At 42.7% G+C, this 253542-nt stretch overlaps 28 protein-coding genes across 37 annotated transcripts; 17 read left to right on the top strand and 11 right to left on the bottom strand.

Annotated features, from left to right (window-relative positions):
- Positions 1-2595: 2595 nt before the first annotated feature.
- asphd2 (aspartate beta-hydroxylase domain containing 2) lies at positions 2596-8348 on the top strand. Its single transcript, XM_083978223.1, has 4 exons — positions 2596-2902; positions 4082-5299; positions 5756-5869; positions 6089-8348. Exons 2-4 carry the CDS (start codon positions 4435-4437, stop codon positions 6217-6219), a joined length of 1110 nt encoding a protein of 369 aa, XP_083834349.1. The 5' UTR covers positions 2596-2902; positions 4082-4434; the 3' UTR covers positions 6220-8348.
- Positions 8349-10507: 2159 nt separating this feature from the next.
- Positions 10508-11332, top strand: LOC310991060 (uncharacterized protein; the record flags this gene model as incomplete). The annotated part of the gene is made up of 1 exon (XM_083978630.1): positions 10508-11332. The coding sequence occupies one exon, from the start codon at positions 10508-10510 to the stop codon at positions 11330-11332; it is 825 nt and encodes a 274-aa protein (XP_083834756.1).
- A 2898-nt stretch (positions 11333-14230) lies between these two features.
- Positions 14231-19271, top strand: LOC310991197 (calcium-binding protein 2-like; the record flags this gene model as incomplete). The annotated part of the gene is made up of 8 exons (XM_083978823.1): positions 14231-14365; positions 15214-15399; positions 17452-17482; positions 17713-17856; positions 17950-18059; positions 18155-18229; positions 18318-18390; positions 19246-19271. The coding sequence occupies 8 exons, from the start codon at positions 14231-14233 to the stop codon at positions 19269-19271; spliced, it is 780 nt and encodes a 259-aa protein (XP_083834949.1).
- Positions 19272-22506: 3235 nt separating this feature from the next.
- Positions 22507-30864, top strand: mlec (malectin). Its single transcript, XM_083979295.1, has 6 exons — positions 22507-22780; positions 23285-23488; positions 23976-24154; positions 24431-24607; positions 26514-26571; positions 26761-30864. The coding sequence occupies exons 1-6, from the start codon at positions 22624-22626 to the stop codon at positions 27003-27005; spliced, it is 1020 nt and encodes a 339-aa protein (XP_083835421.1). The 5' UTR covers positions 22507-22623; the 3' UTR covers positions 27006-30864.
- Positions 30865-35313: 4449 nt separating this feature from the next.
- On the bottom strand, positions 35314-42594 carry hps4 (HPS4 biogenesis of lysosomal organelles complex 3 subunit 2). Its single transcript, XM_083978227.1, has 12 exons — positions 42285-42594; positions 41369-41459; positions 41087-41230; positions 40888-40995; positions 40618-40734; positions 40014-40108; positions 39845-39917; positions 39342-39466; positions 37953-38568; positions 37574-37700; positions 36393-36504; positions 35314-36061 (listed from the first exon to the last, which is right to left on the bottom strand). The coding sequence occupies exons 1-12, from the start codon at positions 42305-42307 to the stop codon at positions 35890-35892; spliced, it is 1803 nt and encodes a 600-aa protein (XP_083834353.1). The 5' UTR covers positions 42308-42594; the 3' UTR covers positions 35314-35889.
- A 1825-nt stretch (positions 42595-44419) lies between these two features.
- On the bottom strand, positions 44420-46401 carry LOC310991553 (uncharacterized protein). Its single transcript, XM_083979298.1, has 4 exons — positions 46274-46401; positions 45625-45722; positions 45475-45546; positions 44420-45383 (listed from the first exon to the last, which is right to left on the bottom strand). Exons 1-4 carry the CDS (start codon positions 46362-46364, stop codon positions 45240-45242), a joined length of 405 nt encoding a protein of 134 aa, XP_083835424.1. The 5' UTR covers positions 46365-46401; the 3' UTR covers positions 44420-45239.
- A 2603-nt stretch (positions 46402-49004) lies between these two features.
- cox6a1 (cytochrome c oxidase subunit 6A1) lies at positions 49005-50980 on the bottom strand. The gene is made up of 3 exons (XM_083980000.1): positions 50825-50980; positions 49423-49565; positions 49005-49297 (listed from the first exon to the last, which is right to left on the bottom strand). The coding sequence occupies exons 1-3, from the start codon at positions 50922-50924 to the stop codon at positions 49211-49213; spliced, it is 330 nt and encodes a 109-aa protein (XP_083836126.1). The 5' UTR covers positions 50925-50980; the 3' UTR covers positions 49005-49210.
- A 488-nt stretch (positions 50981-51468) lies between these two features.
- LOC310990737 (perlucin-like protein) lies at positions 51469-54955 on the top strand. Its single transcript, XM_083978224.1, has 8 exons — positions 51469-51605; positions 52079-52159; positions 52252-52335; positions 52427-52513; positions 52970-53005; positions 53105-53244; positions 53385-53500; positions 53598-54955. Exons 2-8 carry the CDS (start codon positions 52081-52083, stop codon positions 53749-53751), a joined length of 696 nt encoding a protein of 231 aa, XP_083834350.1. The 5' UTR covers positions 51469-51605; positions 52079-52080; the 3' UTR covers positions 53752-54955.
- An 88-nt stretch (positions 54956-55043) lies between these two features.
- pla2g1b (phospholipase A2, group IB (pancreas)) lies at positions 55044-58379 on the bottom strand. The gene is made up of 3 exons (XM_083978225.1): positions 58257-58379; positions 57811-57944; positions 55044-55165 (listed from the first exon to the last, which is right to left on the bottom strand). The coding sequence occupies exons 1-3, from the start codon at positions 58361-58363 to the stop codon at positions 55047-55049; spliced, it is 360 nt and encodes a 119-aa protein (XP_083834351.1). The 5' UTR covers positions 58364-58379; the 3' UTR covers positions 55044-55046.
- Positions 58380-59643: 1264 nt separating this feature from the next.
- On the top strand, positions 59644-61725 carry LOC310990928 (phospholipase A2-like). Of its 2 annotated transcripts, XM_083978493.1 has the most exons (4): positions 59644-60293; positions 60426-60582; positions 60688-60815; positions 61348-61725. In XM_083978493.1, the coding sequence occupies exons 1-4, from the start codon at positions 60257-60259 to the stop codon at positions 61470-61472; spliced, it is 447 nt and encodes a 148-aa protein (XP_083834619.1). In that variant the 5' UTR covers positions 59644-60256; the 3' UTR covers positions 61473-61725. The 2 variants fall into 2 exon arrangements, with proteins under 2 accessions (XP_083834619.1, XP_083834618.1); XM_083978492.1 differs by having other exon boundaries at positions 59644-60582.
- A 247-nt stretch (positions 61726-61972) lies between these two features.
- On the bottom strand, positions 61973-65877 carry prkab1b (protein kinase, AMP-activated, beta 1 non-catalytic subunit, b). 3 transcript variants are annotated; one of them, XM_083978490.1, is made up of 8 exons: positions 65733-65877; positions 65320-65468; positions 63631-63800; positions 63447-63540; positions 62854-62968; positions 62621-62754; positions 62434-62502; positions 61973-62251 (listed from the first exon to the last, which is right to left on the bottom strand). In XM_083978490.1, exons 2-8 carry the CDS (start codon positions 65449-65451, stop codon positions 62174-62176), a joined length of 792 nt encoding a protein of 263 aa, XP_083834616.1. In that variant the 5' UTR covers positions 65452-65468; positions 65733-65877; the 3' UTR covers positions 61973-62173. The 3 variants fall into 3 exon arrangements, with proteins under 3 accessions (XP_083834616.1, XP_083834617.1, XP_083834615.1); XM_083978491.1 differs by having other exon boundaries at positions 65320-65465; XM_083978489.1 differs by having other exon boundaries at positions 61974-62251; positions 65320-65474.
- Positions 65878-72122: 6245 nt separating this feature from the next.
- Positions 72123-92395, bottom strand: msi1b (musashi RNA binding protein 1b). 2 transcript variants are annotated; one of them, XM_083978275.1, is made up of 15 exons: positions 92013-92395; positions 91639-91679; positions 91023-91104; positions 90765-90849; positions 85324-85365; positions 82653-82745; positions 79545-79593; positions 78955-79037; positions 78731-78848; positions 76452-76532; positions 75466-75522; positions 75022-75084; positions 74393-74547; positions 73844-73893; positions 72123-73755 (listed from the first exon to the last, which is right to left on the bottom strand). In XM_083978275.1, the coding sequence occupies exons 1-14, from the start codon at positions 92069-92071 to the stop codon at positions 73852-73854; spliced, it is 1050 nt and encodes a 349-aa protein (XP_083834401.1). In that variant the 5' UTR covers positions 92072-92395; the 3' UTR covers positions 72123-73755; positions 73844-73851. The 2 variants fall into 2 exon arrangements, with proteins under 2 accessions (XP_083834401.1, XP_083834400.1); XM_083978274.1 differs by having other exon boundaries at positions 73751-73760; positions 73848-73893; positions 92013-92224.
- A 4374-nt stretch (positions 92396-96769) lies between these two features.
- hnf1a (HNF1 homeobox a) lies at positions 96770-104023 on the top strand. The gene is made up of 10 exons (XM_083979247.1): positions 96770-97296; positions 98298-98497; positions 98692-98872; positions 99868-100070; positions 100180-100310; positions 101060-101201; positions 101284-101469; positions 101550-101662; positions 101749-101833; positions 103504-104023. The coding sequence occupies exons 1-10, from the start codon at positions 96947-96949 to the stop codon at positions 103632-103634; spliced, it is 1722 nt and encodes a 573-aa protein (XP_083835373.1). The 5' UTR covers positions 96770-96946; the 3' UTR covers positions 103635-104023.
- A 183-nt stretch (positions 104024-104206) lies between these two features.
- Positions 104207-105970, bottom strand: cUnh12orf43 (chromosome Un C12orf43 homolog; the record flags this gene model as incomplete). The annotated part of the gene is made up of 6 exons (XM_083979248.1): positions 104207-104549; positions 104668-104755; positions 104867-104946; positions 105099-105197; positions 105472-105502; positions 105814-105970. The coding sequence occupies 6 exons, from the start codon at positions 105968-105970 to the stop codon at positions 104216-104218; spliced, it is 789 nt and encodes a 262-aa protein (XP_083835374.1). The 3' UTR covers positions 104207-104215.
- A 2930-nt stretch (positions 105971-108900) lies between these two features.
- Positions 108901-111720, bottom strand: unc119b (unc-119 lipid binding chaperone B). Its single transcript, XM_083978813.1, has 5 exons — positions 111425-111720; positions 110106-110219; positions 109788-109896; positions 109489-109661; positions 108901-109380 (listed from the first exon to the last, which is right to left on the bottom strand). The coding sequence occupies exons 1-5, from the start codon at positions 111657-111659 to the stop codon at positions 109268-109270; spliced, it is 744 nt and encodes a 247-aa protein (XP_083834939.1). The 5' UTR covers positions 111660-111720; the 3' UTR covers positions 108901-109267.
- Positions 111721-112079: 359 nt separating this feature from the next.
- pop5 (POP5 homolog, ribonuclease P/MRP subunit) lies at positions 112080-115346 on the top strand. Its single transcript, XM_083978345.1, has 5 exons — positions 112080-112193; positions 112280-112422; positions 114362-114511; positions 114592-114675; positions 114912-115346. The coding sequence occupies exons 1-5, from the start codon at positions 112174-112176 to the stop codon at positions 115013-115015; spliced, it is 501 nt and encodes a 166-aa protein (XP_083834471.1). The 5' UTR covers positions 112080-112173; the 3' UTR covers positions 115016-115346.
- A 639-nt stretch (positions 115347-115985) lies between these two features.
- Positions 115986-124034, top strand: rnf10 (ring finger protein 10). The gene is made up of 17 exons (XM_083979431.1): positions 115986-116544; positions 117303-117487; positions 117646-117851; positions 117931-118021; positions 118161-118345; positions 118762-118898; positions 119146-119300; positions 119627-119758; positions 119853-120081; positions 120674-120807; positions 120925-121042; positions 121131-121232; positions 121327-121464; positions 121579-121670; positions 121782-121839; positions 122615-122779; positions 122883-124034. Exons 1-17 carry the CDS (start codon positions 116382-116384, stop codon positions 122954-122956), a joined length of 2364 nt encoding a protein of 787 aa, XP_083835557.1. The 5' UTR covers positions 115986-116381; the 3' UTR covers positions 122957-124034.
- Positions 124035-124833: 799 nt separating this feature from the next.
- Positions 124834-152540, top strand: LOC310991639 (uncharacterized protein). Of its 2 annotated transcripts, none has more exons than XM_083979452.1 (13): positions 124834-125032; positions 127018-127112; positions 128085-129442; positions 129554-129644; positions 130493-133333; positions 135794-135919; positions 147337-147446; positions 148772-148937; positions 149102-149264; positions 150296-150429; positions 150559-150701; positions 150799-150886; positions 151001-152540. In XM_083979452.1, exons 3-12 carry the CDS (start codon positions 128100-128102, stop codon positions 150872-150874), a joined length of 5193 nt encoding a protein of 1730 aa, XP_083835578.1. In that variant the 5' UTR covers positions 124834-125032; positions 127018-127112; positions 128085-128099; the 3' UTR covers positions 150875-150886; positions 151001-152540. The 2 variants fall into 2 exon arrangements, with proteins under 2 accessions (XP_083835578.1, XP_083835579.1); XM_083979453.1 differs by lacking the exon at positions 124834-125032 and adding an exon at positions 125460-125474.
- A 963-nt stretch (positions 152541-153503) lies between these two features.
- LOC310990715 (beta-crystallin B3-like) lies at positions 153504-154801 on the top strand (the record flags this gene model as incomplete). Its single annotated transcript, XM_083978199.1, has 5 exons — positions 153504-153638; positions 153762-153880; positions 153981-154113; positions 154278-154420; positions 154552-154801. The coding sequence occupies 5 exons, from the start codon at positions 153504-153506 to the stop codon at positions 154799-154801; spliced, it is 780 nt and encodes a 259-aa protein (XP_083834325.1).
- A 4879-nt stretch (positions 154802-159680) lies between these two features.
- crybb2 (crystallin, beta B2) lies at positions 159681-160963 on the top strand (the record flags this gene model as incomplete). The annotated part of the gene is made up of 5 exons (XM_083978200.1): positions 159681-159758; positions 159953-160071; positions 160309-160441; positions 160538-160680; positions 160795-160963. The coding sequence occupies exons 1-5, from the start codon at positions 159696-159698 to the stop codon at positions 160961-160963; spliced, it is 627 nt and encodes a 208-aa protein (XP_083834326.1). The 5' UTR covers positions 159681-159695.
- Positions 160964-161414: 451 nt separating this feature from the next.
- LOC310991173 (cytoplasmic tRNA 2-thiolation protein 1) lies at positions 161415-164015 on the top strand. 2 transcript variants are annotated; one of them, XM_083978786.1, is made up of 3 exons: positions 161415-161557; positions 162537-163037; positions 163141-164015. In XM_083978786.1, exons 2-3 carry the CDS (start codon positions 162542-162544, stop codon positions 163674-163676), a joined length of 1032 nt encoding a protein of 343 aa, XP_083834912.1. In that variant the 5' UTR covers positions 161415-161557; positions 162537-162541; the 3' UTR covers positions 163677-164015. The 2 variants fall into 2 exon arrangements, with proteins under 2 accessions (XP_083834912.1, XP_083834911.1); XM_083978785.1 differs by having other exon boundaries at positions 162534-163037.
- Positions 164016-164966: 951 nt separating this feature from the next.
- On the top strand, positions 164967-186808 carry pxnb (paxillin b). 2 transcript variants are annotated; one of them, XM_083979245.1, is made up of 11 exons: positions 164967-165133; positions 175502-175710; positions 177588-177673; positions 177770-177909; positions 177986-178169; positions 179140-179254; positions 183127-183288; positions 183756-183929; positions 184013-184094; positions 184204-184352; positions 184467-186808. In XM_083979245.1, the coding sequence occupies exons 1-11, from the start codon at positions 165121-165123 to the stop codon at positions 184731-184733; spliced, it is 1581 nt and encodes a 526-aa protein (XP_083835371.1). In that variant the 5' UTR covers positions 164967-165120; the 3' UTR covers positions 184734-186808. The 2 variants fall into 2 exon arrangements, with proteins under 2 accessions (XP_083835371.1, XP_083835370.1); XM_083979244.1 differs by lacking the exons at positions 183127-183288; positions 183756-183929; positions 184013-184094; positions 184204-184352; positions 184467-186808 and adding exons at positions 179389-180633; positions 182175-182729.
- Positions 186809-187641: 833 nt separating this feature from the next.
- Positions 187642-197699, top strand: rnf181 (ring finger protein 181). Its single transcript, XM_083979556.1, has 6 exons — positions 187642-187749; positions 191757-191884; positions 191976-192112; positions 193578-193693; positions 193785-193859; positions 193966-197699. Exons 2-6 carry the CDS (start codon positions 191799-191801, stop codon positions 194023-194025), a joined length of 474 nt encoding a protein of 157 aa, XP_083835682.1. The 5' UTR covers positions 187642-187749; positions 191757-191798; the 3' UTR covers positions 194026-197699.
- tmem150aa (transmembrane protein 150Aa) lies at positions 197698-208306 on the bottom strand. The gene is made up of 8 exons (XM_083979555.1): positions 208261-208306; positions 204519-204799; positions 203122-203169; positions 202618-202704; positions 202100-202167; positions 200449-200576; positions 200176-200353; positions 197698-198457 (listed from the first exon to the last, which is right to left on the bottom strand). Exons 2-8 carry the CDS (start codon positions 204581-204583, stop codon positions 198153-198155), a joined length of 879 nt encoding a protein of 292 aa, XP_083835681.1. The 5' UTR covers positions 204584-204799; positions 208261-208306; the 3' UTR covers positions 197698-198152.
- Positions 208307-212034: 3728 nt separating this feature from the next.
- Positions 212035-215487, top strand: LOC310991058 (potassium voltage-gated channel subfamily V member 2-like; the record flags this gene model as incomplete). The annotated part of the gene is made up of 2 exons (XM_083978628.1): positions 212035-213366; positions 215218-215487. 2 exons carry the CDS (start codon positions 212035-212037, stop codon positions 215485-215487), a joined length of 1602 nt encoding a protein of 533 aa, XP_083834754.1.
- A 9430-nt stretch (positions 215488-224917) lies between these two features.
- Positions 224918-226069, top strand: LOC310990731 (purpurin-like). Its single transcript, XM_083978219.1, has 4 exons — positions 224918-225051; positions 225247-225383; positions 225506-225618; positions 225727-226069. The coding sequence occupies exons 1-4, from the start codon at positions 224938-224940 to the stop codon at positions 226044-226046; spliced, it is 684 nt and encodes a 227-aa protein (XP_083834345.1). The 5' UTR covers positions 224918-224937; the 3' UTR covers positions 226047-226069.
- Positions 226070-226091: 22 nt separating this feature from the next.
- On the bottom strand, positions 226092-236153 carry idua (alpha-L-iduronidase). 3 transcript variants are annotated; one of them, XR_014595593.1, is made up of 15 exons: positions 235799-236153; positions 234505-234645; positions 234304-234386; positions 233156-233263; positions 232756-232851; positions 231836-232038; positions 230820-230999; positions 229972-230188; positions 229667-229876; positions 228721-228842; positions 228502-228627; positions 227645-227721; positions 227335-227435; positions 227098-227253; positions 226092-226232 (listed from the first exon to the last, which is right to left on the bottom strand). XR_014595593.1 is itself a non-coding variant. In XM_083978217.1 (14 exons), the coding sequence occupies exons 1-14, from the start codon at positions 235933-235935 to the stop codon at positions 227153-227155; spliced, it is 1902 nt and encodes a 633-aa protein (XP_083834343.1). In that variant the 5' UTR covers positions 235936-236153; the 3' UTR covers positions 226564-227152. The 3 variants fall into 3 exon arrangements, 2 of the variants coding, with proteins under 2 accessions (XP_083834343.1, XP_083834344.1); XM_083978217.1 differs by lacking the exon at positions 226092-226232 and having other exon boundaries at positions 226564-227253; XM_083978218.1 differs by lacking the exon at positions 226092-226232 and having other exon boundaries at positions 226564-227253; positions 234505-234706; positions 235799-235938.
- A 2021-nt stretch (positions 236154-238174) lies between these two features.
- LOC310991509 (poly [ADP-ribose] polymerase tankyrase-1-like) lies at positions 238175-252741 on the bottom strand. The gene is made up of 28 exons (XM_083979237.1): positions 251988-252741; positions 250925-251149; positions 250545-250640; positions 249923-249959; positions 249633-249708; positions 248314-248334; positions 246102-246196; positions 245948-246014; positions 245617-245803; positions 245330-245451; positions 245011-245102; positions 244783-244861; positions 244492-244663; positions 243797-243876; positions 243513-243658; positions 243139-243304; positions 242794-243013; positions 242577-242686; positions 242258-242446; positions 241784-242030; positions 241570-241652; positions 241265-241385; positions 241062-241159; positions 240350-240424; positions 240114-240219; positions 239746-239932; positions 239473-239629; positions 238175-239367 (listed from the first exon to the last, which is right to left on the bottom strand). Exons 1-28 carry the CDS (start codon positions 252442-252444, stop codon positions 239281-239283), a joined length of 3798 nt encoding a protein of 1265 aa, XP_083835363.1. The 5' UTR covers positions 252445-252741; the 3' UTR covers positions 238175-239280.
- Positions 252742-253542: the final 801 nt, after the last annotated feature.

Here is a 253542-nt window from a genome sequence, read left to right as displayed (position 1 = left end):
TGTTTGGATCCACTGACTTCTCCAAACAACTGTGAAGTTATTGGCCTAAATGAATGTGGGCTACTTAAGCCTGGTCGGTGACAACATAGTTTAACTAGCCTATAGGCTCATTTCCATGCTTCAGATTTGTGGCGACCTAAATCAACAAGTCTTCATTCTGTTGTTTTAATAACCTGATAATAAATACATAGGCACACAAAAAGTCTCCTGGCTCAGTGTTAACAAACTGTGATTATTTCTTCAGGTGTCGACCAGGTGTAACAGTCAGTTAACCTCTGATTATCACTGTCATCTGTTAGGCTACTATACTATGAGTTTGTGGTTGAATTGAATTGAATTGAATTGAATTGAATTGAATTGAATTGAATTGAATTGAATTGAATTGAATTGCATTGAATTGAATTGAATTGAATTGAAAACTTTATTGAACAACATTAGACAAGTGTTCAAAAGGATTAAAACACAATAAAGTCCAAAGGCTTATTTCCATTGTGGTCCTATTTGATGGTAGACAGTAGCCTACACATGTATTTAAAAACAAGGAAGACAGACACACAACACATGGACTAAAAACATGGGAGAAAGACACTAGGGCACATAGACTACAACATTAAAGAACAAGAACAAGATGAAATAGATAAAACAAGGGAATTAGGTCCCAAACAGAAACAACAAAACATTTAACAGACACACAAACAAACAATAGGCTACAATAATCTAGTGCTTAACGGCTCTTTTGATTTAATTTATATATAATTTATATAAATAATTTATTTTGACACTTCAATAAAAACAAGACTGCAGACTATTGTTTAAAAAAAAAAAAGTAAGAAAGAAGATGGCAGATGGCAGGCGGAGGGGTTAGGGTGTGGGTGGTGTGATCTTGCAGTTGGACTCTGGACTCTAGGACAATTAGTTACTAATTACTAACCCTAACCGCGCTGCCGTATTTTGTCCTAAACTATCATCATCAAGTTTCTGCTCTAGGAGCGCTGCGGGCGAAAAATCCTGACGAGCCGCAATGCATATTGGGAAATGCTGTCTGCAGTTGTATCAACCAGTAGTCGATGGGCGAGCCAGAGACATACGGAAGGAGGCTTTCAGCTGTGTCAAGTCAACAGAAAGTGACAAGAGCAGTACCGGATATCATCCAATTTTGCCTTCAAAGTAAAATAAAATAGGCTACCTTGGTAGGCGTCTAAAAATTAATTTCAAAGCTTTATTATTGCTGCTTTCACTGCCAGTTAATTTGCCAGTTATTTTCTTAATGACACGATTAATCATTTGGTTAATAAATTGTGAGAAAATTGTAAGAATAAAAAAAAAAGTTAAAAGAGCCAACATTGTAGTCAAAATCCCCAAAGTAGACTATTAACTTAAAAATCTGGTCAAATCCTTTTAGCCATCTTGAGAAATGGCCACAATAAAGTATCAGTAATCAAAATTAGTAACAGACTCACTTTCCATCAATGGTCTCATCAATTAATCAGTTCAGCATTTTAGTTGCAGCACAGATGAGCCTATACAGTAGCCTACAGGGAGGGAAACATTACCACTGTAACCTTCTCAGTTTTGTCCAATATCTTGCAACACAGTGAAAACAACTAGAAAACAAATGTGATGTTTACATGTCTGGATATTAAAAGGCTTTTATTCTCTGCAGACAGTTGTGAGCAGGTGGGTGTGGCATCTCCCTTTGGTTTCTTCGTTGCAACAGGGCAGGTACAGTAATTGCCTTGGGCCCGAGCTGGAAGGGGGGCCTCCCATTGGTCCATATGACAACATGATGTTGCCAATGGCTGTGTACACAGAACATTGCACACAGTATGCAAAAGTGAATCATTAATGGTTTGGGATTTTTGGATAAATCCCAAACCATAATAATGTTTGTGGGTGCGGTTGTGATGGAGGGGGCGGTTGTGATGGAGGGGGCTTCACAATGGGGTCTCCAGAGTGTCTAAATGCCCCTGCTTTCATTTCAGCTAAAACTGAAGGTGAAGGTAATGTAAAGCACTGGACACACGCCAGAACAAATGTGTGTCACCGTCCCAGTGACACAGTTACTGAACAAAATACTCCACTAACTCCATTACTCAGCCAGTCGTCTGTGGCTGAGGGGGGCAGTTGTAGAAGTCACACTAAATAAGCCTGATGACATCAGCAGGGTTGTTTTGAGACTATAATATTTGACGGAAAAGCTGCATTATATGACGTGAGCATGGGTTTAGGAAAGTGGGGGCATTTTATATGGCAGATGGGGGGGGGGGGTACCAGGCTACTAGGCCTACTATGGTTAAGTATTTTTGATTCTGAGGCTATGCAGGGACTAAAAGTCACCTCTTCTAGTTTGACATTGACCGTTTTGATGGCCCACTCTCATGGATAGCTGTTACAACTAAACTGATTTTATTTTTCTGTCTGTTATTGTATTGTGGCCTTAGATGGAGCCAGATTAGGTTTGTAGATCTGGTATTTCAGCTTTTTGCAGGTGGAGTTTGTAGTTTAAAAGCGTCCCACCGAGACATTTATTTTGAAGTGTGCACCAGGAAATGCTGTCGCTCGTTCCTGTGGCCGCTTGACGCTGGGGAGGGAGGCTTCCCCTGGTGGAGCTGGAGTATTTACAACAATATAATGTGAAGCCTGTCCGACGCCGCTGACCACCACAGACAGGCAGACACACAGTCACGCCGTCGCTTCCACACCTCTCGTGTTTTTTCTTCATCTTCTCACATTTAAACGATGGCTGTCGCTTCCTGTTAGGACTTCTTTTGTGTCTTTTCCTATAATGTTGGCAAGTGATATCCGTCTACTACCGTGTGCACTGCAGTGGTGCGCAGCTTCGCCTGGAGAAACACCTGTGCGCCTCTCCTCTCCACTGGCCACAGTCATGAATGTTGAGTAGGTATGGATGCAAAACCTGTGCACGAGCCAACGCACCCATCAACATCCACGTAGCTCCAGACAGACAGACAGACAGACAGGGAGCCATCACCTCGGTTACCGCGATCTGCTTGTTCACCGTCGCTTATTGAACGTTACCGCTTCTCAACATTGTGATCATCAGTTTGTATGGCAGCAGCCGCCGGCGGCCCTTGGTGGTGGCAGCTCTGGAGGCCAGATTACATGGAGAATAGTGCAGTTTTGAAGGGATAATGCATGGTGTGTGTGTGTGTGTGTGTGTGTGTGTATTGTAGATGGCTTCATGGTTGGGTGGTCAGTCCATCCTAGAAGCAGCGGGAGTGTGTGGGGGATGTGGGGGCGTCTTGATGCTGTCAGACAGGATGTAGGGGAGGATCTATTGGAGCAGGATTACCCGACCATTTTTGGTTCGAGCGCATCGTGGACTTCTGATCACAGTTGACGCATTGCACTCCTCGCGTTTTGGCTGCTGGACCATTATCATTATATAATCATACTCATGTAATCCAGTCTTCTTTTTTTTTCTTTCTTTCTTTTTTTTCTTTTTTTTTTTTTTTTACTTAGGCAGCATACGATTACACCGTCTACAGCTCCAGCTCGCCCCCTCCCTCCCCCTGAGGATCCATTTATGCAGCTCCCGCTGAGCAACCTATGAATGCCAATTATAAATGTGGGTGTATCGGCACTGTTTACGTTTACATAATTCACTGTTTAGAGCGCGTGCGCGTGTGTGTGCGTGGTGCGCCAAAAAAAAAAATACAAAAGGGAGAGACAAGTGTTAAAATGCAGAGATGCGCCCATGACTCATGATTTTACACAGTGCAGTGCGAGGGTGTGTGTGTGTGTGTGTGTGTGTAAAGCTGAAATTCAAATTGTCTTCAAAGTGTGTGTGCGCGTGCGTGCAGTCATTTGAAGTCCACAGTGTGTGGGTGAGTTTCAGCAGGTGTGTTTTACATATGGTGCATACAGGATGAGAATCCACTGGGTTTTATCTTTCACAGACACAAAGCAAAGTGTAAGGACGCCTGCATCAGATGAACTCAACATGTTCACATTAAACAGAGTTTTGGAGCATGAATATCAATCTGCAGATTACAGCTGCCTCTTCTCTTTCTCATTCCCCTCTTCTCTTCTCTTCTCTCCCTCTGTCTTTGTTTTCCAGGGAACAGATAACCCTAAGGTGCGGTGTCTGTCTGCATTTGTCTGAGAGAGCGAGAGAGGGAGCAGCACAAATACCGCACAGCCAGACATCATGCAAGGAGAAACCTTCCCTCGCTGCAGAGCGCTGAAATGTTCGGACTGAAGAGCCAGTGTGTCAGATCAAATCAGCAGACTGTTTACATTAGAGGCAGCGATAAGAGCTGCTTGACACTAGACTCACCAACACCCTGCGTGTGGTTTAAGGCCACTTTCAATCACCATCAGGAAAATCAGGAAAAGACGTGTTAGCTCATCTTTCATCAGCACTCCCCCCCCCCCTCCGTCAGAATCAGCGATCCAGAGAAAGGAGCTGAGATGGAGTGGTCACTAGAGAGTGTGAGGGAGATGGTGGCCGGAGGGATGCAGTCCATACGGGAGTGTGAGATCTGTGCTTTTGCCATAGCCATGTGTGTGCTGCTGCTGTTTATGTGGTATTGTTACAGAGTGGGCCGGGAGCACGGCTCCAGCCCTCTGCGTGGAAGGTATCTGTCTGGGCCCAGCCGGATCGGAGGGGTGGTGGGGGGCTTCATGAGCTCAGACTGTCGCGGCCGGGGGAAAGGGAAGCACGGCTCCATGCTGGAGGAGCAGAACGGCTTTGCTTTCTGCCAGTCGTCAGAGTGTTTCCGCTGCACCAGCGCCGGGGAATCTCTGAACCAGAGGCTCTACCACAGTCTGCAGGACTACGCCAAGCGCTACACCTGGTCAGGTATGGGCAGGGTTCATAAAGGAGTCCGCGACCAAGGCCGATACCTTAACAGCAGACCCACCATCCAGCGGCCAGAGGTCTTCTTCCTCCCCGACCTGCCCTCGGCCCCGTTCTTCTCCAGGGAGGTGCAGAGACACGACGTGGAGCTGCTGGAGCAGAGCTTCCCCGCCCTGCTGGCCGAGTTTGAGAGCATCTACCACCAGCCTCCGGCTCGCAGCGGCTCCTCCCTCCCGCCGGGCTGGAAGGTCAACAGCACGCCTCGCGGCCAGTGGTGGACCTACTACCTGGTCAACCAGGGCACGCCGCTGGTCCTCAACGTCAGGAGATGCCCGCGGGCCTGGAGGGTGCTGGGACAGCTGCGCACCTTCATCGCCAACAACGTGTTTGGCAACGCCTGCTTCTCCGTGCTGACGCCCGGAGCCTTGATCACTGAGCATTACGGTCCAACCAATGTCAGGCTGCGCTGCCACCTGGGTAAGAGAGTGAAGTGTGGAGTGAAGCTGATGCTGATTCAGCCGTGTGATGTGTGAGGCTCTCTCTGGGCGCTCAACTCCACTCAACAGCAGATGATTTCAGAGCAGCAGCCCCAGTGAATCAGCTGCTGTAGTGTTTCAACTGATATCCCGAATCCACTCATGTCATGGAGCCTCACGGCTGCAATTTTGGTGGCAAATGCTAAATTCTGTTGTTTTCGCTGCACCTGAGGCTTTGATTCTATTTCCATCTGTACTCGGGGAGACGGATAAAAATAGCACTATCCATTGTTGTGTAGGCAGGATGCTGTAAAACGATATATACTATAATGATACAGGATGCTTTAAGAACAGAACATTTTGTGTGGGACGTGTCACCTGGGAGGTTGGTTAGCAACACATAATGTTTCACAAAGCCTTGTATTTAGCGAGTGGACTTGTGTTGCTTCTGTTTCAGGTCTCAGAGTGCCGCCTTCCTGCGAGCTGGTGGTTGGTGGAGAGCCACAGTGCTGGTCTGAGGGCAGCTGTCTGCTTTTTGATGACTCCTTCCTCCACAGGGCCTTTCACGAGGGTAAGAAAGGATTAAAATTGAATCTTTTTATTGCTTTGCCTTTCTATTTATTCCTTTAAGGAGGATTGACCTAAAAAAAACTGTATAATCCCATATTTTGAAATTGAAGAGGCTTTTTATTATGGGTCTGATATGGATTTAAGTTCAAGACCGTGGCAAAATGGGGATCTTGATTTTTGCTTTTTCTGCTGCTATGTTTCTGTGTGTGTGTGTGTGTAGGCGGGGCAGAGGACGGGCCCAGGGTGGTCTTCATGGTGGACCTCTGGCACCCGAATGTGGCCGCCGCCGAGAGACAAGCCTTGGACTACATTTTCACTCCGGGCCGTTTAGAGGACAAGGAAGGGAAATAGGTGTGAGTGAGAAACCATGTCCAAGAGAGAGAGAGAGAGACAGATGTCCTTTAGGGACGTGTCTGTAGGGTGAGGGGAGCAACTCTTTTTCTGCTTCCAGATCAGCTCTCACATGCAGTGTGTACATATTCTCCGGCTCGTACAGTATCTCTCATAACTCTCCTTAGCAGATGACTAAACATTGGGCCTCTTTTATCAGCCACGTCCATGTTTCAGCCTGCGCAGTAAAAGACAGCCACACTTGAAAGTATTTATTTCCATTTTCAAAAACACAGCAGGCTTGATTGTTGATGCAGCCAGTTTATAAGTGGTAAAAGCATGGCCGTGACATTTTTGGTTATGTTTATAACTTTGTTTTAAAACACTTCACTGTTCTGCGGATTCAAATCAAGATAACAGATTTGACTGATTAGTAAAACTGTGTTTAACCGGAACCGTCTTTTTGCGAGCAAAATCACTCCTAAGAATCAGCTCATGACGGTTTTATGTTGGTTAGTGCCTGAGACAGGTCAGGTGATTGCTGATAGAGAGCAAAGTACACTATAGATGTGATAAATGAGTCTTGGCAAACTAAACAATAATGTGTCACCCTCCTGCTGTTGTGCAGAAATGGCTACCCCAGCCAACCTGTTCTATTAGCTGTAAACGAGCTGGAGTCACTTGCTTGAGTAGGCATTCATGGGCCGAGAACTCTTAACACATCTACCACATTTTACTAATTCTTTTACACTTGCTGTAACATATACATACATTTCTGCAAGGGCTAAGAAATATGATCATGATTTTTTTTTTTTGTTCCTCAACTTCAAATTCACATTTTGATTCTAATTGAGACACGACTATCAGCGGGTTTGTGCACTCTTCTTTTCAGAAACACCCACTTTTTTGTGGTGTCAGAAGTGTGACAAACTGTTTTCAGATGCGATGAATGACCAAACTTTGACCTGCTGCAAAATGTTGACACATTTTGGGTGATTGTAGGACTAGGATCCATCCTGATTTATGTTCAGTCACAGCACAAGTGATGCTAAAGCTAAGGAACCACTGCCAAGGTTCAAACAGACGCATTAAGTCACTGACACAGTGATGCATTTCTTTAAATGAAACTTTTAGCTTGGTGAGTTGGGACTTTCTGGCATTCTGACTCAACTGGCATCTAGTTTCTAGATAGATGAACTCACTGCATTGCAGACTGTGGCACTCCATTCATCCATATGTGGTTTGATAACTGAGGTCCAATGTCCATCATGACGTGAATGTTTACAGACGCAGCTAATGTCTCTGTTACGACTCCTGCCGGTGTGGTAGTTTATTGTGCTCCCCTTCGAAAATCAGTCCTGCTTTCACAAGACATGGTTAGAGAAGCACATTTTGAGGTCAAATAGTGTGAGCTGACCCGTGCTGTAACGCTGGACATGAAGTGTTTTTGGTAAATTTACTAAACTCTTGTAATTTGGTTGTATTTGATATCAGGTTTGTATTTCTGTAAATAGGGTTGAGGTCAAAAACCGAGCAGTCTGAGATGATTTGAAATGATTGTCTTCAACGCTATAACTATTGTGTTGTCTTGATTTACAGCTAAAGTGATTGCACATTCTCCAAAAAGCCAACCATGAGAATCATTTTGATAGATTCGGTTTGTAGACTCTGTAAAATGTTTATGAAGTATTATCTCTGTTGTTCTGTGATGTTTTTTTATTTTATCACACACTGTAATTTGGCGGCGCCGTATCCATTATTAAAAAGCAACAATCCTTACTTCTTCAACAGCACTTGATGGGTATATGTGCACAGTCTAAAGGGTAGTGAAAATCAGTCTTCAGCAGCTTTTACTAGTCCATTGCAATTCAAGATAGTTACGTATTCAATTCTGATGTTTACAAAAGTATGATCATCATTGGCGAGCTGTTTACAACACGGGACGACACTGGCACTCACATTGAGCTGTCCATGATTAGGTTTCAAATCAAGAGTGCTGCTAATCCACCTTAGAGTACGACAACTTGCTTTACATATTCAGTGTATGACGGGGCAACCATTTTGTTTACATTTGGATTAAGGATTTGTCCTTTAACACATTCTTGTGTGGATTTTGAACAGTATTTCTGTACATTTAATAAATGGTCGAGTATCTTATTTAACCAGTTGTTGTCAGAAGTGTCACTTTCACACAGAGAGACGAACGCATCACAGTACATGATGAATGGGTCATTTCAGGAGACAGCGCCCCTGGAGCTACACTTCACGATATGAAACAAGGGGACAAAATAAATTGCGTTGTCTATTTTCTGCCAGATGCAGTTATATAGCAGTGGCACTGGGAGGCGTGGGCATGCAATGATGTTGTCTGTGCTCTGTTTTCTCACAGCAGTTGTTTCCTATGAGACCTGCATTGCCTCTGGAAAGATGAAATGAAGACAGCAGCACCAAAATGCTGAGGCAATAATAACGCCATTTTAAATAAAAGCATTGGTGTTGCTCTTTTAAGTTAATGGGCTCATACACATGGGTGCAGATCCCGGGGGGGCCGGGGGGGACATGCCCCCCCCCCCCAATTTCTGAAAAACATGATTTGTCCCCCCCAATAAAAATACCCTAAATTATTCAAAATTGAACAAATGTATTTTCAGACTTCACATTCTTCACATTTTAGATTCACATCTAAAAAGAATTGATTGAAATGGTGGAACAAACCATGTTTGACAAAAACATTTCTGACTCCACATTCCATAAGTGGTCTCCTCCACTATGATGCAAATGAATGGGTAGTTTGACGCTGATGACATCAGCAGGCTTTAAAGAAACGACCCCCTTAGGGCTTCATATTTTGATATTCATCCATATCAATGAATCATGTATAAGTCCCATACACTGGGAGAAAAGGAAGATGGTGAGAAGAATTGGGGATCTGGGAGGGTCGGAGGGAAGAGAAAGATAAGAACATAGACATTACATGCCCGAGACCCTTAAAATTATAATTTACTAATATAACAGCAGTGATATACGCTGTTGGCTCTTTAGGACAAATAAACAAGAAAGGTAAGCACAACAAATGAGTCCCTGTGCAGGACTTTTTGAATGATATGGCGAGCCTCTACCAAGTTGTGATTTATGGGGGCATGGTATGAGTTGCATATGGGCAAAAAAAATAAATAAATATAGTATTTTTGTCTTCCCAGTTGAGGACGGGGATTCAAACCCAGCCATCTCCTTTCACTCAGAGTTGTGGATTCTCAAGGGACACATTCAGGTTTAGTGTCCTGTCCACATCTGTGCCTCTGAAGGATGGAGGCACATGTGAAGGTTGCATGTTTTGTGGACACAGTTGTTTAGTTACAGTGTCACTCACAACCCTAAGTAGACTATATAGCAATTGTTGTTACACCACAGCTTTGTATGCAGACATGTGAGTAACAGTCTAGGTGTGTCTGAGGAGGCAGAACACTGTAGCAGCGTGGGAGGGAGAAACAAATAGAGCTCATACACAAGGATTAGCACATGAGCTACATGTTGACATCACTAATTCATAGAGTTTTAGACAATAATCAGGCACATATAAGTATAAATGTAACATGTTGTGTCTCTCTTATGAGCTATAGCAGTAATGGGACATTGATGTGTGGCGGATGGGATGCTAAGGGCCCCATACAAAATTGTTTATATCATTTTAATTTCTTTTTAAAGGCACGATAAGAGATGAAATGCACTGAGACACATGACACCAGTTGGATTGACGTGGTTTTGGAATGTTTTAATGTCTCATAGGATGAAGATTTGTCCACTATTATACAAACAGTGTGAATATTACACCGTTTCTCTGATCACACAAACTACAATAGCCTGGTATAGATTTAGAGGGGCATTAACTCTTTGTTGACAACATGGATTGTACCAGATCCTTAAGAATTATCAACATATTTCTATAACATGACATATCAGTCCATATCTGAGTTCTTTATGGGGCATCATTTCATTTGGGCTTCTTGATGTTCATGTGTTTGCGTTGGTCATGAGAAAGTTTGCCGACCACTGGCAGCCCTATACCTTACTACCGTCTCCACCCACGTCACTGCCACGATGCCAGAGACAAGCATCCACATCAATGAAAAGGTGACGCGCTCTGCAGCGACGTGTGCGCTCCTCCTGCGCTGCCGCACATCAGCCAGGTGGTGAAATGTAGCCCAACTTATCACAGGCTGGAAGAATATGGGCAGACAACAATGGAGAGAAAGCGGCAGATGATGTCGAGAAGCAGCCCGCCGAGACAGACCAGACCAGATCCGCAGCTATGAGCTCCTCCTTCACTAAATCTGAATCCACGACCTCCTTGTTGAAATCGTCCTCCGCGGCGGCGAGGAGACCGACACACCTCCCCGAACGAACCACCGCAGAGAGCCGGAGAAGTCAGCATCACCATCAGCACCAGCACCAGCACCAGCATCAGCACCAGCACCAGCACCAGCACCACCACCGTCTTGCCGCAACACTTCAGAGCAGCAGCAGCAAAGCCGAGGAGTCCTTCTGGTCGGCCGAGTGCGACATCAGCGCGCGGAGACCCCTGTGCCACCCCTCCCTCCTCAGCCAGGACAGTAGTACCAATGCAGCCACTCGGGACAAGTGCAAGTCACATGTCCCTCACAGCCAAGTCCCTCACCCGCCGGAGCCCAACGGTGAGGCCGGCCGAGGTGTGAGGGAACACTGCAGGTCATCCAAACCCACGCACCGGCACCACCACCGCAGGAAGCACCACCGACAGGACCAGGACCAGGACCACGACCAGGACCAGGACCACGACCAGGACCAGGACCGTCCGCCGGCGCCAGGCGCACCGCCGGAACCCGAGCACCGCCGCCGCTGTCACACTCACACCCCCCGGCCGGTCCCCAGGGTGCCCTCCCTGTCCGACAGCAACGACGACAGGGCTCCGCTGTGTGGGCCGAGGGAGCCCAGGGGGGGCGGTCATGTCAGCAGTCCCTCCCCGTCCTCATGCTCCCTGGTCCCGCTGTCCAGCAGATCCTCTCGTCGCTCCCGGAGGTCCAGCGCCGCTTCCTCTGCATCAGATATCAACTTACGCACCATCCTTAATTCACTCTTTGGGCAGGTAAGGCCCTGAACTGTAGGAAATAATGTACGTGTTTGACAGAGTTTAATCTGAATCAACTCAATCAGCCCTAACTGCTGCTGGTCACACTGATTTGATTTGAGGGGTGTGAAGATGTGGTGACCTCTGACAAGCTGTGACAGTGATCCACCAAACCCAAATCCCAGTTTATGTGAAAAGTCAGTGGAGTTTGATGTAAATCTTAGAGTAACAGAGGGTAGTACTGCAGACTTGAAAAGAAAAAGAAAAAAAAGGTCAAATGCATTAAGTTTATTGAATCTTTCCCTGCAGCGCTATCCTGAAATTATTGTCTGTATTTCTACAGAAGTGGTGAACGTGGCCTCTGGGTCCAATGACGTCCTATTTCCAATCAATAAGCTAATGTTCTCTGTGATGCAGCCTGCAAACACTACTGGACCAAGTATAGAGAGGAAGAGCTCCTTCTACACATTCATTTCTTATGTAATTTGTAAATACAGTGCTACCTACCTCCTACAGACCTCAGTCAGGCAGCGTTTCCTTATTGAAGTGGATGTGATATGGGGCAGATAAAAATGCTCAGAGAGGTTGAGATATCTGATGTGCTAATGTGTGTTTGGTCAAAGACAAAATGTAAAAAGTATATAATATGTCTTATGTTAGTGCATCATTCAAACAGGGACACTGCAGTGATTGTTGTGTTGTGTGAGAAGGAAATCACTTTGATGTTCCGGTTGGTGGTGTGGGCTCTATTTTGAGCCACAGATCTATTTATACAGAAGAAGCGAGTTAACTTAATACACTTAGATTCTTATCAGCGATGTGGCTTGGTATGTCTGCTTTTTTACATCACAAAGCTCCACAAAGCTCCATCCCGCTGCTGTAAATCCTGCTGATAAGTTGTTTACTGGGGGCATTTCTCCAGTCTCTTCCACAGAAGTCAGAGTTTATTTGCTTCCTTGTATGGTGTTCGCATTTTAATCTGTTCGTGTTTCAGGAGGTGATTTACGTATGTTCCAGATCTGGGGTGCTCTCTGCTGTAAAATGGGCTCCACATGGGAGAGATAGCTTCAAGGGAAAAATCTCCTAGTACTTATAGTATGAAAGCCTTTTCTACAAATAACCTGTGAGTCAGTGTGCGAGCAGCTCTGGGAAAACATTAGTGTGACCTGAAAAAGGTCTTTGATGAGACAGATAGATGGAGAGGAGTTCAGTGACACGCAGAAATGTAACGCATGTTTTTTGGAAATTCACACAGTGCCTTTGGCATTTTGTCTGAACAATGCACCTCAAAGTAAACAGTTTCACTGCTTCGACTACAGGTAGTGTTTTGAAAATGGAAATGCATGCAAACAGACAATGATAGACTAGTCCGTTGTTTCCTTCAGATGTACGCATAACGGCTTCTCACGGTCTTTGTGTGCTTGCGGTTGGTGCCATGTGGCTGCGGTCACAATGACCTTGTCTTCGCCTGCAGAGGGCACAGGATGATGTGTGAGTGTGTTTGCATGTGTGTGTTTTCTTTATTGTTTGTATGTATTTTCACTCTTCTAGCATCATTTGTGAATTAAATGTGACTGGTTTGTGCGAAACTCACAGGTTTTTCTATATCATGGGGCTACATTGATCACACAATCACATTATGATAATAATAATAATATGCTTGGATGTGACCTGATGAGATTGAAAGAACGTTTGCTTTAGAAACCTACTAACCTGATCTCAATCTGCCTATACAGCTCTACATCTCAACATATTGTATTTTTTATTTTTTTTTAGTGTATTTTTTGGCTTTTTTTGACAGCACATAGTGAGATAGACAGGAAAGGGGGAGACAGAGAGAGGGGGAATGACATGCAGGAAAGGTCTGCCCGACGCGGGATTCAAACCGGGGACGCGTCCTCTACATGGGGCGGCCGCTTTAACCACTACGCCATGCACCGCCCCAACATATTGTATTTTTAAGGGAGCCCTAGAAAATCAGTGAAATTACAAAATGCTACATAATATAAGGAGAAGCTATTGTATTCTATACTGAATCAAAATTAAAGAGGCATCTTGTTGTGTTGAAAATCTGGATCAGTCAGTTATTACATCTTGTAAGAGTAGCCTACTGGAGTTTATTGTTCAGTTTGTCATTATGCGTGATGTATTTTGTGTGGGTGGGGGCATGTAAACCAAGAAAAACAAGAAACATAAAGTACAATATTGCATTGCACTGTAATCTAAAGATTGCAAATTGACAAATGAGTCTCGCGCTTGAGAGTGAGAGTGCAGGTGAGGAGAACAGCAAGACTGGAAATAGGTCATTAAACACAGCATGTTCCTGCTAACTTGACTTGCACAGATTTTAATAGCACAGAAACAGCAAACACGTTGCAGTGTGTGTGTGTGTGTGTGTGTGTGTGTGTGTGTGTGTGTGTGTGTGTGTGTGTGTGTGTGTGTGTGTGTGTGTGTGTGTGTGTGTGTGTGTGTGTGTGTGTGTGTGTGTGTGTGTGTGTGTGACCCTGAAATAAAAGGTGACTTGTCAGGTGCAGCTTCCTGTGGGAGAGCTGACACAGCTCACCACATCTCTCTTGTTTACTCTTGCCCGTGCCTCTGTTGAACTTTCTGCGTTGTCCACAGAATAACTGCAACAGTTTGGTCAGTGTGACAAGTCTGCTGAAATCTCTCCCAGACACGCACCCTCTTTTCCTTTAATAGGCATACTCCTCTTTCCCTCCTCAGTCCACTTCTCTCTCTCATTTAGTTTCTCACCCTCACTGTTATTTCTTGTCTCCTCTGTCTCTCTCTCTCACTGCATCACTGACTCTACTTTGCTACTTTCATTTCCTCCAGACAGTGCAGTACAGTGCAGCTCATACAGTGGTCGTTGGTTGTTGTATTTTTCGTTGCTTTTTCAATCAGCTGTAGGTTAGCACCCCAGGCTTCATGGGTCTTGCAGAAGGAGTTTACACTCTCAAAACCCAAACTGCGAGCTTAAAGGAGAAAAAGTCCTCATGGTCCTTCTTAGTGTCTTTTTTCTCTTTTGGTATGGGAAACTGCGTACACTGGCCTGTGAGAACGGTAAGACTGATTTCAGTGTGCTACACTCTTACACCTTCCCTTTTTAGTGGATTTTGTCATGCATTTAATACTGAAACTGGTTTTAAAAAAAAAAATTGACAGCATAGTTTGTTTCCCTAGAAATTTAGTTTAAATGTTTTGCATAGTTTTATGGATATTGTTTAATGTCCATACAAAATACAAATAGAATTTAAAAACTCTAATGAGGATTGAAAACATTTTGAGTGTATTTTTGACAGTCAGAGTCGGCATGTGTTATGTATACCACAGTCGATTCATTTTAGGCTTAAATTATGGAGTTTTATTGTAGGTGTTTTGTAATGAAAGTTATTGAAGCTCGCTCTGCTGATGCACTGCTTGTAAATGTCTCTTGTGTGTATTTGTTGGCCTTGTGTTAGATGAATGGTTTCAAATCTTTGGAGTGCAACAGGCACTATTTTCCAAAAGGCTCTGAGTGAAAGAAATTGTGTCCTAAATAATGTGTTCACAGAATAATGTTTCTGTGTGTAACAGCGGTGCTGTAGCTCGCCTTCTCTGGGCTTCTGAGTATGTTTACTGTACCAGTGACAGTGTATAGGTGTTAGGTGCCAGTCTGTACAACATGGCACATAAACAGTTATGAACAGTGAGTGGAAAGTTGGCAACACGCTGCTTTATTGATGTATTTCAACTGCTGCCTTGTTTTCATATTTTCATAGTTTTCCATTCGATCTAGTGTTTATTTTTACAGCTTATCTGTATCCAGACTCTACACAGAGTGTCACACATCCTCTCAGTTTGTACCTTTATTCCACTCTGATCTGACTGAAGCTCTGTACGTATGTGTGTCTCTGCACCCCTCTGGGAAGATGCTCCAGGATGCTGAGAGGAGACTGAGGGGGGTGCTGTCCTGCCAGGAGATGGGCCAGGCAGGGTATCTTGTGCCTTATCAGGAGTCCATTGTTTCCATGACGCAAAACTGCGTTCTCGTGAGCAACATACTGGGACAAACCTGTGTCTTCCTGAGTACAGGCATGGCCAAGTGCAGGCAGGCTGTACGTAAGTCTGAACAAACATCCTTTTTTATCCACCTCTGTCTCTATTCATGTCAGTAAAGCTACCTGAACAAGATATCTGTTATTATCAAACACGTTACAGTAACAACTCTTGTAAAGACCCTGATTTTCTTACTGTTTCTCACTTTTGCTGCTTTTTCCTGCCATCTGCCGGTGGGGAACACACAAGTTTTGGAAATGGTTGTAGTGCTACAAGAGTGCATGAGAACTGTAAACATGAAAATACATGCTGAGCACATGGATGCAACAACATTCATTTGTTACTCACATTAGATCAGTGGTCTCTGACTTTTAAGGTATAGTTAAAGCAGAAGTGAGTGATCCGGTCGTTTTCGCTAATGCTGCGTTCCAGGCAGGCTTTTGAAATCGTAAATTACAGCTTCAAGTCACAACTTACGACTTTGTAGCGTTCCAGGCAACCCACTCGTGTTTTTCCGACCTGTTTTACCGGTGAAAGTCACTATAACGGCCACTCGTAACTTCCGACCGGTGAACTCGTACCAGATCGAACTGGTACCACTTCACGGTCGGAAAAATACAAGTTTCCTTGAACGCACCATAACAGTCCTCGTCGCTACGTCACCACATTCACGGCGTTCCTTGGCTGCACACACAGCCCTGCATGCCGTTCTCTCTCCTCATTGGATAAAAACTGTAGGATACGATAAATGTTTTCTCTTCGGCTCAGAGCAGAGCAGAGGGACTGAGAGACCCGTGTTTCAGTCCAAACACTCTATGTAAGTGATTGCTGTCGGAAGATATAACTATTTAAGACTTATATTAACACAAATATATCACTCACTTCTGCTTTAAGGGTTTTTTAGACTTTTTTTTTTTTTTTTTTTAGATTTTATTAATTTGCACATATAAGATAGAACAAAACATTTATTTATCTCTCTTACTAGTGAGAAAGATACGAAAAGAAAAATGTGCAGGTGAGGTCTGAAACCCGAAAGGCTTATAACATGACCTCACCTTGACCTAACAAATAATTGAAACACAGTAAAGAAATACTAATCACATACCTTGTGCAAGGTAGAGAAATAACAAAATTAAGTAAAAAAGAAAAGAAATAAAGATAAGGGAAGATGATGATAGTAAAAAATAATAGTAGTAGTAATGATAACAACACTAAATAGATAAATAAATGGAAAGAGGTGAGAAAAGAAAGCGGAACAAAAGAAAAAAAACTGAGACAGATCAATTAAGTTCAGTTCATACTGAACAGACAGATAGAAGTGAGAGTGAGTGCTATCGGTCCTCTCACCTAACTGTCCATAAAGTGAATAAGAAAAATGTCACAGCTTCATAAAAAGAGCGTTCTAATAGAGATGTTATAGGTAAACCGATGAGGCGGAGAACATGCCAGTGTAGGAGAGGATGGATGGTGAACTGACAGTGGTGAATGATGGAAGCGCTGAAGGTGCTGTGCATGTATGCATGTCGGACTGACAGGTCCAATGTGCCTCCTGTGTTTTCTATCTGGCTGGTTCCGGTCAGACAGTTCTTCGGGGCCTGACGTCAGCACTCGCTGTTGTGTTTAGACTTCTCACTGCTCCTGCTGTTAACCCCTGAGGGTTCTGGGATATGTCTGCCTCTCTCTCTGCCCTTTAAAGGTTGTGTTCATTGTGAGCAAGCTCTGAAAAAAATAGAACCAGTCGCATTCTTCTGTGAACTTGGAGGTTACCGCTCCAAGTCATGCTTGATAGGAATCAGCCCTATTTATACTTGGAGTTTTTGTCATCATGATGCGAGATAGCTCCAGCCCACTGTTCACATCTTCTGTTACCTTTGGGGCGTCCGTGAGTTGAGGTTCACAGAACGGCTGAGGATTGTTATGGAAAAGGTTGCTGATTTAGGTTTGGTTATCACTGGGCTCACAGCGTTGTCAGAGGTACAGTATGTCTGCAGGTACCTCCTACATAGATGAGTGTGTTTGTTACGATTTATGATATATGATATGTGACTGTGATGACTGCTTTTTCCTGTTTTCTGATTTTTGACCCATGCTTAAATGTTATTTTGTAATAGGACAGAGAGCTGCGGCCAGAAGAAATGGACGGTAAGTTCATCTTTCTTTATTGTTGTCTCTTTCTTTACTGAAGTTAAGCAGTCAAAGAAAATGTATTGTAATTGATAAAACAATACAGATTTGTCCAGCACTTTACAAACACAAACAAAAATGAAATCAAATGGAGAGGAAGATGAGCTTTCATTTGTGTTGCCCACATTTGTATTTAAATGTGTAAAAATTAATATGTGACTACTATGTTCTTTGTTATTTCTCATCAGAGTTGCGTGATGCTTTTAAAGAGTTTGACAAGGACAAGGACGGTTTCATCAGCTGTAAAGACCTAGGGAACTGTATGAGAACTATGGGATACATGCCCACTGAAATGGAGCTGATTGAACTAAGCCAGCAGATAAACATGAACTGTAAGGGCTCAACTGCCTTTTGTATTTTATGGTAACTCTTCCTTGTAATTCCCGTGGATTAAAATTCTATAACACTATCTCTTTTTTTTTAAGTGGGAGGTCATGTGGATTTTGAGGATTTTGTGGAGTTGATGGGCCCAAAACTCCTGGCTGAAACTGCAGACATGATCGGGATAAAAGAGTTGAAAGACGCCTTTAGAGAGGTACGGGTGTTTGAATGCAGATTCTGATGGTTTGTGTTTGGTTGCATTGATACTTACATGTACCTTAATCTTGTTCTTCTGCTTTTCCTTACCAGTTTGACACAAATGGAGATGGTGCAATAAGCACATGTGAGCTCCGAGACGCAATGAGAAAGCTGCTCGGCCAGCAGGTGTGATTTACATTATTAAAGAGTTTCTAAAGAATTCTTGTGTGAGTGTGGTGTTTCACTAACTTCTGCCAACCTGTTTTTTTTCCAGGTGGGTCTAAAGGAAGTGGAAGATATCCTGAGAGATGTTGACTTGAATGGTGACGGGCTTGTTGATTTTGAAGGTAACAATCTACTTCATTAAAAGAGCTATTTGAAGGTTTTTTTTCGTTTTGTTTTTGTTTTTTACTACATAGCCAACATTAGCCTAATATTAATGATTATTTACCAGTTTAACCAAGAGCTTCAGCCTCTTATGCATTTAGAAGTTTCTTCTGAGAATAAATGCTACTTCAGGGCAGCCTGCTCAAAATAGTGGAGGAGATTATAGCAAGTATTGTTCACTTGGTGATACAAGCATGAAATGTGGCACAGATTCTCTCTAAGGGTCACTCCCCGATATCAACACATGAAAATAAATTCATTTTGGTCTAAAGTATTTAATTGGTTTCACATTTCATTATTATAAGTGTTTTTGGCCCAACAGCTATGAAAAATGTTGTATTGAAAATGGCATGCAAGATGGCTGCCGAAAACTAGTTGAAATATCTCATGATCTATGAAACACAGAAACACAGTTTTTGGTTCTATAGCCTACTCTTTTTTTTTTAAATAGACCTATTAGATTTCTTATCAGAGCATAACTTAGTTGGAAAAGAAAGTTCTTGTTTTTGGTGGCCATATCTAATTTTTTGAGTGGCCACCTTTTACCAAAAGAGTGACCTTTAGAGAGTATTTGTGCCAAATTTTCATGCTTGTATCACAAAGTGGACGATTCTGATGAAAAATGCCATTAATCTGCTGAACGAAATATAAGTGTTTACAATACCTGTAAGTGATGGAAGGAAGTTTGATACTGAAATATTGGTCGTTCATCTGGACTAAACGGCTATTGAAGCTAACTAAGCTATTTAGCAACAGCAAAAAGACACATATAACTCATAACTCAATATTTTTTCATCCTCCACTTCTCTTTTCAGAGTTTGTACGAATGATGTCTCGCTAAGATCATACACTGATCGGCCCTGAATGTGAAGCTGTGTCCTCTACACTTTCACAAGTACAACAGAGGACCTACTAAGATCTTCTGAGCCATCCAAATCTGAGTGACACTGGAAATAAAACTCCTTGAATGTTTTGGAGCAAGGAGTCACCTCACACTTTGAATCAATAAGTGTTCTTCCTAACCAGTCTCCAGTTCAAGTGAGGCAGAATTTGCTGTAGCCTAGCTGATGATTGTCTTATGTTTTTGCACTTTAATTCTCACTAAATGACTTCCTGTGTGGTTAGATTGCTGGTGTCTCGTCTCATCCTCTACATGGTTAAAATATGTGTCTGACAAAATGTCGCCATTGATGTACAACTAAGTCGGGATGAGAGGGTAAATGTTTGTAGAAAAAATGTAAAAGATCAGTGCACTGTTGGACATTTCAGTTCATTTTCACACAGTATGTGTTGTATTAAAAAACTGTTAGTGGAATGTCCTTTGTGTGACATTGGTGCTCCGCCAAGGAAACCATGTGGCAATATCACACCTGTATTGTAACAGTGTGACCATCTGTGATTTTTCACTGTGCCAGTCTCGTCTGATAAAAGTCAAGATCTCTGATACTAATGAGAGAGAGAGAACTCTGAAATACACTTCATACATGTTATTCCCTGCAGTCTGAGGCCAAGGGAAGTTTTAACACTATTTACAAGGATGCACAGGTCTCAAACCCAAAGTGCTTGCTGGGGTTTGCAGCATCCTTATGCAGTGTTAATGGAACTGTCTTTCAGTGCTCTCAGGTTTGTCAAAGCGTTCCTCTCTTTTTTTTTTGAAAATCCATATTTCATTCCCAATCTGAGAACATACAGCTGGAATGACATGTGTGAACTGTATTTACAGTGGAATTGATTATGTTGTACCTGTACTGTAAGTCACTGTCTATATGATTGTAGTTGTGGTAAGATTCCACACATCTGTGTTGTCGAAGCAATTTTTATGCATGCCAAAGACAGAAATTTATTAAATTCAGTATGCACATTTGCATTTTTGTCTAACACAGTAAACAAAATACTTTGCCAAGTTAACTGTAGAGAAATAAAAGGTGTTTACATTGACCCCCTTTTCCTGTGGAGAAGTTGTCAAAGAAAATACTGAAGCAATACAGTTGAAATGATTTTGAGTTTGCAACTGAGACACTGAATGAAAATATACTGTACATACTCAAACACAGTGACAACTGCGTGTTTTGTTGTGGACCTCAAGTTTGAAACTACCTCTTGATCTTCACTGTGTGTCTATGTCTCCTGTCAAATGTCGTTATGGAAATATCAGCAGTGTGTGCTGACACTGAATGTCCCGAGGATAACACCTCCTCATGATATTTATTATTTATACATGTTTCTGGTAGGACTGCAGCTGAGTACGCATTCCCTGCAGAAAGACTGCCACCACTGTGCAAGTCACCAAATGAAAATAATTGTAAATAACTGTGCTGTGTCCATGTGTGACCTTTGACTAATTTATCCTTGATGGAAGGTGTGTTATAGCCTACAACAAACATGCTTAGTAGGTGCACATATTACAAAAGACACATTAGCTGGTGATAGGCCTACTAGCCTATTCATCTGCAAAGACTGCTGTTATGCGAGATAATTGTAGGCTATTTGGTGACATACGAAAACCATTGTTAAAGAATGCAAAACAGTCAACCTTTTAAAATCCATGGGGCGCTTCAGCCTAGTTCTTCTGTAAGAGTTTTGGTCTGTGCCAGACTTGATCTTTACACAGCATTAACAAATTATGCAGTTTGAGAGCACAAAGTCTCCTGACTCTATCTGTGCCATGCATTTTATAAAACCCATACTCTTGAAACAGCTGTCTGCTCTAAACTGATTGTTTCAGGCTTGTGTCTGTAGAGCTTAAGTGTTTACTACACAAATAGTTGATTTCCTTCTATATTTTGATTAAGATTAAGATACAGGCTACTTTATTCCTAGGCTGAGAAAAGTGTTACCACACTGCAAAGAGAGAGATTTGTCACAGTAACCAAATGGTCTAGTAACAGTTTAAAGTGATCAAAGTAATATTAACTCTTAAAACATTGTATGCAAGATTGAAGTTTATCATCTAGCAAGAGAATTGAGGACATTGTTGCAGGCGATGAAAAAGCCATAAAAAAAAACAACAACATGCAGCTTTGGGCCACTTCGGTAGAAACAATGTTGCAAGCAGCAGTAACAGCAACAAATGTTTGCACATTATGCTCCTAAACAGAGCTTCAAACATTACGGCTTTTGTATGATTTTCAGTTAATGTATGGCAAATGTTGATATATGTACAGAATCAGTAGCAACAAACACAGAGGGCTGTGTGTTCATTTTAAGAAGATATGGCAGTTTACCGTATGTTTACCAACGCTGTGTCGAGTAAAGAGCAATCATTAAACACCTGTCACCCGTGGAGGCAATGCTGTTGCCATAACAACTATCTCCATTCATTCCTCTCCGCTCAACCCTCCGCACAGCACTGCGCGCTGCGTTGGACTCTTCTGATTGGACAAGACCCGGACTACGTCAGACAGGAAGAAGATGGGGATGGAGGGGGGGGGTGTAATACATAGGGCTGTAACATATGGGTTATACAATACATTTAATGTAGAAGAGTGAATGGAACTGCTAACTCCACTCAACTCCACTTCTGACACTATGAAAACCGCCTTTAGTATGTTGGTGTCTCTTCACTGAAGGGTCAACAGCAGGTAGATCCAATGGGTAAATCTGAGTGACTGTTTCAGGAAGTTTCAGATTGAGGAAACATGTGGATTTGTAGCTTCGTCTCCCCGTGATTTATGTGCAGAGGAGTGGGTGTCAGATCTGGCCTTTTGAACCCCGACTTTAAGCAGCTCGACAGTGTAATTGGTCATTTTGATTTGATGCTTAGTGTTAGGCCTGCCACAGTGGAGCGGGGGGCTCAGATTGAAATCACTGCCTGGCAGGCAGAACTCAGGGCAGGAGAGCAGACATCCCTTCACTTGACGTGTAACCAGAGGCTTCTTCCTGCACGGTGCCACCAATCAGGACCAGAATATGGGGCATCAAGTGTTTACCACTCCGATAATCTTATGACTTTTGACGGCCTCGACGAACACATCAAAAGTCGGTATTTGCACACAGTTACAAAGTATGATGTGATTGGTTTGCGATATGAAACGGCGTTGAATGAAGCAGGAAACGTTGAGAGGGGGCCGTGATTCGGCAGTGTGTCTGTCACTCATTGGCCGTCTGAGATCTAAGGTTAGGTAGCGCTGTTCCGCCTCCTGCTCCTGCACACACACCGCCACAGCAAATGTTAGTTTGGATGCACACATTGAATGAAAGTCAGTGTAGCAGGCTGTGGCCACCAGCAGCAACGGAGGAGGATATCTGCACACAGGCAACTTATCGTCCGGTGTCGAGTTGAGTCAGCCGGTGAGACTGTCTGCAGAGATAAACTTACACATTGGCAGAAGATATTGGAGACAGGGGACGGTAAGAGACATTTTGCATGATGGTTAGCGGGGCTCTCACAGACCCAGTATTTCTGGTTAGATAGGTAGGTTAGCTAGCTAGCCCACTGACCAGCGTTACTCGCTGCTCATTTACCTTATTCTCTGCTATTTGACCAAATGTCACAGCGGTGGTAACACTGTGATACTGGCACCAATCTGTTCATGTACAACTACAACACCAGTTTATATCCCCACACTGTGTGTGTATATTTCTGTGTGTCTGTGTGATTTCTGTGCTAACGCTACTGCCGGTACCGGAGCTGTTAACGTTAGCATCCGTGCTAACTTCAAGATATCACGTTGCATGTCATCAAGATGAGCCTGCTAGCTCCTTGCGCTAGCTCAACCCTGCGCGTGTGTGTGTGTGTGGTTAATGTTACACACGGAGGGGTTACTAGTACTACCGTGCAGTGTGAGGCTGTGCGGCATGCAACCAGATACCGACGCTGTGTGTCTGTGTGTCTGTCTGTCTGTGTGTGTCCAGGACCGGGCTGTGAGGCAATGCAGCGGGTCACGGTGCTGGTCGTAGCGCTGCTGGCGCTGCTGGCGGAGCAGTGCGAGGCGGACGGCGGCGGCCCCAGCCTCGCTGAGCGGGTCATCTGGGCTGTGAACGCCGGGGGGGAGGCACATGTAGACGTGCACGGTATCCACTTCAAAAAGGACCCATTGGAAGGGAAGCTTGGTAAAGGTGAGTTGGGTTTTTTCCTTCTTTTTGGGGAGGTATGTCACCGGTTGAACTACTGAATACGCGTGTGCGCGTGCTTTGCTGGGCTTCACCTGCTCAGTGACATTGTGAAGGTACATGCTGCTCTCTCAGCCCCAGACATTTCCAGCAGAAACCTCTGCAAGGTCTTGCTTCCGCAAGTAACCGCGACTTAATGAGGAGTCAGCACAGAGCTGCAGCTCCGCCCCTCAGCATGGAGAGGAAGCAGGTGATATGATCTAATTGACTGTAGAGTCTTTCTTGGTGTCGGTTTATGAGGCAGAGATATTGCAGCTGAAAGTTTGAGCGGACACGTTGTGGTAAGTTGCCATTTGCCACAGAACAGCACTGTGTTTGACTCGGTGCAGGAAAAAGGTCAAGGCTTGCCTGACATGAGGGATGATCACTTTTCCAGAAATGCAGCTTTTAATGGGGTCTGGTGAGCAGAATCTGATGCTGTTGTCCTCCATAGCTTCCGATTATGGGGTGCGTCTGCCAATACTGCGCTCCAGTCCAGAGGACCAGATCCTGTATCAGACAGAGCGCTACAATGAAGACACTTTTGGATATGATGTCCCCATTCGTGAGGAAGGAGACTATATACTTGTTATGAAGTATGCAGAAGTTTACTTCGCCCAGTCACAGCAAAAGGTACGACAGTTAATGTTATGACCATAATCATCTGCATATTAGCATCATTTAAGTAACTGATATTTTCTATACAGTATATTTTTTTTCTATGTTTATGTATATTTTTTTTTTGATATCCAATATGTCAGGCATGTCATTTTTTGATTGTCACTGCATGTGTATGTTCAGACAGCTCTCTTTGAGTAGTTTGAACACTCATAAATACACTATGGATGGAACCATGAATTCTGTGGATTTGCTGTGATCCACTGCTGATTTGGGAATCTATTTCTCTAGGTGTTTGACGTCCGTCTAAACGGCCATGTGGTGGTGAAGGACTTGGATATCTTTGATCGAGTGGGTCACAGCACGGCTCATGATGAGATAGTGCCTTTCTCTATCCGGCGTGGAAAGCTGAGCGTGCAAGGAGAGGTGTCCACTTTCAACGGCAAGCTCACTGTGGAGTTTGTAAAGGTGAGCTGTTCCTGTGTGAATAACCACAGCGCAATCGCCGGCATTTGAAACAAGTCGGTCCTGTTTAAGCAGGTTGATTTTACATTAATGAGCAGTTGTCAAAGGCAATTGTGGGTGTGGAGAAATATGGTAAGAATTGGTCCCCATATTTCTTTGTGTCATGCCCACGCATTAGTTCTACACATGCACATTTTCTCTCCATGAATTCACTCTGTTTGACTGTTGGACTATTAATGAAATGACAAGTTTATAATAGGAAGCACAACAAGTTACCCATACAATATGTGCATTCATTGAGCTTGTTGGACATGTTGGTATGAAGAAGTGAAATTGCCATTATGCCTTTTATGGGAAAGTTCCTCTTGGAACTTATTCAAAGTAGTCTGACAAAAAATGTCAGCACATTTACATAATCCTCATCTGAAATGCCAGTTGATGTGTGTGGATCATGCAAATGGTTTGGTTGGCCTCTGTAGTTATTGTTTTGCCACAGCTTTTTAACTTTGCTCTCACCTGAATGCTCTTCTATGTAAATCACATCTCAACTTTGTGGTTTGCTTGCCTGCATTGTCTTTTTCATAGATTTATGCAATTACATTACAATATCTTTTATTAATAAAAGAAAGAAACAGCTGATAATATTGCATAAACAAGAAATAACTGGATGACTTTGGAGTCAGTCGCCTAGCCATGAATCCATCATTCTTATTGAAAACAGCCTCTGATGAGGTTGGTAATTGTTTCACTTCTTTCCTTGTCACATTTTATTCTCTGGTAATACATCTACTGTGTCCAGCCACATGAAGAAGCTGTGCTGTTGGTAAATTGGCTCCTCTGCAAATTATTCACCAGCAATACTCCACTGTTTAGTCACTTCACACAAGCTGACAGTTACAGTGACAGTTTATTACATTTCCCTCTCCGGCTGTCAGCACGGCACCAATTCATACTATGGTACTGGACTACCATCACATTCACTATTGGCATGCCTCTTTATTGACAGTATATAGTTTAATTTGATTTCCTGAAGCAATATTGCTAAAATGCTTATGACTATACAAGGAGTGCTACATTGACCTGACACATCCTGTTTATTTAATCCATATTTGCACTACTACATTCAACACAGCCAAACATCACAGTCAGAGATTACGTTTGATTCTGTTTTGAAGTCTGGGAATTAATCACGATCACTCATGAGGTAGCTGGAGGCCGTGTGTGTTTTTTTTCCCCCCTCTGCCATGATTAGTATTCCCCTTAAGCCCTGGGTTCTAACAAATGAAAGATTTTGCTTGTGGGGTTTGTAGAACATGTGGCTATAGGCTAAATTTGTAGGGTGACATACTTCAAAAAAAAAAAAAAAGAATTCCGCAGTGCCCTCTTTCTTTTTATTTTTTGTAGATCACTTGTTCTCTCTGTTTTCTTTCTCTAAAAAGTGAGAAATAGGACATACCGTCTGCTCTTTCTGCAGACTGAACACAAGGAAGAAGGCATTTCTAATGATTGTTTTGATGTCAAAGTGAGCATCATAGCAAGATACGGGTGCTCCAGCTTCCTACCTTGAAAGCAAAAGAGATTATTGACCAACCTGAAGCTGTATTTTTCATAAATTTCTTTGTACCTTGAGTATATATTATTTTATTTAGTCATTCATAAGGTGTTTTCACATATAGTCCTTTAAAGATATAGAGTCATTGTACAGCCTTTTATTATATGTGTGTGTAGCTTAAGAGTGGTTTGAGTTCATGCTGAGATTTCACACACAAGTCACAGAAAATGCTGACTAATTGCACCAAATTGGTTTGAATGGTTGATGGGGACCAACACCGTTAACCTGTTCTCCTCTGTTTCCTGTCATAGATGCCTATTGCCTAATATTAATAATATTTTCTGCTCTGTGTTTCAGGGTTATTATGACAACCCCAAGGTCTGTGCTCTCTATGTAATGAAGGGGACATTAGAAGGTGAGTCCTGAACATGCTGTAAGCCAATAAGCACTTTGCATTAAACCTGTAGTATATTGAGTAGTTTCCGATGTCTGGTTCAACAAGTAACGTACAGAAAAGTGTAAGTACTTTTGTACAACAGTGTTGCAGGTGAACACTTGAACACATCCAGGCTTACTTCCTCCATCCTTTTGTTTTATTTGACAGATGTACCAAAACTTCAGCCTCACCCTGGCTTGGAGAAGCCCGAGGAAGAGGAGGAAGAAGAGGAGGATAGCGAAGGAGGCGAGGAGGGTGGGAAGAAAAAGCTCCCAGCAGGTTCTAAGTACAAGGTCCGGTCCGGCCCCCGAACACCAAACCCGTACGCGGCCGACAACAGCAGCCTGATGTTTCCCATCCTGGTGGCGTTCGGAGTGTTCATCCCCACACTGTTCTGCCTCTGTCGGCTGTGAGCTGAGACTAGCCGGTCGAGGAGACGACAGGAGGACGAGGCGGACGTGGGACTATGAAGAGAGAGAGACGGAGAGGAGTGGGGGGGGAAGGGGTCGAAGTGACAATGGCAGCACAGGTAAAAACATACACAACAGGAGAGAGCTGAAAGCTTTGAGGAAAACCACAAGGACGGAAGGAACAAAAAAAAAAAAAGAGACGCTAACTTTTACGGAAAGCCACTGCGAAGGCGAAGCAAAACGCTGCTGGTGAATCGTACCGCTGAGGAAAGGAGACGTAGGAAGTGTATGCTGTGCGCTTCTTTGTGAATGTGTTTCGCATCCACCTCTGCTGACCCTTTTGAACAATGTTAGTCATTTTCACTCAGAGACTGGGCAGGATTTACAGTTGCCAGTCTTCACGGTTTGAAACCACATTTCCGCAGCTAAGGGATGCTCAGGAGCGATTGGTCCGGGCCCGTTTTATAAACTTCAAAGCATTGTTTTGTACTGGGTGTTAACACTCCTGCTCAGCATCTGGTCAGACATGTTAACCTTCAAATTGGAAATGGTGCTGCTTAGAAAATTGGTGAAGTAGAATAGAATCAGTCCATCAGTCGAGACAGTTAGTGGAGATAAGTTGCCATTTACGAGGCTTCCATCTTTGTGTGTGTCTGTCCACTCAGATCTAGTTAGTCCTGCGTCGACGTGCCATCTTCTGTTTGTCATGAGATGTTGAAAGAGGAGAAACTGGTGTGGGGCCAGCTCTGCAGCTGGAGGGATTATCCGCTGTGTTTGCCTTTACATAAAATTAGGTTTTGGCTTCACAAATTAGTTAATTAAGGGCCATCAAAAGTCTCCTCAGCAGTGATCACAAATTGAAAGTCCTTCTCCCCACGGATAGATCTGTTTTTTTTTTCAACTTTACAAGGTGTGAATGTTGAGCCTTTAAAAGTTTTTTTTTTCTTCTCCAGTAAGAGACGCCATACTTGCATTTAGTGAGAGGCAAAGTTTATGCTGTGAAATGCTAAAGTTACATTGCTGTATTTGAGGTGATCTTTGCCTTTTCCATTCATTCATCATGCATGCCTGCCTTTTTGTTTCACCAAAGAATGTCTTTTTTTATTTAGAAAAGGAAAACTTGGTGGCCTGTTAATTTGACAAAGTCAAAGTGATGTGTGTGTGTGTGTGTGGCTGATGGTTTAACTGGGCAGTACGCTCACCACATGAAATTGATAACGGCTGATTCAAGTGGAACAGTTTTTCCACTTTTTTCATCTGTGGCTAGACTAGAGGGGGGAGGTTTTTTTTTGTGTGTTTTGTCATCATTTTTTTTGTTTGGTTTAAAACAGATTTTTGTGTTGACTCTGATTGGGCCGTGGGCGTCAGTCCATGTTACCGCGAGAACAAGCTGCTGCAGCTCAATGTTAACATGATAAATCTAATCATCTGTGCCAGTCAACACACTCTGTTTGATACAGAGTCGCTCTGCGTGTACACAGTACCACACCTTCACCCACCTACACTAAGAGATGACAAAGCACAATGTCAGTGGAAGCAGAAAAATCAAATGTTTACCAGATGTTCTAATCTAGATCAACATCTGTTCAACTTTTCCACCTTCTTCTTCTTCTTCTTCTTCTTGGTCCCTCAGCCTTTTCAGATCTGTTGACATTTTCATGTGGACTGTCTCCATTTTGGTAATTCAGTGTGAACTTTCAGTGCAATTAAGCTACATGTCCTGGTCCCTGAATTGATTGAACAAACTGGGGATAACTCGTAATCTTTGAGCCTTTAGTTTTATTTTTGTCTCTACATGGCCATATTATCAGAGTCCACTTTGACTGTGTGTTAGTCTCGGCTGTTGTTGGACAATGATATTTGTTGTTTGTTTTTTTTTGCTGTCCATGCGAAATGAAAAGCAGCTTTGTTCCTCATTTTTTATTAGAGATGTGTTGTGAACCCTGCTATTTATGTATCTGGTTACCTCCCTTAAGTGCTTAGCTCTACTCCAAGGACAATTTTGTAACTTTGCCTGTCTCACTAATGCGTCTTAAATGTCCCCCCGACCCCCTCCCCCCCGCCAGTATTGCTGTTGCCATATGCAGTACTTGAAAAACGGTTAATTCAGGTGTTGCAGATCCTCCCTCACTCCTCGATTCTCCTTCCCATTTTGATTGATGGTGGGCAAGTAGTTAGTGCCAGGAAACATTAAGTCTGTTTTTGGCGGGTTTTGGGGATGTCTGTTGATATCCTTTTTTTTTTTTTTTTTTTGAACGCTGTAAACTTAACTCATATTTAAGACATACACGCACCTTTTTTTCCTCTGAAAAGATGCAAAAAGTTCATATAATTCAGCACCAAAGTCACCGTGTTCTGTTCGTCTGCAAGTCTACACAGTTGCGTGTGTATATAAGGTACAAGGTCACACTTTTTTTTTTATTGTGTGGCAACAGTTTGGATCTCATCACTTTTGTGTTGTAGCTGAGGTGTTAGGGTTTGTTTTGTTCTTTTTCTTTTTCACGTGAGGAAGACTTTGTGGCCTTTCTTCTGGGGAGGAAATGGTTGTTGGTACAGAGTATAAATAAAAAAATTAACAGGCAGCCAGATAAACTGACTGCCAGAAAGTCAAATAAATGAGATTATTTCTGAAAATGTGGGATCTTCCATTTTATCATATATATAATTTAAATCAGAGTGGGGCTGATCTGGAGATGTTTTATAATACACTTGGATTTGTATGTTTGAATTTTTTCCTCAGGATCTGTTTTTGTTTTTGAGTTTTTAAAACGTGATATTTTATTGGTGTGACATTTTGCACTGCCTCATGTATTTTTAAAAAGAAATCGTCATTTTGTGTGTGTGCGTATGTATGTTTGTCTTTGTTGCCTTGAATCATTGAATACAACGTGCTTTACCATCATTCGCCTTGAGGCTACTCTTTTGTTGGCTTATATCAAATTAGCCTTTTTGTTCTGTTGAAGACACTTTCCAGGGCTAGATGTTCATTCCACACAAACGGCTCTTTTTTTTAAGGAGGAAGAGTCCGTAGAGTTATTAAGATATCTTGAATCTGTCGCTAACCTCAACTTTTTCTAGGAGCAAAGCCAGTCAAAAACAAAAGTGGAAAAGGTTTGAGAGATCTGTGTGAAATCTAAATGTCCAGCACTTGTTTCAGACGGTCTTATCTCCTCACCAGCCTTTTTCAGACCTGTTGTTGTCAGTACATCTCACAGCTGAATGAAACTGGAGTGGAATGAAGATCTGCTCTTTCTGTGTTTTGTTTGTTTTTTCATGAGAACCAAAGAATTGCCGTCATTCCATCCAAATTCTTAAGCACAGTGTCCGGACATGACACGAAAGGTTCTTGTTTTCTTTCATCTTTTTTTCTCTTCCTCTCACCTGGTCAGACAGTGAATAAACCAGGGGAAGTGAACATGTCATGTCTCGTCATCAGTTCTGTCACCACTAATTATCCGCCTGCCATGACACCGCTCTTGAAATATTCATCCTAAAAAATTAGAGGCGTTTTTGATTGCTATGTAATTTTTGTTTTTGAGATAAATGTTTTCAGCTCGATGTTTTTTTTTTTTTTTTTTTCTTTGTGTCTCATTTTCGAAGCAGCTGAACATGTGCGATGAATTTAAACTGAGACAAAATTGAACAGCGAAAACATCAGCCAGCTCCGGCCGTCGTCGTCCAGGCAGCAGACACATACACAAAACAAGCGAGGGGCCTGTCACCGATCACACAGCGCGAGTGTGTGTGTGTGTATGTGTGTGTGAGACAGTGAGCGTGTGCTTAAAATCCGAGTCCTACTGTATAGATGTACGTGTGATGGATGGAGAAGCGCTCCTCTTGAGGGCTATGGGCAGCAGCAGGTGGAGTGAAAACTGTATTGAGCCCCTGGTTTTACCCAGATGTGACCAACATCTGCAAAATGGGAAATGCTGATAAGATGCTGTCTCTTTTTAATAAATGTGCTATTTTATCAGACTGTGTCGCTGCTGTTCTTCCAACCCAACGTTCCTGTGATGCAGCTTTCTGAGGATATTTAGTATTAGTCTTGTGTATTTATCTTAGATATTTCCTTAAGGGTCAGAGTTCAGCAGGGTCACTGCAACATGTACAGGCTAGGGCTGTCAAACAATTAAAATTTTTAAATTGCGATTAATCTCAAAATTTCCTGAGTTAAAGGGATAGTTCACCCAAAATTCAAATTTCACTCATTATCTACTCACCCTCATGTCGACTAAGAGCTGTGAGAATTTTCAGAGTCCTCCGTTCCTTCTCGGAGTTACGGGGGGGTCCGCGCAGCAGTATTTGTCCATTTGGTGTGTCTTTTTGGACGAAGAAAGTTGGTATCCATTGACAACCATTATATGGACAAATACTGCTGCGCGGACCCCCCCGTAACTCCGAGAAGGAACGGAGGACTCTGAAAATTCTCACAGCTCTTAGTCGACATGAGGGTGAGTAGATAATGAGTTAGAAAGAAGAAGTAGTAATTTGAATTTTGGGTGAACTATCCCTTTAATTGCATCTTTTTCTTTTTTGCTTGAAATAACAGCAATATGAATGGGAAAAAAATATGAATACCATTCATGCTATTTAAAAATCAGCTCGTTTGGTGATAAGAAGAACAAGTTCTCTAGTGTAGGAACATGAGGAGAAAAAACATATGCAGGTTTTCTGTAACATTTTTTTTACAACCTTAGTACAGGCTTTTTGTTTATCCAGGTGTTTTTTCCCCACCTTCTCTCACCAACTGTGAAAACTTCTTTAAATAGAAGCACATATCTGAAAGGTGGCGGGTGGAGAAGACAAACACAGCTGAACAAAGCACAACGCAGATCCACTAACTTGACAGGACCACACACTTGTGTCAAGAGCCACCGTTACATTTAATTTTATTGCCCAAAGAATGACTCCATAAACTTCCAGTATATCATATTCACTATTTACAAATTTAGAGATATATTAAAAAAAAGAAAAGAAAAAAGAAACATAACATTTATAAATTAATAGATTTGACATTGAAGTGCATCATTTCCATTCCATTCTTTTTTTTAAAGAGTAACTCAGCAGATATTAAAAAAAGAAGTTTCCAGTCTGTTTTTTCATCTATCTGTAGTACAGGGCCATGAACGGTGTGTGTGAGAGCTGAACCCCAGCGCCCCCACAGGACCGTGCTGCTCCGGCCTGGCTGCAGCTCAGGACCAGACCCAGGTCCAGAGGAGGCAGCGCTCCGGCCCCCCCATCCCCCCACACATCACCCTCAGTGTCCTGCAGAGCGCCGGGAGCTGGCCGATCCCCCCTGGGAGAAAACACTATCCGCCGCATGTTCACCAAGCTGGGCCCCCCCCTGGCCCCACCTGCTGCCTCCTGCAGACCCTGGAAAAGGAAGAGCAGATCCAGTCTGAGCTCCACCACGCTGCCCCGGGACCACACACTGTACCTGGAGGAGGAGAGACAAGACAGGCCTTTAGACTGACGCTTTGCAATGAGGGATTTTGTAGGGTCGGGAGAAAAAATCTATTCACATAAATATCGCAATATATTTTTAGATATAGATTTTTTTTTTCTTTAATTTTTTTGGGGGGGATTTTTGTGCAATGTGCATTTGTTAGCCTTTTTTACATACAGAGAGTACAGGTTTTGAAAAGGGTTTAAGTTCACTTTATAATGGAGTATGTTAATTTATAGGCTCCTACAGTATTTGTGTGCAGATAAATGTTAAAAATGCCGACTAAAAATCGAGAGAATCGGCAATATCGTAGAATCGCAATTTAAATCGAATCGCCATCCAAAAAATCGTAGAAGAATCGAATCGGGAGAAAAGCATATCGTCCCAGCCCTAGGATTTTGTGAGTAAAGGTAAAAAATCACAAAGAGAAAGAGAGTTCTTACCTCGTGGGAAGGCCGCGCTTTGCCATGGAGGGAAGCACAGGATGGAGATCCAGGTGCTGCGGGTTGGAGAGCTGGAGGTGGAGCTCGGCTCTTGTAACTGTCAACGATAAAATCTCCCTGCTGAGGAGAAACTCCACATCTGTTTCTGGTGAAGACAAAGAAGAAGAGGCAGTCAGGGGTGTGTCATGTCACAGAGCAGCACACACACACACTCATGTCTCGCTCCATTCAGATGAATCCAGAGAAGAAATCTCCAGCACAGAGATGATGCTGTCACTCCTAATGCCATGTTAATCTGTCAGCAGGAGATCCCAACCAGTCTTAGGAGACATTAAGCCAGCTAAGACTCATTGTTTGTGGATAACATGTTATTAACACCCTGCTTTCACTTCCAAAGCCTCTGACATTCATGCAGTGTCGCTCTTTAAACTCTTTATGCTGCATGGGCTTTTCTGAGCTTGAATGGCATCGCATACATTTACAGTCAAATGTCATTTTGGTATTGAAGACAAGTCTCTTTTTCCCCACTAATCCTCAGTTGACTTCCATCACCTCTGAAACCTTTAAAACTGGATCATATATACACTGCCTGTCCAGAAAAACACACTCTAACATTTCATTGGACTGCCTTTAGCTTTGATTACAGCACACATTTGCTTTGGCATTGTTTCAATAAGCTTCTGCAATGTCACAACATTTATTTCCGTCCAGAGTTGCATTTATTTTCCTAAGATTCTCAATGGGGTTCAGGTCTGGACTCTTTGGTCACATTGGACCACATTTCTTCCTTGAAGTTAATGGTTCCCCACTCTCCTTCCAGTTTTAAATAATGTATTGGACAATAACACAATTTTAGTCTCAGCAATCTCCTTAGATGTTTTATTTGCTTGATGCCAATAATTTGACCCTTCTGAGACAGATGAACTCTACGACCACAGGATGTGTCTTCCAACATGGTTGTTTAAGAAATGAGAGTTCAGTTAGGGTTGGATAAGTTGAAACATAGCTGAAACATCATCCATGCAGTAACTATCCAATGGGAGGCTCTCACCTATATTAGCTTCATTATATCCAAGTTGTGACTTTTTTTGGACTGGCAGTGTATTTTGATAATGACGAATGAGGTTAGAGTTGGTCATGCTGACATCTTGGGTGTTGTATGTAGGTTTATAATGAAAGAACCAGTCCAACCTAGTGACAGTGATGCACCACTGATAAGAGGTTTGCCCTCTGAAAACTTTAGTCAATGTGCCTCCAGGCCATGTGGTGCCACACTACATCAACCTCATGGACTAACCTGGTTGAGCTCAGGCCATCAGGTTGTCTGATAACTCCAGACCCAGTATTATGTGAAGAAGAAAGCCTGGTGGATTTGGTCTTACCTCCTCTCTGGCGACCTTGAATCCCTTTGACGCTCCTGCAGTCCAGTCCCTCCTGACAGCAGTGGTAGACCCTGCGGACAAAGCTGAAGAGAGCTTTTCCTGGGAACACCGGGCCCGGGGGGGCTCCCGGAGAGAAAGGACGAACACGAAGTTGCAGCACCGTTGCGTTATCCCCAGGAGCGCGTGGCGTGTTTTGCAGCCACGGCGCCGCCAGCTCTGCGCACCGCTCCCGGTGCTTCTCGGTCCGCCTCGGCGCGTCCGCGCGCACAGACGGATCCTCTCCAAATCTCAGCGTGTCTACCGCGCGACCGAATACTCCAGTGTCACTTGTCATCGCGGAGAGGAGAAATAGAAAAATCCAAATACATTTCGAGGAGGCCATGGTGAGGTTTCTAAATCCGGATCTTTGGATCTGCACCGAGGAACAACAGCAGCTCCTGTGTCGCCAGCTCTGCACCGGAGAGTCTGCCCTGCCTGCTATATACCCCTCTGACAATGGGAACATCTTACCACTTAGAATTTGAATCCTGGCCCTCCTCACAGTCCCTGCCCCTCTTTTTGTTCGCACCTTTAACCACCCATTTGCCCCCCATCGCTTTCTATTAATGCGCCTGCATAATGAGGCGCCCCGATGAGCTCCGACCCCATCCATTCAAATTCAACTCCTAAGCTAATGACTCTAATTACTCCATATTTGGATCATCTCATTGACAACACGTTGCACAGAAACCCTCGGCCGCAACATGAATAATAACATTTTATGAGCATGGTGTTTGGCTTTTCACACAAGCCTTCAGCGCGCGTCATCCGAGTCATTTTAAAACGAGGCATTCAGCCGGGGGGGAGACTCCAGGGTCACATGCAGGCCGTGGATGGCCCTCATAGGGCCGTGTAGCCCCTGTGGTTTTACACAAGCATTTACAAAAGTAGTTCACAAAAGACTCAACGCTGAGAGGATCATGTATTCATTTAATTTCCACTTATAATACAGCACAGGGAATCTCTTCTAAAAAAGAAAACTTCACTTCAAACACAGTAGATAACAGCTGACTAGTTAAATAACTACTAAGGAGTTGATTTGCAATAAATAGGCACTTATATAAAATACATTTTAGATCATTTTTTGAATAAACCAGTATAGTTTTTGCAGAATGTGCAGCAGGGGAAACGACAGTTCTGTACAAATGCAACAGTTGGACAGTATAAAGATTACATTTTGGTCTAAATCTCTCTTCACAATGATAATGATTGCATTTACTGCACTGATGATAGGAATGAATGTGCAAAGTGAAAAGGCAGGAAACTTAAAAATTGTTGTTGTGTTGATATTAAAATGTGTTTCTGAAACATGTCCTCAAACAAACATGAAAGTAAATCGGACTATAACTAAAACTTCACTGTAAACAACCAGCATAAACCTTCATGAAAGAAATCAGCAGATCCATGGGAATGGAACAAATGAAAAAGAAATCATTTCATTAGTGAATATGAGTGCAATAACATTTCAGTCGGTTGTGGGAAGGAGATCACCACAGCTGCTACAAAAACAAACCTTTTGATCGTGTTTCTTTTCTCAGCTCTTCGTTAAATAATGTCATTGTCCAACTGGTGTTAAGTCAGAGCAGGTTAACCCCGTGCTTCAGCAGTCTGTGTCGGGCCTTGCTGGGCAGCGAGAAGGCGCTGTCCTGGTGGTTGGGGATGCCCGAGTTCCTCAGTGAGCCTCCGTGCTGCTGGAAGAACGTCTCCTGGGCCAAGCTGCGGGTTCCATACACGGCAGCCCCTGCACTCCTGCGGTGAAAATGTCACACGCATTTACATTTCAAGCATGCACAGTGATGACATGCGACAGAGAGCGAGAGAGAGAGAGCAGAGGGGCATGACAAAGAGACACAGGGCAACAATGGAGAGGTTTTTCTCTTCCAGTAAATGTGAGTTGTTGCGGCGTGATCCGCACAAAGTAAAGGAAGAACATTCATGAATTGGTGGGATGTGATGACAGACCGATCCCCCACCCCCGACCTCCACTTGAGGAGTCATGAAAGGCCGGAGACCCCCCCCTCCACCCCCCACTTCAGCCACCATCACCACTACCACCACCAAGTCACTGCCATATACTGACCTGATAATAGCCTCCTGCAGAGTTTCAGTGTTACAGAAATGCAAGTGAAGAAGTGATGTGGCCCTGACAAAGGGATGCTCGGGGGCCCCCCCTGCTCGACCAGACAGGTTGGCTGCAGAGACACACAATAACAGCGGCACATTAACCTGGACATGCATGTCTGCTGCACAAAGGAATGCTGATCACAGCCTTACTAATTAGCCATTAGCTCATGCAAAGACAAATATAAACTTACAAACCCCCACCCCAGTCCCCAGGTAGAGATGCCAGGGACATTTACTCACTCTAAGCAGTAAAGTGAAAACTAGGAAAAGAGGGATATGATCAGAGATGAAAGAGACACAGAGAAAAAAGTCAGTATAGACGAGGGGTTCCCTCACGTTTTAGGCCATGCACCCACAATGCCCGACGCATAAAAAAAAAAGGCGCAGTCTATTTACCAGCTGGATTTTGGGTACTTTTTTTTTATTCAAACGTTTTTAATTAAATTTTACAAATGATTTTCTTGAATTTTACTATTTACACTGGGAAAACCCCCTTTGAAATAATGTATGAGTTATTAAAGGGATAGTTCACCCAAAATTCAAATTTCTACTTCTTCTTTCTAACTCATTATCTACTCACCCTCATGTCGACTAAGGGCTGGGAGAATTTTCAGAGTCCTCTGTGCCTTCTCAGAGTTACGGGGGGGTCCGCGCAGCAGTATTTGCCCATCTAATGGTTGTGAATAGTGCTCACTTTTCTTCATCCAAAAAGACACACCAAAAAACATCCAAATACCTCCATAGTGCTCGTCTGTAATGTCCCTCTTGTATTGAAGCCCCAAAATGAGAAATTGTTCCGCCGGTCAGTGACACAGGAAGAGCAGTGAACCGAGACACTGGGAGCTTCCACTACAAACAAACTTAAAATGTAGACTTTCGGAATAATTTCTCATGTTGGGGCTTCAATAAAAATTCTCCCAGCCCTTAGTCGACATGAGGGTGAGTAGATAATGAGTGAAATTGGAATTTTGGGTGAACTATCCCTTTAATTTATTAGTGAAATATAACACCATAGTGTCGCTATTACCCTTTTCATGCCACGTGCCTCCTAGCAGCAGCTTGTGTACCACAGTTTAGGAATCCCTGGTATAGACTACAGAGTAAAGAGAGGTATGAGGTTATTATGGAGGGACTTACTTGTCAGTGTGCTCTGAATGCAGTCAAAATGGGCAAAGATGTAGGGTCCTGGGGCCCCCGGGGCCCCTGGAGAGACGGTCCTCAGATGGGCCTCCAGTCCATTGAGTGACGCCAGGCTGCTGTGATACTGGAAACAAACCAAAAAGGCAGAACCAAATGTTAGCATTTCAAAGGCAAATTAGTGCGCTCATGCACTTACATTCAAATTCTCCCAAGTCCCAGATGGTGCATTACAGGAACAGACATTGTGATGTATTACATCGGCTGTCAGGGAGACTCTTTTTGTTCCTCTCATCAAAGGAACTACGGTAAAGTTTTGTGTTGGTAGGAGCGTCAGTATGAACATGTGACAGAGATAAGGTGGCTGATTGTTTCTCACCACTTCCTCCATTGAGGCTGTGTCACTCAAGAAGTGAGGCTCCACCAGCAGGGCCAGCACCAGGCCTTTGACCCGGTGCAGGTACAGCGTCATGGGGATCAGCCCACTCTCCTCCGGGTTGTCTCCTCTGTCCCCCACCAACACATCATCGCTGTGTGTTTCCTCATTACCCGGGTTTACCCCGTGAAAGTCAAACAGCGTCCCACACGCCGTGTCTCCATCTCTTCCGCCTCCAACGAAATGGGAGTTTCCTTCACACACTGAGTCGTCTCCTTTGTCATGTATCTGGCTGTCTCCATCTCCGTTGCTGTGAAAACTCTGATAGTACGAGTCTTGGAGCGCTTCCTCCTCGGCATCGTGGGAGTGCTTTCCATTGGAGAGAGGAGGCTGGAGGGACTGTGGCGGGGGGTGGAGTGGCTCAGCAGCGCCCTGCGGAGGAGCTGGGCTAAACACAGAGCTATCTGATTCCGACAAGCAGGGGCTGAAGGACATCTTCTGGGGAGACTGAGAGACACCTGGATCAGAGGAATCAGACTCAGTGGAGGCCATGTCAGATAAGGTTCTGGACAGGCGGGTCTTCTTTGGGCGGGCGTCCTTGTGTGGAGTAGAATGGGACCTGGAGAGCAGAGAACAGTTACAGACCAGCAGAGTTTTCTGGAAATGTTATTCAGGTGTCCTGTTTTTAAAGGGATAGTTCAACATTTGGCAAATTGGCTCATTGCCATAATCCCTATAGTCATAGCAGTAGGTTCGTTACCTTTATTTGTCGGTGCAAGCTATCTTTAGAACGGCGGAGCAGAGCCGTGAGCTGCTCAGAGCTACGCTACGGAGGCTCATGGGATTTCTTGGTTTCCCTCATCAAATACACAATCCAACAACTCCAAAACGCTCTGGTGGACAAGTTGTGACCTGCACATTCACCATGCTATGAGATAATAACAGAACGTTACCAGACAGAGTTGTTTTCTAGATAGATTCATGCAAAACCGCTGATGCACATTGGCATCGGTGGCAGTTTTTCAGCAAGCAGTCTCTGCATTTCCCTCTAACAACTCTGTTTTGTAACGTTCTGTTACTATCTCATAGCGTGGTGAATGTGCAGGTCACAACTTGTCCACCAGAGCGTTGTGGAGTTGTTGGATTGTGTATTTGATGAGTTTGATGAGGGAAACCAAGAAATCCCATGAGCCTCCGTAGCGTAGCTCTGAACAGCTCACGGCTCTGCTCCGCCGATCTAAAAATAGCTTGCACCTACAAATAAAGGTAACGAACCTACTGCTACGACTATAGGGATTATGGCAATGGGCCAATTTGCTAAAATGTTGAACTATCCCTTTAAGTTGAACGTGTAAGTGAGATACTTTCTGTAAAGAAAATGACCGCACGTACCTGAGGTCTTTGTCGACAGGAGGGGACTGCAGGTACTGGAGTTCAGACATGGTCAGGAACACTGTAGTGGAGCTGACAGCCGTACTGGATGAGCTGCTGGTGCTCGGTCCATTCAGTCTTTGGGCCTAAATTGAAAATAAATAGAATCATTTCTTTTTTGTTTCTCTGTTAAAGGAACAGATCAATTTTTGGTGTGTACATCAAATGAGCAAATTACTGGTTGAGATAGTTTGATGCCTGTAGACTACATATGAAGCTGGATGCTGGAGAAACTGAATTTCCCAAACATTGTTTGGTACAGTCACTGTTCAATATTTAAGTAAGATTAAAGTCCAAAATAAATCATAAATGAATAAAGCCAGCAGCCATTTAGTTTATCTTAACCCCAGAGACTGGAGATGAGGACAAACTATATCCAAAGGTAATAAAATCAGCCTAACAACACATCTGTTGGCATAGTAACAGCATCCTATATAACATTTAGACTAAATTTCATGTCCTACCTTGAGGTAAGTTTCGCTCTCATAAACCATGACCTTCACTGTGAGCTCTGGAGACATCTGAGTGCTTACAACTCTGAGGAGGAGGAGCAGACAAAGCCGGTTTCAGACCGTGATGTATTTACAGAAACGATCCCACTGAGAGCTGGCCAGTGTCAAAATGTCAGCCTACCTCCCTCTGAAGAGAATACAGCCTGCTAACACTAGAGGGCAGCGCTGACAGGCCTGAAGAATGAGGGCAGCCTTCAGCAGCAGAAGTGGGTCAACCTGAGAACAAACATTCAATTTATCACCAGCTTAAAGTGCATTAACCGAAAAGTGACACATATGTAACAGAATAGAGGATAATTATTTAATTAGTCAAATTGTTGTACACGTATCTGAGTGTTGAAACATGATTATTTAAGTGATTATATCACCTATCATATGACAAACCTGTTTTGCAAAAGCCCCGGAGGAAAAACTGCATGATCTGACAAAATCAGCTCGACAGGAAGCAATTATTTACCTATTAATTTTATCATTCACAATAACTTAACCTTTAATGTGAATAACAGGCCTGAAATAAACAGGATTTACTGGCACTGGCTTTGTGCACATCACAACTCATTCTCTGTGCATACAGTAAATATGCAACACATTTGCTTCCACTCGTAAGTAATACTTACACAATACCACAGTGCATTGTAACACAGTCATTTCCTGTCCGAGAACTATGTGCAGCAGTAGAAAAGCCACTGAAGGGCAAAAGCAGAACTGTGACATCTCGTACATACATTGGTTGAGTCTATGGTCCTCAAACAGCTGAAGATGTGCTGAAGCTCTGAGGATCCTGACTGCAGGTGTGACAGATACTGAGCCCATCGAGCCGCCAAAGTTTCACGACTGTTCAGCTACAAAACAAAGCAGAGAGACACAATATTTCTGGCTTGAATTTTTTTTTTCGGTTTACAACAATGCCTTTCATTAAAAAGAGACTCTTAGGAAACAACTTAGACTTTCAAAATAAAACACAGTAGAGCTACTCTGACAAAAGGAGGCCGTACCTGGTAGCTCTGTCGGACAGAGCCGTTGTAAAAACAAAAGAGGTTTATTAGCTGATCCAGGAGCTCACAGGCACTGACGGTGGGGACTTCCCCTGAGCAGCCCAGGGCCTGGGAGCAAAATAAAAAACATTACACCCCTCAAAATAAGAATACAATTATCTTGAGAATTTGCAACCGGGCCCCGTGTGGGAGCACTCACCCAGAAGAAGTCGTCTTTCATGCGGATGGCATACTTTGTGCGGCGTAGCCTCAGTATGCGTACAGGAGAGGAGGAAAGCTCAGAGACACAGCGGCCCACGCCAGCAAGCTGTCCACAGAGCAGCTCCTGTCTGTCTATGGGGGTCTGGGACAAACACATTCAAACTTTCAGATTAAAGAGTTGTAATTCAAGGATTGATGGAGGGATCATCACCATGCACAACAACCATCCTCCCATAACACAAACACACGTAGAACTTGGACTTGTTTGTGAGAGTCAAACCTCCTCTGGGTAGAAGTAGCAGATTCCCTCTCTTGTGGGGTCTCCTTCTCCAGTTACCTTGGATCCATCATAGAGGAAGAAATAAGTGCACCTGCGAAAATAAACACCCAAATAAATGTCTCAATCCTGAGAGGTGTGTTGGTTGCCACGGACGTAAACCATAGACTTAAGCTGATTTATATGCTTGGCAAAGAAAGCCAAATGCCAGACATGTATGTTATAATGTTGCTGTTCCACTTGATGTCCCAGGTGTAGAAAAACCTGCAGCCAGGATCGACCCTGAAGCCATCATATTATAACGTGCAAGTCAGGATTCATACAGAAACATTCATATTTGATTTATATTTATAATCAGTTCCATCTATATTCAGTAGTGTAGTCTAATTTGTTGTAATGGATATACTGAAATCGTAATGTTTTTTTCTTTTATATATAGGCTATAAACATCTTTATTTCTTTATTGAAGGAAATGCAGAGCATGTAACATGTGAAGATATCAATGGAGAAAGGCTTCCTTGTGGTTTTCCACTTTTCCAACAAACACAAATAGGAACCCTCACACCAATTTTCTTCTGACAACTTACTAGAAATGTTGTGAGGAGAAAAAAACTGCTTTTAAGAGCGGGGAAGCTGAATAAATAAGGCCTTTTTTTTTAGTTGGCACACTGTTCATACCTGAATCACATAGAGTTAGATTGTTTTGTTGTAGGCCTAGTGGGTTTGCTGAAATATTAATGCATTTAAGTGGGTATAGCTACTGCGTATACCTGCACAGACTTCACCACTGATTGGAATCTGAGCGATCAAGAGAGAGTCCCTGTCCCTCCACCTGAGCTCAACTCACTCCAGTCCATCCTGCAGCTGGTGGCTTGTTTCTGCAGGTAGACTGGAAACAGAGCCAATCAGCTGATCTCACCTTCTTATCAGTTCAGCCATCATCACCGACACAAAGCCCAGGAAAAGCGTCAGGCTGTTCAGTCATGAGTTATCTCGTGTCCATGTTCTCCCACTCCGACGGGCTGCAGATGCGCTGTCAAAAAGTAGAACCGGACGTTTCGGCGGCGGATCCGAGTCCGAGCTCCACCACGCAGCGCAGGCGGCGGAGCTGCGACATCAACAAGGATTAAGCTTTTAAATCTCGGCAGCGATCGCTGCTGTTTTCAGCCACTGTTTGTTTCCTTTTCGGTCCTTAAAATGAATCAGTGCGTCGGGGGTAGTTACTACCTGAGGAATGCGGGTCAGTCACACTTAGTGGAAGTCATGTGAAAGTATGGCAAGCTCGCTGGGACAAACTAGCGCGCTATTCAAAAGCGCCCAGTGAGCCTGTGAAACTATACGGTAAGTTACAGTGGAGCCGTCAACAGTCTATGGTCAAGTCCAGTAAATGGCCTGCATTCATAATGATACCTAACATTCATTTCATATCTGAATTAAACGACATGATCTAATTGCGATTGAGATTACCTTTTCGATAAATTAATTTGCTTAGTGAAACTCTTCCTGTCCAGTAAATGTAGGTATAGTGCAGAATTTTCCACCAAAATGTATCCCTAGTGAACTAGAAATACAGTGGAATATGTAACAGAAGTGAACATATTCAGTTTAAATGTCTTTATAATAAAAATGCGTTTATAGCTGCCACGAAATATTCAGAGAATTACACTAATTGGTAACAGAAAACGTCCTTGTCCCGGTGGGAGATGTTCACCTGCAGAACAGACTGCTAAGACCATATGTGAGTGACAGCTTTGCAACATACTGAGGGACCATGATCATGTCAGAGTATCCATCTCTGATCAGCTGATGTAAACTATTCCGTTATCCTGTGGGGAGGAGGGGCCTCAAACTTTCTTCCCTCAGGCTAAACTCACTCAACTATAAATGCACAGACTTCAATTAAAGACATTATTCACTAGAACAGATAAATCCCCTTAAATCCATGCCGCACACTTCAATTCCTAGATGATATATTAATTAAAAAATGTAAATATATTCAAAACACAGCTGAGCAATTTCACAAATGCTGTATGTGCCGCTGTTTGTGGGAAACATCTTCACTGTTTACTTCTTCACCCTGAAGCTGTGAAACCAAACCAGGATGAATCCTAATCTCGGTGATCGATTGAGGATGGCTGCAGAGGTTGAGCGTGAACGCGCACAGCTCTGTCAGCCAATGGCTGGATTAAAGCTCGGGAGAGACGTTATGAGCTCGGTCAGACTGAAATCGTCTTCCGATGAGAGACAAAGATGTGTCACCGTCACATCAATTCAGAAGCAAAGCTCGTCTCCTCGAGATGAGACCTTTGAGAAATGATTTGTGTTCCCAAACAATCCGCCATTTTGGATCCGACCAACCAAACCTCCGTGCAGGGACGCGCGGCCGGAGGACGTCCAGAGTCCAGACCATGGATCTATAATACATTCATGGTCCATCAGCTCACCGACCCTGAGCCTGGCTCTACGCATTTCTGCCACTGTCACTAAGTGATCACTCGTTTTGTTAGTTTGTTGTCTGAGAAGGATTTTAATAGGAGCACCACCTGATCTGAACTTGTTCTGCTAGAGAAGTGTATTTGAAAATGTATTGGGAAACCTGAGCAGAGAAAGATAATGCATTGCCTTTTACCAGGGATTCATGTAGTAGATGTGCATCTTTTATGAAGATCTGCCTCACACAAGACAAGTCAATACCGGTAGTAAAATCAGACATAGGCTTAATGGCCTAGATAGATATTGAGCAAAACATCTTTATTGTCTCAAGGTAAGACATTTCTTGTCAGTGCATACAAAAATATGTAATAAATACATTGTAAAAACAAAAACAAAAAAACAACAGCAACACCAACGAAATCAAATTTATAAATAATTGGAAGAAATACCAAATTTATTTTAAATAGGATGACACTGAATAAACCAAAATATATCACAGATTTAAAGGGTGATAATAAAATTAGAGTTAGACCAGAGTATATTAAACTAATGTAGATAAATACATAAACCAGTGACATTTTCTCCTAGGATTTAAAGAAGAAAAAAAAAGCTATTGGAGGACCTTTCCCTAGCTTAAATAAACACTGGTGTTGTACCTTGAAGGAATAATGCCTTTGCTATAATCAAAGTGTTCTATGCTGCTGGTGACTGAAACCAATTCAATTTTTTTTTTAACTTAACATAAGCTGTGATTCTACACCTTAGTGCAAATATTTAATCGTGAATCCTACCTGACATACCAAGTACCTGAAATTACCTGAACTCAATCCAGCTGAGCATGTGTTAAATTTGTTTGAGATCAGACTTCATGGAAAAAATTACGTCATACTGTGTAATTGTTCAATTGTCTCCAAGAAATTATGGGAATACAAAAGAAAAACCGTTCCTTCGCTACTCATCAAACTCTGCCATCAATGTGAGGTCATTTATTATTTCATTCTGAATCCAGTGTGTTGGAGAGTAACACAACACAACCCAAAAGTCTGTAACTCATGTGATGGATTCCTCCTGGGGCACAGGGTTACACAGCCACTCCACAGGGGCTCCACTTACAAACCCTTCTTCATGCTCCCATTACTCTGAACCCTTCACTGGGCCTCAAGGCTGCTTTGGGACAACTCCTGCCAAGACAATGTTCGGGATTCAAATAACGTTAGGGCAGGACTTGAATTCTGTCACTGTCTGAGGATTGCATGAGTTGGACAATACCTACTGCAACAATGAGATAAGATCCTTGACATTACAACTGAATCTGTAGGCAAGGCAACAAATGAATATAGATGACATTATGTAACTAAAGCAACTTATTACAACTGTCTCACCTACGTTAATCAGTTTAGGTTTGAATAATTTATAATGCTAAGATACAAACACATCATGCTCACACTAGCTGCTTATCAAGTAATAAGATTTCTTTTTCCAGCTTCTTCATCTTAAGTGCTCTGTACGCCATCTGTTGGTCGCGGTTCTCTATCTCCTTTTTGAGGTAGCGACAGTAAACGGTCTTTATGTCTTCTGTCTGCCTCTGCAAAAGAAAGGACACATCTCATGTAGCTACTCACATAGTTCTTATTCCTTAACATTACCGTAGCCCACTGCTGACACATAAACCTCACCTCTGCACTCCTGCCGCTGGTTGTGGCACATGCGGAGTTGGACCTTTCCTGTAAACTGCTACTGTGCACATCCTACAAAAAACAGTCCATATGTTAGGCACTAAACGACAGATGGGTGAAAAACGGCATGTTTAAGTAGCACGTACATACCCCTTCAAACTGTGTATCACTGACGTCTGTCTCATCGCTGCTTAGGCTCTCTGGTTCAGTCTTAGTTACAGGCAGGAGGAGTACAGGATGGCCTGGCACTGTAGAGGTGGGGTCAACGTTCAATTAAGCCATGTTGTAAATTACAGGTTATTTAATAATTGATAGATTGACTTTATAGTTAAATTTGTCCATTTATGAGCCATACACTGTAAAAACTCAAAATTTTAACAAGAATATTTGTCTTAATTTTGGTCAAAATGTCATTTCTAGTCAAATCTCTTTCCACTTAAAATAAGACTGATCACATTAAAAAGTAGCTGTTTTTAGACACTTTTTTCAAGCATATTTTCACTTGAAATAAGTAGAAAAATCTGACAGTGGATCAAGTTTTTCTTTCTTACAAGCACAAAAATCTTGCTTGGACTGGCAGATTTTTCTACTTATTTCAATTGAAAATTAGTTTGAAACAAGTGAAAACTGTCTAAAAACAAGTTAATTTTTAGGTGATGACTCTTATTCTAAGTGGAAAGAGATTAGTTTTGACTAAAATTGAGACATTTTGGCAAGAAATAAGACAAATATTCTTGGAAAGATTTTGAGTTTTTGCAGTGCATACGTTGGCTGAGGTGTTCAAGTTCATTACACCTACCACCAACAAAGGAGCTGTCAGGTCCAGGCAGTGACTCAATGCAGGCCCCCCCAGGCAGGACCTCCACTCTGAGCATGTTGTCTTTGTGCATGTCCTCCTCAGCGGAGGTCAGTGACGGGGTTGCTGACCCCCCATCATTCCTTATAAGCTCAACTCTTCTTCTTTTTGCTGCATAAGGATAGATGAAAAGACTAAAATATTCCCCCTGGATATCAGTATGGAAAATACAAGATGAAGGAAGTATTCAGATAAGGACAAGCAGCAATACACTCAGACACTGTAAAAATGATTTCCCACGAGTAAAAATCCCAAAATGTTCAAGCAATATCATGTTGTATTATTGTATCAATTTACATCATGTATAAACAGGATTTCAATGATTCAGTAAACTGAGTTAAAATCTAAACATCTTTTTTACACTGTTGGTTGGTTTTTAACACGGCTTCATATTTCAAAGACGTATGTTTTACATGTAAAGTCTTATCTGCGAATAATATGCCATATTGTAACAGTAAACGTTCAGTAGCAGTAGCCTACAAATAAAGCATTTGAGTAAATGGTACTTTCCAGCTCTGTTTGCAATTATACCTGTTTGCACAATGTTTTTGTGTTTGACTTTAACTTGCTGCCATGTCCTTTTGTAGCCGCTGTCTGATACCCTGTGAATGATCAAAATGAATAACGTTATTAGATACCAGTACAGTTACATCATCAAAACGAACAACAGAATATTAATAACTGACTGCTTTGATGAACTGGTCCAAAAAATAAATTATCATACGCATTGATTTTATCAGCAATCCTCTGCCAGGCTTCCTCTCTCAGTTTAGAGGCAGTGGTAGTGTTAGATTTGGCTGTCAGTATGTCTCTTTCTTCTTCATACAACCTCAAGATGAGGTCCTGCTCTTTAGAGCTGAAAAAATGTGCCCTCTCATGCTTTTTCATCATCTGGAAATCTAAACACAACAAAAAACAAAGGAACTGTAAATGTGAATTCAGAAGAAGTCAAATATATATTGTTTTGTGCAGTTTATTATGCACTTAGATCTTGAAGTGGATCTCCTCACCTCCCACTGTGGTCATGAAGTGTGACATCAGGATTTCGGTGTGCGATTGCTTTCCCCTTAATGGCGGAGCGGGTGCGCGCAGTTATCCGAGATGTTTCAATGCTAGATTTAGTAATCAAATCGTAACCCACGCCAGTTGAACGGACTGATGCGGAGCTTAATCGACGCGACAGTTAGTTACGACGCACTTCAAATTATCAATCAGTACTTAAGCGACGGAAACGGGGAAAAGCAATCGTTGTCATGAAGCTTGATATCGACGAGCTTTGTTAACCCTGGATTTTCTAATTCGGTTTATGGCGCGTGCCCGTGAGAGAGGAGGAGTCTTTAACAAAGCCGGAGTCACGTGAGCCAGCCTGGAGCATCACGAGCAACTCAGATTAACTGGAGCAGCTGAAAGAAATTAACCACTGTCCCGATGCACAATACGTTAACGCCAATTCAGGGACTCAAGTTGCTGTGACAACAGGTGAAGGTCACGAGCACATGCCTCTTTCATTTCCGGTGTTTGGATGAAGCCTAATTTGACAGTTCATGTAGTGATCTCGATTTAACTAAGACAAGACTTTTCCAATTAAACATTTGATATACAATGGAAAGGACACAAATGTAAACAATTGAATTAATGATGGTCAAATTTCATTTGCCAGCTTCAGGGCCTGAAAGCTCAACTCACAGCAACTGTCAGAGATGGGAATTGTGGAGTCATCAAGTCATCTCCATGCCATCTATTTGTTCTGCTCATGCACTAAACCAGAGTTCAACAGCACAGCTCTTCAGCCAGGAAGGTGAGCTAATGGGCTCTATGCACAGCTCCACTACTTCCTGATCGTAATGCTGCTCCTTTATTTCCTGTCTTACATTATTGGACAAACTGATTAATCCAGGTGTGTCTGAGTAGTCACAATGGTCAGACACACCTGGATTAATCAGTTTGTCCAATAATGTGAGGCAGGAAATAACAAAGCAGCATTAGTTTAGGAAGTAGTGGAGCTGTGCCCATTCCCATCTCTGGCAACTGAAGAAAGCACAAATGCAGAAAACATAATCAATTTGACAGCATGTGCCATGCATGTCCACATATTCTGAGTTTGCAGTACATTCATGTATTTGAATGTTGTCAGACTGAAGAAGATGTTTCTGAAATGGCAGTGCCTTTGTCCATTTCCACTCCAGCGTTAGCTTAAAAAGCTGCTGTGGAAATGATCTATTTGGCTTCAAGAATAATTTTCCATCTGAATAATATTTTTTTTGTGTTAATGATTAGCATAACATCAGATTGGTTTCAGACACAATATCCAATGTGGTGTAGTGAGCTTGATAACCAGAAGTGTATTATTCACATCCAAGGACTGGGTGGGTGATGGTACAGAGTGCCATTAAATATTGAATAATTTCAAATAAATTATCTTTCTTTTTGGTGTATATTAAATATGAGATACAGAATATTAAAGGAACTTACATTTACTAGTGTGTAGTCCTTTTCCAGAGTAGACACTTATCAACTAGATGCAATGCAGTCATTTCCTAAAAGCATGCTGGATTTAGTGCGTTTACCCCTGTGATGTCTTCTAAAAAATGTTTTGTATCAACAGCAACTAACAGTAATTTGTGAATCTTGTGTAGAACTAACATCCCAGTAACAGACAGAAATAAAACATGAATAGAGGTAATAGTTACTTTATTTATGTTAATTCAGTTTAAGCTGACATTATGTTAAATGGTCCAAAGAAATGGAAACTGTTTGGGTGCCCCATGTTGATGGCACAGAGGTAACCAAACATCAAGTAAAAGAGTAAACTGTAAATGTGAGTGTGGTCCAGTAGGTAACAGAGGGACTGGTCCCAGTGGTGAGGTCTGGAGGGAGGGTTTACTCATGTTCCTCATAGCCGTCAGGAAGGGCGTTCACGTGTGCGTTATGGAAGAGAGATTTCTTGCCATCACCCCAAGGGAAAGCCTGTGATAATTGGAAATAAAACAAAAAAAGCAAACAATGAAAACCATGTAACCAAGTCAAAATACTGATGTAGGTGACACGCATGCCAGACATTTTAGAACCAGTATCATTTTATCGGGTCAGACCTTGGAGCGAAGCCGAAGGTGGCTGTAAGCGATAAACTCTGGACGATCATGGCCATGCTGCTGATGTTTCAGGTATGTGTTCAACATAATCACAGCAACGCCTGGTACGGCAATCAGGAAACTGAGCATCCTCCATTTCTCAGCTGAAAGAGAAAGACAATAATGATTAGTTTACTCAAGCAAATGTGCACCCAAGCACTAGGCTCAGTATTACACTGCTCTTTATGCAACCTTAGGACCTGAGAACATTGGATTTCTTTATGATGTCATAAAACTGCACATACTTTACAGTACTACCCAGGATATGTACCAAAATATAGGACACCTTCATTTTACAATTACTGGGAGCAACAATCCATAAATATACAGAGAGAACTAGATGAAGTTTGGAATAGCCTACAATGTATGGCAGATCTTCCAAATTTAGCTTTAAATACACCAACTTTCAAGAGTAAGACATCAGACCAACATAAAACCATACAGATTTAATACCCGTTAGCAATACTTGTAACACACATGAACAACCCCGACTGATGTTTGTGAGTGAATTTACATCATCAGAATGCAGCCTTGATCCTTAATTTCAAAGAAGCAGCGTTTACATGTGACAGTGTATAATTAACAAAGCTAGTATAATTTTAGGACAAGTTCCTCTTCATTTAAAAAACATTTTTCTTATTTTCAAAATACACAGCACTGAGGAATAAACCGAGGTTTATACATCTGTATTAGAATAAATGTGCTGGCTGAGGATCATGAAGGTCATGAAAAAGGTTCTAAAAGCTAAAATCCCTCTCCTTACAGCTGAGATGGCCCCTATGTACCCAGTTTAACATAACAAGCTGTTTCTACTTTTACATACTCGTATGTCATAATATTATGCCAGAAATTACCGACTTGATGGTGTTTAAATCTAATTGTATTCGGCTACAGCAGTACATTCATTATGCTCCATCTGTTTAAAGTTATTCCTTTACCAGGTTTCTTCACCTCAGCTGCTTCCCCTTCCTTGTCTCTGTCTCTCTGTAAACGGAATATAACCCTGCAGAGATACGAGCACCCATTGACCTGACATGACACCGTTGTGGTTAACGTTAGCCTGCAGGACGTGTTGTTCGTGGCACAGCTCGACTTTCGAGCCGTGTCATTGACGAGATTACGCCGACAACGCTCGGTTTTAATGGGTGTAAAAGTGTTAATGCTCACGATGGACGGGAGCCTGATATTACAGTGAATTCATGTTAAGCAGTATCTTCCTCTACGCGCTGTCCCTTCAAGGATGTTAATGTGTTGCTAATGCTAACACAAACCCAGCAAGGTCACCGTCAAAACATTACGATTTGTTCTAAATATAAATTAGGTCAAAGACAGCCAGCAACTTATAACAACATGGTATAGTTACCCAAAGCGTGTCCGCCACCAGCAGAAGCAGAGAGCTGGCGCCGGGCCTGAGTCAGAGCCGACCTCAGCAACAATTGAGAGCTGCGTCCGAGAGCCGCCATTTTCCTTTCTGAGTGACGAAGGAACCGGAAAGAATTCTTTATAGCGACGTCACGACGAGCCGTCACTACTCTTCCCCCAGCGGTCAGACTGGGAACTGACAGAGAGATGCTGCCCACAAGTCCCTTGCAGGACTGTAACTTACTACACGAAAATTTGTCAAATTTAAAGCAACGCCAGATGGCAACGTACTGAGTCTGAGTTCAAGGATAGGATAATCCTTTCTTTATGGACAAGTAGGCCAACACGTTGTAAAAATACAAAAACATCACAAAAAGTAATGAACGTAAAAATTCAAAATCCTATAGCCTAGGCCTACTCACAAATTGAACTTAAAAGTAGGCCTAAATAGAAAAATACCCCGTCAAATATTTTTTCAGGAGATCTTGTAGCTGTAGTTATCAGATAGGTCAGTCAAAAGCACAAAATTTGTTGTGTCACTGCTGGTCTTTTCCAACAAAACCTCCCACGTAACCATCTCACATTTGGCAAGAAACTTGGTTCCTGTGTCTGACTATTGGGAGGGAGGTCTATGTTGATGAATAAACTGACCAACTGTGTGTACATTTTAAAGTATGTGCTGTGATGGAAAGTCAGTGTTTCTCTTTAAATGGGAGGACTATCTGCAATCTCATGGTCATAGTCCAACCAGAGAAAAATCAGAGGTAATCGGGTTGATGAAGGTAAGAGATGAATGTTCAATTTATAAACATTTATTACTTGTTCTTGAAATGTTTTAGCAATCAACATATAAGATATTATAAACATGCATAGATATTCAAAACTGTGTTGAAATGTGCATTAATCGCTGTCATGCAGGTTTTCGAATGACAGTGAATTATATGCTGAATCATCAATATAACTCAATACTACAATAGCCTATGCTTTCATATCATAATTTAAACTTTTTAAAGCATTTCATTAATTAGTTGGATATCTTTGAAAATCAAAATGTTTAAAGTGTTATAATTGAAAAGGTCTATTTATTGAGTCGTTAATATTTAACATACAGTATCTGGCCTGAAAACAAACATCAGAGATTCAGTTGACCTCTGCTTCGCCATTCATTTCTGGGAAAGTCATTTTGAAAACTTTGATTTTTCATTACAAGATGTTTCTACAGTTATAAAATGATATTATATGTGATCTGTTTCAGTGATGGAATATCAGTTTCACCGTTTTGGGTCACCTGACGACAACCCACTCAATGAGGAGATAAAAATGACTGAACAATCAGGTACGACGTGTAGGCCTACATGCCAGCTGATTTTAAGTTAAACTTAAAGATTTCTCCTTAAGCTATGACAACAAGACTGTCAATGTTTGTAGGTATGAAGAGGATCGTGGCATTTGTCCTGTATGGCATCCTAGTGCTGTTACTGTTAATTCTGCTGTTGGTTACTGGGGTAAAATGTATGGATTTAAACACAACTCTTCAAAATTGGTCATTCATATGCTGTATTATACAATAATTAAAACATGAATTTTCTTTTTTATCTCCCAGTCTCCCAGTTAAACCAGGAAATCACTAATGTTAGACTTCACCTTGAGAAGATGAACCATGCAGGAGGAGATTCATCATCCAGCTCAGGTGAGCCCATTAGGTTTTCAGCTCTGGATATTTTGATGTAGCGGGAGCGTGCCTATGTTCCCTCAGCCCTATGTTCCCTCAGCCCTATGTTCCCTCTGGACTCTCTCTACCTATCTGGACTCCGTCTATCTGGCCTGTCTAGCCTCTACCTGGTCTTTTTACTAAACTTAACCAACTCCTTTCTTCATTGCCTAAACCCAACCAATGGTGGGACCAAAGGGCTGTGGGAATAGGGCCTAATTTTCAGTGACAACAAAAGTTAGAAATGAGGGAACATAGGGCTGAGGGAACATAGGGCCTAATTTTCAGTGACGACAAAAGTTAGAAATGAGGGAACATAGGGCTGAGGGAACATAGGGCTGTGGGAACATAGGGATGACCCCGATGTAGCAATATACTGTATTTGATTATCTCTATTTAATCTTTTTTGTTGTTGTTTTGTGGCTTACCAAACAGCATCTAGCGCTTTACAGAAGAAAGAGCCAGTCAGAGGTAAAGACTTCAAACTTCACTTAACTGAATACTCTTTTTTACTTTTTTTTTTTTTTTGCCACTTACTCTGTTCATCTTGTCTCAATCTTCTGAAATCAGGAGGATGTAAGGAGGGTTGGATGTCTTACCAGACAGGCTGCTACTGGCTATCCCAACATATTGCGACCTGGAGCAAAGCAGAGGAACAGTGCCTAGTACAAGGAGGACACCTGCTGGTGCTGAACAACGTGGAGGAGCTGGTGAGGTCGAAGTGTTCTCCATGTTTGGACCCTCATAGTTTCAGTGGAACTGGCAACTATGATTGTGCGCAGACAACTGATAAGAATTACTTATGTAAGCAAAGGTTTATAATAACCTCATGATATCTTTTTTTTTCTAGGACTACATATCATCAGTTGTTGAACACAGACACCCCATCTGGATTGGACTTGTGGAGCGACAACAGGAGGGACACTGGACCTGGGTGGATGGGACCGACTTCAGCTCAACCCCAACGTAGGAGAAACATAAAGATATGAAACTGAAAAGCGCAAACCAATGTTTGGGGTGGGAGGTTGTCACTGATTGTCTCTCCTCTCTCCTCTGTGTGCAGTTACTGGGATGAGGGTCAGCCTGACAACTGGGCCCTCAGAGAGAACGGAGAGGACTGCGGCCAGCTTCATGGCTATGGAGAACGCAGACGCAGGATGTGGAATGATGCAGACTGCAGCATCCAGTACCGGTACATCTGTGAAAGCCGGATGTGAGAGACGGCGGAGCCCTCTGAGCTTTCTAAACATCACAGGCCTTATGTCATATTGTTACTGTTTGCGTCAGTTAAAGGTAGAGTCTGTAGATTTCCTAAAAAATAAAATATAGACTCGTCGTAACTCGTAATCATCACCTACTATGGGCTTTTACTCATGTGTGGTGGTGACTGTGTCTGCAGAGACCCCCCGCCCGCCTGCCTGTATTTTGATGTTTTGGTGTAGTCTGGACGTTTCTGGGTGGGGAGTCGGTGTGTTCTCCTCAGCCAATGACAGATTGCAGGTGAAGTTGGGTGTGCGGTGGCGTAGGTTTAGTATAGCCTCGTAAACCAGCCGCTCCCGGAAATGCAGTTCATTTCATTTCTGAGGGAGAGTCACTCTGGCCTCATCCCCGTTGTAAGCGTTTGGCCTGAAACCCTCAGAAGGCCGAACCAATCAGCGTCGCAGCTGTGATTGACACAGCACGTTGGCCAATCAGGGACCAACTGGTGCAAAGCCTCGTCACTACACCAACTTGCTGATTGGCTGAATGGGGTTGTCTGTCAACGCTACCACTCCCGCCCAGCTCCCACCCACCCCAAAGCTTACAACGGGGATGAGGCCAGACTCTCCGTTGAAATGAAATGAAATGCATTTCCGGGAGTGGCTGGTTTACGAGGCTAGGTTTAGTACCCACTTAGCAGCAAAGAAAAGGAAATACAGTCTGAGCTGGAGCATCCGGCAACAGGAGCCTCAAAGACCATGCCACAACGGAGGGTCGCCGTGGCTCCCCCAGGCCGAGCCGCTGCGAGGCGAGCAGGGCCCGCCAACCGCCAAATCGCTGTGTCTGTCCCAAAGTCACCCAGACTGTATTTCCTTTACTTCGCTGCTAAGTGTGCATCCGCCATTTCTCCCAGCTTGACGGTGTTCAGTCACTATCTTGGTGGTAGCAGAAAATATTCAAACAAGAACTTTGAAGGCCCAAGTGGAATAGGGTTCAATGTGAAGAGCAGTTGAACATGGGTCGGTCCTGACAGCTGCTGTCAGGGTGTGTGTACAGTTGAGCCCGAGAGGAGGGGCTTGTTTGAATGTTGTGTTTACAAACCTACAGACTCTACCTTTAAGACTGATGAAAGTTATGTTTCTGATGTCACTCAGAGTGTAGATCACACAGTGGAATTTGAATAAGGGTAAGGCTTTAATAAAACAATAACTATCAAAACAATGACACTTGTTCTCAATTTTTTTTTATTTTTGATAAAAACACACTCCTCAGTGCTGGCAGCGAGTTTCTCCTGACTCCATGCATCTGTGATTTACTTGCAGCGGCCGCTGGGAAGATCGGCATTTCCTTCATTATAATCTGCCTGGCCAAAGCACTCGGCCGCTTTCCTGTCGCACTCACAGATGAACCTCTCACACAGATCGTTGGTGTCTAAATGACAAAGACAGATAAGAGTAACACTAGAGTTAGGGAGAGAAGAGAAGAGGTGGAGACAACTCACAATGCACTTTTACTTTTTTACTACAGAGGTTATGTTTTTCACCTGCATTTGTTTATTAGTCAGCAAAACTGCATGAAATTAGTGAGCTGATTTGCACTGAACTTGGTAGCGGAAGGCAGCATAGACTAGCCTGACAAGCCAGACTATATCATTCAAATGTACAGTCTGGCAACGACCGGTAGACCTCGGTTCAATCCAGGGGACGGGATGAAGGCTGTCTTTCAAACTGCCTCTGCACGCAATAGGGTAGCGCTACGACCAATCAGAGCAAAGAGCAGGATGACGTAGATTAAACTTTTCCCATATCCCGTCGCAGGGCCGTTGCTAGGAATTCTGGGCCCCCTGAAAGAAAGACTACTGAAGTGGGCCCCTACCCCCTGACTTTTCCACTTTTTTTCTTAGACTATGTACTGTATGTATTATCTTTTTTTTTTCATTTGGCCTACTTTGTGTGTTTAGCCTACTTTGTTTTGATGCTAATGCAGCATTACTACGAGTAATATGCAGAATAATTCAGTCATACAAAGATTAGACTCCTGGGTTTTTTGTGGGCCCTATAGGCGCTGGGCCCCTAGAATTATCATCACCTTTCTCCCCTATACAATGGCCCTGCCCGTCGGCAAAACACCAAATACATCCTTCTTAGAAATGAATGACTTCAGTGCAGTTTCTTGCTCAACTTTGAAAGAAAATGACAAGTTTAATTCTTTCAAAGTTGATGCCAACGCCGATTCAAACGATTCCTTTGCCAAAGCCATCTTGTCATGTTTTTCACTGTCGCAAGTATGTCGTCATCGTGTTACAGTTTTTCTCAATCGCTTTGGTGCTTTTCTCACATCACTCTTAACATTTGCACAACAGTTAGTGCATTTCTCAGAACAATTATTGCAAACTGCAAAACTTAGTGGATAACCTGCAAAAGTGCGTCACTTGCTCAAAATGGATTGTCCATCCCTCAAAAGCAAGTACTCATGTCAATGAAACTGTCAGTGTCGTCAAAATGAGAAGTCCTGACACCATCGTTTATGAACAAGATAGTCAAATGGCTTTGTCATGTTTTCATTAGGACACTTTATTCTCCAAGTGTTTTCCAATGCAAAAAGTGATGATACTACCTGAAAATGCTCAAGACAGCACTATACACTACTTGTACAGCCATGTGAAAACTACAGTAAAGTTACACATTGCTGTATTTAGTGGAGATACTGAATATGTATGTTTCACATTTCTACTGCATATGCTCTTTGCAATTCTGATTTGTTCACAGCATTGTGCAAAGGAAAAATACACTACAGTCATCTACAACAAACATAAGAAACACTCTTTGGGTACAACTTTACGTAAACAATGTTGCAGTACATATAGTAACTGAACCTACAGAGTACTGTAAATCATTCCTGCACATCCAGACGTTCCTGTCACATTTTCATCTACATCACTCTGTCAATTGTAGCGATTGAAACAGATTCAGTATTCCCAAAGATACAGTAATGTCATCCTTACATTGTATCTCTTTCAACCTTATGCCATTGTTTGTAATCACCATTGCACAAATGTCTTGTTCTTGTAGCAGAGTAAAAAGGGCTCAGTCTCTTCCACCTCTGTGAGGTTGTCTTGTAATCCTATGTGATGCAGAGTAAAATTACAGTAATGTACAGTACATGTACTGCATCAACCATTATTACTGTAGTGTACAATACTGTAAAAGTGCTTCCTACTTGTAAAATGCTGTAGTAGCCTACAGTACCGTACTGTAAAGATGGGAAATCTTTACTGTGGTTGCTGTAATACATTACAATACAGTAAATCTGTTCTCTAGTGAAGCTGTAAGTCTAAATGTAAATGTAAAAAGTTCTTGTCCCACTGTATCTTACAGTAATGCCTGACACAATGACAGCAGTGCAGATGGTTTAGTGCTGAATTACTGTCCAATACCATACTACCTGTTGTTCCTTACTGTAAATGTTTGAATAATTGAATTCACAGTGCTTCTCCCAACATTTAAATTAGTTTGACAGATTTTGAAAACTAGTTCAACAATTTTGTATGTAATGACTCAAGCAATGAAATGAGGACTATTAGTTTTATAGGGAAAGACTATTCAGCGTTCAAAAGTATAGTTCATTTTGACTGACATGACATAAACAAATGATAATGTTGTAAAACAGCAGAGAATTGTATGAGAGCAACTGATACATGTCCAAAAGCATTTGCAATTTGTTCAGAGGAAGGAGAAACTGCTACTATGATGTGGACAAATGACTACATGTTGTGGAGGTTGAACTAATAGTTATGAGAACTTTCATTCTGATCTGAGAATAGCACCAAAGCGATTGAGAAAAACTGTAATAGGCTATATAGACTTGAGAAGAACAGATTACATTTTTTACTATGGAATTTACTATGTTTTTGCTATCTGAACCTGGTGTATGTTGTTTGACATTGGCTTGGACAGAGGTCTGTTAAATATTGATTGATATTTTACGCAATAATGATGTAATTTCTTTGTTTTTCCACGGTAGCTAGTAGGCAAAAGGTGTTGTGTATAGAAACGACAATGTTGTCCAGCACTCACCCAGACAGGTGACAGTCTTACTGGCCTCATTGCATCTGTAGTTGTACATTTCAGTGTAGGGGTTGTCCAAGATGGGCCAGCACTCATCATGCTGCATGGCTTGACTGTAGCACCGGTCGTGCACCTGACAGCATCTATCACATTTACAGAGCATGAAGACGACATTACAGCACCTTCCACATATCAAGCTGAAGAAAATCACCAGCAGTTGAGGTTCAATGTCGTCATCCTTAGAATAAATATTCACATCACCAAAGCACAAACCACTCACTTTTTTTGACTTCCTAACGATTATTAACTGTTTGAAAATTTCTGCTGTGCAGCACCAGTGTCTCTGAGTGACAGTAGGACGTATCAGAGGCAAGGATCTCACAACCTGATGATTCATGTTAAAGAACCACAACATAAAAGCACATAGACTAAAAATGTTGTGCCAAAGTCCTCACCTGTCAAGCTCATCAACAGGTGTGCCAGAGCCTCCCAGGCCACAGTAGCAGCCGTAGTCCGCATAGTCCAGCAACGGCCAGCTGTCAGGTACTGTGCAGAGGATCATGGCCCTGAACTGCCACAGGGCCCGGTACCCCAGCACTGTGGGACACGATGGACACATCTCAGACAAAGTTAGTGCACATTTTAAAAACACCTTGGATTATGTCTTGGGAAATCCCAAATCAAACATAATCAGAAAACAAGAGCTATCATTGCAGAGGCTTGTGCATACTCACAGGCTGGGAGGCTGAGGAGCAGGACCAGCAGGGAGTGAGTCAGGTGCATGTTGCAGGTACGGATGTGTGAGTGCAGAGCCTAAAGCTTATATTGACAGCTGACCCTAAGAGGCGGTGAGAGGCGGACCAATTGCCAGGGGTCGCCTATACATTACACAATGCATACATATGTATGTTATGCACTTAAACACACACATACATATTATCTACATACACAGTATGCACACCTAACCCATACATACATACAAATAACAATACATACAATGAAATACAAACACAGAGCCCCTATACATACATACATACATGTATACATATCTATGTTTTTTTGTCCTTTTGTACACTATTTCCTTTTGTGTTAATGTAAATATTCAACCTGACTTCAACCTGTGTGGAAAGCCCTGGGAATTCTGACAAGTGCCAGCTATTGACACAGCTGTGTGTTGCAAAGTTATTTAAAATTCAGCTGCAGTCTCAACTGAAGTAACCACAGAGTGAGCAGGAACAAATAGATTATGGAATATTTGATTAGGAAGTTACATAATATATAAATGTAAGGAAAAATAAAAGAAAACATAAGTAAATATATAGAGTGAATAGCTGTGAGGGGAGAATCAATAAGTGCAAGATGTGGGGTTTATTAGGGGTTTATGGAAGGCACACCTGAGATCACCTCGACATGTTGTATTTCCTGATATTTCTTATCGTACGCTGTGTGGGAACAGACTGGATATGACCCAAAGCTGCAGCTACTGACAGCATGAAGCTGAGCTACTTACAATATAAATGTACAATGTAAAAAATATATGAACTCACCAACCTATCACTATGAATATCTAGCCACAGAACAGAGCACATTGCACTGTGTATCTGCTTTTTCTGTTCTCTCACAGGATGCAGCTCCACTTGATGGTCAGACATTCAAAACAAACAACTACTTGACCAAATTAGGACATTTAAGGCACGAGTGGATACAACAGGAGGACACATCCAGCTGGAGTTGAGCTGAAGAGACACGGACTTATTCTCATGTAAATAAGGAGGAAACGTATTCTGTACCTGAACAGTATCTTGTGTGTTCATACTTTCTTTTCACTACCTGTAGCCTAAATACACTTGAGTGAATGAAGCAGTCCTACAAATCCTCATGTAAGATGCTCTTAAAGTACCAAGAAGTTAACATATTTACAATGCAGAATGATTGCCACAGTGAATGTTAATATACTATTATAAAGAACATTTTAGTTATTGTCATTGTGCATTAATGAAGAAGAGGCTTTATGTTGCCAGACTTTTGAGCTAAATATATCCTAACAATGACCCTAACAATTCCATATCCAGTTTAGATTAATCTATAACAGTGCATCATAAAGTAATCATATTCACAATCTTGTGTCTTAGATGAATCTTTTGCAATTGCTCTCCATGCGGATTTTACTGCAAATGGCAAATGCCTCTCATCTAATGCCTTTACATTTTAGTAGCACAAAGGTATTACTGTAAGCCTTCCATAATACATAATTAATGAAGTGAAAGTACCTTAAATGTATGTTGCAGTAAGTAATTGAGTACAGTAAATGGAAACTGATAGAGGCTGATAACAGACTCAAGTCTTGACAAGTAACTCTGCGCCCTCCCACCCCCTCTTATCTGTCGTTGTCTCACACCTCCTCTGATATAAGAGCAGCCTGCAACCAAAGCCCCGGTTCTTTTTGAACGTAGCCATGAATCTGACGGCTCCCCTGCTGCTGCTTCTCACGGGTAAGACTGAAATCACACCTGACATCTAGTAACCCTGTAACTCTTTAACATATTTCTTTCTTATGTATATTAGGATTCACTCATTTTCTCCTGATCCATTGTCTATTTGTCTGCTTTACATGTCTCTAACAGCCTGTATCGTCAGTTGTGGGCGGCTGCCCAGGGCCTTATGGCAGTTTGGGAATATGATCCAGTGTGCCCAGCCTGATGTTAACCCTCTGCTCTACAACGAATATGGCTGTTGGTGTGGCTTCGGGGGGAGGGGAACCCCTCTGGATGAAGTGGACATGTAGGGAGTTGTTACTTTCCCAATTCTTTCTCTTAGACATGGTCTTTAAAATTAACATAGTGGGAAACTTCCTTGAACCTAAGCCCTTTCCTCCTGTGTTCTCAGGTGCTGTAAAGTTCATGATAAATGCTATCAAAACGCCAGAAAGGCTCCTGGATGCACAGCCCTCGCTGACCTTCCCTACGTTCTTGTTTATGACTTCACCTGCGCAAACCAAAGAGTGACCTGCTCAGGTAAGAGTGGCCTGGGATTAACTGATATATTATATTTGCAATGACCTTAGATGATGCCGTGCAAAATGATACAACACATCGGGTTTGGTTTTCAAATTTAATCCTGGCTAGTGAGTGGCTAATATCTGGTATTTTCCTGAGGATGTGAGCTGGTCATAGAGCATAATTTATTCTGTTTACTCTGGGCAGGTGACAGAAATGTATTTAGTTGCCTACTTGTCTCAATATGAAGTTTTAGAACATTTAAACCTTTAAGCTTATTTTGGCTGGTTGTGTGAGTGTTTACTGTAAAAAAAAAAAAAAAAAAAAGAGGAAAAAAAAGAGAAAAGAAAAGAATCAAACAAGGCAGCATTTATGGCCCAGGGTTAAGTGCAGCTATATATAGAGACTGTATGTAAACAGCTAAGCATTACACAGTCAGGAACTGAGGTTTGATTTCAGAAACTCTCCTGGTTGTGTTAAATGCCTCCACACATGACTAACATATATTTAAAAAGTGCCTCAGATCTGCTCATTCCTTGTTTCTCTGCAGCCACCAACAACAAGTGCCAGGCTGCTGTGTGCGAGTGTGATCGTGTGACCGCTCACTGCTTCGCTCAGGCCAAATACAACCCTGAATACAAGAACCTGGATCCCAAAGTCCACTGTGTCGACTGAGTGATACAACCTCCCACAAAAAAAAAAAAAAAAAAATACAAAAGAATGTCAGATTGGTAAACAATTCCTTTCAAAAAAATGTAATTTCTTGATGATTTTGAAATAAAAGAAAAGAAGTTTCATTCCGTATGTAAGTGTGAGTTGAACAGAAAGAAAAAGTTAGAGTGAGACTCTTGTTATCCTGAAGGTGAATTTCACCCACTGTGTCCTCGTGGCTGTTTGCTCACATGGAGAGTGTCTGTAGCAGAGGCTTTTAAAGTTTATTCAAGAAAAAGAAGATCCCGCAACCTTTTAAAAATGAAAACTGACTTTCCTACACACCTGCATCTAGCCTTTTTGATGTGCAAATACCTTTCTGTTAAAGTTGACTTGACTAAACTTTACATGAAGTTTTACATCTTATACAACAAATGTCAATCATCTACCGACACATGTGGATTAAAACCTTCACTTGACAGTCTTTTTATTCACTGACCATGAAGACACAAGCTTTAGGTTGCAGTTAGGTTTCATCATCAAGCCTCGTTGTGGTGTAGCACCCAAAACTTGCACAAACATTTTCAAAAAATACAAGATCACAGGATGGGTACAAAATGATTTCAATCGGTATCAGGAAGATATTAAGATTCAGTTCAAAAACAGTTCAAGTAGCAGCTGTTATTATTATTCCAATATACAAGGTAGGATCCACACTCTGTGGATTATATCGGCTTGTACAGAAGAGTGGTCACATACTTCTTTTTGTATCGGTGTGTCGCACTGAGAACCATCACCCCGTCCTGAAACACAACGACAAGAGGCTTAAAGATGAAGCTGACACTACACATGGACAAAATGAAACATTAAAATGATTATTGTTCATATAAATATGCATATGTTGTCACAGATCCACAATTTCCCTCTATTTACTGTAAGGGACAACATAAAAAATAATCTAATACGCTGGAGGAGGATTTGTTACCTTGATGGAGAGGGCGTACAGGTGATTGAGCATCACGTGGTTGGGCTCGGGAAGAAGTGTTGGGTCACACTGATGAAGATCCAGAGAAAGAGAGAGAGCGGGTGAACAACACTAATAAATTGCATGTTGCAGTGGTATTTGTCATCAACAATGAACATGCAGTCTAGCATGTCTAAACCGTACTTACAGAGATGCCTGTGTCCTTGTTGAGTAGCACTTGTAGCAGGTGTGGAGGTAAGATAGGAGGGTGTTTGATCTTGTCCTCCGATTTGGTCACGTAGGCTTCCTGTTGGTATGGGCCGGGAGGGGAACTGGACAAATCTGGAAAAGACCAATCGTGTTATGTTTTTTTTTAACACAGCGTCACATCAATAAAAACAGTCGGTGTTGTTGCTGATGAATGAATACAGGTGCCAGTACCTGACATGTCTGCAGAATCCTCCGAGTCAATCCTGAGCGCATCAAAGACTTCAAAGTCAGTCGTCTTCACCTGGATGACGTTATTAACTGTCCCAGTTTTAGACGTCATCACAGCCTGGGCAAGAGTGTAAACAGAAATTTGACATCAACACTTGTGAGTGTAGATTAAGAATTTGTAGAGGTAGGAGATATAACAATTCAACTATCATACTAACAGTGGGGAAAATAGGTATTTGATCCCCTCCTAATGTTTGCCTTTATTTCGAATCTATTGCTGTTTACTTTTTAATTAGTTGTCTGATCTCTATGTAAAGCACTCTGAACTGCTTCTGCATGGTGCTATATAAATAAAATTGAATTGAATTATTTCATTTGATCAAATGTAAATTCATTTATAATCTTAATATGACAATATTATTTCTGGATTTTTTTTGTTGTTGTTATTCTGTCTCTTTCTGTTAAAAAAAACTTACCATAAAAACTATAGACCGCACATTTCTTTGTGGGGGAGCAAACTTACAAAATCAAGAGGGGATCAAATACTTGTTTTCCCCACTTTATATTGTCTAGATCTAAAAGTTAGGTTGACTCACCCCTGTTGGATCCAGAGTCCACTGACCGTCCACACAGAACTTGTACTGGTGCTCTCCCTCCGGCAGGTCCACTATAGCCACAAAGTTCTTCTGACTGGGTTTGGGAAACAGCCACATGTTACATTGTCATTACACTGTCCATAGACCTATGACCTTGTTGAGCGTTGTGCGTGTGTCACACTACCTTCTGTTGAGCGGGATCTTGGTGGCCCAGTTGTTAAAAGAACCAGATACGAAGACCTCTTTGCCGGTTCCTGCCCATCTGAACACAGTTGGTCTGGCCTGTGTTGGACTCTTGCTGTCGCTCTCCAGGTCCTGCTGCCAGGCAAGAAACTCCTGTATTTCCTGTGGAGCCTGCACAGTGTGATATCAATGCATTGTTGCCATGTTACCAAGAGCAGCTGTAGCCTCTGCACCACACACAACACCTCCTGACTGAATGAGCAGCTGGGAAAAGGCTGAAGATTGAGTCCACTGGATGATGTGTTAGTGTGCTTCTGAAAAATGTTCAGTCCATCTTCAAACATAATCCACACACTTCATATTCATTTGCATGTTTGATTCTACCATCTGGAATTTCTGGTAAGTTCAACTCTTATATAATTACATATGATTTCTATACAATATGTTTGGTCTTCATTTATGACATATTTTCAACAGCTTGCATTTATGCTGCAATTCTGCACACCATCTGAAAATGTATGCATGTATATTTTCACTATTATAGAGCAATTGACTAATATGTGTGTGGTGATGTGTATGTACAAAGTATATATAATCTATATACACGTGTAAACTTGGATTGGCTCCAGCTGTATGGATGATGGATTCACATGTCTTTTCATGTCGTATAAAATCATTAAAACATTTATAAAAGTGAGGATAATCGACTGCTCCAACTGTTCAGTTTTCACAAGGGAGTTCTGAATGATGCCTCTTTTGCCTGGAAGTAATACTGTTTACTACTGCAACTATTTCCCAAAGATGATTTATTCACTTCCTTTGCAAAAGCTGCTTAATATGAAAACGTATCAGTAGTAACTTGCGTAAAATTAAATAGTGCACACTACACAAAGGTGGGGCTGTTTTGTAAACACTTCATTGTAATGCTTTCAGGAAACTGCTTGACCTGAGATTTCAGAGTTGATTGTTGAACTGGATTTTTTTAACCGCATGGAATTTAAGGAATCACATGATCCTTTGTCCGACAATCTTGACTTTCTCATTGACAAACAATGTAAAAACACACTGCTCATTAAGTAAATGATGCATTCTTACCAGCTTCTGAATGTATCAGCAATGGCCTACAGTCTCTGCTTTAAATTATGAAATAATAATGTATTATTTTTTACAGGCATGACACTCTTTCAATACAGAAAAATGTCTAAATGTATCTTAGAAAGTGTACAATAACAACAATAATGGAAATATGATCAAAATCGCAATATGGCCAAACGCAACAGTCAAATTACAGAATCTTCACAAAAATCTCAGAAGCTGCAAATTTCTTTTAACTAAGGTCAAATGTGTCACAATATCGTGGTGTATTAATGTATAAATACGTTCTTGAAGCAAAAAAGTAACTGTATGTTTGGTACGAGACCCAACAAAAATAATATCCATTGTAATGTTTTATTTTTCTTTAGGGAAAATAAAGTAATAATAATTCGCAATTGCAATATCTGCCAAAAAATTATTGTGATAGTTGTGTCTTACTTATTTTACGTATACTGTATATCTTAACCTGCATGTGATGAACACTATGGACTTAGAGGGTTCATGTCAGTCCAACATAATGGCAAAACAAGATGTTTGTTGTGATCTCATCACATAATGTGTGACAGCTGTCCTGGTATGAACTTCTTCTCATTACCTTTGCGTCGTCTCCGTCCTCTGTGCTGTCCATCAGGATGTTGGGACGAGTTTCTTTCCCTCCTTGCTGTCCATCTCTGTATGACCTGTCCCCCTGTCCCCCGCTGGACCTGTCGCTGTTGCTGTTCCCCATCCTGGAAGCATCAACTAGGCCTACTGACAGACACACATCAAGATCAAGTCAGCATCATCTCTGTGTCCTCCTGGGACATGTGGGGCGGCCAGAGACCACCACCACCACCACCACCAGGAGCCCCACACTGGTCCCTCCCTCCCTGGACTGTCCAAAGGAGGGCCAGAGGTGGCCTCTTGTGGTCTCCACTAAGAAACAATAAAGGTGACTGCAGTAGGCTACCCTCAGGGCTGTAACACGCCTGAAGACAACACAACAACACGAAGTCACAGTTCACTCACCTAGAACTTGTCAGACGGCGGCTGCAGTCTTCTCGGACCTGCTGTGGTCTACTTTACATGTGTTTGTGTCTCTGGGTGGAAAACGGTCCCGTGTCCGAGCCAGTCGTTGTTGTTTCCGCCTCTGGTGTGAAGTTTCCCTCTTGGACTACAACACAAAACACAGTTGTGACGAGGCGTCTCCCCCCCACCACCTCCACCTCCTCCTCCTCCTCCTCCCCCACCCTGCTTCACCCTGCTTCTCCTACCAGTCTCTCTCTGTGGCTTCTCTGTTCAACCGAGTCCTGTGTATGTTTTCGTCATTTGGAGCAAACTTGAGTTTGTGTTAGTGTGTATGTGGTGTGTGAGTGTGTAGTGAAGAAAACACACCTCTTCCGCCTCCTGTCCTCGAGCTCTGGGCGCGTTGAAGTTTAACCCGATTGTTGCCGACTGTTCGCTCTTTGTCCGAAGAGACACGTTTTCACTAAGATTGAATGGACAACACACTGAACTGACCGACGTTCATCTGGTAGACTCTTGAATTATAACACAACTGTCAGACACACGAGGCTATTAACCGATACAGTTGCATTGAAAACAATTAAAAGTAGTAGAAGACGTAGGCCTCATTTGTTTAGTTTTTCTATAGCTACAGACACACTGTCTGTGTGAGTGTAGCTTGAAATCATTCAATAAACCGGGTAGGTATTAGAATTATAGGCCTAACATTCATAAAACATTAATGTTTCATTTTAATGTAGCCTACTCATATTACTGAGCAGTGGCGTGCACGGGGGGGGGGGGGGGGGGGGGGCGTGGCCCAATTGTTGAAAAACGCATGCTAAAGTGCCCCCTGGGAGCCAAAACATGCATTAAAGTGCCCTTTTGGAAGCCAAAACACATGTTTAAGGTGTACAGAAAAGAAAATTGAATTTAAGCCCACTCTGGGTCATAAAATTAGTGTAATAACTCATCTTTCAGACAATGTAGGCCAAACTTTGTGCAAAATTTTATTTTTGAGTAAATCCGGGCTGAAAGTGTGTATTTTTTTTTTCGCATTGGATAATGCAGGCGCACGGATTATACGTCAGCCTGTACACGATTCACCAGCCACTGATATTGGATCCGTAATCCGTCATTCAAACGTCTGAGACACGCACACACACACGGAGCTCGGTCTCGCCCTTCTTTTTACAGTCTATGGTCTCGCCCCAAGCTTTGAATATCCCGCCCGCTCGCTAACGACCAATCAAATTCGTTTTCCTTACTCGGGTAAACTCGTGTTGCAGCTCGTGACAACTCGGCGCGACAAACAGGACAAACGGCCATTTCTGTACACCTTTAAAGTGCCCTCTAGGAGCCAAAACGCATGCTAAAGTGCCCTCTAGGACCCAAAACGTGTGCTAAAGTGCCCTCATGGCAGCCAAAACGTGTGTTAAAGTGTGCTAAAGTGCCCTCTAGGACCCAAAACGTGTGCTAAAGTGCCCTCATGGCAGCCAAAACGTGTGCTAAAGTGCCCTCTAGGAGCCAAAACGTGTGTTAAAGTGTGCTAAAGTGCCCTCTAGGAGCCAAAACGTGTGTTAAAGTGCCCTCTTGGAAGCCAAAACACATGTTAAAGTGCCCTCTAGGAACCAAAACGTGTGCTAAAGTGCCCTCATGGCAGCCAAAAGGTGTGCTAAAGTGCAGAGCTGCCAAGCCTCACGCTTTGAGTGTGATAGTCACGCAATTTGACCCGTTCTCACACCATACACCACACCTGACATTTCTCACGCTTATATTTCCCCAATCAATAGGCTACTCTACTTTTTTTTTCATGAACTTTGAGTTTGAGTAATTAAGAATAGCATTAGGAGGCCACAGTGCAGGGAGAGCAGCTGGCATGGAGGTGATCGAGGACATCAGTCTTCAGATATCGATATAAACAGGCCAAATCGACCGTAAAAAAGGCCCCAAAATTTTTGCAGACGACCTGGAACGCACCATGTCACTACAGTCTCACGCTTGTCGTTTTCTGAAACTTGGCAGCCCTGAAAGTGCCCTCTAGGAGCCAAAACGTGTGCTAAAGTGCCCTCTTCAGTGGCTAGGACGCGCTATATGTGCCCTTTTTTTCCTTTTCGCCCCTGCCCTTCAAAAAGTCTGTGCACGCCACTGTTACTGAGGATTTTGGGGTCATCGGCCAAAAACAGCAGGAAGGCACATAGCCTGCAAACAAACAAGACAATACATTTTATCAAAATAATTTGAATGTGTTTAGATTTATTTAGTCCAAGCTGTCTCATACAAACAAGTATTTTATGAGTTTGTTTTGCTACCTCGTCCAAGAAGCTTGTTCTCAAAAAAAATGTTGGTAGTAGTTTTTTGACACAAAGGTCTGTGCACTCTAAGTATCCTCCTAATCTACTTTGTATCCATATACTGTGGAGTGGCTTGTATAAGACAGACAGCCAGGGTCAGTAAAACCTTTTAAGATTTCTGCAGCTCAGCAAAAAAAAAGTGTCCTTGTTCCATATCGCATCAGATTTCTCTGAGATGTTCTCACAGCTATCCTGTTTCATGTACACAAGAAAAGAACAGTCATCAGTATTTCACTGTTTGGAAAGACCACCTTTCAGTCTCAGAGTTGGAGAAAATTGGAGCAGACGTGCAGTTTCAAAACAGATTATTCCTCCTACATAAAACCAGCGAAACACTGGATATGTTTTCCCGTAATAGGTATATCATTCACTGAATTTAAGGTAAAAATATTACATCATTTTACTACTTTTGTACCAATTAAGTTTAATTTTTAAGTAGTACTATTAACTCAATCAGTCTATCAAACCATGCTAACATTGATGACACTGTTGACTATGGATGACATTTGAAATGTCTGGCAGGGTCTGGATATCATAATCAGATCATATCATAATAATAAACTGACTAGAAGTAGATGCATTAAAAGCTCCACTGTTAAACCTTTAGCTACATTACACAGAGGACATATTTTAAGATGTCTTGTGAAAGACATCAAAAAAGATGCCAACTTTGTATGACTAATTAATGGTGTATTTATGAGACAATGGGAATGTATCTCACATCTCACAATTTATATGACTCTCGGTTTTTACCACTGATGTAGATTCAGTCATCTCCACAAATGTCTCCTCTGAATACTTCATCTCAGTCTGCTCATTGCAGGCTGTGGAAGGCCGACTGCATCTGAGCAGCTGACAGGGCCCAGATGTGATGAAGGGTGACAGGTAGACTGACGGGTGAGAGCTGAAAACACCATCTTGTCTAAGCCGACTTCTGGAGAGTCACGCAGAAACAAAAGGACCATCAACTCTTAGAATACAAATTATTATTATTATTATGATCAAATTCACACTACAGCTATTATCCACATGTCACAGAAAGTTTAGCTGATCAGTGGACTATAAGGTTAACAGGTCAGGTCAAGTCAGCCTCATCCTTAGTCCTATAAAGCTGGTCCTCAGTCCTTGACCTCAGCTTCTTCCACAGAGACTGTGTTGGATGGGTCAGTATACGTCTTCCCTCTGCTTGGTCCATCACAGAGCAACACGCTGCCTCTGCCTCCTCCTCCTCCTGCTTAACTTGGGTTTGGAAGATTGGGTCCTCCGGCCCAAAACAAATAAATAAAACCTCCCACTTATCACAAGTTTCCATGGTGACCTTATAACCACAACTCCCAGCAGCCACATCAGCAAAGGAAGCTTTGAGGATTATCTGCTCAGATTTCATGTACCCATGGCCTTCCCTGCTCAGAGCTGATGATTTGACGCTTTTTGATGTTTCCAGTTCATCCATCACCTCGTCCCACCAGTGAGCCGGGACTGAATATGCCCAAAGTGTTTAGAGGTTTATTCACTCATTTTAAAAAAACGTTTATGTTCAAATCTGTTATAATATATTTGTCATGTTTTTATGTAACTTTATCTGCCAATAACAGATTTATGCAAAGTCTGCCCCTTGATAAATTGGTGATTAAACTTTTATTTTCTCTGTGATTAACATGCTGGATCACAGCGCAGCCTAAAGATTATATGCTCCATTTTTAGCCTTGCGACAGTGTCAATATGTTCCACCAGAGTACATGATCCCCAGACTCAACACATTGCAACAGGTGTGTGGTGGTGGGTGTGAACTGGAACTAGTCAGTGTCAAGACATCCTCCCTCCTACTGCACAGTGACAAAGTTTTTGCTGTGTCATGCTATTTATCGTGTCTGTGTTGATGCTGGTTGAACCAACTTTTAATTTCATCTCAGGAAATAAGGAAAGGAAATTTTTTACATTTTTTTTAAAGGTTCAGTTTACACTTTTGTTTAGTTAACCAGACCATGTTTTGTGGAAGTAAAACACTTTATTACATACATTTATGCATGCAACACATCGGCTGTAACGTTCCTCTGCCTGGAAATGGTAATGTCAGATCATAGTTTATTGATTATACAGATCAAGAACCAGCTGCATCAGAGGAAGAATGGTTGGATCCTCTTTCATAAGGACATCTGTATCATCATTTCTGTCACCATGCATATACAAAGACTGTAAACCTTATATTGCAATATAATGTAGAGTGCAGCAGATATCCTAGATGTGTTTGGCTGCATCTGTTTCAAAGTCAGACTGTTGCAGCTCTCTCAAAAATCCTGCAGAGCTCTTGATAATAGAAGCCAAGCAAAGCCACGGAGCTGATGTCTCCACCTCAGCTTCGCCTCTTCTCCTCTTTCACCTCCTCTTCACCCTCAGGATGTCACACCACATGCTGTGGAGGGACAGGATACTTGAAATCTTGCTATCCCTCTGTTAAAGTGTGGATCGTGTATGTGGTGTGTTCCGTACCGTGGTAAAGTGCACAATGATATATACAGTGATGATCACAAGACCGACGAGCAAAGAGACGATCCCCATGTGTAGAGCCTTCCGACCCAGCCTCATGGAGCCGTCGTAGTCCTTCTCGTCATAGCTCTTCTGGGCCTGGAGGGTGAGACACAGCTGATGATGGTAAGGTATCTGGACCGACATGCACCATTAAGACCATTCCAGCCTTCATCTCAATAACACAATTAGTCCCATAGCAAATTAGACATGACCTAGGCACCTGTCTTTCATGGCAATCTACACATTAATCCTCATTTATCTCCTTGCACCTGCCTTTCTCTTTGTTACTTTATTCATATTTGTGTTGAGGCCAGAAATCTCAGCAGTGAAATACACTGGACTGCCTCGTCCTGTTACTCACAGCCATACAACGATGCAGCAGCTGTTGTTGGCGCAAAGACTCAACACAGCTCCGTCAACACTGAGTCAAATCTGAATGTGTTGTGCTCAGCTGTGAGCAGATGCAGATATGGTTTTGTTACTTGGATGGAGCGTAAACTGGAAGTATATTTCAACAATTAAGTAATTATGTTTGCAGACAGATATTTCTGTATTGTAACTGGAACATTATGGTTCACATGTAACTGTACAGAACACGACTGCTGATTAAAAGGTTCAAGTTACTCACTAACATATCTTATATCCTGGCACATCACCCCACACGGTGCCTGGAGTTGCTCCCAGCAGCAGCACACTCCCCCCATCCATATGTCATGCCACATGTTGACTGGTCTCTGTGCGCCATTACACTAAACTTCACACAGATCACACACCATTTGAAGTTTCTCATCCTGTAATTGTTCAAAAACAAGCAAAGCAGGCATGTCCAGAAACATCTTAATGTTGAGCATGGCAGAACTCACCAGCACTGAGAAAATCAGAGCCACAATATTGATGGGCCATGCGGGGCAGAAACAGGTGAAGATGGTGAGACAGAGGTAGCTCCTCAGGGGGGGGGTCTCCTGAGCCTCCCCGTCCTTCATCAGGTCAGAGCTCCCGTGCAGTGCGGGCTTGGTGTTCATGACTGCCATGCAATGTTCCCCCCCAAGACAGCCAGAGCAGAGAGGCGAAGCAGAAGTGCTGGGAGACACAGAGAGGGGAGGTGGAGGCAGAGGGGGGGGTAGGGGCAGCCGAGCAGTGATGATGGAAGAGAGAAATTATCCAGAGAGAGACGAGAGGGACACAGAGGCGGGCTGAAGACTCACTCATGCTGCTGCTCTTTAGAAACTATATCAGGGAATGTTTCATGTTGGTGTATTGCTCCTAATCTGCACTTCAAACTACCCCACGCAGCACCATCTAAAGCCACTGAGGAATAATGACAAAAATCCTCAATTGATGTGACAAAATAGCTCAATGAAACAGTACAACACACATGAAAAGTACTTAATTAATATGGATTTACGTTCAGCAATCAGGGGGGAAAAAACATGGGTTATTAGGTCAAAAAATGTCAAACAGGACACAAAAGTGGAATGTTTTAAAATAATTTATTAGGAATTTTAAAAAGTTTTTTTTTTCAAAGGAATAAACATGACAGGAAAAAAGAAAATCAGAAAATGTTACAGTGTTGACAAGATTGTTATTTTTCAGTGAAAACAGCATCAAAGTATGAACTACCGTGGTAGCCCGCAGCAGTGTGAGAGAGTGTATCAAAATGTAAAACCTGGTATCCTGTAGATGGAGAGAGTGCTTTGTTCTTAAGCTAACATTTGAAGGAAAACACATTTATCGTGATCGGCCAGTGCAACTTACTAGTAGCTCTGAACATAATTGTTTTGGTCTAAAAAATAGTTGTCACATTGCTACAATCTGTGACCTCCGGTGGATTCGCAGTGATGGATTGGGGAAAAGCCACCTTTCTAAAAGGTTTAATCATCCACACTTTGACACAGATGTTAATGCAATAAAAAAAAAAGAGTCAGATCAAAGTTTCACATTTGCAACTGAGGTACCCCTTCCCCACCCCCACCCACTCCACAAAACAAAACAGAACAAAAACACCCCGCACATGGCACATTGGAAACCAATGTGTATAAAACCATATGACATGCTCACGCAAACATCAACAACCTGCAGAGTTAACCAGTCATGAACATGTTAACCGTGTACGACTGTTCCTGCGCGCTACTCCTTCATTTTCCCTCCACGGACAATCATCACATATTGAAAATCACAGTTTAAACAACAATATGACAAAGTAAGAAAAACAGCATGTTTTTTTTTTCTCTCCTGACAGAGGAGCGTTTTCCCACCCATACGTCCCCGAAAGTAAAGTGTTGTTCCAGACTCAGCCAGACTCTCTCTCCTGCCTCTGCTAACAGACTCAAATCAATCGATCAATGCCTGGAGAGAAATACAGCATATGGCTGGTCTTATAATGACTGACAAACTGAAGTGTTGTTGACTTCCATGTGAAGATATGATACGTAACAGTCAAGCTTTCCAACACATTCCTCCAAAGCCTCCCACCTCCCACACACAACATTAGCTGCCCCCCCCCTCCCCCAAGCCCTCCAAAGTCCAGAGTCATATTTACAGTATTTTACAAAATTGTACAGCTCATGTAGGCATATTATGCAACTCTGACTAATGACCTTTGTCGTCTGACCATTATTAGTATAACAAGTCTTTGTTAAAAACCTACCAAGATATACACTCTGTGACACATTCTCAAGAAATAGTATTAATCACAAATGTTTTGTTAAATTCAGTATGAACTAGTATAGACAACTAGACAAATATACAGGTTTCCAGTACAAATTACAGCTCGTGACCTTCAAACAGGCTTCACCTGGAGATTTAACTCCTCTTATCTCAGAGAGATTCAAATAACCCAATAAAACACAGCCAAAACAGATAAAGAAACAATGCAGCCATCACAAAAAATAGCAAAGTGAAACGTAACAACAAGAAAAAACAAAAAAAAACACTAAAATTTCAGCATCAGCATGTGTCGCTAGTACATGTAGTGATAAACATTTCCTCTCCTTTGATGAACTTTTTCCGGTGGGGTTTAGTGAGGTGTCAGTAGGGTCGGCTGGGACACCAGGTTTTGTGGGGGGGGGGGGGGGGTGTTGAAGATGGAGCGGTGGACTGGACAGAGACAGGCCACATCAGCTCCAAAGCAGCTTCAACTCCTTCCAGCTCTCGGTCTTACAGCTCTGCACTGAGACAAAAACCAGGTGGATTACTCACAGGTAAGTCGGCATTGACTGACATGTTACCACGACGACCGGAAAGAGAACTGACTCACACTCTCAGTGATATCCATTAGTGAAGGCCGTGGCGATCAAAGGGCCCTGAGGGAGCAAAAGGACAAGGTTCAAGTTCAAAACGTAGTCAGTGATGTCATCTCCTCACGATTAGAGTTTTATGTATCTCTAGATCTCTAGTTTTACTGAGGTGAAAACCTCACATCCTGACAATCTAGCACTTTCAGCAACAACACATTGCTCTCAAATTGAGGCCGGTCTGAATGCTATAAATATAAATATGAAAACAAGAAAAAAAACTAAATAAGAAATAATAATAAGAATAACAAAGAATACGCAGAAAGAGTTTACTCTCTGGAAAAAAAAAAGTTTGTGTTAAGGCGGGCAGCGTTATACCTGCTGCTTCTTCTTATTTCATTTACAGCAGAGTAGATTCAACATCAGCATCAATGCCAGAAATACAATCATTTGATTTAAGGCTCAAGTAATATAGAGACAAAGACAGTTTCATTGGACTGGATGTAATAGACACACATGACCGGTGGCTTGTCTTAGTTACGTATATGAAGGAAATCTCAAATCTCACCCCCAAACTATGGCTGAATCCAGTGCTGGGGGCCGGGCTGGCAGCGCTGAGGTAACTGCTGACAGCTGACTCCTGACTGGCTGTTCCATACAGGTCGGCCATCGGCCCCGGGCTGCTCGTACCTAAGAATCCAGCCGTGCGAGATGGGGTCGAACCTAAAAGTGAAAATAAGTATAATTCATGGTCGTCAGAAGATGAATCTGGATTGCTGCAACATTTGGTACAGAAATATGCCTGTTTTAGGATGAATTATACTAACTAACTAATGTAGCACCACCATCTGGTCACAGAGCAAATAACTAATGGGCTACTCATCAGCCTTGGCTGTACTACTGTATATGCTCAGTACTAATAAGTGCTTAATTAAGATGATGAACTTTAGCTTGTTTTTAGTTTCAGTTTAAGGAAAAGTCAAAGGAACACAGGTTTGCAGGGATTCTTTACTACTTGCTGTTCAAAGTATAGGCAAGGAGCCAAGGAACCAGATTATACATCTATAACATCCTTATTTGTAACTGTAATACCAGTTCAGTTGTGAATAAAAGGCAGGAATGGTACATGCAGATGGGCTAAAAAGCTTTTCTAAAATGAAAATAAAATACGTAATCCATTTTTCTTCATGTTCTTACCTCTGACTACTGCTGCTGCTGCTGCTGCCGCTGCCATTGGTCCATATGCTGTGAGAGGAATGGCTAAAAAGAGAAGAAAAATAAAAACCAGAGTTTAACACCTTGTATGGGCAACAACATAATAACCAATTAAAAACACATCATTTCAAGTCTGACTCCAGGGACCTCAGGAAACCGAGCCCTGCACTGATGCACAAGAAAACAGCAGCCAAAACAGCCAGCTAGTGATCCTGTGCATCGTGAGGTCAGTGGAGGAAGACTAAGCAATCAACAAAACCTTCCTCTTCACTGTCAGCAGTCCTGCCTTCAGTCAGAGACCGAGGAGGACTGACAAACACAAACATGCAAACCAAAGAGTGATCAGGTGTTGATGCTAACATGTAGCATGTAGCAGACTGACTGACAACATGCTGCTTGTAAAGTCCAGAGGAGGGACTGACTGACCTGTGAGCTCAGGGGGGTGGGGTGAAGTCAGAAGGGGAGTCCTCTCTAAGTGGAACTCTAAAACAGAAACATCAGAGTGCTGTTGAGACACACACCACCAACGCCGGCCAGGAGGAAAGAGACACACACACACACACACACACACAGGCAGGGAAATACCTCACAGGTGAGCAAGTACACACACAGGGTTTGAGGAATGCAAACAGGACTTTAAGGATGGAAGGATGTTTTAAAGCCAAAGGTGGTGTTAAAAATGATACACAATAAATTATTAAGAAAAAGAAAAAAAATATAGCAATTGTCATACAAACTAATAACTTCAATTCACAAGAGCACTTTGATTTCATTACACTTTTCTTAAGTGGAAGCGTATAATACACTGTCACGCATGCACACAAACACGCATATACACAAACACCCGCATTTAAACACAAGCTAAGCATATGCAAATTCCACTCCCTGATATTTACAAGCAGCCATTTACACTTACAGTGTTTCTCGTGCTTCTATGGAAACATGTTTGTATTTGTGACAGTGTCGTCTGTACTGTCAGTTCAATATAAAACTACACCAGCTACTGACTGTGCATTTGCATAAGACGCACTCATCCTCCCCCCCCCACCCCATAAATCATTTGTCACAGGACACCACTCCATTCATACACGTTTAACTGCTGCTCAGTGATGGACATGAACATCATCTCCTATGAAAACAAGAATATGTTATTATAACACCAAAACTTTTGTGAAATTCCCCAAGAGAAGCACAAGACTTTAAATCCATACAAACTGTGGAGAACTAGAGTGTGTTTTTAACTGTGTGTGTTTTTAACTGTGTGGAGTGGACACTGAACGAGTTTCCTGTCCCCCAGCACCTAGGTGTCTGCAGCAGTGGACACCTGCATTTCCTAACACAACATGGCCACGTGTCTATGTCTCAGTTAATGTGGCAGAAACAATCAGGAGCAGAAAATGTGCTGTGATTACCAGGGAACTGGTAGGTGTATCCAGGAGTGATGCCAGCGTAGCTCCGGCTGGTGTAGGTGGCCGTCTGGAAGCCTGGATAACCTGCAGACACAAAACCACTGTCAACATCTGGATTACGCTCTGCAAACCAGTAAACCAGAATGGTTGTTATAGAAAGGTTGTCAAAGTAAGTAAGTAAGTAATTAAATCTGTAAATTAAGCCTTTAATTGGATTGATGGAGAGTATAATATGTTTTGCATTCAGCACATTAGTCTTTATTATTTTATTTTTCCTTTTTATCTTTGCCACTTCAGCCTTTTAGCACCTACTGTGAAAGCTTCTCGTGGCCAAACATCAGTAAACATGGTAATTAAGTGCTGCTATTAGATTTATTACTGGCGATGGGTTCATGACCCATCACTGCCATCTCTATCCCTGCACACTTCCAGCTGCTGTCCTCTGGGAGACGCTACAGGACAATTGCCTCCAAAGCAACTCGCTTCAGAAACAGTTTCATTCCCACCGCAATAAATATCTTGAACTCTGTACGCTGAGGAACAAGCATGGCCCTACATGAGTTGTAATTGTATGTTTGTCTATAGGTATATGTTATATGTTTGGAACCTGTACCAATGAGCTGTACTGGAGGCAAATTCCATCAGCCTGGCTGTGTGGTCATTAAAAGAATCAATCAATCAATCAATCAATGTAGGTTGGACTTCCCTGGCTCTAAGAAGGGAGCAACACTGTATATTGTTTATTCATAAGGCCCTACTAAAAAAAACTTCTACTCTATTTATCGAGCCTACTGAGCTTCAGATCTTTTAACTATCACAAAACCGCTGACTCTTAATATCCCAGCTGTTAAAACAGAAGTAGGGAAATTCGCTTTTGTTTATTTTTGCTCCTTTTAAATGGAATAATCTACTGTCTCAGCTTCAGTTGATTCCTTTTAATCATTTTAAATACATTCCTGTTGATTTCATGATTTCTGAATGTACATGTGCTTGAATTCAGTGTACTTCTGTTGAGTGTATATTATTATGGATATGTATTGTAATGTGTTTGAATTGTATTTGTGCTGTAATCAGGGCGCCATTGGAAATGAGAGCTTGTTTTCAATTGGCCCTCCCTGAATAAATAAAGGTGAAATGAAATGAAAATGAAAAAGTGTATTACTTTTTTTTTGTTTTGAAAGAAAGTGTGAGTATCGTTTTAGTAATACTACCAGTATGTAAAATGTACATATATATATGTATATGTGTAAAATGTTGATTGTGTAATGATTGCTTTACCAAATTAAAAATAAGGGGGAAAAAGAATAAAAGGAAATGTGCATAATCAGTGTGTGTGTGTTTGTGTGAGAGTGTGTGAGACACAGGTGGGTGATATTCTACACCTGTGGTCTGGATGTCTTCAGCAGGACAGGCCTGAGCAGCTCACCGACCGTCTTTGTGTTTCACTCTCAGCAGTGCACATTACACACAGATTGTCATTGTACACAGGCGGCCTCCTGGAGAACTGACCTCAGCACAGCATTTAGATGGCTGAGCATAAAGTAATCCAGCACCACAAGATGTCGCAACCCACCCACCATTATCAGTAAAATGTTACCAACGCATGCTGGTGTCTGCATTGTCTAATCTGGAAAGCACTGAGCTGCAGTTCTCAGACTGGACAGCAGGTGGTGACACTGGTGTTAGCTTCAGCTCAACAAACAGCTCTTAACTGCTTTGATACTATTCAAATCTGCCTGTCACAGTAATAATGTAGTAATAATGTAGTGTGGTAACGATAAGGTTGTAGCATTAAAGGCCTGTTCCACTAATTTCACATGTGAAGTTCATTTGACTGCAGCTCATCTTGAGGTGAAAACTGTTGTAAAGTGAGTTGAAGAAACTTACAAACTGGAGGTATGTGGTATTAGCTTTGATAGGTTGCATTATGGGAATTGTAGGCTCTAGCATTTTTGCATCTTGATCAAAAAGTCTCAACAATGTTACTTCTACTTTGACCACTTTTAATCTGTCATCTCAACATTTCCTTTATTTGTAAAACTTTTAGAAATGTGTAGTAGAGTTAGGAATGTTTTCTACAAATCCAAGTGTTTTTTTTATTCCCTCCTTCCTTTTTTGGTCCCATCTAAAGTCTAGATAGTCACAGTGACCGTGTGGAGAGGCGGCCAGCTGAGTGGTCAACCGTCTCCACATGAGGCAGCGTGACCTTTAAGGCAGCTGGGGCCTGATGCAGGCTCAGGTGTGCAGCCACATCCTTCCTTTCCTGATCAATAGAAACTTACCCAGCATTCCAATGCCCAGCATGAAGGCGTCCATCCCATAGGGCATCACCCGAGAGCGCCCCCTGGCTGAGCCGGTGGGAGACATCACCTCCTTGGGCTGAGCTTTCTTACACTCCACCTGTTTCCAGACAAATCACATCTCAGTCTCCTCTGGTGTGTGTGTGTGTGTGTGTGTGTGTGTCAGATGATGACATCAGAGCCGTGTCACAGTCACAGTGGCTCACCATTTTGTTGTTGATCTCGTGGAAGTGGATCTCGCAGACTTTCTCCACCACGTCTTCGTTCTCAAACGTCACAAAGCCAAACCCTGGCAAGGAAGGACCAGACATTTTTTTATTTTTTTTGTGAAGCGGTCAAATTTCACACAGTATTTTAGGATTTTGGACGGTAAGCCTATCTGTGCAGAAGCATAGCTAAAAGTCTCGAGTAATCAGCGCGGTAATAGCCGCTTAACACATTTGCACCCCCCCCCCCCCCACCCCCTCTTCAATGCTGCTATTCTGCACTCATCCTTTCTTCCCTCGTCTCCTGGCCAGAAGGCCCAGGCAAAGCTGGTAGCTGTCATAATCGATCAGTCCTCGGGTGGGGAGGAGGTGCTTAAGGAGGCTTTATCCTGATCCCGATTAACGGACTGGCTAATTAGACTAGCCCCGGTCACCTCCTCCAGCTCAGCCCACAGGAAGGAGGCCCGTGGAGGGAGGGAGGGGGGGATCGATAGACACCCAGGAAGGACTGGAGGAAGAGTAGTAAACTTAGGGAGAGAAGGAACGATAGAGACGTAGGGAATGGAAGAGTCAGAGTCAGCCTGTCTCACCTCTGTGTCTGTTGGTGGTCTTGTCGAACATGAGCATGGCATCGTCGACCTGGGGGGGGGGGACACAAGACACAAGACAGTATTTTAACGTGGAGTTCTCTTGCCACGCGGCATATTGCCTGACCTCAGCCCTTCTCAAGTTCTGCAGGGAGGCTCAGCAACAGATGGACGGAGAGGAGGGGGAAGAGGGGAGAGAGGGGGAGGGAGGGGACTGGAGACAAGCGACAGGTTACAAAAAAGAGACCGGGGGGGGGGGGAGCAAAGACAGGAAAAATCTGAAGAAATACTGTACACGGCCCAAAGAGTGGCACGGAGAGCTGGAAGTTGCGTTTACTGCTAAACTGCCCCGGTCACAATCCTTCTCACAGAGATCACATAATCCGCCCCCCCTTTCACCCCTCCAAAGTTTGACATTCCCATGGCAACTGTACAAAAAGTCCTTATAAAAGAGCTCGGGCCAACATCAAAAATGCTTTATGAATAGTGGGAGAGAGCGCCAGTGAGACAAAGACACACACACATACACAAAAAGACATTAGGCGGTCCCGAGCAAGGAAGGTGAATCCTGTGGGCAGGTGGAGACTCGATGAGAGGGGAGAGAGCTGATAGGGAGAGGAGTAGCGACAGGTGGAGATAGGGTGAAAGAGAGCACAGAGAGTCCTGTAAGAGAGAGGAAGAAAAAAAAAGGGATTGGGTCAAAGTGGAAAGGGAGGAGAAAGAAGAGACAAAGGGAGAGGGAGAGGGAGAACAAAGAGGCCTGGAGGCTTTGTTTGTTGGCACAGTCAGCCATAATTCCTCCTCCTCTTCTCCCTTTGACCTCTCCCTCCAGCCCCGGCTCCCTTTATAGAGCACAGACACAGGTGTCTATTCTACACACACACACACACACACACACACATACATTTTCTTATGTCAAAGTTGACCTACCCCCCCCCCCCCTCTTCTCCTCCTTCCCCCTTCACTTGCCACAAGCTGACATGTTTATACTGCAGTCTCCACACAGAGGCCCCAATAAACATTTGGTAAATAAATCTGTGCTCGCAGTCTATAATAAGTTTACTGGATATGGTCCACTGAATAATATGTCATAGTCACAGTGTGTGTGTGTGTGTGTGTGTGTGTGTGTGTGGACCCCCAAAGGCAGTTGCCTACAGAAAGGTCAAAGGTGAGTGAGGAGTGTCAGTTTGAAAGAGGACCTCTCCAGTCACTGCTTCCCTCCAGCCTGACATTTGCTGAGCTCCTGCAACATGTTCATCTCTGGATCTCTGCAAAAACTTCTCTTCTTGTTTTTTTTTTTTACCACTTGACTCACAGTTTGATTAATTGATCATATTATGAATAAGGGTCAAGTCAGCCAGGAGGACGCTCCATTACAGTAAATGCTACGGCCTCAATTTGATCCACAGAAACAGGTTGAACAAGGAAAAATCCCAACATGTGCTGAAACTGGAGGTTGTGAAAACACAACACAACAACGCCCACAGTTCCCATTAAAACGCCGCAAACTTTAGTTAATTGCACATCATTGCTCGATATTTCAAACCCTGGGCATTTTAATGGCGCAGTGCCGGACAATATTCCCTCTTATCCTTTTTTTTCCACCTCTCATCTTCCCTGTTATCCCCTGCCCATCCCTCTCCGCGCTCCTTTGTCCTCACCAGGACGGGACACAAAAGGTCCAGTGAGGCAGTCTAATCAGGAACTTCCATGGATGGCTGGAGCCTACATTTCACTGTCCATCCCTCGATATCTCTCTCGGCAAAAATTCATCTAGACGTTATGATTGAGGAGGGAGCACAGAGAAACTCGAGGCCAAACCTTTGGCACCGAAAATAAAAGCGCCATGCAGTTGGAAACGCAACAGCTAGAACGAGCTGAGTCTCCCAGCGTTTCCACTTTGAAAAGTTTCAAGGACTTGCGCCGCATATCGTCCCTTTGAAGTAAAGAAATATTTCGATGTGTTTTTTTTTCTCCCTTTGCTTTGCTAAGGGTCACACGACGCTTAAATCACACATGTGACCGCTTTCTTCATCCACAGAGTGTGAACGAGCCAGAAACTTCCAGTATGCAGATAACTTGCGAGCAAACTAACAAAATATTTGTCTAGCTTTGTGCAGAGGCATAATGGCCCTCGTAACACCCCCCCACCCCAAACACCACCACCACCACCACCACAGCACACCCCATCTCTGCCCCACTTCCCTCTCTTACGCCTCTGCAAACCTCTCTCTCTCTCAACCAGGCCCTCCCTCCCTTGTCTGAGCCTTTGTCAGCCCATCATCTATTCACAGCCCTCCCTCCCCATGTCAGACAACTTCAGAAAAACTTCATGTCAAAATCTTATATGAGAGAAAAAGCACAAACATGTTTCAGAAACAATGTCAAAGTTTCGAGATGAGTTCAGAGCTGTTTTTTTTTTGTTTTTTTGAGAATTGCTGGACTTTGTATTTGTTGTGACTAAACTCCTGAGTTAACCCCCACCCAACACACACACACACACATGCTAACACCCCCGAACACTACCTCATCCCTCCTCCTTCAGAACAAAACCCCCTTACCCACAGAATTACTTGGGGACAATGGGCAAGCCAGGTCACCACGGTAACGGGCCAGGAGGGGGTTGTGGGTAGGAGCAGCTGTTACATCAGATTAATTCAGATTCTGATAATCCCTCCTCCTTCTTCACCATCACCACACACTCACTACAAAACTTTTCTCCCCCCACCTCCTCTCCTCCTCCTCCCCCCCAACTTCGCCTGCTGCTCTCGGTGCCTCTCGGCCTCGTTATTTTTCCCTTCCTTACCCTCTTCAAGCCTTTTTCTCTCCATCCCCTCTCCCCCTCGTCCCTGCAGTAACTCCTTCACGTCCAGCCACTCGCTCCACTCCAAAATCAACTTTTTCTCTGGGAATCCGTGTTGAATCAGACTCTGCAGAGCTGCTGTGGTGCAGCCACCGCGTGTTTTCTTAGTCCACTGATCCTCTTTCATCAAGAAAAATGTATGAACCCATTACACCTGACTAATTAATCATGTTCACCCAACTTGATGTTTTTTTTTTTTTTTTTTTAAACCACAACAGCCTCTAGCCTCCACTTTGAACATCGCTCACCTTCCCAAACTGGTCAAAGTACTGCTTGACATCTTCGATGGTTGTGTTCACTGACAGGCCGCCCACGAAGATCTTCTTGGTTCGAGTCACCAACTGTAAAATAGAGAGGAAAAGCACCGATCAACTACTTTTATACAGTAACTATTGTCTCTGTTGTGTTCAAGTACATGTTTCATTTAGTAACACATCTCTTTGAGTATCAGGTTTGCCTTCAAAAGTGCAAAATTGTAAAGAAAGCCGCTGCAGAGGTTGCAACACTTTACACACTGTACTAGTGTAGGCCTACTACTTTAATAATTAAACTATTCTATTATTAGAATCAAATGCAGCTACATAAATGTCAGAGTTGCTTTTTACTTTTGCTACAATTGTTGCTGCATGAAAAAATGGACAAATTCAGTTCTTACAAGTGCAATAATCATCATCTCTAATTAAAAGCCAATTTGGACAAGGCATTACACGAGGGTGAGACGTTTTCTATGTCACATATTTTCATTATTAAATCATCTTAAAAAAAAAATTCTATTTTTAACATGAATCAATTGATTGTTGATTAATTTATAAAACATGAGAAAACAGTGAAGAGCGTCCATCTCCATGTTTGTGTGACCAAGAGCCCAACGCCCAAAATATTCACTTCGCTGTCACATTATCATCACCTTGGTGATTTTCTGTTGACGGACAAATCGACCAATCAGTGCAGCTCCGTGAGATACATTTAAAAAAACTTCACTTTCTTGTAACAGCACAATAAAAAAGATTGGATGTATTTATATTTGTCTCATCATTCACAAAAGCAACAATAGTGAAGATGAAGCTGCCATGTCCGTATGTCTAAATGTATTCCTGCTCTAAATTACTCCAAAATATATGTTTTTAAATGTAGTGTGTGTTGTATTGGACTGACCACTCAAACAAAACACAGCCACAATAAAAAGAGAACAACACACTGAATAATGCAAAGAGCTATAACTATGTTAAATACAGATACATAGAATTAAAATCATATTTTAAACATAATTTTGCTGTATGTAGCTGGGCTCATAGAGGCCATTGATAAGCACAGTCTGGCTCTCACTTCTCTGTCTGTCTCTTCTGGGACGTTTGCTGAGCTGAAGCTGAGTTACGCTTTTCCATCGACACGGAGCTGCAGCAAACACCTGACACCTGTGGTTATCATGGTCTCTTCTGTTTTGTTTCACAGCAGTTTGTGACAACATGACAAAAAAAAGAGCTGGTAGACTTTACAGCCTACAACAGCGCAGTGTTGAGTCAGAACGGGGAAATCTTTTACACAGCTACACTTGGCCCCATAACACTGGAAACGCACCACAAGTTACACCACAATACACTAACGCTACAAATCACAAGTGATTCGCCAATGTGGACAATATAATATTGTGTCAGTTAGCATGCAAAATGTCACTGCCTAGCAACAACACAATACAACACAAGCTGCGAATCAACACAAGTCAAACTGTGAGTTTTGAGCAAAACTAAAAATTCAGACATTTTCTCACAGGGCTCATCACTTCATTTCTGTGATGAGTCACTCGTTACATTTTGGGACGATACGAGCATCACATTCAAAAATCAAGCTGTTTTAGTGATTTATAAAGATGTTACTAACTATCCACTTTTCTAGTCTTTTCATTTTCTCTCTGATTGCTGTCACTGTTGTGTTGACTGGCCCAAGTCGTAAAACATGAGTCATATAATCTCTTTTTTATATCTAAATTGACTATAAATCATAAAATACCAACTCGAGTAATAAATAACTTCTCATCCAGTAGTTGTGCTGTCGCCAGCCCTCTTGATATTAAAGCCATATTAATGGCGGGACTTTCCAGAGTAACATATTGCCAAATTGTTGACACTTTGCTACCAGATAACATTACAGTATTTACGGGAAACCAGCTCATCTTCACTGCTCTAAAACAGCAGTTTGCCGGTGGCTGCAAAGTGCAACTTCCTGCACATGGACTGTTTTAGATCAGCAAAGACAAATTGATTTTCTGGGCGTGAAACTATAAAGGTTATCAATAAATTACTGGGTATTGATTGGTGCTTAGACTCACATACAGACACTGATACAGTATATTAGGCAGCATCTGAGGTATTTCTGATACTAGAATCGGTATCAGCACAACTCTGGCGATTTATTTTTTAGTAACTTTATCTATAATTAATGTTGTCTTTATTTTCTGTGAATGCCTGAATGTCTTTGCAGATGCTGGGAAACATAATGCATCACTATAATTCAACAACCTCCACTGCAGACCTTTTTCTAAATTCTAAATAAATGTTACAAGGCTACACACATGGTTCTCCTTGCACTCACTACCAGTATTTATTTGTGCTGTTTGCCTTAAAGCCTTGTTGAGTGTCCTACTGGGTTGTTGTGAATGAAAAGACAAGTTGCCTTAGATCCGCACAGAGCGTACTTGGAATACAATACAGACATTTAGCTGCGTTTAACAGTACTGTGTTTCTGGAGTGGAGAAAGTTTTTGTTAACACACAATCACATAACAGTTCAGTGATGTCAGCGCTGCTCATGTTCATCAGATTACGGGGCATTAGCCCGGATAAGAGACTGAAACACCCAACACACACTAACCTGCTGCAAACAATGCACACACAACTTAACAAGAGGAGACAGTTGCACTCACCTTGGGCTGAGCTCTGCGAGGGAATGCAACCTTTGGATCGATCTGCAGGAGAGAATAGAGAAAAAGAGAGGACTGGTTATTAGTGTGGTGTCATGATACAGATAAAGCAGCAACCTGTCAGTTTTCCTTGGTGTACTCTGACATCACACCTTCATCTTCCGCTGCTTAATGACTCATCGATGAAGGTGTAATACATCCATGTTACACTCCTCTTGGCCTAGCGCAGTGCATTCGCCCGTCCTAAATCAAAGCAATAATGTCAAAGACACTTGTTTTTTATTTTTTTTATGGCTCATCATACCCGGACTCTGCTTTGCTGATAAACAGAATGACACCAATTATAGTTGTGAAGGAAAGTCTAGATGAATTTGACATCAAACGGACCATATGTTCTCAAATCAATACACTTTGACATCATAAGGGAGTGATGTTTTCTCATTATCACCTGCTTCAGACAGCAGGCTGGGATCTGACTACATCCTGGTCTGAACGTACTGCTGCTGTATGATGATGTGTGTCTAGCTGGATCATTAGGGTTCAGTATCAAACCTAATATTTCTGTATGAGTGAGGTGATCACAGAAAACCAAAAATTGTCAAGTACTGAAATCAAATGTTTGATCAGATTGCTGATCATTTGATTCTTTGATTGCATCATTTTGTCAATTTTATTCCAAAAAATGTAAAATTTAAAAGACTGGATAAGAGGAGGTAAATTATATATTTTTAAAAAGGGACAATTTTGGTATCAGTGACAACAATGACACCTCAATGATCATTGAATATATTTTTTCTTATGCAGATTTTTTTTTTTCATTTTGTATCTTTGACTTTATTTAATTAAAACAAAGACCTATGGATGCAGCTAACAAATCATTTCCATTGTTATTTTGATTAACTGATTTGTCATGAAGCTATTATAGATAATATTAATCCTAATGCCATCTGCTTTATTTTTTATTACAGCATAAAATGCAACAATATTCACTTTATAATGACATAAAGCAGCATATTCTCAGATGAGAGCTGAAACCATTGAATGTTTGGCAATGTTACCAGATAAATAACGTGATGATGAATCATGATGTGATGATGAATGATATAAATCCATTATCCAATTTTTGTGGATTCATCTTAATAATCAGTTCATCCACTAATTATTTGAGCATTAATTTGGATAAAAGAAAAGAGCAAACTGACATAGTGTGTAAACTCTATTTAGGTGAGCGCCTGTCAGGTTATTGTCAGTGTGTGTGTTTGTGCATCTATGTGCAACATGAATGTGAGTGTGTTATTTTTCTACAGTTATTTTCTGTATATATGCTTGTTTGGGTTTATATTCCAGTATATGAAATATATGAATGGCGTACACACACATACAGCTTGACATATTCATACATGCAAGTGTGTGTGTGTGTGTGTGTGTGTGTGTGGGTGCACGCAGTGGTGCTCAGGTGGAATGCCTGAATGTCCAGCGAACCTCTGCCTCTCTCGTCACTACCATGTGACATGTGATCTCCTGGAATCTCACACAGGCACTACAATCACAAACACAGCTCACCTCGGCAGCAGCAGCCCCAGAGGCAGGACAAGTGTGTCCGACAGATCAACAGAGAGAGAGAGAGAGAGAGAGGGAGAGGAGGACGGGACGGGACGGGACGGAGGACAGGGAGCTGTCAATCACACCACACTGACAGCAGCCAAACCCAATTTTGTTTGTTTGTGTTTGTTTGTTTTTGCCTCCCTCAGCTTTGGACGGAAGTGACGACGACAACACAACAGGGAGCGCTCCACGCTCTCAGCTGATCAGGATCCTCCTCTGCCCTGCACCTTAACACTTACATCCAGGAAAAAGGGAAAAGCTGCACTTTTTCTTCTTTTTTTTTCGATATTAATCTTAGCATCTACAGCTACGAAAACAATACAACAGAACTGATCCATAATGAGGGTGAGCCCAGTGAGTGTCACCAAGGTTACGATTGGAGAGAGAACCACACCATGCCATGAGAATGCAATCATAGACAGGCTGTAAAATTGAAATTTGAGACCTCTATATTAGTCTATACTGGTCTAATAGAGCTATAGAGAACAACTAGACTACTCCACACTGTACTGCTGTTACACTAACAGATGGTGAGACAGTACAGCGCTAAGATTAGTCTGTAACCATGAGAGGGTATAGAGTCCTACTACAGTAGAGAGCTAGAGCCTCTATGGTAAACCACATGCGTTTACCAGAGTCAGGGTAACAGTGTTGTTTCTAATAAGAGTCGACATGACTTTTTTTTTTTTTTTTTAATTTCTTTTGTTTTTCTTCTGTTCTAGAGAGCAGAGTGAGAAGACTATAGGCTAAGACTGGAGGATCAGATGCAGAGTCTACTGTTTAGTTTCTATGGTGGCTAGACTACTCTGATAGTCACCTCCGGTCACCAACCCTCCTGATGTCCAACACTCCTGTGCACATTCAAAAACAAACAGACACACACACACACAAACAAACAAAATCAAACACATGGCAGCACACAGCACATTCGCAGGGAGGAAATTGTGGACGTTAAACAGATAAAGTGGCTGCATTCATGAAATCGCTTTGTTTCAGGAATTAAAAAGTAAATAAAAAGTTGGTCATAGTAAAGATGTGTTCAAAGCCCCTCACCCAGCATCCTGCTCCTAAATGTGTTTTGCTTGTTGTCACGTCAGTAGGACGTTTGAGATTTATCGTGTGGATCTGGATGTGAAAGGTCGTACAAGCAGCGAATGATCTCATATGTAACTTACACACCAGTGGCGTGGGACCTCCAGGTCACACACACTAGAAATTGTCTTATTTTTATTTTGGAGATGCAGAGGACATATTGTGTCCCGCCTTTAAAGTTTTGAAACAAAAATATATTTGCATGCTGATGATAGAGTCAGTTTTTTTTTGTTTTTTTACAAAGGAAGAAGAAGGAGTAGCTAAATGACGTGAAAAGTTGTTTTGTAGAAAGCTGTTTGCCCAAGACAAGTGCGTCTGTAAGTTAGACTCTCTGGTACACAGAGTCACTTGAAGGCATCAGCGCTGCTTAAGGAGAGGCCGAACCTCTCTGCGCTCGCAGCGAGGCAACGGGGAAGAAGCTGAACGTAATACCAAGAGAGGTTTATGAAATCAGGCCAATCCACTTTAACCAACGACGTCCCAGCTATGCAACAGTTGGCTGAGCGCGCCGCCCGTCACAGCCTGAGCCGGGAACACATTTATAACGTAACATGCCGATTGGGCAGCGCTCAACAGCTCCGAGGAACAACTCAAGCCTGTTGACTCCAATCCTATTAGTCAGAAGAGCCATACTAATCACAGACGGGGTTATCCTGCCTTGGCCCCCCCCTGCCTCCTCGTCTTTCTACCCATGTCAGCATGGAAACGGTTAACGGGGGCCACAAACATGCCTAATGCCACTCTGACTTTGTTGGAAAACTCTCCAGTGTGGGCCTTAAGAGCAGCAGTTGAATGGAAACTTTGTCCCACAAAGGTGCAGTTTGCATCGCCGTCACTAACTTTACAGATAGCAGGAAGCTGCAGGGCACCAGAGGGCTGACTAACAGAGGGGCAGTTACAGAAATCCCAGTAAAAACCTGCAAACTATACTGGTCACAACCGGGCCGCATCTGTCCTTCAACACAATAAGTACCAATAAATTCCTCTGCAGCACTGTATTTGCTCTTTAGCCTCTCGGCTGTGCAAAGCTCTGTTAATTCCAGTGCCGGAGCGGTTCAGTCGGTCACAGCATGGCACATTCTTTCTGTTGCCACTGGAGAACTTTTCTCTCCCCTCTCTAACAGGATAACCTGTCTGCATGGGAGAGAGAGGGAGAGGGGGGCAGGGTGAGCAGTCTAAAGGCCTACTCTACTCACCATCAACCCCTGTGGCTGATCACTGAGCCCTCTCCACGCCAAACACACACTCTCCCCCCACCCACCCACCCACCCACCAAAACGCCACCGACACACCCAAACTGTCAGCCACAAGGCCCACCAGGCCAAGCACGGTTAACGCATATACTAATAAGTTGTGAGGAGAAAAACTCCAATTAAAAAAAAAGAGGGAACATCATGTGAGTGAGGAAGACGTGGGTATCATGACCTCCGCTCTCTGTTGATGCTGTCTTGATTTCTGGTATCCACCAAATGATTGTAAATGATGTGCATTGTTATCTTCCTCTCTTTTTCTTTTGTGACAGAGCCATTCTTCAACTGTGGAAAGGAGGGGGGTGGGGGGGTCACTATGGAAACAAACCCCATGGCGAGTTAGTGGCGTCCAACCATGATAGCGCTACTTGTCATAGCTGTCATGCCTGCAAGTGACATTATAGCAGTTGGACGCAGAGGAAACAAAAAATCTGAAAAAAATCAGTTTGACTTCTCTATCAAACAACTCCCAGGTTGCTAATTCTTATGAATTCCTAATAAAAGAATTCTCATTTCCTCAAAACTTTCTACAGAAAATGAGCCTCTTTTTACTTTTTTTTTTTTTGCTTCATCTCTATTTCCTTATTCAGCACCTCCACTTATGTTCCAAAGATTGGAGAAGGTGCATCGCTCTGAGCACAAAAGGAAAAAAAAAGAAGAAATAGCCTCCCCTCATTTCAATACAGTGACTAACCCGCAGCCATCACCACTCCCACTGAGGAGAGAGGCGGGGGCAGTGGTCCCTATGGCGACCAACGGGCCACATTGTTCCCAGACCGGCCCACATTCATTACTGACAAAAAGACACACACACACACACACACACACACACACACACACACACACTCACACACACACTCACACACTCTCTGCAACACAGGCAAGTAATACATTTTAAGATAGACTTCAGACAGGTGAAAGGCCCTGAGTCACAGTGACTTTATCATCATTACATCCAGGGTTTTATTCTTTGAACAGGAAGCTGCGAGGAGCTGTTTGTTGCTGCTTTCACACCTTGATGGTTTCAGGTTGCATTCACTTGTTCCATTCAGAAACTTTTTTTTTTTTTCTGGAGGTCAATTCTGCCCTTTGGGGACAGAAAGAAGAAAAAAAAATAAAGAAAGTTTTGGTTCGCTCTTCCTAGAGACCAAATCAAAGATTGGCAGTGAATGCAACCCCGTCCGGTTCCCCTTGTTTCTATGGAAATTGACACTGGGTGACATTTTCTTGCCTGTTTGGCTGCAGAGCAAAGAGAAAGCACAGTCTCCCATGTGTCTCCACTGTCGGCTACTGGCTTTATCCTGTATCATGCTCACATGTGAGGTACGGCAGTGGACAGGAGCGTGATGAGAGGGAAACATCAGCATGGTGGGACCTTAGTAAACATACTAAAATGTAGCAATGTTACACCTCTCTAGCGGATTATTGGAAAATCCACTAATCAAACACTAAGCAATGGGATTAGCTGGTGGTGGGAAGTAAATACAGAGAACTCACTGTTTTGGAGTCCAACTCGTGCCTGGTTTGGGCCAAAACTTTATCCACGCCGGCCTGATCAACAAAGGTGACGAATCCGAACCCTCTGCAGGCATCAGGCGTGGGGAGGGAAGAGGAAGGGAGGGAGGGGGTGGTGGTGGTATTAATGACACAGAAACTGATGTTGACATGTAATGAGACGTTATGAGCGGCGAGGAATCACGGAGGTCAGATAAACTTTCAGCTCCGGCACAGGAGCCGGGCTCACAGCTCCCTCACCTCGAGCGCTTAGTAACCGGATCTCGCATCACCATACACTCCTTCACCTCGCCGTACTTGCAGAAGTACTCCTTCAGACCCTCTGGGAAACACAGCAAGGTGGAGAGAAGACACGTTAACTGGCGATAGAAGGGGTTAAAAACACATGACAACTTGTTTTGAATTTAAAAAAAAGTTTAGCAAGGACTTTGGCTACTGGGACAAAAAAAACTTTCTCACCCTGCTGAGGTTTCTTTCCCCAGAGTTCATACAATTTTCAGTTAAATGTGTCAAACACAAAATGATCAGGAGCCAAAAGGCTTCAAATTGCACAATAATTCCAACCAAAATTTATAACCTTAATACAGCTTTAATAATTTAATTTCAGACTTTTTAATAAGACTTTAAAAAATCACACATTTGCTCTATGGAAGTTCTGAATGGGGGCATTGATTCAGGAGCAGGTTTCATATGTAAAACTTAAAAAGAGAGAGAGAGAAAATAAATAAAGTGATTCAATGTAAGATTAAGAAAGGCAGCCCTTCAAAAAGAGCTGCTGTTGCTTCCCTCTAATCCACATCAGGCTTTTACACACATAGTGGCATTTTAAGAGAGCAAGTGGTGGAAAAAGATTTACCTTGTGTTGTTTGCCAGCTGAGTCCACCTATGAACATTTTGCTGTGGAAAAAAACAGAAAATATCTATATTTACATATTCATTAAAGGAGCAGTCCGTGCGTTTAATATTTATAGGCTTCCACAGCAAAGACAAAGTTGTGATTCAGGTGTGGAAAGTGTGATCGTGGAGGTAAAGACGTGTGTAGGCTATATGAGTGTATCATCTCTGGTTTTACATGAAGGCTCTCAGTGTGGAGGTGTGTGTGTGCGTGTGTGTGTGTGTGTGGCTGAGGACCAGAGCCCCCTAACAGAATAACAGGTTTGTTTCTGAGGTGAACGAGCACAGCTGCGAAAGAGGGAATTTAAAAAGAAGAAGAAAAAAGTTTTTGGTTACCAGGGGTCGTGGGGGGAGTCCGTGGTGGACAGGCTGCTCTGGCTCCCTTCCGTCTCCATTCCGTGTCCTCGCTGTGTGTGTGACTGAGTGAGTGAGTGAGTGAGTGAGTGCCGTGTGTGTGCGTGTGTTTGTGTGTGTTTGTGTGTGTGTGTGTATCTGTCCGGGCCGAGCCGTGCGGGAAAACAGGCGGAGAGTGAGTGAGAGAGAGGATGTGGGCGGGTTGGCCCGGGGTGACAGAGAGGGGAGCGGGACAGATGCAGCCAGGCTGGGACAGACTGGGACAGACTCCTCCTCCTCCAGTCCTCCTCCAGTCCTCCGCTGCTGCCTCTCTCTCATCCAGCACCGAGGCGGAGGCGCGCCGCTCCAGCGTCAATTCCGCGTCCGTCAGCCGCGCCGCTGCCGGCGCAACCTTTCAAAATAAAAGCACATTAGAGCGTGCACGTGCTTGGTTGTCCTTAGTGCATCTTGGTAAAACTATAGTAGGTCTCCTTTTTAAAGGTAGCTATAATATGTAGGAATCCCCCCCATCTAGCGGTGCGGTTGCATATCGGAACTATTCTTGATGTTGCATTCACTTTAAATCGGGCAGACGTCAGACAGACAACAGATGCTGCATGTAACAGGATAAACAAGCCTCTATGTAAACGGAGGAGGCAAAACAATACAAGCCTGACAATATGTCCTCATGGTGATGTCTTATTGTTTACCTGAGTAATCAAAACAAAACATTGTAGCAATAAGTTTGAAAAGTTCTGCCAATAACTGAATGACTTCATACAGAATGGCCTATGGCCTCTGAAATAATGTGTAAAAATGTCAAAACAAAACATTTGACAAAGACAGTGACCTGACTGAATTGAATTGAAACGCAACTGAATTGAAACGCAACTCCAAGAAAATCAAGAAAATATAAAAAATATATATCTTGAAAGTGAATAAAACATGAAGGTAAACCTTTAGAAGGTCATTCAAAATTGATTGTCTTAACTTTAAGTTATCTACCTATAGTTACTTTGACAGTAAGCCTTTATTATGAAGGTAGACTCTCTCAACTTCCTGTCACATCTTTGATAACTTTGAGTAACTTGACACAATTTCCATCCCATTTTGAATAAAGTGTTAACAATTTATAGCTACAATAATTGCTATGATCTATTAAGTGGTTCCCAGTGGTCAGTGGTCAGTGATGAGAGGTGACACATTACAGAGTTTAGATACACCACATATGACACATGTACACACTGCATTTTCTTTGTCAGGAAATGAATATCATGTGACATTGCTTTGATCTTGTAAGAAACAATAAAGAAACAACTTTTACTCACAACAGGCCACGTGGTCAACTGCTCTGTTAATGCTGTAGGCCTATTGTTGCAGACTGAATCGGTTTCACAACTATTGGCCACCAGTCACAGTTGGGAAACCTGTCCCATTGCCTTTTAAATAGTAATAAATATGTTTCCTTTAAATTTCCCAATAGAAAATCATATATTACTCCTTTAATAAAGCTGACAGTGTCTGATGTGCCTGACCTTTCACATCCTTTACACATGGTTTCAGTGATATTTAGCTAATCTTCTGACTAACTTCATTAACTCTTTCTATTCATCACGGCTTCTTGTTAAATCATTTAAATTTAAAGCAGAAGTAAGCGATCCGGTCGTTTTGGCTAACTTCTTGTCAGCCAATGGAGTTAGCAGTCCCCCCTTCGTCCCTACGTCACCACATTCACGCGCATCCCTTGGCTGCACACACAGAGAGGACCGCCCCTTTATGCCGTTCTCTCTCCTCATTGGATAAAGGTTGTAGGATACAAGGAAAGTTTTCTCCTCGGCTTACAGCAGAGCAGAGTGACTGACAGACCCGTGTTTCAGACCAAACACTCTATGTAAGTGATTGCTGTCGGAAGATATAACTATTTAAGACTTATTAACACAAACATTCCGCTTACTTCTGCTTTAACTTATGTGTGGCAAGGTAAGGAGAGCCCGGGCGGGCTTCGAACCCCAGACTCCCGCTCGCGCTAACCACTTGGCCAAAGGGACATCCCCTTGGCGAAGTAGCCAGGGCGCATGATGAATTGGAGGCATAGTGACAGGACTCTCAACTGTCACATCTGGAGAGCTGATTCATCAGTGTTCTTGTTTGCAGCTCCAGATATCACAATGTGACTGCCTTAACGCAGCTTCCATAATGCAAATGGGCTTATGCTATGTGGTATAGCGGGAGGTTTGTGTGCTGTGTGCTCATTCATTGCTGGGGTTTAAGTATTTAATTAGTAGCAAAGCCAGCTCCAGCTAATCTTCTCAACACTGACTCAACATGTGACCGGGTATCCAACGTTAAGGCCAATCAATAGCCTGAGCAATTTAAACAAAGGCGGCTTTGATTTATGGGTATAAAATGGATGCTGTCCCACCTGAGGCTCAGAGTTACTTACAAAGTTTGGAGTATGGAGTCTGGAGTGTGGGCGCTTTCTGAGCATGCAACAGTGGAACGTATAAGAAGAAGCAAAAAATAGTCCTGGTTATGTCCCCAAAATGCATTAGTGTTTCAGAGCACTACTACAAGCTGAGAGTGTGTAATGCAGGGTGTTTGGGCACAGATTTAGATGTGTGATTGTCCTCTCTAACACAGGGTATTCTGACTGAGCGCTGTAGCCAGGGTCCAGGCCTTTTCTACCCTCTGCAGATGAGCAGATGAAGCTCTGGAAGTGGGACAGGCGCTATTTGGACAGGAATTAAGGGGTGTGTTAAATTTCTGCATGCATGATCAATGGGGTTGAATGGCGGGGTTGGGGATGGGGTTGTGGATGAGGTGGCTGGGAGTGAGAGGGGGGGGTGGGGGCTGAGGCAGAGACACAGAGAGAGCTAGCGCTGAGAACACATACACAGGCGGCCAGCAATGGCTCACTAATGAGAGATGGACAGTGTGGATTGGATGTCATTACCAATCAACATAGCTTTGAGTTCTGTGTAGAGAGAAAATGCGAGCTCTAATGTGTGCTGCATGTGGTCCTTTTTGATAAACCCTGCTTGTGTGGTGGAGCATTAGTCACAGCGGTATCTGAGCTGTTGGAAATCCACACACACTGCCCTCTGTCCGGTTTGGTGAGGAGTTTCCTCTGAATAGTACAATGGGACTTAATTACAGGTCAGTGGCATGTCTCAGGGAGATAGAGGGAGCTCTGTTACCCTTCCAAATACAGTATAATGCCATCTTCCCAAGGGTGGGGTGGGGTAACACCAGCTCCACACAAAAAGGTGCTGATAGGCTGAACCTGAGAATGGGATAAGGTGATCCAGGCAGAGAAAGTGAGCGTTTTACACTGAAAGAGAGAGGGAAAAGATAAAGGACTATATTAACTCTTAAAGGTTTTGCCCCATTCAGTTTGCCCTCTTTCTTTTCCAGGCTGCTTCCAACTTATCTTTCCTGCCAACTTTCTTTGACAAAACACAAAAAAAAACAAGAGGTAGTAACAAAGACAAAGCAATCTTGAATTTGGAAATAGAAAAAAAACCTGATTGTACCAAACATAGAGAAATTGGAAAAATACTTATCCTGTGTCTGGGAAGTTGAAAAAACATGCCCACAGTTGTTTTTTTATAATGAGCCTAAGGACAGTGATTCACACTGATTCCATAAAATGTACATTGTTTTCTGTGAATCACTTCATGAAAGGAAAGATGAGTGTGATACTGGTACCAATGATAAGAGAGTAGAGAGTAATGTCAACAGGTGAGCAAACTGAAGTAACATAATAACATAGTGTAAACAGCAGTATAGATTATACTTGAAACACTTAACCTAAAGATATCAAATGTTTTTAAAAGGAAAATATTTCTATTCTGCATTTTGTTTTACTCAACGGTTCCCAAGCATTTTGGTTTGTGTTGTTACCCTTATAATAAATGAATCTAGTTGGGGTCACATTCATAACACAGGTTGTTTGCAGTTCCACTAAAGACACATTCATTTCACATGGTTTTACTTCAATAATTGTTTGAGACCCAAAGAGACAAAACTATTAATGGTCCAAAACATGAATAGTGATTTGTGTCACAGTGTTTTGGTCCTTGACCTCTTTGTTGGTATGTGTTGAATTTAAATAACCAACCAAACATAAAGAAGCTTAGACTAGCTCCACCTCAGACAGCTAAATGAATTACATTTAATTTTTACATTTATTTTCAGTATTGGTGACTTAATAATACAAGCATAAAGAAGACCTGCAGCACTGAGTGACTATACGTTCCCTTACTGGGCTGCTCTGATGTATTAACAGCACAACAGCACTCTCAAGTGGCGCATAGTTGAAGCCATGTTTCTGTTCAGATAATCCAGTGTTGGCATTAAACTTAACTTAGGCCTGAAATTGCCTGACATTTTTGCCTGACATTTTTAACTACATGCTTCAAAATTTAAGTTTGCAAACATCTCTTTATGATTCAAACAAAAGTGTGAGAGGAGCTTTTCTGTGTGTTCAGTAAATCAGCTTCAGTATGAAATCAATAATATCTACACAAACAAACTCACAGTCACAACTTTTCTGTTCTGCTTTCTAAGACTTCTACGTCGGCGCTGAGAGCTGATCTGTTTGCCACAGCAACATCCCCAACCACATTTATTTATTGTTTTTATATTGCACTTTGGTCACTGTTGGGGACTGAGGCAGTGAGGACAAAGTTCACAGGGCGCTTGTAAGGAGGAGGGGGTGAAGAGGAGGAAGGTTAAAAAAAAAAAGAAAAAGAAAATTGACCTTTGAAAGCAAAACAGCAGGTGGAGAGCTAAAGCCAGACAGCTCAGGACACATCAGGAGGAAATTCAACACAGAGGAAAATGAAAGTATACGTTGTGCGGAGCTGAAGAGGGACCGCAGACATAATGAGGCCTAACGCCGGCTGCCTGGCTCTCATTTGAGTGTGACTGTGCACATGAGAGCAGTGTTTGTTCACGAGGCAGTAGCGAGGAAAGGCAACAGACTAATGGAGGGAGAGGATACTAGCAGGGCAGTCAAGGCCAGGCCGAGCCGCCTGACTGCCCTCCAGGAGCAGCTCATCTGGGCGCTGCTGGGATCTGGACTGTCTCGGGACGTCCTGGTCCAAGCCGTGGGGGAGCTGGAGCAGGACAGAGGGAGTGCTGGTGCTGAGAGGGGCGAGAGGGGGGATGGAGAGAGCTCTGAGGAGGGAGAGGCCGATTTCCCACCGCCTATATTCCGAGAGCTGGAGAAGCTTGCCCCAGAGGAGGCGGCCAAGCTGAGGGTTGAAGTCGACCAGCTACTGCAGTAAGTAGATCCCGGCACTTCTGTAGGAGCTCCATGGCAACAGCAAAACCACCTTAATCTCTCGCTATAACCGCTGTTCTCACCAAGCAATTTGTCTGGGCCTCCCAGTACGACCTGATCAGGTAAAATTCAAAAATGCCTTCACCACTTCATCAACACTGTTTCTGACCCCCCCGGCCTCCGTCTGGCCTCCTTCACCATCCAAACCAAGCATCTGCAAGTGGAAACAACAATTTACCTGTTAACCTCCCTTTTCCTATATTGTTCTTAAGTTCGGCTCCCCTCTCTTTACCAATTCCTCCCTCCTTCTCCTGCTTCTCTGCCCGTCTCTCTCTGCAATCTGGCTCCTGAAGCGAATTTAAAGAGGGTTCCTCCTTTGCTAGTTACTAATTACCCACCCCCATCATTATTCTCTGGCCATTTCTTTATAAATAAGCTACACACATAGGTGAAGATTAATGGAATAGGGCTGGTCATGTGAGATTATGTTTACACAAGACATTGAGTTGTTAGATTATTATTTGGAATGCATGCTGCATTTATTGGACGACTTACTGAGATGTAAAAATGAACATTAAAATGCTATTTGACTGGCTGTTCATAGCAGTTTTTATTACATTTTACAAATACAACACCTAATGAATATTTGTGGGGTGAATTTGAATCTGTATAAGTTGGTATTTTTGCACTTTTCTGTATTTTTACTGCTCCTGACTTGGCAGTTAGAAAGCGTTAAATTAGGCTTCATAAACCTTTTACAGGTTTTTCCCCTCCACTGATCTGAAAGGGCTGGACTTTGCTCCTGTGTGCTTTCCCTTATCTCTCTGTCAATAAGCCTCACTCTACTTCCCTCTGAGTGGCTATGCTTTATGTCTAATGTTGTAACAAACTGTGTCTGTTTAGCAGACAGGGTCGAACTGTTAGAGATACCCAGACCTGCTGGGGAAAAGCAAATAAAAGGAAAATGTAGTACACACAGAACTGATGTCTGTCTCTAACAGGGAGGACCCCTGGCATGTCGCAAAAATGGTGAAAAGCTACATGCAGCAGCACAACCTCCCTCAGAGAGAGGTGGTGGAGTCCACGGGACTCAACCAGTCCCACCTCTCCCAGCACCTCAACAAGGGCACGCCCATGAAGAACCAGAAGAGAGCTGCTCTGTACAGCTGGTACGTCAAGAAGCAGTGCGAGATCAGCCAGCGTGAGTACCGACGCACCGTGGAGCTGCAGAGACCCTCCTTTCTGCTTTCACACACTCTTCATGTTTCACAGCCACCTTTTCACACAGTCATCAAATGTCTCTGACTGAGACAGAACAATGTAAAAAAAAAAAAAAAAAAAAAAAGAAAGAAAGAAAGAAAAGGAAAACGCCACTAAACCAACACTTCCTTTCAGAATTTACCAACGCCAAACATGGTCTTGCGTTAGTGGAAGAGCAAGGAGACGAGACCAAGAAGGGACGGAGGAACAGGTTCAAGTGGGGCCCAGCGTCCCTGCAGATCCTGTTCCATGCCTACGACCGACAGAAGAACCCCAGCAAGGAGGAGAGAGAGGGGCTGGTGGAGGAGTGTAACAGGTGAGTTCAGTGATGGAACAAAGACTAAACTGGATTTATTATCTTATTCATTTTACAACCTAGTTTGCAAGGTTGGGGGGGGAAGTGTTGTAATGTTTGTAGTCAAAGCAAAGACACTAAGTACTTTGCATCATCACTGAACAAACAACTCTTGATAAAAAAAAAAAATGCTGCTAGACTCTGATTGGTCAACAGGACCAATACTACTCCAAACCAACCAGAAGAGCTCACACACATTTTTTACACAAACCTTTAGAGAGAAGTATTGTCTTTACTGCTATGAAACCTTCTGTAGAAAACCCAGGTCCATAGTTGATTGATTCTAATATCTAACATCGTCCACCACCATCAGGTTAACATTTTGATGTGTTCAATACTTCGGTTTACGGACATGAGTGTCAGCTTCAGCTGTAGAAAACGTTGTGCTAAATGCTGCTTAATAACAAGTTTCATCAGTCTGACAAGTTAACTCAGGTGGTATATAATAGCCTGTTAGCACAAAGCACTATATTACTATATGTCACATGACATGATTCTAAGTTTTTAAGCTATTTAAGTTAAAGGGACAGTGTGCAATATTTGTCAAGGTTTATTGGCAAAATCTGAATACCAATGAATATATTTAAGTGTATAATCGCTATAAAATGAAATCTGTTTGGTTTCCATAGCTTTATAATTCTGCTTTTATATCTAGCAAGGGCCTCCATGTTTGTACGGAATGGAAAATCCGGCCAACCAGAGAGCACATTTCAAGAGTTTCACATTCATGAATAAACAATAGAATTATTTAATAGATAAATAATAGAATCAGAATGCTAGATATCACTATTTCACCTCATTTTACACACTGGACCTGGCAGTGGTAATTCTTACACTGTACATCCAAAGACAAAACACTGCTAATTTTACCACAAAAATAATTTGCCTTCCTGCAAGGCAAGAAATCAAAAGTCTGAAATGTTTGGCCATGTATCAGTATGCTGTCCCTCTCTCAGGGCAGAGTGTATTCAGAGGGGAGTGTCCCCCTCCCAGCTTGCTGGACTGGGCTCTAACCTGGTTACTGAAGTTCGGGTGTACAACTGGTTTGCCAACCGTCGCAAAGAAGAGGCCTTCCGTAACAAAGTGGCCCACGACACGCCTTTCACCAACCAACCTGCCTCATCTTCTAATCTCAACCTGCCACCAAGTCCTGAACACGGTAATACCCCAACAACCTCGGTTCTGCCTAGCTATATAAAGTTGGACTTGCCTTGGCCAGATGTGTAGAGAGACTGTCCTGTTGGGGACTGACTTGTCTTGTATTCCAGGTGTGAAATACAGCCATCACATCCTGTGTGACACTTTGAGCTCAGCCAGAGGAAACGGAGGAGTGGTACGTCATGCAGTCAGCCCTGTCCAACTGGAGCCCAGCCACACACTCCTTGAGACCCACAAGCCGGTGAGAGCAGGTGTCATGGTTCCTCACTAGATGTATGGCAAGCCATTTTAACATTTAAAAGCCAGACTGGATATGTGTTGCAGGTATCTGTAATTTTGTTTTACCTAGTCAAAAAGAATATTTCTGATATCCACAACTACATTCTTCTTATCCACAATTGTCATTTCAGATAATCCACAACTACATTCTTCCTAGGACAAATTACGTCACTTTAACCATTCATGTGTATAGAGTTTGTCATTACAGATATCTACAATTCAGTTGCAGATATCTGTGAATTACGGATATCTGTAACTGAATTACGACTAGTACTAATTCCAGTTTGAGATATCTACAATTTGATTCTGACTAGTCATAATTCCAGTTCAAGATATCTTTAATTCACCGCAATTAAAGATATCTACATGTCCCTTTTCAGATATCTGAATTAATAGTAGTAATTCACATAGTGGATATCTGCAACTGAACTGTAGATATCATTTATCCTAGGAAGAACGTAGTTGTGGATGTCCTTTTTGACTCGGCAAAACTGAGATCTTGAATGAAAAATCCAACTATTCAAAATGGAATTACGACAATTCAGAAAGACGTTGTTGATCTACAGTGTTAAATCTGGATAGTCAAACTTAGCTTTTAAATGTTAAATCTGCTTGCCATATAGATGACAGTGTAGACCACATGAGCGTCCTGCTGCTGTTGATCATGCATGTGCTCTACATCATGTTGACCCTGTTGTCCTCTGACCTTAGGTGTCCAGTGGAGGCCCACTGCCCCCAGTAAGCACTCTGACCTCCCTACACAGTCTGTCTGCGTCCTCTGCTTCCTCACAGGGCCTCATCATGGCCTCACTGCCCAGCGTCATGAGCTTGGGAGAGTCCTCACTTCTCATTGGTAACATTTACTCCCATGTTTTATTTCCTTTCCACGTAAAGATAAAGAAGAAACATCTGATGACAGTGTCTTTGTGTCACAGGATTGGCCTCCACGCAGCCTCAGACTGTACCGGTCATCAACAACGTCGGCGGTTTCACAACGCTTCAGCCAATCTCATTCCAGCAGCAGCTTCACGGCTCTCCACATCAGCAAATATCACAACAGCTTCAGAGTCACATGACCACAAGTCCATTCATGGCAACCATGGCACAGCTGCCATGTCACAGTAAGGCAACATCAGTAACATGACCAAAGTTTAATGTGATACCTTGAGGAAGAATTTCATCCACCTGTTCCTCATTGCAGTGTACAAGTCAGATTCTCCCCAGTATCACTCGTCCAGTCTGCTGTCACAGGCCATGGTCATCACTGACAGCAGCAGCGTGGGGACTCTGACCAGCCTCGCCGCCGTCAGACAGGTAACTGGACAACACCTAAGCCAGGTCAGAACAAGAAATGTTTTACTTAACTTGGTAAAATGTCCTTGACTTTGGTTTTTGTTTAGATTTTAACAGCGGACCCAGAGGACCAGGCGGACCCTCCCTTACAGGAAGACTCTCTGCACCTGCAGCCACACACACCTGTGCCAGGTACATACGGTAGTATGGCCAGACATCTTCATCCTACATCTTTGGATCAATGTCTACTTCTATCACTGTCAAAGGGACGTCCAGAATTGAGCAGTGTTTAAAATGACCTGTGATTAATCTGATGGATGGATTTGAGATACTGTTATCTTATCACCTAAAGTCAAAGGTGACCACAAAGATTTCACAGGATCATTGTTTTATCTTCTTGTATGTTGGATGAGAAGATCAGAACCAGTCTAGACCTGTTCATTCAGTTACGAGGTTCGCTAGCTTCCTTTGTTGCCTTGTAAACTCAGGACTGGTGAAGAAACAGCGCAGCACATTCACAGTCATTTTGAAATTTTAGTTTGTGCACAGATCCACTTTGTCTTCCACACATATACACTGCTCACAAAGTCAGGGATATTCGGCTTTCAGATGACATTTCAGAATGCACCTGAAATGCACTATAACCTTTACAGATGATCTTAATTTGACCTTCTCTAAACTTTTGAACGCACATGTCCAACTGTTCAGTGTTTCAGTACTTATAACATAACAAGCTGATTAACCACAAAATTCACAACAAGGGTGTGTTTCATGAATCCACCACTAAATGTTCTGCTTCAGTGACAGTTTGTATTGAAACAGTCCTCTTCATCATGTCGTTCATATTTTGACATCATGAGACCAAGACGACACCTGTATAACAATCTATCGACAACAGTACCTGGCCGTGTCCAGGCTTCAGACTCTATGTTGTCAGTGGGAAGTGTCCAATGAGCTTGGAGACGGCCATCAGCAGGTTGAACAGAGACACAGAGAGACCGGAAGAGTCACAGAAAGGCAGGGAAGTTGGACGTCCTTTGGCCACATGACAACTTATTGAGACAGTGACATTTTTAGTCGTGGTATACCTACCACTGTTAGATTTTGTTTCATTGCATTGTTTAAGATGAAACAAATGACCATTCCATACTTCAACTTAAAGGGACAACGAGGAGTTTCTATACGGTTATAAAAAAGTCTCACGTTAATGTGGATGAATCTCCGCTACTCACACTTGTTAATGGCTCCATTTTCGCTAAATATATCGATCTGTCTCTATCGTTATTTTGTTATTATTAGTGGTGGCGGAAATGCTGGTCGAGCCGACCAGCGTTTCCTTCATGGCGAGTTATGAGAATAACGCCGCAGAATCGCCGTTTATGGTCGGAACTACGATGGTATGTGAACCTCTTTGAACCTCTGACTTTAATTTTTGATGAATGAAAACATGAGTCCGTCTTGCGCCGGGTCAAAGAAATGTACGGTGCGCGCGGAGGCTCATAAATGTAGTGTGAAAACGCTTCGCTTTTCCAAAACTCCTCGTTGTCCCTTTAAATGTCCCACTTTCATGATATAGTATCACTGCGACATGAATTTCTTTTACATTTTCCATAAATTTTAAATATCCCTATTTGTGAGTAGTGTACATGAGAGGGAACCCAAAACATAAACCTTTCATTTCTACTGGAGCCTGTATATGTAGTTAGAAAAAAAAACCGGTGGTTTATGAATGAAATGTGATTTAAGATGAAGCTGTTCAGGCTCTATACTGTATGTTTGTACTAGAAATTATATTCAAAACTAATTTTGCTAAAGATTTACAGTTCAAATAAGTTACGTTCTGTAATTTTTTTTGTCATCAGTATCTTCTGAGAGTTTGGAGCTGTACCCGGCCTCTCAGACAACAGACAGCCATCAGTCCCACCTCCTCTCACCTTCCCCAACAGACATCACCTCCTACATTCCTACACAAATGGCCTCGACTGCACAGTAGACGCGCACCGGCAACGTAGCGTCTCCCTCACTATCAGCTGGACTCTGACGGTGTTTTGTGACAGACAGCTACCTCTGGTTTAAGCTTCCAGAGAAACCTGTGGTCAGGGGCCACGAGGACGTCTCAGCTTTGATGCATCAAAGACTCTCACACCCCGTACAACTGGAATGTGAACAAGGATACACATTAGAGAGGTGAAAGATTTCACACGAGAGAATCAACTGACAATCAACCTCAAATGTTTTTTTTTTATTAAAATAATGTTTTGTAATATTTAGAAATTGTACATTCAGGTGAAACCTGTGAGCCAATTGTCACCTGCATTATTTTTTAAGTCACTGCCAAAAAATGTTTTTTTTCACACTTTAATGAGTCTCTTTCAAAGTAAAAGCGATTTCAAGAATAACCATTGTAAACGGTATTAAAAGATTTCTAATGAAAAAATGGCTTCCAAAAATATCCTCCAATTATTTTAAACACCTCACCGACCATTACACGTTTGTGACAGAACATGGTCGAATGGAACAAACTGTAGAGAAACATCCAATAGCAGTCAAAGGTTAGTCACAGGAACTTCAGCTCTACGCCTCCTCCATTTGGTTTCCCTCTCGCTTCTTTTTCTTTTTCCTTTTTACTTTGACTTGCATGTTTTCTTGTTCTGAGCTCCTGTGCTCACCGTTGCTTTGACCATTAGGAGGAGAACTTTCACCACAGTCCACCTGCTCCTCTTGATTCTGTTTCCTTTTTTTCTTTTTCTTAACAATGTGGTTCTCCTCTCCCTCTCCCTCTTCCTTTTTCTTTTTCTTTCCCGGGCAGGGAGGCTCTGTGGCGGGTGACTGTGTGGAAGAGGGTAAGAGATCTTTGACTGACACCGCTGCCTCCCTCAGCCTCATCTCCATCTCGCTGTCGCTGTCACTGTAGGACAGAGAAATGTATATATATAACGTTATATTATGTATATATATATAACATAATAACATTCATTATTAGGAAAACAAGATGACATTTAAAAAAGAAAAACCATATTAAGAACCTTGAGCTGGGAAGTGGGCGACGCCTCACAGGGGCTGGAGGCTCCTCAGCTGTCTGACCTGGGACTGAGGTGGAGAACAGACGGAATCCTGAGAAGAAAAAAACAAAACAAGCTCAATGTAGAGAAAGTTTAAATAGAAGACAGCATAATTCCCACAATAATCTGTAAGGGTAATAATAATAAAAAAGAGAAGCATTACCTTCATCATCATTATCATCATCATCACGTTTCACTGATTCCATGCAGGAGGAAGTTTTGGTCTGTGTTTCTGTAATGCAACTTAGAGTAACATAAATATAGCATAAATTAGGTGTAGGAAAAATGTGCAACCTTTCCTCACAAAACTGTAAATATGTATGAGTTTTAACATGTTCAACTTAAAAAAATAAAAATAATATGACATTTAAAAAGAAAAAGAAAGAAAAACTTACCTGTCAAGAATAGTTCCCAACTTCTTAGCTACATGCGTTTGAAACCCCTTGCTGACCTGCAGCTCGTTTCCATCGTGTTCATGATCAGCAACAACAACACTGACACAGACAGACAACACTGACACTTACTCATTTTTGTTAATTCAATCATTTGACTCCATCAGAGCCGCTTCAGTCTTTTTTAATGATCACACAGCTGTGAGAGGCACACAGAACTTCCTGTGGTATCTAAATGCTGTGGGACACATTATACAGCTGTGTGTGTGTGTGTGTGTGTGTGTGTGTGTGTGTGTGTGTGTGTGTGTGTGTGTGTGTGTGTGTGTGTGTGTGTGTCGGCTGAACAGGCAGGGTCCGTCCTGACAGGAGGACATACCGTTTAGACTGTTTCACGTCGCTGTCTCCATCTGAAAACACACAGAGGCAGCAGCAGTCACCAACTGAGACGTAGCTGCAGAAACATGCACTTCACCAGGAGCAAGTTGAAGCTAATGAGCTGCAAGGCGGTAGCCTACATGTGCTCTTAGTTACACTTGTAGAAACGTGTGTTTGTGACACAGTCATGTAACTTTATCCAGAGTTGAATTGCAACTAACACCTTTATGCAGTATTCAGATGTAGCCTATTAAGTAAGTTATCTGACGTGAGCAGGCTAGTGTCGTGTTTCTGCAGGAGTTCCTGTGTGTGTTCACTGCTGCTGACTGAAATAAAAACAGACCTCTCCCAGCTCCAGCTCCAGTCCCAGCTCCAGTCTCCCTCCGGGGGCCTCCCGCCTCCCACACCGCCTCCCGACATCTCCTCAGCGCCTCGTCGTCGTCGCTGCTACTGCTGGAGCCGTCACACACACCGACCATCTTTTTAACGGAGGCCGCCATGATGAAGCATGTGTACAGCTACTGGTGTTGACTGTTTTGAGCTGAGGATTCTGGGTAATGTAGTCGAGTCTACATACATTTTTTTTATTGATCGCTGACCTTACTTACACACAACTTAGATACAAACTTGTATGAACAAGACAAATGAAAACAAAACAAGTCTTGGCAATTTGAAAACGACATCTCACGTAATTTCACAATTCAGCCACTTAATTTTACACAGAGGAGTAGAGATCTGAGTTAATGTCATATCAAAAGAAACAAAAAAACACACACAATGGAATAATATAGTTTTTGGTCCAAAATAACATGGGTTTGGAAATATCAGCTGCTGCCTTGACAAAGTTTTGTGAGTTACAGATATGAGCTGGTATATTTTAATATTCATTGATAAAACCATGTAGTATCTTGACCATGCCATATAATCAGATTACTTGCTTTAAAAAAGAAAAGAAAATTATTATTCATGCTATTTGTGAAGCCAGCTGGAAGACAGAGAATCATCTACTAGGCAAAAGGCCAGGCAAATCTATCTATCTTATAAAGAGCACTAACTTCTCAATGAGTATGTTTTGTCAGCCATTTTTATTCACAATAAATCTAACATGACAGATGTATCACTTGTAAAAGGAACCACTATAAAAAGAGGTCTTACAGTTTGGATCTATGACTTTGTTGCATCAGTCGTGTAGTTTTTTTGTGCAGATATACAAAATGTGCTCACATCTCAAGGCATTTAGATAATCAGATTAGAACAAAAAAATAAAAAATACCACTGACCGATACTGTATGGCAAACAAAGTAGTGTTGCAAGCTACTACACCACCACTGCTGTTTCCCAGCAGTCAGGCTGGCATACACCACTGAGTCTAATTGACAAAACAATAAAGGTTATACAGGGTCATGGAGCGAAGAGGCTGTCCAAGTGTGTGCCTGATATCACACTTGTTGAATGTTATTAGGCTAGTTGACTACATAATGAGTAGTCTATGATTTTTCAAACAACAAAATGTTAAGTTTTACAAAAGTAAACACGGTGAGTATATGACATGTCTTAATTCACGCTGTGGACATCCTGTTTGACACATGGCAGTACTACAAGACGCTGTAAGAATTCTCCTCCCCTCAGCTTATTGGCCGAGAGAGAGAGCATCTCAGTGTTTGCCTTGAGCAGGATGAAGCATAGCTTTCTCAGACATTAAAAAAACACAATGACCGCCTGGATACAAGGCACAGGGAATTGATATGACAATGTGCAGTAAAAGGAAGCCCAGAGAATTTGAGCATGAAAAAATATGTCCAGACTTTTCTATTCCTGTCGCGTGATTTAACTGATTAACTGCAAATTACATGTCCCACTTTAAGAATCATTTCCAGCCTTTCAGGTAGCTGCTGATTCTCACTTATTTCTGTGTAGTATGAAAACAACTGATATTGAACTAGATAGTGGATATTTAGCCAGAAATTACATTGAAAGCAGAGACTATTTTTTTAAACGTTTGTTTGTTGAGTGATTTATGCAGTACATCCAAGTCTGCTGTTGAAAACGTATTAAGTGCGATTGCTTGATATCAGAATGACCAGACTTTAGGAGCACCTTTTAGTATATGGAGAATTGAAGAGTATCCAAGCCTCCTGAAATCCACAGGTTTTAATTAACACTTCTCTCAGTGTCAACAGATGAGCTGTATGTTTTGCTTTTGCTGTATAGCCAATGTTAGCATTAACAACTGTTTAGTTAAGAAATGTCATGGGCTCAACATCAGACTTCATTCCTTCACTTCCTTCACCTGTTTCAGCAGTGGAAACCAACCCTTTTGATTTGCTTTGATTTCTAAAACCTCTTTTCTTCTATAGAGTCAGCATGCTAACCAGGTGGTTGCAGCCTGGTTGCCCCATTTCTTCACTTTCTGAGACCGAGTAACTGTCGGGTCCAGACTTTCTTTAGAGGCGGCGCTGCTCAGAGGGCTGTGAACGTCTTGTACTGTAAACGCAACAACGGCTGAAGCTCTGAAGTGAACAGATGTTCATGCTAACATTGGATATGCAGCTTTTAACTATGGTTCAATTTATTTTAGGGCTTTCATGAAACGTGCGTGTAGAAAAAAAAAATTACACAATTAAATGTTGGAACAATATGACAATAAAAAGGGAGGACTGTCATGAGTAGAAGGCGAGAGGTCAACTTCTGCATTTAGCCCAAGACCTGATAAAAAATGAATCAACTACCAAGCTACAAATCCCTGCACTGTCATGTACCAACAGGCACACTAGGCCTGGCTGCTCCAAAAGAGTTGGATTCACAGTGCTGTTGTGTCAAAACCAGGAAAACAGACCTCAAGGGATTCAATTAACACAATTACATATCAGAGAAAATTAAATGGGCAGATTGTTTATGACATGGACGGCACTCACAGAAAGATCTATTGAGTCCAGTAAGTTAGATTCTGCTCGTGTCTTATCCTATTCATGTATCAGAGTACTTCTTGAATTCTATCAGAGATTGGTAGAACATGTACTAGACTCCTAATCGACAGTCAGTGATGTAAAAACCTCCTGTCGTAAAAACCTAAAATTTTAGCAGGATGAAGATGTAACCTGAATCATTAAGATAGGAGTGCATGCAGTTGTTGAAGAAATTGGTGAACCACAATCTCTCATATAAAAATGGAAGCAAGCTTACACATGTCACACAAACTGTCCCACATACTAACAACTTATAGTAGATATTTAAGGAGGAATGCAACTTAAACAATTTCAACTAGTGCTACATGGTCATCTAAGACTAACAATACTGTAAAACATCTAGTTGATGCTTGCTGTAAACGCCAAGAGGTGGTTCAAACTGCAACAGATAACATCTACATATACATATGCTTAATGAAGTAGTAACTAACTAACACAATCTATGGGCTTTGCCATGAGAAAGTCTGTGACTCAAAGTGTCCCTTTCCAGCAGAGACAGAGACAAAAAAAAACTTAAGGCATAAGTGTTCAAGCTGTAACATGATACTTGTATGACAAACTGAAAGACAGAACAAAAAGGCTTCAGTCAGATTTAACAGAGAAATATTTAACAGAACATTCCTCTGAGTCCCAGAAACGGAGCTCCGAGAGGTACTGATGAATGGATCCATGATTTCATGACAAGGCAGATGTGGTCCGTTGATTCTGAAGTATGTTGTCACGTTTGTAGTAATGTCCTCAAAGAAGAGAATACCTCTGTCCACTTTTGGATGCTTGTAATCCAAGAAATCATTCCCCTGGGAGGTATTGCACTGATTTTCACATCGGGTATTACAAACCACCATTGTAGGCATAGTCTGCCTTGTTGTGCATGATGAGTTTGTTGTCCACAAAGTAGAAACTATCTGATCTGGTCTCATACGGGTGCTCCACCATTAGGCGAACTAGAGAAAGTCAGGGAGAACCAAAGAAAGATGAATATAATATGTATGGTTGTGTAATATACTGTATAAACACAATAGCATTAACATAAGTGACAAACTAGAACTCACTGAGGTCATCTGGAAGCTGTGGAAACTCATAAATGTGTTCACATGTGTTGCGGCTGTTAGGTATGCAAAAGCCAAAGTCAAAGTCGAAGTTCTTGAGAAGGCGCCCCTGGAAGTAATGCCTCTCAATCATACGGAAGCTGTTTATTGGCCGGTCTCCCACTGTGAACTCCACACTGTGGTTAAGAAACAAACAAAACAGGAAAAATGTACAACAGACTGATGAGACAAAAAGTAAAAAAAAAAAAAAAAAAAAAAAAAGAGAACATGTTCATTCAGAAAGTTATGGTCTGGTTACTTACGTTGCACCAACAGTGCGCAGCTTTAAGAAGGCTGGTGTAAACTGGTATCTGACAAACCGTCCTGCACTGGTGTCTACATCTCCACTCTCCTCTTCACCTTCCATCGGACCTAATCCAGAAAACATGTTCTATTATGTTTCCAGCATCAAGAGGATGGGCAAGACTGCAATAATTGGCTAAGAAAAACCTTGTGAACTTTATGAACAGTTACATCTTTAAGTGGGATCATAACAGGGACATTTGATTTGTGTCTATCTGACATGTTCATCATCATGTTATCAACCTTGCTTGGGTGGCAAAAGTTAATACATCACTTACCACTGTTAGGAGGCTTGGCGATCTCAAACAGGACTGTCCCAGTCTCCAGATCTCTGATTTTGAATCGTGTAAAGTCAATGTTGTAGATATTATCTTCAGGTTTGCAAAGATAGTCTGTAATGTGAAATAAAAGTGTGAGTTCATGTTAAAACAAAACAAAACAAAAGCAGTTAAATTTTTTCAACCTATTGTATTAATTTCACAAGTAGCCTAGTTGCAGTTTAGGTGAGTAATGCTGCAGTACAGACTGTCACTTTTCAACAAAGTGTTGTGAGAGAGAAGGGAAGTAATGACATTGTTGTCTGGCCAGTGAAAAAGCCAAAAACAATGAGAGGCATTAAGCACTAGCAACTGTGGTAGACAGTCTGGTGACAGACCCTGCGGTCTGAGTCAGAGGGGCCAGGCAGAGTGATTGTAGAAACGCTGCATAAAAATGTCTCTTTAAACGACTAAATGTTTCATGAAGCTGTTTTGATGCATAGGCCCTGTCTGTAAAGGTACAGAGGATGGTTATGGCTGTTTCATTCACAAATGGCTGGAGGCCAAAATCAAAGCTTGATGTTTAGAGTAGCCCATTTGGAGTACATAACCTGCAGTCAGACATCACGCAATTTACAGACAATGGCTGTGCTGTGACGTTGCCTATATGTAATAGATCACTGAAAGATAACTAAGCCACAGAACATCTCTTTTTCTTGTGCAGTACATCATGCACAATTCACTCGTCATGTTACATAAGCTGAGTAGCAGACCGTGAGCTGCTCTGTCTCTTTACCTCGCACTGAAGGGCAGTAGAGACAGGTGTTTGTGGCTTGAACTAGTGACTTGTTTCTATGGGAGGGTCCTGAGGTCGTCCAAAACATTTCTAGATTTGCTACTTGGTGATTTTCTTAAGTCCCTAAGGGGGACTGAAAAGTCCTAAACCTAAGTCACATGGTTGGCAACACTGATTATGTCTTTGTGGTCTTTGTTACACCATAATGTCAGATTTTCGGCCTTAAGGACAGGGGACCCTGAACAACAGCCCCCCCCCCCCCTTCCACCCAAGTAGCTGAAATTCCTGGCTGCGCCCCTGGGAACATCCTTGTTCTTTGGTTAACAAAACAAACAATGGGAATGCATGAGCAAAGACAAAGCCTTGTGCATTCAACTAATTCAAAATCACGTAGTACATCTATTTATCATTAGTGGACCTATTGTCAGCTGGTTTGCAAACTGGGCGCTTAGCCACAGTTAGCACTGGGTAAATGAATGACGTCCGTCGAGTAGTGTGATTTAACCGGGTTAGATAAGACCAAGTCGACGTTTACAAAACTTACCCTCCGTGACAACCCGGAGACCCAGGACATGGTCCGGGGAAATATCTCCCCCCAGAGCCCGGAGTTCATCCTCTGTGACCACAGGCCACTTATCCGTCTGACTGCGCCTCGACTTCAGCTTCTTCAGCATTCCTCCTCCAGTCTTTCGGTCCCGGTGGGTCGCCTCGGAGCTGCTGTCCGCGTCCGCCTTCCCCTTGCCGACCGTCTGTGTCGGTTTGTTTCGCGAAGTGTTCATACCGGAAACTGAGGCTGTGATGAAAAGAGTTGTTGTGCTTCCCAAATTGGGAGCGACTGGAGCGACTTGACAAACTGCGGGTGTAATTTCAAGATGGCGTAAAACGTGTATGGGAGACGGGAAAGCAGGATTGTGATTGGCTGAGAGCGATGGAGGTTGTCATAGTTACCGACGGGGTATGAATGGTTTAAAGCCCAGGCCTTCCCGTTTCCTCTTCAACTGGGCGTATTGTGTTACCTTTTTCCTCTAATGTGCTACACACTGCTCTGCGGTACATTTGATATCCTATATACTCTCGTCTGCCGTCTCTTTCGCTGGTGGAATGACATTTACATTAGGCTTGCGGAAAACACTCACTGACAAAATAGACGGCCCCAAATTCGTGCTGCCCAGTGAATCATGACAAATACATCAAGCGTCGCCATTAATGTCCACGAGGTGGCGCCACTGCGGCTCTCCGGGTAGCAGACCGTTTTGTTGACGGAAGTTGCCACGGAAGAAGAGAGGAGCTACGATGGTGCGGTCCAAGTCGAGGTAAAAAATGTGCCACTCGTGTACCGTTAAACCACATGTTTATGCGGTCACGTCTAATTTCTCGACTGTCCCTTTTCTGTCGGCAGATATTTACTGTGCGAAATCTACGTGTTGGACCGGAGACGTCTGTTGCTGCTCGATGACCGAACTATTTCGGATGCAGTGAAGGCTGCGATCGCCCGCACACACGGGGACTATGGAGCAGCTATCGGCAGCATCAAACTCTCGGGTAAGCATTGGTGAGCTTTAGTTGGGTTAGGTAGAAAAATGACAACTCAAATATTCTCAATTACAAATAAGGATAATGAAGGATTAGATTCACATTAAGTGAATGTACTTAAAGTCAGGACCGAAAATTGAAAAAGCTTAGTGCTGAATCCATTTCTGCCGGTTGCCCAGCTGTAAAAGTTACCGTTTAGTCATAATTATTGATTAATTAGCATAATTATTGATTAATTAGAAATGTCCTATTTGTTAATATTCTATACGTTTGGTATCATTGTAAAGGGGACCTTCTAGGCTTTCTTTTAAGACCACATTTGTATCTTTCTGACAAACACAGAGGTCACATGACCTATTTAAACCATACATTACACACACCTCCATTCATTCTTTGGACCAGCATTAACACAATTACCACACCAATTGTTTAGATATAATGATATTATTACTAAGAGTAATGCAATAATAATCAAAGGCCAGGAAGACGTTTTTCATCCATTTAATTAATCAGTACAGGGCCACTAATTACAAATATGGATAGTAATGATTGGGTCAAAACAGCATTCCAGTTTCTTTGTGATCACATTTTTTTTTATTTTCTTCAGTGCATTACACATTCATGCAAAGGTCACTTGACTTTCGGCTCTGACAAGATGCAGTGCATGGGTATGGCTTGCAGCCGCATTGGGCTGTCTTGCATCCAGTTGTGCAGCCACAGGTCAGCATTAGACTCTTTCATTTCACTGACAAGCCACTCCATAGCAAGACCATGTTTTCTGAACTATCGTTGGTCTTTGACGCTTGAACTTTTTGAAGCAGTTTGGATGGTACTTTCCTTCTGCTGCTATGAGGTCACTAACACCTGCCGGGCGCACATGGACCTCCTGATCATACTGTGCATCAACAGATGACACAGACTCTTAGGCTGTCTTTACACTGCATGGTTCAAGTGGCCCAATTCCGATTTCTTTCCTCTCAAGTGGCACAGATCAGATCTGCAACATGAACGTGTAAATACGTATGGAATCAGATACTGTCAGATCAGATTCAGGCCCCGTCATATGTGGAAATAAATCAGATACAAATTGGATATCTGCCAATACGTCTGTAGTCTAAACAGACAGATCAGATCTTTCCTGGCAATGTGCGTGTCGTACTGTACGTCATCAATGATAATATTAATTTATGTGCCCACACATTTCACTGAACCTCTGTAGCCTGTGATTGACACGTGGGACTGACCTGGACTACCATGGCCAGCTGTGGTCACTGTCACAGGAGTTTTTACAGTGTTTCATTTTCATGGTGTCTACGCATCAGTTTTTTTTCCTCACTAGTTCTTGTTTTCATATAACATTCATCTCTAGGGTAGGGCTGCTCATCTCACAACAGGTCCACTCCACTCAGGCACTTCCACCTCATTGGATAAAGATTGTAGGATACAAGGAAAGTTTTCTCCTCGGCTTACAGCAGAGCAGAGTGACTGACAGACCCGTGTTTCAGACCAAACACTCTATATAAGTGATTGCTGTCGGAAGATAGAACTATTTAAGACTTATATTAACACAAACATTCCGCTTACTTCTGCTTTAACTGGAGTATTGGTATAAAAAATATTATGTTTTGCAATTTGTGAGTGATCAATAGCTGTCAAGAAAGTGTAGTCGACTAAAATGTCTTCTATGATATAGTGATATTTGGTAGGAGTAGCAAACACATTACAAAGTACAAGATCTCAGTGAATGTTGATGTGCTTGTAAGATACACAACTGGAGCTTTAGAGCTGAAATTCTATAAACCTGAAATTGTATAAACCTGTCTAAACTTCTTGAGAACACATTAAATTGAGGTCTTAATATGATCATATTAAGGATTGTCTAATACTTAAAGAATGTTGTAGTGTTGATTTGATCGCTCTCTGTCCTCTCTTCTGTTTTCCTTTTCAGTGAAATATCTAAATGCTCACACTGGAATAGTATTTCTGCGATTTCCCAAAAGCTGTTACCGACTCCTCTGGTCTGCATTACCTTTCATAACCAGTATTGAGACTCGTGGGCAGAAAATTCCATGTTTTCTAAACTGTTTGCATGTGGGAGGTAAGAAAAACATTGGCAACCATTTCATGATGATTCAGCCTGACCTTTTTACTAAATATTATTTGAACATTTTTCTCCAGGAACGATCAGAACATGTCAGAGGTTTCTGATTCGATATAATACTCAGCAACTCCATCGCATGCTCCCTCAATGTAAAAATGAAGGTAACGTATTTGAGTGACTCCTATCTTAATAGTATTTCAGATTTTTAAACTTGTCAATGATTAAATTGTGATTTTAATTGTCAATATTTACTAGTATTAAATGTGGCTTTTATATAATTAGAACATTCAGTCTAAATCTCAACACCCTTTTGCAAAAAAATTTAAAAAAACTGGAGGCCATAATACATCCAAGAAAAACATAATTGGACTGACTCCTATTCTGTATTGTTTTACAGAGGAAAAACGTCACGTTCGCCAAGCAATTCTGGATTGCTCCCTAACAGGAAGAAACGATGCAGTTCTTGATGAAGAATTAGGAAGTGAAGAAGACGAAGAGTGACTTCAGAAAAAATAAAATGGTATTGTATTAGGTGGCAGCTGCTTATTCTCCCTGGATGTCTGGCTCTTACCATTTTGGTTAAAGGACTAACAGCATAAGTAATGCATATGGGAGGAAACATGGCTCCCTGCTACTGTGCTACTGCTCAGTGGATTTGCTACCACTGTTATCAACAGAGGAACATTTTGTGTTTGTTTCACTTTGTCACATAAACAGTTCTGGTGGTTCGAGTGGCATGGCCTGATGATAGGCATGACATTTCAGTTATTTGGATAAGGGTCATTGTAAATAAAACTGCACTCCCATAGCAATGTAAAACCCTGGCTTAATCCTGAAGAAGCTTTAATTTTGAGTGAATTTATTTTGCATTTATACTATGTTTGTACTATGTTGTTTTCTCATCTGTATTTTATTTCAAATTAAATAACTCTTGGAAAAAAATGTCTTGTGGGTCCCTAAAAATGTACTAAATGCTGTTATAGCACTTTCAAACTATCTGCAAATGGTATTCAAAAGTCACTTTATTTACTTTATAATTAGTCCAGAGCACTTTCAGATGTCATCCTCACTGAAAAATATCACATGATTTTAATGTGAGAAATAGGACTGTTCATCAGTGAGGCCATCAGAATATGAGAAATGATTCCTAAAAAATGTCAGTGAATGTTTCAGTGCACAGGAGCTGAGAAAATTGCAATCCTACCGCAAAAATCAGACTTTATTTTGTTCAAACTTTGTTGTGGGTCAATGTTGCGTGCAACTTTAGAATGTTTTTGTTGGTGGTAAACATTTTATTGAAAAATCTATAATTTGTCCGTATAAAATAAAACATTTAACGGCATTGTTGTAAATATCATGTTTTACCAGCATTAAAAACATTTTTTTTATAAAACGCATAGCGAACAAAGCTGCCACTACACTACTACATTTCCCATCATGCCTGACTGGCCTCAAACAGCCAGGCGGTACAAGAAACATCCGGGTCTCTCGGGTTCTTGTCTGGCGACCCGTCGCCATTAGTACAAGCTTGTTATAACGGCGATATTTTTTTGGATCAAAATCTTTAAATTGGCGCGTTTTCCAGTCTTTGGAGAACACGTAAGGCCTTGTTAAGGGCTTATTGTTTTCCTTAACGAGACAAAAAGCCTTAAATTCGGGGTCTTGGCCCCTCGTGGCGAGCTTTCGTCCTCTCTTCCAACAGCCTCCATAACTTGAGACGCCGATATCGTGTCTCTTATTTTTTTCTTGTTGTTTTGTTGTCAAGATGTCGCCGTGATGGGGTCTCCGCGTTTGACAGAAATGAACCAGGGCCTTCGTCGCCTGACCCGCACTCACTGCAGTCCGCTTTCTTCAGTTTTTCTGTTTGATGCTAGAGAGCTCGGCGGCTCTCTGCCCGGAGCTCGTCCTCACCACCGCTCAGCGCACGGATACAAACATGGAGAAAAACCCCAACAGCAGCACCAGCACCAAGGTTCCGCCTCGCTCCAGCTCCACAGGCCCACCGCCGGGCGAGTCTAAACCCAAAACAGGTGAAAATAAGCCTCCCGTCGACAACACGACTGTCACACGACGTTGTCAAACACAACGTCTGCAGCTAAACACCCTCATTGCCGTGTGTGTGTGTGTGTGGCCTGCTGGGGCCTAGCAGTAGCGCAGTTTACCTAGTATGGCTGACGTCGCTGTCAAAACACTTGACCCACTAGCAGTCAAGAGTATTTGCACACAATGCTGCATTTTGTTATTTTAACTCCCCTCTATCTGTGCAACACATTTGCCATATGTGTGGATGCAGAGTCACAGTGACACTTTTAATAACACGTATTGTCTCCCAAATAAGTTGTACAATTTACATGTCATTTCAGTCTAAATTATATCCCAAGAGCTTTAAATGCTTACACGTTTGTTATTTTGTCTGAACAACTAAACCTCATTTGTAATGTCAAAATCCCATGTAAGATGGTTTCTCCATTGGGTGCCCACCACTTCCATTATTTTGTGTCCAGTCTAAATATGACCCTCAAGATGTGTGGACGTTGTCCCTGGCTTCAACACCACCTTGAGGTTAGAATATGCATAACTCTGTAAAGCAGACCTGTGTCACATCTGAACCGTTAAATGGCCTAATAGTGTTAGATACTTATGCAAGAGCCCAGGTTACAAAGTCGCTCAGATGACCTGTTTGATCCATCTATTTCTGGTTAACATTCACATCAACATCGAAGTCATACTGGCATTCACATTTCTGTATTCATATTATAATCAATGTGTATTTTTGTTTGAATTTCAGAAGGTAAAAATAATGGAGGCTCAAAGCGCTACAGCCGCAAACGTGAGCCTTCAATTCCTAAAACCGACAGTTTCCAAGGCCCTCGCCGCACCAATTCACAGAAAAGCAAGAATTTTGACAAGAGACCCCCCCAGAGAGGTGGAGGACGACAGTATGGAGTTACAGGTGGAGGACGACGTGAGGAGGTGGGTTATTTAAAAGGATGTGTTTGTATTTGATTAAATTATGTGGAAATTCATGTTGGGGGGAGGGGACACAAGTGTGAGAGAAAAATTGAGAAGTACAGCATTAGTTTGAAGTTAAGATATATTTCATAGATTGTTATCCACCTCTGCCTCTCCAGGTAGCAGAGACGCGCCGGGCTGAGTTTAGCCCGGCTCAGTTTGCAGGACCGAAAAAAATAAGTCTGAACCACCTGCTGAACTTCACATTCGAACCCCGTGGAGGTAACGGTGGCGTTGGAGATGGAGGCCACTCCTACTGGGGCCGTCGGAACAAATGGGGCCACAAGCACAAGCCCTTCAACAAGGAGCTTTTTCTGCAGGCCAAGTAAGCGTCTCCTCACAAGATCCTCCATATGAAGTAGAGAGGCTGAACATGTGTGAGCCAACCCATCTGTGTGTTTCAGTTGCCAGTTTGTTGTGACTGATGATCAGGACTACAAGGCTCACTTCACTGATCCAGACACTTTGGTCAACTGGGACTGTGTACAGCAAGTGGTGAGTGCTTGCCATCTGTTAAGCTGTGCTCGAAGTACACATTTGAAAGGAACCAAGAAATGTAGCCCACTTTCATTTACATACGGACACAGATAATGTGACAGACAATGATCTCTCATCTGTTTGTTTGCATCCACAGCGCATCTACAGTCATGAGGTGCCGTCTTGCCCCATCTGCCTGTATGCTCCTGTGGCCGCCCGCATCACCCGGTGTGGACACATCTTCTGCTGGCCATGCATGCTGCACTACCTTTCTCTTAGTGACAAGAGCTGGTCCAAGTGCCCCATCTGCTACGAGGCTGTGCACACTGATGACCTGAAGAGGTAAACAAGAAAAAACCAATACTTAGGGAAGTACACATAGTAAATAGTCCATCATAAAGTGCTGATTGTTGGTTTTTGAGGAGCAACTCATCCTAGCACCTCATCAGAAAGAGCGTTGCATTTTGGTTCAGTGACAACAACTGTCTCCGTTGTAGTAGTAGTTACTAATTGTTGAGTCATAACCCATTTGATTGGTTGCCAGAAAAGGATCTACAGTGAGTGATGATAACATATCAGCATATTTCTGAGAAGACGAGTAATAAAGACACAACTGAAGTACTGAAAAGAAAGAAATCACACACACTCAGTGAAGGCTACACAGGGAAACACTGCAGCCTTCACATGGAAGCAAGTTTGCTGTGGTCAGAGGTGTTTTTTTTAACCCCTTGCCTCTAACAATTGCTTTCTTGTTGCAGCGTGGTTGCCATGGAGACCAGGCAGTATGCCGTTGGTGATGTAATCACCATGCGCCTGATGCGTAGGGAAAAGGGGGCTCTGGTGGCCATGCCTAGCTCTGAGTGGGTGAAGGTGGAGGAGCCTGTCCGCTTTGGAGGTGAGAGGAGTGTCTTTTTAATTTGGTTGAAGCATGAGTCTATGAGTGAGTAAACTGCACAAGGATAATACAAGAAGGACAATAGGAATCTCAATATCCAGTGTTTCAATTTCATCATTGTCTGTTACGGCTCTTTAAGACAGAAAAGACTCTCTTACTTAAAGTTCATAGACATTTGTGTATAACTTCCTAAGGGACTAAACGGGACCAATAAATGTGGTGACCGGATTGTTTGTGTATTTTTTAGATGCCAGTCTTAGCCCCTACTCTAAGCTGCTGGTGACCTCCCCGGCCCAGGTCCTTAGCCTGGTGGCAGAGGACAAGGCTGCTCTGCAGGCTCAGCTTGTGCAGGAAGAGGATGCTCAGGGCTGTTTCATCCAGAGCGCTCTTTGTCTTTTGCAGGTAACTAAAGCTGCGAGCCTGTCTCTTGACACAGAACCAGAACTTTGTAGATAGAAATAAAACAGTAGGGTGTAGATAGGCAGCAAAATGTCACTGAATGAAATGAGAGTATGCAGAAGTCATGAATTATTCATGCATGGAAAAAAAAAGAAGAAAATCTTACAAAGGCTGACAAGTGGGTTTTTGGAATGTTAATAAATGTCAGTACATTTTTCTGTTGCATGTTTGTATGTGGAAAATGAAACCCTCTTTGAAATACAGAGTAAGACCATATACAGCTGTAGACTGATCATTTAACTGCCGAGCTGTTTGTCTCTGTGGCGTAGGAGCGCGAGGAAATGCTACTGAAGCAGCAGAAGGCAAATGCAGAAGATGGCTTTGCCTTTGACCTGTCCTCTCTGACTCTGGAAGATCCTCCTCCTGTGGAGGAAGTGGTGACTAATGTCACCAGTGCTAAGGTGAGTTTTTAAATGTATACATTTTCTACACATTTTGTCTGGGTTTATCTAACAGTGATGAGACCAAATTTACCCCCCCTCCTACCCTCCTCAGCCTGTGCTGCAGTACTCCTCTGCATTTGATGACGAGGTGGCAGAGATCCCAGAGGAGGTGCCAGAAATACCTGAAGGCATTCTGGAGAGCGTGTTGGAGGAGCCTCCTGAGGCTGTGATGGATCCACCTCCAGAGCCCCAGCTGGATGAGGAGAACCCAGCCGAGCAGGCACAGGCAGGACGTCCTGCAGCCAGTGTGGTGCATGGACCATACTACTATTTCTACCAAGGTGGGTGTTTCTCTGCCTTCCTGCCTCAGCCATGTGGCGGTTTCCAAAAGTCAAAGTTGTTTTTTCCGAAAACTGAACTGACCATTCAGGAAATCCCATTAGCCTCTGTGGCGTAGCTCTGAGCGGCTCGACGCTCTGCTCCGCAGTTCTAAAAACAGCTTGCACCGACAATCAAAGGTAATGAAAGGCAGGGCGCAAGGCAATTTTATTTGTATAGCCCGTTTTTACAAACAGTTTGTCTCAAAGGGCTTCACATGACATAACATCCTCTGCCCTTAGACCCTCACATTGACTGAGGAAAAACTCAGTAGTTAGAAACTACTCTACACCAACTGGTGGTTGAATGTGACCAAAGTCAGACATTGTTTGTGTACAAAAAGTCAGAAATTAGTGAAATTTGTTTGTTGTCATCATAATAATAATAAGAACAAAAGCAGACAATGAAAATGGCAACAAAACAGACAACAGGATGTCTTTGAGTCTGACCATTATAAAGTGCTGGGAGTCTGTTTGTCTTGGCCATATGGGCTGTTGTTTTCAGAGTTAGCGTTTGCGACTCAAACTTCATCTCATCACCTTTTTCTCCCTCCAGCTGAGGACTGCCAGCAGATGTTCCTGCATCCTGTGAATGTACGCTGCCTGTTGCGTGAATATGGCAGCTTGGAGGCCAGTCCTGATTCCATCACAGCTACAGTAGTGGAGATAGTTGGGCACACAGTCACTGAGGTGAGAGAAAAACACATGCTACTGAGACAATTTAAGTGTAGCCATTATTGTAGATACTTTGATAATTAATAGGCTTTCTTTTCTTACATCATTTCCTTCTGTATGACCTAATTGCAGGAGATCCGTCGTAGGCATCGCTACCTGGCGCATCTGCCACTCACCTGTGAGTTCAGCATTTGTGAGTTAGCCCTACAGCCACCAGTCATCTCCAAAGAAACTCTGGACACATTTGCAGGTCAGAACACTTTTCCTGTTTTCAGGGTGTGAATTTTACGGTCGCTGCGTAGCGATTTTTGAGTAATTATTTCCCCCTCATATTTTAGATGAGTTGGAGAAAAGAAAGCGGCTGAGGCAGAAGAAAGCGAGGGATGAAAGGCGCAGAGAGAAACGCATTGAAATTGAGGAGAACAAGAAGCAGGGTAAATGTACGTATAGTGGATCTCTTCGCCGCATCGTCTATAAATTACTATCCAGTAAAATGTACAAAAATATCCCCTTACAAAATACTTGTCCCTTTAGATCCTGAGGTGCATATTGGTTTGGAGAACCTTCAGCACTTCCCAGCATTTGGTTCTCCACCTCACAACAGCAGCCCCCTAACCCAACCGGACTTCACTTTTGCCCCACCTTCTCCTCTCAGCTGCAGTCCTTCCTCTGGTAAGAGAACTTCCTTCCTCTGCAATCTATGCTGCCACATTATCAGTCTCCTCAACTGGCTGTTTATGACTCGCGATGAGAGATATGAATTGAGCATTTCCTCCACTGTCTTAGATGGGATGACATTCCCGACTCTAAGTGGACAAAGTCCATCACCCATTGTGGGCAGTGTGGAGGACGACTCCCACTGCATGTCCTTTGCACAGGTGTGTATGGCCGTGTCACAGGGGTAAGGTGTAACATATCTGAAGTGCTCATGTTGTGGCACATGATGTTATATACTTGACATGGTGTGACCTTGACTGTGTCCTGTGTAGATGCTAAGAGATGGGAAAGCCAGAGGTGATGCTGGGCCCAGGATCACTCCAAAGAAAGGTAGTGCCAGACTGGACGTGTTGTTGTGGCTTGTAAAGTGCTGATAGGCATCAGACAGTTGGAGGTTGTAATTACTATACTCAATGTACACTAATTAATATCCACTGGAGTCTGGAGTCGTGGAGTTAATTAGTGGATATGTGCTTCATGGTGCCAGTGTAACACCTGCATGAATCATATTGGTGTTAAAACGGATTGAAAACTCTAATATATAATACTGGAGGCAGCAGCTGAAGCTGTACTGTACATTATAACTAGTATTATATATTGTTTAAGCAAAAGTAACTCCAAACTATTTAATGCTTAGTGCTTATCAGATTTTGCCAAATGATTTTCTCATGTTGCCTTCAACTGAACCAAATGCAAATGATTTCATCATATCTGATGTCCCATACTTGAGATCCACAACAGTTTGCTATCTGTAAAGTGTATGTTTGTATATTAACAACGTCTTTGTTTATGTTAGTATGGTGGTAAAAGTGTCAGGCTTTGAAAATCTTTGACAATCAGAACTATGCTTTACTTGGAAGTGGTCTGTAAGACTGCATGTTACAAAGGAATACATTTCTGTGTTGGTGGAACGGTATGAACTTTTCATTGCTAGTGCGCTTGAATGAGTTGGCACAAGTAACACGTACTGATACACGTGTGGGAGAAAACCAGAGCACAGTGTATTATTTTGTATATCCTGTAAAACCAGTTTTCACAGCAGTTGAGCAGTAATGTGTAATTCCCCGAAGGCCTCCCTAAGTCAGTATTGTCATGTGCCCTGTAGATAAGCTCCTAGCTCCCCCCGCAGCGGACAGTGATGGAGAGAGCGACGGGTCGGACCGTGTCCCGGTGCCCAGCTTCCAGAACTCCTTCAGCCAGGCCTTTGAAAAGGCACTTCTGGAGCTGGACAATGGACCAGCTGCTCCACCACAACCTCTGGTTGAACCAGGTCTGGTATCCATGAATCAACTGCATCAAATCAGGCTCTTCTTTGGTCTGAAGCCAATGTGTGTGTTCTTAGACTTGCACTCATTCTTGCTTTCTTCTTTCAGATGAAAAAGGAGGAAAAAAGAAGAAGAAAAAGCAGAAGCTCTTGTTCAGCACATCCATGGTCCACACAAAATAGACAACACTGAAGTCATCAATCATATTGTTTTTGAGTTGATCCTTCCCAACTGCTTGTGTTTTTACCTCCATGCAGATCTTTCTTGGACTTACCAGCTATGGAAATAGGTTTTAGCATGTAGCCAAAGTTCATGCAGCTTAGGTCACTGTTCCATCGGCTTGATCCATCGTTTGGGTGTCCTGCCATTAATTAAATATGTTTGTACAACTTGCAAAGCTTTGCGGCAAACGCCTGCCACACTGGAAGTCATATGGGGAACATGTAGTTCAGATGTTATGTAAAGCAAGGAACAGAACAAGCTGCTGGCTCCCGTGTTTGCTTCAGGCTTTTTCATGACTTCCAGATGCCTGCCTCGCATCACACTGGTTGCTATATGATGTCCAACTTTTCTGAAATAAACCCCCAGCATTTCATTTGGGACCCATGAGTAGCATGGATAATTATGATTCTAGGGTGCTCTATATTACAGTAGCAGTCAGCCAGCTGCAGGTACGCTGCACCTTTTGAATTTTTCCAGGATACTCACAGAAATGCACAAACTTTATCACTTTTGATCTTTGCATTACAACAAAAGAACACGTTTTTTTTCTTTTATCACAGATTATAATTAGGCCTGCTCTTCATCAGAGGATGGATTTTGTGGATTGCTGCTTTGAGATCTATGCCCTAGTATTTTGTAACAACAACATGAATGCATAATGATCTAATACCATTGTGAGGAAGTGAAAACACAGTATTGTATTAAAGAGATTAGCTCTGCTCTTTGAACAGAGCTCCAGTATATTCTGCTTGGTCAAACCATAAACACACTTCTATTCTCATTCAGTTTTTTCTCTGCGTCATCTTCTGTTATAGGGTGTTTACTAACTTTTAACATTACTCTCCAATTTAATTTCAGTGTTGGAAATGTGTGAAGTTGAAGAATTGCTGACATTCAAAGAATGCTTTTGAAACCTGAGGAGGAGTAGATGATTTATTTTTTTTTGTTTTCAGGGTTCTATATTCACCTTTATGTTTGAGCAAGTGTATAGACTAGTGAACATGACTAGTCTGTTGAAATGAATAAACAAATATGCACAATCAAGGAAGTGACTCTTTAATTCTGGAGCTAGTTAGTAAAGGATCATGTTTAGTAAGGTCATCCTGGAATTGGGACAGTGGCTGCTGTATAATTGATGCAGTACTTTATTTTTTCCACAGTGGGGCAGTCAAATCTGGTCTGTAGTACATTATTGTTATATCAACATCTCAGCCACAAGCCACCATTATTCATACCATACCAGACATCAAAGACTTTGATTAAATGATAGAAACCACCGAAATTAATGATATACAGTATCTTGATGTTTACAGTTTGTGTAACTGTAATTATCTTCTCTCAGACAACAAAACAATCAAACAATATTATTATGATAAAAAACTTGTATTCAATCCCAAAGGGTGGATTAGAAACAAACGAATAATTTGACATAGCTGCGATGGGATAGTTATTGACCAATCACATTATCCCAGTGTACTACGAAGCTAAAGATGTGTCAATGTACATACATTCAGCGCAACATCAGCCCGGAAGTCAGTGTGATTTTCCGTAAAAATACACGAGTGGCACGCGAATTTGTGTGCTGCTCACTAAACAAATCCTCTAGTCCTCTAGATTAACAGACTCATTTTCAATAAGTGTATGCTTACAGTCCTACTTAAAGTCCACTTTCCCTTCTAAAACAACAGCCCGGCTATAACAGAAATTGGATTAATATGGCGGTGTTGTGTTTTATTTTGAAAGCACTCACCGGAAGTCAGGGGTAGTGCTGTGTGGCTTGACGCTGGCGGTGTTAACCCGGCAGGCGGTTTGTTCAGCGCTGTCTAGTCCAGCTTGTCAACAACAGTGCAACCTGAGACGGGATAGCCAGCAGCCAGCCAGTGGGCTAGCTAAGTAAACCAGCTAGGTTAGCCACTCCGCTAGCCCTCTATGTTAACCAACTGTCACGACTCGTAATTATCCCGCCAAGTTGACTAAATACGTTGTGTTTGAAGTAGTTTCGACAAGAGAAGAGGCACATCTGACTTTCCCGTCTGGTAAGTTGTCTCCAACTCGGATCAAACCGCCTCCATCGGACAGGTTCAGTCCGTGTTTCCATTTTGCGAGTCCAGCCTCTTGAGTCGTTAGCTCACTGTTGCTAGCGAGCAAGCTGCTGCTGCTGCTGATGCGTTTATCTTTGGTCTTTGTTCAAGTCTCCGCAGTTATTAGACACAGCAAACTGGACGTTTGCTCTGAATGCGTCGTGCACATTCAACACGTATGCATGGTTTTAGTGCATACAATGCTTTTCCTGCTCTGGGCAGGCCAACTGGACCGAGCACTGTCCACGGTGCGATGCGAGGGAGTTTAGGTGAGCAGACAGGACAGGAGGAAGAGAGGACACTTGTTGCTAAATCCATACCAGGACGGACTTAACTCAGTGGGAGTAGCTATTACACAAATGCCAAAGTGGTATGTAGCGTAGTTGGAAAATACAAGGTAGACCCTGCTGAAGCCTTATTCAGAAATAATAGAATAATGGTCTCTAATATGCGCATGAGTGATCTCACACGTGTTGTGTTTTATGTTGCTGTTTGGGATACCTGTGTAAAACATAAATCTCACCTTAATCAACTGTATCATGTTATCAGTAGCCTACTGTTGAATATTACAGACACACCTTTAGATAGTACACTGTAACTGTGTGGTTTGCAGTTTAATGCTTTATTGTAGCTATGTGAGAACTCACCTGATGAAAGCTATACTTCTTTTGGTTTTTAATGTATGAGGTGGCATGAAGTTAACTGTTGTCAATGTTAGGAAGTTTCCTTTGTTTAACTGGCTAAACCAGGTTACTGACTTGATATCCTTTGTTGGTGACACACTATGCCCAAACACAACAAACACTCTGTGCTGGTTTACCCTGTCCCCTACTTTCCTCCTGCGTGTGCTTCCTGCCAGAAATTCATATTCAGAAAACCTTTATTGTCCCCTTCAAAAAGCAGTGGAAACTTAAGTTAAAAACACAGTTTAACATAAAACAAATACAGAATAAGACTCATAAGGACATTATAAAGATTTCATAGTGAGTTGTTGATGATGATGATGATGGCGGATGAGATGAATGATTTTTTTCCACTGAGTTTGTCCTTGCCAAAGCGACCCTCATAATACACTTTTCTTTTCTGAAGGATGCCTACCAGATGAACGTGTATGTATAATGCAAATGTTGTTTATGGATTTCAGTAATATTTGTTTAGTAGGATACTTGTATGTCCTTGGCTATGTGAGACAGACACTTTGTGAATCCCCGCTGGGCAGCTCGACCCACCATCACAGCGAATGTTTAGCATTCCATCTTAGCGAAGGCGTTTCCTGTCAACATCTAAAGTTCAAGTTTTCAACCTTTCAATCTCTTTTAGCTGAGCACCAATCGCTGTGGTAGCCACAGAGTATTCATCTGTTTTTGTGTCTTCACATTTCTCATACTTTGTACTGTAGATTTGTGGATTAAAATGATTGAATCAGTTGCAAAGTAAATGGAAATTATCATCTGATGTGCGCAGGAAAAAAGTGGGCATGTTAAAGCACGGTTCACACAGAATAGGTCAGCAAACAGCCATAGCTTGCAGTATTTATAGCTCCAATAGTCAGTGACTGGATTTACATAGATATGACATGTAGTGTGTGAGTGAGAGCAGGTAAGCACAGCTTAAGGACATAATGCAAATATAACAACAGGACAAGGTAAATAGCAGCGTAGCACTATTAATTTAATGACTTTTCCCATGCAGCTCAATGTCCTTTATGCTTGGACATATGCCATTAGCTCAACTGGATGGGTGTGACTATATTTACTCAAGTCTGTGTCAGTGTAAACATTATCATCTGTTCTGTATGGCAGTGAGAACAGCCCAGGGACAGAGCGCTCAGACGTGGTAGCGCTGCTGTGATTTTTTTTTTCTTTCACAGCCTTAAGCACAGGCATCTCGATGAGTGAAACGCTGTTGTGCTTTGTTGACACAAAGTGTTTTCCTCTTAGGCTTCTTCAAGTCCTTCCCCCTTTTATGATATGACATCGCTGCTTGGTTTCCACAAAAGCCAGAGCTCCACAGCAGACGGTTGACATCTGGTCAGGTAAGTTATGCTGGAATTATTCCCAGTAGATTCCTTCAGCATGTCATTTTTCCCAAAGAATTGTTTCTGGTTCCCAATACCAAAGTATCTCAACACAGCAACATGTGGAAAACATTATCAGAAGTGAAGAAGCCTCTTAAAGGGAAAGCATGACAGTGCTCTAGTTGTAATATTTCTATCTGATTACACAGATTATCGTCATTATCACAAGAATTTAGACAGATAAACTATGATTATCTCATATTAACCATTATACCTCCTTTAGCCTGTAGAGTCAGTTGAAGATAAACATGTGAAAGTTCATTAGGGGAGGGGCTGAAACTGTAATGGCAGTCTAGTGTGAGTTTGCAGTGGAATCCCCTATTCATTGTCAAAGCCTGATTTGCCTGTGTTACAACATAGAGAAAGAAAACAAGGACCAGTACGGTTTTCCAGCCCCTCCCCTGTCAACGGATCCACCTTTAAGCTATGCCGTCACTAATGCACCAGTAATTCAACTCTGATACTTTACAAGTGATTGTGATGATTCTAGGTAATTATTTTATATTCATCAGGCTACATTATATATCACATTATAAAACTCACCAAATGCTGTTTACAATTGTGAAGCAGTATATTTTGGCCAACATCTCTTCTTGATTTTTTTTTAAAAACAAAAAGGTTGATCAGTGGGAATATGAAAATAAAAAGCTAGCTGTTATTGATTAATTGTATCATCCCTTACCTATCAACATGTGGGCTTTTCACATGTGGGAGTGGTCAATAGTTGTGTTTAATATCTTTCCCAGGCCTATAATTGTGGTGCAGTATGGCGCTCCCAAGACAAAGTCCACAGGATTGGCTAGATAGCGAGTGCTAATTCTAAGTTGACTTTGCATGATGTAGTGCTATGGTTGAGTACCATAATAATAAAAATGACCATGAATCCGTTTTTGCTTTGTTGTTGATATCGGATTTTTGTTTAAATTGAAGGTGCTGTAGAAGACTATGGCAGCGCAGGTGGAGGTTCAGACTGGGGAGGTGGGGAGGACGGGAGCAGGAGGACGGCTCCACCTGAGCCCCCTGACTGACTCCAGCAATAAGAACCTCATGGAGATCCCTTCCATCAACCAGTCCCATATCATGACCCCAGAACCTAACAAACCTGCCCCAGGACCAAAGCCACGGCTCACTCCTAAACCTTTTTCTGTGGAGAGAAACCCAACCATTAAGCCTATACTCGCCCCCAAGCCCCAACCCAAGCCCCAACCTAAGCCCCGACCAGAGTCCACTCGCCTCGCTGGATACAAACCAGAGCTCCCTAGCAGTCCAAAACCACAGCAACCAGTTGCCACTGTTAAACCCAGGGAAGTTCCAACCAATCCCAATCGTCCTTCCCCTACCTCCTTTAAAACTTCTAACAAGCTGAATACGGGACAAACAACAAAGCCAGTCATACAGCCATTTAAACCAGCCCCTCCTCTTGACCCTGGAGACCCCAGCAAACCCACTCCCCCTGTGTCAGCAGAAAGACAGAGACCTGCTGCATCAGGCTTGGGCTATTCCAAAAGCCTTAAACAAGTCCCTGCAGAGTGGTCTGGAACCACTAGAAAGGACGATGACGGGGACAGGACGACGTCAGGCACAGGCGGGACTTCAATGACCAGAGCCAAGTCCATGGGTTTTCTTTTACAGGTAGGTCAGGAGGAGGAAGATGGAAAGGAAAAAGCGAAACCTGAGAGAGCTGTGGTACTGAGACCTCAGCCCAGAGGCTCTAAGCCCAGACCTGTGTCGGCCATTTTTCTTGACAGCCCAACTAATACGGAGGCACCGGTTCCTGCCCCTCGCTGGACCGCGAGGCGGCCGCTCTCAGCTGATCTCACATCCAAGTTTGAGTCTATCGGTCTTTCACTGCACCGTAATAGTCCCAAAGCAAACACTAAGGAGAACACCCCAGAGGAGACAACACTGCCACAGAAGGGAGACCAGGAGAAAACCCCTAAGGGTACCACGGCACAAAGTACTGAGGGCCAGACTAAGCCGGCCGTGTCAGACCAAAGCAACAAAAAGACGGAGGAAATGACTGTGAAAGACGGTGATGAGGATAAGCGTAGGGTAAGCATCAAGTCACGCATCAGTCTTCTCCTGGACTCATCCTCCACTCCTGGGACTGTCGCCTCAGGCCAAGGATCAGATCCTCAATCTCCAGTGCAGCTGGTCCCTGAAAATGAACCGGCAGTGGGTGTTAAACAGCTCATCAAGCAGCTGACAGTTGATACAACACCAACTCAGAGTCCCGGCGTGAAACCAACACCCAAGCCCCGCCCCTTGCCCCTAGACCTGACTAAAAGGTAAGAGCTGCTCTTATGGTTCTCCTCGGATTTGCTTTTGTCCCCCGTGTCTTTGTCCATGAGATCCATTGTCATGCATGGCTTTTGTCTTGTGTGATGTATGTTCATCAGGTTTGCGTCCGAGAGGTCGGCTGACCTTGGCAGTGTTTCCCTCACTGAGGCAACAGACCACCATGAGATCAGCAAAGATCCTCAGAGCAGGGTAAGAGAGGGACAGAGCTTCTCAGGAGCTGGTTTCTGTCGGGCCCAGGCTATGTTTAGTAGTCAAATGAGTATAACAATGTGAAACTGTCTCAGCTCAGTGCTGGGAAAAGCTTTCACGCACTAACCTCAGTGTGTTTCCTGTCAGCTCTTGTCCAAATACAATTGACACATAAAAAAAAGAAGAAAAGCAAACAAATGAGAATGGATATTTTTGAACTGCTAATAAAGTTAAGCCTCAGCAACACAATACAAACTAGATGTAAGTTGGTAGAATGAGCTTAACATCACATTTGCCTATTTTACTCTTGTTAATGTACACATGAATAGGAAAAGCACTGTGAAAATACATCTTCTGCTAATGAGAGTGTTTACATTTGCTGTCAATCCCCGTCCGTCCACACCGAGAGGAAAGATTTCCCTAGAGGAAGCGAGGCATTGCAGGAAAAAGAATGGTCACAGACGGACAAAGGCGTGAAACCTAAGACAGCCAGCGCGTTTGTCATGCTTCCGGCTGATGGTTATGAAACACGCCGAGAGATCACCAGGAAAAGGTCAACACAGGGAGGCTTTGATTACCACCTCTGTACCACACCCACTGTTATGAGGCCAACATAGAACAAGGGCACGTCGTTTCCACGCTGACATTTGTTCACTCAGTCACTTACACTCCTTTGTTTACTGTGTTTTCTTCTGTTCTGTTGTCAGGTCACATTTGTTCTGATGTCTGGTCTTGTAGTAAACATTGTTGTAGATCAGAATTGTTTTTTATTTCTTTCAGATTATATTTTTTGTTGTCACGTATAATTCATAGTATATTGTAACCCTATATATCCTTTTTCTTCTCAGAATGAGGAGTTGGCCCTCACCCCCAGTGACCACAGGACATTTGTGGATTTAAAAGAGTCCCAAGAGCAGATCCAGAAGGCCTCCACACCCCAAGGGCCTGAGGGAGAGCAGACAAATGGTGCTGCTTCCAAGGGAAGCACTCCTGGTGGTGAAGTACAGACGGTGCGAGCATCCTTGTTTGAAAATGTCGTGGAGAGGCACAGCGTGCTGGTGGTGGACGAGGCCAAGCCCGTGCACAAGCCCAAGGAGTCGCACAGCGTCAGCCCGTCAGCTGAGAAAGGAAATGATGCCGATGAGGGAACTCTGGTCACTGCCACCTACAAAGAACCCGTATCTCCGTCAAGTCCCATGCGAATATCACACGCCTTTGACACGGTGCAGGCAATCGAAGAGAACAGAGCAGTGAGTGAGAATATCCCGTCGGCTCAATGGGAAGATAAAGCCATGACGCTTCGCACCAGGCGCTCAGAAGGGAGCAGGCCGGCGGCAGAGAGGAGCGGTCCGGCACAAGCAGAACCTGCTTCGTCGACTTCAGAGCAGCAACCACGATTTCTGAGGGTCGGAGCTTTGCAGAAGTGGACCAATACAGGCATGGACCAAGATTTAGGTTCAGAGAAAGGGACGCTGGATGAAGACAGGCACAGAGAGGCAGAGCAGGAGGAAGCAGGTGCAGCACCTAAACGTTTGAAAATGCTGCAGCCAGAGGAACAGCAGAGACCGAGGGCAACCTACTTTGCATTGACCGGACAAATACAGGAGCCGGCTTCTCCTGTAGATGCAGGGACAAACATGGGGGACATGACTGTGCCCATTGATGGTTTTACTGTACGGCCCGCACCGGGAGGTTCCCAAGGAAAGATCCTTGCTCCTCAAGTTGAGGAGATGATGATGAGGAGCCACATGTCTCACAGGGAGATTAGATCGGCATCGGACGGACAGACAACGGAGGAAACGATGGAGGTTGAAAAGAAAAAAGAACTGATGAAGGACAAAGAAAAGCACATGGCTAAAATGAAAGAGCTTGAACAACTGAGACAGCTTGACGCAGAGAAACAAGCACACTTAGAATTTGCACGAATGAAGGAGAGAGATTTGCAAAGAGAATTTGAAAGGCAAAGGCAGATAGCTTTTGAGAAGGAGAAACAAGAGTTTGAGAAGAAACAACGTGCGCTGGAAAGACAGCGGCAGATTGACCACGAGAAGCAAAAACTGCAAGAACTGGAGAGAGAGAGGCAACGGCAGATTGAGAAAGCAAAACGCAGAGAAGAGAGAGAGAGACAGAGAGAGACTGAAAGAGATAAACTGCGAGAGCAGGAAAATGAGAGACAGCGTGAACAGGAGAGGCAAAGACAAAGGGAGGAAGAGAGGCAGAGAGAACTGGAGAAGGAGAAACAGCTGCTCGAAATCCAAAAGGAGAAACAGAGAATGGAGGAGCTGCAGAGGATTAAAGAGTTGGAGAGACAGCAGCTCATAGAGTTTCAAAAACAGAAGCAGAGAGAAATGGAGAGGCAGCAGATAATGGAGCTGGAGAAGCTGAGACAAAGGGAGGAAGAGAGGCAGAGAGAGCTGGACAAGGAGAAACAGCTTCTAGAAATCCAAAAGGAGAAACAAAAAATGGAGGAGTTGCAGAGGATTAAAGAGTTGGAGAGACAGCAGCTCATAGAGTTTCAAAAACAGAAGCAGAGAGAAATGGAGAGGCTGCAGATAATCGAGCTGGAGAAGCAGAGACTTAGAGAGAAAATGGAGAGAGAGGCGGCAGAGAAAATCAAACAGATTGCACTGGAACAGGAAATGTTAAGGCTGAAAGAGATTGACAAAGAAAGGGAAAGACTAAGAGAGATGGAGAGGGAAAAGCACAGAGAGATGGAGAGACAGAGACAACTGGATTTTGAAAGACAGGAACTAGAAAACCAGAGGCTGAGGCAACAGGAACTAGAGAAGGAAAGGCAGAGGAAGGAGGAGATGGAGAGAAAACGTCTCTTGGAGCTTGAAAGGCAAAAGCAAGCAGAGAGACAACTAATTTTGGAGTTTGAGAAACGCAGACTGAATGAAAAGCTGGAAAGAGAGGAGGCGGAAAAGATGAGACAAATAGCCAAACAGCAAGAATCAGAGAGGCAGAGACTGAAAGAGAAGCAGAGGAAAGAGGAGCAGGAGAGGTTGAGGCTGGAGGCATCAGCTCTCAGGCCTAAAGTGGTTGATCTTGACTCTGTGCTCAGAAATGAGCCGTTTCCCAGGGTTCCCTCCCAGCGCAGTGACCCTGCCACACGGTGGAAGGAGCCGTCTCCCAGAGCCGAAGAGTCCTACAGACCTGCCATCCTCGACATCGACGCTTTCTTATCCCAGACCCAGCCCTCCCCCAGTAAAGACTTGTTTCCTGTTCCTGGTATTCAGGGAGTGGATGCTGGGTTTGGAGCACAGTTACAACACACTACTACACCCGAGAGAGATATCAGCTGGAAGGTGCCACAGCAGTCGTCAGGAGGTCTCTCCAGCCCCGCATGGACAACGTCTCCTCAGGACCCGTGGGAGCTGCGACCAGTTGAGATGTCTGTGGACACCCCCGTGCCCGAACCCAGAAAACATCCCAACAAAGTCAGTCCAGAGGCGCTCCTCCTCAGGCAGGAGGACCGGCTCGTGGCTCCTCCACAGGGGCGCTGGTCTGCCCTGTTAGATGAGCCCCTTCACTCGGCCCCTTTTCCTGGTGCAGACTCCAAAACAGTTGGCGCTCCTGGTGGAGTCCCCAGCAACAATCCCGCAGAACCAATCTGGTTGCTCAAAGAGCCACAGCCTCCGGAAAGAAGAGCAGAGGTTCGAAGCCACAGGCGATCACAGGGATCCCAGGTGAGACAGAGATGCCCATGAAACATCACTACTACTGCAAAGCTGTGGTGTTTTTAAAGGTATAATGTGTAGGAATTCCCCCCATCTAGCGGTGCGGTTGCATATCTGAACGTATTCTTGATGTTGCATTCACGTGAACTCGGGCAGACGTCAGACAGACAACAGACGCTGCATGTAACAAGATAAACAAGCGTCTATGTAAACAAGTGGTCCGCCAGCACGAGGCAAAACAATACAGGCGTGACAATAATGTTGTCATGGTGATGTCGTATTGTTTACCTGACCCACGTTTTACCGTCTTTCTCTCCTCAAGTAAAATGACATCCGGTTGGTTTGCCGACGGCCGTCTGCCTGACTGCACCTGAATGCAACATCAGTGCCTCCGTCCTTCCTCACACTACACAGTGGTGACAATTTTAACAGGCGCTACCTGGAAAACTTTCTCCCTGAGCCGACAGCTCCAGTTAGTTTCCGTGGTTACCTACGGTCACGCTGCCACTCAATGTAAAAAATGGCGATGCAACATGGCAGCCAAGGTTCGGTGCGTTGCCCACTTATGTATTTGTAACGACTTGTAACAACTCATTCTAAGGTAGAAAGCTTTCATTTGTATGCGGCTGTGATTCGACTTCAGTTAAATACGTATTCATGAAAGCAATATTTGATTTTTGCTAATGAAAAGCCAAATAAGTTACATACTGGGGCTTTAAAATAAAAATATTCTTTTACACATACATGCACACACATACACATACATCATGGTATAATATCGCACTATTCTAGGTGCATACACAATCCATTTTTCCCAGCGTTTAGTACATTTCTCCAACTGAAGTCTTAAAACAAAACTAAGTCTCTCCATACAGTACATTTCTTGAATGACCCCGTGCCACTGGACCAATGTTGGAGGGTCTAGTTGCAACCATTAAGCTTTGGTGTCTTGAAGCCATTTTTGTATTGTTTTGTTTTTGTAGAAATTCACCACCAGGTTCACAATTTAAAAGTTTGAGAGGGAAATCAAAATGGTAGTTTATGACACACTACTACAATCCAATGTTGAACAAATATTACTTGCAATATACAATATAGACCGATCAGGCATAACATTATGACCACCTGCCTAAAATTGTGTTGGTCCCTTTCCCTGCCAAATCAGCAACACACTGCGATATGCTGTGTATTCTGACAACTTTCTTATCAGAACCAGCATGAACTTATTCAGCGGTTTGAGCAACAGTAGCTGGTCTGTTTAATCAGACCACAGGGGCCAACATCCCATAAGAGCTGCAGTTTTTTCAGATGCTCTAACCCAGTCGTCAAACTGGCTCAAAACCTTACACTGCCCATTTTTCCTGCTTCTAACACATCAACTTTGAGGACAAAAATGTTCACTTGCTGCCTAATATATCCCACTCACTAACAGGTGCCAAGGTCAAGTGTTATTCACTTCACCTGACAGTGGCTTATCGGTGTATATTTCATAACACTCCTCTATTTTATATTCATCATAAAGACCAGAAAAAAGGCTCAAAAAGTAGTCTTGATAATATATTCTCTTGTGTATGCAGTCAAACAAAATGCCATCATTTCTGTGTAAAAAAAAAAAAGAAAAGATATACTCCCAAAAGTATACAGAAGATGGTTGGTAGTGGAGGACAAATGTAGGCAAAACTGTGATAAAACTTTAAAGGGAAACTTCGGTTTTGTATGTATACATGAGTGATGGATAATACAATTATTGAGGTGGCTCCAGTATTGAGCCGGGCAGGCAGCCTGCAGCCCAGCTAACGCTCTTCCACGGGGCAAGTGGCTCCCGTCAAAGTTCGTCCTATAAACCTGCATTTTTTTCACACTGAAAGGCTCAGATAGTTACAATGAGTGTCCAACAACAAACTAGAAAGGAGAACATATGAAAACAGGGCCCAGGCTGAAAAAAAAAAACGAAGTTTCCCTTTAATCTCTCCAAATAAATGTTCACAAAACAAATAACTTGTGGTTCAAACAAAAAATTAATTCAGAAGACGCCTTGTCCCAGCGGTGCCATTTTTCTTTCATGAAACCCTCCAGTTTTTCAGGTCAACTGATACTCCAGTGTTAAAATGTACAGTTTGCGTAACTTTTTAATCAATAATGACTTGCACATGTATGTATTATTATTTCAGTTGTACGTCTGCTCCTTTGGAGACTGATCTGCTGTTAATGTGTGGGTTAGTTTATGCCGGTTGGAAGCATGACCATGTATACTCTGTATCTCACAGTTAATCCAGATTATTTCTCTGTAATTGTGTATAAATATATAAACTATTATTATTCATTATTGACAAATTGAACCCATCAGCAAGAAACAAGCACCTGAGTCTGAGGAGAAGGAGTACTGAGTGGGGTCAAAATCAAGTACCTCTCACAGATTGACATGAAACTACAGCACTGGACTTTAACTTGGTCTCTTTGTGTTGTTAGGAGTTGAACAGAATGCGGTCTCGCAGTGTGTCGCGGCGATCAACTCCTTCAAGCAGCGCCGTGGAGGGAAGCCTTTCCAGGATGCGGAGTCGTAGCGCCCACAGGGAGCGGGACCGCCACAGCTGGGTGAGTCAGGCTACAGCTCGGCCTTTGCATCGTTAGCGCTGTTCCAGGAAACCTGTAACCCAGCCAGATTTCAAACTGCTGCCCAAGTCTTTCCCTCTGATTGAAGACTGGCCATGAGCCCTTTTGTTACTGGCACTGTTTTTCATTTGGCTGTTCCTCAAACAGCTCTATGGAGACAGGGAGGGAAGTCTGTGTGCCTTTGAGTGTGAGCTATACTGTGTCTCTGTGTTTGTGTGCGTCTGCTACTTGTTTCACATGCATTCACGGCAGACACAAATGGCATGCAGTTAGTTAAGTGGTGGTTGATGGCTTAACACATGCTGTACTAAGGCAGTAAAAGGTGAGTGACTAATGTTAGACCTAGACTTATCTCTGCCCATCCCACGTCATGCTGTAGAGGAGTGGCGTCCAGACACATTCTCAGGCCTGGGATTCAAAATTGGATTAGCAAAATGGTTAATGTGTACAAGTCACTGCTTATTTATCAGAAGCCCGTCAGCGTACCTCAGGCAAACCCATCAAGTAATGACCATGTGTCCTAGTGGACACATAAGATTTGTGTGACTGTTCCTCAGGGCTGGCTGGCCTTTTAACTGTACTTCAGTTCTGCTTTTTCTTATATTTTGAAATTGGTAAACAAAATCTGTCTGTAAATCTGTAACTGTACATAAGACATATATATTTTCAAGTATATGCAAACAGTGTTAATCATCTGTTGAACGTTGAGTTGATTGAGACCGTAATTGTAGGCCCAGGCTGAAGGCTGACACTTCAAACCCAGAAGTATGGTGTGTTGTGACTCATGATTCAGAGCTCAGTTGAAGGCACCATGAGTTTAAGGTTGCTACAGTACTACCATCTAGTGGTCGGGCTTCAGTTGGTCAGTGACACCCTGCTCATGTGAATGCAGGCGCTCATCTCATCACTGTGAGGGCTGAACCATGTGCCAAAAACCTACAGTATATTGCAATAATTTTGGCAGATGTGGGATTGGAAATTGAGTTATGATTTCAGTTTAATTGGTAATTTTTCAATTACATTTTCTCAAAAAAAAAAAAAAAAAAAAAAAAATATATATATATATATATATATATAATATATATATATATATTTATAATTTTTTTTTCTTCTTCTTCTTTTTTAATATATATGATAATGTCATTTTTGTTGGGTTCTGCTGCAAACAAGCATATTTCTTTCCCTCTAGAGAATTTTTTTTTTGTAGGCTGCAAGTCTGTGACACCATTTTTACCGCCTGTTGTGACACATTATATGACCTTTTATTTGGATATTGCACTTGGCAACATTGTAATTAGATAATATTTCTATCAGCTCTCAGCTGTGTACTGTAAGTTTTTTTGGTTTAAAAGTAGCCGACTTACGTCATCTACAGACTGACATTGAAACTGGCCTGTGGTTTTAAAAGGTGGCAGCAGAGGAACTGATTAGTTTAATCAAGCACAGGAATACACACATTACTACAGTAAATGGTACAGATATTTTCATAGCTCACATAATGAAAGATTCTGGATTAGAGACACTTAACATAAATGAAATAAATAATAATAATGATGTATTAAATAATTGAATAGCAGACTATCATCAGTTTGAAATGGGATAGTGGGACTGCCCTGCCAGTAGCCCCTTCTACACTGTGGTTATTTATTGTACCATAGGGACAGTATGGCTACACTTATTCTCAAGACAGTGATTGGTAATGGTACAGTACATGCCTTGTGTCATTGTTGGATTTGACCAGGCCATGGGTTTATTAAGACTAACTGTAACTTTCATAATTAGTTAATATTTGAACCAGATGCCAAAAACATCTCAAGATACATGTGATATTGTCATTCAAGTTGAGCAACATGGCTATTTTAAAATCCAACACCCCTGAGCAAAATTGCAGATAGAGAGTAGAAATTCTGTTTAGAATCCACCAGTGCTGATATCAGCCATGATTAATTTCCCCCACATTGTATTTATTGGTGGGTGCGTCCTCAGCCTCACACAGATGAGATAATAGTTGTGCGGTGACATCACTGGTTGAAGTCGGAGGGTCTGAGGCAGAGCAGAGATGGGCACCGGGCTGAGAGCGCTGTTGTACATGTGGTCATGCTGCCTGACTCCACACTGCGTCTGGGTGAGTGTCAGCACAACTCTTTTTTATTACAGGTGATTCTTAGTTCTATATGTATTGAGTTACTATATGCAGTGTGCTGTATATTCTTAAGCTATATTATTTCATCTCCAGTGTGTGGTTGATGGTTGGGTTTATAGCTGGTGCTACACACAGCCTGATGAGGTCAGCACAAGAAGGGAAGTGTTGAGCAGCTGTGGTTCACTTCCAGTAGATGATGCTCGGTATGAGGAGGAGGGGCATGTGAAAAATAAGGAGTCATATGCTTTTTCTTTGTCTTTGGTTCTCTCTGTTGAAGTCCATTTCTTTCCTTTTATTGTAATAGAGGGAATGTTACCAGTACCACCCTATAACTTTACTCTTTTGCCCTCACAAAAGGGCAAATTATTGCAACAATAAATGTGCATAAATCAGTTAGAAATAACAATTGAGTGATTTAAGAATTACTAAGTTTGAGTTGGGCGGCAACTCATTATTTTCTTAATTATGATTAGTTAGGTCAGTTAGTCTATAAAGTGTTATTTCACATGGTACTATAAAGTAACATTTGAGAAGCCAGAATAAGCACATTTTTAGTTTAACAAAGGACTAAAGTGATTTGAATGTGATCATGAAAACTTTCTATGACTTGCATGATCGATTAATCAATGACTAATCAACTACCTCAGCAGTAATTGATTTTGTTTAATTGATAATTATGTTGAACAAACACAATTTTGAGAAAATCATGTTTTTGGTGCTGTATGTTTCAGGAACGTGATGATATCCTTACAAAGCCTTTACCACCAAAACCAGCATATATATTATTCAGTAAATGTGCCATTCAGAGTTTTTTTTATTATTATTATTTAAACTAAGTTGGCTTCACCTTAAAGGTCGCATTGCTGCGGAAGAGGCAGCCATTTTCATCCTGGGGAGTACGTGAGAAATGGGACTTGCCTCAGACACACCACTTCAAAGAAAAAGTTAACCAGATTACCTGTAGGGGGCATTTGTGGACAGAAATTCAGCTTTATGAGCCCCACTGTCCCAGTTTGCTCCGAGGTTCACTCTGTGAATTGTGTCCGGAGTCGCCCATTGTGGCTTTCTGTAGGATGCCAGCTCTCAGGCTCCATATAACACAGACCTGTTTAAACTGGCAGCTGTGTTCTGCTGCTTGACTCAGAGCGGGATTTAAACAAACATTCACTTGACTGTTGCGCTCATGGCTTCTGGCTACACTGTACTATTGCTCATCGACCAGTTAGTCAGCACAGTCTCATTTCATTGGTAGTCGCACCTGCCTTTTCACTCTTCTCTTTCATGCATGTCTAATCAGTCTATTTATAGTTTGCTGGTTAATCTGATCACTCACTTTCTATTTCCTATCGGATTGTATCATACTTTATCATCACCTCTCTAGCTTTTTCTTTCTCTTTTGAATGAAGATGCCACTTAACGGCAACATCTCTCCTCCTTCCTACATTTGTTCTCCGCTGCTCCTCTGCTCTGTCTGTGACACTTCTGTCTTTGCCCTGCAAACTGAATCAAGCTGGAGAAACAGCACCGCAGAACATATATCACCCTCTCCTCTCTCCTCTCCCTCCCTCTCTGAATCAGGGACCTCCCATTCTCTCTCTCTCCCTCTCTCTCTCTCTTTCACTCTTCCTGACTCCGTGCCTCACTCCCTCTCTCCACCCAGTTTCTCCTTGACGGTGAGTCCTACAGCGCTGAGTACAGAGAGCAGCACTGCTGACGCATTTTCTCCTACCTGCCTGTACCTGCAGAAGAAGAGAGAGGAGAGAAACATTTTCTCTTCTGTTCCTCTTTTTCTCTCTCCCATTAGTACTCCCTCCTGTTTCTTCAGTTTGACACTGCATCGGTTGCCTCGTGTTTTCTTTTTTTTTTTTCCTTATGGAATACGAATGACTACAGCAGCTTTCCTGGATTGCCACCTCTCCTCCAGCTGTCCTGCACCATTTCTCCTCCCAGCTTTTTGACAGAAGATAACATAATACCACGCGGCCAGGGGGGATGTAGCCTTTTTGGATGGATGTTATTTCTCAACTTTTAACCTGGGCCTTGTTTTGGAACGAAAGGCGTCCACATCATCTGAGGAAGAGCTGTGAGGTCGGCTGTGATTGAGGGTGGGATCAGGACAGGGAAGCTCACACCTGGACTGGCAGAGGTCCATGTCTCATACTTCGCATTGTAATAGTACAGTCGACCAATGAGATGGTAATGGGTAACTTAATGTTGTTCCAAACATAAATAGTAACAGTCGAGGCTGTTCTTGATCATTTCCTATGAATACTGCTTATAGTTGTTTGTACCAGAGGAACATGTCAGAGAAACCTGTTGGTAGACAGCGCAGCAGTTTTCCCCTGTAGTCGTAGCAGTATCTCAAATAGTGGCCTGCATAACTAATAGTGAGAGCTGGCCTGACATAACCTTTACATGCCCTCTCCGGGTCTCGTGCCAGGCATATCATAGAGAGTATATAGTTTGTGCATTGACTTGGCTTTAGAAAAGCTCCACAATTAACCCTGTGCCGACAGCCCCGGAGCCTTAACGGTGATGAGCTGAAGCCGAGTCCTGATGGCTCCACCGGGACTGCACTGCAGAAAGGCCGTTTAGTGGTGAAACTGAAGAGAGGCTCGGCTCCTGTGACAGGGTCAGGGACTGAGTCGTCGGCGTCGTCCGTTGCTGCAGTGCTGTGAGGCAGCAGACACCACCGACATCATCACCACCACCACCACATCCAAATAGCTGAGCTGTGTTTGTGCTCTCTCTGTCACCTTCCTCGCTGCTGCAGTATTGACCCAGCAACACACAGCAGTGAAATACCTAAAGGACACTGTCCCTGGATCGCCACCTCTCCAACAACAACTAGACTCTAATGACCCCCCCCCCCCCCCCCCTCCCTCCTCTGCTGTGACAACAAGAGTCACAGACCAGCTCCGCAGGCTCTCTCCTGAACACAGCCGGTCTTGCCAGTAGCGGGTTGTGATGGAGTATCTGGGGGACAAGCTGACGGTGGCTCAGTCGCAGGTATCGGGATGGGTGGGGAACGTGCGTCGCTCCCTCCACGGAGCGCTCACTTTTCTATCCAGCTCGGTGGAGAGGGGAGGCAGAGGAGAGGACGGGACCGGGGACTTCAAGAGGACCAACTCCCTGCGCTCCCTGGCCTCCCGCAGCAGGGAGTCCATCCGCAGGTTCTCACTGCGCAGTCAGCAACGTCTGTCCTTACGCAGGCGCACCGCACCCAACACCCCCGTTGCCGTAAGATAACGCACACGGTTTAAAAACGCACAACAGAGAAGCACTGGCACTGTTACTTAACCAGTAGAATCAGTCTCCACTGTAACAGCTTTACCACGAGTCGAATCAAATAAAGCACAAGTAACATTCGAGGCATTTTGCAGCAGTTTCCAACCAGTTTTTTAATGTCTGGGTGACAACAGCTGCTCCTTTATCAACTATTTGGGCTCTTGCCAAACATGTCAAGAACTTATCCTTCTGCCTCGTTATGCAAAGCCCCTGCTGCTTCTCGTATATCTCTGTCTGCGCTTTCATCACCTCTCCATCTTATATTGTCCGCGGCACAATGTAAACCTCTCTTTGTCCTCCTTTGTTTAGCAGAGCGGTCGTCATACTGGTTCCTCAGGTCATCGCTTCACTCACTATTTGTATTTTTGGAATCACAATTAGCCATGAAAACTGGTTTACCCTCACAAACTAACCTGGTCTGTGCTCTGTGTGTAAGGGATTAATATAGAAATCCATGTAAGGGTACGGAGACTTTGCAGTGAAGTTGCCCCTATCTTTAGTTTACGCCCGTTTGCTGTGCAGCACCTCATGAGTCACTACTCCTAAAGATAAGCGGTGTTTTCATGACGTCCATGTGACTCTGGGTTGTGTTGACATGTCTTAGTTAGCCACTAGACATCACCGACCGTGATTGTGGTGTCTGGGAGCAGCTCGTCTCCACACTGGCCCGGTGGTAAATGAGCGAGTGACAGTAAGAGGACGGTAATGTTTGAATGGGATGGATAGCTGCCAGGTAGGCAGTAAATGGATGGCAGGAGGGAGGGGATGCAACAATTTGAGCTACCTACTTGTGTCTGAGCCCTGAAATATTAGAACAGGTTTGAAAGTTGAGAGATGGACACTACTGATGACTGCACCCTCTCTGCCACATATACAGAGGCTGGTTTAGTTTTCTGTCCCGTCATAACCACAGTCATGCATTTGGTGTTGAGCCGCTGCCATTAGAGAAGTGAATGGAAATCCTAATGAATGTATGAGGGCAGTGAATCCACCAGTAGAGCTGAGCGATTTCTAATATCCTGAAAGGAACTTGTCATTGCCTTACTGCATCTCAGTGTGAACAGTTGACTTGCCACTCCTTGGCATTTTCCCATACGGCTGCACTTGTACGTAAAGATGGATATTGCCATATGATAGCCAGCAGTCATTCCTAATCTCACATGACTTTGTAAGATGACAGGTTTCCAAATATTTATACCATTTAAGTACTCTGACATTTGTGTCATATCAGATGTTGTATAAATATAAACTGCCAACTGTTCGTGTCTCACAGACCTCAAAGTCACCCCAGTTACTGTCATGATGGTGGATATGAGCACTCAACATATTCAAATATTTTAAATCATATTATCATGTCTCATTTTCTAAAAACAAGTTGGTTTATTATCCCATGTAAATGACATAAACACAGAAGACAAAGAGAGACTTAAAGGGATAGTTCAACATTTTGGCAAAGTGACCCATTGTCATAATCCCTATAGTGGGATGGTAATGGTTCGTTACCTTTAATTGTCAGTGCAAGCTATTTTTAGAACGGTGGAGCAGAGCCGTGAGCTGCTCAGAGCTACGCTACGGAGGCTAATGGGATTTCTTGGTTTCCCTCATCAAACTCATCAAATACACATTCCAACAACTCGAGTTGTTGTTTTTGAGGTAAATTCATGCAAAACTGCTGATGCACGTTCCCCTCAGGGGCAGCTTTTCGGCAAGCAGTCTCTGCATTTACCTCGAAAAACAACTCTGTTATTATCTCATAGCGTGGTGAATGTGCAGGTCACAACTTGTCCACCAGAGCGTTGTGGAGTTGTTGGATTGTGTATTTGATGAGTTTGATGAGGGAAACCAAGAAATCCCATGAGCCTCCATAGCGTAGCTCTGAGCAGCTCACGGCTCTGCTCCGCCGTTCTAAAAATAGCTTGCACCGACAAATAAAGGTAACAAACCTACTGCTATGACTATAGGGATTATGGCAATGGGCCAATTTGCCAAAATGTTGAACTATCCCTTTAATAAATACAAAATATTCTGGATCTATTTCAGAGGGCAATATCAAACTAAAAAACAATCAGAACCATTTGTTTTATTTTTCAGGGACCAGAATGATCTGATGATGGGTCAGCAATGTCATAGCTATGATTAAATACAATGTCAGGCTGACTGTAAATGCTAATAAAACTATTGTAACTATGCATTTACTCAACTTATATCTGTTTTGAATCTTCAAATCACCTTTGGAGGCAGCTATTGGCTATGCAGACGTCCACTGAACAGCAGCGCTTTCCCAAAAAGTCGGAGACACATCGATCTGCAGTTAGTGACAAACATTCGATCTCAAACAGGCATCATGTTGGCAAACTCCAGGAAAACAAACCATAGGCTGAGAATAATCCTTTTTAGTCAACTCCAGCGCTCTCTGGGCTAAATTCCTAAGCCAAGTCATGTTTTTACATTCTTCCTCTCTGTTCTTACCAGATGCTTTGAACAGAACTGAGCCTCGGTCTGTACGTACCACTTATGTAATGAAAGAATTACACGGTACCGCTGGGTTTGCCTCGCAGACTTTGTCTTAATGTAAGCCCCGAGACATGCGGCTGGAATGTCAGTCTGTTGACAAGAGATCGGCGGTTGTGGGAGCAGTTGTTTTGAAAATCTGTAGGATATTGATATTGATTATTGCAGTTTGCAGAGTGCATGCAGAGAATATTTTCCCCCTCCACCCTTGCCAGATTGATTAGGAGCAGATGAGTAGAGGAGAGTGGTGACTGAATGTGTTCTTCATGGTTGTTAATTGTCCGGGCAGTGACGCGGTCACATCCCATTTGTTACTAACCTGAGTAAGCATGTGTCTCGTTTGTGAGGCACCACTCTGTCACTGCAGTCTGAGTATGAAAACATCTGAACTGAGAGTTTTATGGTGTGTTATTCCATCTGGGGAAAAAAAGCAGAAATGATAGGGTTCCTGACTCACACATTCCTGGACAGCGTCATACACTAGGTGCTTGTTGGGATGATCTATGTATGTAAACACACTCATTATATCCGCAGGAGGTGCTCACTTTCTGTCCTCTGCTCTGATGTAAGATCATTTGTTTACAGCAGCGCTCTTCCCTCTTCAGTGAGCAGCAATCAAATCTCTGCTTTACATTTTGAAGTGGTGAGGTAGGAGCGAGCTCTGAACCGCTGCTGCTCTGTCCTGGGATCAGCGTGTTATCAGGTTGAAGTTTCCAAGGCCTGGTTCCAGCCCCTTCCTCCTCAGATCCTCACTTTAACCCTATTTAATGATCAGCGCTTTCTCTCCTTCAACCTTCCATTCATCCGCTCTTTGTTATGTTGTTTCCTCCAACACACCCTTCCTGTCTAGGGGAAGCTGACTATTGCTAATGTTATTAAGGCAAAGCCTCCCCCACTGACAGCTATAAATCATTGCTACTGGACCTGCTGGTTTAGTATGCCTCCATCATCAACCATATTCTCTACGTTTGCGGTGGATAGCAGAGCCTACACCTGCGAGTGTCCATTCAGTGGAGCGGTCTCTTAGTGCTTCAAAGTTTTTTTTTTGTTTTCATTGTTTGGCAGATAAACCTGTCCAACCAGGCATTGTCTGTAGATTAACACACAGACTGCACCAAAAAGAAAAGCCAGTTGAGGCTCAGTACCAAGGATGTTAAAAGCCCAATTTTTTTTCTGAATAATGAATGACCTGAGGTTATGACTGAGCCTCTAAAAGACTCATTCTGCCCTGAGCAGCCTGTTGTAAGTCTTTTCTTTTAGCTGCTGCACAATGCCGCCTCTTCTCAACATGTTCCAGCAAAGGCAATGTTCCTCCTCTGGGCTGAGCAGGTGAGGGTGTGTACAGGGAGTGTTGAGGTTGTGCAACCCACACACCCACATAGGAAAAGAATTTTTATCACCAGAAATGTGTTGTGCCAGGTTTTGACAAGAGTGATAGCATTGTTCAGCAGCAGGTAGGAAAGAAAAGGATGACACTATACGAACGAACTAAAGGTGCCCTGAAAAAACTTCATTTTAATAGCATACAAGCAAATTATTATCTGAATAAGCTCAAAGCAAAAGTCTTTACACCTCAAGGCCAAATAATCTGTTATAATGAAGTTCAGGCAGTAAGAGTCCTGGTAGCCAGACTGTGTCCAAAATGTCTACGTCCTCCTGAAACCAGCTATCTATCTGCTAAGATAATCCACTATAGGCAGCAATTGGCAAGGTGTGCAGTGCTGAGAAATATTGATTGGAGGCTTCCATATGTCATTGATTATTGCATCTTGCTCTGCTTTGTAGCAATATAACAACTTCAATGTGTTCACTTGGGACAGTTTTTAACACTTTTGAACACTCAGTCAAGCAGCATGTCATACATACTAGTTCTTTCAGCCAAACTGGGCCCTGAGACAATCGAATGTCTTTTTATCTGAATGACACTGAGACCTTTGACCCTGTAAATTGGGCTGTTTCATTACAAAAAATGAATTATTTCTGTGCCACAATGCACAATATTGTTAACCAAAGGAACAAAAAAAGTGGTGTCTTTGACTTTTTCTAGGTTTTTTTTTTTTATATATCTGAGTACACCGTTCCATTAAGGGTATTGATCTATTGCTGTTTACAGTAACAGTATTGACATGTTTTTATAGCTCAGTTAGATCTCTGTGTAGTCTATTCTTACAGCCAGCTGCCCTATTAAACTGTGCAGAAGATCAGCAGACAAGTGTACAGAAGTAAAGTAGCTGCTTCTTCTGCCTGTTGAAGACACACTCTGATCTGAACCAGGGTTTTTTTTGTTCATTGTTGTCAGTGGAGGCAGGACTCAGAAGTGTGTGTGTGTATTTCAGGCTAAGTGGTTCGACCCTGTGATGTCAACTTGAAAAGTGTGAGAGCTGCAAATCCTTGAGAAGAGGATGAAGTCGAGTGGAGGAGCTTTTTCTCAGAGAACCCGAGAGAATGGCGCTCATCGCTGCTCCCTGCAGCCGTGTCGGGAAAAGCTTAGCCGATGAATGACACCTCGCGCTGCTGTTCTTCTTTTTTTTATGCTCCCTCAATCAAAATCTCTCACCGTGACACTCCACCTCAAATGTTTGTTTCTACAGCATTGTCTCCTACAGTCCTGTCTTTGCCGTATTCTTGTATCTCTGCTCCCACAACATACACAAAGAAAACAAGGATAGCATTCATGAAGTGTTAAGAATGAGAGCTCTGATCTTCAGTCGCTGCTCATACAAACATTGCGAGTGAATCGCTCTCTTGGTCTAAGAACCTGGGCAATTACAGAGGCAGGTGTATCGCATTTCTCTGTCCCCCCCTGAGGCAACATCTGAGGACGGAGACATTTTCTGTTGTTTCTCCTTATATAGGCCAGGGTTATCAGTTCATGCGCAGGCGTGCCTCTGTGAGCTCGCTGAGGTTTGCAGACAGTATGTCCTCTGTACCGGCCTCATTAAAAGAGGCATGGTTCAGTAGACAGCAAACACACTCTCAATCACCCAAGCACCCATCTCTCCGTCTTTGTCCCCGCTCTGATCCTATGTCCATTAACTCATCCCTTCACCTTTCATTTACCACTGCTGCTGTCTGCTGTGGCTCAGCAGCGTGCAGCTTGATTAACAACACTGTTGTTGATTAACCATCACCTGTACTCTATTAGCAGCATTTTATCTTTGCATGTCGATAGAAATTAAAAATGAACAGATATTGGTAAATGGTAAAATGGTAAATGGACTTGCACTTATATAGCGCTTTTCTAGTCTCTTGGGTGGACGACCCGCTCTACCTCCTGAGCCACAGCCGCCCATATTAAACAAACTTAGGTCAGGGTCAGATCGTTGGCTGTCACACACACAATTTTGGATGTCAAGCGACTGCTGCTCTCGGTGTCTCCTCAGCTAGCCCGTTACATAACGCAGATCCAATTTGATTCCTCTGCATTCATTAATAATCTCCACGTCTCTCCCTCCAGGTGCAGCAGAAGCAAAGTGGTGAAGAGGAGGGGAACGATGCTGACACTCCAGTCCGTGAGACTGACAGTCAGTACGGGACCTGGGAGACGGGGCTGCGCACTGACGACAGGTAAACAACCAACAGTTTCCACTCTCCGGATGTGTACGGTATGGATGTGTTTACATCCACACGTCGCATGTCAGTTTCCCAACACTGTCAGAGTCGTCCGCTGCACGCAAACACCACCTTCTCACAGCAGCAAAGGTGCTACAGCATAAGAAAGCTGGTTTTTGACCCAGCACAGCACAGATGATTGTTTCTGCACATAGATATCAAAGGTGTGGAGGCTCTAGTCTAGTGTTGTAATGTCTTTTATTGAACAGCTTCCTAAGTATTCTATTCTTTTGAAGTGGAGTTTTTCCTCAGTGGATGTGAGGGTCTAAGGGTAGAGGATGTTGTTGTGATGCCATGTAAAGCCCTTTGAGACAAACTGTAAAAACGGGCTATACAAATAAAATTGCCTTGCCTTGCCTTGAAGTCTGTCTGCTTAAAAAGGCAGCATGAATCCAAGGTTTAATGTTTCAGGCCTTTGGCAACAAGCCTTTAATATTAGGTATTACATGCTATTTCAAAATACATATATTTAAAGCCAAGTGATATAAGAGATTTACCAAATATTGCACACTAATGGTGAAAAGTAACAATATTAAAAAAGATTGTGTTGTGTAATAAAGAAATTAAAAGGCAACCAAGAGGTGGGTGTGATTGATGGCAACTGTTTATTAGTGAAAGATGAAATTCAGAGTAAATGTCATTTGGGGTCAGATGTGACATTCAGACCATCTTCCAATATTGTGTTTGCTCTGATGAAGAATTGAGTACACAAAACTAGATAATAGTGACAACATTATTGTTTCTTCCTTTTTAAAACAGTTCCCCTCACAGAGTCAATGCAAACATTAGTTATTCCTCCTAATGAGCGATTGAACCTGTCCACCACAGAGCAGAGCTGCTGTAGCAGGATGAATTGATGCATTTGTTGGTTTTAGTCTCTCTGCAGCAGCACTGCCTCCTAACACACACAGATTGCTGTGTTACATTGCATCACATTGCATCACATTGCAATCTGTTACTGACCTCCTGTGGCCGAAAAATAACATCACAACATCAACCAGTATTTATCAGAATGAAAAGTAATTGAGACTTGTGGGGAAAAAAAACAAGTGAAACTGCAGTGGTATTTTTGTTTGTCTGTGTCTTGGTGACAGGTAAGGCTTGCAGAATGCTTTTAGGTGCATCACGTAAATCACAGCCTCCCACGGTGTTGACGGGAACAAAAGAAAAGAAAAAGACTTAGATGGTTTGATTGTAACTGCGGTTACAAAAACCACACTGTTGTTTTCAGAAGAGTTTTCTAACTGAGTTTTTTTCTTTTTTTTCAAACCTTTTTTCAGCCTCACCCCTGCCACTCCCAGCTCAGAGAGCAACATCAGCCCTTCTCCCAGGAAGCCCACTCCCCCACACACACCGGCTGACCGTGCCTCACAGTTTGAGACTGACACTCTGGATGGCCTCCTGTCCCCATCCTCCTCTGACAGTCAGCCGCTCCCTTTCCCTGATGTGAGTGTCACCTGATTTAACCACAGCTCTGTTCTTTTGACCTCACTCTGTTTTAACTGTGTGTGTTTGTTTTTTTTATCTGTTTGGGTCTGTTTGTGCTTTTGGTGAGTCTTGTATTTTTACATCTGGGCTCATGTTTTGTCCCTCTGTGTCTTGACGTCCAGGCTCCGACCGCTCTGTTAGACACCAGCGCTCTCCGCTCCAGAGCTCAGCTGGGGAAGAAACGGGCGCCACGGTCACGGCCCAGCAGAGCTGCCCGTCAGAGTGCTGTGCTGGCTGAGGGAGAGGGAGGGGCCACGGAGGACTGGCTGTACAGAGACTCCACAGGTTGGCATGTTCCCTAGAGCTGTCATCTTAAAGGATAATTACAGTTTTTTACAAGCTGGACCTTATTTCTAGCATAAAATACGATCACTTACACACCCAGATAACTTTGGTGTCATTACAGGTCGTTCCGACGAAATGAGCTCCATCCGAGAGCCGCGTATATCCGTATGATGGAATCAGAAACAAGTTCATTTCACCAATATTTAGTTATGATACACTAGTGCTATTCCCCTCTGAGTCCGGGGTTAGCTGTTATCAACATCCAGGGTCTGTAGGTTGACCTACTGACCTCTGACCTGGATGATGTCATCTCTGAGCGCTGCACGGCTCATTCTGATAATAATGATTCTGCTTCGGCATTCGGGTCCATTTTTAGTGCAACTAGCCGGAGCTTTAGTGAGTCCAGGTTGCGGAGAGGAAGCCTGTGGAAGCTGAACTTCATCAAGCTGGTCATTTTGTTCTGACAAGTCGGAAACACGCAGAAACGAACCGTAGCATTAGCGGTAGCAACAAGCCACACCGTACGGCGCTCAAAGATGACATCATCCAGGTCAGAGGTCAGTAGGTCAACCTACAGACCCCGGATGTTGATAACAGCTAACTGCGGACTCAGAGGGGAACAGCTCTAGCCTATCATAACAAAATATAGGTGAAATGAACGAGTTTCTCTGCAGATAATGTGTTATTTAGAGGCTGCATTCTGCTGCCCTGTAGACTCCATTATACGGATATACGCGGCTCTCAGCTGGATCTAATGTCATCAGAACGACTTGTAATGACACCAAAGTTATCTGGGTGTGTAAATGATCGTGTTTTATGCTAGAAATAAGGTCCAGATTGTAAAAAACAGTAATTATCCTTTAAAGCTGATTTTCTTCTTTAGGCCAAAGAAAACCAACTCAAATCTCGATACAATGCTCTTCCCTCTCAGTTTACGTTAAACAGATGGTCAAACTGACGCTCTCAGTGTTTATGCAAAACTGAATGTATGACTGCAGCCCACTTCATAACTTTAAATTACATGCTGACAGAGACAAAGGTTGAGACTAAGGACGATGACTCAGACTGTGAGGAGCAGACCAGAGGAGCTGACGGCCCCCCTGCTGTTGCCTCTCCACCACAGAGGGTTGCCCTGTTCCCCGGGATGGACCCTTCAGCTTTAAAGGTGAGACATCACCAAACAACAGATCTACTGAAAGCCCTCTTCAAATGAAACACATGTCAGCAGTTGGAATCAGTTTCTGTGATATCAAAGCCACCTGAACCTTCTCAAATGGCTCATTCCTGTTTCCAGGCCCAGCTGAAAAAGAGGGGTGACTCTGACAATCAAACTGATGGACCTGCTCCCTCCCCCTCCCAGCTTTCTCGCTCTCCAAAGTCCCCCTTCCTTCCACGGGCGGCGCGTGTGCTGCCCCCACCTGGTGGCAAAGAAAATGGGTAAGAGACACCATTTGCACAGATGAGATGACTGATTTATTCTCAGCTCTCTGCTTTTTTGCTTGAACCTTTTGTTAACTTTGTCCTGTTTTTATAGTGAGGAGGACTCGCCCCAGTGGTTGAAAGAGCTGAAGTCCAAGAAGCGCTTGAGTCAATATGAAAATGAGAGCTAAGATAATAATGAGGTGAGGACGTTTTTTTAGAGTTTACCCTAAATGTGTCTTTCTAAAAACCTCAAAAAGCCAACTATAGCTCCTAAATGATTTAACCATCCATTCTCCTCTCCTTCTCTCCTCTAGGTTGCCTTAACAGATGAATCTATATGAAACAGAAGCCTTAACGTTTGACCCAGAGAGTAGGAGAGGTGAATCTACAGCTGCTGATGTATTTTTTTTCTTTTCTATTTTTTTTTTTTTTGGTTTGTTTTTGTTCTCTCCCATCTGGGTCGATAATTGTGCATGGTGCCTTTTTACGGAGAGTCTCTGTTTTGTGGAAAAAGAAAAAAGCAAACACGGAGAGAGAAAAAAAAGAAACATCGGACTGCTCTTCTTTATCCATTTCATGCTTGAACCTGTGGGAGCTCTCCTGCACCAGGAGGGTTTAACAGGGACCAGGGACCAGGAAAAGTGGGGGAGAAAAGACAGTTCTTGTGGGACCACATCACCTCTTTATCCTGGATGTGCTTCATGGTTCAGCTGGAGGACAATCCAGCCCATCCCGTACAAGATGTTTGTATTTAGTTTCCTTCCTCCACTGATATGTACAGCTTGGCTGCGTCTGCGTCGTCCCTGCATGTGTTCACCTGTGGAGGTCGTAGGTGGGAGTCAGTCAAGCGTTGCCATAGGATAACATTTCAGATGCTAATGATCTTTGAACATAGAGAACAAATCACCACTGACTTGATTGTCAGCAGGAGTGTATATCATGTTAGTAAATGTAATCAGGAGATGTTATATTTGTATTATCATTGATTTAACAAAGACAGAGCTAGTTTTGAAACCAACGTTCATATGTGACACTACAGTAGAGGCTGCACAGCCTTTTCATTTGTTAGAGCCTACAACCTGACAGTGTCACAGTTACTGCGTACTGTATGGACTGTATGTCTTTTGTCTAAATATGTTTTGTCTTTGTGGAAGATCCATGGGGGACTTGTGGCCAACTTTAGTTTTGCTTCTGTCAATCATGCACACTCCTTGTCAGCACAAACACATTCATTCATCTTTTATGTAAACACTACTCAACCTGTCTTCCTTTCCCTTTATTAGAATGATTGTAGCTGAGAGCATCCATTATAAGCCATACATGTATCCCTCACACTCCTAGATCATGTTTTTGACAACGTTTTTTCCCCCACCCCATTAATGTGCATGCACAATCTTTACCAGGCTTTGCTCAGACTGGCTCAGAGTTGGGGTGCTGGTCGACACTAAACCGGGTCGGTTCATTCACTACATTGTTGAAATGGTTCTGCCCCTCTGTGTAAACTCCAAACAGATGTGACTCTTTGCACCTGCTTAATGGCTGAACTCCTCATGTTTGCCATCCACCCACTCACTCTGCGCTTCTGTTAAGCACTTTGTCACTTGATGCACTACAGCACTGACCTCTGCTCCCTCTCGTTGGCCATGCTTTGTCTCCTGTATCGTTGGAGTGCTCATGCAATGCAAGTGAATGTGTTGATCAAGTCTTTGGAGTGATTGTCCCTGGTTTCTATGTACATGGATGTTTTACTTTGTCATAAAAATCTGAGGGTTTATTTTTATGTCCTTCTTTGTCCTTTTTTTATTTGAAAGTAAAGATGTATATTGCACTGTGTTGTACTGGCCAGTGTCCTAAAGTGAATAAATTCTTAATAAAAACTACTGGATTCTGGCTACAGCCTCTTTTTCTCTGTTGTGGGTGTGTGTCGAGCTTTGTTTCTATGAAAACCTGATCAAATGGGTGTCATTGCTGAAAGTAACAAAAGTAACTTTTTGTAGAAACTAATAAAAGGGAATTATTTTAGTCTCCCTGATGACACCAACCCAAATATGCCAGAAAGGTGTGCGGAAGTTTGGTGTGGTAGAGATTGGGTGTAGTCGTGTGTGTCTGTGTGCGTGCATGTGTGTGTGTGTGTGCGTGTGTGTGTGTTTATGCTGAGCAGGGCTGTTTGCTGAATCCTCTTGGCTCCCTCTCCCTGTGCCCGCACACAGCGCTCACTGGCAGCCAGGCCGCCGGGCAGGGCAGCGTGTGCCAACACAGCTGCCTATTGAGAGGCAGCGTTACGGACACAATGTAAGCGACAGACTTGCTGTATCAACAGCTCCCCCTTTTCTGCTGTTGTGGCCAGAAATAAACCATAAATACCCCCCCTGTCCCTGCCCTCTAATGGCTCAACCCCACCAAACACCAAGTGGCACAGAGAAAGAGGGACACTACCACTTCCTAGCAGGCATACCCAGGTAAAAGCCTCATTCTGGACATAGGAATCAATAACAGTGGTGTTATCAGTGCCAGTGCAATGGAGTTAGAGGGTGCGTCAGTGAAGACCCAGTTTTTGGAGGACTCATGGATTGTAACTGAAGCTGATGAAGGAATGAGTGTGTACTTGGGTGAATCAGGCCGTAGTCTTTTCTAATTCAGCTTCGTATTCAGTTGATGTAATGTTATTAACAGAAGAGTACGCACATGATTGCTACTTTACTTTAAGCCTAAATGAATTCAATCCTCTTATTCAAGGGTGAGTTATAAATTGCAACTGTGACATTGAGCCTTCCTCCTTTGTGTATATCTTTCCCCCCCTGTGTGCTTGTATGATGGATGGTGCTTTGTCTGTGTGTGTGCTGCTGCCAAAAAGTGGAGGAGCAGTGGATCAGGAGGATGTCGGAGCAGCAGAGTGCCCCGGAGCAGCTGGCTGCTGGGAAGAGCCAGGGTGGAGCTGGAGCCACATATAAGGTACCTGTATCTGTATCATATCATCACCACATGAGTCAAGTCTTTATTGATATTCAACACCAGTTCTTGGAGGTCTGGTAACATGCAGGTTTCTCTCTCTCTCTCTGTCTCTCTCTGGTCCAGGTGGTGCTGTTTGAGTTTGAGAATTTCCAGGGCTGCAAGGCGGAGTTTTCTGCAGAGTGTAAAGATGTGTCAGAGAAGGGACTGGAGAAGGTTGGATCTGTGATAATTGAGTCAGGACCGTAAGTAAAGTGCAGCTATCATGGAACTCAACACATGAAACTGTTGTTTGATGTGTTCGATAAAAGTTACAGTATCTCTCCTTCTTTTTCCTCCTGGCAGCTGGGTGGGTTATGATCGGCATGGCTTCACAGGGGAGCAGTTTATTCTGGAGAAGGGCGAGTATCCACGCTGGGACACCTGGACCAACAGTCAGAGCAGCTACTCCCTCTTGTCTCTAAGGCCACTCAAAGTGGTGAGTAACCAGACATGAACATGTGCAGTGCTTCAAATAGCAACTGCCTATATGTCATTTTTTTCTTTTCTTTTTTTTCAGTTTTTTCAGTTTTTGACCTCTCCTACACAACATACATCCATTGTTTCACCTACTTTTTCTGTGTTTGTGTTTCTCCTCAACAGGACAGTGCTGAACACAAGCTACACCTGTATGAGAACCCTGGATTTACTGGTAGAAAGATGGAGATTGTTGACGATGATGTTCCCAGTTTGTGGGGCCACGGTTTTCAGGACCGTGTAGCAAGTGTCAAGGCTCTCAATGGAACGTAAGATCCTCCCTCCATCCCATTTCATCTATTAACGTTGTGTTTTCCTGTTTAAGTTGTCAGACTCTTAAGTTATTATAAGTTTGTATTTCCTAAGACAAACACCAAGGGTTTGTTTTCCCCTCCTCCAGATGGGTTGGCTACATGTACCCAGGCTACAGAGGCCGCCAGTTTATCTTCGAGCGAGGAGATTTCAAGCATTGGAACGACTGGGAGGCCCCCGCGCCCCAGATCCAGTCTGTCCGACGTGTGCGGGACATGCAGTGGCACAAGAGGGGCTGTTTCATCGTTGCTGATCCAGATCCAGCTCCCGGCCCTGGCCCCGGCCCCGACCCCGACCCCGCACCTCCTGCGCCCCCTGCAACAGCTGGAGCCAGCTGAGCAGGATCCTCCCCTGCCCTTCAGCCCCTCCCACAGCCTCCCCCCAACGCTGCCAACAGTGCCTGCCCTCTGCCTTAACCTAACCATGGCAAACGCTGCTTGTGCCCAGAGAGGAGTGCCATGTATGTTTCAGTGGCGAATAAAAGTTGTTTGACCTGGAGTTGACCCTGTTTACTGGTAATGTCATACTTGTACTTCAAGGTGGAAATGGTGACTTTGAGATAGTAGAGATGTGGGGGGAAAAATGCAATCAGAGAGGATATTTAAGTGGAAATAGTGTAGCTCACATGTGGCAGATACTTTTCCTCGAGACATACTGCAGATGTTTTAAAGTGAATTCATTTCCAAGGCACATGCTCCACTTTTACTGCCTGTGTTTCCCCCACTTAAGTCAGACAGCTCATCCAGCATTAGGGGCACATGACTTATTCAATGAACATGTGGACATGCATCTGTTCAGCAGCACTGGAAATGATGTCATACTGCGTGCTCACTATTAAAGCAGAGTGCACCGCATTCCCTTCCACAGTCATCATTGTGATTTTGATGGTTAATGATTCTAATGATGAACAGTCACCAGGTGAACATCAGGAAGGAATAATAAATATATTAAACTTATGTGTTTGAGAGGTAACATTTCAGCCCTCGGGTCCAAACTGAAAATTACTTTTAATGATGACTAAAAATTACACATGCAGGCTAATGTTTTAATGTAATGTTCATGTGTTTTTATTCAAACATATAAACATGAGTCAGAAGAGACAAATGTATCCACTTGACATAGACAAAGACAAGACTTCTTCACTATGCTTTAGATTTTCTAACATGACAATAATCAATACCTGCAGTAACATGTGCACTCACAGCTGTGAGCCATAAGAAAACACATCTGTAGCATTTTGACTATTTTTAGGCTACAGAGTCACCTTCAGCATTACAGTGAAGTCTGTGCTTTTCACTGTAGCATTGAGCCTTGTTGACATGAGCTCTAACACCCACATCTCTGATTCAGATGTACGCAAAACAGTGTTGCACCACAATATGGAACTGGGTTTTTTTCTCCTAAGATCATTTGACTGAATCCCTGGTAAATGCAAATGCTTATGTTTTATATTAAAACAAGTTGTAACGCTTAGAATAGCATTTTGAATCAGCAACGGGGCAGATGGCTCTGCAATAAACAGCTCAGTTTAACTCAAGACTCAGAAACAGACAATTACGTAACAAGTGCTCCTTCACGCAGCCTTTTCCTGGTTCTGTTACTGTAAACTGAAATGAGGTGTAATGAAGTGAAAACACAAGATCAGCTGCATATGTGTTTGATCACAACAATTCAAAGACACATATTTACTAAAAAATTCTCTTTGTGCCTCAATATGACCATCTGTCCTATACAGACATATTCCACTATTAGATTCATTTAGATAATGAAACAAAAAAACACACTTGAATGCACCACAAACAGCACTCTGAACTGTGTCTGACTGTTGACTGGCTTTGTTTCTGTTTGCTGGGGTTCAGTCATGTACTGGAGGTGGAGCACTTTAGACATGATGGCCCCGGTCTGATTCACTTTACATCATATATACTCTGTTCATACTTACTGTTATAGTCAGGTCTCTGAGGTCCCAAAGAGCATGATATAACATACAGTTATGTTATGTTATGTTATGTTATGTTATGTTATGTCGTGTTGTGTCATGTCATGTTATGCCATCATGCTATGTTATGTTATGTTGTATTATGTTATGTTGTGTTGTGTTGTGTTGTGTTGTGTTGTGTTGTGTTGTGTTATGGTATGTTATGTTATGTTATGTTGTGTTGTGTTGTGTTGTGTTATGTTATGTTATGTTGTGTTGTGTTGTGTTGTGTTATGTTATGGTATGTTATGTTATGTTATGTTATGCTATGCTATGCTATGCTGTTGTGTTGTGTCATGTCATGTTATGCCATCATGTGTTATGTTGTGTTATGTTATGTTATGCTATGCTATGCTATGTTATGTTATGTTATGCTGTTGTGTCGTGTCGTGTCATGTCATGTCATCATGTGTTATGTTGTGTTATGTTATGTTATGTTATGCTATGCTATGCTATGCTATGCTATGTTATGTTATGTTATGCTGTTGTGTCGTGTCGTGTCATGTCATGTTATGCCATCATGTTATGTTATGTTATGTTATGCCACTTCAAAGATTCCTGTAGACACAAGCACAAGAAGACAGAACTGCACTGATCTTTCACACCTCACACAGATCAGAGGTCAGGTCAGGTCAGAGTCCCTGGAGACATACAGGTGGTGGGTGGCTGAGGGTGAGAGTCACTGCTGTTGATATACAAGACTGTTTTCTATGGTAATTAACACAACTCTACATGCTCAGACAGACACAAGGTAAGTCCTCAGACAGTATCTTTTGTATCAGTTCTCCAGGTGGGGGCTTTAGCTCTGGATCTGAATCCAGGGCCTGGGGCCTTCATGTTGTCCCTGTACCTGTGTGGATTCACTCCAGGTTCCCCATCTTTCTCCCACAGTCCAAAAGACATGCCAATAGGTGAAATGGAGACTTGTGTCCACACGTACCCCACACTCACCCTACGTCAGCTGGGACTGGCTTCAGCCCCTGTGACCCTGCATGGCTAAGTGGTATACACAATGGATTGATGGACTGCAGGTGGTCAGCTGTTTGCTGAAGAGCTGTTGTGGAAAGACAGGCAAATTGCATAAAAGAGAGATTTAAAGAAAAAAGAAAAAAAAAATGTTTTGCACCATTACCAATATAAAAGGTCTGTTGTTTTTACACTGTCACATGCTTCTCATGCACACTGAGCCGTGACTCTGGGGCCATGCAGTTATCTCCTTACTGCACCTGAGGGAGAGAAAATTGTGTTTAAACCCAAGTTTCAGCTGTTGTGATTGCACTGTAATACTGTATACGGTATACATTTCATTTTGTGTTCCCATGCTTTATATGTAAAGTGGCTGTACCCACAGCCACTTTTAATATAGTAAATTGAAAAGAACCCTATTAGAGGTAGTGGAGTAAACATGTAAAGTATCACTACAACCACAGGAAAAATGTTAGTGAATTTCAGTAAAAGCACTTTCTTGCATCAAACCACTGCTTCTACATTGAAACAGGCCATCCATGTCTATGCACTTCACCTTATCTGTCCTGATAAGTCACACATTTAGTATTTATGTCCTGCTCTGCCATACACAATTAAATTAAATTAAATTACCCAATTAAAATGGGCTCTATGCACAGCTCCACTACTTCCTGAATTTAATGCTGCTCCTTTATTTCCTGTCTTACATTATTGAACAAACTGATTAATCCAGGTGTGTCTGAGTAGACACAATGGTCAGACACACCTTGGTTTGTCCAATAATGTAAGACAGGAAATAAAGTAGCAGCATTAAATTCAGGAAGTAGTGGAGCTGTGCATAGAGCCCATTGGTGACAGGTTTTAATGTTGTAACTAATCTGCTTATATTTTGAGCGGGTAAAGCCACTGAACACTGGAATATTAGTGAAACTACAAATCAGGTTTTTCATCAAATTAGTAATCATCCGAAATGAATTCTCAAAAAAGGCCATGGATTTGTTTCAGTGTTGTGTCTGTTCAGCTGATGTTTTAACCTCTGTCTCCTTGTTAGATTGCAGCACTCAGATATTAGGTCATTAGTTGAGTGGGTCCCACCCCAATAATCAATCCCTCCGAGACGGTTACAAAAGAAATCTGCTGGTTATAAGATAATCACTATTTTAGGAGAAAAAAGAGGAAAAGAGAAGAAAAGGCAGCCGCACAGAATGACACACGCTGTTTGTGTGTAACATTTGATAATATGATCCTATTGGAAAGAGATGAAATGCCATGAAAACCACTGCACCTGAAAATGACTGTTCTTTCACTACATGTATTTTTGTATAATTATTGTCACTGAACTTTTTCTGTCAACAGGACAAACTTGTTTGATTTCGTTTGAGGCCAACCTCAGGAGCTGCACTCTTTTAGCTATGCAAACAGCAGAAACAATGGACAGTCACATTGAACAATACTACAGTTTTCTAGAAATCAAATACTAAATAAACCTACACTTGTGTAAATATTCAACAGTGTTTGGACTGTTATTCAGTCCAGTCCCAATCTCTCCAGCACATTAAACCCCATCTTTTACAATCCTTCTCTTTCTCTCTCCCTCTCATTGTAGGTGTGGGACTCTTGGCACTGTTTGTGCTGAATCATGTGGATATCGAACAATGACTGGCTGGACAAAACTGACAACTAATGAAATAACTTTGTGGGAGTGTGACACCCCGGGGTGGGGGGAGGCTACACGGTGACCCCTCATTTCAGTCTGCTGGGCCTATGGCAGGCCGATCTGCAGGCCGGCTTGGACGCTGTGGGTACTGTTGGCAGAGTTTCCACCCCTGGGCGTGCTGTATATATTGGGCTGATCGTGCCATCACAAACACACTGGCACAGACAGGTACTGGTAAGGGGTTTATGTCCATTGTGCTCTATATTGTCAAGTTTACATCTCTATATACTTTTTTTTTTTTTTTTTTTTTTTTTTACTGTTATTTGTTTTCCTTTTGCAACTATGTTTTAGGTTGAATCTCTACAATCTAAATCCCATGCTGCATGGCGCTGACTCTATTTTCAGATGGCTCTGAATTTGTTTTGGAGGGGGAGGAATTGGCACTTTTGCATATTAGAAAATAATAGAAAATATAGCCCATAAAAGATGGACAAACAGCAGTTTTAACAGCTCATACATCAGCTTTAAATATACATTTTCTTTGATCACATAGATGTCTATAGAAATTTATCAGAAAAAATAAAACTAGTCTGTGCTTCTTTTCAGTTTCATCCTTGCCGATCCGTTCACTATGGCCACAGACCACCAGAACCCTGCATCCAAGCAGCAGCAGCCAGGCACCAGTGCGTTTAAGGTGAGAGGAAAAGCAGCCGACAAGTAGAGACTGGCTATTTCACAATTACAACTTCATCCTTGGTGTAAGCACTGTCCCTATCTAGATCTTTGAATCTTCCATGCATCAGATTGGCAACAGATGGAAATATTGAGGCCGATGATACTCTCTCATCGTGGTTAACAGATATATTCTCTTCGTTTCTCCCAACACAGCTGGTTATCTATGAGCAGGAAAACTTCCAGGGACGCTGCCATGAGCTGACTGGCCCCTGCAACAACCTCCAGGAAGCAGGCGTGGAGAAAGTGGGCTCCATACTGGTGCTGTGTGGACCGTGAGTGTGGGTCAGAGACAGACAGAAAACAAGGAAATGATTTTTATAACCAGACAGACAGACAGACAGACAGACAGACAGACAGACAGACAGACAGACAGACAGAGAGAGAGAGAGGGGCCGACTCTTGACTGAGAGAAAAACAAATTAATGTGTTGTTCACGTATAGTAGCTCTCTTTCCTGTTTTGCCCCTGCACCAACCACAGCCCTCTGTCTGTCTCTCCTGTCCCTCTCAGATGGGTGGGATATGAGCAGGCCAGCTGTAAGGGGGAGCAGTATGTGTTTGAGAAGGGGGAGTATCCTCGCTGGGATTCCTGGACCAACAGCAGGCGCAGTGACACCATTGCTGCATTCCGCCCGATTAAAGTGGTAAGAAGGGACTTTCTGTTATTTCTGAATAATAAAATAAGTCATCCCATCTGTGGCTTGAAATCAACCACTGGGTTGTTCTGATGCCCCCTTTAGGACAGCCAGGAGCACAAGATTGTCCTTTACGAAAACCCCAGCTTTGCAGGGAAGAAGATAGAAATCATAGATGACGATGTCCCCAGCTTTCACGCACACGGCTACCAGGAGAAGGTCTCCTCTGTTCGGGTTCAGAGTGGCACGTGAGTCCATCCTTCAGGAGGAAAATATTGCATGATGCTCTATTTTTACTTTTACTGTCCTTTGACCTCTAACTGTCTTGTCTTTTTCTCCTCCCTGTGCCCCTGGTGCTCCAGTTGGGTGGGCTATCAGTATCCAGGCTACAGAGGCTATCAGTACCTGTTTGAAAAGGGGGAGTATAAGGACAACTCTGAGTTCGGAGCCCAGATTCCTCAGATCCAGTCGGTTCGACGCATCAGAGACATGCAGTGGCATCAGAGGGGCGCTTTTCACCCCGTCAACTAAGCTTGTGACTTTTTCCTGTCATGAACCCTGACCTCAACCGCCTTGCTCCCCTCCAGCAGCAACCCCCTTTCCCCTTTATTTACACCTCAAAGCATCTTGATGTCTATTGCAGCTGTTACAGTTAGTGACAGTCGTTGAAGCAAATTAATAATAAATCCTTATTGCTTACACTCGACCTGCCTGTGTGATTCACCTCTGATTTGTCCTCTCCCTACTAATAGGCTACTTCACAGGGACACCACAGTATGACGTAGATATATTGCAGTAATGTTTAATTTAATTTAATTTAATTTAATTTAATTGTTTGTTTGTTTGTTTTCAATAGTCCATGTAAATGATCAGTAGAAGCAGCAGTTTCATGTGCACTTCCACCTCCGACCAGTAGGCTGTGCTGCAGCGGCGCAGCAGCTGCGCTCAACTCTGAGTTTTCCGGTGAGGAAGAGCTGACGACACACGATGAAGCAACATGCTACTGAGCCCAGTCCTGTAAAACTGAGGGATTTTATGTTATAAAAGTTCTATTTTGTTAGCACTCTTCGTGGTTTATTTCTGCCTCCCATCCTCAGTTCAGTCGTCGGTTCACCGGAAACTTTGGTATGAAAGTATCACCTCATAAATCTGACTGTTAGCTGAAGTTAGCTAGCGGCTGGAAACACGTTTAATGTTGACGGTCTGGTGGTTTAACTTACAGTTTTCTGTTGTTGGACTTTAATTTAAGTGTGATTCCTCGTGTGGTTCATTGGTATTCAGTCATTTCAGACAGTTATATGAAGCTTTAACTTCGGCTCGAGTAGTTTTGTCACTGGGAACAGAGACGAGCTCCTGTCTAACTTAGCTTCACCTTTAAACCTGGAGTTTAAAACACGTCGTTTCCTATTCGAGGTACATTTGGTGTAAAACAATAATTAAAGGCATTTTATCAGTCATTCTGTTGAACTATTAAATTCCGCATGTCGTAAACACGATCCAGTCCACTGATACTTAGCTCCTTCTATGTTGTTAAAGGTGAATTAGCTGAAATAAGTTATCTCCTGTAAATAACTGTCTCACTTCGTGTCACAGCCCATCAACTAACAGCTGCAGTTAATTAAATGTGCTAATTAACCATAACCATACAGCATCATATCAGTAACCTAGCTAGAATCACTATGTGATATTGAACTGGGACAAATTGCCAGATGTGTATTAGCTACTCTATGTGGTGAGCTCTTGTGTAGAGAAATAATATGTATGACTGATAAGAGCTTCACCAAAGCACAGACAGAATCAACCAGTCCACATGTAGGGATCTCACGGCCATGTTTGAATATTACAAAACTCCCTTATATTAAGTGGGAACATGGTAATGGATGGGATTCGGTACCTCTATGAATTATAACTAGAGATTCCAACACATTGATCCAGTCATGTATAGAAAGTGCAGTGTGTTAGGTGTACTTAAACATCTGCAACAAAAAGACACGTTACTGTGGGTTGGTTAAGTTATATTATTCACAGGACTTTGGCATGAAGATGTTTTGGAACATTTATCTATTACTTCATTTTTAACACTACTCAACGCTTCCTTCAGCAGTCAAGATGCCTGTCCTGTGCAGCAGCTGTGCTGACAAACGAGCGGTGCTGAAACGTCCCAAAACAGGCCACTCGCTGTGCAAGGAGTGTTTCTTCTGGGCCTTCGAGGAGGAGGTGCACCAGACGATTGTGGCAGCAAAGCTCTTCAAACCTGGGGAGATAGTTGGAATTGCTGCCTCAGGAGGGAAGGACTCTACAGTACTTGCACATGTGATGAAGGTCCTAAATGAGCGATACAGCTACGCCCTTGAACTTATGCTTCTCTCGGTGGATGAGGGAATCACGGGCTACAGGGACGACTCATTGGAGACCGTAAAGAGGAATCAGCAACAGTATGAGCTGCCACTGAAGATTGTGTCGTACGAGGAGCTGTACGGCTGGACTATGGACGCTATAGTGAAGCAGGTGGGGCTGAAAAACAACTGCACCTTCTGTGGGGTATTCAGACGGCAGGCTCTAGACAGAGGAGCCATCATGCTCAAAGTGGACAAGATATGCACAGGTAACGTCAAATATCACTGTTAAAATGCCACCCTTGACATCAGATAGCAGCCTCAGTCTTACTGTCTAAGAAATATGAATTAGGATGTGTTTTTTCCCCACAGGTCACAATGCTGATGATGTGGCAGAAACAGTATTGATGAATGTCTTGCGAGGGGACATAGCTCGACTGCGGCGCTGCACCGCCATCTCCACAGCCAGTGAGGGTGAAGGGGTCGTACCACGCTGCAAACCCCTCAAATACGCTTATGAGAAAGAGATTGTTCTGTACGCTTACTTTAAGAAGTTGGACTACTTTTCCACAGAGTGTATCTACTCTCCCAATGCTTACCGTGGCTATGCTAGGACCTTTCTAAAGGATCTGGAGAGTGTCCGCTCCAGCTCTATCATCGATATCATTCACTCCGGCGAGAACCTGTCTGTGCGAGAGGGCGTGAAGATGCCGGTGCAGGGGACCTGTAACCGCTGCGGCTACATTTCCAGCCAGTCACTGTGCAAGTCGTGTGTGCTGCTGGAGGGTCTGAACCGAGGCCTACCCAAGCTGGGGATAGGCAAACACCACAAGCTGCATGACAAAATCCTCTCCCAGCAGCCGCTTACTGAGAAGGAGGAGAGGAAGCTGAGATCAGTAGAGTTTTGACACTTATTATCACCTGTTTATTTACTAGAAGACTGAAAATAGACACTGACATTTTTATATGGAAAAAAAACTAGATTAAGAAATCAAATCTCTAATTTTGTTTTCATCATTAACATGATATTTATTTTGTTCATTTGGAAGTAACATGTAATTTTTAGTAAAACTGAGAACACTTCATACTCCAGTGTTGTGTCTTGCTCGACTTGAGTGGACGCATACACAGAAACAGAAATGTGTTTACTTTATGGCACAATTCAGTAATAGCTGACTGGAACATCTGTCCAGTCTTTTTTTTAATGTAATTGGCCATCTGTATAACACACGTTATGACGATATTAAGCATTGTTTCAGCATGTATTTTTCTGATTTTATCTGCTTATTAAACATTGGGATTCATGATTTGGCACCATTTGGATTTTCTTTTTTTTAAATATAGTATATTTACACACACCTACTATTGTATTCCTGGGGTATGGGAAGTGCAGATACAAGAACCTTGCAACATTTTTTAATTGGTGTGTTTTTTTTTTGTTTCATTGGAATCTCACAACTGACAGCAAGTTTTATTTTTTATATCTATGCTACCTCTTGTCCCACTGTGTCAGTCCCTGGACAGGATCTGATTATTACATGGTCACATTCCAAAGTGTTTCATGAACTCTAAATTTATAAATGTGTTATCCCATAGTTTTAGTGTTGTGTCCTTCTCTACTGTTCGGATTTCATTATGACAAACTCAAACTCGAACTCGTCTTGAAAATATGACCGGGGATCTACAGCAGGACGTCACATACACTCGAGCACTTTCCAATCAAAACTTTCAAATCCTGTTTACTCCATACTACACCACATCCTGTTTATCAGGTCCCTTTATATATATGTTCCTGTATTTCACATGAGCCTGTATATTCAGAGTGACTCGCTGCATAGTTATCTTCAACACTCATCTAATCAGTAATTGTATATATTTAGAGCTACAGAGTGGTCTGAGGTATGTGTTTAATATGAACATGTAACATGAGTTCATGTTGTCTATCAAACCTCACATACAGTAACATGCATAAGTTTGGGCACCCATGATAAAAAAGTCTGTTAATGTGAAAAAGTGAAGCAAGTGGAAGATGAAATGATCTCCAAAAGGCATAAAGGTAAATCTTGACCAGGGGTGCCCAAACTTTTGCATGCCACTGACTGTACATGTGTAGTTTCAGTCCTTGGCCACTAGATGTCGATCATTACTGACCCCACGGTGAGAGTGCGCGCTCCTGTGAGGTACACATGCACATATCGCGGCGCGTTCACGACAGTCAGCTATCCTGACCAACTTCCACTGGGGCAGCAGCGCAGCGGCGGAGAAGTTTCTGGGAGGAAAATTCAGACTTGGTAAACAGTCGAGAGGCTCAGCAAACACCGAGCTGACACGGGCCACGACCGGGCAGCCGCCATGGACGATTTAGGTGAGTTACTGAGGGGTTCTGAGGAGACGGTGTGTTTGTCCCACAGCGGACAGCAGCAGGGTGGAGGAGTGGACGACGAGATCTCATGTTGAAAAGACAGTTTGTGGCTCAGTGCGGTCACATAGCTGTGGAAATGCTGGGGAGTTTCTAGCAGGGTGTTACGGTGCACTGTGGATGAGTGACTGGGACACATTTCACTTTTTACCCACTTTCTGTTTTTTATTTTATTTTATTTTCTATATTTAATGTGTGAGTAGCGGAGTAACGTAGCGGCTGGACATCGTTAGCCTCAACCACCATCTCCTTTAAAAGTCCCCGTAGTAACGTTAATGATAACAACACGGTGTCCCGCTCCGTTAAACCAACCTGTTTTGATCAATATGAGAGAGCCAGGAGGGAGGAGACATTATGGTGACATTTTAACATTACCTCCTCAACTTTTGCCCCCAGGCTGCTCATTCCTGCTTTGAAGTGGTGGAGTCAACAGGCCTCCCCATTTAGACTGCTCAGTGCTGCTCAGTGCTGCACAATGTGAGCTCAGCCCCGGCTTGGCTGCCTTATAATGGATCCCCAGTATGATGGAGCAGCCTGCTGTGCTGATACTTTACTTTTACTTAACATGTAATACACTTTGTTCACCCTCTCATCACAGGGATGGAAATGTGCTAAAATGCTGATCACAAAGCGACGTGGGAGTCACAAATTCAGATGAAAAAAACAAAAAACAAAGCCAACATGTTGTCTGACTGTGTCAAAGGTGCTGATAGATGGTGGTGGGCTCACGGCCTTGAGCTCTTATCCTGTTGATTTCTGCTTCTTGAATGGTTGGAGCTGTTGGGGATTCAAACCCCTCATGTTGTTGGCTTACTGCTTAATTAATTTTGCATTAATAATAACAAGTGAGTTTATATTGGCTTTCAGTCAGAAATTTGACTTTCACTGATAGATGATTGAAAGAAAGAAAACACACACACTTAAGTAGCCTAACTATGTCTTACATTTTTGCATATTAAAAATAATAGTTCATAATCAAAATTGTTACCTTAAAGGAACATTGTGTAGGAATTCCTCCCATCTAGCGTTGCGGTTGTTTATCACAAGCAACTCAATCGTATTTTTCATGCTGCATTCACCTGAAATTGGGCAGACGGCAGACAGCCGCTGCACATAACGGCATAAACAAGCCTCTATGTAAACAAGTGGTCTAGGCAAAACAATACACGTGACAATATGTTGTCATGGCCATGTGGTATTGTTTCCCTGACCCACGTTTTACCGGCTTTCTCTGGACTTCTGTGACTAAAATGACATCTGGTTTGTTACCGACGGCCGTCTGCCCGACTGCAGGTGAATGCAGCATCAGTGTAACGCTCCATTCCTCCTCACTGCGTTACCGCGGTGACTTTTCACAGACGCCACCTCGACCTGAGCCGACAGCTCCGGTGTCTCTGCTGAGTTTCCGTGGTTTCCTACCGTCACGCTGCCACTGAACGTAAAAACATGGCGACACGACATGGCAGCCAGCACCGAGCTTACCCGCTCCACGTAGATATGATATGAACAGCAAATTCAGAGCTGAAAGGAACACTTCAGTTTGTTGATGGGGGGATTACTGGAAATAATGGATTTTCGTGAATAGAGAAGTTACACAATGTCCCTTTAATGTTTCTCTTAATTGACTGATCATGACAGTAACAAATCCTGTCAGTTTCTCATCAACTCTGTCTCCATCATCAGCGTTCAATCAATCATTTATCCTGGCAGTGTAACTTCATGCAGCCTGTCACCTCAATCTATTTTTTTTGTGCAGCTTTAACCAGCCACCTCTTCAGTTCATTGGTCCTTGACCTTTGCCCTGGCCCTGAACCTCTGAACTTCTAATTTTGTTGTTATAGTTTTCACCAGCTGGTCAGTTTGCTATATTTACCTTGCTAATTCAGAATAAATGGCGTGTTTTGCTAGGCAGGTATTTGTAGGAATGCTCCTATTGTCCTGAACTCCCAAAGTAGAAAGTTGACTTGTGAATTGTTTAAGTGGAGAGATGATGGCCCACATTTTGAGCTTGGCCTGCTGTGAGAATACCTCCAGGGCACATTAGATGCTCTTGCTGCTATGGACTAGTGAAAGGGCTGATTGTTGGTTGAGAGCGAGCCTGCAGTCTCACTAAAGCAGCGAGAAACAGCGGGCTGAAGAAGGGGGCGAGGCTGCGGAGGAATGTTGAACATCACTCTGTGTCAGGGTCCAAGGCCAACTACTCTCTGGGTCGTGACTCACCTACCACTACCACCAGAGGGAGGGCTGCAGGTTTCAGTCAAGTCCTCTGGTAATTGGCAACACGTAGGGATTGTTATGAAGCTCTTTGAGCAAAGCCATTCATTTTAAATGCGACTCAGCTGCTCTGCTATGAAGCTGTGAAAACACATTGTGTATTCAACCGATCCCACACCCTCGCTAAATATGCAAAAACAAACCATGTTAAATATTTGTAAATACTAGATGATCGTAGTTGACTGTAAACCTCCAGCTAACGAGACTCCACAGGTCCCTGTCCTGAGGCTCGCTGATCACCGACAGGTCAACATCAGGGCCGTTGTACAGGGGAGAAAGGTGATGATAACTCTAGGGGCCAAGCACCCAGTAAGGCCCACATAAAACCCCAGTAGTCTAATCTTTCTATGACTGAATTATTCTATAATTCTATAATAATACTCAAAGTAATGCTGCATTAGCATCAAAACAAAGTAGGCGCGATAAAAAATGATATACGTAGTCTAAGAAAAAAAGTGGAAAAGTCAGGGGTAGGGGCCCACTTTAGTATTCTTTCGGGGGGCCCAGAATTCCTGGCAACGGCCCTGGTCAACATGCAGGTGTTTGGAAACATGATCACACTCAACTTTTCCCATCTTCTTCATCTGTATTGATCTGCCCACATGCTGGTCACCACTGGAGGAAGGGGATTCCCTCAGCAGAGTGGGAGCGCTGCTCCAGTCTGCACCTCTGACTCACACTTTTCCAGAGGTTTTCTCTAATCAGTCTTGTGCAGTGCAGGCCAGGTGGCAGCCAGGCCTTGCCCCGGGGACAAGTCCTCACACAAGCGGTGTCCCTGAAACCATATGTGACAGTGTCCCGTCTGCCGGCTCGTTTTGCTTCTGTGTTTCATGTTTGCGGGTAAGACGCCACCACTCGACTCTGTGAATTCCTCAGGATCGTGTGAGATTCAAGCAGACTGACCTCATTGGGCTGTGGAGACGCTGCTTCATGTCTGCAGGTTAACACTGAAGAAACTGGATTAGTGCAACTGTATGTGATGCTGGACGGACATGACTGAAGGGAGAATAGAACGGCTTCAGCATGATATACTCTTTTTGATTGTAAATTCCCTCTGTTATTGACTTGGCAAAGTCTGCAACTTCCCCACGAGCCTCAGGGTCAGTGTGTGACAGTTTGATTCCCTGTGTATCTATTTGTTTAGCCATATCGAATTGCAATATAAAACAGAAGTTCTCAGGAAAGAGTGCCTGCATTTTAATCAAACTTTAGACCTCAGGGTTGGTTCCTTGAATATGTGACTTTTATTACGTACGAACATAGTTTATTTCCACGAGTACTTCGGCATTTAAACAAACCAGAATAGGGATAGACCGATACTCAGCATTTTTAAGATATTTGTATCGGCCGTGTTTTTTCACCAATAAGCGAAAAAATACTTTATTTTAAATGCACTCCTTTGGCTCTGATGCAGACGTCTCTCTGCCTGAAGTCACCACTCTTGGCTGTGTAACAGTGTCCCGCCCACAGACCCCACTGAACCAAGATTTGTGTTGGAGTTTGTGTTACTCTACAAAATTTTAAAGTATTTTTTATATCAAGATTTTTACAGTGTACACAATAGAAAAAAACACTATATTGTATTCAGTCTAAGACTAGATGTGTTATTCTAAATTTTGACACCAAAACACAATTTATACTGCAAATGAATACTGGCTCTAAATATCGGTTTCCTTGATTACTAATTATCGGTATTGGTATCTCCCCTGAAAAAAACATATTGGGCGATCTCTAGATCAGAACCTAACTAACTTTAGGAACTCACTGACCTCTTATGAGGTGATACCCCTCATATAATTGTTCTGTCTCTGTTACTGTTATTCAGCTAGTAATGGCCAGACATTGTGTATCTAAGTTGAATGATTGTGTACACAGCTGCAGACAAACCTGCCCTAATCCTTATTTACTTTCACGAGACTCGGTGAGACAGACGTCGAAGTAGATTAACAAAAGAATTATGCACAGTAGAGTTCAGCATCCTGCCAAGTAACAAACACGCTTTATTTTTCGCAAACAAACACAGCAGAGAGCGGGTAGGCTTTATCACAACCAGGCCTCGCCACCACACGATCTGCTCAACACGCAGCTGGGCCGTGTGTGTATCTGCAGACGGTGGCTATGAGGGCTCCGACAGCAGCACCTGCTACACATACATGCCTTTTGTAAACACGCAGCGGTCCTGTTGGATTTACTGTAACCATATCAGTTAATCACCTTGTAGAGGAAGGCCGTATTCTCCGGGCTAGGAGGAAGACTTGGCCGTTGTAGAAGCAGCATGGTCTTAAATGTTTACAGCGTCGCACAGCATACCAAAAGATCTTAGAAGGTCTTTAGTGGTTTCTGTGTCCTAGTGTGTCGGCGGCACAGAGTTAGTGTTACCAGACTAGCTATCATCACCCCATGAGAGCTGCAAGGTTAGTGCATACCGGCCCTAACCAGCGGGCCGGCCTGCTAGCTCAGAGGGAAGCTCATGACTGTAAATCAGTCTTGTTCCCCAGCTCCACACCCATCCTGTTCTGGATCTGGGGAAGAGAAAGCTGCATGGCTGACCTCATCGCTTAGGCAACAGACCCTGCCCCACATCCTGAGGAAACAGAGGAGAAAAACAATGAGCAGAGGCAGTGTCGGAGGCAAGGGGGGGGGGCAGCTGTAGGCCTTCAAACAGTGATCTTGCGTTTTCACTTGTAAGCGCACCGTCCCGCTTTGTCGCCTCAGTTACAGCGCTCGTCACTCTTTTCCTGTTGCCATGCCGTTTCCACACCTTCCTTGTTTTTCGGGCCGTGTAACTTGGCCTCGGAGAACAGTGCTGATTATTTTCCTGACATTTCTGGGTAATGTAGTAGGAATCTGAGTCCCTGCTGGGCTGTCTTCAACATTACTCATGCACGGGACACCTAAGGACGTGTTTAAAGAGCAGGGAGTTTCATGTCCTCAAGCAGGGCAGCAACTCTCACTTCTGCCTTCTACATATCCGAGCTCCGCTGTCATGTGGAACTGTAAATGTAAAATGTGTGAATGTGTAAAAAGAAGACGCCCTGCAACTGAAAACAACATTTGGGTGCAGTTTGTTTACTGAGAAGACATATCAGTTATCTTTGTCATATGTCATTGTAAATCAAATCTTTGTAATTTGGACTGTTTAATTGATAAATATATTTTCTAGATGATGGTTCTCAAACATGGGTATGAATTACTCCATGGATCCTCATTTAATAAGATAATTGCAGATTTAAAGCCATGATGAAATGTCTGTTATTGTGCTACTTGGGTATTGAATTCCCTTTTTTGCAAGGACCTCTATGTTTCCCCATGCCTTTATTTGAGAACCACTGTTCTGGATTAACCAATATTGAAAGTAATTTATTTGTCATGGCTCTAGATTGTGTTTCATTCAGGCCAAGTTCATGTAAGGCTATGTTTTTAGACAATTTTCAACATGTTGGAGGGTTGGCTTCTTCCACTAAATGAACAAAAGATGTTTAGATTCCTTGAGTAAAGAAAAAAATAGCATTTTCTTCAAGTACAAAAGGATTTAAAGCCTGGTTGGTTATAAACCAGAGTGGGTGGTATAGACAAACTTAATCCACCGACTAAATCCATCAGGACTCTGCTTTTCACGCTCCTGTTCTTCTATAGGTTGTCTACATGTCTGGATGGTGGCCGGATGGTTGAGTGTCTTTAGTACAATACAAGAGCCTTTCTGTGTGGATCTTCCTCATCCTACACAAACACTCTTCATATGACACAAAAGGCCACTCAGTGACACACAGCCCTCACATGCATGGCTTTGAATGCGTCCACAGTGACTGGGTGTTACATCAGTCTTTAGACTTTCCCCTGTCATCTGATTTAGTGGTCTGTGGGGAAGTGCTTTTATTTTGGTGCCGCGCTCTCTCAGGGGGGGTGTCATCTTTCGGATATGGGGCTGCTTGGCAGGATATTTTTAGGTATGTTTATTTTGAAGTAATCACCCCAAGATGCTTCTGTCTTTCTGATAGTATGCTATTACACTCATTCATCCTGTGTGTGTGCGGGTCTGTGTGTTACACTGTAGGTTGCCATCTGTCAACTGGAAAGCTCAACATTTATTTGAATATCCCTCTGTTGGTGCATCTTCTGATCTGTATTCTCTCATTCTCTGTCTCTGTGTCCCTGGTTTTGGACCCAGCCTTCCCTGCCTGTCCCCCCCCCCCCCCTCCCCACAGCCCCTGCCTGTCTTGTTTGATATAAATATCATGTGGGGCTGGCCTGATGGGGTAGGGTTTCGGTGTGGGCTGTGGCCAGTTCTGCTCTTTTGCTCCCTGGCTATAAACAGGTGAGCTGTGGACCCGTCGCCGGCCACATGTTAATAGAAGAGATTAGACGCTGCCTGCAGTGCGCTCCCTGCTCTGTGGGAAATGTGCAGTAAAAACATTGACATCTCCCTTATCCTGGTATTCAAAGCATGCTGTAGTTAGTGGAATGAATCCTGTAATTGTCAACACATTATTTTCATTTTCTGGACCGACAGATAGCGCGTTGTATCGGCGCACATTCCTCACCGGCTCTCTACCTTGAGTCCTGCGGTGCTGGAGGAATGTGTGTTCTGCTCGAGTAGATTTTATTACAAAGCATCATTTTGATTCCCGAAGCGGACAGAGGAATGTGAGGAATTCCCCATGCACCTTCACTCCCATCTGATAAACTCTGCAGGACCGTGGCAGGGCCTGGAGTGAGGGGGGGGGGGTGCAAAGGCAGGACTCTACATGTACCCACTGCCACAAGAATGTACAGTATCCACATAACTCCAGAGTTGTTTGTTGAACATAATGGAGATTAGTTACCACAGTGTGACCACAGTTGCATCCTGTGACAGAGTTAGCTACTGTTAAAGTCAATTCTATGTTGTTTGACTGGGATTTGATTAATTCATTTTGGATTATTAGTCCCATTCGTGTCCTTTCTGATGACAACTTTATTCCTCCAGACCTTGCACAAAGGACTATTGAGTCAGGATGCTAGGGTAGAGAGGAGAGTTGGACTTTGTCCATTGCGGCTTCTACCCCCTGTCTGGAATGGAAAAGATTAGCCTGTTACTTGGCTTACAGTGCATGTTTGCATTCTTAATGCTTCTAACTCTTCTTGGACCAAACTTGAGTAAGGCTGGCAGAGGCCTGGAGCCTGTTGATGCCAGATTCAATGCTGCCCTCCTCAGGGAAATAATGGAAGTAAGAACATTTCAACAGCATCTTTCATCTTCCTCCTTTTATGACCTACAGCAAATGATGTCAGAGACATCTTCCTGATGGAATTCCCAGGCAGATTGCTTGAGATAAAAAAAAGAATCTCTTCTCCAAGCAAGGCCTGGCCAAGAAGGCAGCAAACAAGATACATATATATACACACAAAGAAGAAGGGACAGACATGAGAGAGGGAGAAAAGAAGAGAAAAAACAATAATAAAAAAAGCCTCACTTGTCCATCTACCACTGTAATATCGGTGCTTCTTATTTTCTCTTCCACTTTCAAGTGAAATACAAGTGAAAAATCCCCAGATTTCAGTTCACTAAAGCCCAATAAGTCCCGTGTCTCACTATCACATAAGCAGAAGAACAGCAGAAAGCCTCCTTGTTAACATTAACACTAGTTGCAGTTTTATTCATTAATTGGTTCGAAGCCTTTATGTGTACGACAGGACACTGAGAACGTAGAGCTGAAAGTAAAATAGGAACTTGACCAGTTCTCCCTGGGACTAAGCTGTTTTTCTGCAAAAGTTGCTGGAGTGATTAAAAAAAACAACCCTACCCTGAGTGGAAAAACCTACAGTCATTGTTAATGAATTCAGGCCCCATGCATTATCTGTTGTAGTCTGATTGAAACAATGAATCTCGCCGTGGTGCGTGTCCCCTGTGGAGATCTGGGCCTGACTCACAGATGTGTAGTATCAGCAGGTGGGGGGTATAATGAGTGCAGAGACTCTATTCCAGAGGGAGCCTCAACAACTTGGCTCCGTCTCCAAGTGTTTTGGAAGGTGTCCGACTGTCCGCTCTGTCAAGGCCATTAAGAACTTTCTAGGAATACATTACCATAATTAGTAAGCCCCGGGCCATTCTTTAAAACATTTGACAGGTTTTAAGAAGAGCTCCGAAGGGAAATGGGAATCTGAACCTGAAACCCCCGACTGTGTTTTAAATGAGTCACCTTTGTCCCAAAACCACTTGTGGCATTTTTCTATATGGAGTCTTTGTTTTATGAGCAACAAAGTCAACTTCAGTGAGACCTTGTTTAGCATGTCAGCACCAGGTGCAGATTATTTTGAGCTGGTCATGATATTTCAGCACATTTGCACAGACATGGGCTACTTACTGAGCTTACTGCTTTAAATAGGCTTCTGCTCCCAAGTGGTTTATGTCAAACTTCATGGCTAAAACATTTAGCATGTGGGCTAGGGTCTCCCTTTGGACTGAGGACTACGCTGAAGACACATGACTGAATATAGTGGAATTTAAAATGTGTGAGACTCCAGTTTTAAATTTGTCCTATAGTTCACTTGACCTTTGCCACACGTTTTCTCCTTTAAGTTTTATTTAATAGCCGCCGTGTGTGAAGTAAAGTTACATATCCTTCTCCTGAAAATGGGAATTTGTGGGCGAGGAGCCATTAATGAGTTGGACTCCCACTGTTTGTTATTAGTTGAAGCAGCAGTGAAAGGATAGTGTTGTTGAAAGGAGCCTGTCACCCACGTCAGACCTTAGACCACTCCCCCTCTCTCCTCGGTAGCCGGCAGCGTGTTGCTCACACCATCTTTGTCTGCTGACTTCTTCACACACACACACACATGCGCACACACACACACACACACATACTGTAACCCCAGCTGGATTTTACAGGTACAGCATATGTGAGTACAGAAACCTCTTACTGTCTTATTATAATGTTAAATGATAACGGTGTTGTTGTTTGATCTTTTAGTGTGGACACCTCTAAACCCTGTACCAGGCCTGATTTATTCACATATTCTGTGAATAATGCTGTTACTACTGTGTCAATGTCTTGACGTTTTCACTCATCATTATAGTGGCCTCATGAGTCTGTAGCTGTATGATCTTTACATGAATATTTACTCAGATGAAAAGTTTGAATGAATGTACAGTAGTGTAATGTAGAGTATTGAATATTTTCGTGAAGAAGAATTATTTAAGAACGATGTTTAAACTGTGACATTTCATTACATTCATATACTGATTTTATTCGTAGACATAACTGCAGTGTGAGAGAGCAAATTCCACATTTATAGGAACATTTTTCTTATTTTCATGGTATAGACTATATTTTAGAGGTGGCAGAAGCCTTTTTGATATATTTCTTCATCGTTAATATTTAGACAATTTTGCATTTTTTGGGGCAGTTTCAAGCTTAAATGTGCAGTGTTTCCTTGAGACGCGCTGTCACCGTCCCAGCCTGTGTAGTGTAAAGAGTGTGCAGCCAGTGATTGCGGTCTATTCTGGACAGGCTGAGGATGGATGGATGGCGTGATGTAAGAGTCTATTTTGTTCCTGCGTTCCTCCCAACACTCAGCGGGGCGACGCTGCGCCCCCTCAGACCTGGACAGCGTTCAGACACACTGTCTGCTGCTTTGTTCCTATCAGTCTGGCTTGTTAAGTTCACACTGGTTCTCATAAAGCAGAGGCCGCTCACAAACATATACGCATTACTCACAAGAGATGTAACACACCGTAATGACAGATGGAGCTCATCGACAGGTAGATGTCATTGTCAGCAGGCTTGTATTTATAGTGTGGACTGATGGAACAAGTATGTTGGGGGATTTTTTTTTGGGGGGGGGGGGGGGGGTTTATGAAGGGGTTAGGAATGCGAGTTGTGCTCTGTGATGTACTTTTCCAGTCACTGTGATGGTGACTGGGCCTAACCTTAATGCAGGATGATGCATGCTGAGGAGAAATCTTTTTTTGGTGACACATCGGAATGAGAAACTGGGTCATATTCTCCACCATTGCCCCCTCTCCCCCCCCAATCTAATACAAACATCATATCTTTTCAGACGCGTTGCTGGCAGACCTGGAATCAACCACATCCCACATCTCCAAGCGACCGGTGTTCTTGCCTGAAGAGACTCCCTACTCCATCCCTACTGGAGCACAGTCCTACCAGGATGTGTCGGCTCCTCCTCCGGTGCCCCCCCCCCCCTCGGCCGAGGCTCTGAACGGCTCCCTGCTCCATCAGTCAGACTCCCACCACTCGTCTCAGCAGGTAATTCATGTTGACCCCTAGGGGATTCGCAGGAGTACTGCAGGGGGGTCACGCAATTTTTCGTTGATTAGACAATTTTCTAAATCTTTTTTTGTTTTCACATTGGTGTTTGAAATTAAAATTCAATTTGAATCTGCAATTGACAGACACTGTTGATATTGGCATTGGTTTCAGTTGACAAGGTCTGTTTATAAATGGCAGTGGCACGGCCCCCTATTCACTGTACCTTGCACATGTTTAAAATAAAAGCATGAATATATGATCCTGTGTATTACTTGAATAGCTTAGTATTGAATGCACAGTAACAAGGTACGTTTATGGCACTGGGCCCAGTTTAATGTAAAACACAATTTTCTACAATGGGGCAGGGTCCCTGCTCCATCCCTCCATCAGTTTGGGGGTCGTTGCTGCTGTAGAGTGATCATGTACAAAACTCTATAACTGATGTTTCATTTGTTTATGAAAACAAACTGATTTGCAGACTGTTGACCAAGTCTTATCAGCACTTAAAGGGATAGTTCACCCAAAATTCAAATATCACTCATTATCTACTCACCCTCATGTTGACTAAGAGCTGTGAGAATTTTCCTCCTCCGTTCCTTCTCTGAGTTACGGGGGGGTCTTCGCAGCAGTATTTGTCTATATAATGGTTGTGAATGGATACCAACTTTCTTCGTCCAAAAAGACACACCAAAAAAACATCCAAATACCTCCATACTGCTCGTCTGTAATGTCCCTCTTGTATTGAAGCCCCAACATGAGAAATTGTTCTAAAAAAAAATTAAATAAGTCTATATTTTAAGCTTGTTTGTAGCGGAAGCTCCCAGTGTCTCAGTTCACTGCTCTTCCTGATTTGCACTGACCGGCGGAACAATTTCTCATGTCGGGGCTTCAATACAAGAGGGACATTACAGACGAGCAGTATGGAGGTATTTGGATGTTTTTTGGTGTGTCTTTTTGGACGAAGAAAGTTGGTATCCATTGACAACCATTATATATGACAAATACTGCTACACGGACCCCCCCGTAACTCAGAGAAGGCACGGAGGACTCTGAAACTTCTCCCAGCTCTTAGTCGACATGAGGGTGAGTAGATAATGAGTGAAATTTGAATTTTGGGTGAACTATCCCTTTAACAGCACTATACGACACATGTCGATTAAATGCATTTTAATTTTGTACTACTCCTTGCTCCTTCTGAAGCTGCTGTGTGGTATATTGTATATATTGTGATGTATGGTATTTGTACAATGTTGTGCTATGTTCTTGTTCTTGTCTAATGTTGTTTTACTGTGAACTGCAGATGGAAATTAGCTTTAGAGCTAAATCTGGCATATTTACATATTGTATGTTCATGAAGATGCAGAGTCCCGTTACAAATAAACAAATAAATGAAATGAAAAAAAAAGTAAGAGAGAGTGAAATAATGAAACATATCAAGTTATACAGGTGTATCTCAATAAATGAGAATATCATGGAGGTCAGCAGTTTTCCACATGATGGTAAAAGCTCGGGAAACCTTTGCAGGTGTTTGAAGTTAATTAGCTGACTAGAGTGTAAAATAGTATTTAACAATATTTTTAAAAAAAAATTGAGATACTGAATTTTGGGTTTTCATTAAATGTAAGCCATAATCTTTACAATTAAGACATGAAATATTTCAGTCTGTGTGTAATGAATTTATATAATATATGAGTTTCACTATTTTAATTAAACTACTGAAATAAATGAACTTTTCCATGATATTGTAATGTATTGAGATGCACCTGTGTTGTAAGTTAATGAAAGATGTAAAATTAGGTTTGAGCCCCCCATAAGGTGCCAAGTAAACCAACATGAAATGTTCAGTCCGACTGACTGATGTGTGTCCTCTGCAGTCATTAGGTTCGGTGCAGAAGAGCTCCTGGTCCAGGGACAGTAGCAGCTCTCCGTTGTCTCACGTTGAGGAGGACCACGTCTACAGGTAGCTGTCCTGCCACACACCTGAAATCCTGCATGTAAGAGATTAAGCTCATCGCTATCTGTGATTCACGCTTTTCTCTGTACGTCTGCCCGTCAGTTTCCCAAACAAACAGAAGTCCTCGGACTCGTCGACAGCAGCCATGACCTCTGCCCTGGGCAGTAACCTGTCAGAGCTGGACAGGCTCCTGCTGGAACTTAACGCAGTGCAACAGAGCTCCCCCTCATTCCCCACCACAGGTAGATGCAAAGCCTTCACCTTTGTCAGTTGTGTTTGTGGTGAGCAGAATAAGTTGTACTGTTAATGTGTCCGCAGAGGAGGCAGCTCCACCCTTACCTTCATGCAGCATCACCCACTATGAGAACGGCGGTGCCCCCGACATCATGGTAAGCCCTCCACCTCAGGAGAAACCCAAGAGGAACGGAACCAGGTTGGATGAAACCCGACCCACTGTGGAGAGTCTGCTGGACGAGCTGGAGGGCTCAGTGCCCTCACCCAGGTACAAACTGTTATATTATTAAAGAGATAGTTCAGCATTTTGGCAAATCGGCCTTTGCTATAGTTATAGCAGTAGGTTCGTTACCTTTAATTGTTGGTGCAAGCTATTTCTAGAATGGCAGAGCAGAGCCGTGAGCTGCTCAGAGCTACGCTATGGAGGCTAATGGGATTTCTTGGGTTCTCTCATTAAACTCATCAAATACACAATCCAACAACTCCAAAACGCTCTGGTGGACAAGTTGTGACCTGCACATTCATCACGCTATGAGATAATAACAGAATGTTACCAGACAGAGTTGTTTTAGAAGTAAATTGATGTTAAACTGTTGATGCGCGTTGCCTTCAGGGACAGTTTTTCATCAAGCAGTCTCTGTATTTACCTCTAAAACAACTCTGTCTGGTAATGTTCCGTTATTATCTCATAGCGTGGTGAATGTGCAGGTCACAACTTGTCCACCAGAGCGTTTTGGAGTTGTTGGATTGTGTATTTGATGAGTTTGATGAGGGAAACCAAGAAATCCCATGAGCCTCCGTAGCGTAGCTCTGAGCAGCTCACGGCTCTGCTCTGCCGTTCTAAAAATAGCTTGCACCGACAACCTACTGCTATGACTATAGGGATTATGGCAATGGGCCAATTTGCCGAAATGTTGAACTATCTCTTTGAAGAGAGATTCAGTCACTACCTACACTGATGTGTATTCATGTGGCCATTTGCGGGGAAAGTTACAGAAGTTGTTGGATGCACCCAAAACTTTCCAGTGTTAATTTCTTATGATAGCTTCACTCTGAGCTGTCAGCACTAGGTTTAACAAGACCATGTGACCATAAACAGATAGTTCTTGGGTCTGTTTTGATTGGCTATGTCTCATCATCTGAGTGAATCTCATGGTAACAATAGATGTTTTGAGTTCTGCTGTTTGTAAGGTTTCAGCATTTTCAAAAAATGACTAATCCATATTATAATTTTCCAGCCCCCCTGCTTGCCACGGTGATTTGGACAGCCCCTCTCAGCAGCAGGCCAGAATTTCAGCCTCCTGTGCCACGAGAGAGTTGGATGAGCTGATGGCCTCTCTGTCTGACTTCAAGGTAAAGAGCAGAAGCAGTAAATGTCGGCAGAGCTTAATTAATCAACAGCATCAGGCTAGGATAGGAGATCTGTCATTTGCCTGTAATTTCCTCTGCTCTCCCTCTGCTTACTCTCTCATTTCTCTGTTCTCCAGCCCAGTTCTCTGGGCTCTCTGCTGGACCCAGCAGGAGCGTCTTCCACCTCTCCTCATCCTCCAGTCTCTTCCTCCGTCACCCCAGTGGCTTCTCCTTTTCTTAGTCTGTCCCACCCGTCTGCCTCTGCCTCTCCCCTCTTCTCTCTGCCTGCCGGTCTAGAGCTGCACATAGATGAGGAAGGAGGAGACGGTAACATGTCGGTGCCTCATCCCAACCGCCTCACTCCCCACAGTCCTTTATCCTCGCTCTCTGCAGCCAGTGATCTAGATCTGGACTCTGTCATAGACGTCTCTGCCTCCATGCTGTCATCCCAAACCAAGTCTCTGCTAGTCCTGGCTCAGTCTGCCTCGTCTAGCTCCAACCTAATGAGAAATAGCCCAAGTCCCTCCAACAGCACCACCACCCCCTCACTCACTTCAGTTAACACTGTCCTGGACCACAAGTCCTCCAAGTGCTCCAGTCCCTCCGTAGAACGACTCTCACCCTCTAGTACTCTCGGTAAATTATCTTGTGCTCCTGGTTCTTTTCATGACCTTGATTTGAATTTCTCCTCTCCATCTCCTTCAAAAAACCTCACCCCTCCTCTCTCCATGCCAAAGACTCCCTCACCCCTTCCTGTTTCTCTCTCCGTATCTCCACCTTCTGCACACGCCTTCCCTAAAACACCATCTCCAGTCTCTTCACTGGCCTTCACCGTCCCGGGTAGACACCCATTGGAGGTGGCAGCCACATCCCAGAGAGCCAGCCCTTTCTCCGTGGCGGAGCCTTCGCTGGATGAGGCGCTGGATAAGCTGCTAGAGATGGGTTTTTCACAGAACCAGTCGGCAGCGCATGCGGACGAGCCCCAGCTGAAGATGGATGCGCATTGCCTGGGAAGAGGGATGCAGGAGGTGCACGAGGAGGAGCTCATCCTGCCCATGGACAGAAACAGCCTGCATCCCGACACGTTCGCCAGCAGCACCAACACCATCACGGACGAGTCGGTGGACGGAGGCACCGACGGAAACGGAGACCTGGACTGGGCCGACGAGGAGCTGTCCGTGTCCTTCCACGACGGACTGGACGGCACCATGACACCTTACACCGAGAGGCCGTACACAGACGGCAGCATGACCCCACTGACAGAGGCCAGCTGGATGGATGAGTCCATGACCCCGTCCTCATGCCCCGGGACCCCTGACGTGGCCCTGGATCTGCCCATGCTCCAGACTCCCAATATAGACAGACTGTCTGCATCCGGACATGTATGCACCTCCTCTCCTGCTCGGCACACACCGGCCTTGTTTTCTTTACACGTAGCTCTGGTTTTTGTTCTTGCTTGTGGGACTGATGCTTCAATTCAGTTCCGGTGTTTTGCTTCACCAGCCTCTGCTCAGAGGGTTTCTTTCATGGGCTTGTTTGGAAAACCTGAAAACACGATATCAAATATTTATTCAGTAGGTTACTCACAAGAACAATTTTAGCAGCCAGATTGGATTTAGCAGTGTTTTTATGGACAGGGCAGAGTTGTTAAGTGACTGGGAACAAGAGGGAAGGTTTCTTTACCACATGGCCACTAATGCCAACTATCATGTCATTTTTTACAAAAAAAAAGACAATGTGGGCTATTTACATCACACATCTCTTAGATCTTGGTTGTCAGATTTCAGGTTTTAGAGTTGAAACAAATAGTCCATTAAAGGGACAATGAGGAGTTTCTATTTGGTTATAAAAAAGTCTCACGTTAATGTGGATGAATCTACGCTACCCACACTTGTTAATGGGCCCGTTTTCGATAAATATATCGCTTTGTCTCTATCGTTATTTTGTTATTATTAGTGGTGCCGGAAATGCTGGTCGAACTGACCAGCGTTTCTTTACTTTCGGTTTTGTGGCGAGTCATGAGAATAACGCCGCCGAATCACCGTTTATGGTCGAAACTACGACGGTATGTGATCGTCTTCGAACCTCTGACTTTAATACTTGATGAATGAAAACATGAGTCTGTCTTGCGCCGGTCAAAGAATTTCACGGCGCGGAGGCTCATAAATGTAGTGTGAAAACGCTTCGCTTTTCCAAAACTCCTCGTTGTCCCTTTAATTAGTTTTTTAAATACACCTCCTCTCAGCTCCTCATTATTATAATCTGAAACTTTTCTGGGTTTTATATTATGCCAGGTTGAATATATTTGGGAAGTAGACTTGTTTACATAAAACATAATAGGCGTGTGAGGAGTATTTTTACTGTATTGTATTAATTTGACTTTGCATTGAGTACATGATAAGTTAATTAATTTAAAATCTTTCTAGGCTCCTGTCTAGTTTAAAGTCACAGATGAAAGAAACCCTCCTTGAGAAAACATCCAGTCAGATAGAAGCTTGTGGAATAGACACTAATGTAAAGAGGAGTGGCTCTGCCTAATAAGACTTTTAGTTTTGTTTTGTTGATGTTGCACTTATAAGTAACTCACTGATTTCCTGTAGCACTACTCAGCTCCCAGCTGCTGCAGCAGTTTTGTGTGTAGGATCTGAATGTGACCTCTGACCTCTGTTGTGAAGATGGAGTGATTGCTGAGGGGCTGCGGGGTGGGGAGAGGAGTGGGGGCTTCCTGGGTCAGAGGTTTGCAAGCATCTGACATTGTGCATGCAGGATGTGCATGGAGTGTGACTCTTGAGCCCACTGACCACTGTCACCGATCTGAGGATCCTAACCCGTGTGACTGCAGAGCTGGGCTCTAACCTTCAGCTGCTTGACCGCCGCTGCTCTGCTGTGGACATGTGATAAGGTGCTCGTCATTCCACCTCAGATAAAGTCAGTGATTAGACGCACCAAGGAGACGCCCAACGTGCACCCGATGTACAGAGACGGTCTCCTGCGCAGGAAGATGGGACCCATCATTGTGAACAAGAACACGTCTCAGGACCGGCTCATAGAGGAGCTGCAGGGGAAGCTCGGGATCGGCCGCTCGGAGCGCCGGCAGCGCAAACAGTCTGACGAGTGGCTGACGGACGGGGTGGTAGTCACGTCCAAACCGCAGCGGTTCCGTCCGGACGGGGCCGGCAGCGAGGTCGACAAGGTTGGCTTTAGAGCGCTCGGCAGTTTGCCCCAAATCTTTTCCTCCTCACTGACTTCACCTTCTGTTTCCTGCACCTTCTGCTGTTCTGCTTCCTTCTCTTCTTCTCTCCTCTTCCTCAGATCATCATTCCCCCAGAGTCGCCCGTCCCCGTGAGGAAGCTGTTCCCTCCTCTCTCCCCCCCCGCCCCTCGCCCTCACACCGAGGAACCTAAGCGGCCACTGTTTGTACAGCATCCCCTCATTCCTATGCCCCCGCCGCCACCACCTCCTCCTCCTCCTCCTCCACCACCCCCCTCCCCCCCTCCACCTCCCTCCCTCCCTCCACAACCTCCACGCAGCTACGAACCGGTCCGCGCCCCGCCTCAGCAGATTCTAAAAGCTTCACATCCGCCACCACCACCGCTGCCTCCCCCCCCTCAGGAGCCTCCTGCCCCTAGACCAGAGCCCCCCCCTCCTGTCGTGATAATCCCAACACAGCCTCCCCCAGTGGAGCCAGTAGCCCCGGTTGCACCCAAAGTGCTGGTGTCGGTAGGCTGCCAGACAGAGTATGACCCAGTCTTCCCTCCCATGCAGGCATGAACCCACACACCATCCCTTATGTTTATCTCAGTCAACTCAAACCTAGCTTTCCCTGTCTTTCCCACCTTCAGCATGTAACTGGTTTTATCATTTGACCGTTGCAGATCATGGCCCAAGGTAAGGGTGGTGTTCCCGGTGGGCCCCCAACACAGGTCAACAAGCTGGACAACATGCTTGGTAGCCTGCAGTCTGACCTCAACAAGCTGGGAGTGCAGACAGTAGCTAAAGGAGTGTGTGGCGCCTGCTGTAAGCCCATCGTAGGACAGGTGAGATGATCGCTCTCAAATATAAACACTGTTAGGCACGTTACTTTCAAAAAGTAATTAGTTATAGTTACGTGTTACTTTCCCCAAAAAGTAACTGAATAACTACATTATAAAAGTAACTAATTACCAGGAAAAGTAACTATTGCGTTACTTATTTTTATAAAATGCTCAAATATGTCATATTACTTGGACTGGCCCCACTAACCTCCTGTTTATCTGGAGTGAGTTGGTTAGTTCCAATAAACAGCTTTTTTCCATTACGGTAGTTGATGGACTGGAAAAAAAGGTGTAAGCTATACAGTATAACATACACTTTAACAGGTGTATTATTTTGTGACAGTCAATAACGGCAAGGAATGGTGCATTTTATTGTCAGTAACGGTAACGACATTATAACAGGGGAAACAGTAACTTCTTTGATTACTCGTTATGTGTTAAAAGCTCAGTCCAATATGGTGTTTGTTTAGGTGGTGACTGCCATGGGCCGCACATGGCACCCTGAACATTTTGTGTGCACACACTGTCAAGAGGAGATCGGCTCCAGGAACTTCTTTGAGCGTGACGGACAGCCCTACTGTGAGACAGATTACCATAACCTGTTCTCCCCACGCTGCTACTACTGCAACGGGCCCATACTGGATGTAAGTCGCCGCTGTTTGCACACGCACGATCGTCTCTGTCGGAGTTCAGTCCGCCACCAATGAATGTTGTCATGTGTCTTTAGAAAGTTGTGACGGCGCTGGACAGGACATGGCATCCCGAACACTTCTTCTGTGCTCAATGTGGATCCTTCTTCGGACCAGAGGGTACTGAATCGCTATGACTTTTGTGAATTGTGCACCTCATAGCCATCACACTTGGTTTATCATTTGTTTACATTACGGATTGTATAAATGGTGTTCTCTGTTTCTGAAGGTTTTCATGAGAAGGATGGGAAAGCCTATTGCAGGAAGGATTACTTTGATATGTTCGCACCTAAATGTGGAGGCTGTGCCAGAGCCATTCTGGAGAATTACATCTCAGCACTGAACTCCCTCTGGCATCCTGAGTGCTTTGTGTGCAGGGTGTGTAAAACCGCTGTTTTTATTTAATCCAACACTATAGCTTGTATGACTTGACTCAGCGCTGTTCTGTAATAAGAAGTGTCAGAGAGTAATCCATTCGTTCTGTGTCTACAGGAGTGCTTCACCCCATTTGTGAATGGAAGTTTCTTCGAGCACGATGGCCAGCCCTACTGTGAAGTGCACTACCACGAGCGCCGCGGCTCCCTCTGCTCCGGCTGTCAGAAGCCAATCACAGGCCGCTGTATCACAGCCATGTCCAAGAAGTTCCACCCGGAGCACTTTGTCTGCGCCTTCTGCCTGAAACAGCTCAACAAAGGCACCTTTAAAGAACAAAACGACAAACCCTACTGCCATGGCTGTTTTATCAAGCTGTTCAGTTAGGGAGAGCGTTTAACAGTACCACATGTGTCAGGGCTTAGATAAGAGTCTAAAACATCTTTAGCACAGCTATGGTGAGAATGGGTTGTGTTTGTATCAGAGAAAGTTGTCTGTTTTCTATTGATGACATTGGAAGTGTGTATGGATCAGGTATGTGCATGAGGCTGAATCCCCATACAGTCTCTGCCAGAGTAAAATATTTTAACGTGACCATCAGAAATGAGGAAAAAACTTTTTTTTTAGACCCGCAGCCATTTATTTTTTGAAGCTTTTCTGGGTTTTGAGTTGGTCTATAGGCCTCAGAGTGATGCAGACGTGCTCAGAATTGAAAGGACATTGAGCTTTTCAGAACATGTAAATGTGACATTAGGAGTGTTTTTCACATCAACACTGATGTGCAGAAGGCAGCATTTTTCACCCAATGTCCTTAGATGTGTTGGACTTTTCCCACAGTCAGAGATGTCATTCTTTTTTGTAACTCTCACATCATTGATCTTCAAGTCTTGTTACTTTATTTTTCTTTATAGAAGGTGGTGAAATCTCACTGATCACTGTAGAAATCCGTGAAATACTCGTGTGTTTGACATTGTTGCTCACTGGTTGAGTGTGTCATTTTAGAAACATTGAAAAAGAAATGTAAAAATCTAAAAACTAGCAGGTAACGAGCGACCTGTTGTTTTTAGCATCACAATGTGAGCTGTTTTTACAACTGAGGAGAGTAAAGAGCTTTTAGATACTTTTTCTGTGACTCAAAAGTGCGAATGGATAAAAAACAAACAAAAAAACGGGCGAGTCAACATAATCGATTATTTTTTATGTGTGAAGTTGATTGTAGTGTCACTCATTCAACCTAAGAAAACACTCTTATGTGAAGATTTAAGAGTTGATGCTAGAGTGTTACAAAGTTGAGTTTCCATTATAAATGAATCAAGAAGCGAGAATCAGTCCGTTTTTTTTTTTTTTTTTTTTTTTTTACAGTTTCTCACATCAGAATCTCAATCACACCTGTTTTTTTTAGCCAAAGGCAAACCATAATGCATGGGTGAAGATTTAACAATGATTACCACTGAAGAAGTTCACTGTCCATCAACCACAAGCTGCAGTATTTACTCTCATTTTCAATGTTTGAATTAACCTCACGTTTTTGTGCTGCCAAATCATTCCTTATTTTTTCACTGTAGAAAAGAGAAAAACTATCTGAAAACGGTTTGTTGCAGTTGTGTCATACAGCGAAGTGGAGCCTCACAAATATATTGGGATAATACTGTGCATCTCTTGTACTACCATTACTGTTTCTGAGTGCATCTTGAGAAGTGTTTTTGTAAATATCCAACGCAGCTACGTCATAAGCTTGATGTTTAAATAACCACTCATTGGAAGAGGGCGAGGGCTGGTGAGAAGGCAAAGCAAAGATTCTTTGATATTTTTGGTGTCATTACTGTATTGAGAAGCTGATGAATGTTCACTGTTTTGAAAGAAGTAGTACATAATGCAAGCAAATGTCTAAATGTGCCTGTGATACTCCAGTAACTATGCAACTGTGGAATAACAACATTGTATTTCATCATCTTTCTTCCACAACGGTCCGTCTGTGCCATTTTATCAGTACCTTGTCTAATAACACTGGCAAATTCAGCAATATACTGAGAACAGGTCAATAGTCCACAGTTATTCATGTTATTGGTCTGTGAGTCCACTGAAAATGATAGGCTGTTGAAACGAGAGCCTGGTGGTCTGTCAGAGTGAATGGTAGGACTAAGATGACTCTTCCCTCAGCATCTGAGTAGCATCTACTGTATGACCACCGGGTTGGGTCTGTACATGGTTGAATCATGACGTGCAGCAGATATATCGGGCCTTTTGTCTTGTTCAGGGATTTCTAGAGCCTTAAATCTTTTCTCACTCTATTTAAGAGATCATCTAACAGTTGTCTTTTTGAATCAATTTAGTAGAGTGTTATTTAACCAAAGCCATACCTTTTTTGATTTTTTTTTTTGTTCACTTTTTCTTTTCTTTTCACTTTGAATGTCAATAGTTATGAATCGTGAGGTTCCTCACCTGTAGTCTAATTACGCAAATAAATTCAGTTTTGTTATCAAAATGTTTTCCAGAGGTTTCATTTGTAATGATACTGTTGGCTCAGTGCATTCAAAACAGATTATGTAAAAGAATTCCTCAGCCCTCCTACAGAGCAGCAACACACCCACACACACCCACTCTGGAAGTCGACAAGGCTGCTGTTGTTTGTAGCTGTTTGTGACTGCACTGATTATGTAGCTGCTTTGCATGTGTTTGTTATTTTGTGTATTTCCAGTCAGGGTTGCCTACAGTTATCTGATCTGTGTCATTTGAAGCAATTTTGTGATTCTTTATAGTCTTTATAAACTTACCAACAGGACACATTAACAGCCATATGAAATAGAGGCTTCTGGACCATGTGTCCTGCTGACAGTTTGGGCCTCTTCATTCAAGCCTACTCATCATCATCCTTACACAAAGATTAATAAAGAAGGTACAGAAGGAGTTAATTTTAATGCATAATCAGTATAAACATGTAGAAAGATGTTATTACCACAACATTAAAAATACAGGGTAAGGAAAGTGACATGTCTGCAACCTTCAGTCGGGGAGAATTATCAATGATTAACTGGAACCTAATAGTTACTTGTCAACCTGACATTGGGCAGGCTGCATTTATCCTGCTCTAGTCATTTTAACTGTTCAGATTTTTTTTTTTTTTGGGGGGGGGGGGGTAGATGTTTGGACTGAACCAGGTTTTACCATGGATGGTCTTATTATAGATCCTATAGTAGGATTGATGTGCTTATGGGGGGGCAGTACCGCCTCGGACCAGCCGGTGGCGGTAACGCACCGTCGTTGTGTGACAGCCGACATAAAACCTGAGGAAGAAGAGGACGCAACGCGAGTCTGTACTGTGATTGGACAAAGTTTTACGTAGTAAAACCGTCATCATTACCCGGAAGAATGACAATAATTATTGTCGTTGCTAACGTTTAAGGTAAGTGAAGCTCATTTGTGAAACAATTCCTATAATTTAATAACAATTTAAACTTTGCTACGACATGTGTCTATCTGTGCAAGTTGAAGAAGCTCTCAGCCGAAAGTAAACCAGCCTCAGTGACCAACCTCAACATCGGTGTGTGTCCTTGCTCAGCAGAGAGACATGAATCCGAATGAGAAACTTTTCTTCTACTCTATAGTCGAAAATGTTTACAGGATAATGTGAATAAATTAATTAGCCAGACTTCTTGAGCTGTAGAGCAGCGCCATTTGAATAGTCTTTAAAGATACTTTATTAATACACACTCTGGGTCCAAAACACAAGACAAGACAGGAAAAGAGCAATACAAACAGCGACAATACCAACAGCAATGACAGCAACATCAACAACAAAGCCCCAGTATGTAACTTATTTGCCTTTTTATTAGCAAAAATCAAATATTGCTTTCATAAATACGTATTTCACTGAAGTCGAATCAAACCCGCATACAAATGAAAGCTTTCTACCTTAGAATGAGTTGTTACAAGTCGTAATACACAAGTGAGCCGGTGCATATTCTCATTTGCCCAGGTCATAGTATTTCAAAGGAGGTTAAATCGAAAGCAACTGGACTTAGTTATTTGTCTAGGAAGACGTTTCACCTCTCATCCAAGAGGCTTCATCAGTTCATGTACGCAGCTGACCAGGCTGGGACTGGTCCAACTATCTGGTGTGGAGACTCACTATTTAACCTCTTGTGTGGGCGTTTCACAAGGGTGATGATGTCACTGGTTCCCTTTTGTGCTCCAAGTGCCAACGACAGTAGTTGGAGTGACAGTCGTTGGTGGGAAGTTGGTTTCGACTTCGTTAGTGCCCTATTGTGTTCTAACGACAGTCGTTGGAGTCACTTGCCACTTGTGAACAGTAGTTGTTCTTTGAGGCTAGATTGTTGAGTCTCCTGGGAAGGGATGAAAGGGCAGCATTGTAAATTGGAGATAGGTGGTGTCTCAGACCTCCTCCCCTGTTGAGGGTTGGTTTTTCTACTTTTACAAAAATGGCTTCTTTAACTCCTCTTTCAAACCATCTGTCCTCTCTGTCTAGGATTTGGACATTGCTGTCCTCAAAGGAGTGGGCTTTCTCCTTGAGATGTAAATGAACAGCAGAGTCCAGTCCTGAGGAGTTTGCTCTCCGGTGTTGGGCCATGCGTTTATGCAGTGGTTGTTTTGTTTCTCCAATGTAGAGGTCTTTGCATTCCTCGTTGCATTGGACTGCATACACCAGATTGCTTTTGTGGGTGTGTGGTGTTCTGTCCTTGGGATGTACCAGTCTCTGTCTGAGTGTGTTGCTGGGTTTGAAATACACAGGGATACGGTGTTTGTTAAAGATCCTCCTGAGTTTTTCTGATACTCCAGACACATATGGAATGACTATGTTTTTTCTCTTGTTTTGTCTTTCTTTCTCAACCACTTTGCTGGTTTTCTTTCTGGAAGCAGCTGCAGTTTTCACAAAGGTCCAGTTAGGGTAACCACAAGTTGTGAGGGCGCCTCTCAGGTGCTTGTGTTCTGCCCCTTGGGCCTGTGAGCTGGTGGGCACGTTATCAGCTCTGTGTTGCAAAGTTCTGATAACACCAAGCTTATGTTCCAGAGGGTGGTGAGAGTCGAAAAGTAGATATTGGTCTGTATGTGTGGGTTTTCTGTATACCCCAATGTGGAGGCTCCTGTCCTTTTTCATATGGACGTCACAATCTAAGAAAGGCAGACTATTGTCCTTGACATCCTCTCTGGTGAACTAGCGTATGTGGACGACACATGGGTTAAAATCAAAACCAAAGAAGTGCAAGCTTTTACCGAACACATTAACTCAGTGGACAAAAACATCAAGTTCACCAGAGAGGATGTCAAGGACAATAGTCTGCCTTTCTTAGATTGTGACGTCCATATGAAAAAGGACAGGAGCCTCCACATTGGGGTATACAGAAAACCCACACATACAGACCAATATCTACTTTTCGACTCTCACCACCCTCTGGAACATAAGCTTGGTATGGTGTTATCAGAACTTTGCAACACAGAGCTGATAACGTGCCCACCAGCTCACAGGCCCAAGGGGCAGAACACAAGCACCTGAGAGGCGCCCTCACAACTTGTGGTTACCCTAACTGGACCTTTGTGAAAACTGCAGCTGCTTCCAGAAAGAAAACCAGCAAAGTGGTTGAGAAAGAAAGACAAAACAAGAGAAAAAACATAGTCATTCCATATGTGTCTGGAGTATCAGAAAAACTCAGGAGGATCTTTAACAAACACCGTATCCCTGTGTATTTCAAACCCAGCAACACACTCAGACAGAGACTGGTACATCCCAAGGACAGAACACCACACACCCACAAAAGCAATCTGGTGTATGCAGTCCAATGCAACGAGGAATGCAAAGACCTCTACATTGGAGAAACAAAACAACCACTGCATAAACGCATGGCCCAACACCGGAGAGCAAACTCCTCAGGACTGGACTCTGCTGTTCATTTACATCTCAAGGAGAAAGCCCACTCCTTTGAGGACAGCAATGTCCAAATCCTAGACAGAGAGGACAGATGGTTTGAAAGAGGAGTTAAAGAAGCCATTTTTGTAAAAGTAGAAAAACCAACCCTCAACAGGGGAGGAGGTCTGAGACACCACCTATCTCCAATTTACAATGCTGCCCTTTCATCCCTTCCCAGGAGACTCAACAATCTAGCCTCAAAGAACAACTACTGTTCACAAGTGGCAAGTGACTCCAACGACTGTCGTTAGAACACAATAGGGCACTAACGAAGTCGAAACCAACTTCCCACCAACGACTGTCACTCCAACTACTGTCGTTGGCACTTGGAGCACAAAAGGGAACCAGTGACATCATCACCCTTGTGAAACGCCCACACAAGAGGTTAAATAGTGAGTCTCCACACCAGATAGTTGGACCAGTCCCAGCCTGGTCAGCTGCGTACATGAACTGATGAAGCCTCTTGGATGAGAGGTGAAACGTCTTCCTAGACAAATAACTAAGTCCAGTTGCTTTCGATTTAACCTCCTTTGTAATACACAAGTGGGCGACGCACCGAACCGAGGCTGCCATGTTCAGTGGCAGCGTGACCGTAGGTAACCATAGAAACTCAGCGGAGCTGTGGGCTCGGGGAGAAAGTTTTCCAGGTAGCGCCTGCTGCTGTTAAAACTGTCACCACTGTGTAGTGTGAGGAAGGACGGAGGCACTGGTGTTGCATTCAGGTGCAGTCAGGCAGACGGCCGTCAGCAAACCAACCGGATGTCATTTTACTGACGAGAGAAAGAAGGTAAAACGTGGGTCAGGTAAACAATACGACATGACAACATATTGTCACACCTGTTTTGCCTCGTGCTGGCGGACCACTTGTTTACATAGACTCTTGTTTATCCTGTTACATGCAGCGTCTGTTGTCTGTCTGACGTCTGCCCGATTTCACGTGAATGCAACATCAAGAATACGTTCAGATATATGCTAGATGGGGGGAATTCCTACATATTATAATACCTTTAAATACTATGTTGAGGTCACACCTTTGTCTATTGATTGGTTTTACACAGTCACAGCACTGTGGGCTCTCTGGGCTTTAATATACAAGTTATGACTAGACTAGAGCATGTGAAGTCGCATGCTTCAGTTCCTCCATAAAGAGGCTCTGGGATATTTAACATCATGAATTAAGTTTTTGCCATAAATGATTCTTAATGATTTTTGAGCCAGTAGCTGTAGTACAGAGGCCCTCGGCTCTGTGTTCACTAATCCATGTGCCATGGACCCAGATCATGTTAAGAGATTCATTAGTAAAGAGGACTGTTTTGGAGAGTACAAAATTGTGATCAACATGTCAATGAATTCATGTACCTCATAAGTAAAATGTCCACAATGTCATGGTCAAATCCTTCAGCTGTATTTAGTTTTTATATCAGCCATGGATGTAGCCTATGTGTTTTGACAAACTACTGAAACCTCAGCATCCACTTGTCTGCCAGTCTGTTACATGCAAAGAAGACGCAAACGTTAGCTGGACCAAAATGGCATCGTACTTTGAGGAACACGACTGTGAGCCCACCAACCCAGAGGAGCAGTATCGGCAGAACGCGCTACTTGAACTGGCCAGGTGAGGATAAAAACCCTTGAGATGCATCACACTGCTGTACATTGATGCAGAGTGTTCAGGGCTCGGACTGACTGTCGGTCTTTATCAACAGGTCTCTAATGCAGGGCCTGGACTTACTTGACTCAGGGGGGTTCGACCTGTCAGACTGGGACCAACGTCTTCCCCCTCCAGCTGCCAAGACTGCTGTTCAGACTCTCACTATAGTCGTCATTTCTCCAGAACAAGCAGGTGACAGATCTTTTGCACAATGAATTGGGTGTTTTCACTGAGTTTTATGAGCAGAAAATTTAGAAAATGTAGTGGAAGTGAAACAAAATATGTTAATCATATTTTAAAACACACCTTTCTACAGTGTTTTGAGTTTCTAATTATTTTATCCATGTCTGCCTGTTCCTCTGTATGTTTATGTGTTCTTTTGCTTATTTGGCCTGTCTACGTTTTGGTTCTACCTGGATTGATTTTATTGTAATTGATTACTGTAAAGTGTATTGATACCATGTAGCTACTATGGTGATTTTACACTCTAAATTAACTGAAGTGATAATGGCAGAGGGAGCTATCAGGCTCACAGGCAGGCTGTGAGAAAGTAGGTGGACCACAAACTGAATGTGTTTTTTTTTTAAAGGGATAGTTCAACATTTTTGAAAATTGGCCCATCGCCATGATCCCCCTAGTAATAGCAGTAGGTTCGTTACCTTTAATTGTTGGTCCAAGCTGCTTTTAGATCGGGGGAGAAGAATACCGAGCGGCGCAGCTACACTACGGAGGCTAATGGAATTTCTTGGTTTTGCTCATCAAACTCAGCAAATACACAACCAAAAAACTCAAAAACGCTGTGGTGGACAAGTTGTGACCTGCACATTTACCACGCTATGAGATAATAGCGGAAAGTTAAGAGAAGTGAAGCAAATACTCGGAACTACTTTCTTCAGTGAACCACTGGTCGGAGGGACACAGTGTGCGCACCTCAGCCAGTGCCGTAGTATACGGACGTATCTGCAGTAAACAGGCGCTTTTGAAATCACTCAGCCGAGCAGCCGTCTCTAGAGTGTAAAGTCCGACTTTGCCTCTAAAACAACTCCATCTCGCAACTTTCCGCTATTATCTCATAGCGTGGTGAATGTGCAGGTCACAACTTGTCCACCACAGCGTTTTTGAGTTTTTTGGTTGTTTGATGAGCAAAACCAAGAAATTCCATTAGCCTCCGTAGTGTAGCTGCGCCGCTCGGTATTCTTCTCCCCCGATCTAAAAGCAGCTTGGACCAACAATTAAAGGTAACGAACCTACTGCTATTACTAGGGGGATCATGGCGATGGGCCAATTTTCAAAAATGTTGAACTATCCCTTTAAGTATATTTTTTGGCCTTTTTGCCTTTATTGGATAGCACATAGTGAGATAGACAGGAAAGGGGGAGGCAGAGAGAGGGGGAATGACATGCAGATTCGAACCGGGGACGCCTGCGCTGAGGACTGTAGCCTCTACATGGGGCGGTCGCTTTAACCACTGTGCCATGCACCGTCCCAGACAAACTGAATGTGTTGCGATAGTTTGTATCTGAAACCTGTCATTTGTCAGCAGTAGAACCAGGGTAGACTAGTGTGAATGTGATACGTGCTAATGCAGGAAGAGAAAATGTGGATTTGTAAACCTTGGAGGGGTTAAATGAAGCTGGTGTTTTCTTATTTCTCACAGACAAAGGGCTCAAGTGTCCTGTGTGTTTGCTGGAGTTCGAGGAACAAGAGACGGTCCGAGAGATGCCCTGCAAACACCTTTTCCACGCAGGATGTATACTGCCCTGGCTGGGCAAGGTACAGCGCTCACATCCTCCACCACATGCTTCTGGAAATGTGTGAGCTGTTGGTTGATTCCCTGACTCTTTGATCCTTTTTAAACTCGTAGACCAACTCCTGTCCGCTCTGCCGACTTGAATTACCAACGGACAATCCAGAGTATGAAGAGTTCAAAAAAGACAAGGTGAGTGTTAATGTGTGTGTTTATGCTACAGCTGAACCTTGACATTTAACCATGCTTTCAAGAAGGCGCCAGATGCTGGCTCAAGAGTTTTTTTTTTGTCCTGTAGGAGAGAAGAAAACAGAGGGAGCACAGGCTGGAGGACCTACACGGTGCTATGTACACATGACGCTGTGGTGCAGTGACATTTCACTAGAGATTACTCAAAAACATTAGGGACGCTTCAGGAAATACTTAATGCTGCCTTCATGTCATTTCATACAGAATGTAATTATAAGCATGCTGCTCGCATGTCAGCCTCATATTTGTAGTTATATATCAATATAGATATAGAGAAAACAACTGAAGGACTGTCGACATCATTGGCAGCTTCCTTTAAATAAAACTGTAAATTATTAAAACATAACTAGTATGTAACACAAATAGCTACAAATTTATATATACATATACATATATATATATACACAAATAAAATGTTCCTATATTTTTTTAATGCTCACAATGGGAGTAATCATGGTACTGATGTGTGCTGTCCCCTCCATTCATTTGACATGGCATGACTGCAGCATAAGCAACGAGGTCATTGGAAAAATTGAAAATTCTAATTAGTAAATGCTGTTTCCTCATTAGTTAGGATGAATATATTTTAAGATGAATGAGCTGTTATCTGCAGAGACGAGCTTCTGTCTCTTTGTTTCATTTTTTACATAAAAGTATGAATTTTAAAAACCTTGTTGAGTTTGCATGTTCTCCCCGTGCATGCGTGGCTTCCTCCCACAGACCAAAGACGTGCAGGTTAGCTGGCGACTCTAAATTGCCCGATAGGTGTGAATGATTGTCTGTCTGTATACGTTAGCCCTGCGATAGACTGGTGACCTGTCCAGAGTGAACCCCGCCTCTCGCTCAGTCAGCCGAGATTGGCTCTAGCTCACCTGTGACCCTAGTGCAGGATAGAAAATGAATGAATGTTCAGCTTTATTTGTCTGATGAAAATGAGTTATTTAAACACAGGAATATATTCATATTAGTCAGTGATTCCTTTTTATACTGTTTTGTTTTCTAAAAGAAAAAGTTTAAATCTGACATAATTTTAAGTTTATACTGCATTAGAGTAGTAATACTGTATAAGCAGCCACTGACTAAACCAACCCTCATGTGCAGAGTTGTTAAAATTGTTAGTTCTCCTGAAACCTGTCCCATAATCACATTCGGATGCTGGGGGTCATCATCAGTAACATGGTAACCAATATTGTCTGGAGTGGTTCTGGTGCTCCTACATCGCGTGGCAACCGCTTATTATTATGCATCTGTTTGCTGTTGGTGCACAGACACACACACTACTGGACATGGAGGCCTGCTGGGATTTTTAACCAGCAGAAAATACGTGTATGTATGTAGGCAGCTTATCCCCTCTTTATGTGTCACCTGATCTGCCAAAACAGACTGTACATGTATATATTTATAGAGCAGGTGACATACACACATATACATACATGTTTGTTCTGTTTGTTAAAGATCAGAAAGTTACTTATTGTGTTTATACATGAACAAAATAGGGGTGTTTGTGTGGTTAGGATAATGTATAACTATCCCAATACATCAACCATAGCTTAACACATTTCCACATTCCAAAAAAAGCCAATGCAAACCACCTGCTAATAATTTATCATTTTTATTTCATATTTGAATATAAATCTCTGTCAAATGAAAATACCTAAATGATAGACAAATCATTAAATATTTACAGAATTTATAAAAAGGAAACAAAATAATCTGTTGACTTGTTTTCAGGGAATTATCTGACTTTTCCATTACCATTCTTTTACATGTTTTTCAAATTGAGGAAATAAGAAGAATACATGGTTTCATTTGTGTGCTGCTGTTGCTAGAGTTCAACATGTAGAGAGGTCAGGCAGCCTTTTGTAATACAGGATGAACAAACATACCATTTGAAAGCTTAGTGAAGTGCACATTTTGACAGCAAAACAAACAAATAAAAAAGTCTGTAAAATCCACCATTAAATTTGGGCCTGTGGAAGATGGTGTTACGCAATAAATCCAACCCTGATGTGAGGGCTCGTACAAGCTGCCATTTGTAGTCACACCTTGTGACTTGGTTACAGTATGGTGAAAGAGGCTACAGCTGAACACAAGATAAGATCTGAACATGTTCCCCTGGCATAGTTCAAGGGATAAGGCTAAAACACTGCACACATACCAATTCATACACCTACTGCTGCCGTACAGAAAACCAATCAATACTCCAGAGGATTCCAGTCTTTTTTGGCAAGATTGCAGTATCACGCAGGATCACTGCAGTCCCACAGAGAATGGGAAGTTGGTTAAATCATTTGCACGAAAAGTAAAGAAAACTGACCCGACGTGATTTTATGCATCTTGTGGCACAGCAGATCCACTGTCCTGTCCAGTGCTAACACTTGCCAAGACAAACCTTTGTCGATCGCTGGTCCACCGTCACTTAAATACTTTTCTCGACCTCAAACAACAGTGAGATGGAGAATATGTTGAAACTCTAGCTTTCACATTTAAATAACATCAAACCCACAAAAGATAAGAGGTAGGTGATGTGACCTTTTAAAAATGTGTACTGCTGGCATCCAGTGGTTAGACAGTTTAAAATGCATCAACACTACACAGAGGGCAGAACACTGTGCGTTATGAAAAGTACTTCTCAAACGGCTCATTTAAAACAGTAACTTAATGCGAGTGTAATCTAAACTGGGTGGCGATTGTTAGCTTTAGTTTGAGCAGTGGTCATTGGTGGCAGTCTGGTGTTAAAGCTAATTCAAAACTCTGATTTTCACTTATTGGCAACAGGAAATGATAGAAAAACCTCAGTGTTTCCTGTGTTGTATTGTCTGGTTGTATCACTGCTATTGACACGACTGTGACACCTTGAGGTTTTATGGCACAAGCATCATATTCACCTCTCAGTAACAAAACTTCCCCTACTACTGCTGGGAAGGCTTCAGCTCATTTTTATATTCAACAGAAAACCTAAACTCAAGACTCAAATAAGGCTTCCACGGGTCCAGCCTGGAACCAGATCAGTGTGTGAACAACAACTATGTTATTCTGTATACGCGTTAGTCGGATTATGACTGTTCTATAAGATGTAGGTCACTTCAAATGTCTTTGTGTCACTTTTTTTTTTTTTTTCAAACAAAAAGAGCCCTGTGTTCAACTCACACTGAAAAAAGGCATATTTCACTCCAGTGGAGTGGTAAATTATCAGATGATTGATGGCGATTATTGCACCTGCCATGACAAGTGTAGGAAACAAAAACAGTTAGCATGACAAAGAAATCATCAGATCATGCAGCTTGTGGGACAACAATGGAAAGACACCAGAGATTCTCAGTTAACAGTGATTCAGACACCAAGTCCAAGTTATCAGAAGAGAGCAACCGTCCTGCACTCACATGTCAGTGAAATGGGTTATGACCTCAAGAATGATAGTGGCTCAACATACACATATACATATTTTGTAAAACAATTTTAAAAACACCACCAAAAACTTGCATTCAAATCATCTGTGCAACCAAATCAAATTGTCATGTGAAATCAATGATTTTTGCCAAATCATCTGACATGTAATTTATGCTTAATTGGTTTCAAACGGCCATATGCTTACAGCCTGAAAAACCTACATTACTGTTAACTATTCACATCTCAAACATTCAATATTTTCTACCCTCTACACAAACGGAAAAAATCCTATTCTCTCATTCGAAAAGTGTGCCGTGCAGAGATAAGCAAGAGGCCACGACAGGTGGGCCACACGGTAGCAATGGGTAGTTCATGAAGGAGTGTTGGGGTGGGGTGGGGGGGGGGGGGGGGGGTGGGGGGGGGGGGCTTGTGGGTTTAAGTAATTTACTTTTCCACCTTGACACCAGTGACATCCAGTTATAGAAGGAGAAAAAAAAGTCTTGTTTTAGTGAAGACCGGCCCAGATCAACAGCCACCTCAGAAAACATTCATGTTCCAGTGCTCAGACTGGCTCCACACATTCAGCCCTCCAACATCACCACTGACAATGTAACAGAACCTTTCACCGCAGGCTCTCGCACCAACGTTGAGAAAGAAAACAAAACAGAATAAAAAATTTAAAAAAGTGTAGTAATACAGATGGAATAACCTGGTGTTGGTTCAATGGTTAAAGATAGATAGAAAGATATCACAACCTCCTCCACATGTCATCTCACCTTCCTGAGGGCGCTCGCTCATGAAGCACCTCTGCACTGACCTTTCATACCTTTGGGCTGTGAGGCAGAGCTACAACATGGCTATGCTCTCTGGGGTACAGTTGAGATGTGTGGATGTGCTGCTGCCCCCGGGCGACTTGAGGTTGCCCTTGGTTGCCCCGCCTAGTGTTGAGCCCCGGGCCCTGGGGCCCATGATGACACCTGAGCCGTGGTGGTGACTCCTCTGCAGGCCCACCATCAGGGTCTCGCTGGTGACGGTGCCGAACTCGTAGGTGAAGGTGCCGTAAAAAACCAGGATGTCCACGGTGAAGACCCACTCACAGATGGCTGCGGCGTGCTGCAGGATGAAGCTCTCGTGGATGAAAAAGATGCCGCCTGAGGGACACAAGTTAAGGACAAATACTCTGGTAGATGCACGAGCTCAACAAACACACCATAATACTAATATTATTATCACAACTACTACACTACTCTGCTGATTTCACTGCACAGTGGCACAGGAGGGAAAACATGTTTGACACAATGAGATGAGACAAAGGACAGGCAGCTTAACCATAGGGTGTCAGGTGTAAATTCATAACATTGTCCTATTATTTTATCTGGTGTTACAGAGCTGCTCTGACCAAGTCATTGAATGCTATAAACAGATGAGAGAGAAAATAATGATGACAATGATTCAGATTAGTGGTGGAGATAAAAGAGTTCCTGCATAAACTGCTTCTTGAGAGCCATTGTTCTTACTTTTAACATTATGAAACAGCCAACTTAATGCATCAGAGGCAACAGGCTGTCAAAGGCAAGCCACCCTTGTTCCTGACTGGACGTCACTGAGAGGCAGGCAGGCGGCCATCAGCTCAATGTTTAACAATGTCCGTCAAGAGTTATGTCTCAAAGTTGAAAGGACAAAAATCTTCATCTGTCCACAAGTGTCTCAAGACTTGTGGAGAGAAAGGGAGGTCTCCCAGGGTTTTATTGGCATGTTACCACATTGTGGACTGTGAATGTGCTGATGTCAGGATGACGAGGTGGAGCCTTTATGAGCTGAATAAGGCAATACAAAAAAGACCAAGCAGTTACACAACCCAACACATGCTTTAGGAGACAAAGAAGAAGGCTAAGAGACAAACTCAGATATGAAAAACAGTAAAATGAAATATTTCCTTATGGACTATTGATAAAATGTATGAGAAACAATGTTGAACTAGAAAAAGCATTTCCAAGAATGGAAATGGTGTGAATGCTGAAAGCAATGCTAAATGAGCTGAAAAAATTGTTGAAAGAAAGAAAGAAACAAGAGAGAAAAAAGAAAAGGGCAGAAGGAAAGAAAGAAAGAAAAAGAGAAGGGTAGATGGAGAAAGAAAGAAAGAAAGAAAGAAAGAAAGAAAGAAAGAAAGAAAGAAAGAAAGAAAAAAAAAAAAAAAAGACACAGAGAAGGGTAGATAGAGAAAGAAAAAAGTAAGAAAAACAGAAAGATAGAAGAAAAAGAGAATAGAGGATGAATGAAAGACAGAGGGGTAGTAAGAAAGAAGGAAAGAAATTGGGGTGGATACATGGAAAGAGAGATATATACAGAGAGCGGTAGGTAGAAAGAAAGAAAGAAAAAAGAAAAGGGCAGAAGGAAAGAAAGAAAACGAGAAGGGTAGATGGAGAAAGAAAGGAAGAAGAAAAAGAGACAGGGTTTGAAAAACAGAAAGAAGATAGACAGACAGACAGACAGACAGATAGACAGACAATGAGGCTGATGAATGTGAGCTGAAAACCTGTGTGTGTGTCTGGGTGTGTGAGTCTGACGGTCTCTCTGTCTGCGTGTACATGTGCAGAAAGTAAAATTGTTGATAAGCGCCACAAAACTCCTCCCTCCCTAATGATCCGATTGATTACACCTGCGTGGCAGCCTGCCCTCAGAAGTTACCATGGCGACTTCAACTGCTTACATTTTACTGTGTGGAACAGTGTTGTGTTTGTCTGTTTGTGTATGCGTACATGTGTGACTGTGTGTAGAGATGTGGTTAGATGTGGTTTTAACAAATCTTTCTTCTTTCTATCAAATTTGTGTTAACACATAACAAGAGGGACGTCCCTTGAAAGGATACTGAGGACGAGGGAGACCATAGCTCCCAGTGCCAGTGCCACACGGAAATGGGCCATCCAGTAGTCAAGGGCGGTAACAGCAACCCTGTAGGTGAGCACACACTGCAGACACACGAACAGCAGCCCCGCTGGAAACGCCACACCAGCACCCACATAGTGGAGAGATTTGGCATGATCGACCTGTCAGACAGAGACACACAGCCTGAGTTATAGTGTGCATTGGTCTAAAATCCCCCCAAAAGGATTTTTATTTAAATGTTGTTGTGTGAGTTTACCTGGAAGTTGCCCACCATGAGCAGACCCACGGCGTTGGTGCAGCCCGACACCAGAGCGCTGGTGTTGACCCAACAACGGTGGCTGTGCTCGATCACCTGGGCGTAGCGCAGAAGGCACACCATCACCACTGCAGGACACAGTGACAGAGAGCACACGTTCACACCGCGTCCACACATCAAACACACATTCACATTAAAAGCCTTTTGATGTGACTCAGACAGTGGAAACTCAGTCACGGTTCACAGTTTTTTTTTTTTTTTTTTACATGTTTAATGTTCTTGCTTCTTTACAGTTTTATCTGTAGGCGATCAGATACTGTATTGTCCTCAAGGGGACTTGGGCTAAAAGTGCTGGTTGCAGCTGCAGTCACATGACAAATATGTACACACATTCACATACACAAACATAACAGTAAGTTAGAGCAGCGCTTCGCCCAAACAAACTCAGTTTGAAGCTGACAGTAGTTTTAAGGTGCTCAGTAGAATGAATAGATAAAAGTATATAACAACATAATATAGGGTTAGGGGGTGTGACTACACCCATTCAGCTGATGTTACACTGTTTGAAAACTTTAAAGCTGCAGGTTGCTGTCTGTTACAGCACACACCAAAAGCAAAGAAAACACGAAATTAAATCTAGAAATAAAAATGCAGGGAAACAACAAGAGAACATGTGGACTAGAGACCATTTAAATATACATGAGACAAAAAGGTGAATAATGAAGCGGCAGCGAAAACAGCAGGAAAGAGATGCAATTAAGGGCAAAGGGGGGAAAATGGGGCATAACTGAGCGGTGATCAAACAAGAGAGGAGGAGGAGGAGGAGGAGGAGGAGGAGGAGGAGGAGGAGGAGGAGGAGGAGGAGTAATGGAGGAAGGCCACAGAGGGTATACGCAAGGGAGGGGACAGTGGGGGGAAGTGGAAGGAAAGCTGCATTCATTATTGATTAGAGAGCACCGGCTATTTCAAGCCCCTCCATATCTCTTGGAGGGGAGTGGCTGACTTCTGGAGGCACCATGGAGGATTGATGCAACACACACAACGGACAGACGCCACAGAGATTAAACATTTCTCACCTCAACCATACTCAGTGATTGTGTTTGTATTAAAGAGCAGAGGGCAGCAGTCTTATTAGACTGAGAGCTAACCTGCACATCTAATTTAAAATTCAGCGTATGCCAGTGTTTCATGATGAATGAACACTTAATATTTGTTGATGAACATTTTTACAATTTACTGTAAAAAGTTACAGTTATATTTTAGTAATCCCTCCTACACAACAGTGGTATTGTGGTTTTATTGTGGTGGTATTGTGGGAAACTACTCTTAACTTCACTTCATGGAGTATCCAGTGGTTGCCTAGCAACTCAATAGAGACATCAAGATGTCATGGCTATCAGCCAAGAAATACTCCAGCACATAAACCACAATAAAGCTGTGTTTTTTTTATGAAGGAGCTTCAGAGGAGCTGGTGTGGAGCTCTGATTCTAACCATCTCCTGGATTTAGCTTCATGTTTACTGCACATATGACAGTGGTATCAATCTTCTCAACAAGAAAGCAAGAAAGCATATTTCCATTTTCAGCACGTACTCTTGCACAGACAATGTTTTTATCCACATAGCTTGAATTCGGTTAGAACAAGGCCTCACCCATGAAAGCTCCAACGTTGCCAATCAGGCTGAAGAGGCAGCTTTCAGGAGGGTAGGAGCCACATTTACTGTAGGACATGAAGACACAACAACTCTCAGTATCAGCAGAAGGAGATCCAAACATATTAGTGCATCACACAGTTACTATGTGTTTTCAGAATATCAAATTGTAAAAGAAAACAAATCAAGTGACTACAGATGCGTGAACTAAACTTCTCTCCGATATCTAGGTGTAAAACTTTCCACTACATACAGTACAATGGTAAAAAGCCTGTAAATCCTGTACTGCCTTTTTACAACTGGGCTTTTGTACTTGCCTGTGGTTAGAGGCTTATTTGCAGATTAGACAAATGCAATTTATGCAAAGCGTAGCTGCGTGGGTTAATGACCGTCATAGAGCAACTACATAACAAGGTGCTAATTCATGCCTCTGGGCTTTCACTGACATAAAATCGCTTTTGTACTCCACAGAAACAAAGACTTGATGCACAGAGAGGAGGAGAGGTGGCACAGGAGACCTGATGAGGGGGATGTCCTGGATAGTGCAGCATGTCTTGGGGAAGCCTGGTCGGGGCAGCTCCTCCATGCATGTTACATTGTAGGACCTGTGGCAGTGACACAGTGAGGTCATTACCTACTGATGACTAAGGTTTGAAACTATAAAACATATTAAAGCAGAAGTAAGCGATCCGGTGGTTTTGGCTAACTTCCTGTCAGCCGATGGAGTTAGCAGTCCCGGCCCTCGTCCCTACGTCACCACATTCACGCGCATCCCACACAGAGAGGACCGCCCCTTTATGCCATTCTCTCTCCTCGTTGGATAAAGGTTGTAGGATACAAGGAAAGTTTTCTCCTCGGCTTACAGCAGAGCAGAGTGACTGACAGACCCGTGTTTCAGACCAAACACTCTATATAAGTGATTGCTGTCGGAAGATATAACTATTTAAGACTTATATTAACACAAATATTCAGCTTACTTCTGCTTTAAGACACTTTCAGATCAACACAAGGAAATCACTCACCAGTTTTCTACAGGACAAACATGGTGATTCATCACAGCCATGGCATACCTGCAAGGTAAGGAGGAACACACCATAATACAAACGCCACAGATGAAACAAATAGGACTATTATCAATATACGGGATTATACTGGTCTTATGCTGCGTTCAAGACAACTCGGAAGTCGGAAAAAAACGAGCTCCGAGTTGTAAAAAATGAATTGAACGGCGTCAAACTCGGAAATTACAGGTCGGGAACTCGGGTATCATATCAGAGCTCCAACTTTCCGACTTGATGTCACAACAACATCAAAACATGGCGGCCCTCGTCTTAAACGGTTAGAATTTAGACATTTTAAGTTATTTGTTGAGGTTTAATGCATATTTTTGTGTATTATTGCAGTAGCCTATATGAAATACCTTTATATTAAAGCAGATATCAGCTTCACGGCCGTTTCGGCTAATGCTGCGTTCAAGGCAGGCTTTTGAAACCGTAAGTTACAGCTTCAAGTCACAACTACGACTTGGTAGCGTTCCAGGTAACCCGTAGCTCGTGTTTTTACCATCCTGTTGTCTGTGAAAGTTCCCTATAACGGCCACTCGTAACTTCCGACCCGTGAACTCGTACCAGATCGAACTGGTATGACTTCACAGGAAGGAAAAACACAAAGTACGAGTTTCTTTGAACGCACCATGAGTTAGCAGCCCCCGCCCTTGTCAGGCATCAATTGGTCCTCGTGCTACGTCACCACATTCACGCGCATCCCTTGGCTGCACACACAGCCCTTCATGCCGTTCTCTCTCCTCATTGGATAACACTTGTATCCCACAAGGAAAATTTTCTCCTCGGGTTACAGCAGAGCAGAGTGACGGAGAGACTCGTGTTTAGGCTGAAATACTTCATGTAAGTGATTGCTGACGGAAAATAGGACTATTTAGGACTTATATTAACAAAAACATTCCACTGATATCTGCTTTAAGCTGTGATTGTTGTATTGGTGTGAAATTGTGTTCCTCGTATTGTGACGGAAATAACGTTTAACTGTTATCAAGGCTGTAACTTTATATGTGCACTCATCTGCAGCGTCTCCTCTCCTCCAAAATAAACATAATTTGCTGCTGCACTTATTTTTCGTATTCAGCTATGAGCCACAATACGCCAAACTCCCTTCAGGTATCCATGTTTTTTTTTCTTCCGAGTTCCTGCAGCGTGAACGCAATGATGTCGGAAGTCGGAAATTTCCGAGTTGGGAATCCCGACCTCCGAGTTGTTTTGAACGCAGCATACATACAAGGAATTATTTGGCAGGAAGAATAGAAATAATAAAGAGTACCATCTATTCTGTACACCTGATAATGAGAACACATTACTGTATGTGTCAATGTGACAGCATACTGTACATGACACAGTTAACTCACACTATCCATATTCCTGTGATGGAGAAGGCAGACAGGCTGACAGGCAGGACGATCCAGGCAGTCATTGGGCTGGCAGTGAACTGGCTTTGTCCCAAGCATGGGGTGAGAGGGGGGCTTCGGGCTGGAGTGGCGACACAACAGAAGGGATCGAGTCGGGGGCGGGTGGGGGTGTGGGGTCACTTACACACAGGGGAACACACGGGGATGGGGGGGGACATGAGAGGACAAGAGGGGGAATGGCACAGCTCTTCTGCTCCACAGGGCCTGCAACCAGCAGCAACCTGAGACAACAACAAGACAAGATGTTCGTCAGGAAATTAAAAACAGAGTATGTGAAGCCACAGGAGTTTATTTATCTGTGATCCGGCGTATTTATAGTTTTGTCCACTCAATGCCAGTTGCACCTCACTGAAAATGCAACATGTATGTCACACTGGACCCCACTAAAAGTTAAACAAAGACCAACGGCCTTACATCTTCCGTTACAAGTTCTTCTGCAAACAATGGAAGCCAGTCGACATGCTGACATGCACTTATGTTTTGTTCCTGTGTGACAGGAAATGACTTCTATGTTGTGCTCCCAAAAACATTGTAGGGAAGTGCACAGTTTCACATGACTATGAATCTGATCAAACACTCTCCTTGTGAGCTTGTCATACAAACTGACAATGTCACAGGTAACAAAAACTGAAAACTGTTGATTACATGTCGGTTCAAGGTTCAGTATGTTTAAACAGACTTAAGACCCAGAGCCAACAGTGGTAGACACAACATAAAACTGGAGGTGGACAGACTGTCCGTCGTCCTTCCCTCTTCTTGAATGAATTTCTCCCACTATCATTGTTCAACATCAGTGCAGACAGGAGCCTCTTGCTGTTTACTGTAAATACTGAAACACATTATGCAGTCAAACTAAACCTTTTTGTGTTTAAAAGAGAAAAGTTACCCCAAAACAAGATGACCCATGGACAAAATGTGAATGTTTCTTTATACTGTACTGCTACCATTTAACAAAGTCTATGTTTTTATGATGATTTTTCCCTAAATGACCACCACACTGATTGCACAAGTACAAAGACGAGCACCTCTTGAGGAGAACTGAACAGCAACACAACGCTGTAAAAGGTGCTGTCAGGGACGACTGTACCCTTGTGATAATGAGGACTCTGCTAAGGTCGGCTGAGTGGTGGAAGAAGCATGGGACAACACAGGCTGTATCGTTTTACACAGTGTACGGTTACAAGTGTGTCCTTTGCCTGAGAGGAGCGAAGATTAACTTCACCTAAAAAAAATCCTACGAGGTAGTAGTAGCTCTGTTCCCAGAGAAAGGTCAAAGTCACAAATCAGACAATGTTAGACACAAATTTTACACATCTATCTTTATTATTGTGCCAATATATATTATACTGCTATGTTAAAGTAAGGTCAGTTTTTCAGTGCTTATTGATCACTTAACAACAGGATATCAGGTGCCACAGACGTCCCATGCAAGTATGACAGTAAAAGTCAAGCAACTTTCTTCTGTGAAACCAGAGGTCACAAGCGTGCCCTGGTAAACTTCCACATTTTCTCTTATGCTTTCTCATCTCTGAATTTGATTGCATTTTGATTTTACTGAGCAGCAGGGATTCGTAGATTTATTAGCTGATCAATAATGGGTAAGTGCAACTATTTTGATAATCCATTAATTGTTTTGGTTTCTTAGCTTCAGGCTTCTCAAATGGGTATTTTCTGGTTTGCCGAGTCTCCTATGATTGCAAACTGAATATCTTTAGGACTCTCCCATAATTTGTAGTGGGGCCACCCACAGGCTGACAGTGTACTTTCAACCCGATTTTGCATTTTTATGCTTCCACCCATTACTTTCATGTGAAATTGATTAAACCCATGTGACTGATTTTTCCATTTCCACCAACTGCACCAACAGATGTTTGTTTCATCAGAAGTCACATGGAGTGTACATGGGTTTTTAAATGAAGAGAGTGGTGTGGTTAAAGGTTAACGTAAACTGTTTGTAGACAGAATGCCTATTATTGACATACCCGGACCAGAAGACAATGACTCACCCGCCCCAAAGACTACCCCCCCATCTGCCACATAGGCTCCTCCATCTGCATGGACATCATTAAACAAGCAGACATCGAGTCACAGTGGGCATACAGACGTTTGCTCTCAGCATCACATTTGACAGCAGTTCAATAGGTTTTCATAATTCTTTTTTTTTTTTTTGAGTGTCCTGCTAGCCTTTTGTCTTCCCTAGTCACTTATCTGTGAAACAGGTTCATAAGTTTTTATGGGGTCTTTACAAGTTGCCTAGGTAACCAAAATATGCCTAATTTTCTTTCCAAAATATTCTCTGAATTTTACTGGAAACAAAAAAAATCAGTAAGTGATTTATTCGATTTTATTTTGTTGTTTTATTTCACTAGTTCACTAGTGAAAACTGTTCCATTACTGGTGTATTTGTTCTTTCCTCACCATGTTTGTTGAAATTGTATTATTTTCCTGGGTTATTTCCATAAATAAACACTATATTTGACTAAATAAGCACCCATGGTCCTCTCCCACACTCAAGATTCAAGTATCGCGTTCACTCATGATAACATAACAGCTCTTACTACAGTAGTAGAAAGTACAGAAAAGTTTTTTCCAAAGGTTTCAAAGTGCTTTCATATGTACTGTAATATGTAATATGAAAATGCAAAAAGTTCAATATGCCTATTAAAGATATTCAATACTGCCTGTTTTATAATGTTCACATGAGATAGTGAAGCTAGCAGATCAATAAAGGGTCATTTCAAAATGGCATTACAATAAAATAAGTGGGTTGTACTGTGCATTGTTTGTTTCACAACTAGGCTACTGGTGGAAACGCCAGCCAGGGCAAGATGGTGACCTACAGAGTGATGTTTTGGCTGAGGAAGTAATCACCCTGAACTGAAGAACAACACATAATCTATACTCTTGAGAAAACCTGAAATTCACCATTCCCAATTACTAAATCTGTTATATTTTTCAAATGGCAAATGAATAGCTTATTATGCATTGATGTCTGTAGTTGTAAGGTCAATTTTCTGATAACCATTGTTGTAATTAGATTTTTCTAACATCCACACTGCTGGGTCAGTTTCTGCCAAAATTAAAACAGATCTCAGAGGTCTGGGTCTCAGATTAGATGTAAACTTGTCATGGCATTTTATGAGAGCAGCAGATCCAAGGATGGCTGGTTAAAGGTCAAACAGGCTGCAGGTTAGTAAGGTAACCTAACACCTAGTGTCACAGCCATTTTAATATTTTGTCCAAGCTCCCAGGAGCAGCTAAAACGCAGGATACTGACTTGATCATGAGGGAAAACGTCAGTGTGTTTACCTGTGCAGGAAGCCATACCACCCCCACCCCCGCATCCATTCAATGGAAATAAACGCTACTGCACTTCTAAGACTTCATACAACTGTGACAATGTATCCAAATAACCACTGTGTAATATTTACCCACTTCTCTGGAGCCGCCCGCTGCAGCAGCATCCCTGAGCCCGACCACCGGGTAACGGCACCGTTAGCCTCGTTAGCTTCATCCTAGCTAGCTAGTTAGCCTGCACTTTACCAGTTGTCTTGACTTGACACTTGACCGCATCTTGATTTCCGCCACACAAAGGGATACGCTGTTCAACAGGAGACATTCAGAGGACAACAACACCGAGCCCACCGGGACAGTCACAACACGACAGTCAATTTGTACCTACCTTCAACCTGCTCTGCCACCACAGACCTCTACAACCTTGTTTCCTTTTAAAAACACCGTTTTCTTAGTGGAGGAGGCGAGACGCACACATAACTTCCGCTTGTTCTTTCCAAAATAAGACGCCATGACAGTTTCGTGAAAGAATAACTTTGACCAAATTATAAATTACAAAACATCGACAAAATAAAAATCGATGGGTTCGTTATGTATACAATGCAGTTTGACTGGATATAATCGTGCGCGAGACTTACATCAATGTGGCGCTTTTATTTTTGGAGGAATCAAATAATCTTTAGTCTTATTTTGGTATACTAACTAACTTGACGCAGCTCCCACTGTTGTCAGGCCCCACTGTGCAACACCTCTGTGTCTGTGCTTTTTAGTAAGACTTCACTGTACAATAATAATAGGCTAATGTACTCCCTGAGAATTGTGAACCCACACTTGTGTTTTTAGCTTAGAATAAATGGAATTTAATACACCTTTTTCTAAACTCGAATATGAAAAATCTCTAAATGATTAATGTAGCCTAAATTGTTTCTAATAAATAACACACCTACAGAGCAGGCAGGAGTGTAGACCACGAGACATTATTTTAATTTTCCCAACCTACTCACTATGGTGGGGGCCACCCAAGTCCTTATTTGACCCTAGAAATATTGTGGCCTTTAATTCTGAAACACAAGGTTCTGCAACAAATCACGCCTGTGACCCTTGAGAATATGTCTTTCTCATTGCAGATATTTGGAAAAGCACAAGTGTTACTCATTGACAATGAACTTTGTCTGTCAATAAGGGTCTGAGTCAGGACACTTGAGACACAGTGACTAAGAGCAGGACTGAAGCAGATGAATGTAATTTGGTCATAACTAATTTAATTATTTACACCTGTGAATTTTCTGCCTTGTCCCTCCGAGTTTTAGTGATGCTGATGAACTTTCATATGCTAACGCATCTCAAATGTAGGCTATGTTGTATCTTTTAAAACATATATAGATACAGAATAAATCAATATGTTGGCTATCTGTTAATTTCAATGGATTTCCAGTAATCAAATAATTGAAGAGAGCCATCTGTGGTTGCCAAAGCAATGTTGTTTGTTTAACATGGACGGTTTTCACTGCACAGATTTTGACATGTCAAAGGAGCAAAAGCACAGGTGTATTTAATAACATTAATTAGCTCTGACATATGGGCGTGGAACCACCGGATAACAGCTGGCCAATCACAGCTCAAGCTGCTGCTCAGTGCTTTGGATTTGGATAAATTAAACAGAAAAAAGCAAATATTTAGATGGAATTTGACATGCAATGTGGTGGAAGAACAATATATATATGTTTATCAACTGATTTTGTAATGGCATTCCCCTGAGTCTGTTTCTGTCAAGTCACGCCCAAATATGTTTTATATTCAAAGCTACAAAGAAAAGAAAAAATAAGGAAATAAAATCGGAAAATATTACTGAATCTGTTGAAAGTCATCTGTTAAACTTTGTTGGCCACACAAACAGACAGAGAACATCGCCAGTTTGGTTTGTTGTCGCTGACTGTGATGCCTCCATCTGCTGGATTACTTTGTACATTACAATAAGTAATACTCCACTAATTTCATCTCAAATGCAGTCATGACATGTGGCTGTGGTAATCCATCCATCCATTTATCCATCCATCCCTAATCACAAGCCTCACATGTTTCACCTTATTGTGCTAGAATGGACAAAAATACACAATTTTGCATCTTTAAAGTGTGTAAATTGTGACACTTTCTGTTGCAATTTTGAATTGTGGCAATGTCTTTAGGAAAATAAGTTCAGCTGGGAAAATACGTAAAGAAACCAGTATCTCCTTATTTGGAACAGACCATGTAATAACATCAACAAAGGTCAGGTTACACAGTTATTGTTACAGAGCAATCTGTGTTTAGTTGTAAATAACAACAAATATATATATATATATATATATATATATATATATATATATATATATATATATATATATATATATATATATGTTGTTATTGTTGTTATATATATGACACAAGGCTTTATAAATCTATATATAAGGGATTATAACCTTCATTCTTGTCTTACTAAGCAGCTTTGAACGGTATTTACTAAATTTGATCCGTAAATCTTACGGACAACAGTGATGGACAGGAAACCACAGACTTTGAGAGTAGATGATATTAATCCCAGTGAAATACAACTATGGAGATATAGATTGGAGTTTGCTTAATAAGTAGCCTACTGTGTCCTGGGATACTGCAGGAAAATATGGTAAAGCTGGTGACGCAGAAAAAAGAGCTGTATGGAGTAAAACCTATATTAACAGCAAGAGGCAATGGCTGATTATTTTGTTTGGGGACACAGACAGACAGGGCAAATAATACCATACTGAATGGCCATGAGGCAGTTACAGGATAATGACACTAAATCTCCCTTAAGTATCCGAGATGGTTTTGAGTCAGTTGTTTGTTTATCTTTCATGATAAATCCACTGAGCCATAAAGACAGTCACCTCACTCCATCACACACATCATAAATGTTTACATTCAATTCCATCATGGTGGCCTCTTCTTTCCAGTATGACCTGTGGTTCGCATGACAAATCCAGTTCACCTGTAATTCTTTAAACACTATACACTAACAAGCCTAGACTAAGTCTGCTAGCTCTATTTAAATGTCACTGCTTTAGCAACTTAAATCCTTAATTGTTTGAACTAATCAGCAGTGGTTGGCAGCAGAAAGGTAAATAAAGAATGAAGGTTAATAAACTGCAGGGCTGATCATGCCATCAAACAGTGGCCATGCAGAACAACATCTCTGGTCACGTGTTAATCAGCAAGGCAATAATCTGGTATCCAATAAGAGGATTCAATTGCAAGCAAATTTAAAGTTATGTTACATAGCCTACTTCCTTTGACGAGAAATCTCGTTTGGTTTAAACACTAGTTAGGGTTAAGATCACAGCCTTATAACAGTTTTCTGTCTATGATTTCGATATAAAAACCAAAAGATTATTTCCAAGACGGACTTCATGTCTGAAGAACACCCCCTCCCAATCAGGATGTAGGCTAATGCTTAAAGCCTTTATCCTCTTTTATGTATCCGCCAGCCTTCCTTTGTTCCCCTTCGGTGCCCCTTCGGTGCCTTAAAGCACTGCAAAATAAAAACCCACATCAACAACTTACAATCAATTCTTAAGAGGCGTTTACAAAAATAAAACATTTCAGTCTATTTTGGAATAAATAAAAAAAATCACATAGTTTTACAGTTTTCTCTTAAGCAACATAAAAGTAACCTAAAACACACAGAATGGTATTTTCCAATCATATCCTTCCAATATGACTTCCTTGAGTAATCTGTAGGGATTTCAGAAAGATTAATGCATGGTGCATTCATTGTCTATGCATTTATAAAGGAAAGCATAATAACAGTTCGTGTTGTGTGTATGCTCTCTTTAGGTTACTCAAGTAAGATGTAACCAATATACATTTACATCATACAACATTTATTGACTATAAGTGGAAGTGGGTGAATTCTTGAGGGACATTTGTTGAGATATGCCACGCAGCCAACGTCATACCAGCCGCAGCTCAGCAGGGGATAATGGTATTTAGATGCCCTGTAAGCACGCGGATCCTCTCAGTCAGCAACATTAATGGGGCCATGAGGCATCCTGCTCCTGTCCTCCACGCTTAGGTGAAGGGGTATTAGACAGCAGTAATGCTGGCTGGTCCGAGCGGTCTGTCTGCTGTGTAGACTGGGGGGATCAACATGGGGAGCACCAGCAAGATGGTCAACGTGTGGAATAGGAGACAGAGTCTCTTTCCCAACTACAAAGTCACAGATTCGGATTTAAATCGAAGACCCTCTGAGATCGTTTACCCACTAGCCAAGGAGAGCTGCGTGAAGACATGGAACTCCATGCAAGAGCTGAGCAGAGACATCTACGACATTTACGCCGAGTATGAAGATGAAGAGGACGACAGTACTCCATACAGCTTCAAGCAGCCTTCACCCATCAAGAGAAACTACATGATCAATATAAATGTAGGGGGGAAGCCCTACCAGATAGCCTACAAGATGGCTGCCAAATACCCCAAGACCAGAATAGGACGACTGGCCACTTACACTGACCACAACATGAAGCTGGACCTGTGCGATGACTACAATGTGACCAATAACGAGTACTTCTTTGACAGGGACCCAGATGTGTTCCACAGCATCTTCAACTTCTACAGGACTGGTGTGCTGTGGATCAAGGATGAGTTGTGTCCCCGCAACTTTCTGGAGGAAATCAACTACTGGGGTGTGAGGATAAAGAACACCCACCGCTGTTGTCGCATCTCCTTTGAGGAGAGGCAGGATGAGCTGAACGAGCAGCTGAAGATCCAGAGGGAGCTGGAAGCCGAGGTGGAGATCGAGGAGAATGAGGAACTCTTTCACGACATGTTCCTGGGCCACAAGCGCCGAGCTATCTGGAACCTGATGGAAAAGCCGTTCTCGTCTGTTAAGGCCAAGTTGATGGCTGTGGCCTCCAGTCTGTTTGTCTTGATCTCCTTGGTGGCCATGACTCTCAACACAGTGGAGGACATGCAATACAGAACTACCACAGGTCAGCTCAGTGGTAAGACGTACTGGGAGTATGTGGAGTCCATGTGCATTGCCTTCTTCACCATGGAGTTCCTGCTCCGTCTGGTGTCCACTCCTGACATCAAATCCTTTAGCAGGAGTGTGCTCAACACAGTGGACCTGATCGCCATCCTGCCCCAGTATCTGCAGGGCATCCTGGAGTTCTTTGACAATGAGGAAAACTACATGAAGCACGAGGCCGACATGCAGGCAGTGGGGCAAGTGGGAAAGCTGGGGCAAGTGTTGAGAATCATGAGACTGATGCGAATCTTTCGTATCTTGAAGCTTGCTCGACACTCCACAGGTCTGCGGGCATTTGGCTTCACACTGCGTCAGTGCTACCAGCAAGTGGGCTGCCTCTTCCTCTTCATTGCCATGGGCATCTTCAGCTTCTCTGCCATGGTTTATACCGTGGAGCATGACATGCCACAAACGAACTTTACCAGCATCCCTCATGCGTGGTGGTGGGCAGCTGTAAGTAAACCTTTGTAAAGCACAGTAGTGTATAAGATCAGGAGAATAGAATCTAAAGTGACAACACAGAGAGAAGATTCACAACAACGAACAGAATATGAGGTTAGAAATGTTGTATGGAGTACACAACCAAAGTAACCTATTTAAAAATTGCCCTGTCCTTCAATTACTTCAATGCTGACATGTTCCCTAAATGGTGTGTTAACTGTGTAATGTTATTAGATTACACTCTGGCAGTACTCACAAAACACAATGAGGTCGGCTGGGTGAGTCACCTCATGCTTTGGAATGTGTGACTTGTGTGGTCAACAGTAAAGTCAAACTACAGACTGTAGGCTCTTATACTGTCAACGATATTCACTGGTTTAATCTGATCAGGTTGGAAAGGTTGGAATAACTTGGTTGATGTCTGGATCTCATTATCTTGAGTTAAACTACAAACACAAACCTTTGATTCTGCCAGTTTCCATGTGGACCTGTTAGCAGATAATTCCCCCTCCCTCTTTCACTGGAGTGGTACAATCTTGCCTCTAATCTTAGGGAAGTAAATTATAATCCTTGTAATCATAGTAATGGTATAGAAATGGTTACTTGGAGCTCTACTCGCTGGTAGTGACCCCTGTTGAACACAACTGTGTGTGGTCTGAGTCACTGGAACGCCCACTTCTGGGTCCGTTTTTCTGTTGACAGGAAAGCATTAACATTGAATCCAGTATTTCACTGTAAGTCAGATATCACACACCCCTAAATAGTCACAATCCAACAGAGTCACACAATCCAGCCACACTGTTGCACAGTAAGAAGAAAGAGGAAACCTGAGTGGGAAACAACCACTTTTCCAAAGACTGTAGGGAAGGCGTAATGATCACACAGTGGTGACTGTTGCTGTAGAACAAGACGAAAATGTAATTTAACAGGTATTTTCACTGAGCAATTAAACCACTTTTTAGAGGAAGTGTAATACTTTGAGCTCACGTTTAACCATCAGCAACATACTTCTTCTTTTTTTACACTATAATTTACAGCACAAAATCTGACAATATGGAAGACAACTGATATCATGATATGAGCTGTGATTTTTCTGTTGTGAGAGTGCATAGGAGTTATTAAATCTTGACTAATATAGTATATCTGTTATGTCTGTAGCACTTTGTGATCTCCTGTCACAGCGAGCTGCTCCTAGGGATCAATGTTATATAACTCAGGGATAATTTTGATGAAAACAAATGATGTTCTCCTTGACACTGCGGGAAAGATGAAATCATTGATGTGTGACATGTGATATGTGATTTTTAGTTTTTTACACTGAAGTGAATAGAAGTGGATTTATTGAAATTGTTCCTAATTAAAATGTGACACTACAGAGAGGAGTTAATAATAGGCCTATTCCTAAAAAAAAATAAAAAAAATCCCAAACTCTGTATGAGGGGATTTTTCTAAATTAAGTGTTGCCATTAAGACACTGTTGACATACTTTTTGTAACTACAGTGTACCTGGGTTAAGTAACATACACTAGTGTATCTCTTTTATCCAGGTATTGTAAACAATCCCTGGGTACACAATTCACAAGCCTCTTTCTGATGATGATAGCCATTTCATTCATATCTTGGGATGACAAAAAGCAATTTCTTGGGTCTCAGGATGACAAAAATATAAAAATGAAAAATCTCCTAATAATATTTCATTGTCTTGGGCTAATGGTGTTATCTTGAGAGAGACTAGACTAGACTGCCCCAATTTACTGGCAAAATGACACATAAGAGTCAGCAGAGGTCTGCTAACCAGAAGACTAAACCTGCCTGTTGGTAAGTTTTGTAACGTCTGTGACTGCTCTCCTCTGTCCCCTGCAGGTCAGCATTTCCACTGTGGGGTATGGAGACGTCTACCCAGAGACCATACTGGGCCGTCTGTTTGCTTTCGTCTGCATCGCTTTTGGAATTATCCTCAACGGCCTGCCCATATCCATCCTCTTCAACAAGTTCTCAGACTATTACTCCAAACTCAAGTCGAATGAGTACACAGCCTCCCTGAAGAAACGAGGGAAGCTGAGATTTGCCAAGAGGACAGTGAAAAAGATTGGCCACTGCTTTGGACCACCTCACCCTTATGATGTGCAGTGATCTCTCATCAAGTCTCATCGAAGATTTTCAAATACTTCATCAAATATGCCAGGAAGAATTTGGGGAGGAGACATTTTAGCTTTGAAATGATACACACATCTCCAACGTTTTAATATGATGCAGTGGTGCATATGGCACCCCGACTAATTCTTTCAGTTTACATCCAGTCGGCTTCAGTGAAGTTTGAAATTGTGACTTGTGGTTTGTTTGATTAAATATGTTTTGTATGACTGTCAGCTTCCTGCTGTTTGAGTGAAGAGGTTAGGCTTTGCTGTTTTCATCTGGGCCACGAGTGAATGACTGTAAAAAGCTTTAAATATCACTAAAGCATCTCCCAGGGCTTTTCGCTGATCTGCACTACAACTCCACAGATTTTCCATGTTTCAGAGGCAGCTTAAAAGGGTATAAATACAGATCTCGCCAACAAGTGTTAGTCCGCTACTAAGTGCAGCTGTGAAGTTTTAAATCTGTGTGCACACACAGAAGGTCTGCAGGGTCATGCAAAGTGTATTAAACCATGAAACACTGTTTAAGACAAAGTTTGAATACAATTTCTCATGTTTAGTGCTGCTTCTCAAGTGTTTGCAATGTTCAGTAGTTTGACTTACTTGCAGATCATGAGGATATTACACAATGCTGTCTGATACACTGTTGTCAATAAAGACTGCACTGCCCAAGAAACTACCTACTTTCCTCTTGAATAAAATACTACAGCTTCCTAAGAACTGCTGGACAGAGATCCGCTCACCTGCATACACCTCTGCTGCCCTCTTCTGGATGCTCAAGGTCTCGTATAGTAAGTGACGGTGCCCACCACTGTACTACCATGCCAATAATGCTGTAACACATACTACTAAGATATTCAGTATATTGTAGTTGACAAAAGAATGTCTACAACTAAGAAGACAAATTGATATCTGAGAACACTGCAGTGCTTCAAAAGGACGCATAAAACTCCATTGTTAAAAAGAAGCATGAAATATTAGGAACAGTGGACAAGGATAGTTCAACAACAACGCAGCCCCCAAACTTCTACCACTCACTGATGTATGAATATTGCAATCTTTAAGATGAACAACAGGTATTAGATATTCTTCATAAACTGGACATGCAGAACAGGATATTTGAGGTGAGGTAGCTCTTAACAGAAATTTATAACAGAAAGTGTATAGATCTAGAAATAGCCTATTATGCAAGATGCCAGAGCCATAATGGTTTCAGTGATAGACCCAGTGTTTATGATGTAGAAACCAAGAACAGACAGACATAGCCTACATAGTTTCTTGTACTTTTTTAAACGTAATTTGATTGGGAGACCTGGATAATGGATATTATTACAAAACGTGTGCTTCTGTTCTAATACATCACACTGAATAAACAGTTTGAAACATTTTTTTTCTTTGATGAGGTGAAGAGGACATCACATAGAACAAAGGGCCAGTGTGACTCGACCCAGAGTCTCTACAGTAAGGCCAAGCATTTAGAGTGAACTCTGCCTCCCTGATACCGAGGCGTAGAACAAAATGTTGTCAAATGGTCAGTTCTGTAAGAGGAACTCAGTAGGCTACTGGAACAAGTTACCACCACACATCAGAAACTGCGACAACTACTTACTCTTTAAAAAAAACTCAAACATTGGTTAAAAACAAATCAGACATCCTACTCATATAGCTTAAATACTGTTTAATCTGATGTCTGTTCCCGGGCATGTATGGTAGGCTATATTGTTCTTCAACTGTGGGTTAAAATTGTCTGTTCTTATATAGGCTATGCGTCTGTTTTGCCTTGATATTGTCTGTCTGTGTTCTGTCTTGTAATTGTCCACTGTATGACTTGTCATCACAAGGTTTTAAAGTCTTCTGTGTTTATGTCTTTTAGAAACCTGCCTTGGGACTGCGGCTGAAATTTAGCAGTTGTGCTAAGTCATAAACACTAATGCTTAATGCGTCAGTGTTGATGAATGTGCACTGTCCAAATTCAATAAATAAATAAATGAAATTTGTTTTTATTTACTTTCAGATAATTGAGAACAGACATTCATGATCTGTATTTAATTTAATGGTGGTCTATGTGGCGAACACAGTTGACCTCCAGGTTTCCGGTGAACACGACCTTTTACTCCAGAAGGGGGCAGCACTGACAGCATCAGCTGCACTAATAAGACCAGGAAGAAGACGCATCTCCTCTCGCAGTCCTCTGCGTTGGTAAAGTGACCTCTGTTGCTCGCTGTTAGCCGCCGCTGAAACAATGGCTCCACCAGTTGCAGTGTCGCCTTTGATCAAGGTTTGTGTCTCCACGTTTTCTTTAAAAGCCGTCTGCTCGTGTCTCGTTGTAAAACGAGCCACGCAGCCGTGTTTCAGTTTGCTAACTAGCCTGCTAACCACCAGCTAGTGAGCATGTTAGCCAGCAGCTAGCTGTAACCGGCCAACGTTACTGGAGTGTGCAGTCAAACACAGTAACTTTACTGATTACAGCTGTGCTGCATTTGATCTCAGTAACACAGCTGCTGAATATTATTGTGAAGAACAACGTGCATAGCTACATGGAGCATCACACGAGTCGTTGCAGAAAGCTAATATAAGGAGCTGTCATTGAAACGCCTTAGTGGTAACCGATGGTTATAAATAGAAAAGTGTTAATTACAGATATTTACACCATGCGATGCGATTTAATAAATAATATGGTCCATCTGCAGCCAGTTATTAAATTCAAGCTGCCTCTGTTCTTTTTACAGTCTATGGTTATCGCTCACCGCTGCAAACAGCAAAGTGACAGGTTGTTACATTTGAATGAAACTCGCACCTCAGTGGGTTGTATTGTTTTTTTTTCTTTCTTTTTTTCTATGTGGGTTGTGTCCTATGGTTGTGTCCCCTGGATAGAACTTTAATTTCGGTCCGTTAGACCCGTGTAGTGCACATGAGCAATGACTGAAACAAATCTCTGCAGCGCTGTAACGCCATGTAGTTCAGTGGATGTAGCAACAGCACATTTTAGTTTGTAAAGGACTTTTTGTACATAAACATAAAATTGAGCAAGAACAAAAGGAGCAAGAGAGTTAAGGCAGGGAAATAAAATAAAAAAAATAGTAGTGATAAAATGGTAAAATCAATAATTGTAAGAATTATCAAAAAAACTATGAACTAATAATAATAATAAAGATGTTTGTAGTTGTCCTTTTTAATGTCCACTGAGCCCACCCCTCTTGTCTTTCCCAGCTGGCTGTTGCACAGTTTAAATGTAGTGACAGAGACTGTGTGATGTGAGCAGGTGCCAGGATATTAAGAGCTTTATTTTCAAGTAGGACACGTGGAGTCGATGTAGTGAGGCCAGCACATGATCGATCAACACACCATGGTTTTCATTCCAAGTCCAGCAGCACTGTTGTGAATTAGCTGAAGCCTCTTGATTGACTTTAGTTAGAATAACAGGATGACAGTGATTTAATAATGCTGCAGTTTAGCCCTGTTGAATGTCAGTCGGCTAATTGGAGATTTTGTGATTGTCATTAATGTGTTACCTTTCTTCCATTTCAGACAGCCAGGTATTCAGCCCTGCTTGCTGGCATCATCTATGGCAAAAGGAGATATGGTGCGTTATTCCAACTAATGATCGTACAATGTCTTCAACAGCAGCAGTACACAGATGAACCCACTTAATCCACTACATATAACACGTTTTACACACCTTAAAATGACTGCCAGTTTTGTAACAGTTGTTGTAGACTGACAGGAGACTAATCTGTGCTAAATGTAGCATTTTACAGGAGGAGGTGGTGTGATCACCTATTAATTGATTTAGGCTCATTATAGACACATTCTATACAAATGTTTCCTGGTGAAGGTCAACAGGATGTTTAGGTTAGGACAGGTTATGTAAACGGGGTCTATTTTGAAAAACAATGCATGATGGTTTGAATGTATTGTTTCAGATCACCTGAAGCCTATTGCAGCTGAAGAGAGGAGGATTGAAGAGGAGGAGAAAAAGGTCCGTGAGGAGCAGGAGCGCATTGCCAAGCAGCTAGCAGAAGGTAGCATCTTCAGTGTATAACACACCTGTTCACATTGACATCATGTACTTGGCCTAATGATTGTGAATGCTTCCAATGTAAAATCCCAGATTTGTTGATCTCAAACATGTGACTTTCCTCCCCACAGCAAGTGAAGACACCATTCTGAAGTAAAGGTCTGGAGGGTGATGAGGATTTCCACGTAGATGTGCACTTTCTACCCTCTTCCTTGTTTTCTTTGGAGTAACGATGACAAAGTCCGGGCACAACCAGTCAAGCACTCCCGTGTTGTGGATGTGTTCACCGTAACCTTGAATAACACAACACTTCTCTGGATTGCCAGATACAGCTGTTTTACTTAAGTTACATGTAATAAGGCTCTTGAACTCAGCATTGTAAAACTGCAAATACAGCCTCATAAGTTATTATGCTCATGTTTGTAATGAAGCAATGTCATAAATACAGAAGTACATGATCACTGTTAGTCCTCGTCTGTGTTCTCCCACATGTGACCTCTAAACAACTTTTACCCGTGTGAAACTGTTACAGCACATGTAATATTAGAGTGATGTCATGTTTTCAATTAAAACTCACAACTTATCATTGAAAAGATGAACAGACATTTTTTTATTTGTTCTAACAGGAAAATGGAAAAACATGTTTAACACCTTTGTGTCCCACTAGAAATATGACAGGGCTAATTTATTGCTCTGATGCATTTCAGAGCAGCATTTTTTTTAAGTACTGTATGTGCACAGACAACTATCTCCATAAGATGGAAAATAGCAACTGGTATTTGAACAGGAAAACTGCTGTATACATTACCTCTAAACTCCTCTCCCTGTTGTGCTACTAATGAGGTTTTGTGAGAATATGATACATGTTAATAAATTCTGATATTGCACATGGAATTATTGTGCAAAATATTACAGTCATAAAACACTTAACTTTTAACTTGATCTTGATGAAGACTCAAGACTGAGGTCAGAGAGACAATTGCTACATTCATCTGTGTAAAAAAAAAAGAAGTAAATTCTGACTGTTAGGGGAGAGTGGGGTAATGTGAGACAGCCCCTGTATCTAGTAAACGGAACACATTTATGGTCATCTGACCATTATGTTTTCAAGGCCCTTCCATTTCCCCATGGCCATGAGGAAGAGGACCTCATGATGCTGTGGAAAGCATGTTTTTTTCCACAAAAATATGATTTTTGCATGTAAAAGTAAATTTTCTTGCTGTCAACTTAATCAACTGTTGTGCCAAAGCAAATTGATTCACGTAAAAAAAAAACTTATATGATACATGATGATGAACTACCAACACATAAAACCATGTGATGATGCTGGCTGAAAATTAGCCTGAATTTCTAAGAGAGGTCGTTTTTTCTAAAATAGGGGTGTTGGGGTAAAGTGAGACAAATGCTGCGGGGTAAAGTGAGACCATGGGTGTATTATAATAATAAAAAAAGAGTGAGACACTTTCAGCACACCATACACAAAGATTTACACTAGAATTTCGTTCCCCAAGCCAGAAATCTCACGTGATCAAACATGATCTGTAGCCACACTGCTTTGTTATGCTGTGTTCTCAGACAGCTCACTTCTTTATTGGTTACATTCAATTTTAGTCACATTCCACTTTGTCGGTTCCCCCCACATAAAAGAGGGCTTTTGATCAAAATGGTCACAATTGTCGGGTCCTACAATCTGACCCCCAGACTATCTAACTGGTTCTATCTGTCATTTGAATGTTAATTAAAACATTCTGAGTTACTTTGTGTTGAGAAAACAAAAGTGCTTAATTGACAAATCCCCATGATGCTGCTACTAGTCCGACATTAGTTCTGGAAAGTGTGGTTGTCAAGCTAGCTGTCAGGATTCTAACTGTTACAACATGTGTTGTTATGGTAGTTTCAGAGTGGAAAAAGTAAGTGGATCAGTTTACCCCATTGATTTCTCTGGTTTGTCTCAGTTTACCCCTGAGCTGGGGTAAAGTGAGACACAAGACCACTTTTTTTTTTTAAACAATCATATTTTCACTGCCCTGAATACATTCTGATAATTTCCATTGCTAGGAAACATCCTGAAATAATGGGAAATGTGTAAATTTTACTGATAAATCATTTTAGCTTGCTTAGAGGGGAGCAAATGTAAAACGTGTCTCACTTAACCCCACTCTCCCCTATATTTTTCATACTTGCAGCCATGATTAGTTTATAGTCTGAAAAAGACTAGAGCAGTGAATTTTGACAATTAGATACCAGCCCATCATATAACTATTTTTACATTACAGACATTACCGAGTCATTTCATAAGAGCAGCTAAAAAATAGTGCAATTAAACATGAAAAAAAAGAGAGAAAAAAAATTCTTCCACTGATGATAAACTGAACTTTTTCTTTTAAACAAATGAGAACTCATGTTGCTGAGGATCCTATGGACATCTTGCAAAGAAAGACACAGGAGTCTTTAAGATGCTCCAAGACTCATTCACCAGTGACCTGACTTGACTGGAGCACAGACACGTTCAGCCTGAGCTGAGTGTGTGTGTGTGTTTGTGTTTACAACAGGATCTTTTGTTTTCAGATTAGAGTTGCAGCACTAACTCTTTAACACATCACGTGTCAGAGGCCTTACCTAATATCTTTAGGACAGGCTAATAGTAGAACAACAACAATAACAGGGCCGATTAAAAATACAGCTGGACTTACTGGCATGCTTCTCCTCTTTACTTAGCTCTCACCTACTGAAGTGCAAAACAAAAATATCTCCTGAGGACTGGTGATGGAACTTGTTAAGGGTGAATGGGATTACAGTGATCTGCTTACAACATTTTTTAAATATACCACAACACAGCTACAATGAATGAATACAAAAACATATTGCACTGTTTATGGTAGAATAAGAATACCCTTATTAAGGCAAGGCAAGGCAAGGCAATTTTATTTGTATAGCCCGTTTTTACAAACAGTTTGTCTCAAAGGGCTTTACATGGCATCATAACATCATCTGCCCTTAGACCCTCACATCCACTGAGGAAAAACTCCATGGAAAACCCTTTTAACAGGGAAAAATCGGAGAAACCTCAGGGTGAGCAACAGAGGAGGGATCCCTCACCCAGGAAGGACAGACATGCAATAGATGTTGTTACAGACAATAAAACAGAGAGGGCTCCATGTAACCAGATGTGTCCCCCAGCAGTGTAAAGTCTATAGCAGCGTAGCTATAAAATGGTTGAAGGTTTTATAAGTAGTTTATAAATATCAAGTTGGTTTATAATCATAAATAAATCATTCTTTATAAGTTTTCATACACTGATGCAAGCTCAATTTATTCTTATAACTCATTAGTGAGATATGATCATGTAAAAATGATAAAAGCAGCCAATTAAAATCATTATCATTATTCATGACTTACCATTATTTATAGCCTGTAAAACAAGCTTTATAGTAAATCTAGATACAATAAATGATGATCTTTACACCTTAAATTAACACCAATGGTTTAGGACTGAAAAACAAATGGCTGTAAAAATGAGATACCAAGAAAAAAAGAATACCTGTAGGTGATCAGTTCACCAAGTAGAGGATTGTGACCAACTGTTCATACCTGCAATACGTATAAATCCACTGTGCACAAAAATTTGACAGCACGTCATATCAACACCTGGCTGCTGAGAACATCAGGTCATTTGATTTGATAATAAACTGTTTCTCATGAAGTTGGAATAGTACTGTATATATATTTGTTTCTTCTCATGTAATGATTGTGACAATGTGATTTATTCTTGATAGATTAAAAGGATATAACTTCTGGTAACTGGAAACCTGGTCAAAGGTGATTACTGATGGGAATAAAAAGGAATGTGTTTGACGACTTTTATTTTTTATTTTTTTATTTTATTTATTTATTTTTCCAACTTTATGGGCAACAGTGTATGATTTGCCATAATTTGGTCTACCTAGCAAAACTGTCCAATAAAATGCTGGCAGTGTTACTTAAATAGCAGAAAACATACAGGTTTTGCAGGAGTTCTACAAAACTGGGTTGAACAAGTGACAGAGAGCACGATAATAAAACCACTGTGAGTAAATACATGCACTTGCAGCAGCTAAAAGCAAAGTAACACACAGAAGCTTTACACCCATGAGCTAGAATCTGTGTGCACGTTGCTGATGCTGAGCTACACTTCCTGCAACACGCCTCAGCTGTTTCCTATTTGACAGGTTTTCTCAGGATTACAGACTGAGGCTCTGGCAGCACTTCCAGACAAGATGACAGCACGTTACTTAACCAAAGGAGCAACAGCAGACAGGAACATCTGAGCCTCTGCTCACATAACAAGACAGGAATGTATTACTCAGTGCCCCTCTCTAGGCCCTCATCATGGAAACTGTGCTGTTTGGGTTGTGAGGGTCACGGTCAAAATGTTTGTCCTTTAAGCCCAAGAAACTTTAAGTATCTCAATGCAGAACTTATTGAAGACTACACTTTGTAGATTTTTGTTTAAGACAAATACAATTGTCTGTAGTTATCAATAACAAAACCCTTTATCCTTACAGTCTCCCTGTATTAATAACGTATCAGTATTAAAAAATTAGGCAGTTTATCCTTTTGACCCTAGTTCTCAAGGCCAGATGTGAGCGCAGTGAAACTTAATGACAGAACAGGAAAAACCTTTATAGCCAGTGATCACTTTACAGTTTGTGTACACAGAGAGATGAGGACATTTTATCTGAAAATGGTCAGAAAAAGAAGAGAAAAAAATCATTAAGATGCCTTAATGATATTACATTATCACCAAGTTCAGAGTAAACAACCCCAAAAACCATAATAAAATCAACTTATTTCATAGATAGCCTATTAAACCTCATTAAGGTCTGACACAACTCTGTCCTGTTAACAACACATGGTCCTATTTCAACTTTTCATGTGACCTCAGTGCCCCAAAATACACCTGTATGCTCGGGTAAAAAGCTTCGCTGTGAACGTGTTCTCCCCCGCCCTCCTGCTGGGCATCTGCCATTATGTATCCCATTATGTAGCCCTGCAAACAATTACATAAAGCCTAAACACTGCTGAACGCAAGGGTTCATCAGCTTACAGGGGGATTTTGTTAACTGGATTAGCGGTAGATTTAAACTCTGCATTTAGGTTCAAGAAGTGAAAATAATCAGAGAGACTGTCTGAGCGCCGGATATAAAAGGCTGCTGCACCTTCTCCTCACCACGCCGCAGACAACTGCAACAGCTCTGCACTGAAAACCTCCTGCAGCTTCACTCTGAATTTCAGGTAAGGAGATGCAGCTTTGCAGGGACGAGCTGATACTTTCACCAAGGAGTTGCAATCTGGTTTGACTGCAAACAGGCTCTTTAAATAACTTTAATTGGATAAATCACATTTTCAAGCAAACTGACCGTTGCTGGATTTGCATTTGCTCCTAGAATGGACTTCCAAATCTTTGCCCTGATGGTGATGTTCCTGGCCTGCGTGGAGCAGAGCCTGGCCTCCTGCGTGGTGGACAGCTTCACAGTCAAACCGGACTTCGAGCCACAGAGAGTAAGTACAGAAAAAAGAAAATGAACAGTAGAAGGAGAGAGGAGAGGCAGCTAGGAAGCTCCCGCAGATAGAGACCAGGAGGAAAAAACAGGACATCATCAGTGTGTACTGCACATATCATTAGCCCACTGATGATGGCATTCCTGTTAAAATAACTTGTATACTCACGTTTTGTGATGTTTGCTTTCACAACAGTATGCTGGAAAATGGTACGCTCTGCAGAAGAAAGACCCAGAGGGGTTGTTCCTGCAGGACAACATCTCTGCCGAGTACACTGTTGGAGACGATGGTTCCATGGTGGCCTCCTCCAGAGGCAGAGTCACTCTCTTTGGGTGAGTGACTGGCATTTTTACAAAGCTCTTTAGTCTGACTGTGATTGTGTTTAGACTAAAGAGACTAAATGTTTCCTTTCCTGCTACATGATGTGACATCTGTGTCTCTTCTTGGCCTCCAGGTTCTGGGTGGTGTGCGCTGACATGGCTGCTCAGTACTCGGTGCCCGACCCCGGCAACCCTGGCAAGATGTTCATGAACTACCAGGGACTGGCCAGCTACCTGTCCAGCGGCGGTAAGTAAGCTTCCTCAGTTACAAATATAAAACACAAACACAGGTCTCCCTCCTTCACACACAATTATGACTAACATGTTCTCTCTCTCTCTCTCTCTGCTCTTCCAGGTGACAACTACTGGGTGATCGACACAGACTACGACAACTACGCCCTCACCTACGCCTGCCGCACCCTGAAGGAGGATGGAAGCTGTGAGGACGGCTACTCCCTGGTCTTCTCCCGCAACCCCCGTGGCCTCCCCCCCGCCATCCAGAGAGTCGTCCGCCAGAAACAGGAGGAAATCTGCATGGCCGGAGAGTTCCAGCCCGTGCTGCAGTCTGGTACGTACTCAGCCCTTCACATTCAGTTACTAGTAGCACTCCATGGTTTTGGTGGATGCTCTCCGATGCCAGAAAATTCTTTAAAAAAGAGGCTTTTGCAAGATTAGACAATTTCAAACTAACGTGTCTTGGCTAAATAGTGTGTTCAACTCTCACTGTTCATGTTTGAGTCTTTGCTCTCTTACCTGTAAACCCACCTAATACTTGTTCTTCTCCCTGTGTTCTTTACAGGAGCTTGCTAAACCGATCTCACACTTTGTTGAGCAGCCCTTCGCTTTACTGGATAGATCATCCTGCCCAAGATAAAGAGAAAAAATCCTGGTCTGCTTACGTTTCCCTATGTTCCACCAGCAAGGAGAAAATTATCAGATGAACTCAATTCAAAGCCCCCGTGAGAAAATGTAATTAGCACTGCCAAAAAGAAAACAATCCGGTTGCCGGTTGAGTGAATGTGAATATTACAGAACCACCGTGAAGTACTGTCACACTGATGGAAAATATCTGCTCTGTGAAATCATTGTTGGTATTGTTGGTGACAATAAATTTTGTAAAGAAAGTTGCTGCGGTCCTCGTCTTTGATCGGTTGAAGCTTGGATTGATCCAACTTTTACTCATCTGGTTCACAAACACATTAAAAAACACATCATGTGAGACTTTTCAAGAAACTAAACAGAATAACTCATTTAAAAACAGATTACAAAAGATAACAAAACATTTTCTGTTTATGTCACAGTGTGATCAGTTAGATACTAATCTGACTGTTCACTGACATTATGCATTTTTCCTCTCCTTTTGTATCGAGTATGACATATGTGATGTCAAGTATCAAATCAACAGTTAAATTAGGTCATATTCTAAATTTTCTTATCATCGTTAAATCATGTGAAAACACCAAAATCAACACTGAATTGACAACACAATTATGTGTATCCAAAATGGGATAAATGTTATTATGCAGTTCTTCTGTTGTATACTATGTATCAATCCTCTGCTAAAAATAGTCCTCAACAAACGTGCTGGCACAAATACTCCTTGTATTAATGTCAAAAAGAACAAATCAATAATTTCTGTTTCCTCATAATGTGATTGGGCAGATGAAATAAATGACCTATACAATATATAAAAAATCAGTCCCTTGAGCTCTAAAAGAGTATTTACACTGTACAAGGCAAGGCAGCAACATAAGGTGAATGCTTTCAGAGCTGAGCCGTGTCTACTGCTCCTCTGAATACTTCTCTGGCAGCGAGTACTGTCCAGGCCGTCCCCAGTAGTCCACAGCTCGCACTCTGTACACACCAGCAACTTGTTGGTTCACTAGAGAGCAGACAGAACACGGTGTGGTGTTATTGTCATGACTGCTTTGGTGCTCACTGCCATCACTTGTTATTCACTTACCAGGTGAGTAGACATGTGAAGTAAAAATGGTGTCCTGTGTATTAATCCTGCTGAACTTCTCGTGGTCTGTGGAGAACTCCACTTCGTATGTCTTGATGCATCTGAATAAATGAGTGCTTAGGGTCATTTATCCACTATTTCCATATTCACTGCATGTCAACACCATGATACAAGGATTAAATCTACTACACTACTACATGTAGTATGAAGACCTCTGCAGAAGAACCAGTGTTTACCTTCTCTCCTTTACAATTATGTCGTGGTGGCAAATACATGAAAAGACAGAATCACGTGTGTAGTGTGCACGTACTTGGAGCCGACACAGTGATCAGACCAGATGATCAGGACTTGGCCTTTGGTGATCCTGATGAAGCGTAATCCATTCACCTAATGAAAAGGCAAATATAGTTCAGGCTTAATCACTGTGTCTTTAGGAATACACTCCTGTACATTTAGGACACAACTGGATTCATATTTATTTATTTATTTAGCTCTTTTTTTAAATGTCCCAGTGATCTTCCATACTTTTATCAAAGTCTTTTAGCAAGCACGCTGCCCGTTCCATATTCAGGAGATCTAGAAATTCTCCAAGCCATGACTCTCTGGTGAAACAACCCATTTTGCGAACTTTCCAATTCATAAGAATGAGTCTTTTAATTATAAGACAGCCCAAAGTCCAGAGCCGGTCCACTGTGGCTCCTAGAGTGATGACTGGTCTTTTACCAAGGAGGCAGGTTATTGGACAGATACTGTAGGAAACTTGACCTTAAAAAGTGATGACATATATGATATAGCGTCTAACCAGAGAGATTTAACTGCTGGACAGTCCCACAGTAGATAACGCAGTGTGCCTCGAGTGCCACAGTTGTGCCAGCATGAATCTTGGGATTCCTTATTTATTTTGGATAATTTAGCTGGGGTGATGTAAGCTCTGCATAAAATCTTGTACTGTACAATTCTAAATCTCACACATTTCTAAGTATAATAATATATACAATTATGTTATACTAATATAATATAGTATAATATAACTGGATTCATATTTAAATAATTGTGTTGCTTCACAAAGGTCAGTGAGGTCTTGAGGGAGAATCTGCCGGTGTGAAACACACTGAAAAAGAGCAAGAGCGTAGCTGAGTTTTTGTGGGTGTGTGTGTTGGCACTAACCTGGTTCGGCGCGGCTTTGGGCTCCGCACAAATATGGATGAGGAGAACGGAGGGTACAGGCAGTTTGGCCTTTAGGGTCAGAGAGTCCCCTGCAGGAATGTCCCAGGGACCGTCAACATGAGGGTCCTGACACAATCATCACACATCATCAGTGGGTCAAAGAATTTCTTAAGTACAGTACTTCACATAGGGAGGGAAGGGAGGAGGCTTCCTGTTTACCTGAACTCCTCTCAGGCGTCTGAACTGCTCTGCTGTGGGGAAGTCGGGGCGGCCCATACTCTGCCACAGCTGGTACACGTTGGTCACATTGTTGTCCAGGTAGTACGTGACATACACAAGACCTGGATAAAGAGAAGAGACAGAGCAGAGGGGCGCTGTTTAGCTCATTTTTTTTATATTGTGGAAGTTCATTATGTCCGAATGTAGTATTTAGTTTTCGGCATGTTCGGAAACCGTGCTTTCCATTTGGCTTTTTATTAGCAAAAATCAAATATGTCTTTCATAAATACGTATTTCACTGAAGTCGAATCACAGCCGCATACAAATGAAAGCTTTCTACCTTAGAATGAGTTGTTACAAGTCGTTACAAATACATAATATAAGTGGGCGACGCACCGAACCGAGGCGGCCATGTTGCATCGCCATTTTTTACGTTGAGTGGCAGCGTGACCGTAGGTAACCACGGAAACTCAGCGGAGCTGTCGGCTCGGCCTGTTAAAACTGTCACCACTGTGTAGTGTGAGGAAGGACGGAGGCACTGGTGTTGCATTCAGGTGCAGTCAGGCAGACGGCCGTCGGCAAACCAACCAGATGTAATTTTACTCCACCAGAGAAAGACGGTAAAACAATACCACATCACCATGACAACATATTGTCACGCCTGTATTGTTTTGCCACATGCTGGCGGACCACTTGTTTACATAGACGCTTGTTTATCCTGTTACATGCAGTGTCTGTTGTCTGTCTGACGTCTGCCCGAGTTCACGTGAATGCAACATCAAGAATACGTTCAGATATGCAACAGCACCGCTAGATGGGGGGAATTCCTACACATTATACCTTTAAAAGAAAAAAAATAAAGACAGAGACAGAGCAGAAACAGACATTAAATAAAACAATTTGATCTTGAATGACCTGAACCCTGACAGAAGTGGGTTGAACTGACCCTTCTGGGCAGACAGGCCTCTCAGTGAGATGGTCACGTCATCGGTGTTGGTGGAGGTGCTGTTGTCGTCACTGTTGTAGACGAGCGCTACTGCCTGCCAGCTGTCCGAGCCACCGGCCGGCGCAGGCTTGTGGCTGCTGGCCAGAACTCCCACTGTGCTGTTGCTGCTTCCTGCTACGTTCAGAGCCTGAGCCAGCACCTGGGTCTCTCCTGAGGGTTAAATCATACCCGCAGGAAAATTCAACCAGTGAATTCAATCTGTAACACCTCAATCATATATTTCCTACATAAGCGAGAAGAGTCACCTAGCAAAGCCAGCAGGCCCATGACGGTGAGGACGGGCTTCCTGAGGAGCTGCACGTGTGGCGGCTGGGTGTTGTTGACCTGGAAGCGAGCGGTCAGCGTGCGCTGGGTGAAGGGGTGCGGGTGGTAGCTGAGGAAGGCGTTGTCGTTGCTCAGCAGGGTGTAGTTGATGGTGCTGTTGGGGTCCGCCAGCAGCAGATCCTGGTGCTGGTTTATGACCTGTTGAAGCCAGCAGGACAGAGGGTTGGTTACCCAGACAGGGTTTAAATTAGGCCGAAAAGAGGCCTTAAATTAGAAGAGTTGTAAATGGATTTCCAACACACAGACTAATTAGATAACACATGGACTAATGAACTGAAGTAAACAAGGTTGGAGTAGCTCTAATCTTCTGTCAGGGAATCAGCTACTTGATTCAGGACTAGACTAAGTCTAGGACTATTTTACACCAAGACTGAGAAAGATGATTTCTGTTAGACTGCATGTCTAGAACTAGCCCCAACATCTTTCTGGTAGTCCACCCCAGTATGTATACAGTGAGAGTGAACTGGTTAGACATTATATGAATGATTAACAGACAGTTACATATACATTAATAATAATTGCTAATGTTTCTTTTCTTTCCCCCCACCCCCACAGTAAAGCGACCTTGTTTTTTTTTGAAGGTGCTATATACAGTAAATTAAAGTTATTATTATTAAATGGGTCATTGTGAGAATAATAACCTTCCAATTTGAAATGCATTACTGTATTTCTAATAGCGAAATTACAGGTTCAACTTCACCATCTAGTGTTCAAACAGGATCTGACTCTCTGGGTGTATTTTGTGTATTTTGGTGTTGCGTCACCTCACCTTCACCACCATGGCAGCGTAGGTCACATCGGCCCTCCACTCCTGAGGCCTGGACCAGCCCACCAGAGGATCCGCCTCATCGTTGTACACCGGGAGACTGCGGAACCGAGGGAAACGCTCCTGGATCTCCCCCACTGTCTGCACCTCCTGCTGGAGGATGGGCAGCGATTGACCTCCTCCCTGAAGGACGCAGGACACAATGTAGCAGATTAATGTATTGATAGATACAGTATATTAACTCAGGTGATTGTGTAGTGTAGAGCCACAGCAGTGTCATCGTTATCCTTGTGTTGGTGCCTCACAGAAAAGAGCAATCTGTATCATTTGCAATGTAAAGTACAATGACTTGTTCTTGAGGGCAGCTGCATTGAAATTTCTAGATTTGATTAAATTAAAAACTGTACAAATTGCCTATAGGGCGAAACATAATCTACTACCTGTTATTATCCAAGGACTTTTGTGTGAAAGGGAAAGTGCCAAGTGATATGACCTTCGGGGGAAACATTTAAACTGGCACAGCAGCTCACAAGAACAACCCTTAAATCTTTGAGTGTCTCAGTTTGTGGAGTAATTATGTAGAATAGTTTGGCCGAGAACATTAGAAATAGTAAAAGCCTGAGTGAGTTTAAAAGGAAGTTTAAACAACAGATGTTTGATTTGTACAGTAGGGAAGATGGGGGTGGTTAAATAAAATAAAATAAAATAAAATAAAATAAAATAAATAAATAAATAAATATAGGACAAATGTAGGACTGTTGAGAGTTCGCAATGTTTTTGTTTGTTTGCTTGCTTGATTTTTACTTATTTATTTGTTGTCATGTATGTCTTGATGGTGTCTTTATATGTCTATATGTTCTGTCTGGTTGCTGTGGGCTGGTGTGAAATAAACTAGAAACTATCACCCATTAGTTACAGAGTCAATAAATATAACAGCCATTCTGTGCTTTGAAATTTTCTCAGAATCACTGATGATTTTCTGTTTCCGTTTCTGTTTTCTGTTTCCGTCCGAGGCTCACCTTCTTGTGCAGTGCGATGTAGTCGATCCTGATCCCCGTCTCTCCGGTGAAGTAGTTGGTGCCGTTGTAGCAGTGCTGCAGCATGGCCCAGCAGTACGGTGAGTGTGGGGGAGGATGGCAGGAGTCCCCCGGACCCCCAAACCTCAGGAGAGTGCTGGCAGCACGCAGACCCTCCGAACAGGCATCATAGTAGTTCAGAAAGCCTAAACAGAAGAACCAGAGAACCTCATGCTCACAGCATTGCCTCATCTTTATCAAGATCAGGAACCATATCTTCTGAAAATACTTATAGACAATCATTGTTGGTAAAACTCTCCACTGAACCCAAACCATTACCACACCTAATGTATGAAATAGCAGACTGGATTAAAGCAGAAGTGAGTGATATATTTGTGTTAATATAAGTCTTAAATAGTTATATCTTCCGACAGCAATCACTTACATAGTGAGTGTTTGGACTGAAACACGGGTCTCTCAGTCCCTCTGCTCTGCTCTGAGCCGAAGAGAAAACATTTATCGTATCCTACAGTTTTTATCCAATGAGGAGAGAGAACGGCATGCAGGGCTGTGTGTGCAGCCAAGGAACGCCGTGAATGTGGTGACGTAGCGACGAGGACTGTTATGGTGCGTTCAAGGAAACTCGTATTTTTCCGACCGTGAAGTGGTACCAGTTCGATCTGGTACGAGTTCACCGGTCGGAAGTTACGAGTGGCCGTTATAGTGACTTTCACCGGTAAAACAGGTCGGAAAAACACGAGTGGGTTGCCTGGAACGCTACAAAGTCGTAAGTTGTGACTTGAAGCTGTAATTTACGATTTCAAAAGCCTGCCTGGAACGCAGCATTAGCGAAAACGACCGGATCACTCACTTCTGCTTTAAGTGACATAAAAATGTTGTTGTGTAGGATGTTACGGTTTCACCTTGAAGTGACACGGTGACATTATCAAAGTCGTGGTTGTTGGGCTCGTTCCATGTCTCAAAGTTCCACTGAGAAACACTTCCCAGGCCGTACCTGTCTGTGATTCACAATCAACAGTCAACATTTTACATTTGATCAAAAAATCTACTTTATTTCACTGTGGAATACAAATGTATGTATGTAAATAAAAGCAAAAAAGCAAGGGTGAAACAATTGTCCCAAAACATTTTTTATGATGTTTCAGCCAGTTTTGGCCAAACCTGCCTCTCACTCTATTAATGTTTTTTTTTTTTTCAAATTCAGGTTTTGTGCATTATGATTGTGTGGCAGGTTAACAACACATATTGTAAACATGTACAACACAGCAATGACAAAAGCAGCAGCACTGAGCACTCACTCACCGATGTACCTCTTGGCTATGAGATAAACCAAATTCCTCCACTCGACCACTTGTGCTTTGTCCTCAAAGTCGGTGAAGTAGTTGGAAACACTGCCCATCAGTTCAAAACCTGAAGAGCACAAGTGTAACAAAGAAATTACTTCTACTTTAGATTCTAGTAGAGAACAGTAGGGGGAGTTAACTCACTCTACACCAGTGTGTGCACCATTGGTACATCAATTCAACTGCTTGTTAACACAAATATAATATTACAAGCCCAATTGGATAGAATTGACATGGTCAAGATGATCTGTTGAAGTGCAAATCTAGTATTAGTATGTGGAATGAAAGGGTTTAAGTGACTTTGAACGGTCAGACAGGTCTAAGGTTTTCAGACACTGCTGATCTACTGGGATTTTCATTCACAACCATCTCTAGGGTTTACATAGGAAGGTCTGAAAAGAGAATAACAAGCAGTTCTTTATGTGAAAATGCTCACATAGGATCTCCAAAATGGGACAGTAGAAGACTGAAAAAACATTGCCTGGTCTGATGAAGCTTGATTTCTGCTGCCACGTTAAGATAGCACGATCAGAATTTGGTGTAAACAAAATGAAAGCATGAATCCATCCTGCCTTGTGTCAAGAGCTCAGGCTGCTGCTGCTGCTGGTGGTGGTTTAATGGTGTGGGGAATGTTTTCCTTGGCTTACTTTGGGCCCCTTAGTGCCAGGTGAACAGCCGTCCTGGGTGTTGCTGCTGATCATATCCATCCCTCAATAACCAGTACCATCTTCTGATGGCTTCTTCCAGCAGGATAATATACCATATGACAAACCTCAAAACATCCCAAACTGGTTTCTCTCAACATGACGATGAGTTCACTTGACTCAAACTGCCTCCACAGTCACCAGATCTAAATTCAATAGAGCTTTGACCTTACAGATGTGGTGGAACACAACATTTGCATCATGGGTGCATGTTGCTGTCATGTCATGAGCCAAAACATCTAAGGAACATTTCCAGCATCTTGTTGAATCTTATGGCACTAAGAATTAGGGCAGTTCTGAAGGCCAAAGGGTCCAACCTGCTATTGGCAAGGTGTAGCTATCAAAGTACATCACAAAATCATGAAGTTGATGTTTTCCAGCCTGTGGTGGTGTTGGTGTATACCTGGCCGGAGTCCATTGATCCACAAGAGCTCTATCAGCTGGTCCAGTTTAGTGAAGTTGTACTGAGGTTGTCCTCCAACATCTCTACAACAACAGAATCACACAGTTTCCAATTATCATCAAACACTTCCAAACTAAATCACACTAAATGGTCCACTTTCTTTCACAAGTCCTAGTTCATGTTCAGTGTTGGCTCACTTACTGGGCAGTGACCAGCTCCAACATCCAGTGTATCCTGACCTGCTGGATCCCTCCATGGGGGACTGAGCCCACGTAGGCCAAGTTGAGCTGCTGGTCGATGCTCAGGTCAAACTGGTGGGCCTGGGTGTGAGGGAGAGGAGGGCTGGACACAAACAACAGCTTCCTGTTTGCTTTTGTGAGGGATCAGTGACACAAATGTAGATCTAAAATAAGCCAAACATCCCAGCTCAGCTCATACATTTACAACATGTAACGCTACATGATTTCAGAACATAGTTGTGTTATTTGACAGGATTTATCATTCAAGATAGAAAACATTTGCAGTATCCTGTGCATCTAGGTCTATTTCTGAGGAATATATTACTGATATAGTTGCTATCGTGATGTGACATGATTTACAGTTTCTCTCCATTGGTTTGGCTCATTTCTCGAAACAGAAATTACATTCTCAAAACTCTAAGATCATTTGGCAAAACAGTGATACAGTTCAGCACAACACCACAGATCACTTGCAAAAGCGCATCTCTCTCTCAAAACAGTTCACCCATGTGTCAAAACTAAGTTTCCTTCTCATACAAATAAGTTTCCCCAAAATGCATCGTCCCGTTGGCATCGTGTGAGCACTGCAAGTCAACATGTTTAGATGTTTTGTCACTATGGCAGAGGAGCATTGAAATGTCCCTCATGTCCACCTCTCAGTCTGAGCCCAGTGCTTCATTGACAATAGTTACTGCACTATTTTTTTTGTCTAGCTTAACAGAATGCAATTGTGTATAATATAAAATAATAAAAATAAAATACATTTAAAAAAAATAATTAAAAAAAAGAGTAAGAGTAGCCTAGCTTACAAGGTTTGACATCACACATTGCACTCATATTATCTGGCTTGTCAGGCTAGCTGACATGTTTTGGAGAGAACAACCATTAGACTGAGAATCAATCAATCAGTTTAGATCAAGAGAATTTCCAAGAGAATACATCTTGTATTCTCTTGGAAATTGTGCTAACTGCAGCTACTTAAATTTGCAAAGATGTACGAAGTCATTTGCAACTTGATGAAATGAATGAGGAATACAATTCTGTTGTGAACATTTGCCAAGATGTTTGGAGGTCCATGTTGTTTCGAAAAATGAGCCAAACCAATGGAGAAAAACTGTAATACCTTTGATCAATCACAGAACAGAGGTCTAAATCAACCTGCACTGATTTGTCCAGTTCAACAAACGGTCAACTTTCTGACATGACTACTGCTCATTGCTGACTGGGATATACAAACACAAATATATACGACCTACCAAAAACCAGTGCTTCTCCAGAAGTGTTTGAGGTCTCCTATTGCTCTCCCCACATCTACCGAGATGACATGTGAAGCACCGGAGGCTGAGGTAGCGTTAACAAGTAAAACTAAGACAGACACAGTTTGCCACTGCATGGCTGCGACCGGGCATCAACTCAGCACGTCGATGAGCTGCAGATCAACCAGCTTCACCCCGACACGTCTGACGCATTGTAGGAGAAAACATGAAGAGACCTCCGATAAAAGTTACTCACAGGACTCACAACACAACTTTCCACGCCATTAGGAAGCTGCAGTCAGCTGAGCATGATGACGTCTATAACTTGCGACACTGTTGTAGTCTTGCGGGTAAAGCACAGACTGTACGTAAACCCTGTTTTCAGAGAAACAATAAGGGTGTAGTTCAGGGGCCACAAACAGTAGCCTCGTAAACCAGCCTCTCGCGGAAATGCATTTAATTTCATTTCGACGGAGAGTCTGGCCTCATTTCCCCTGTAAGCGTTTGGGCTGGGCGGGAGCTGGGCGGGAGTAGTAGCGTTGACAGTCTATTTTTTTTTTTTTTTTTTTTTTTTCTTTATTGACAAGCAAGTAGAGTACAATATCGTTTTAAGACAAAAAATAGATATGGAACAAGGTAAAAGTCAGGCGATACGGTAATAAAAAACAAAACAATAACAATTAGAAGAGGAGAGAAACAAAAACAAAAAAAGAAAAAAAAAAGAAAAAGAAAAAGGGTACATACATTGGTCACGCATAGAATACAGAGTACACAAAGATTATGATCATCAAAAATCCATAAAGTCATTAGAAATAATATTAAGATTAGACATTCATCAGGCTGTCGTAATACTGCAGAAATAGATCATTTTTTTTGTCATTTATAATTCTGAGAGACTTAAAATGAAAGTTGAATTCAAGTAGAAACACCTTAAACTTCGGTTTAGTTTTGAGAAATCTGTGTTTGTGTATAAAGAATTTACAGGAGAGAATTAAGTAATTGGTAATGAATTCAACAGACTTGTTGTTATGAGAAAAATAACAAAGAACATCTCTTTTGGTGAACAGGTATGAGACACTAAGAAAGTTAGAAAAATGATTTCTCAGGTCAATCCAAAAATCATGCACAACACAACATTCGTAAAATACATGAGCGATAGATTCCTCTACATCACAGAAGACACATTTACTGTTCACATCCATAAACTTAGATAGGAATGCATTACAAGGGTAAATTTTGTGTAAGATTTTAAGATGTATTTCTTTGACCTTATTAGAGATGCAAAACTTATAAGGCAGTAACCATGCTTTTTTCCATTTAACGTCATAAATTAACTCATCCCAGAAGAATTTCCCTCTTGGAGAACACTTATTTTTAACATGGATGGCGTTACGTATGAATTTATTATTACATTTTTTATCCAGGAGAGGGCGACCATCAATAATTAGTTTAGGGTCAATTCTTCCATTTGTGCTGTATGAAAGGTGACATTTCATCAACTGTATGATACCAGAAGGAATCGCCTGACATACAAGACTAAATTCTTTAAATCTAATAGGAAATTCAAAGGTTCTAAGAAAATCATTATAGGAAAGGAGATTACCGTGTTTATCAAATAAGTCAATAATAAAAGATATGCCCTTTGTATGCCAGGAAGGAAGATAGATAGATTTGTTTTTTACTGTGATATCTTTGTTATTCCATAGGAGGGTTTTATGAGGGGAAAAGTTGTGAACATAAAGAAGTTTCCATGCTAAGAGAGCTTGTCTGTGAAAGTTAGACATTTTGAGAGGAAGTCTAGAAGGACAATAAAAGCGTTGACAGTCTATGGTTGACAGACAGTTGGTGTAGTGACGGGGCTTTGCACCAGTAGGTCCCTGATTGGACAACGTGCTGTGTCAATCACAGCGGCGACGCTGATTGGCTCGGCCTTCTGAGGGTAGCGCAATTAGGTAAAAAAAAAAAAGATAACCTATAAAAATAATTGTCCCTTTGTATTGGTACATTATTAAGATGTTTACAGTTAGTGTACTATCCTTTTACAAAACATATTATGAACAACCTGAAATTTCTTGATAAAATATGTGCAATTTCAACAATATTATGCCTCTTCTGTCTTCTATGTAATTTTCACAGATTCACCCCGAAGGGCCAGGCTGGACCCTCTGCCGGGCGGTTTTTGGCTCATGGGCCACATATTTGACACCTCTGGTATAAAGATGGATAGATAGATAGATAAGATCTGCATGCCACAGCATCTATTTTTAATGTGATATTATATTTTATATACAGTGAATACAAACTAGGTTTTTTTTGGAAAACACACACAACAAGAAGCTGTTAATGGAACATTTATTTTTAAAAAAAAGTTGGGAGAATCAAGAAGGCGTGAAAGGAAAAAAAAAATCTGATGTCATTTACATTTGAACTCAAAGATACTGTTAAACAGCAACAGTTATACACAACCATTTACACAACCTGTACAAATATTTTTTCCTGCATATTTGCAATTTAAATTCAAAATAACTTAAATAGGTTTCTATGTAAAAGTGCAAATCCATATGCGTGGGATGTCTGTGAGTAAGACCATGGTAACAGAAGGGTGCCTTTATGACTTGTAAGGCATCACAAGCACAGTTCAACATATACCAGCTCTACTGTTTGAAGCCGTCATATATAATGCGTTTAATATACAACATCCACGTCTCGTGTAATTATGATGCCTTACATTGCATTTAGCTACTGATCACACATTCTCTCATACAAATCAATATTGTAATGACAATAAAACGGTCTCAACTCCTGTGATTTGACAGAGAGCCTTTCTCAATCGAATGTGTCCAGCCCTGAATAAAACCGCTAAAAAACATTTCAGTTCAGTGTCTGTAGTGTCGTTAGGTTCAAAGTTTGGAAAGTCAGCATTTAGGCATACAATGGCAACAATGCAGTGTTACCTGTTTGGTAGTGTTATTATACGTTAGCATTAAAATCACAGTTACCAGAGGCCATTCTGTACAGGATGAACCCATATCCAGTGGGGAAGTAGTAGTCCACAGATTTCAGGCTTTTGACAGTGAGACAAGTGTGTGTGTGTGTGTAGAGGTGAAGGGTGAGTGATTCTCCACAGTCACAAGGCATGAGGCGACACAGAGTTAATGCTGATACTTCAAAGTCTCTACAAGCATCCTCCTGATTGGTGAGGAGGGGGGGGGGGGGGAGTAACCCACACACGCTATTGGGCCTTACATGCTTCTGTATTGACATGCAGCCGATGCAGAAAGGAAAAAAAAACAAAAAAAACGGTGTCATCACCACGAGTAGGAGAGTATTATACAGCATATCTGCTCACAAAGCACTGGTCACCATGGGTTCTACTGGACAGGAGAACTGGAAATGTGCTTGGTAAAGAAAAGGTGTTCAGGCATTTGCAATACAAAGGAGAAAATAACAAGCATCAAGTCTTTGTGCGTGATGTAACACAACTACGACTTCTGCTCGGCTCCTGCAGCAGCCTGGGCTGCGCTCTCTGGTTTAAGGATCTGGTAGGTGATGAGGTACTCTGGGAAGGCCTGAAGGAAGAAAACACCATGACATTAGTCAACATGACAGAGCAGGCGTTTGATGTTTTTCTGTACCGACTACAGGCAGGGTTTAGGAAGAGATGGATCACTTACCTGCTCTCCTCTGTAGATGACATACTCGGCGTATGCTAGGCCGTTGACGCTGGGCCGCCCGATTACTGAATGATGTCCTGGAGGAGCGTGGGCCATCTTCATGGCACTGAATTGTAGGAAGGATTTCCCTAGGGTCACTCGACAAAACAGCATTTGCCTGCAAGTTCAAGGCCAGAGATGAAAAGTTAGACAATAGTATACTGCAATCGAGACAGTGTTGTGGTTCTGTTTGAACCTGCACTTTTGAAATTGGATCGTGTCAATCAAAGTTACCTGTGACACAGGTAGCAGGAGCGGTCTTTGTGCGTTGGGCAGCCTGTGCCTCCACCGATGCCGTAGACATACTGATTGCTCTTTGAAGAATTTTCTGCAAAGTAGATCCCTGCTCCAAACATCCCTCCTATGTAAGCATGGCGCTCATCAAAGCCTTTGTGGATGATGGCATTGATGAACGGGGAACCTGAAGAAACAGGGACAGAATGATATTATATACAGTAATGCAGACACGTAGTACTGAACATGATTACAAACAGATCTCTGAGGGATAAAGAATTCAAGTTAGTAGTTTTTGTACTGAAATGAGACCTTAACTGATGCTGATACACAAAACAAACAGATGTTGACACAGGGTGCGTGGTTACCGTGAAACAGCATGCGCTCGTTGTGGTGGTTGTGGTTCTCATCTGCGATCTCCTTCTGCCGGTGGGTGTAACGTTCCCTCAGCTTTTTATTTACCACCTTCTGGATCTGTGGAGCACAACATGACATGTCACACAAGATCCTGGGTGTTGGCACACACCTCGACATATGGCTGTGATCATGATGGCTGTGTGTTTTCACTAATAGTGTGTGTTAAAGAAATAGTCCTTGTTCACACCTTGATGATGTTGTATCTGCTGAAGACGCCACCAGCGTTGCCTCCGTCTCTGTGCTCTCGGATGGTGCTCTGCATCTGAGTGACATACACCAGAAACACCATGTTAGCGTCAGACTCACTATTAACTGCTAAACTGCAAAATCCCAGCAGTTAAAGGGATAGTTCAACATTTTGGCAAATTGGCCCATTTACATAATAACAACAATAACAATAATATATATATATATAATATAACAATAATAGTTTTATGAGTAGGTTTGTTACCTTCAATTGTCAGTGCAAGCTATTTTTAGAACGGCGAAGCAGAGGCATGAGCTGCTCAAAGCTACGCTACAGAGGTTCATGGGATTTCTTGGTTTCCCTCATCAAACTCATCAAATACACAATCCAACAACTCCAAAACGCTCTGGGGGACAAGTTGTGACCTGCACATTCACCACGCTATGAGATAATAACAGAACGTTACCAGACAGAGTTGTTGTTTTAGGCAAATGCAGAGTCTGCTTGCCGGAAAACTGCCCCAACGGAAACGCCTATCAACGGTTTTACATGAATTCACCTTAAAAACAACTCCGTCTCGTAACGTTCTGTTATTATCTCATAGCGTACTAAGAATAGCTTGCACCTAGTCCTAAGGCTATAGAGATTATGGCAATGGGCCAATTTGTCCTTAAAGGGATAGTTCAACATTTTGGCAGTCAACTCCACCCACCTCCTCCTCCACAGACTGGTACTCCTTGTCGTCGGGGGCGAGGTCTATCAGGATGGTGCCCTGATTGGCACAGTGGAATGTCAGGTATGGGTTGGCACCTGAAAAGTAAACAAAGTTTAACTTTACTACTTGTAAAGTCTTGACATTTCTGGCATTGATGACTTAGCGATCATAGAAACCCTCCCTCGTGGACGCCTCCTCACCTTGCTGGCCGCCCAGCAGCCTCTCAACTCCCTTGATAAGCTTGTGTCTGTGGCCATAGGCGTTAATTCCTATCTCCTTCAGCTCCTCGTGACCCATGTCTGCCAACACATCCAGGGTGATCTGGAGAAAAGAAATGAGGGAGCAGGGCGAGACATTTATAGGAGCCAGAAAACACAAGTCAGTCTTGTGCTGTTGGACATTTTTTGTAAAACTACTGCATTAAAATATCATTACACTTATAGGTTTGATTGATTAGCAGTTCAGATCTATATACTGTATGTTGGGGTTTTTTGTGGAAGCTGACCTGTTCCCTCTCAAAGATGTCCCTTAAGTGCTCCAGACCCAGGCTCTTCAGGAACTGACTGATGTTCATGTCCAGCATCGTCACTGTGAAAACAGAGTGTTCAAGGTTGATTGAAAAAATAATTCATTATGTCATAACAGTGTTTTTACACACTTTTCATTCACCAGCCCTGTTAACCGACTGGTGTCTGATGTTATGAATGCAATAAACTCACTTTCTCCTTCCTTGCGGTCCGTGCCTGAGGCTCCATCTGCCACTCCCGAGCTGCCGGCAGCGGCGGCGGCAGCCAGCTCAGTGAGCGGCCCAGCCAGGTTATCAATGCTGCTGGCGGCCGACAGACAGGATGGGGTGGAGGCGGGGGAGATGACAGAGGCGCTGACCACTGTGGCCTGGGGCTTAAAGCAGCTGGGCAGAGCAGCTGGTGGCATGGCGTCCATCAGCAAGGCCCGGATATCATCAGCCTGCACGGAAGACAAAGGAAAAGAGCAAAACTTATTTTCCAGGAGATTCTCTTTACAGTCAAGTCCAGCAAACTGCAGTCTGATTATCATGTAACTACATAAGTAAGTGAAAAGTAGTGAAAAGTATAAATGAGGGTTAGGGCTTTTAATACACATGCTCTGGCCACCACATAGGCCTGAAAAACTACTTTCACAGTGAGCCCTAAACTGATGACAGAAGATGTTACCGTTGCCAGGTCCAGAGCAGTTTGGCCCTCCTGGTTCTTCATAGTGGGGTCGGCTCCATGGGCCAGCAGCAGGGCGCAGAGCTGAGTACGACCCTTCTGTGCTGCCTCGTGAAGGGGTGTGAAAGCCCATTTGTCTGTGGCATTTACACATGTGTTGTACTTGATCAGCAGGGCTGCGATGTCCACGTGCTGTGAGGAAGAGTAGGCAACAGAGGATAAGTCAGTGTCAGCATCTGTGCCGGAGCAATGGCGAAAATTCAAAATGAACAAAGTTTCCTGCAGTGGAGTGAGTTTGTTTGTTTACGTTGTTGCCACTGACCCCATAAGAAGCAGCGTTATGAAGGGGGATAAGGCCTCCTTTGTCCTGGGCGTTGACATCGGCCCCATGCTCCAGCAGATACTCTGCCACCTCGAGGTTGTTGTAGCCAGCTGAGGAGAAGGAGCAGGAATCAGAGCATGAATAAGACACTCTGAATAAGAGCTGCATCTACAATGACTCTTTTCAAAATCATATCAAAGCAGGTAAAGTTAACTACCTGCAAGGTGAAGAGGAGTGGAGTTGCGCCCCTGTGTGTCTCTGCAGTTGATATTCTCTGGGGAGCAGAGCTTCTGGACTCGCGCGAGGCAGCCTTTCTTAGCAGCGTCCAGTAGGGCAGCGTCTCCCCTCAGCAGGTCCTGGATGTCTGTGTCTCCATCTTTTACCATGTCCAGCGGCATGTTGCCGTCTCGGTTTTTCTTGGAGGGATCGGCTCCATGCTGAACAGGTCAAACATATCATCGTCATCGTCATCATCATCACAACATCTGTGTCACCAACAGACGCCACAAATTAATCCAAAATGACACTTGTGACAGATCATAATAAATAAATGGAGCCTCACTTTGAGCAGCAGCTTGCAGATCTCATATTTGCCCTTGGCTGCAGCCTCGTGAAGTGGGGTGAACTTCCACAGATCAGCAACATTAACTGAAGCTCCATGTCTGACCAGCAGCTCTGCCACTTCATAGTGACCGTAGGAGCAGGCGTTGTGGAGGGGGACCAGGCCACTGCAGGAGGAAAACACAAGTGAAGCTAGTTAGTTAGAAAGATGTGGTGTTGTTGACTAACTTAAAACTTTGTCTTTGTATCTGCTGCAAAATAACTCAATATTCAAAATGTTTTAATAACTCGGGAAGTAATCATCACTGTACTGATGTATATATAGCATGAAGAAAATGTGAAAAATCATCAGGGAGACGTGGCTGGAGAACTCACCCCTTGTCTTTGGCATGGACATCAGCTCCATGGTGCAACAGGTATTCAACGACAGCCACTCGGTTGTAACCTGCTGCGAAGTGCAGAGGAGTCGAGTGGCGGCCCTCCAAGTCCCGGCAGTTTACATTCTGAGGGGTGCAGAGTTGCTGCCAAACACAGAGACACCTTGATAAGCACAAACTCAACTGATACAATAATACAAAAATAGGTGTTGCTGCCAACACTGGAAAGAGAAAATCATTTCCAAATACAGTTACGACTACAAAGAGAAACTGTGGACTTACTTGCACCGTGTCCAGATCCCCTGCTTTGGCCGCCTCCAGAAATCTGTAGTCCACGTCAGAGTTACGTGTGGGAACGTTTTCTGGGGGGGAAAAAAAAAAAGAATACTTTGCGTGAAAATTTTCTCATTACAATGCAAATCTGGTACATTCCCCCAAAGACACATTTTTAAGGCCACGTCCACACAATATGTGCGAGTTTTAAAAGCTTTTTCACTGTTTTTCCTACTTTCTTTTTCTACGTTTACACCTGGCATCCAAACCACCCTCAGGAAATGGCCCCGTTTCAGTTTGAGAAACCCGCACGTCTTTGAACACAGTGATGCGCACGCACATTTACTTCCTGAACGGTTCTTACCATTCATGAAGTATGCTCTCTGAACTGCTCTAATATGTTACCATTTTTGACTTTTGCCTTGAGAACACCCAATCTCTCTTTGCCACTGCAATGAGAGACCTACACTGCCATATTACTAGCAGTGTTGGTTTCACCTCTTCATTTCTGCTACTTCTTGCCATTGCTGTTCCTCATTTAAAGTGTTTTCTACAGCAGAACGGACATTCTGCTTCCTGATTACACCAGCACGCAAATGCCCAGTGTGAGTTCATAGCTTGGGGGTGTGTTTTTATGTGTTATCATGCTATACAATATAGAGCTAACCATGACAAACATTCAGTGGAGCAGCAGGGCTGTTTACCATTAAGAATCTGCTGTACAGCCTCGTTGCCCATCTGGGCAGCAGTGAAGCCCTGCAGAGATACGATGGAGGCGTCTGCCCCAAAGCTCAGCAGCAGCTTGCAGGTCTGGATGTGACCAGCCAGTGCAGCTCTGTGGAGAGGAGTCTGACCCAGTGTGTCCACAGCATTCACCTAGAGTCAGAGGAGGTGGAGTTGAGGTTCAGCAACATATTTCAAATTCAACAGTTATTTCTGAAAACTCTTTACAACAAAGTTGCACAGAATGAACATCTGAAAATGTAACAACAAACCTTTGCTCCATGTTTCTGCAGCACCTCCAGTATATCATTGTGGGCTCTCTCTGCAGCAACGTGCAAGGGAGTCATAAAGCTGGAGGACACAACAACAGACAGGATGTTACCACTGTTTACCGTTTGTTGCTATTATTTCTTTCCCTCTTGATGTGCTGAGACGTGATGTTAACTTCCTCTCTTCTTGCCAATTTTTAAAAATTCAAAAACTAAATGATGTGAACTTACTCTTTGTTCTTCTCGTTGATGTTGGCGCCTTTACGCAGCAACAACTCAGTCACCTGCTTCCTCTTGGGGTGGGGGGAGGCCACGGCACAGTGCTAAAACAGGCATCAGCATAGGAATCAAAAATCAGCAACCCTGGAAAATGTTTTGTGTGAATGCAAACCCACTCAACTAAAAGTCGATCACATACAACTACCTATCTGTACATAAACATCACACGGTGCACTGCTGGTGAGACTACTTCTAATTACCTTTTTTTTTTTTTTTTTTTTTAAATATGCATTAACAGAGTTTATAATCAATAAGGAAGGCTGGTTCTGACCAGAGCTGTCTCGTTGGTCTGAGGATGTTTGAAACTGATGATCTCCAGCGCCAGCGTCTTCTTCACTTTGGCCATGTCTGCCTCCCGGGCTGCCTGCAGCAGCGAGTGACCTTTGAACTCATCTACATGGAGGCAAAAAAAATTGACGACAATTACATGTGGTTTATGCTTGGATTTTTTTTGAGTGTTGTCAGTCAGGCTACTTATTGAAATGTACTCGTGCATTTTGCAAGGGATGATTTGGATTTTTGAAGTCAACTGCTGTGTGTGTGTTCAGGAGAACTCACAAGTGAGCCTTTCTTTAAGCTCTGGGGTGGGGGCCATGTCCACGGCGCTCTTGCTGTGACAGTTGAGCAGGGTGGGATCGGCCCCGTGGCTCAGCAGCAGGGAACACACCTCCACTCTGTTCTTGGACGCTGCCTCATGCAGAGGAGTGAACTGCCACAAGTCCATGGCGTTCACACAGGCTCCATGCTGGAGAGAGAGCAGGACACCAGACAATTTCGATTTGATTCACGATTTTCTTCAAATCAAGCTTCAGTGTGATATCCATAATGTACAGTAACATTTACAAACATGACAGAAAATGACATCATACCATACTTTTGTGTGTCTTACTTTTAGCAGAAGCTCGGTGACCTCAAAGTGACCGTAGGAGCATGCATTGTGAAGAGGAACCAGACCCCTGCAGGGAACAGCACAGTCAGGTTAATGTCAACAATAAAATGCCAGAAGGACAGATTAGGTTCTTCACACATCCATCATGTCTCACCCTTTGTCCTTGGCGTGAACGTCGGCACCGTGCTGGAGGAGGAGCTGAACGATGCGGACCCGGTTGTAGCCGGCAGCCAGGTGAAGGGGCGTCGACTGTAAAGAGAGCAAAGCTCGTTAGCAAGACGCTGATCGGCGACTGCTTTACTATGTGATGCCTTCGATGGCCATGGGAGCAAGCGGTAGATTAGGGCCAGAAGCATTGTGCTATGGCAGGCTATGCTCGGTGAGTTGCAGCTGAATGGAGGATATGATGCAAGGTCAATGGAGTTTGTGGCAAATCCAGCGGCAAAAATTCATTTGCTGTCCATATTGTGTCTGACGACAAGCAATTTAAACGTCATTACTCATTGATGTCAACTTCCACTTCCAAGAAAGAAAGAAAGAATCCACTGGTGCGACTGAACATTAACTTTTAAATAGCTGGGAAGGTATTATGGTTGGGATTCAATAGCCTGTTTGGTTTTTATCCACTTTCACACAATTCAAAAATCTTGTAAGTACGAAGTTATTTCTCTTGCTTATGGAGAGTAGATTTATCTGGCAAACCTTCACTGCTTTGAATATAAATCATCAAGTTTTGGGTCTAAAGTGTAAAATTCTTGAAAGCTAGACTTTCAATAAATGCATTTTAGTAGAATTTAGGTTTTATAAGTGGATTTAATACTGGATTCAGGTTTGGTAAAACACTATGGAACCCCAATCGTAACAGGATGCAATGAAGCTACAATAATCAGGTTAAAGGGATAGTTCACCCAAAATTGAAATTTCTCATTATCTACTCACCCTCATGTGGACTAAGGGCTGGGGGAAGTTTTAGAGTTATCCGTGGCTTCTCTGAGTTACAGGGGGTCTCGGCGTAGCAGTGCATGTCCATAAAACGGTTGCAAATGGATACCAATTGTCTTCGTAACAAAAAGACACACCAAAAAACATCCAAATACCTCCATGCTGCTCGTATGTAATGTCTGTCTTGTATTGAAGCCCCGAAATGCAAAATTGTCCCAAAAAAAATGAAATAAGTCTATATTTCAAGCTTGTTTTGTAGCGGAAGCTCCTCTTCCCGGTTCCTCTTTTTGTTACGAAGACAGTTGGTATCCATTTGCAACCGTTATATGGACATGCACTGCTATGCTGAGCCCCCCTGTAACTCAGAGAAGCCACGGATAACTCTGAAACTTCTCCCAGCCCTTAGTCGACATGAGGGTGAGTAGATAATGAGTATCCCTTTAAGTTTCTGAGGAAAGCATCTCTGCAAGCTTTTAGAGGATCAAATCAAATGGCTTCATTTATTTCAGCCAAGAAAAAATAAATGTTAGTCTAAGCAAAGCTGCAAACTTATCCAAACTTCAGTGGCATTTGTTCTCTACTCAAAAGTCTAGCTCAGGTCAAGCTTACAATCAAAAGAAGGGACGATCAATCAATTGGATTACCATGCAGCGATATTAATGGTTAAGCCCAGAAAGCAAGCTGTGAGATCTCAAGCCACAGTGAAAAACCAGAAAGATTTGAATCACGTAGGCATCATTCAGTGTGGGATGACATGAGCAATCAAAAGTCATTACCATGGAGGGTAGCATAGCACTACAACCACAGGTGAAATGTTGTCCATTCATGTTGCATACCAACTGATCCAACAGGGAATGTGAAGTAGACACAAATTTCACAGACACGTATTCAGGATTCGTTTGACACAATGCAGAGGGGCAGGCCTTGAGGCATGCATGAGTGATCGTCATCAAAACAATAAATGAATGAGTGAATTAAAAGCCAAATCAGAAACTGACTAAAAGAGCAAGTGACTGAAAGTTGGAGAAGTGTGGGTGAGTTTGCAGAGGAGAGGACAGACGCTGAAGGAAGCAGGCAGTGGACATTTTGAGCTCCTCTCCAAATCCAAAAAAGATGAGTTGTCACCAAGACACCAACCCAGCTCACTCACTGACTCACATGCCACACACACACACACCCTCTCTCTCTCTCACACACACAGACACACACAACCACACATACACATACACATACACATACACATACACAGAGGAGCATCAGGGTAGGATACATAAGTGACCCGTACACCCAGGTCCATGATGTGCAATTAACGAGTGACAGCCAGCTTATTGGTCAAATAAAAACAATGGATTAAAAGGAATAAACAAAACAAAAAAGATCACAACAGTGCATCAATCAAGTGGCCGTTATCAAGGTCAACTTACCAGCATTTTTTGGGATGTTGACTGATCGACAAATGTTGCCAGAGTCACACGGAAAACAAAATGAAACAAAAATTACAAAATGACAGTAGCTTTTCACAGCAATTCTTTTCTCCCTTCCTAAGTCTGTGAAACACAAGCTCTAGTTATAAACCCCTGTGTGATCCATCAAACATGGCTTGAAATGAAATGTGACACCAGGCCAGAGAGGTAAATAGCTGGAAGGTAAGTGTGACTTCTCCTCCTTGGTTTTCTCTGGGGCTTTGTGAAAAGGCAAGGGCTGGTTAATGGTACCCAGCCAAATCTACACTGGCACACTGGCTTAGAGCATGCAAACTCTAAATCTACTGCGAAGGAGGCAGGGAGGGAGAAATACTTGACTGCTGTTGAAGAAAATGGAGTTAGGAATAAGAGAAATGAGCTGAATGCTGATGTAGTGTTAGAGACAATGGATATTTATGGCACAGTGGAGTTGGTGATTATGCTTTTGGCGACTCACAAAAGTAAAAACACAATTTGCCAGATAAGACAGGAAATACCTCAACTATTTCTAGGAAAAGTAATGCAAAAGGAAAGAAGAAGTCAGACATGACATGGGAATGAAATGCAAAAATAATCCTACACCTGACTTTGCAATGCTAAATGCAAAGGGGGTTCTATAAAAAGTGAACATTTGTATATTTATACTTCTAGTCCATCTGCAAATAAATAGGGGAAAGAAATATGCCACAAATACCATACAAGTTCAGGAGACACTAAATCACAGTCATATAAAACAATTGTTTTCTGAACTGAGCAGATGCTTGTAAAGATCACAAATAGCTCCTGATGTGGAAAAGTGATTATGGGGAAGAAGAGAAAGGGTTCTGCATAAAGCATACAGAAAAACTATTAACAAAGGAACAACTGGAATTGAAGGAGTCACCGTCTGCCAAGAAATATGCTTTTTATGGTGAAACAAAAAGCTGAACCTCAACACGCTGTCAACAATTAACAAGGCTGGTGGAGTGAAAGTAGAGGTGACAGGAGCAAATGGATTTCAAGAATGGTCTAAAGAGAATCACACATGCATAATTAGAGAAAAAAACTACAGTGATCCCCATTAGCAGCCTCCCACAAATGCAGTGACATTTATCCTCTTTATAGCTACACCACACAAACTAATCCAGCCATAATCAGACTACTCGCAGGTTGTCTGGCTCCGGTACCTTCTTGCTATTTTTAAAATAATGATGATTTTTGCAAACTTGCACAACATGTTGTATCAACAGTGCTTTGAGAGTTATCTGTCTGGTGTGGTGTGGTATGAATGGCTCCTTTACCTTGCGACCATCACTGGCATGACAGTTGACATTTAGTGGAGTCAGCAGTGCCATCAGCTTTTCTTCATTTCCACTCCTGTAATGACATGGAAAAGACTTGTCATTAAGTGTTTCCCCTTCAATTCTATAATTGCAATGTCATTATATAGGATTTCATAGACGATAAGAACACAATAATAGATTTAACAAAAAGTTGAGAACAACAAGTATAGCTTTTGTTTGTACATGCTTTCTTCATGTGCTCAGGCCAACAGGAAATCTAAGTAAAGACTAGTCAGATTAATACTCACCTTGCTGCTTCCAGAAGTTCATCCTTCTTGTATTCACCTGAAAGCAAATAAACATGAATATCAGAGCCAAATGTGAGCATTTGGTGTATTTTTTTTCCTCATTTCATGTCATTTCTAAGCCGTAACTGCTCATGTTTGTTTGGCCTCCACTGAGGGTAACGTGTTATTTTTGGGAATCATTTCATGCCTGGGGAGCACCGGAACTGTGTTTGCACTTTGTTCAGGTCAAAATGTTGGGGGTATTGGTAAAGAGAAGATGCATTAAAAGCTGTTGACAAACTAACGTGCTGCAGTTACATGGCTTTGCTCCAGTGATACTCAAAAGGAGCAAAGGGTCACATAATGTGGTTGTCATGCTTAGCCTACAAAGTCATTGCATAAAGCCTGGTAACCCTGGCTTACTGATGTCAAAACAAAACTGTGTACATCTTCTTTTGTACAAATGTGGTTTATGTGACCCTTAAACATAACATTAAATTACAATTATCTGCAAACTGAGGGTTCATTAGGGTTAAGTCCTGACATAACTATAGGTCCTGCAATCATATAGCATTTGTCGTGAAAGTGCTAGTTAAATATCTGAAATATAAATATGGGATAGTAAGAGCTTAGAGGCACTGACCTGTGAGAACAGCCTTGGCTGATGGGTCAGCTAGATCCAGAGCAGATTTCCCATCAGTGTTGCGGATGTTTGGATCAGCTCCATGTTGGAGTAACACTGAGTGACAGAGATAAAGAAGACATGAGTTGGTTACAAAACAAAAAGGTTGGTGGACATACTTTCTGGGTGTTTGATAAATCACATTTGTTTCCAGGCACCAACAAGCACATACTGTACTTGAACAACCATTGTCTCAAAGTCAGACTTTTGCATCCAGATGTCAAACTTTTGGAGAACCATAGCTTGATTACAACTAATGACACTTAAGAATGGAAAGCATTTAACAGATCTGGAGGGTTGCCCCTGTGCTTGGATGTACTCAGCGGGGATCCATTCCTTACCAATGCACACATCTATCTTTCCCTTGATGGCAGCCTCGTGTAACGGAGTGTAGTTCCAGTTATCTCTGGCGTTGGGGTCTGCGCCCTGACACAAAAGAAGGCTGACAACTTCTGCATGGCCGAAAGAGCAGGCATTATGGAGGGGGATAAGTCCTCCATCATCCCTGGCGTGAACATTGGCCCCAGTCTGCAAGAGGTGCTCCACCACATCTTTCCTGCCAAAACCTGGAAGAGGATTAAAATGCATTCAGAGTGAGCTTTTACTTCATTTTAAGTTGTGAGTGGTGCATACAATGTAGTTAGCCTGACATTAAAATTGCTTCCGATAATAACAGCTGCAGCCAGGTTTCAGATGGAGTTTTCTGCAAAATTGCATGTCAAAGATATGATAAATAAATGATCTATAAAATACAGTCCTCATTGAGACGCTGTAATATTAATGTAAACATACTTCAGTTGCTTGCTTTTATCATATCATTTTGCCTTTACCTGATGTATTTATTTGCAACAATATTTGTTTGTAATTGTAAAGCATCTTGGTTAAAGGTGGTATTTAAATAAAGCTTGACTTGACTTCATAGCATTGCCTGTAACTTGCGTGTCAGCAGAGTTGGCAAGAATCGCAGTACATAACAAATGTAGCCTACATTTTATTCCGTGTTGAGTTTGCGTTAGCCTGGGTTTGTCTGAACAAAACAAATGTCAACATCCTACATCAACCGTTTGTTTTTCTCAGGGGTCGGTTCGTGTTTTCTCGCTTTACGTTACTAGGCAGAAATGTTGACGGCTTGATAAACAAACAGCAGGATGTCGAGATAACGTTAGCTGTTTGGCTAATGAGCTATTCACTCGGATGTGATTGATAATTGTGTTTCTCTTCAACCTTTTAAGGAGATAAAGTAACTAAATAATGTGTTAGCTGTAAACACGTTCACCAAAACACAACAACGTTAGCTAACTGTCCGTGACGTCATGCTAGCTACAAAACACACACACACACACACAGAGCTACAGCTAACTGCTGCTGCTGCTACATCGTTAGCTGAGCTGAGCTCGTCGTTACCCGCAGCGAAATGAAGGGGGGTAGATTTCCGACCAGCCATGTCCTTCGCATTCACGTTCACCGAGTCGACGAGCCTCTTCACCCTGGACACATCCCCGTTGCGACAGGCCTCGAACAGCTCCCGAAAGGCCCCGCCGATGCCGCTGCTGCCGTCGGTGGGGCTGGCGGCTCCGGACCCGGGGCTGGAGACGCTGCTGCTGCTGCCGCCGCCGGAGGTTGTCGTGGTGGAGCTGGCGCTGCTCGCTAGGACCGGGGCTCCTAGCGGGTCCGGGGAGGCCAGGGCCGTGTCAATGCCCCCGCTGCACTCCCTCTCATTCTCCGGGCTTCCGACGGCCGAGGTGAGCAGAGCCATCGGCGGAGAGGCCGGAGGAGCGCCCGACAGCGAGCTGTTTCTCGGCGGAGACTGCAAGGTACTTTGCTGTTGCTGCTGCTGCGAGGAGCGACGGGACACCGCCATTACAGCAGCTCTCAGGCTACAACAAGAGCTGCTCCTCCTTTCCGGTGAAAGTGGTCGTGCTTCCTGTCAGCTGTTTACACTCAGAGGAGGCTGACTGTGGGACACTACTCCCTCAGCTTTTATTTATTTACATCTGAAAGCACACAACCGCATCTCAGGATCCGCTACTGACATCTGTGTTATGCTCTGTGCTGCAGCTCTGGTAAATATTGATTCCTTTAATCAATTTCCAAAGTTTGTTTAGTTTTGTCCCCACATTTATCCTCCTCCACACAGAGAGGGCCACTTGCATCAGAAATGCTGTGGCAGCCAAACGGGTTTGTTTTCCCCGGGCTGTGTAGCAGTTTCTCTTTTATGGTCAGACATTCATTCATTTGAGACATAAATTATACAAATCAGCCAGTTGGTGGCAGTGACAACCACTTTTATTTGTGGCCAAAACATTTCCGTCAGTTATGGATAACAAAAGACACACGCAGTCCTTCCTGCCTGGTGTGCAACTAACATGTGATGCTACACAAAACTGTGCAAGAGTGATGAGCAAAAGCTGTCAGTGCATCACATGAAACTGATCTTGTTGCACTGTGGTTATTGCATTATGTGTTGAAAAATGTAAAATAAAAATAAAATTGATATCATATCATAAAGTTACCACTGTTTGTAATCTTCTGTGCACATTTCCTGCCTTCTGAAAAGAATTTACCGTACTGACAAAATTCAATAAAACGAAACATGTCAAATACATAGGCTAACTGAATAAATTAAGTGACCAATTTTTAATCAAGAATACATTTTTAGACAAAGTAAACATCAGATGTAACCTTGTTAATGCACAAGTTGATTTACCTTAAGAAGACTGTACCTGACAAACAGTCAGAAGTGAAGTAAACAATGGACATTTATTAAAACAATCATGCAGTAACTGAAAAAGCCACTTTCACTGCTACATAAATCAGTAGAGTTACATTTACCACCAGTGTTAGATATACTGGTGATAAAGGAGACAAAGGGATTAACAATGTGAAATGTTTGAAACTGATGCAGCAGATAATTCAGCATTCATCTCAGGACACTCCCCTGGAAAATAAAGACATAAAG

The sequence above is a fragment of the Trachurus trachurus genome (genome assembly GCF_905171665.1).
Source record: "Trachurus trachurus genome assembly, chromosome: 9".
NCBI classification, from domain to species: domain Eukaryota; kingdom Metazoa; phylum Chordata; class Actinopteri; order Carangiformes; family Carangidae; genus Trachurus; species Trachurus trachurus.
This window is presented reverse-complemented; position numbering and strand designations above follow the sequence as displayed.

What these genes read in the sequence shown, in the direction of transcription:
- asphd2 (XM_083978223.1), top strand. Translation starts at nt 4,435, where the DNA reads ATGGAGTGGTCACTAGAGAGTGTGAGGGAGATGGTGGCCGGAGGGATG. An exon ending in CAGGCTGCGCTGCCACCTGG is followed by an intron (nt 5,300 to 5,755) that starts GTAAGAGAGTGA and finishes CTTCTGTTTCAG; the next exon opens with GTCTCAGAGTGCCGCCTTCC. An exon ending in CCACAGGGCCTTTCACGAGG is followed by an intron (nt 5,870 to 6,088) that starts GTAAGAAAGGAT and finishes GTGTGTGTGTAG; the next exon opens with GCGGGGCAGAGGACGGGCCC.
- mlec (XM_083979295.1), top strand. Translation starts at nt 22,624, where the DNA reads ATGAAAGTCAGTGTAGCAGGCTGTGGCCACCAGCAGCAACGGAGGAGG. An exon ending in TCGCCCAGTCACAGCAAAAG is followed by an intron (nt 24,155 to 24,430) that starts GTACGACAGTTA and finishes CTATTTCTCTAG; the next exon opens with GTGTTTGACGTCCGTCTAAA. An exon ending in AATGAAGGGGACATTAGAAG is followed by an intron (nt 26,572 to 26,760) that starts GTGAGTCCTGAA and finishes TTTATTTGACAG; the next exon opens with ATGTACCAAAACTTCAGCCT.
- hps4 (XM_083978227.1), bottom strand. Translation starts at nt 42,307, where the DNA reads ATGATGGCTGAACTGATAAGAAG. An exon ending in CTGTCCGACAGAGCTACCAG is followed by an intron (nt 40,735 to 40,887) that starts GTACGGCCTCCT and finishes TTTGTTTTGTAG; the next exon opens with CTGAACAGTCGTGAAACTTT. An exon ending in GGACCATAGACTCAACCAAT is followed by an intron (nt 40,109 to 40,617) that starts GTATGTACGAGA and finishes GTTTGTTCTCAG; the next exon opens with GTTGACCCACTTCTGCTGCT.
- LOC310991553 (XM_083979298.1), bottom strand. Translation starts at nt 46,364, where the DNA reads ATGCACAAAGACAACATGCTCAGAGTGGAGGTCCTGCCTGGGGGGGCC. An exon ending in TGACAGCTCCTTTGTTGGTG is followed by an intron (nt 45,723 to 46,273) that starts GTAGGTGTAATG and finishes CCACCTCTACAG; the next exon opens with TGCCAGGCCATCCTGTACTC. An exon ending in GTGATACACAGTTTGAAGGG is followed by an intron (nt 45,547 to 45,624) that starts GTATGTACGTGC and finishes TGTTTTTTGTAG; the next exon opens with GATGTGCACAGTAGCAGTTT.
- cox6a1 (XM_083980000.1), bottom strand. Translation starts at nt 50,924, where the DNA reads ATGGCGGCTCTCGGACGCAGCTCTCAATTGTTGCTGAGGTCGGCTCTG. An exon ending in TGGTGGCGGACACGCTTTGG is followed by an intron (nt 49,566 to 50,824) that starts GTAACTATACCA and finishes TTTCTCTTTCAG; the next exon opens with CTGAGAAATGGAGGATGCTC. An exon ending in ACCTTCGGCTTCGCTCCAAG is followed by an intron (nt 49,298 to 49,422) that starts GTCTGACCCGAT and finishes CAATTATCACAG; the next exon opens with GCTTTCCCTTGGGGTGATGG.
- LOC310990737 (XM_083978224.1), top strand. Translation starts at nt 52,081, where the DNA reads ATGGAATATCAGTTTCACCGTTTTGGGTCACCTGACGACAACCCACTC. An exon ending in AGATTCATCATCCAGCTCAG is followed by an intron (nt 52,514 to 52,969) that starts GTGAGCCCATTA and finishes CTTACCAAACAG; the next exon opens with CATCTAGCGCTTTACAGAAG. An exon ending in GACTTCAGCTCAACCCCAAC is followed by an intron (nt 53,501 to 53,597) that starts GTAGGAGAAACA and finishes CTCTGTGTGCAG; the next exon opens with TTACTGGGATGAGGGTCAGC.
- pla2g1b (XM_083978225.1), bottom strand. Translation starts at nt 58,363, where the DNA reads ATGATCCTCTGCACAGTACCTGACAGCTGGCCGTTGCTGGACTATGCG. An exon ending in CCTGTTGATGAGCTTGACAG is followed by an intron (nt 57,945 to 58,256) that starts GTGAGGACTTTG and finishes TAAATGTGATAG; the next exon opens with ATGCTGTCAGGTGCACGACC. An exon ending in TAAGACTGTCACCTGTCTGG is followed by an intron (nt 55,166 to 57,810) that starts GTGAGTGCTGGA and finishes TTTGTCATTTAG; the next exon opens with ACACCAACGATCTGTGTGAG.
- LOC310990928 (XM_083978492.1), top strand. Translation starts at nt 60,356, where the DNA reads ATGTATATTAGGATTCACTCATTTTCTCCTGATCCATTGTCTATTTGT. An exon ending in CCTCTGGATGAAGTGGACAT is followed by an intron (nt 60,583 to 60,687) that starts GTAGGGAGTTGT and finishes CTGTGTTCTCAG; the next exon opens with GTGCTGTAAAGTTCATGATA. An exon ending in CCAAAGAGTGACCTGCTCAG is followed by an intron (nt 60,816 to 61,347) that starts GTAAGAGTGGCC and finishes GTTTCTCTGCAG; the next exon opens with CCACCAACAACAAGTGCCAG.
- prkab1b (XM_083978490.1), bottom strand. Translation starts at nt 65,451, where the DNA reads ATGGGGAACAGCAACAGCGACAGGTCCAGCGGGGGACAGGGGGACAGG. An exon ending in GGATTCTGCAGACATGTCAG is followed by an intron (nt 62,755 to 62,853) that starts GTACTGGCACCT and finishes GGTCTTTTCCAG; the next exon opens with ATTTGTCCAGTTCCCCTCCC. An exon ending in TGTACGCCCTCTCCATCAAG is followed by an intron (nt 62,252 to 62,433) that starts GTAACAAATCCT and finishes GTTGTGTTTCAG; the next exon opens with GACGGGGTGATGGTTCTCAG.
- msi1b (XM_083978275.1), bottom strand. Translation starts at nt 92,071, where the DNA reads ATGGAGACGGAAGGGAGCCAGAGCAGCCTGTCCACCACGGACTCCCCC. An exon ending in CTCGCAGAGCTCAGCCCAAG is followed by an intron (nt 82,746 to 85,323) that starts GTGAGTGCAACT and finishes TCTATTTTACAG; the next exon opens with TTGGTGACTCGAACCAAGAA. An exon ending in ACGAGATCAACAACAAAATG is followed by an intron (nt 78,849 to 78,954) that starts GTGAGCCACTGT and finishes GTCTGGAAACAG; the next exon opens with GTGGAGTGTAAGAAAGCTCA.
- hnf1a (XM_083979247.1), top strand. Translation starts at nt 96,947, where the DNA reads ATGAGAGCAGTGTTTGTTCACGAGGCAGTAGCGAGGAAAGGCAACAGA. An exon ending in CTGGTGGAGGAGTGTAACAG is followed by an intron (nt 98,873 to 99,867) that starts GTGAGTTCAGTG and finishes TCCCTCTCTCAG; the next exon opens with GGCAGAGTGTATTCAGAGGG. An exon ending in GGCACAGCTGCCATGTCACA is followed by an intron (nt 101,470 to 101,549) that starts GTAAGGCAACAT and finishes TCCTCATTGCAG; the next exon opens with TGTACAAGTCAGATTCTCCC.
- unc119b (XM_083978813.1), bottom strand. Translation starts at nt 111,659, where the DNA reads ATGAACACTTCGCGAAACAAACCGACACAGACGGTCGGCAAGGGGAAG. An exon ending in CGCCAAGCCTCCTAACAGTG is followed by an intron (nt 109,897 to 110,105) that starts GTAAGTGATGTA and finishes TTTCTGGATTAG; the next exon opens with GTCCGATGGAAGGTGAAGAG. An exon ending in ACAGCTTCCAGATGACCTCA is followed by an intron (nt 109,381 to 109,488) that starts GTGAGTTCTAGT and finishes GACTTTCTCTAG; the next exon opens with TTCGCCTAATGGTGGAGCAC.
- pop5 (XM_083978345.1), top strand. Translation starts at nt 112,174, where the DNA reads ATGGTGCGGTCCAAGTCGAG. An exon ending in ATGGTGCGGTCCAAGTCGAG is followed by an intron (nt 112,194 to 112,279) that starts GTAAAAAATGTG and finishes TTCTGTCGGCAG; the next exon opens with ATATTTACTGTGCGAAATCT. An exon ending in CCCTCAATGTAAAAATGAAG is followed by an intron (nt 114,676 to 114,911) that starts GTAACGTATTTG and finishes ATTGTTTTACAG; the next exon opens with AGGAAAAACGTCACGTTCGC.
- rnf10 (XM_083979431.1), top strand. Translation starts at nt 116,382, where the DNA reads ATGCTAGAGAGCTCGGCGGCTCTCTGCCCGGAGCTCGTCCTCACCACC. An exon ending in CGAGTCTAAACCCAAAACAG is followed by an intron (nt 116,545 to 117,302) that starts GTGAAAATAAGC and finishes TTTGAATTTCAG; the next exon opens with AAGGTAAAAATAATGGAGGC. An exon ending in CAGGATCACTCCAAAGAAAG is followed by an intron (nt 121,840 to 122,614) that starts GTAGTGCCAGAC and finishes TGTGCCCTGTAG; the next exon opens with ATAAGCTCCTAGCTCCCCCC.
- LOC310991639 (XM_083979452.1), top strand. Translation starts at nt 128,100, where the DNA reads ATGGCAGCGCAGGTGGAGGTTCAGACTGGGGAGGTGGGGAGGACGGGA. An exon ending in CCCCTAGACCTGACTAAAAG is followed by an intron (nt 129,443 to 129,553) that starts GTAAGAGCTGCT and finishes TATGTTCATCAG; the next exon opens with GTTTGCGTCCGAGAGGTCGG. An exon ending in AGCCGCTCCCTTTCCCTGAT is followed by an intron (nt 148,938 to 149,101) that starts GTGAGTGTCACC and finishes CTTGACGTCCAG; the next exon opens with GCTCCGACCGCTCTGTTAGA.
- LOC310991173 (XM_083978786.1), top strand. Translation starts at nt 162,542, where the DNA reads ATGCCTGTCCTGTGCAGCAGCTGTGCTGACAAACGAGCGGTGCTGAAA. An exon ending in AGTGGACAAGATATGCACAG is followed by an intron (nt 163,038 to 163,140) that starts GTAACGTCAAAT and finishes TTTTCCCCACAG; the next exon opens with GTCACAATGCTGATGATGTG.
- pxnb (XM_083979244.1), top strand. An exon ending in CCCACCACTCGTCTCAGCAG is followed by an intron (nt 175,711 to 177,587) that starts GTAATTCATGTT and finishes TGTCCTCTGCAG; the next exon opens with TCATTAGGTTCGGTGCAGAA. An exon ending in GACTGTCTGCATCCGGACAT is followed by an intron (nt 180,634 to 182,174) that starts GTATGCACCTCC and finishes ATTCCACCTCAG; the next exon opens with ATAAAGTCAGTGATTAGACG.
- rnf181 (XM_083979556.1), top strand. Translation starts at nt 191,799, where the DNA reads ATGGCATCGTACTTTGAGGAACACGACTGTGAGCCCACCAACCCAGAG. An exon ending in TACTGCCCTGGCTGGGCAAG is followed by an intron (nt 193,694 to 193,784) that starts GTACAGCGCTCA and finishes TTAAACTCGTAG; the next exon opens with ACCAACTCCTGTCCGCTCTG. An exon ending in AAGAGTTCAAAAAAGACAAG is followed by an intron (nt 193,860 to 193,965) that starts GTGAGTGTTAAT and finishes TTTGTCCTGTAG; the next exon opens with GAGAGAAGAAAACAGAGGGA.
- tmem150aa (XM_083979555.1), bottom strand. Translation starts at nt 204,583, where the DNA reads ATGACTGCCTGGATCGTCCTGCCTGTCAGCCTGTCTGCCTTCTCCATC. An exon ending in GTTTGTCCTGTAGAAAACTG is followed by an intron (nt 202,705 to 203,121) that starts GTGAGTGATTTC and finishes TCACTGCCACAG; the next exon opens with GTCCTACAATGTAACATGCA. An exon ending in TCATGGTGGGCAACTTCCAG is followed by an intron (nt 200,354 to 200,448) that starts GTAAACTCACAC and finishes TCTGTCTGACAG; the next exon opens with GTCGATCATGCCAAATCTCT.
- LOC310990731 (XM_083978219.1), top strand. Translation starts at nt 224,938, where the DNA reads ATGGACTTCCAAATCTTTGCCCTGATGGTGATGTTCCTGGCCTGCGTG. An exon ending in CGGACTTCGAGCCACAGAGA is followed by an intron (nt 225,052 to 225,246) that starts GTAAGTACAGAA and finishes CTTTCACAACAG; the next exon opens with TATGCTGGAAAATGGTACGC. An exon ending in CAGCTACCTGTCCAGCGGCG is followed by an intron (nt 225,619 to 225,726) that starts GTAAGTAAGCTT and finishes CTGCTCTTCCAG; the next exon opens with GTGACAACTACTGGGTGATC.
- idua (XM_083978217.1), bottom strand. Translation starts at nt 235,935, where the DNA reads ATGCAGTGGCAAACTGTGTCTGTCTTAGTTTTACTTGTTAACGCTACC. An exon ending in ACGCTGCCATGGTGGTGAAG is followed by an intron (nt 230,189 to 230,819) that starts GTGAGGTGACGC and finishes TGGCTTCAACAG; the next exon opens with GTCATAAACCAGCACCAGGA. An exon ending in TTCACATGTCTACTCACCTG is followed by an intron (nt 227,254 to 227,334) that starts GTAAGTGAATAA and finishes TCTGCTCTCTAG; the next exon opens with TGAACCAACAAGTTGCTGGT.
- LOC310991509 (XM_083979237.1), bottom strand. Translation starts at nt 252,444, where the DNA reads ATGGCGGTGTCCCGTCGCTCCTCGCAGCAGCAGCAACAGCAAAGTACC. An exon ending in CAACATCCCAAAAAATGCTG is followed by an intron (nt 246,197 to 248,313) that starts GTAAGTTGACCT and finishes CTCTCTTTACAG; the next exon opens with TCGACGCCCCTTCACCTGGC. An exon ending in GTCCATGCCAAAGACAAGGG is followed by an intron (nt 243,305 to 243,512) that starts GTGAGTTCTCCA and finishes TTCCTCCTGCAG; the next exon opens with TGGCCTGGTCCCCCTCCACA.